This window comes from Meriones unguiculatus, chromosome 4 (assembly GCF_030254825.1).
Source record: "Meriones unguiculatus strain TT.TT164.6M chromosome 4, Bangor_MerUng_6.1, whole genome shotgun sequence".
Lineage (NCBI taxonomy): Eukaryota > Metazoa > Chordata > Mammalia > Rodentia > Muridae > Meriones > Meriones unguiculatus.
Window position 1 is genome coordinate 124,292,059 of NC_083352.1, and position 218,295 is coordinate 124,510,353.

At 46.6% G+C, this 218,295-nt stretch overlaps 7 protein-coding genes, 1 long non-coding RNA gene and 1 other non-coding gene across 22 annotated transcripts; 5 read left to right on the forward strand and 4 right to left on the reverse strand.

The window, feature by feature from the left end:
- Nucleotides 1-11,512: 11,512 nt before the first annotated feature.
- Znf341 (zinc finger protein 341) lies at nt 11,513-39,394 on the reverse strand. 3 transcript variants are annotated; one of them, XM_060383014.1, is made up of 15 exons: nt 39,174-39,394; nt 33,500-33,610; nt 32,154-32,350; nt 30,138-30,287; nt 29,124-29,381; nt 28,153-28,327; nt 26,849-26,939; nt 23,970-24,160; nt 22,695-22,885; nt 19,468-19,676; nt 16,493-16,589; nt 15,949-16,081; nt 14,615-14,726; nt 14,318-14,388; nt 11,513-12,632 (listed from the first exon to the last, which is right to left on the reverse strand). In XM_060383014.1, the coding sequence occupies exons 1-15, from the start codon at nt 39,202-39,204 to the stop codon at nt 12,118-12,120; spliced, it is 2,532 nt and encodes an 843-aa protein (XP_060238997.1). In that variant the 5' UTR covers nt 39,205-39,394; the 3' UTR covers nt 11,513-12,117. The 3 variants fall into 3 exon arrangements, with proteins under 3 accessions (XP_060238997.1, XP_021502899.1, XP_021502900.1); XM_021647224.2 differs by having other exon boundaries at nt 28,132-28,327; XM_021647225.2 differs by lacking the exons at nt 32,154-32,350; nt 39,174-39,394 and having other exon boundaries at nt 28,132-28,327; nt 33,500-33,568.
- Nucleotides 39,395-49,835: 10,441 nt separating this feature from the next.
- Nucleotides 49,836-71,502, forward strand: Pxmp4 (peroxisomal membrane protein 4). 4 transcript variants are annotated; one of them, XM_021647234.2, is made up of 4 exons: nt 49,836-50,042; nt 56,571-56,633; nt 60,679-60,877; nt 67,421-68,631. In XM_021647234.2, exons 1-4 carry the CDS (start codon nt 49,930-49,932, stop codon nt 67,682-67,684), a joined length of 639 nt encoding a protein of 212 aa, XP_021502909.1. In that variant the 5' UTR covers nt 49,836-49,929; the 3' UTR covers nt 67,685-68,631. The 4 variants fall into 4 exon arrangements, with proteins under 4 accessions (XP_021502909.1, XP_060239000.1, XP_060238999.1 ...); XM_060383017.1 differs by lacking the exon at nt 49,836-50,042 and adding an exon at nt 50,097-50,626; XM_060383016.1 differs by lacking the exons at nt 49,836-50,042; nt 67,421-68,631 and adding exons at nt 53,076-54,726; nt 71,168-71,502.
- A 6,813-nt stretch (nt 71,503-78,315) lies between these two features.
- LOC132653758 (uncharacterized) lies at nt 78,316-80,829 on the forward strand. Its single transcript, XR_009591617.1, has 3 exons — nt 78,316-78,541; nt 78,878-79,291; nt 80,220-80,829. It is a non-coding gene; the product is annotated as an uncharacterized LOC132653758 (long non-coding RNA).
- A 3,295-nt stretch (nt 80,830-84,124) lies between these two features.
- Nucleotides 84,125-94,338, forward strand: E2f1 (E2F transcription factor 1). Of its 2 annotated transcripts, none has more exons than XM_021647218.2 (7): nt 84,125-84,163; nt 89,748-89,838; nt 90,137-90,356; nt 91,056-91,208; nt 92,542-92,656; nt 92,751-92,967; nt 93,062-94,338. In XM_021647218.2, the coding sequence occupies exons 1-7, from the start codon at nt 84,140-84,142 to the stop codon at nt 93,307-93,309; spliced, it is 1,068 nt and encodes a 355-aa protein (XP_021502893.1). In that variant the 5' UTR covers nt 84,125-84,139; the 3' UTR covers nt 93,310-94,338. The 2 variants fall into 2 exon arrangements, with proteins under 2 accessions (XP_021502893.1, XP_021502892.1); XM_021647217.2 differs by lacking the exon at nt 84,125-84,163 and adding an exon at nt 84,617-84,981.
- A 315-nt stretch (nt 94,339-94,653) lies between these two features.
- Necab3 (N-terminal EF-hand calcium binding protein 3) lies at nt 94,654-109,684 on the forward strand. The gene is made up of 13 exons (XM_021647220.2): nt 94,654-95,219; nt 96,864-96,888; nt 98,217-98,325; nt 98,978-99,003; nt 99,164-99,261; nt 106,515-106,651; nt 106,923-107,041; nt 107,203-107,282; nt 107,374-107,427; nt 107,743-107,855; nt 108,026-108,103; nt 108,757-108,848; nt 108,940-109,684. The coding sequence occupies exons 1-13, from the start codon at nt 95,118-95,120 to the stop codon at nt 108,966-108,968; spliced, it is 1,062 nt and encodes a 353-aa protein (XP_021502895.1). The 5' UTR covers nt 94,654-95,117; the 3' UTR covers nt 108,969-109,684.
- Nucleotides 100,626-102,206, reverse strand: Actl10 (actin like 10). The gene has a single exon (XM_021647221.2). It carries the CDS (start codon nt 101,690-101,692, stop codon nt 100,823-100,825), a length of 870 nt encoding a protein of 289 aa, XP_021502896.1. The 5' UTR covers nt 101,693-102,206; the 3' UTR covers nt 100,626-100,822.
- Nucleotides 103,838-105,030, reverse strand: C4H20orf144 (chromosome 4 C20orf144 homolog). Its single transcript, XM_060383019.1, has 3 exons — nt 104,758-105,030; nt 104,455-104,553; nt 103,838-104,301 (listed from the first exon to the last, which is right to left on the reverse strand). The coding sequence occupies exons 1-3, from the start codon at nt 104,881-104,883 to the stop codon at nt 103,894-103,896; spliced, it is 633 nt and encodes a 210-aa protein (XP_060239002.1). The 5' UTR covers nt 104,884-105,030; the 3' UTR covers nt 103,838-103,893.
- A 5,438-nt stretch (nt 109,685-115,122) lies between the features above and the next one.
- Cbfa2t2 (CBFA2/RUNX1 partner transcriptional co-repressor 2) lies at nt 115,123-208,620 on the reverse strand. 8 transcript variants are annotated; one of them, XM_060383034.1, is made up of 12 exons: nt 208,413-208,618; nt 167,757-167,845; nt 153,894-154,037; nt 147,560-147,801; nt 143,171-143,260; nt 136,007-136,188; nt 133,921-134,174; nt 131,630-131,715; nt 129,258-129,453; nt 124,618-124,686; nt 120,849-121,039; nt 115,123-119,406 (listed from the first exon to the last, which is right to left on the reverse strand). In XM_060383034.1, exons 3-12 carry the CDS (start codon nt 154,009-154,011, stop codon nt 119,110-119,112), a joined length of 1,725 nt encoding a protein of 574 aa, XP_060239017.1. In that variant the 5' UTR covers nt 154,012-154,037; nt 167,757-167,845; nt 208,413-208,618; the 3' UTR covers nt 115,123-119,109. The 8 variants fall into 8 exon arrangements, with proteins under 8 accessions (XP_060239017.1, XP_021502888.1, XP_021502887.1 ...); XM_021647213.2 differs by lacking the exon at nt 167,757-167,845 and having other exon boundaries at nt 120,849-121,036; nt 208,413-208,619; XM_021647212.2 differs by lacking the exon at nt 167,757-167,845 and having other exon boundaries at nt 208,413-208,619.
- LOC132653814 (U6 spliceosomal RNA) lies at nt 199,047-199,155 on the forward strand. The gene has a single exon (XR_009591662.1). It is a non-coding gene; the product is annotated as a U6 spliceosomal RNA (small nuclear RNA).
- Nucleotides 208,621-218,295: the final 9,675 nt, after the last annotated feature.

Consider the following 218,295-nt stretch of genomic DNA (forward strand, 5'->3'; position numbering starts at 1 on the left):
AAAGAGTTTAACCAGTGGAATTCATCAGCAAAGCTTCAAAATCAACCTTGAGTACTCACTCGGACAGTTACTTCCTCTTACTTTCCACAGCTGTCACAGGTCCTCCTACAAGTGTTTGTGAGTGAGGTAGGAAATACAAAGGGTTGGTGCACAGCAGGCTTCAGGCAGCCAAACAAAAATGTGTATTTTAAACAGGGCATGTCAGTTCATGCCTGTGATCCCAGCTCTTGGAAGGCTGAGCTAAGAGGACTGCTGTGAGTTCAGGTCCAACCTGGGATCAAGAGTGAGTTCCAGATCAGCTTGGGCTAGACTTTAGCTGCTAGAGGAAAAAAAAAAAAAAATCACCATTCACAAACATATTTAGGGTGACCTATGACAATAATTTTGGTTCTGTTGTGAGGCAGAGTCTCCTTATGTAGCCCTGACTGGCCTCAAACATGACCTTTCTGCCTCTGGAATCTCTTATTCTGCATGTTCCAGACATTCTGATAATCAATTATTATGGAACCAGGAGGCCCTAGCACCGTCAAGGTTAGCAGAAGGTCCAGGGTGGCACACACATGCCTGTACCCTCACCACTTTGAAGCAGAGGCAAGAGGTCCAGAGTCCAAGGGCATTCTCTGCTACATAACTTCAAAGCTAAGCGGGCATACCTGAACCCTGAACTTTGGCTGGGGGGGGCTGTGTTTTATAGCACCAGGAATTGTGAAATGTAAGTCACATTTGGATCTGTTCTCTAATAGAAAATTTGTAAAGTTTTATCAAAGTTGAAAAAAAGAAAACATAACCCATCTGTCAAGCATCATCATGGCACAATCCATTCAGATCTAAGCGGTCAGCCCCTTCACCACTTACCCGAGTCCTGCTGCTCTCTGGCACTCTGAGCAAAGCATTTGCCAGTTTTGAGCCACAGTCCTCAAAACGTATGAACGGACAGATGCTTCAGGCCTCCCCACCAATCTCACACTGCTGCTGAGCTAAACTGGCTGACAGCAGAGTCCTTACATCCCAACTGTGGCCTAACACGTTTGTGTCATCTTGATGCTACTGGGGTCATTGGAGAGAGGGAACCAACCACAACCGACAAAATGTCTCCATAAGATCCCACTGTAGGCAAAGCCTGTAGAGCATTTTCTTAATTAGTGAGTGATGTAGGAGGGCCCAGCCCTTTGTGGGTATTGTGCTGGCAGTCCTGGGTTTTATAAGAAAGCAGGCTGAGCAAGCCATGAGGAACACTCCAGTAAGCAGCACTCCTCCGTGGCCTCTGCATTGTTTCCTGTTCTGCTGAGTCCCTTCGATGGTGAGCAGTGATTTGGGATTATAAGCCAAATAAACTCTTCCCCTCCCCCCCCCACAAGTTGCTTTTGGTCATGGTGTTTCATCACAGCAATGGAAACCCCAAGAAAGACATTCATTCTGGGAGTTTAGAAAGTCAGGTTGAGGGGGATTACAACAGAAAACTCAAGCTTAACTTGAGTACACGTCTCATGCAATTGGCATCAGTCTCTGGGGAAGACTTTGAACTGCAACTCTGAAAGGATACTGAAGGCCAGGTGCAGTGTCTGTCTATAATGGCCTTCAGAAGGCTGATACGAGAGACCCTATGTTCCAGGCTAGGCTGGCCATCATAGCAAAATCCTTTCTCTGTCTCAAGAAGAAGAAGGAAGAGGAAGAGGAGGAGGAGGAGGAGGAAAGCTGAGATTAGTCATGATGCCTGCCTAGGATATAGAATATACCCTAGTGACACATGGGTAACTGCCATCTTGACTGAGGATTGAACCGCCATGGCAAAACTCAGTACATTGGTTAAATACTGGAGAGCCTGGGCTTCATTGTTCTGACCTTTGGGGAAAGTACAGGTCCTTCTGAAAATTTTTATCAATGGCTATCACCTCCATAAAAAGCTTTGTGAAAAACAGGGCCAGTGCATTGACTGCTCTCTCAAGCTCAATTCCCAACACCCAAGTGCTAGTTTACAACTAAAATGCCAGTTCTAGGAGATTCAGTACCTCTTCTGACCTCCCCAAACACTAGACACACATATAGTACAAATACATACATGCATGCAAAACACTCATAAAATAATTTTTTTTCCATTTAAAGCCATGTGAAAACAATGAGTAAAACATTATCCTGAAGAAAGAAGCCAGGCACAAAAACTCATGGCAATCTTTCTGCCTTTGCCTCTCAAGTGCTGGAATTACAGACGTGAACCACCATGACTAGTTGAATATCTTTTTCTTCATTATTTTTAGTGCTAGGCATTGAACCCAGGGCCCTGCCTATGCTAGAAAAGCATACCCCCCCCCCAACACTGAGCCAAATCCCCAGACCCTGCAAATCTTTTTCTTTCACATCTAAAACAATGTATTTATGCCAGGTGTGCTGGTTTACATCTTTAATCCCAGCACTCGGGAGGCAGAGGCAGGTGGAGCTCTGTGAGTTGGAGGCCAGCCTGGTCTACAGAGAGAGTTCTAGGTCTCATGGGGCTGCATAGTAAGACATCATCTCAAAAGGTGGTGGTGGAAACGACCTCCCTGGATTGTTGGGCAGATTCAGCTATGGGGATAAGACAAGCTCAACGCAGCAGAAGCTGAGGGGGACGAGAGGGAGATGCATGCAGGAGCGGACCTCTTCTGAGACAGTGGCGAGTTCCGCTGAGTCTCTGTAAGTCAGTGACAACACATTGGATGGGGCACACAGGTTCCAGCAGATGGCCTGTACCCTATCACCACCAAGGTATATGGAAGGAAAGGTCCTTTTCTAAGCCTTAGAACATTCTGTGGGCTCAACCCTCAAAGCAGTCCAAAAGGCCACCATTTGTCACTCTCTTCACAGCTGCCCCTCCACTCCAAGTGACCATCTTCCCTTGCTTGGACTATTAGCATGTCCCACAGTAGCTTTTCAAAGATACCTATCTCCAGGACATCCCTCAGAGGGCTTGGAGAGAAAGAGAGCAGTCTGGATCATCCGGTTAACACAGTATAATGACGAAAAGGAGGACTGGAATGCAAGATGCTTCTCCTGGCTTTGAAGGTGAAGAAATCCAAGCCAAGAAATGCAGACTTTAAGAATCTATAAAAAGCCAGACGTGGTGATGCGCACCTTTAATTGCAGCACTTGGGAGACAAAGGCAGAAGGATCCCTGTGAGTTGAAGGCCAGCCTGGTCTACGGAGTGAAACCCTGCCTTGAAAGAAAAAAAAAAGAATCCTGAAAAAGGGATGGTGAGATAGGTCAGTAGGTAAAGGTACTTGTTGCTTGAGTTTATACACGTACACACAAATAAAATGTATTTTTTAAAGAAATTTTTAAAAGATTTATTTTGAGTGCTCTATCTGCATGTACACCTGCATGATGTCAAAAGAGGGCAGCAGATCACATTATAGATGGTTGTGAACCATTTTATGGTTGCTGGGAATTGAACTCAGGACCTCTGGGAGAGCAGCCTGTGCTCTTAACTGCTGAGCCATCTCTCCAGCCCCCTGTATTTTTCTTTTTAGTATAGAAGAAACAATGGTTAGATTCCCCCACACACACACACATTCTCTGGTATAAACACGCCCTTGACTTTAGCAAGAAGCATTATCAGACTTCTGACCTCTAAAACTATACAAAAATTTATTTTGCTGTAAGTCACTATGTTCACTGTCATTTGATATGGTAGCAACAAGAACCTGATACCCCTTCCCATGGGCTGTCCCCTCTTCATCCTTACCCCTTCCATTCTGTATGTGGTAAACAAATGAGGCTTAAACAGAAAAACAAAAACTAAGCATAGTGATTTATATCTCTAATACCAGCACTCAGGAGGTCGAGGCAGAAAGATTAGGAGTTCAAAACCAGGCTTGAGTCTTGTTTATATAACAAGTTCCAGGCCTGGCTCGGCTACATGAGACCCCATCTCAAAATCAAACCACTTTTGAGGTTGGGGTATAGATCAGTGGAAGAATGATTGCCTACCATGAACAAGGTCCTGGATCGAATCCCCAATAGAGCAATAAATCCTAAAAAGTGCTGTTCTTGAAAAGGAACAGAGCTCAGTTCCTAACACCCATGCCAGAGGTTCATAACCATCTGTAATCTAGTTCCCAGGGATGTGAGGCCCTCTTTTGTCCTCCGCAGGCATACAGATAAACATACATAAACAACATATATGTATATGTACAATATATATGGTATATTTCTAGGCTGTACTAGAGACTCAGGCTCTCAGCTGGGTGGTGGTGGTGCACGCCTTTAATCCCAGCACTTCGTCAGATGGATCTCTGTGAGTTTGAGGCCAGCCTGGTCTACAAGGTGAGTTCCAGGGCAGCCAAAGCTAAAACAGAGAGACCCTGTCTCAAAAAACCAAAAAACAAAGAGAGTTCTCTCTCTCTCTCTCTCTCTCTCTCTCTCACACACACACACACACACACACACACACACACACACACAGATCACCAAAGACCTTTCAAGTGTCCTTTGATGGTGTGGATGATCCTCCCTGCCCTACTGTGGGCACCTCATTCTACACGGCCCTTTTTTTCTTTTCCACAAGCCACATAATTGATGTATTTCTTGTGTTCATTTTTTTTAATCTCCACAAAGGATCATAAAGATCATTGTGTTTATGACATATCTTCAAAGCTGAGAGGTCAGAGGTAGCTATGATCTGATCTGGGAGCCTTGCCCCAGGGAGACCTTCAAAGAGGCCTTTCCCTCCCTGTGACAGTACAAAGGACAAGGACTTTGGTTGCCTGTCTCGGGCTCTCAAGTGTACCCCAAACACACCCAGAGAATGTCATACCCTTAACCCTGAGTGCAGACCCTGCCAACCTCCACACTCCTCACCCTGAGATCATGGACAGCAGGCTTGAAGTTGTAGGGGTTGGAAGCAACAGCACCAGAGGCCTCCACTCCTCCTTCCCACGGAAGAGGCGAAACTAGCCCAACCTGTTCTCCCAGGCCACAGGGTCCTGCTCTGTCAACTGAGACCTGCAAGCATTGCTTCAGTCATTTTCCCAGATAGTATCTGCTCCACCTTCAGACGACTGGACTGACGACTGACGAGCCCTTCCTCAGCCTGCGTAAGCCCACATAGCAGAATCTAACTGGGGTCACTCTTCACTGCACTGTGGTGAGAGGACAGGAGACAGGCAACTTGGGTTGTCTTCTGAGGTGTGTTGTTCATTGCACTGTGATATTGACTGAAGAATTCCTAGGCAGTTCCAGGCACTAAAGATGTCTACAGGCAAAAGTCTTTGCCTTTGTTAGATTAAGGTTGGTGGCAGCAACATGAAAATGAAGGAGATTGGAGACAGACCACTCTACAGAATCATTCTTTAGTCAGAACAACTGCCAGACAGCTGTGGGGGTCTGCAGTACTGGGGTCTGGGGTTTTATCAGGTGGAAAGGGAGACTTTGGAAATGGAAGAGTCTCCCTGCAGGTGGGCTCCTCTGCGGTCTCAATTCGGTAACTACGAAGGCTGGTGTGTTGTTTCAAAGCTTCAGGGGCAGGCAGAAGTACTGACAGCCCATAACCAAGTCAACTTTCCTGTCCAGAGTTTCCCAGCCCAACTGAGGCTTCCAGTCCCTTAGCCCATTAGCCTTCAAGGAGCTTTTGTTTCTGACAAGGACAACAAATCGTAAAGAGACACCTGGTGTGATTGTTATACGTGAGGAAATATACACCACACACCAGGTCTGGTACAAGGAGGTTTATTTGGGAGACGGGAGGGGGAGAGAAGTTAGAGCCTGAGTGAGCCAGGAGGGCAGAGAGAGAAAGAGACAAAAAGACTAAAACAGACCAAGCTAACCCAGAGTAAGAGAGCTCACAGTGGGGAGATCCTTTTTACTGGCAGCACCCTTCATGGCGGCAGCAGGGTGCCCCAAAAGGCAGGCTAATGGGAACACCTCCTGTGTGTTAACAGTGGTGGCACAGCACTTGGAAGGTGGAGGCAGTAAGATCAGGTTCAAAGCTATCTGAGCCTACAAAGCAAGTTCAAGGCCAGCCTAGGCTACAACCAGGTAACCCTTTCTCAAACAAAAGGGGCGAGATGGTTCAGGTGGTTATAATGCGTGCTGTGCAAGCACGGGGACCCGAGTTCAGATCCTAGCACTCACATAAAGAACCTGGGTGTGGGGATGGAGAGATGGCTCAGCAGATGACTCTTCTAGATGATGTGAGTTCAGATCCCGACTCCCATGTCAGGTGGCTCACAACCACCTGTAACTTCACTTCCAGGGGCTCTGAGTCCCTCTTCTGGCCCCCAAGAACACCAGCACAGGCATGGCATACATAGAGACACATAAATAAAAACATAAGAATTTTAACAGGGCATGGCGGCACATGCTTTTAATCTCAGAGGCAGAGGCAGGCAGATCTCTGAGTTTGAGGCTAGCCTGGTCTACATAGTGAGATCCAGGACAGCCAGGACTCTGTAGAGAGAGAGAGAGAAAGAGAGTATCAAAACAACTTTTATACCTAACAGGATTTTATCTGTATGCATGTTTGTCTGCACGTGTGTATATACCACGTGTGTGCCTGGTGCTCACAGACATGAGAAGAGTTCTTGGATCCCCTAGAACTGTGATTGGAAAGAGTTGTGGCAGGCGAAGATGCTGAGAACCAAACTGAAGCTCTCTGCTAGAACAGTGTACTGGCTGCTTTTGTGTGTCAACTTGACAGAAGCTAGAGTTGTAGGAGAGGAAGGAGCCTCAGTTGAGGAAATGCCTCCACGAGATCCAGCTGTCAGGCATTTTCTCAATTAGTAATGAATGGGGGAGGGCCCAGCCCACTGTGGGTGGCGCCATGCCTGGACTGCTGGTCCTGGGTTCTGTAAGAGAACAGGCTGAGCTAGTTATGTGAAGCGAGCCAGTGAGGAACACCCCTCCATGGCCTCCGCATCAGCTCCTGCCTCCAGGTTCCTGCCCAGCTTGAGTTTCTGTCCTGACTTCCTTTGATGATGAACAACCATGTGGAAATGGAAGCAGAATAAACCCTTTCCTCCCCAAACTGCTTTTTGGTGGTGGTGTTTCGTTGCAGTAATAGCAAGCCTGAGACGGTCAGCAAGCGCTCTTAACCACCAAGCTATCCCTCCAGCCCCCAAAATGAAACGTCTTGGAGGAAAAACCATTCAGTGCCATGTGGATAAGGTACAAAGCACAAAACGTGGCACCAAGTGGGCTCCAGCCCACCCTCTAAGTTTAGAGAAGCAGAGGTTACAGGTGTGTGGCTCCTATCTATGATCCTCTTCCTGGGGAAGCCAAGTCAGCGGGATTGCTGACAGGTCAGGGGACCGGAGCAACGCTGCGAGTTCCAGGCAGGAGGGGGATGGGGAAAATAAAAGGAGAGGGAGAAAAAGAAATGAAACGTTAAAAAAAAAAAAAAAGGAGCAATCAAGATTGCTCAGTGGATGGGCTAGAGAGATAGCTCAGTGGTTAAGAGCACTGGCTGCTCCTCTAGAGGTTCTGAGTTCAATTCCCAGCAACCACAATGATGGACACAAGCATCCATACTGGAACCTGATGCCCTCTCCTGGCCTGCAAGTGACCTACAGATAGAGCACATATATATGTTAAATAAATGCTTACTGCTAAGTCCGATATCCTAAATTTGATCCCTGGATCCCAGTGGGAGAAGATAACTGACTCCCAAAGTAGCCCTGAAACCTCTACACATGCACATGACATGCACACACACATATACACAATACACATATGCATGGTAATAATATAAATGAATATGTTGAGACAGGTCTTACTGTCTCACAGAGTAAGCTGCTTTCACCTCCCATACGTTGGGATTACACGTGTGTGCTACCACGTGGTTTAATGAGGTACTGGGACTTGAACCCCAAGCTTCACATATGCTGTGAAAGCACTCTCAGCCTTTTCTTTTTTGTTGTTGTTTGGGTTTTGTTGTTGTTGTGTTTTGTTTTAAGATGTATTTATTTTTTATGTAAACAGTGCTCTGCTTGCAGGCCAGAAGAGGGCACCAGACCTCATTATAGATGTTTGTGAGTCAAGTGGCTGGGAATTGAACTCAGGACTTCTGAAGAGCAGCCAGTGCTCTTAACCTCTGAGCCATCTCTCCAGCCCCACTCTCAGCCTTTAATTTTTCTTTCCTTCTTTCTTCCTTTCTTTCTTTCTTTCTTTCTTTCTTTCTTTCTTTCTTTCTTTCTTTCTTCCTTCCTTCCTTCCTTCCTTCCTTCCTTTCCTTCCTTCCTTCCTTCCTTCCTTTCTTTTCTTTCTTCCTTTTTCCTTCCTTCCTCATCCTCCTCTTTTCTTTTTCTTTGAGATAGGGTCTCACAAAATACTGCTGGCTGGAAACCACAATGTAGACAAAACTGGCTTCAAACTCACTTGCCTCTGCCTCTAAAGTCCTAAAATCAAAGGTGTGAGCTACCACATCAGGCTATTAATAATACTTTTAAAAACAGGGACTTGGTATCTAGCCCTGACTGTCCTTGAAGTTAAAGATACACCGTCGTCTGCCTCCTGCGTGCTGGGATTAAAGCATTCACTATTTCTGTGTGTTGGTGGTACAGTCTTTTAATTCCAGCACTCGGGCAGAGGCAGGCAGATCTCCGAGTTTCAGGAGAGCCTGGTCTACAGAGCCAGTTCTAGGACAGTAAGGGCTACAGAGAGAAACCATGTCTGAAAAAACAAAAACAAAGAAACAAAAAGCATTCATGTGCAGCCTGTTTGAATCACAGTCTTGCCATGCAGCTGGAGTTAAACTTACTCAGTAGCCAAGGTTGACCTCAAACTTTGATCCTCCTGCCTCAGCCTCCAGAGTTTTTAGAATTGAGCACCAACCCCCGGGGTGAAGTATTTACTCATTTACCTCTCTTTGGCAGTGGTGAGGATTGAACCTGGAACCCTATGCCTGTGAGACAAATGCTGTACCGCTGAGCTATCTATACCTCCAGTCTAAGTATTGTTTCAGAACGATGGCCTTTTTCCCCTTTTTCTGACCTGGTGAATACCTGTCTATTAACTGGATTCAACCCAGTGGTTGCCAATTTGTGCTCTCCAGTTTACCTAATGCATTCTCCTGAGTCACCACATCAACCTCATCAGGTAGAATACTGTTCTTTCCAGTAACTGGGGAGGCTGAGATTCAGAAGCATCCTCCATAGCCCAGAAGGGGCAGGGACAGGATGCAAACACAGCCCTGCCTGATGCCAGTCTGTGCTCTTTCTGGATCAGGGCGGGACCTGGATGCTCATTCTCTTAAGGCTCCATTGTCCAGCAATGTAGTTCTTCAAGGTGCTTTGGCTCCTCTGCCACCAATTCTCTGTGACCCTTGAGGAAGGGCTTTCCTTTCTCTGGGGCTCAGTTTTCCATCTGCTAACCTAGGAATGTGTGTGCCTGTCCGTCTCTAACACTGTCCCGCTTCCTCCCCTAAGTCCTTCTCCAACGCTGCCTCATTCTGTGACCTGCCGCTGCCACTGTCCTGCTACGTGGCCTTGGCCTGATAACCCAATGCCCTCATTGCCCTATCTCAGCTGCAGAACTGGATTAAAAGCAGTTCCTAACTTGACTGCTTAGAATACCAAACTTGTGGCAAGTATGTGACTTTCCATGATGCCCAGCAAGTATGTGCACGCTCGAGGGCACATCTGGCTGGAGCAAAGCCCCGGTGCTGCCTGGGTACATGTGTGTACAGGTTTTCTGCCTCCCGTGACTCCTCGATAGGTAGAGAAGAAAAGACCAATTCCTTAACAGCCAAGGCTCTCTCTCATTCCCCACCAACTCACACTTCAACAGAGCAGAGAGGCCAGGAACCTGTGGAGGCAGGCCATGCCAGCTTGACTCCCAGCTCTGGAACTTCCTGGCTGTGTGAGGGTGGGTGGAGAGCTCTGCCTCTCTCTGCCTGTGCTTCAACTCTACGCTCAGGAAGGCAGGTGTGCTCACCTGATAGACTGAGACAATGTGACCTGAGCAGCTTAGCGGTGTCTGTCTCCTGAAGGCTTGACGAACCAGCAACTGTCACCTTCCATGGACTGTAACCAGATTCTTACTACTTTATAGCTTCTTCTGTCTCCCACCCCCTTTCAACCGCCTAACACTAGATAGAGAAAGAAGGAGAGGAAAGGGGGTGATGTTACCGTTAGCCTACTTCCTGCTGATTAGGGTCGTTGAGCTCCTTTGAGGCAAGTTTGATCTTTATCATCAGGAGATTTAATTTCTCCCTGTTTCTTTGCACACACGACTGCTTAACAGGAACCAACAACCAAACAATAACCCACCTACTGGGCTCTCGCCTTTATATACCCTCTGAGAAGGTCTCAGAATTCCAAACGTCATACACTTGCAGAGACTATCTGCAGCTGGCAAAGTCACACCCCTGCTAGCAAATCATAATCACCTGCTGTGAAGCAGCCCCATTTCCCATACCTGGGATTAAGACCAAAACATAATCCCATGATATTTCTGTGTTTTTTAAACCAAAATTACAAAATTCTCACCACAACATACTCCTCCCAATCTTAAGTCACTCACCAGCCCCAGACTTCACACTTGCCTCCTGAATTGCCAAAGCACCCCGTGGCACCAGGTGTGGTGGCCCACACCTGGGAGGCTGAAACAAGATGACTTTCAGGAGTTTGAAGCCAGGCTGGGCTCTATAGTGAGCTCCTGGCTAGCCAGAGCTATGCCAGCCGGCCAAGTAAACGAAAACAAAGCCCTGGCTCAAATGCCATCTCCTTCAAGAATTCCTGTCACCACCAGTCCTCTGGCTCTTTTTGTAGACAGGGACACTTGGGGCCCTCATTCATCTCCATTGGCTTTCTCCCTCCTGCCACCTCTCCACCTTCACCCATCCCCCTTGAGCACGTGGGATGTCGGCTGTTGTCCCAACCTCCAGCCTTGGGCCTCAACACAGAGGTCTGAGGATCATGCCAGATGTCTAGGAAACTCAGCCATCGGTCAGTCAACTCTACTGTGCCCTGCCCTGGTCCTTCTCTGAGCCTCAGTTTCCCCTTCTGTAACAGAAATGTGGCCCAGAGGATGGCTGTGAAGAGAAACGGAAAAACATGAGCTAAGGACCCTTTTCTCCTACCTGCCTCTCCATGGGCCTGGCTTGCCTCCTGCCTGGACCAGCTGGGAAGGAAGGGGACCACTGGAGGAAGGGACATTGGGAGAGGCTTCTGTCTAAGGCATCCACAGCCTGAGGGAAGGGAAGGCTCAGGATTCTGAAGTTCCACACACAAGCACGAACCTCTTCCCTGGGTATTTGCATAGACTATGCTGAGTATTAGCATCTGGGGAGCACCAGGCCTGCACCTGTGGAGAGAGGATCGGCAGCCTGTGACCCAGGCTGACCTGAAACTCGAAATCCTTGCTGGGTGCTGTGGACTGCCAGGGGTACCACCGGTCTGGGAAAGCCTGCTCCTCTGGGATTCCTCTGGGTCAGCGTGAGGGCTACAGGGCATCTCCCCCTCACCCAGCGTGAGGGCTTTAGATGACTGCTGCCACCTCAGGCCCACGAAAGGGACTGCTAAGGCTCCAGGCTCAGGCCTGTGCGGTTTGGACGCGCGTCGTTGGTAAACACATTTATTGAGATTTACTGAGCACTTTCCAGGCCATGGCTGCTGTGCCCAGCCCTTTGCACATTTCAACATACTATGTCCTCGGACACTCTAGGAGGTAGTGCTACAGGAAGTCCTGTGGTACAGGGGAGGGACATGGAGCACGGAGGTGAAGTGCTCCAGGTCACACTGGTGAGCCTGAAGCCAGGTTGCCTGGTAGCTCCAGTCTAAGCCCCAAGCTACGCGCCTCTCACACACAGTCACGCCACCAGGAAGTGTTCTGGTTCAAGACACAAGGACTCCAGCCACATCCAGCTAGCATCCTGAAGAACAGCCTGACCTGAGGCCTCTTTAGGTGGGGGGGGACCACTCTGCCTTCTCTTGGAGGAGGCCCAAGTACCAGCCTCCATCACCTCATGCTCTGGCCATCTCTCTTCCTGCTGCTGTGCTCTGGAGCTGCGGCGCCTGCCTCAGACCCTGTGAGTGCTACGGGGCTCCCCAGATGATCGCGGGGCATAGGAGGACGGCCGTGGGACGAGGATGACACAGTAACTTCCGAAAGGGCTTGTGCCAGGGGCCCCTCTGGAAGGCCCAGCCTGCTCACTCTGAGGCCTGGATGTAGACAGGGACGGCAAGCATGGCGCACGCTCCCTCCGTCCCAGTCTGCAGCTCGGCCAGCGCCAGGTTGGAGCCCAGACCCTCCGTGTGCCCAGGCACCACCAGCTCCGGGTCTCCACCCACCACGATGGAGAGCACGGCATCCTGCTCGAAGGGAGGCTTGCCAGGGGCAGCCTCGGGCGCGGGCCCTGCGGCCTTCAGATCCTCCAGTCCCAATGGGTCGGGCATGGGGCTCTCCTCCTTGTGCACGCCGACAATGCTGCCGCCACCACGTGGGGCTGCCCTCCTCCGAGGAGGCCGCCGGGCTTGCAGGTCCTTATCCTTCGTGGGGCCCAAGCGGCAGCGGTGATCCTTGAGGTATTTGTGTCTTGAGAAGCCCTTGGCACAGCCTGCACAGCGGAACTTGTAGTTGCCCGTGTGCGCGCGTTGGTGCTCTGCCAGGTGGGCGCGGCGGCTGAAGGACTTGCTGCACAGCCCACACTTGTGGAGCTTCAGGCCTGGGAAGTGAGGAGCCATTACAGAGGAGCACAGCCCCTCACCCCGCGCATGTCCCCCCCGCCCCCGGGGAATAACTGCAGGCTCTGGTCTTAAAGCCTCTGTGTGGTTGGGCCTCAGCTGGCTCCATTGTCATCTCTCACTTCTTTCCTGCCACTCACTCCACCACACTGTGGCTTCCTGCCCTGCCCCTGCTATTCCACTGTAGATCACACCCCTCTCACCTGGGTGACCAGGCCTTCCACGCTGTGCCCTGTGCTCAGGCCCCCCCTCCCTTTGGTCTTTCCTTAGCCAAGGTGCCTGTACTTGCTGTTCTCTCTCCCAGGAAAACTTGTCCTGGCTCCTCTCTCCTTGGGCCTAAGCTCGAGGGCAGACTGGAAAGTCCTTCCCAGATCCCAACACTCACCCTGCTATGCCTTGCTCCTTCTGTAAATGCCTTCAGCCTCCTGGGGTTGGGGGTTCAAAAAGGGACAGCTATTTTGAGACAGCCCCTCACCCCCACCCCAGCAGGAAGCTGGTAGCATCAAGGCTCAAAGTCAAGATGTCAATGTATCTTGATCTACTCTCCTCCCCCAGTTCTCATTTTAAAAAGAGGAGGAGGTTTTATGTAGCTCAGAGTTTTATTGTTTGTTTTTAAAGATTTATTTATTTTATATATATGAGTACTCTATCTGCATGTGCACCTGTTCGCCAGAAGAGCAAACACATTATAGATGTGAGCCATCATGTGGTTGCTGGGAATTGAACTCAGGACCTTTGGAAGAGCAGACACTGCTCTTCATCGCTGAGCCATCTCTCCAGCCCTGTTTGTTTTTTGAGACAGGGTTTCTCTATGTAGCTCTGGCTATTCTGGAACTCACTCTATAGACCAGGCTGGCCTCTAGCTCACAGAGATCCACCTGCCTCTGCCTCCCCAGTGCTGGGATTAAAGGCGTGCATGCCCAGCTTCAGGTTGGCTTTGAATTCGAACTCTTGATCCTCTTGCTTCTACCTCCCAAGTGCTAGAACTACAGTTGTTTGCTCCCATAGTTAGTTTACGTGTTGTTGGGGTCACGGGCTTTACGGATGCTAGGCTAATGCTCTACCAACTGAGCCGCATTCCCAGTTTACCCTCCCGTTTTCAAACTTTTAACCAGAGCAACTTCATCTCCAAGGGAACTTTTGAAGATATTTTTGGTTGTTACACTATGCGGAAAATGCCACGCTGGCTTACCGTGGATATCAGGCGGGCGTGGGCAGAATATATGGGATGGCATGGACAGAGGACATGGAGTGGGTATGGGCAGAGGATGTGGGGGGCATGGGCAGAGGACGAAATGCCGATAAACATTCCTGTTTCCTCTGGGTAGGTGGTTAGGAGACTTCTGTCCTGCCTTTCCAGGCAACCACTTGGCCACATTTGGATGGCACTGACACACCCCTCCATGTCACTGCGCACAGTCCACTTCAGCTGCCTCATCTCACATCTACTTCCCCTGGGACTGGGGTTGTATCTAAGTCACCTCTGCTGCTCCGAGGTCCCCAACACAGCCTGGCTTCCAGCTCCCATGAGCAGATGAGCAGAAGCCCACTGGCTGCATCAGATCGGGAGAGAACAATATGTTTCATACAGGTGTCTGCTTCTCCTCCTGATGGCTCTATTTCAGGGAACTTAGCCAATCCCTGGCAGGCCCCCCAAGCCTCTTACCGGCGTGGGAGAGGATGTGTGCTTTCAGCTTGTCCTGCCGGTTGAACTCCTTACTGCAGCCCGTGTGCATCCTGGAACGCAAAGCCGTCATCAGGTACGGGAGCTCAGCAGCATGAATCCTCTCACTGGTCCCTGCACCCCACCCACCTTTGCCAGAGACAGGAAGCAAGGTGCGGAGTGAGGCAGGCAGCGCCCAAACAGGACACATGGAGAGGTGCCTTCAGTCCAGCTCTCCAAATCGACCCCCTCCAAGGTAATCTAACCCCTCACCCCATAAACAAGGCAGCCCCTACGTACGAGAAGGGGCATTTGTACTTCTTGAAGGGCTCGTGGATCAGCATATGCCTCTTCAACTTGTCCTTGCGGTTGAATGCAGACTCGCACACTGAGCATTTGTAGGGCTTCTCACCTGTGGGTTGGAAACACCACGGTGCGCCCATGAGGAGGAGCCATGATTTGGGGACCAGCTCCTCCCCCAGGCTTTCTCTTAAGTCTTCCTGAGTTGGCCCAGAGATTTGGAGGGGTTTTGTGGTTCTTTTCACTGTGTAGGCCAGGCTGGATTGGAATACTCGATCCTCATGGCTCAGCCTTCCCAAGTGCTAGGATTACAGATGTGTCACCATGGAACTCAAGGGTTGGTGTTTCCAGGAAAGCACCACAGCACAGACCACAGGTTGGGGAGCTCACAACTGCCTGCAACGCCCTCTTCTGGTCTCAGCCGGTACTGCGTACACATGGCACACTCAGTTACCCAGGCTACTGGGACGGGAACTGACCTGCAGGTCCTAGCTTGCAGGGATTTGTTCTTGTCTGGTATCGTGTTGAAAGAGAGACTCAGTCTATTGCCCACACTTATCTTACTCTGGGTCCTCCCATCTCAGCCTCCTGAGTAGCCAGGATTACAGGTGTACACCACACCCAGCCAGTATTTATTTTATAGATGTGGGGCCTGGCTCTATGGGTAAATGCTTGCTACACAAGTGTGAGGACCAGAGTCCAGATCTCCAGAACTCAAGTACAGCTGTGAGCTCACATCAGATGTGGAGGGGTCACATCTGACTCATTCAGGTGTAATCGTCTGTGCTGCTAATGGAAGAAGAGAGGTGGAGGCAGGAGAATCCCTGGGCACATAAGGGCCAAAGCTAGCCTCGTGTACACAGCAGCGAACAACACAGAGACCCTATCTCAAACAAGGTCAAAGGTAAGCGCTAACACACCCAGTTTTACCACACATGTATGCCATGTGTGGCACCAGCCTCACACACATACACTACACACACACACACACACACACACACACACACACACAACCAAAACAAAACTGAATCCTGTGTCATAGACCCATAATCTTAGCCCTTGAGTTAGAGGCTGGAGAATCAGGAATGCAAGGTCAGCCTTGGCTATGCCTCTCCTTCTTCTAAAAGAGTTTAACAATCAGAAAACTTTTACAGGTGGGGTGGTGGGAACCCCGTTTCACAGGTGAGGTGGTAGAAACTGTGTCTTCACAGGTGAGGACCGGTGAATGGGGATCATGTGGAGAGCTGGAGTAGGGCGAGCAGGAGAGAAGAACCAGGACGGATGGAAAGGGACAGAGGCGCAGGCAAAGGAGAGGACGTGGGCAGGGCGCCCACCTGAGTGGATGTGGGCATGGAGCTTGAGGTAGTGTTCCTTCCGGAAGAACTTCTTACAGATCTGGCACCTGAACCGGCCGCCGCTGCCGTGCGTGGGTAAGTGACGCCGCAGGTAGCGTTCGCAAGGGAAGACCTGGAGGGGGGTAGGTTGTGGCAGGTCAGTTTCCAGGACCCTTCCCTCAACACCATGCACCTGGGAGCCTCGGGACCCTGGCTTCCAGCTCCCTGGAAACATCGTATCTCTCAATGGGGTTGGAGGCCGAGCATCAGACCTAGCTCTGCGGACGGCTCGCTCAGCTCTCCAGGCACTCGTGAGCCCAGCCAAAGCACAACCCTCTGAGTGACCACCCAGGCTGTTCTTCTTACACAGAGGACTTCTATTCATCCCTCAGGACCCAAGTCAGGTGTCAGAGCCTCTCTGAAGCCTTCTTTACTGCCTGGTGCCACACTAGACAACTCAAATTCCTTGAATGGTCCTCCAAAACCTTCAGGCAGCTCACTGTCCCTCTCAGGCCTCCTCTGAGGAAGCTGCTGGAATACCTACCTTCTGGCAGTGCGGGCAGGGGAAGCTATGAGTGGCCGTCTGAACATGGTGCTCCAAGGCCTCAGGAGTGGAGTATTTGTTGACACACTTGACACACCTAAGTGGGAAAGAAGAGAGAGATGAGCCTAGCAAGGACGGAGCCTTCCTCCTGCTTCTCAATAACGTCGGGAGGCAAAAGCCCACATTCATTCATTCTCAAATACGTCCACTCTTCTCTGACATTCTCCGCCCTTAGCTCAGCTGCCGAGATGTGTGTAGGAGCTTCTTTGGCTTTCCTGCCTCATCCTGACCCCTGAAGTCCCTTATTCCGCACCCCCCCAACCCTGATGACATCTTTAAAAGTGAAAATCAGTGCTGGAGAGATGGCTTCTGGATGCTCTTCCAGAAGACCAGGGTTCAATTCCCAGCACATGGCAGCTCACAACTTTCTGTATCTCTAGTTTCAGGGGACTTAATGAGCTTCCATGGGCAAACAACAACTTCAAAAAAAGGAAAAAAAAAAAAAAAGTCACAGGGGATGGACCAAGTGGCTAGGGGTAGAGGCAGGAAGATCAGGGGTTCAGGTCATCCTTGACTACATTCTAAAAAAAATAAAATAAAAAAATATCTTTTTCTGCATTTAACAAGAATGCCTTTTGTAACTAGGGAGAAAATATCAATAAAAACCTTTTTTTTTTTTTTTAGCCGAATGTGGTGGCACATGCCTTTAATCCCAGCACTCAGGAGGCAGGGGATGGTGGATCTCTGTGAGTTTATGAAGTGAGTCCAGGACTGCCAGGACTACCCTACACAAAGAAACCCTGTCCCAAAAAAAAAAAAAAAAATTCTTTGTAATTTTTTTTTTTTTTTTTTGAGACAGGGTCCCAGAGAGCCCAAACTGGCTTCAAGCTTCTGTGTGGATGAGGATGGCCTTGAATACCTTCCTCTAAGTCCCAAGTGCCGGGACTTCATGTGCTATGACACCAGGCAACAAATCTTATTTTCAAGAGGGAAAAGAAGAGGGCAGGAGAGCCAGATGTGAGAGTACACACCTATAGCCCAGCACCCGGCAAACGTGCAGGGTGACTGCTGTGGACTGAGGCTAGCCTGCTCTACATACCAATCTCCAGGCCAGTCGGGGCTATTTAGCAACACCCTGCCTCAAACAAACAGAAAGGAAAAAGAAAAAATTTCAGGCAGGCCTGAGAGTCACTTCAGCGGTCTGGGGACCTTCCATAGGCAGGCCAGATCTATTCAACTCTAAGGACACACGGCAGCCAAATGCCCGAGTATGGGCCTCTAAATCCAGGATGTGGCACCACACAAGCTCCACTGACCTACTGAGAGAGGCAAATCTTTCCTTTACGTCCTTGTCATTTTGGGTTTCTGCATACAGTTGAACAATACAGCAAAAAGGACTATGGCAGTCTCTTACTGAGTACCTGCTGGGTCCCATGTCTACAAACTTGATAAATGCTTCTACTTGACCCTTACAAAGAATCCAGGAAAAAGCTGGGCAGAGTGGCACGGGCCTATAACACCAGCAAGCAGGAAGCTGAGGCAAAAGAGTCACTTCAAATGCAATGCCAGCTTGAGCTACATGGTGAGTTCAAGGCCCACCTGAACTACACAGGAGTGCTTGAGAGAAGTAGAGACGAGGTAATCAAGGGCCGTCCTTGGCTGTGCAGTGAAATCAGCCAGGTCTCCAGGAGATAATGAGTGGGAGATTCTGGGAGAGGGGACAGACCCAGTCTGCCAGGTTGAAGTCCTATCAGGACACTTATCACAGGTGAGGAAACTGAAGCTCACAGCAGTTCAACACGTTCTGCAAAGTCATGCATCAGCTCAGGCCAGCTGGGACCTAAGCCCTGGCTTTATCATTACCCTCAGGCAGCCCTGAAGCAGCTGCCTCCTGAGCTGTTTGAGGCCAGGCTGGCGACATTTTATTACAGTGCACAAGAAGCATTTGTTCACACACCTGTCCTCAGCAAGGAACAAATTTTCTGCTCAGAGACCTGCATTTACTTATCTTCATTCCAGAAACACCACCCCAGAAGTTTCTGAGGCAAGAGAGGGCACCAGACAGGTCCCTACAGGTATTAGTTTGTTTTGAGGTGCAAAAGCCATGTCAACATGAAAACATTTAGTGGAAGGTGTCCAGACAGATACCTGTCCTCACCTGTCTCCACAGACTCAGGACTGATGTGAAACACCTGCTCCCAAACAGCAGCCAGCAAATGGGCAGGAAAAACCCAAAAGGCAAAAGCATGACTGTGTCTGCAGAACACACCCTCTATACAGGAGGCCCAGAAAACACAGGGAGACGCTCTATAGAAGAGTGGTGACAAGAGTGACAGCTTGGGGGACAAAGCGCTGAAGAACTATGAACACCAGTTTTAAAGACTCTTTTCTGTTTTTGTGTGTGAGCCTGCGTGAGTTTACATGCACCTTGTGCCTGCAGGAACCCACAGAGGCCAGAAGAGGGCACCAGATGCCTCTTCTGTCAGAGGCAGGTTTGGAACTACCATGTGGGGGCTGCAAACTGAACCAAGGTCCTCTGCAAATACTCGTACCCACTGAACCATCTCTCCAGGCCTAAACATTTTTTTTTTCTTTTCATTTGTATTTACTTTTGTGTGTGGTTGCCAGTGGAGGTGAGGGGGCAACTTTGTGGAAGTGAGTCCTTCCCCTCCATTGTGTTGGGTCTCAGGGATCATGCCCAAGCCATGAAGCCTGGGAGCAAGCAGCTTTACGCCCTGAGCCATCTTTCTGCCCCCTACTCACCCTTTCAAGGCGATGTTTCTAGGATAAATGACTGACAAGTAAAGAATCGTCTAAGAGGAATCAGTATGCTTTTGTCCTGCTTGTGCCAACACTCAGCCACTCCAGGCCAGACCCCAGCTTTCAGCCTCAGTTTCCCTTTAAGATGTCGTGAGCAGTCTGAGCCCAGGGCCCCTGCCCACTAGTCCAGCGGGACTGGGGGTAGGAGCACATACTTGTAGACGGTGCTGTCCTTCTTGGGGCTGTGCTGCGGCAGGAGACTGTGGGAGTACTGGTGCACGCCCAGGTCATACAGCGAGGGGAAGTCCTTGCTACAGAGATGGCAGCGGTAGCTCAGCTCCTCCTGGTGGCTTCTGATGTGCTCCAGAAAGGTATCCAGCTTGGGGAACATCTGGGCACAGCTTTTGACCACACACTTGTACACCTAGGGAGGAGACACTGGGAGGTGAGAGAGGTGGGAGTCCAACCTTGTGACCCACCATGAGGACAACCTCCCTCATGAGGACAACCTGCCAACGGTTCTCCTGGTCCCTACAGAGGAAGCCAGGGCCTCCCAAATGCTGGGCAAGCAGCCTCTCATTGAGCTTTACCTCTTAGCTCTCTTTTTAGTCTTTATCTTGATACAGATGCTAAGTTTGCCCAGGCTGGCTTTGAACTCACTCCATAGCTCATTTGGGCCTTGAACTGAGATCCTCCTGCCTGAGCCTCCTCAGGATCACAGGCTCAGTTGCTGGCTTCACTGTGATTACTCTTCTCTTGGCCCGTTAGCCCTCCCTTGGATTTTATGGAGCCTGAACGTATCCATAAAAATTACCCAAGACCAGGAAATACAGCGAAGGTATGACTCTTTACCCTTTTAATGTCACACAGGAGTCATGTCCTGACTCTCAAACATCATTAGCCAAGGGCACTGGTGCACACCTGCAGTCCCAGGTGGGAAGGTCAGGAGCGCAAGATCTCAGTCGATGGAAGCTGGAGCAGTATCTCAGCCATTAGGATCATTGGGAGCACTTGTTGTTCTTGCAGAGGACTGAGGTTCCAGTCCCAGCACCCACATGGTAGTCCACAACCACCCACAACTCCAATTGCAGGGGATCCAATGCCTGCCTTTTTCTGACCTCCGGGGCACCAGGCAGACACACAGTGCACATACATACACACAGGCGAAACACTCACACACATAAAACAGTAAATAAATCTTTACAAATAAAAACAAACAAACAAACAAACAAAAAAAACCCAAAAAACCAGATCATCCTCAGCTACATGGTGAGTTTGCAGCTAGCCTGAGACTCATATCAAAAAAGAAAAAAGAAGGAAAGAAATGGAAAGAATGACTTGGCAGGTGTTGATGGCTGGAACTCTTAGGGAATCTCAGAGGATTCCCAGGGTTCTGGGGACCACTTTTAGAACCACTACCCAACAAACTTCCCTAGAGTCCTCTTGCTCCTTGGGGACATGGCTAGTCCTATTTATTACTGACTTAGGGCCCAGAATGTTCAATGTTAATTTGTCAAAAAATTATAATCCAATATAAATGATTCCTGTGTGTATGTGTGTGACTCTACAATGTACCTCCAGGTCTTGGCACATGCCCCTAGTCCTAATGGGAGAGACCCCTGTCAGATAGAAGACAGAACTCCAGAGGCTCTGGATGAGACATTAGTGAAATGTGCATCTACCTTAGCAGTCTGATTCGGGGCAGTCAAATGCAGGAGATAGTTGTCACATACACTTGTGAACTATATTGTCATTTCCACCCTTTCTTTCATGAACTGTGTGACATTCTGACATATGTTTGATCTCAAGTCTATATGAAATATGCTTTTAATATTTAAAAAATTCTAGTAGTCATCAACATTCCTCAGGTGCCTACACAATGTCAAACCCTCTTTATTCTTAATAAAGTCAACTCCAATCTGTGTGGGGTGCAACAGACTGGGCAGAAACCCTTGATCCTCCTGACACCCTTACATCTACTGCCAGCCACATGGCTCCTTTCTTGGTAATGATATCCAGCAATGGTCTTTGGAAACATCATCCTCCCAAAACAAAATGGCAAAAGCTGGCTGGCAGGAATCCTTCTATTTTTTGCATTTATCTTGACTTGGCACATATCTGTGACAGATGGAGACCCAGCCCACTGTTCTGTAGCTCTGAGGGTGAACACAAGTTATGATAATAGAGTAGAGAGTTAGAAGCCTGGCCCATGATGACATGCCTAGCCTGTTATCCGAGCCCAATACTGCTAATGTCAGGCCCACCTCGACAGGAAAGAAGTAAAACCCTAACTACTGGCCAGTCTTCTATTCTCGTATGTTATTAATAGTCTTCAAAGGGCTAAGAGCAAGGGCTCTGGGGCTGGGGACACAGCTCATTGGCCCAGCTGGCAGCAGACTCACCTAGCATGTATGAAGCCCTCTAACACCTCATAGACGGATGGGAGCACACACCTATGATCTCAGTGCTCAGAGGATCAGTCCGAGGTCAGCCTCAGCACATGTGTGTGCATGCACATGTCAGTACAGGTGCCCTCAGCCTCTAGAAGAGGGTGTCATCCCCTGGAGCTGGAGTTACAGGCAGTTGTGAGCCACCTGATGTGGGTTCTGGGAATTGAACTAAGTGCTCTTAACCACTGGGCCATTGCTTTGTTTGCCCCTGTCTTAAACCAAAGGCAAAATGAAACTGTCTCTGATCCATAAGAGATGTAGAGAATTCTTCTAGGAAAGGTCTCCATTGCTTGTGAGAAATACTCTGACTGGATTTTCCACAAAGAGTAACTCTGACAGGGCAGTGAGGTGACTCAGCCAGTAAAGGCTGTTGCCACTCTCTGAACCATGAAAGCCTGGAGAGAAACAACCCCCACAAGCGTCCTCTGACTTTCACATGCTCCATGGCGTACACACACACACAGACACACGCACTAAATAAACAAAGGTCAGAAATAAAGTGCGGACACGGTGGTGCTCTTTAACCCCAGCACTCAGAAGGCAGAAGCAGGTGGATCTTTGCAAACTTGTGGCTGGCCTGGTCCGTCTTGCCAGTTCCAGTCAGCCTGGGCTACACAGTAAGAATCTGTCTCTTAGAAGAGGGAGAGAGGGAGGGGGAGACAGCACACGCAAGGTCTCACAATGGCGGACAAGGCCATATCTTGTGACGACAGCCACCAGAGCTGGCAAGACAAGACACACAGCCCTGGGTGCTGAGCTGAGTGCCCGCCCTGGCTCAGCCCCTGTTAAGTCAGACGACAAACTTCCTAACCGTTGAAGCCACTAACTCAAAGGTTTCTATGACCTGACCTACCCATACGCCATTCCTCCCCTCTTCTAGGAATCTAACCTCGGGACAAAGAGCCTGGAAAAGGCTGGCCTAACCCCTGTCCCTCTCCAGTTCATCAAGCTTCTAAGTGGGGAGCTGTGCCCTCTGCCTTCACCCCACCCACCTGCTCCTTCTTGTGCTGGATCATGTGAGACTTGAGCTGGAAGTAGGTGCTGAACTTGCTAGGGCAGAACTGACACAGGTAGGAGCTGTCGATGAGGACCACCTGCTTGGCCTCTGGCTTGTCACCTTCATCTTCACCTGCCTCGGGCAAGGCCTGGGGCTGTGCGCTGCTGGGCAGGGTCTGGCCCAACCCTAGGCAGAGAGAGGGAGGAAAGTCACCGAGAAGGGTTCTGAGGGAGGCGGGACACCCCTCCCATGCGGGAGGGCTCCTGGGACAGCTACTGCAGACTCGCTGCCAGACGCTGTTCAGGCCTGTACTCACACTGACGTATGCGCTTCAGTACAGGCAAGGTGCTAACAGCCGCATTGGAGGACAAGCCCACACCGTTCTTTAATCTTTTTTTTTTTTATTTTTCAGACAGGGTCTCATTTAGTCCAGGCTGGCCTCAAACATGCTATGTAGCTGAAGATGACCTTGATCTTCTGATCCTCCGCCACTATCTCCCAAGTGCTGGGATTACAGCTCGGTGCCACCATGCTCAGTTTATATAGTGCTGGTGACTGAACCCAGGGCCTGCGCAGAGGCGAACTATCCTGAGCTATGTCCACAGCCCTTGGAATACATTCTGACTGAGACAGCTAGTGACCTCTGTTCCTCCCCTACCTTCGCTCAGACACTGCGAGAGCCCCATGGTTGTGGGAAACTCGACACTCCTCTGCATCAGGCTGCCTCCCAGGCCTTTCTAACTGTAACACTTACCTTTGCGTGGCCAGGCTTTGCTAACTAGAACATTCCTCACTCTAGTGAGGAACACTCCATCACGGGCCTGCTCCTTCACCTCTGGAGCCCACAGTAGGCTCCACAATGTGCCCTGAATGGGTGGCCTCTGGCACTTGGCCTGCAGGAGTTCAGAAAGCAAGAACTCAGGCTCAAAAGAGGGCTGGCTCCAATAGAGCACCAGCAGGTTAGGTAAAAGTGGTCTCCTGGCACCTGCCAACTCCTGATCCTCCCATCCTAGCTTCACCAAGGCTGGGACCAATACACCACTCTAGGTCCCATTTCATAGATCAAGTAGGCTGATGTCCAGAGAAGTCACAGAAGCATCCAAATGGCAACAAAACCTCTGAGGCTGGGACTGAAGACAGTGAAGAGACAGCACTCTCATCTGGTAGGCATGAGACCCTGGGTTTGGTCCCCGGTACCACAATGATGAGTCAGCACTCTGAAGCTTCAGAGGGATGAGTGGGGAGGGTGGCTCCTCCCACAGACACTCACCTGCATCTTCCTCTTCTTGCCTGCTGGGGTTCAAAGCCATGACCTGTACCGTCACAGAGTTCCGGGAGACGGTGCCACCACTGCGCCCTGGAGGCCACACCTTATGAGTCTGCATGTGCTTCTTGACATTAGATTTCTGGGCGAAGGCTCGGCCACATGCAATGCACTGGAAGGGCTTTTCCCCTGTGTGGCTGTAGGGACAAAGTTAGTCAGCATTCTTGTGGAGAAACAGGGACATGGCCTCCACCCGGGCACTCCCTGCCACCAGGAGGGCCCAGAGATGCCGCTGGCCACCATTCTGACACTATGAGGACCTGTTCTCCCACCACGGCAGGTAGACCTGGGCTCTTGGGCTGCTCAGTCAGCAGACCGCCTTGGTTACCTCACACCTGAGATAACAGATTTCCTAACTGTTAAGGCATTGAGGAGGAAACACGTGTGCGTGTGTGTGTGGAGGTCAAAGAGCATCTTGTGGGAGTTCTCTTACTACCCCGTAGGTTCTGGAAACTGAACCCTGATTGCTGGCCTTGGCAGCAGATCCCTTTTCCTACTGAGCCATCCCCTGGACCAAGGACTGCCTCAGCTTTAGTGGCTGCTGCATTTGGCTTTCGGTTATTAATTAAGTGGCACCTGTTCTTTGTTTGTTTGTTTTGCCCTTATAGGAACTGGAGACACACACACACACACACACACACACACACACACACACACACACGCTAGTGTTCTACGCTAAGCCATTTCCTCCAGCTTTGGGAGGAAACTTTTCTTTCTCTTTAAGATTTATTTTCATTTTATGTGTATGGCTGCTCTGACTGCATGCGTGTTTGTGTACCACATAGGCACGTGGTGCCTAGAGAGGTCAGAAGAGGGCATACTGGGCCAGCTGGAACCGCAGTCACAGATGGTTGAGTGTGGGTGCTGGGACTTGCACCTGGGTTCTCTGGAAGAGCAGCCAGTGCTCATGGCCTCAAAGCCACCTCTGCAGCCCCCCAGGAAACATTCTTGTACTGCTATTTAACATTTTCTTCATGTGAGGGTTTTTTTTTTTTTTTTTTTTTTTTTTCTGAGACAAGGTCTCATGTAGTTCAGGTCAGCCTGAAACTTGCTATATAGCTAAGGATGACCTTGAATACAATCAAGGATAACCATGAATTTCTGATCTTCTTTCTGATCCCAAGTGCCAGGATTGTAGGAACGCATCACCACACCCAGCGGAGCTGGCTTTCCATTTTGTGGTGTTGGGGACTGACCCATGGTCTTGTATATACGAGGTGAGTGCTGTGCCACTATGCTAAATCCCTTCAACACCCTTTTTCAAAACCTACAGTAATTTTTTTTTTCTGAGACAAGGTCTCACTATACAATCCTGGCTGGCCTGGAGCTCACTATATAGACCAGGATGGCCTCAAACTCACAGATATACACCTGCCTCTGTCTCCTAAGTACGGGGATTAAAGGTGTACCCCACCATGCCCAGCTTTCAAAATAATTTTGAAGTGGAACTCCCTATTGTTTATCCTTGAATATAGAAAACCACTTTTTATGAATACCTACATACTGAAAAATGCAGTAATAAAAAAGTGATTATAAAAACAATGTCACTTAAGATCCAAAGTGGCGTCATGCAGTAAGATAGATCCCAGCTGTTTGGGGCCGGCACACTTAGCTTCATTACAGTGAAATGTAAAGGTTCTGTTTCTCAGCTGCACTAGTCATGTTCTCACAGCCACGCAAGGCTAACAGTGCCTGTCTGGACATTTTCAGCATTGCTGAATGTTCTCAATGAGTTTGCTTTCAGCAACATTTGGCAATGCTTGGAAATGTGTGTGTGTGTGTGTGTGTGGTTGTGTGGTTTTTCAAGACAGGAATCCTCCAAGTAGCCCTGTCTGCCCTGGAATTCTCTCTCTGTAGACGAGGTTGATGGAAAGCTCAGAGCTCCACCTGCCCCTGCCTCCGGAGTGCTGGGATTAAAGGTGTGCATCACCACACCTGGCGTTTGGAAGCATTTTTTGCTGCGGTGGGAGGGGTGGTGGCATCTACTGTCAGAAGCTAAGACAAGTTTTGACTATTCCACAAAGCAGTCAGCATGACTCCACCCCAGGCCCTGGTTCCAATAAAGCCAGGGTTGGGAGACCCTGACCCAGACAGAAGTCCTGCTCTGTGTGGTGGGAACTTTGATCTGGCCCTTGGTGCTCCCTCTCAGAAATAAACAAATTCATGGCAGGTGTTAAGGACAAGATTAGCACAAAACTGAGCCTTCTTCCATTGGCTCTTTACAAACACACAGTCATCTCACCACGTCATTCAGAATTTCCAATACCTGAGTCATGACTGATTCCCAATCCCCCCTACCCCACCCCACATACCAATGTATCCCATTGTGAAGAGCTGAGCCTGCCCACCCCCCATTTCACAGATGGACTCTACATTCTTTTTTTTTTTTGGTTGTTTTGTTTTGGGGAGTTTTTGTTTGTTTGTTTTTTGAGACAGGGTTTCTCTGTGTAGCCCTTTCTGTAGACCAGGCTGGCCTCGAACTCACAGAGATCCACCTGCCTCTGCCTCCTGAGTGCTGGGATTATAGGCATGTGCCACCATGCCTGCCCAGTAGACTCCACATTCTTGGGGTAAGAAGCCTCTTCTTGGCCTGGAGAGATGGCTCAGAGGGTAAGAGCACTGGCTGCTCTTCCAGAGGCCCTGAGTTCAATTCCCAGCAACCACATGGTGGCTCACAACCATCTATAATGAGATCTGGTGCCCTCTTGTGGCGTGCAGGCACACATGCAGGCAGAACACTATATACATACACATAATAAATAAACCTATAGAGAGCTACCCTGGCAGAGCCACCTGCCCCCAGGGCTACCTGCTCACTATGCTACCTTCGGATGTGTTGCTGAAGATCAAAGTTTTTGGTGAATGACTTGTCACAATAGGAGCATTTGAGTTTCTGAGCCTTTGGCTTCCCTGCGGCTGAAAGACAAAGAAGGAGAGGATGATTAGGCTTGGGGCCCAACGGAGGGGACAGGGGAAGCCTCCAGCCACTTCTCCCCTGCACTTTGTGGCACTGGCAGCCACAAAGCAAGCACTCTGGGGACATCTCCATCTATGTGTAGACAATGTAAGAGGGAAGGCCCAAACCTTGCTCTGAGGGAAAGCCAGACAAAGCTCTCTCAAAGGCTTCCTCTGCCTCATGATGAAAATGAAATAAACCCTCGCTGCCATGGCCTTCAGCGCGCCATGGCCTTCAGTGTGCTGTGTCCTCTGCCTCTGCCAACCTCAGCATTCCTTCCATCCTGCAATGGACTCCTTGCTAGTCTTGACACCCTCAAGCATGGTCTCACCTCAGGACTTTGTGCCCGCTGGTTCACTTGCCCCTCAGGTATCTACATGGCCACTTCCTTCCCTCCAGAAAGGTGGGCATGTCCTTTTCTAGCCTCTCCCAACCACAGTACCCATGACCAACAGCACCGGAGATCCTGGTTCAGGACCTAGATCTCCAGTGGGTGATGCACGGATGTTAATTTGTGGGAAGAGAGGAAAAAGGAGGAGGTTGAAAGGGAAGCCCTTAAAAACCTCCAGTACCTTTCCCCATCACATCTAAAACCCTGGCTCTGACTCTCACGCCTTTCGCATCTCCACATGTGTAACTGATAGCCACACTGGCTTTCTTCCCTCTTCAAATATCTCCTACATCATAGGATCAGCAGGACTCCTGGCTATGTTTCCTAACTTCCTTTGCAGCCAGGTGACATGACTGTATATGCAGAAAGTATCATATAGAACTTCTGGAAGCTGGGAGATACTCCTTTAGCCTTCCCTTCCCCCTCTTTCTTACTGTCTGGAGTATGAAATCGATGACTGGCATTTCAGCAACCACCTCAGGTGACAAGGCACCCTGATAAATGAAACCATGCTCTAGGGACCGAGAGAGAACAACAGAAGTAGCATGGGTGCCTGGTGACGATGCCACAGACTTCCCAGATTTCCTGCTTCTGGTCTAAGGAAAGAAAGCCTTACCTTTCTGTAGTCATTGCTATTTCAACATTTCCAGGACGTGCCACCAAATTTAACCATACCCATTCTAACAGCAAAGATCAGAACCAAGCAGCCTGCAGGGAGGCCAGTGCCAAGAGAAGACGCCCAGGGAGGGTAGATGGCGAACCTTCTGGGGCTCCGCCAGCACCTTTAGCACGTCGGGTCTTCAGCGTCGGTGGAGAGTCAAAAGTGGCTACTGTGCTCCCAGCTGCACTGGCCATGGGGGCCGTGGTGCTGGGTCCTTTTGGTTTGAATTCCTGCTTGCCAGGGCTGTACACGGGGGGTGGAGGGTACACGGGAGCCTCCACACACTGGTTTGGCACCTAGAAGGACAGCGCTGTGATGGGGGAGGGCCTTAGAAGAAACAGGACAGCAACCCCTGCCATGGACCCTCATTCTGGCCCTAGCTGCTTTCAACCTCTGCCATTCCATCATCACCTAGCTTGCACCAGGCTTGCTCAGGCCAGTTACTCCCAAGAACCCTTAGAACTTCATGAAGTGGGCCAGTAAGATGGCGCAGTGGCGCGTGAGGGCGCACACCTTTAGTCCCAGCACTCGGGGAGGCAGAGGCAGAAGGATCGATGTGAGTGTGAGGCTAGCCTTGTCTACAAAGCAAGTCAAGGACAGCCAAGGCTACACAGAGAAACCCTGGCTCAAAGAAAACAAATAAACAAAAAGATGGTTCGGTGGGTAAAGGCCTGTGCTTCCAAGATTCATGACTTGAGTTCGTGCCCCAGAACCCACAGGGTAGATGGAGATAATGGACTCTCACAAGTTGTCTTCTGACTTCCACACACATGCCCCCATCCACTATATAAAAGGAAGAAAGAAAGGAAAAAAGAAAGGAGAAGGACAGAGAGAGAGAGAGAGAGAGAGAGAGAGAGAGAGAGAGAGAGAGAGAGAGAACTTCACAAAGCAGCTTTGGAGCTGAGTTGTCTAGGTTTAAACCCAGATTCTGCTACTTGGCCCTAAGCAGCCCTCAGTTTGCCTGTCCCGTCTGCACTCTTAGGAGAAGAGGGTTGGGTCTGCTTTTGTTCCCCACAGTGATCTTAGCACAGTGCCTGGCGTGACGGTGCCCAGTTCCCCTGACCACCCTACCACCCCACTGCCTCTGCTTACCTCCAGGGGCGGGTAGGGCTGCATCCCCAGGGCCTGAATCTCCACCGTCCCGTTCCCCGCCATGGGAGCGGCTGCACTGTACACTCCCACCACACTGTTCCCGACGGGGTTCCCGACGGGGTTGGGGCGCCCAGAAGGGCCCAGGGTCTGCGGTGGGGGAGGGGGAGGCTGGGGGGGCGGGGGCAGGGGGGGAGGTGGGGGAGGAGGCGGTGGAGGCTGGGGGAGGTAGTTGGGCACGGGATGCATGTTCAAGCTGTTCTGCAATCAGGAGAGAAAATAACACCGTTGAAGGGTCCCGTTCATCAGCCTGAAAGGCTTTAGCCAGCGTGTGAGAGGGACAGCAACTCACGGGCAGCTCAGAGGACAGGACTGAGCCAGGGAGAGGAACAAAGATCTGGATTTCAAGGGACATCAGCTTGCGGCTGATCCCTCCTCTCTATGATGGCTGGCCAAGCTAGCCTGCCTAGGACACACACATGTCAACAGAGGAGGCCAAGGAAAGCAAACAGACAAACAAAATAAAAAGGTCTTAAAGCAGGGCTGGCTCTTGATTGGTGACTCAAGACTGACTTGGCATGTTTCCCAGGACACTGACCACACAGCAGCTGCTAACGAGAATATACCAATAGCAGGGCTCAGGGGACCAGTTCCTTCCCTTCTGGGAGCCTGAAACCTGGTCTTGGTGGCTGGTTACTTATATGCACTGGAAAAGTCTTAAGGAGCCACTATTTTTTTTTTTTTTTTTTAACAGACCAAGAATGAAAACAGGACTCAAAATAGCTGGATGGTGGCTGTCCAGGCTCCATTGCTCAGCCAGAGAAGGCAGGTAGAGCTCCTTCCATGCAGGGGAGCTGCGGCTAAGGCCATTATCTTCTACAGAACTCTGATTTCCTAGGAATTCATTTTTAGGTGTGGAATTAAACTTTTGAGAGATGTACAAGGCCCTAGGGTCAGCCCCCAGCACTGTAAGAAGAAATGAACAGACCTCCATGAGAAGCCCCACCACCTCCTTACCTGCACAGGTGGGGGCCCCTGTGGCATGGGCTGGTCCAGGGATGTAAAGGCTGACATGGCAGACATGAGCACGTCATCGCTCACCAAGATGTTCCCTTGCACCAGAGTCTGAATCAGTGGCGACGGGGGCACTGTGATGTATGTGGAGATCTGAGCAAGAGAAGGGGGCATGCGTGAGGCTCTACAAAGAAGCTGAAAGACCTAAATTCGCTGGATGGTGGTGGCGCACGCCTTTACTCCCAGCACTCAAGAGGCAGAGGCAGGCGGATCTCTGGATTCAAGGCCAGCCTGGAATACAATGTGAGTTAAAGAAATAAGTTCAAGCCACACAGGTCTCTACACCTGAAATCCTAGTACTTGGGAGGCCTGAGGATTTCTGGGATGTTGAGGCCAACCTACTACACAGTAAGTTTCTTGGTTTTGTTTGTTTTTCTAAAACAAGGTTTCTCTGTGTAGCCTTGGCTGTCCTGGACTTGTTTTGTAGACCAAGCTAGCCTCAAACTCAGAGACCCATCTGCCTCTGCTCCTGAGTGCTGGGGTTCCAGGGGTGCACCATCGCGCCTGGCTTCACAGTAAGCTTTAGGGCAGCCTGGGCTACATAGGAAGATTCTGTGTCAAAAACAAAACAGAGGGGCTGGAGAGAGGGCCCAGCAGTTAAAAGCCGTGGCTGCTTTTGCAGAGAACCCAGGTTCAATTCTCAGCACCCACATGATGGTTCCCAAACATGTGTACTCCAGCTCCAGGGGACCTGATGCCCTCTTCGGAGCTCCAAGGGCATCAAGCATACATACATGCAGGCAAACCGCTCACACATAAAATAAAATGATTAAATCTAAACCACAAACAAGAAAGAACACCAACGATAAACGGTAAATGAAAGACCCAGGCTCTGGAGTCTTCCGCCTCTGTTGCTTCCTGTCACTTGATTCTTGGCGACCACTCTACATCTCTAAGCCTCTGTTCAGTCACCTACCAATGAGGAGGGGTCGCATCTCACAGAAAGGCAAGGACTTTTGTTCCGGCAATGGTATTCCTGGCTTCTCTTCTAGGGAAGCACTCACAATGTCCACAGAGCAGTCTTTGTGGGTAAAGCGCAGGTCAGTCTAGGCCCCTGTCCCTCTTCTTCTCAAGACTCTCCAGTAGAAGCCCACAGGGCCCCCATGACCCGATCCTCCCCTTACTCAGCCCAGGCACTCTGCCTTCCTTGTAGCTCCTGGGACACCTGGAGCTACCTCACGGCCTCTGCACCTGCTAGAACACTTTTTATATATGTAGGCCTTATTCTCTTACCTCTTAAGTGTCATTTTTTTCAAGTTCCCCCACAAATAGCATATATAATACAATAGGGCAAAATCTCCCATCCCATCTCAGCATTCAACAGACTGAGAAAAGCATAACTTATTTCTTTAAAAATTTAATTTTGGAAGCTCAAGGATGATTTAAATAGCATTTAAAAGAAAAGCCCTCAGGGCAGGCAAACTGTAACTTTCAGCCATTGGCTGAATTTCATCATTGGAGAAAAGAAGGGGAAAACAAAACAAAACATACCACTTATGCCGGCATAGAGCTCAGACACATGGCAAACAAGCAGCCACACAGTGGGGAAGCGAACTTTGGAGCAAGAGGAAGGACCCCCACAGTGTGGGAGGCCCCAAGTATTAGGGAAAGCACACTTAGAAAAGAGGTTGAAGAAAAGAAGTTATGCTTTTCTGAGTGACTTAGAAAAGTGGGCAGACTTAGGAAGACAGGTTGCTGCCACCCAGTAAAATGCAGTGCAGTGTGGCTTCAAACTCCAGATGCTCCTGCCCCCACTCCTGACTGTTAGGAGTAGATATATACCACTATGCCCAGCAAAGCATGTCTGTCTTCATGCATTCGTGTCCTAGCCATTCATCCAGCTCCACACCAGTCGATACTTCACGGGTCCTGCCCAGTATTATTCCTCCACAACCAAGCACAGTGTGTGTGGAGAGAGAGCCGCTGGAGGAATCACCAAGCAAGGGGATGAATGACTACCTGACGGTTGGCAGGAGGCGGGGCTTGCGGGACGGCAGCAGGTGCTGCTGAAGGTGTGTAGATGCTGTTGGTAGCCAGCGAGACCGTGGCCAGGGCAGGGGCGTTCCCCTGGCACTGTTCACGCTTGTGGGTCATAAAGGCCGGCAGTGAGTTGAACTGCTTCTTACACTTCCCGCAGAGAAAGACGTCCTCGTCATCTGGGGTGAGGCCAGTAGGTGAGGAGGCCACACATGGAGTAGAGTAATGAAGAGAGCAAGAGTGAGTCGGGGGGATCGCAGTGAAGAATGGGAGACCACAAGTGGCCTCAGCAGCAAGTCTAATGCCACTGATGACTTGCTATGCAGGGTTCAAGCACCTCTTCCTGAAGGGGCCTGCTGACCATGCTTGATGCTTGACCACATGCTCTCTAGGAATGTCCAGAGCCCAGCAGGCCCCTGCAGGAAGAGTCAGCCATGTGCAGTCAGGTAGCCAATATTTTGAAATATGGAAACAGTACAGTGACTTCACTTCCAAATGGAGAAATATAGACTCTATTCGGAATTGACTCACCAGTCTCTAGTGGGCCATGTGGCCACTTCCTCATGCCTCTGCACCTGCTATTCCTACTGCCTGAGTGCACCTCAGATCAACTCACTCAGCTCTAAGAAGTCTTCTTTGTAAGTTTTATTTGTATTCTTTAGTAAAGTGCATGTGTGTGTTTGTGTGTCTGTGCACAAAACTGCAGTGCCCTTAGAGGCCAGAAGAGGGCAACAGATCTCCTGGAGCTGGAGTTACAGGTGGTTGTGAGTCATCTCATGTGTGTGCTGGAAATGGAACTGAGGTCTTCTGCAAAAAACTTGTAACTGCTGAGTCCTGTCCCCATCCCCAGGAAGTCTTCTGATAACCAGAGCCACGGTTCCTTATTCTGGGCTGGCTTCCAAATCACAATTTCCTCACTACTAACAAAGAGTGTTCGGAAAGAAATGTGTTTTATTTATCAGCATGGCTGTGATATGTCCTGGGCACCTAGAAGCTCCTCAAAGGGTATAGGCTGAGTAAATGAAAAGCCACTTCAAGGATAGAGATAGCTAACTACAGCCACGTAACTGGGTCTCAAAACACACTGTAGTTTAAATGTCCAATTTATAACTCAATTTTTATGTGTGATATTGGTTATCAAGCCCCAGGCCACTGAGATATAATCCACAAACTGGCTTCAATTTTCACTGTATTCTCTTTACAGACTAGTACTGTCTGTAAACATGACTTTCTACTCTTTTGGGGTTTTGGAGATAGATAGGGTCTCTTTGTGTATCCCTGGCTGTTCTGGAACTTGCCCTTTATTGATGGACAGGGCAGATACTCACCCAGTGGCTGGATGGCAGGTGGTGCACTGACACTTTGTCCTGTTGGATCAGGGACTGCTCCTTGGCCATCCAACAATGACTGGACAGCCAGAACAGTCTGATTGTCCATTCCTGAAACAGGAGATGCAGCTGGTGAGGAAACGGGACCAGCTTCCACTCTAATTTCACCTTCTCAAGCCAGATCTACCACAAACAACCAAATATCTGTTCTCTCTACTTCACTGCAACAGATTCCAGGATGTGAGCTGGACACGTGGACAAAGAGTAGATCATATTCCTAAGTCTCTCTCGAAGCTAGGAAATGACTCCATGCTGTCAAGGGGAGTAGAAGGTATTGTAAAAAGGTTCTCAAAGTCCAGTGTAGTCGTGAACACCTTTAATCCCCGCACTCAGGATGTAGAGGCAGGTGGATCTCTGTGCGCTTGAGGCCAGTATGGTGTCTTAGTTTGGGTTTCATTGTTGTTAAGAGACACCATGGCCAAAGCAACTCTTATAAAGGATAACATTTAATTGGGGCTGGTTTATAGTTTCAGAGGCTTAATCTATTATCACCACAGTGGAAAGCACAGTAGCTTCCAGGCAGACATGGTCCTGGAGGAGCCAAGAGTTCTGCATCTTGATCCACAGGCAGCCAAAGGGGACTATGAGTCACTCTGGACATAGCTTGAGCATATATGACCTCAAAGCCCACCCCGCAGTGACATACTTCCTCCAGCAAGGCCACACCTCCTAATAGTGCCACTTCCTATGGGCCAAACATTCACACGAGTCTACGGGAGTCTGGTGGTACCAGAACAGCTGGGGCTAAATCAGCGGTTCTCAACCGTCCTAATGCTGCAACCCTTTTATTCAGCTACCCATGCTGTGGCGCACGCCTGTAATCCCAGCACTCTAGGAGACAGAGGCAGGCAGATCTCTGTGAGTCTGAGGCCAACCTGGTCTATAGTGTTTCTAGAACAGCCAAAAGCTACACAGAGAAACCCTGTCTTGAAAAAAAATTTTTTTCATTGCTACTTCATAACTGTAATTTTGCTACTGTTATTAATCATAATGTAAATATCTGTGTTTTCTGATGATCTTAGGAAACCCCTGTGAAAGGGTCAACTTTGAACTCACCAAGATCTGCCTGCCTCTGCCTTCTGAGTGCTGAGATTAAAGGTGTGTGCCATCACAGTTTTATGTGGTATTGGTGACTGAGTTCCGGGCTCTGCGAGTAGTAGACAGGCATTCTACTAACTGAGCTGCGTCCTCAAGCAAGAGATTTATTTGCCCCATGGTACACATGGAGATCAGAGAACAACTCTGTGACGTCAGTTCTCTTTTTGCCTTTACCCACTCAGTCATCTTGCTAGCTCCCAAGGTGTCTTTTTTCCTTTTGGTTTTTCGAGACAGGGTTTCTCTATGCAACCCTGGCTGACCTGGACTTGACCTGGACAAGATCTGCCTGCCTCTGCTTCCTGTGAGTGCTGGGATTACAGGCATGTGCCACCACGCCCTGCACTCACCATCCTCTTGCTTACCTTCCGATCTTCCTCAACTTCCTCTAGCAAAAGGTAAGCTCTCACCTTCCACCAAATACCGTCTAACAGTGTCTGTTCCGCTCCTCCCCACTTCTTGGCTCCAGCTGTCACCCTTCTTTGATCTCTTCTTCTTTGCTGGAGGTCCTTCTTTACAGCCTCCAACTGCCCACCCCGAAAGGTAGCTGTTTTGAGGAATTCTTCATGTCCTAATTTTGAAGCATTCCTTCTTTTAGAGCCTACCTCCTATACTGTGTCCCCAGTGGTCTCATTCCCTCTGATCTAGTTCCCTAACTCAGGAGGTACAGACCTGGGGTCCATGCTCTCCTGAAGAGCGTCTGTAAACCCATTCCCACTCTTAGGTTTTTTGGATGGAGTCAGGTAGTTCGAGTGGACACTGAGGTGAAAGCTAAGTAGTATATTAGAAGAATTATTGAAGTCATGGACAGACAGAGGGACAACTGGAGGGTGGGGGCTCTGAGGCCCAGAACTTAGGACAGGCAGCAAGGTGTCCTGCCTGAAGAGCAGCAGAGCCCGTGTATCAGAAGTGGGGTATATTCTTATGCCCTTTGAGGATGGGGGAAGAAATTTATGCAAGAGCCTAAGCCAAGCTCTCTACCGTCCAGGCAGGAGCCAGGGAGGCGGGTGGGAAATAGGATGTGCTCAGTGCCAAAACTTTAACTTCAAGACCCTTTGATGTTACCTCACTTCCCAAGTGAGAAATCCTATTTCCAATGCCCCAGCACAGTGCCTATCAGTATCTGTGAGGGGAAGAGCTGCTACAAAGCATTGGTTAAATTCTTTTTTTTTTTTTTTTTTTTACTTTCAGTTTATGTGTGTGTGTACTTAAGGAGGTCAGAGGGGTGTCAGCTCCCGGAAATTGGACTCACAGGTGTAAACGAGTGTCCCCAAATCACCAAATTAGACCACTCCTTAGGTAGAAAAACAGTTTATTGGGGGACGAACTGCTGGGCTGCATCTGGAGTAGACAGTAGCAGCCTGGGGGGAAACAAGTGGATTTTATGATAGCCAGCAAGGCGTTTGAGCTGGTGCACGCTGTTTGGGTTAAGTGGGGACTAGATGACGTTGCCCCATCAGTTGACCATCGGAGGCGGAACAGGAAGTAGTGGCTTTCCTGACAAATAGAAACCTAAGGAAGGCTGAGTTTAGATTTCTGTTTACCCAATCAGAATCCTTCTGTTTACCCAAAATCCAGCCTGAGTTGGGCCCCAGGCTATCATTTTAGGACACTGTTATCAGCACTGCCATTTTGGGGCCTGTTTTTCAAACTAACAACAGGTAGTTGTCGCCCGATAAAGGTGCTGAGAATCAAACTCAGGTCCTTTGAGGAAACAATACACACTCTTAACTACTGAGCTTTTCTCCCTAGCTCCACTGGCTAAATTCTAAACACTACATTCTTACAGCCATCTTCTATAAACCCATGTTTTTGTGTCTCGATGAAAATCTGGTGCAAGTGTTCATGGAATTATTAGACAGCATTTATTTACTTTTATTTTCTGTGCATGAGCATTTCGCCTGCATGGACGCATGTGTACCGAGTGTGCATAGTTCTCTGGGAGGCCAGAAGAGGGCGTGGGCGCTCCAGGTCAGCACACGTGACCCACCCGGGTGCTCTGCAAGTACTCTTGACCTCTGAGCCATTACTCTAGCCCCAGAGTTTTTATTCATAACTGTAAAACTAGAACTAGTTTGGTGGAAGCTGGGATACGACTCAGTTGTTAGTGAGCTCGCCCAGCATAAATAAAGCCCTGCGTTTGATCCGCACTACCTCATAACCGTGGTAGAGTAGTGCATACCTTTAATCTCAGTGCTCAGGAAGTGGAGGCAGGGGGATCAGAAGTTAAAGGTTATTCTTCACACATAGTGTGTCTGAGGCTAGACTGGGATACACGAGAACCTGTTTCAAAAAAGAGGAGAAGAGAAAAAGAAAAAAAAAAAAAGAGCGGTTTAAGGAGCCCTCAGGAGGTGAAAGGTTAAACAACTGGAAGACCCACACTGTGAAATCCTCAGCAATAAGAAGAGCAAATACCAGCACACACACACACACACCCATCAGCACAAGAAGGACAGCAGGTCACTCTGTCCTTCCAATCAAGGCCCCTGGTGCACCCCCTGAATCTTCCCTTACCCCACTGCTTCCTTCCTGTTTCTAGACTTTTGACAAATATAACCTATTCTGCCTCCCAAATACATGTGAAATCCGCTCTTCTGTCTCAGTTGCCTGGCCTAGCTACTCCCTCCCTCCCTGCTGCCACTCAGGCCCCTCCAGTCCATTCCCCAGAAGCCAGGGTGAACTTTATAAAACATACATCAGATGCTGTGGCCCCCTGAGGAAAGCCTTTTCTTAGCACCACACTGATCCCAAGATAAAGTTCAGAAGCTTCATCAAATCAGTGAGGTCTTTTCTCAAGCTGCTCCCCTAAGCTGAACTGAGAATTATGGGAAATCTTGTTCTCCCCAGGGTTTGCAAATGTAAATCCTTTGGGTGCCCTTCCGGTTGGATCTCACATACCTGCTGTTCTTCCCTCATTCAGAAATTTACTGGTATTTCTAAGACCAGTAAAGCTATACTTCCTGAGTTTTTTAATTTTTTCATTATCTAGTACACAAATGCTTGCTTGTAGCAAGCATTTAAACACCCTGCTGTCCTGCAAATGGGAACACGAAGACCCGAGTGCCCAGATTCACACCAACCCCGCTTTTTTTGTCACAGAACACAACAGCTGGGGTCATCTTTGCAGTCTTCTTTTTGGGGTCTTTGTTTTCTGCAGGATGATATTTACTTGTAATATTTTTATTATTTTTGAGATTATAATTTGATTACATTCTTCCCTCCAAACACTCCCAAGTGATCTCTCCACTCTCCTTCAAATTCATGTTGTTTTTTTTTTAATTGTCATTGCGTGCATGTAAGTGTATGTATGTACACATATACTGGCTTTTGAAAGTCTCATGGTGCCAAAGCTAGACTCGAGCTCCGTATGTAGCCGAGGCTAACAAACTGAAGATTTTACTGCTTGTCTTCACCTTCCAACCCCTGGGATTTTGGACATGCAGCGTCACACCTGGCTGAAACATTACCTTTTTGTTTTGTTTTTTTGTTTGTTTGTTTTTTGTTTTTTTGTTTTTTTTTTTTTGAGACAGGGTTTCTCTGTTTAACAAGGCCCGTGGCTGTCCTGAGCTCTCAATTTGTAGACCAGGCAGGCTCAAAGAGATCCTCCTGCCTCTGCCTCTATAGGGCTGGGATTAAAAACGTGCGCTACCACGCCCGGCCAGATTACCTTTTTTTTTTTTACTATTCTTTGTCACAATTATGGCGGCGGGTGGAGGGGGTAGCAATGAGGGAGGATGAGGACCTGAATCTGGTTCAGGGAGAATCTAGAAGTGCAAGCCTCGGCTTCCTTCTGCCAGCCCTGCCCACAAGTTTCCACTCCAGCTGTTGACTCCACCCTCCCCGAGCCGCGGTGGCCAGCTCCACTGCGGTGGCTAGAGCTACCCTTTCTCGTTAAACTCCAGCAGGTGCACACGGTGGCGCTCAGAGCTCGCCTTCTCGGGAGCCTGAGGCCCACGCACCACGGTGATCTTGCAAACCACAGGATCGGATCCGAGACCAGCGTGGCCCACGCAGTCACAGGCCGGCGTCGGTACTGACTCAGAAGGAAGCCCTGGGCGGGCGCCGTGTTCACTGGTTTGGGCCCCGATCTCTCCTGCGCGCCCCGGCGGCGCCTCCTTCCCGGCTCTGGGTCTGGCAGGGCTACACCAGCCCGCAGGGCACAAGGGGTCTCAGGAAGCTCTGGGTTAACCACCTAACCGGGCTCCGATGGGGCCGCCGCACCGCCCAGGCCCTCCCGCCCCGCGGCCTCTGCAGGCCCCGGGCCCCGGCTGTTTCCTCCGCGGGCACCCTCCCGCGCCAGCGGCCTCGACGGCCGCGCTGTTCCGCTTCCGAGGCCCCCTCCCCGCAGGGCCGGCGCGCCCCGGCTGTTCCCGCCCCCTCCCGCCCCGCGGCTGTTCCGGCCCGGGCGCCCTCCGCCCTCCGCCCCGCGGCCTCCGCGCGCCCTGGGCCCGGCGCTGCGAGGGCGCGGCGGGAGGGGGCGCCACGCGGAACAGCCGCTGCCCCGGCCCGGCGCGCTCACCCTCCAGGGCCTCGAAGATCGCCTGCGCCATCTTGGAGCTGCCGCCGCCCGGGGAGTGGGAGCGGGGCTACGCGAGCATTGTGGGAACCGTGGCGCGGCCGGGGCCGCCAGGGGGCGCCCGGGAGCCGGCGCCGCACCCCCTGCCCCGGAAACGCGGCTGGCTCCGCCGTCCCGCCGGCCAATTCGACACGGACCACCACCTCCCAACGATGACACCGACCGTGTTCTGCCACGCACACCCCATGATCGCTGCGCACAGTGTCCTCCAGCTTTGCAGCCCACCTCACCAGGATGACCCACCCCACACCCTGCCACGCAGCCTTCTTGGATGACTGTCCTCTCCGCCTGGTCTTAATCCTTCGTTATCTGTTAGGCCCCCTCGAGGCTCTTCTTAACCCCAGTTTTCAGCTTCGGGAGGACCTCCATTCCCATTCACACGCCTCTCGACCGAGAGTCTCTGAGACCTACCCTACACCCTTCGAGAGCATTTCTAGCCCAAGCTCATAGAGATCACCCGAACTTCATGCTCTCTCTTTTTTTAATAGTTTATTTTATTAGTGGTTTGTCTGCCTGTGTGAGGGTGACATCTTGGAGTTACAGGCAGTTGTGAGCTGCCATGTGGGTGCCGGGAATTGAACCCAGGTCCATCTGGAAGAGCAGTCAGTGTTCTTAACTTGGCCTCTGCCTCCTGGGTGCTAGATAGATTAAAAGCATGAACTACCACACCCGGCTCATGTCCTTTTTTTTTTTTTTTACATTTTTTATTTGGTGTGTGTGTGTCTGTGTGTGTGTGTGTACACATGGCATATATCTACACACACCACAACACCTGTGAAGATCAGAGGACAGCTTTCAGGAATAGACTTGCTCCTTTCACCATGTGAGACCCTAGATTGAACTCTGTAGCAAGTACCTTTACCAGCTGTGCCATCTCTAAGGCTTCTTGTCTTGTTCATGATCCACGAAGTGCGACTTGAACTTGCCAGCATATTGACGGATGTGGGGTCATCCACTGGAACTTTGTCTACCAGGGGCTTCACCCTTAAAGGAAATGGACTTTCCCTCCCAAGGCAGCCCTCAGTGGCCTTGTGTGAGCTCCTCCCCCTCATGTATTCTGGAATGTTGACTGACTTGATTCTGTTCAGGCAAAGAAAGCTACTGCTAGGCCGAGTCCTATCATTTCTGAGATGTTGTTTCCGTGGGAGTCCTCCCTAGCTCCTGGCTCTTACAATATTATCTCTCCACTCCCGTTTGGAAGGGGGAAGAGATGTGAGCTGGAGGTCCTTCTGTGCCTGAGTACACTGCTGACACTTGGGAACAGCTGTGAGTTTCTGGGTTAACTGCCGTCCATTGCACAAAGGAAGTTCTGTAAGGATGGCCGAAAGCCACGCTAATGCGTGGATAGAGAGCTAAGAACTTAAGAGGACAGTGTGATGTTATGGACATTGACTCTTTAAAAATATTTAACTACAGTGTATAATAGGGGTGTCAATCCATTTGCCCTCGGCAACAAGGAAGAGCTGGAGGTCGCTCACCTAGGGAAAGGGGAGCCAGAGAGATGGCATTAGCAGCAGATGGCTTCCACGGTCTTAGCCAACTGTCCTAAGACTGCACTACCATGGATTTCACTCCAAATGCCCTCCTTGTTTTGCCACAAATGCCTGTTTAAGCCTCAGCCAGAGGAATAATCAGTACAAACCACAATTTTCACTTTCTTAACTCCCAAAATTAAAAAATAATGAACCGGCCCGGTGGTGGTGGCACGCGCCTTTGATCCCAGCACTTGCAGACTCAGAGCCTGCTCCAAAACTGTAAGTCTCTTTTCTATTACTCTTTGTAGGAGTGAGACCAGAATTCCTTCTTTCCTATCTTTAATATCCCCATTGACCCGTTGGCCTCAGATTCCGAAGTGTTGTCCAGTATAGTTTTTAGCCTTCTTGTCACCATTGTAATATATCTGATCATTTAATTGAACTTTTAATTGCTGGGGCTAGAAACTGGTGCAGTGGTTAAGAGCATTATTTCCTACAGAAGACCCAGGTTCCAATCCCAACACCCACATGGTGGCTCACTCGGTAACTCCAGTTCCAGGGCATCCCTGGCCTGCAGGGCACTGCATGCATGTGCTGTCCAGCCATACATGCACACAAAACACCCACACACAAAATTAAAAAAAAAGCACTTGTTAGAGAGACTGTCTCAAAAAACAAACAAACAAAAAAGTAACTTGTTTGTTGAGCACCTACTGTATGCCAGGAAGTGTTCTAGAATCCAGAAACATAGCCAAGAGAAAAAAAGACAAAGTTTTTGTCAGCTAGGCAGTGGTGGCACATGCCTTTAATTCCAGTGTTCCAGAGGCAGGGGCAAGCAGATCTCTGAGTTCAAGGCCAACCTGATCTACAAGTGCATTCCAGGATAGCCAGGGCTACACAGAGACACTCTGTCTTGGAAAAGAAAAAAAAAAGTCTGCATGCAGTTATAATCTAGCAGTAAAGGTGGGCCTATCATAGATGAGTAAATGAGAGATCAAGGAGAAAGAGGAGCCATGACTTCAGACATTTTTGTTCTGGTCAGGAGAGCCTCTCTGAAGAGGTAGATAACCTAAGAAATGCCACAGAGTCAGCTTTTCAAAAGGTTAACAGGGAAGCTGGGGATGATAGCAGCCACAGAGGCGCTGAGGTCGAAGTGAAAGGCCAAGGGTTGGGGTAGAGCTCAAAACTTACCTGCCTAGCCTTCACTCTGTCTGCAGCCCCTCCCTCCCCTAGCCCCACACTCTCAGGGCCAAGAATGGTAAAAGAGCAGTCAGGGAGTGAGACTAGTGAGAGTTTAGGTTTTATTCTGAGAGTTACAGACTGTGACAGGCTCCGTGAACACGAGGCGACAGCCATTGTGGCTCTCCAGTACCTCTCTTCACCAAGGGGTACATGCACATCTGTTCTGCATGCCGTTATGTCTTCTTAATCACAGCCGTCCTATCTGCCCAGGGACAAGAGGGACCTGCCTTCTTGACTCTACAGAGAAGTGTTCCATGGCCTCCCAGGACAGAGCAAGAACCTTGCCTTGCCATTCTAAATTCTCACAGCACCTGATATCTCCCCATTGAGCAATCGTTTCCTGCTATTGGCAGTCCCCCCCCACACACACACACACTCACCAAATAGTGGGGGTACTGCGTCCATTTTGATTGGACTTTAAAGGCTTGACCCGGAGGCCACCAGGGAAAATGCTTGACTGCTGGCCTGCTGGATGGGACGAATGGATAAGCCTTCAGGGATGCAAAGCCCTCACCCCACCGGAGTCCCTCAGTCAGGCTGCCTCCTGCACAGTCCTTCTTCTCTACCACGGTCCCTTCATCACAGTCTCTATCAGTCCCATGTCCTAGTCCCTCCGGGCTCCCTGGTTGGCACTGAACTCCTGAAGCAACTAATGTAGTAATTCCAGGCATAGGGCCAACTAGGATGAAGGAAAAGACTGAGAAGCTTCTGATGACCAGCTTGACAGTGAGTGCTCCAGTTACCCACCCGAACGTTAGTGACTCTCTTACAGAACTTAAAACTAAATCTTGGGTCACAGGCAGACAGTGAGCACATGAAAAGCAATGCTTCATCCTTACATTTTGGTGTTCCTAAGAGGCAGCAAGGCCTGGCAGCTGTTGCAGAATTATGTGTTCCCCTTCACCCACCATCCATAATACCCAAGGGGTCCTAGGCCCAGTAGTCAGAACGCTTCTGTATGTGGGGGCAGGGTGCTTGCTTGGCAGGTGGGACGCTCAAGCTGGACCCTTAGCACTTTTTGGTCATGGTGGGAATTTCAGCACTAGGGAGGAGGAGGCAGGGAAATCCTAACTTCCAGTCATTTTCAGCAGCAGGCTCAGTTTGAGGGCAGCCTGAGATACACAAGATCTTAATCGGTGGGGAAGGGGGGAAGGTTGACAAGATGCTCGAGCAGGTGAAGAGGGCACTTGCCACGTGACGGGAGGAGAGAATTGATTCCTGTGCCTGTCTGATGTGGTCCATGCGCACTACACACGCTACGGAGGTAAATGTAATTAAAAAATATATTAGGAACAAAATGGGAGTTAGAGAGATGGCTCAGTGATTCAGAAAGAACGCCAATTGCTGTCCAGAGGACCTGGTTTTGATTCCCAGCACCCACATGACAACTCAGATCGGCCAGAAACTTCATTTTCAGTGGGTCTGATGCCCTCTTCTGGTTACTGGGAGCACCAGGCACATAAATGGTTTATAAACATACTTGAAAGCATACACATTCTATGTACGTAATTTTTTAAAAGCTTAGTGAGTGCCAGACAGTGGTGGCACGCACCTTTAATTCCAGTGCTTGGGAAGCAGAGGCAGGCAGATCTCTGAGTTCAAGCCTAGCCAGGTCTGTAGAGTGAGTGCCAGTACAGCCAGAGCTACACAGAGCTCTCCTCCTCTCTTGGGGAGGGCAGAGGAAGGGTAAAGGGGTCTGGTGCTAAGCCTGAAGACTGGAGTTCGATCCCTATGTGATGGAATAGAGAACTGACTCCTAGAGGTTGTCCTCTGACCTCCAGAGGCATTTGCCAACACACACACATGTATCTTGCACATGAACAGATAAATATAATAATTTTTTTTGCAACTCATTATGTATTTCAGAATCTCATTATGTAGCTCTGGCTGGCCTGGAACTCAAACTCTCAGATCCACCTGCTTCTCTGTCTCCCCCGTGCTGAGATTTAACTGACTAAGAACCTGCTTTTAAAAAGAGATGGGGTGACCCTGTGTGAACTCACCTTGGCACTTTTTTTAAAGAAGGGGGAAAGGTCTCCAGAGAAAGGAAATCTACTAGCAACACTTTTATCTTTAACACCCAGTTCACAGGGTTCTGATACAATCTATTTCTGCTGACAGGTGTCTGTGCTGCTTTGTTACAGCAGCACCAACAAACGAAAAAGTGGCTGAGATCACAGAGGTTTGAGACAAGCTAGGAGACCTGGATTAAAATTCCTCCTCTAGCCTTTATCAGGGAAATTTATTATATTATCTCTGGCAAGCTACTTAGCCTCTGCTTCCCACAAGTTAGCTGACGTTTTTTTGTTGTTTTTTTTTTTAATAGTACTCGGAAGACTTTCTATAAGAACGAGACTGGTAACAAAGTATCCACAATCTGTGGGTGTAGTCCAGAGGCAGGGCATTGAGCCCTGAGCTTGACACTCAGGACCACACACACAAAGGCACTCAGGAAACTACTACCCACTTGGTATTCTACAGATGCACACTTGGTAAGTTTTCTTTTTCTGGGCACAAGTAAATAGACAGATCTGCCCTGAGGAACCTCAGGGTTGTGCAAAATGAAAATGGGTCACTAGGTGAAAAATGGTCTGATTGCTGCAACATATATTGCCTTTAGCACCACGGGAGGCTTGAAAAGGTAGAAACTTATTCATCCACGAAGGGCTTACCAAAAGATAGTATACAGGAAGACTTGCCAAACCGAATTGTTTCCAAATACCTGCTCTCGGCATGTCACAACTTCAGGGAATGATTCTCTGCATAGTTGCAGGTGACATTCTAATAGCTTTGCTTAGTTCCTTTCCAAATTATAGGGAGAGGGGCAGGGACAAGGACGAGGAAAGGGAGGGGAGAGGAACAGGAAGGGGAGGACAGGAACAGGGGGAGAGAGGGAAAGAGAGAAAGGAGAGGCTGGTCATCTGCCTGTGAAATTTTATTTTGGGGTCCGGAAGCCAAAAGTAGATGTGCTCCTCTCCAGTTTGTTTTGCCACAAGGCCTCTTTCTATGACCTTGGCTAGCCTGAAGATCCTTCTCCCTTGTGCTGGGGTTAAGGATGTGCCCCATGTCTCCACACCCTACTAGACCAGATTTGTTTGGATTTTGAAGCAGGGTTTCTCCATGTAGCCTTGGCTGTCCTGGAACTCTCTCTGCAGACCAAGCTGGCCTCAGACCCACAGAGATCCACCTGCCTCTGCCTCCCCAGTGCTGGGATCACAGGTGTACGCTGCCACCGCTGCTGGCTTAGACAAGCCCTTTCAATTGGGATCTGGGGATTGCAACTCAGGCCCTCAAGCTGGCAAGGCAAACACTATCACCTTAGCCAACTCCTCACCCCTAAATCTGATTTCTGCAAGGGCGTGGGGACATCAGTTGCCTATAGTTCATAGCTTGAGCAGTCTTATTTTTTATATTGAAGAACATATTTTGGGGGACAGGAGAAGAGCTACAGCTCAGCAGTTAAGATCTTGCACTGCTGCTCTTGCAGAGGACCTGAGTTTGGTTCTCAGTACCAAGGTTGGGCAGCTCACAAATGACTCTGGCATCCCTGATGACCAACACTCAAACACACACACACACTCACTCACATATACACTTAACAACAGTAAAAATAATTTTTAAAAAAGAATAAGCTGGGTGTGGTGGCAAATGTCCTGCTTTAGTAGGGTCTTACAGGGTAGCCCAGGCTGGACTCAAATCCATGATCCTTCTGCCTCTGCCTCACCAGGACTGAGACTACAGGCGTGCAACACCACAGCTGGTGTAGCTCGAGATTTCTTGACATACCAAGCCCTGCTGCACATTCATCAGCCACACTTTCCAAGAAAGAGCCTTTAAAAAAGGATTCCCCGTTCTGTAGCGAGAACTTTGAGGTTTTGGTTTCTTTTAAAAACACAGAAATAGTATGGCAATATGTTTTAATTTTAATCCCAGGTGTGCAGATACGGGGCCGCTTCACAGCAGCTGACTATGATTTGCCTCGTGCTCTAGCAGAGGCGTGCTTTTGCCAGTTGCAGATAGTCTCTGAAATTGTCTGACTTTTGGAATTCTGAGGACTTTTCAGAGAGGGTCTAGAAATGGTGGGGTTGGTGGTTGATATGGGTTGTTGTTTGCTGTTGGTGTGGTTATGTAGTCATGCACAAAAAGAAACAACAAGAAGAAACTAGACATCTTGATGTTGAAGAAGATAAAACTTTCCCCAAGCATCTCCACACTCCTAATCAGCAGAAAGTAATCTAACAATAATGACACCCTCTTTCCAACCCCTGACTTTATTCAGGGATCTCTTTCCTTTTCTCGATATCCTTCTTTCTCTCATATCTAGTGTAAGGGGGTTGAGAGGGAAGAAGAAAAGGGTGGAGAAGGGTGGAGAAATGCCAGTTACACTTTTCCTTTTCTTTCAGTTATTGTGTTCAGCTCTGAAGCAGCCCTTTTGCTTCCTTAGGGCTAAGGGGTTGTACAATGGCTCCTGTCACATTAGCCTGGAAGGTGATTTTTTTCCCCAAGAGGAGAGCTCAGCTTGACTTGAGAGGAGAGTCTATTCTAAGCCTCCTTGCTTTGAACAGGCCCTAGATTTCACTCTTGTATCTCTTGACCTGTGTGGTTGACAAATTGAAAGTCACAGGTTCAATGTTTGCCAAGCTCTCATGTCATAAGTGGCTTTGGTGCTTCAGTATCTGAGTCCTCTTGTTAACTATCTAGCATCCAGTTTTCCCTCAGTAACTGGCCTGGACATTCTTCACACTTTTAAGCATCTCTTTTTATAAGTGGATTATATAAATAGACATATTGGACAGATTAGCTATTGACTCACAGAAATTAGCTATTGACTAACAGATTTACCCATGGCCATAGTGTACAAAAGGAACTTTTATTCTCCCAAGGTAATTGTTGTCTCCAAAGCTTACTGCCTCCTTCTGCTACTGCTAACCTAGGCCTATTCCAGAGAGCTTCTGGCCTCCATGCCATCTAATCTAGGCCTAGAATGTTTTCAGCCTGAGATTTACTGCTTAACAAGCTCACCTTTTTGTTCTTTCTGAGCTCTGCCCTGGCTTGTTCAATTCAGCTGTTCTAGCTCAAACTTCTCTCCCAGCTAACTTAATTAATCTGGCTTCTCTCTCTGCCCCTGAAGTGCTCTGCTTGGCCTCAAACTAACTCCAGCAATCTTTTCTAATCTCCTGGCTCCTTCTCATTCTCTGGCTCATTCAGTTTTCACCTCTCTCTGCAACCTGTCTCTACAACCTGTCTATACTGGTAAAACTGCCTTCTCTCTCTCTCTTATTGCCCATTAAGTAGCTTCATTTTCCTCTCTTCATGAAATTTGGGCACATTCTGTCAAATCTCTCTCTGATTCATCACCTTTTCTGCCACTCAATTAAGCATCAATTTCAAACACTGGTTCTTCCTTCTACAAACTTTACCTTCATTGTTTGGGATTGAAGGCATATACCACCATGCTTGTACATAAGCTTTTCTTACCTGAAACTTGTTCTATATCAGGCTGGCCTTGAACTCAGATCTGCTTGCCTGTCTCCTGGATTAAAGGAATGTTTGTATTCCAGCCAGATCACACAGAAGGTCTTTGGATGTGATCTCTTGCCCTAGCAGCCATGTTCTGAATTAAAATTCCTCTGCAATAGTGGCCAATGGTCTTGATGTGTGGGCCTTGGACACAAAAGTGCCAGAAGTGACACAGTTCTGTGTGGGTCTCAGTCTTCTTCAGGTGTCCTAGGTTTTGACAGAACTTGATGTGTAGACACTGGCCAGAGCCTGGCTACCTTTCTACCAATCTTTCTTGTGTTCAAGTCAGGGTCTTGTTCTGGTGTGGCTGTGATCACCTGTTTCACGCACCCTCTGAGTCCTCCAGCGTTCCACACCATTTGAGCATATCTTTGCTCCACACCCTCCTTTCACATCAATAATGGCGAAGCCAACCCCACTGCTCACCAGTGTTGGTGCTGAGTGTACCAGCAAAATGTGATGGAGCTTCTTGGAAATCATTGGAGACTTGGTCACCAACCAAAAGTCACCGGTCCTCAACATAAAGGAAGGCATCAGGGGTGTGCAGCCTGCTGTGGAGGAGGAGGGGGAGACATTTCCACAGCTCGATCACTATTTGTATATAATGTGCATATATGGATGTGCATTTGTAAACATGCGGTCTCACCAGTGCGGGGGGGGTGTGTGGGCACACATATACTAAGTGTGTGGAGGCCAGAGGTCTACCTTGTCTCTTTGAGACCGGTTTGCTAATAAGGACTCGAGGGCCATCAATCAAGCTGGGTTGGCTGGCCAGTGAGCTCCAGTGGTGCCCCAGCCCTGGGAAAAGGAGCTCACACCACTACCCCAGCTTTTTCCGGGGGTTCTGAGCACCGAATTCAGGTCCTCCTGCTCAGCTGGCAAGAGCTTTACTGTCTGAGCTGTCTCTGCAGCCTCTCCCCTATCCTTTTGAGACAGGATCTCATGTATCTCAAAGCTGACCTCAATCTCATTATGAACATGGCTGGAAACAACCTTGAACCTCTGGGCTACTGGAGTCACCTCTCTTATCTTGGGAATATAGGAGTATGCTACCAAAGTCCCTGATGATGCGAGGAGGTCGCGCTGGGGTGTCTTGGAGGCTCGACTACATTCTACCAACTGAGCTGCATCCCTAGTGTGCAGACACCATTTTCTAATATACAGATTTTAGAGGACTAAGTCAGTTCACTAGTCGATCATTACAAAAGGAAGAAAGGCTCAACATAATTCACTTCCTTTACCAACCTCTGACACTACCCAGACAATAACACCCGTAGATATCAAGTGTCTCAAATACCAGGGAACAACCTTGTAAATTACAGCCAGCACTCAGTGTGTGGTTGATATCTGATGACCCTTACCACCGTAATATTATAGATAAATGTCACTCATCAGTGTTCTGGCAGTGATAATTTCCAGTACTAGTTCTGGAAACTAGTGTTGGGTGCTGGGGTTACAGCAGAAAACGAGACAAACAGCTTTCTGGCCCCCAAGAAAGCCACAGTCCGTGGTGATGGACATTGAGCAAGTAGTAACAATTACAACTTGTGAAGGGTCCAACAGAGAAAAACAAACAAAGGATACAACAACAATGGAAAACGGGGATTAATAAGTCAGAGTGAGCAGAGCTACTGTTTGTGGGCTATCCTGAGGCAACACCTGAATACCGAGAGGGAGTCAGTCTTGGGAGCACAAGGGCAATGAATCTCAAAAGCAGACCACCAGCTGCAACTCCTTTGAAGCAGAAGGATTCTTGGCATACTCAAGGAAAGGAAACTAAGTCAGTAGGCTGGAGAAAAGGGAGACTGTGGAAGGAGAGGCAAGGGCCTACAATCAAATAAATCTGCTCCCGGGGGCCCTGGGAAAGAGTTTGTATTTTAAAAACAAGAAGAAGACAGGTATGATGACACCGGCCTGTAGTCCCAGCGTGTGGGGGGTAGAGGCAGGGGATCGGAGTTCAAGGCCAGTCTGGGCTACAAGCGATCCTGTCTCAAAACACCAAACAGCAACAAAAGAGACGTGTAGCCACAGGGTTAGCTGCGATTCTTATGAGGCAATCGAAAGTGCCAAGTGTGAAGATAAGACCACCGTCACCTCCCAAAAGCCACCCACTCCCAACTCGAAGAAGGTAACAATCCCCTCCCAAGCCCCCTAAGACCAAACTTCTCCCTAAGAAAACTGCCTTCTGATTGGACGAATCCGGCGTGAGACCTTCCGAGTCACGGCGATTGGTTACCAACTCTCCGTTCTCTTCCAATCAGACAGCTATTCCGGAGAGCGAGCGCGTCCCCGCCCCTGGCCACAAGTGTGCTCTGTGACTGGCTCTCTCTCAGGAGTGACGGCAGACTCAGCCTATGGGTCCGACGACGGGGCGGTGCTCCCCAATGCCGTGAGCTGTGCACTGGAACCCGGGGCTGTCAGAACGCGTCCAGCCGGGCTCTCCGACCCAGCGCTCCGGTGCTATGGCCGCCCCGCCGCAGCTGCGGGCTCTTCTCCAGGCTGTCAACACGCTGCTGCGCAAGCGCCGCTACCACGCTGCATTGGCCGTACTTAAGGGCTTCCGGAACGGGGCTGTGTGAGTTGGGCCACAGAGTCCGGTCAGGGATGGCTAGGGGACGGGCCTACCTGGGGTCCCGAGTTCGAGGCCCGGTGCCACCGCGCTGTGCTCTCTCTCTCTCTCCAGGAGCCCTCGGGTGTCCGTAGGTCTCAGTGCCCCATGGATGCAGCGAGCGGAGAATTCTGGGTTTCTGTCACCTTGTCAGTCTTGAGCTGGGACTCCCGCTAGCCTGCTTATAAAGCTCCTCTGTGCTTTCTACCTGATACTCTTGGCTTAGTTACCTCCTATGCCAGTACCTGTTTCTCCTCATTTGGGTCCGGTTCACCCCATCTTGTCGTGTGCCCTTTGGCCTACTTGGCTTCGGTGGCTCAGTATGCACAAAAGAAACTGGACTCTGCCCTTAACAGGGAGGTGGTCACTTACTGGCTAGTAGGTTCCCCCTCCTCAGCTGCCAAGGCTTCACAACCCATTTCTCATCTAAGTGGTGACTTCACCTTGGCCCTCATTTTCACTGATGACTCCTGGGAAGTGACAATGAATGAAAAAAGAAAAAAACGGCAGCTAATACTTGCTGGGTAAATTGACATCACCCCCTCACACAGGTAGGAGAGGAGAGCTTGGGGTCGTTTTGCTTGCCTGGTGCCTGGAGGGGGGGTTCCACCTTCTTTAAGCCTCATGCGTTCACGGGGCTGCCGTCTCAGAACCAGCCATGACCCAGAGAAGCAAAGCAAAGCCTCTGTCCGAAAGCTGGCATCCTGGTAGCAGGGCATGGCCTGGTGCTGAGCCAGTCAACCGCCAGGATTTGAAGCCTGCTGCCATTTCCTTGAATGCCTTTCTGATAAATGGGTCTCCCGGGTACTTCCATGGTCCTGTTGAGGACGCCGAGCACACTGATGGCTATTGCTACAGGCATGCGCCGTCTACCTGCCTCACAAACCCTTTTAGGACTGCTGCTTAGGTGTTGTCTCTGAACTTTCCATCCCCTGCCTCAGCTCGTCATCCTCAAGAGCTGAATAATTTCATAGTCCATGTCGATGGCTGGAACGCGAGCTTCCTCAGTCTGGTGTGCTGTACACGCCCCTAATCTCAATACTCAGGAGGCTGAAACAGGCCGACTTGTGCAAAGTAGTGAGTTCCAGGTCAGTGTAGGCTACAGTGTGAGACCCTGCCACAAGGACATACTTTCTTCTTTCCTTCTTTTTTTTTTTTTTTTTTTTTTAACTTACGTTGTCCCTCTATGCTTCCTGGTTCTTCCTCCATTGTAGGCATTCAAATTTTCCTTGGGTGACTTTTTGAAAACTAGGAACAACTCTTGTCTCTGTCATCCCACGAGTGTCGGTGACTGAGGGGTCTGTCGACTGCTCCTGGTCACATCGTGTCAGCGTTACAGTCAGGACTCACACTCAGAATGGACATTTAGTCAGGTAGAACCTGGCTCCTGCTGGATCTGGCCAGATCATAGCAGATGCTTTTGACCAGGATGAGATGAGCCCTGGTATCAGCAGGTATCAGCAGCCCCTTTGCCAGGTTATCTGTACAGAGCAGGAGCTGGCCCCTGGGCCAGCAAGCATTGCCCAATCTGGGCTTTGTACAGCTGCCCCTAAGCCACCTCCCAGTGTGTCCACCTCAGTGGACATTCCCAGCCAGGACAGACACTTTCCAGGGCCAGGTATTTGGGCCCTAATCCCAGTGCTTTCACTGTACAAAATGAATGAGTCTTTGTCTCTTCTGCTCTTCGTTTCCTCCTCTGTACAATTAGAACTGAGCTCAGCCACTCCCGAGTGTCCAGGGCAGGAGCCTCAATACTTGTGAGTGGTGATGATGCGGGGCCTGTCCTTAAGGGATGGAAGTCCAAGGGACTTCTCACACACTACCGTAATGGCGCTGAGCATGGCGGCACACACGGGGGATTAGAATTCATTAGAGGCAAGTGGATGGAGAGTTTGAGGCTAGCCTGGGTTCAATAACAAGACTCTGTAACCAAAAACAAAACAAACAAATACCACATCAGAGCAAAGTGGTATTCAGGAATGCTTTTCAGGGGAAGTGGTGGTAATATTCCGAGTTTTCCAGGGAGAAAGGAGAAGGGGCATCATGGGTATGGAAATGTCTTTAACAAAGACCTGGAGGTGGGGGGAAAATAAAGCTGCTGTATGGTGGGGAGGCCATCGGTTTGGAAAGGTCAGCATGGATGACTGAGATGTTTGGACTTTGTGACCGTTTAACTCACCCCTAAATACTTCACGAGTCCTACTTGTCTCCTGTTCATGTACGCCAGCACCCGTGGAGGTCAAGTAGCATCTCCGTGTCATTCCTCTCTCTCTTTTTGTTTGAGAATGGGTCTCAGTGGCCTAACACGTCACCAAGTAGGCTCGGCTAGTTGGCCGTGAAGCTCCAAGCATCTGCTGCCTTTCTCTGCGTCCTCTCTCACCATTTCCCAGGATAGCGGTACCCACCACCTCGCCTCGCTCTTTACATGAGTCCAAGGAATCCAATCCAGCCCTTGCACTTACAAGGCAAACGCTTTACTGACCAAGACGTCTTGCTAGCCTCTATTTTTATTAAAAGCGAAACAACAGCAAAAACCCAGGGTAACTCAGGTTGGCCTGGAACTCGGGGTCCTCCCGTCTCAGCCAGCCAGTTTCCGAGATTACACGTGTGATGTAATCTTACCTGAATCTGAGGAGCCTGAGAAGGGGTTTCTCAGATGTAGGGTCTTGAGGACAGCCTGCTCCTGGCTGCCTGGAGGAGGCTGAAGGCCTTGAAGCAGGAGAGATAAGGTTTTGAATGGACTGGGGGAGGCAAGGCCACAGGGACCAAGATGGGAACTGCCTGGCCACTGCCGGGCAGAATCGAAGATAAGAGCATCATAGTAGCTTCTGGGAAAAACAAAAAAGGGGCCATTTAAAGTTGTTAACTTTAAATTTTTTTTCTTTAATTTTATTTTTTAAAAGTTAGGTGACACATTCACGAAAGACAAAAAGCGGGTCTCCTGCGTGCTAATCCTGCCCTCTGTCCTGAGTCCCTCTCTGTAGACCATCGACCCCTGTGCGAGTCTCTTGCGTCTTCGTCCACGGTGCTGTGTGCACTCACAAGCACACCTAACCTCCCTACACCTTCGACATTCTTCTTTTGAAGGGTTAGATTTAGGGAGCAGCGCCCTCACCTTACCCTCTTCACTGCAGCCATGCTTTTCCACCTGGCTCTTTTGAATCCCAGAGACTCAGCCCGGAGCCAGCAGGCGTTTCCCAGTGAGGCTTTGTGCGTCATTCCGCTCTTTCTGTGTCCTTCCCAGCCGTGGCACTTTCTGTGGGCATGTCCTCCAGCTCAAACCGTAATGCTGAAGATTCAGACTAAAACAAATCCTTAGGCTGAATATGGAACTATTTTCTTCATCTTCTGACCTTCGTTTTCTCTTTTAAAAAATTTTAAAAATTAACTACTTTTTAAGATATGTTTATTTTATGTGTATGAATGTTTTGCCTGCATGTATGTTTATGTGCCCTGTACATGCTTGGTACCTGTGGAAGCCAGAAGAGCATTTGAGATCCCCTGGAACTGGAGATATATGGTTTTAAGTCACCATGTGGTGCTGAGAACCGAACCCGATCCTCTGCTCTTAACCACTGAGACATCTCCTCCAGCCCAAAATTATTGTTTGAGATAGGGTTTCTCTGTGTAGCCCTGGCTTGCTTTGAACTCACAGAGATCCACCCGCCTCTGCCTCCAAGATCTGGGATCAAAAGCGTGTGCCACCACGCCGGGCCCTCATCACTTTTTGTGTTGGGTTTTGTGGCAGTGTCTCTCACTGGGCCTGGGGCTCATGCACTGGCTAGGCTGGCACACCAGTGAGCCCATCTCTGTCTCCACAGTCTGGCTTGCTGACGAGCTCCACTGCACTAGTGGGCTCTTATGTGGCACCTCATGTTCACTGTGCCAGCACCTTACGTTCTGAACTATTTATCCCGTGCCTGAGTCTTGCAATTTGTTGTTTCATGTAAGTACCAGGCTAATGGCGTGTGCCAGTGGAGTACCTTCTTCCCCTGCCCCCCTCCTTTTTTAAGACATAGTTTCTCTGTATTCCTGGCTGTCCTGGAACTCGCTATGCAGACCAGGCTGGCCTCAAACTCAGAGTTCCACCTGTCTCCACCTCCTGAGTGCTGGCGCCCTTCTCTTTTTGAAGCCCTCAGTGAATATTCAGGTGACAACAGTATGTGGCTCATAACCGTTGTCTCAGGCCTTCAGGGATTTTAGGACTGTAAGGCTAGACTCGGCTGTAGAAATGAGGGTGAAGGTGTACCTTAGGGTTACTATCGCTATGGTGAAATGGCGTGACCAAAAGCAACTTGGAAAGGAAAGGGTTTGTTTGACTTCTACAGCCTGAGTCACAGTCTGTTGAAGGCAGGAACTCAAACTGGGCAGGAACCGGGAGCTGATGCAGAGGCCATGGGGAGTGCTGCTTAATGGCTTGCTCAGCCTGCTTTCTTACAGAACTGAGGACCACTGGCCCAGAGGTGCTGGGACCCACAGTGTTCTGGGTCCTCCCCCATCAATCATTGATTAAGAAAATGCCTTACAAGCTTGGCTGCCTACAGCCTGATCGCCTGGAGATACTTTCTCAGTTGAGGCTCCTTCTCAGAGGACTCAGCCTGCATCAAACTGATGTAAAACCTACCCAGCACAAGGTGTCTGATGAAAAAGAGTAAGAAGCCAGGCATGGGGCTGGAAAGATTGCTCAGTGGTTAAGAGCACTTACTGTTCCAGAGAGGGCCTGAGTTTGGGTCTCAGCAGCCACAGTTGGTAGCTCACAGCCACCTGTAACTCTAGGTCTAGGGGATTTGACACCTCTTCTTGACACCAACGGCACCATACATGTGTGGTACGCACACACACATAAATAATAAATTAAACTAGGCACCCCCTGTAGCACACAGGTACAATCCCAGCATTGAGGAGGTGCAGGTAGGAAGATCAGGAGTTCTAGGCCAGTGTCAGCTATGGAGACCGGCTACTTGAGATCCACACACACACACACACAGAAACAAACAAAAGCAAGCCAGGGTTGGTCATATGGCTTAGTGAGTGACAGCACTTACCGCCAGTCCTGAAGACCCGAGTTTGATTTCTGGGTAGAAAGAGAAACCTGACTCCTGCAAGCTGTTCTCTCTCTCTCACATGCACACATGCTGTGGCATGCATGTTGTCTTACCTGTGGTTACTAGGGCTATGATGAAACACCATTATCAAAAACAGCTTGGAGAGGAAAGGGTTTATTGGCTTGCATATCCTGAGTCACAGTCCGTTGAAAGAACCCAAGGCAGGAACTCAAACTGGGCAAGAACCTGGAGGCAGGAGCTGATGCAGAGGCCACTGAGGAGTGCCTCTTACTGGCTTGCTCTTCATGGCTTGCTCAGTCTACTTTTTTATTTTTTTTCAAGATAGGGTTTCTCTGTGTAGCCTTGGCTCTTCTGGTACTCATTCTGTAGATCAGGCTGGCCTTGAACTCAAGAGATCTGTGTGTATCTGCCTTCCGAGTGCTGGAATTAAAGGCCTGTGCTACCACCACCAGCTCAGTCTGCTTTATTATAAAAACCTGACCACCTGCCAGACATCACCAAAGGCCTCAGCCCTCCCCATCACTCACTAATTTAAAAAAAATGCCCCACAGGCTTGTCTGCCTACAGCCTGACCTTATGGAGGCATTCTCTTAATTAAGACTCCCTTCTCTCAGATAATTATCACTTGTGTGAAGTTGACATAAAACTAGCTAGCACACATACACAAAAATATTAATTTTCAAATCCACCAAAACAATAATAATAATGGACATGGTGGCATATGCCTATAATCCCAGCACTCAGGAGGTATAGGCAGGCAGGTCTCTATGAGGCTGGGGTCTTTTGTTTTTATTTATTTGTTTATTATTTGTTTGTTTCAGTCAGGGTTTCTCTGTATAACATCCTTGGCTGTCCTGGAACTTGCATTGTAGACCAGGCTAGCCTTGAACTCAAGAGATTCCCCTGCCTCTGCCTCCTGAGTGCTGGGATTAAAGGTGTGCAGCCACTACACTTGGCTTTTCTGAGCTTGAGGCTAGGTACAGGTGAGTTCCAGCCCAGCCAATGCAATGTAAGATTCTGTGTCGGGGAGTAAATGTGATAAAAAAGTATTAGTGATAACAATAAGTCAGTGTATTTAACTGATTTGAAATTAATAAAAGCTGAGCCTGGCTGCAGTAGGAGGCTTGGGAGGAACGGAGGGAGCGGCTCTGGGAAGCCAGGTGGGCAGGAGTGGTGGGTGCTTCCTGCACACTTCACTTTCTTCCATCGGAGTTATACCTGTCCCTCTATTCCTTTAGTTAGGGAAACTGAGGCTCTGAGAAGGTAAAGATAAGTCAAAGGCCACTCTAGAACTTGAGCCCAGATATAACTGGGCAGCCAACATTGTGGTATCAGAATCCGGAGTGGCAGGAGAGGACCAGGGATCAAAGGGAGGGCCTGGAAACTGCAACAGTGATGGGTTAGTAAATGTTTTCTTCTGTTTCTACAGCTATGGAGTCAAAATCCGGGCGCCTCATGCACTGGTCATGACCTTCCTCTTCCGGAGTGGCAGGTACCTACCCTCTCTGCATACCTACGGGGAGAGAACGCATGTGGTCAGCCCTCAGGCCAGGATGGGTGTGGAGGTTTCCTATATGAGACTGTGCTCCTATAGTCCAAGTGGGATCCTGTGTCCCCTGCTTGAAACCGCCTGTGGCCCCTCACTAGTCTCCAAAGAGACCCAGCCACCAGATTGAAGGCCTCTGCAGTCTGGCCACGGCTGAGTCTCTACAGCGTCCGCTGTGGGCTTTCTTGGCTCTGTTCCAGGCACATGCTTTGGTACTCCTGCCCCCACATGTTTGCTGGTGCGTGCCCACTTCCAGGAGTGGCCTGTCCTCTTCCAGCCTTCATTTGCTTCCTACCTGTCCGTCCTCAGGGGATCTGTCTGTGATCTCCCCGCACCTGCTTCAGTGCGCCGGGACTCAAAAGTCCCTGTAACTCTTCCTTCAAGGCCTTGCTCAGAAAATGCCTTGCAGTCCAGTCCTTATGGCTACAGACACATCTGCAGCTTACAAGAGTCAGACACAGTGATTGTGGTGATGATGGCATCGGTTACTCCGAGGGCGGGCTGAGTGCGAGTCGCAAGATTTCTGTTTTAGCATTTTTATTTCGTCGTTGTTGGGGCTTTTTGCCCTCCAAAGCTTATCTTTTCTTTTTCTTTCCCTCTCTTTTCTTTCCTTTTCTTTTCCCTTCTTTCTCTCTCCAGAGCCAAGAACATAATAGGCAAACACACTGGCACTGAGCTATAGCCCCAACTCTTTTTGTTTTGTTTAGTTTTTGAGACAGGATCCTAAATCCTTTTTTTTTTTTTAAGATTGATTGATTGATATACTTGTTTGTTTGTTTGTTTGTTTGTTTATTATGTATACAATGTTCTGCCTATATGCATGCCTGCATGCCAGAAGAGGGCACCAGATCTCAGGACCTTTGGAAGAGCAGCTAGTGCTCTTAACCTCTGAGCCATCTCTCTAGCCACCTCCCCACCCTTTTTTGTGTGTGTTTTTAAGACAGGGTTTCCCTATGTATCCCTCGCTGTCCTGGAACTAGCTCTGTAGACCAGGCTGGCCTCGCACTCAGACATTCGCCTGCCTCTGCCTCCTGAGTGCTGGGATTAAAGGTATATGGCACCACGCCTCACACAGATTTTTTTTTTTTAAGCTTGAATGTGTGGAACTAGAGAAGCAGCTTAGTGGTTAAGAGCACTTGCTGCTCCTACAGGGGACCAGCTTCAGTTTCCAGCATGGTAACTGTTAACTCTCGCTCTAGAGGATCCGGCGCCCTCCTCTGGCCTCAGAGAGCACCTGGCATGCGCACTGTGCACTTACATACATCAGGCACAACGCTCTTCCACATAAAAATAAAGCTTAAAAAACAAAGAGCAAAACGGGGCAGTGGTGGCACACACCTTTAATCCTAGCACTTGGGAGGCAGAGGCAGGCAGATCTCTGTGAGATTCCTGAGGCCAGCCTGGTCTATAGAGCCAGTTCCAGGACAGCCAGGGAAATACAGAGGAACCCTGTCTTGAAAAAAACAAATACAAACCCACTGAATTTATTCATTAATCACCAACTATTTAATGAACATCTGTTGTGTGATAAGACACTGTTCGGGCTGCTAAGGATGTAGCAGTGAACAAAACAGACAAAGATCCCTGTCTTTTTATGACTTATCTTTTAGATGGAGGTAGCAGAAAATGAACATTAATGATATTAGGGAAAAGAGTTCACAAGCTGCTGATGGCCAGGAAGGGCCAGAGGTGGGGCTGAGTTTGAGAAGTCGGCCACAAACAGGTTGAAAGGGAGAGGCGTAGAGGGCCCTAGCAGGAACTGGGCCATGTATGCCCAGCTGTAGGCCGGAGAGAGGAGCTTGGCTCTCCTTTTAAGTGAGAACAGGAAATTGTAACATTTTGAGTGTGGGGAGAAATGCCACTGTTTGACTTCCTGTGAGGTTTTTTAAAAAAAATTATTTCATTTTAAATTATATATCTCTGGCCAGGGGTGGTGGCACAGGCCTTTAATCCTAGCACTTGGAAGGTAGAGGCAAGCAGATCTCTATGAATTCGAGGCCAGCATGGTTTACAGAGAGAATTCCAGGACGGCCATAGCTACATAGAGAAACTCTGTCTCAAATCTCCCTCCGCCCCGCCCCCCCCCCACTCCTGCAAAAAATTCTCTATCCCTGAATGTGTGCACATGAATTCGGGTGCCCTTGGAGGCCAGAGGAGGGTGTCACAGCCACCTCCCGTGGGTGCTGGGAACTGAACTCACGTCCTCCGTGAGAGCAGTCTGTGTTCTTTAACCCCTGAGCCATCTCTCCAACCCTTCTCCAGAGGCTTTGTATGTTTGGGGGTTTTGTTTCTTTGTTTTGGTTCCTTTGTTTTTTGCTCCTTGAGATGAAGTCCAGCTGTGTTGTCAGCCTGCCCGCATACTGTGAGGCTCAAGTCCTACCTCAGTCAGCTTCCCCAATAGCTGGGAGAACAGGTTCCATGGCTTCCTGAGGTTTAACAGCATGAAGATTAATCATTTGCTGCCTGGTCGAGAACGGCTCTAAGCGGGAGGAAGGAATGACAGGAGCAGAAGTAGGTGTGTAGCAAGAAGCCATGCATGTCCTGGCGTGGTGGCCCAGATCTGGGTGGCCAGGCAGGCAGTCCAGACTTAGAGACATCTTGAGGGGAAGGGCAGTGCTGGCTACCTGCTTACTTTTTCAGGTTTTTTTTTTTGTTGTTGTTTTGTTTTGTTTTTCATTTTTTGAGGCAGAGTCTCACTGTATAGACTAGGCTGGCCTCAAACCCAACAGAAGTCTACATGCCTCTGCCTCCCAAGAGCTGGGATTAAAGGCCAGCAATACTATGTCTGGCCTTACTTTTTGTTTATAGTGTTTTGTTTGGTTGTTTGGTTGGTTTTGGTTTTCTGAGGTAGGGTTTCTCAGTGTAGCCTTGGTTCTCCTTGACTTGCTCTGTAGACCAAGCTGGCCTCGAACTCACATGGATCCACCAGACTCTGCTCTGTCTCCCTGAGTGCTGGGATGAAAGGCAAGTGGCACCACACCTGGCTTTAGTCTTTGAGAGAGGGTCTTGCTCTGTAGCCCAGGCTGGTCCCCAACTCTCACTCCTCCCATTTCACCCAGGAGTATGGCACCATGCCCAGCTCCAATCCAATTTTCTTGCTCTAAGCATGTTACTCATAGCTGGACATGGTGGCATATTCCTTTAATCCCAGTACTCAGGAGGCACAGGCAGGTAGATCTCTGAACACACACGCACGCACACACACACACACACACACGAAGAGAAGATGGACTGAATCAATTCTTTATCTCAAAAGGAAGAGCACGTGCAGGTAGCTGACCTCATCTCCCTTCTCCACACACAGTCCCTGCTCCTGGCTCTCTCGAGCCCACACTGGCCTCTCTCCATTGCTTTGCTCCCTTCCTCTGGGTCTGTCCTGGGGGCCTTTGCCTGTGGTGAGTCTTCTGCCCAGGGAGCAGCATGCTCCTCACAGATGCCTCCCTGTCCTTCAGAGTCTAGGACCAACTCTCGTCAAAGCCGATGTTTGATTCTTGTCTTGATAATTATGTTTCCCCCTCAGAAGCGCCTCAAGGCAGAAAGCAGATCTGTCATTTCTCAGAATTCTATCTGCAGAGTCAGCTCACAGTAGGCACTCACTCATTTATTCACTGTTCGCTCACCTCTTCCATTTGTTAAGCGCCTACTGCGTGCCGGGCCACTGTTTTGTGCCTTTAGGATGAACAAGCAAGATCTAGACCCTGCTTAGGAGCTTATACTGAGGACAGGGGGACTTTATAGGCCAGCCTACAAATGTTAAATGACGATGAGAGCCATGAAGGAAATAATAAGCAGAGAAAGGGGTACTCATTAAAGCAAGGTGACCGGGAGTGGCCCTCTGAGGTAGTGACGCTGAGTTAAGGTCCCCATCTGGTGAGAGAGCAGTGCCCCTGAGGACATGGAGCATCCTTGCCTAATTCAGATCTGTGTCTTCTCCTGCGGAACCTGCTGGACCAGCTGAGCCTGCAGTCATGGGGGCTTTCTTTTCGTGCAGTCTCAGACAGAAGCTGGACGCCATTCTGAAAGCCACGTACCTCCACTCTCGGAACCTGGCCTGCTTTGTGTTCACCTATAAGAGTCTCTGTGCCCTCCAGTCCCATGTGCAAGGCGAGACGCACCAGATGCACTCTTTCCTGGCTGCCTTCATCGGGGGCATCCTGCTGTTTGGGGAGAACAATAACATCAATAGCCAGGTAAAGGCTTTCCTGGGGTGGGACAGGGCCGGCGGGGTGCCCTTTCCTTGAGAGAAGGTGATGGCCAAGAAGATGAACTCTTGGCCATTGTCTGTGTCTGAGGTCTGAGTCTCTCAGGTCCCTGTGTGACCTTGGGAAGGGTTGCTTTTCCCTCAGTTTTCTCATTTTTGGAGGTGGGGTCGGGACAACCTTTTACTGTATAGCCCTGTAGACTTCACTCTGTAGACTTCACTCAGTTCAAGGCTGGCCTTGAACTCATGGAGATCCACCTGCCTCTGCCTATGCCTCTTGAACACTGGGATTGTAGGCTCAGGCCGCCACCAACCAGTGCAATTTTTCCCATCTGTAGACCAAGCCACAGTTGGAATCCAAGGGCTCCCCACATCAGTGTGTCTGCTGCTCTGTGGGACAAGGATTTTGGTGGTGGTGGTGAGAAAGGTTTTGTCCTGTTCAGGTGGGCCTTGAGCTTGCTGTATAGCTGAGGCTTGCCTTGAACTCCTCCTCAGATTCTTGCCTTGTCCCAGGTGCTGCCATTACAGATATGCATCACCTGGATGCTGCCATGAGTTCTTAGCCGTTTATTAATGTGCAGGTGCCTCTGTGTGTGGGTGTGCATGGAGGCCTAAAGGGGCTGTTAACATCTCTGGACAGGGAATTACCACCCTATAGAGGTGTTAGGCCATCTGTAAGGGCAGCAAATGCTCTTCATTGGTGAGCCATCTTTCTAGTCTTGTGTTGTTTTTTTTTTTTTTTTTTTGTTTTGTTTTGTTTTGTTTTATGTACTTTGACCTGGGTGTGGTAGGACACTTAGAGACTGAGGAGACTAAGTCACCAATTAGAAGCCAGCCTGGGCTGCATCTCAAAGCAAACAAATAGCACTCAGGGAAATTGAAAACAGGAAATCAAAAGAGAAATGCTGGTTCTTTGAAAAGATGAACAAAATCAGTACGCCTCTCCCCCAGGATCACCTACAGAGATTTCTACCAGTACTAGAAATGACACAGGTTATGTGTCGAATGTCTGTGTACATTAAAAGACCTAAATATCCCCAGCACTCAGGAGGCAGAGGCAGGAAGGTATCTATGGGTTCGAGGCCAGCATGGGCTACACGGTGAGTTCCAGAACAGCCAGAGCTACATAGAGAGAACCTGTCTTAAAAGTAGATAGGTAGGGAGAGAGAGAGAGAGAGAGAGAGAGAGAGAGAGAGAGAGAGAGAGAGAGGGAGGGAGAGAACAACTCTGAGGGCTTTGTGAGGTACTTCACCAGAAAAAGTTGCTTGCCGTTAAGTCTGACAACTTAATTTGATGTCTGGGACTCACACTCAGTGGAAAGAAAGAACCGACTTCTGAAGGTTTTCCTCTGACCCTGTATTTGTGCTATGGCATACATGCCCTGCATCCTCCCCCTAAAATAAAATAATAATAAGCAGAATACATTTTTTTAAGATCTTTAATACCATGGATTACTATGACTATTTTTGCAAACTTGGTAGCTGATATGAAATGGACTGATTCTTTGGGGGAAAAAGGGCAGCATGGGTGGCCAGTATCTGTTGAAAGGGCAGACTCTGCCTGTCTCCTCCCAACTGCTTAGAGACATCATGATAAAATCAGAAAATAAATGGAAACAGAAGTTCCCATTTCCCTGTAAACTCAAGCCGCTGACAGAGCCAGTGCCTGCTGCCTGGGCACGGATGGACTTTTCCCCAGTGCTGTCTGCATAGGGGAGGGGGACCGGCCTTCGTGGTCATACAGCACAGTGGCTGTCTGTCGTTTGTGCATGTTGTAGGCTGCTCGTGCCTAGAAATGAGAAGTCTGTGGGCACATTTTCATCTTGTAAGAAGGTTTTCTTTTCTTTTTTTTTTTTTTAAGATTTATTTATTATGTATATAATGTCCTGCCTTCATGTACACCTTAGCACAACAGAAGAGGGCACCAGATCTCATGATAGATGGTTGTGAACCACCATGTGGTTGCTGGGAATTGAACTCAAGACCTTTGGAAGAACAGCCAGTGTTCTTTTTTTTTTTTTTAGTTTTTTTTTTATTTTATTAATTACACTTTATTCATTTTGTATCTCCCCATAAGCCTCTCCCTCCTTCCCTCCCGATCCCACCCTCCCTCCCCTTTCTGCATGCATACCCCTCCCCAAGTCCACTGATAGGGGAGGTTCTCCTCTCCTTCCTTCTGATCTTAGTCTATCAGTTCACATCAAAAGTGGTTGCATTGTCCTCTACTGTGGCCTGGTAAGGCTGCTCCCCCCTCAGGGGGAGGTGATCAAAGAGCAGGCCAATCAGATTATGTCAGAGGCAGTTCCTCTTCCCATTACTATGTAACCCACTTGGACACTGAACTGCCATGGGCTACATCTGTGCAGGGGTTCTAGGTTATCTCCATGCATGGTCCTTGGTTGGAGTATGAGTCTCTGGGCAGCCAGTGTTCTTAACCTCTGAGCTATTTCTCCAGCCCTGTAAGAAGGTTTTCAGAGGACGTTTTTATATATGTGTGTTTGCCTATATGTGTGTCTATGCACTATACGTGTGTCTGGTATCCATGGAGGGCATTGGATCCCCTGGAACTGGAGTTACAGACGGTTGTGAGCTGCTGTGTGAATGCTGGGAACTGACTCTGTGTCCTCTGAAAGAGCAGCCACTGTAGCCAGTGAATATCCTTCACGGCTGAGCCATCTCTCCAGCCCCAGATTTTTTGTTTTTTCGTTTGTTTTTTTTTTTTTTTGAGGTTTTTTAAGACTGGTATAGCTCTGGCTGTCCTGGAACTCACTCTGTAGACCAGGCTGTCCTGAAACTCAGAGATCAGCCTGCCTCTGCCTCCTGAGTGCCAGGATTAAAGATGCGTGCCATCACTGGCCGGTTCTTTCTTTCTTTTAAAACAAATTATTTTTCTTTTATGTGCCTGAGTGTTTGCCTACATGTATGTGTGTGCACCACCTGTATGCCTGATGCCTGGGGAGACCAAAGAGGGTTCTGGAGCCTCTGGAACAGGAGTTATGGAAAGTAGTGAGCAGCATAGGGGTGTTGGTAGCTGAGCCTGGTCCTCTGCAAGAGCAGCAAATGCTCCATCTCTCCAGCCTTTTCTTTTCTTTTCTTTTTTTTTTTTTTAGAGAGGGTCTCATGTTACCCAGGCTGGCTTCAAACTCAATATATAGCTGAGGCTGGCCTTGAACTCCTGATGCCTCTGCTTCCCCAGTATTTGGATCATAGGCATATGCCACCACAACCAGCTTTTTTTTTTTTTTTTTTCTTATATTGTCTTGCTCTGTAGCCCAAGATGGCCTTGAGTCTTGGCAATTTTCCCTGAGCCTCCAGAGCACTGGGATTATAGTCAAGTATGGCCAGTCTGGCTTAATTTATCCCTAAGTAGTATAGAAGTACCAAAGGGTTTGTTTGTTTTTTAATAATCACCCTTTGAAGGACATTTGAAGTGTCTAGCTGTAGGGTATTACAGGTAGATCTGAGAAGAACATATTATTCTGTGAACATAAGTTTTCATTTTTCTGGGATAAAAGCCCAAGAGTGTAATTGTGGGTTGTGTGGTATATGCATGCTTGGTTTTAAAAAAACCTGCCAAGAAAGGGAGAGAGAGAGGGAGGGAGGAGAGAGAGAGAAAGAGAAAGAGAGACAGGCAGGCAGGCAGACACAGAGACAGACAGAGAAAGATGACAGAGAGACAGAGACAAAGAGACACACATAAAGAAACAGAGAGAAAGACAGAGACAGGGAGAGAGACAGAGAGACACACAGAGACAGAGATACAGAGAGAGACACAGAGAGACAGAGACAGGCAACCCAACAGCCTTCTAAGAAACTGTTTTTCAGAGTGACTGTCCTGTTTACATTATCACCATGGAGATCAGATTGGCTTGTCTAGTTTCTCTACAGCCTTGCTAAAAATTGGTTTACTACATGGTATATTTTATCCATGTTTTAAAGTTCTTAGTGTGTGTGTGTGTGTGTGTGTGTGTGTGATATGATTGTGAGTGCAGGCATGCATCTCCCATGATGTATGTGTGTAGATTAGAAGACAATTATTGGGAGTTGGTTCTGTCCTTCCTCTGTTGACTCTGGAGATCGAACCCAGGTTGTCAGGCTTTTGCTGCAAGTGCCCTCAACCCCTAAACCATCTCCCTGGCTCTGTCTTAGCCATTGTGATAGTGCATCTCATTGTGACTTTACGTTGCCTTTTCCCTCGTGGCTGATGATATGGAAAACTTCCTCACTATCATTCATTTGCCACCTGTACATCCTGTTTGATGAAACATTTATGTCTTTTCCTCACTTTCCAAATAGAATATTTCACATTTTTCTTTTGAGCTCTGAGGACATTTTTTCAGATCGTCTACATGCTAATGCCTTGCAGATATGTACTGTGACTGTCTCTCATCTGTGGTTTTCCTTTCTCTGAGATAAGGTCTTTTCATGTATCCCCTGCTGGCCTGGAATTTATTACGTACACCCAGCTAGCTTCACAAGAAAAAAAATTGGAATTTCAAGGATATCCAAAATTTTCTCCTTCTTCTTATGCCTCACTTTTTAAATATTTGAACTGCTTATAATTCGTTTTTAAAACTTCTAATAAAATTTTCTAAAAAGGGAGCCAGGCATAGTGGTTGCATGCCTTTAATCCCAGTACTTGGCAGGGGAGGCAGAGGCAGGTGGATCTCTGTGAGTTCGAGGTCTACATAGTGAGTCCAGGACAGCCAGGGCACCACAGTGATACTCTGCCTTAAAAAACAAACAAGGAAACCCAGCTTCTAATACGGGATGTAGTTCTCTTGGCAAAGTGCTTACAAAATGAAGCCCAGAGTTTGGTCCCCAAAACCCACATGAAAAGGTAAGCACTCTAATGCTTACTTGTGATGATGCCCTCGCTGGGGACACAGACACAGGAGATCCCTGAGGCTTTCTAGGCTGCCAGACACTCTGTCCAAACAGTGACTCCAGGGCAGGGAGAGATTCTGTCTCAAAAAAAAGATTAAAAAACAAACAAACAAAACAAGGTGGATGGCTTTTGAAGAACAACACTTGGTGGTATTCTCTGGCTTACACACATACACACATGCTCACACACACACTAAGGCCAGGGGTGGTGGGTGGTGGTACACACCTTTAATCTTAGGACTCAAGAGACAGAGGCAGGTGGATCTCTTGAGTTCAAGGCCAGCCTGATATACAGAGTGAGTCCAGGCCAGTCAGGCTACACAGAGAAGCCCTGCCTCGAAAAACCAAAAGACAAACAAAAAAGGAAAAATAAATTAAAAAAAAAAAAAAAGGCAAAGGCTGGCAAGATGGCTCAGCAGGTTAAGGTGCTTTGCTGACAGACCTGATGACCTGGCTTTGATCCCTGGAACCATGTCATAGGAGAACCAACTTCTTCAAGTTAACACCACACACACACACACACACACACACACACACAAACTCAATACACACATACACAGCACACACACACATATTTATATACAAGCACATCACCCCACACACAAATAAATAAATTATTTTTTCTTGTTTTGTTTTTTTTTCAAGACAGGGTTTCTCTGTGTAGCCTTGGCTGTCCTAGACTCATTTTGTAGCCCAGGCTGGCCTTGAACTCACAGAGATCCACCTGCCTCTGCCTCCCAGATCACAGGTGTGCACCACCACACCCAGTTTACTGTCTTCTTAAACAGGCACAGAAGCATCTGTCTGTGATCCCAGTATTTGGGAGGCAGAAAGAGGTGAATCCCTGGGACTTAGGGTCAGCCAGCCTCGCCAAATTGGTATACTCCTGGTTCACTGAAAAACTCTTGTCTCAACAAATAGGGTAGGGGGCAGGATGGGTCTCTAGCTCAGAGATTAAGAGTGGCTTTTAGATCTTAAAAAAAAAAAAAAAAAAAAAAAAAACTTTAAAAAGAAAAAACGTTTGGACATTAAAAGCTTTGTGGGGAAAGGATGTTGAAACAGGGTCTCTCTACACAGCCCCTGCTGTCCCAGAACTCACTGTGTGACCAGGCTAGCTTCAAACTCACAGTGGGAATTGAAGAAAGGCGTGTGCCACTACACCTGGCTGTAAATTGAAAGGAGTATTAAGACATTTAAAAAATTACTGTATTTGTCAACTTGACACAGAGAAAAAGAAATGAGGCCAGAACTGGGCCTGGTAGCTCACACCTTTAATCCCCACACTCAGGAGGCAGAGGCAAGCAGAGATCTCTGTGAGTTCTAGGCCAGCCTGGTCTACATAGCTAGTTCCAGGGAGAGCCTGTCTCCAAGATACCAAAACAAAACAAAACAAAAATTAGGCTAGAGAGGGAACTGAGGAAGTCAGAGTCAGTGTCTGGTCTCCACACAGGTGCCCATCCACCCAGCACACACATGCCCCGCGCACATACAAAGATATGCCTGCTGCACCCCACCTCGGTCATCTCGCACGGTAACTTTGAAAACCGCGGAGCGGGCACATAGTCGACGGCAGGCGCCCACGGCTGGGTGGGAGGTGAAGGTTGTCGGTGGCCGTGCTGACTGAATCCCCGCATTCCCTGCTGCAGATCAACATGTACCTGACGTCACGCGTCCTGTTCGCCCTGTGCCGCCTGGGAGTGGAGAAGGGCTACCTCCCCAAGCTCAGGTGGGACCCGTTCCCCTTGCACACGGCAGTGGTCTGGGGGCTCGTGCTGTGGCTCTTCGAGTACCACCGGCCCACGCTGCAGCCGTCGCTGCGGTCCTCCATGACCTACCTCTACGAGGACAGCAACGTGTGGCACGACCTCTCAGACTTCCTCATCTTCAACAAGAGCCGCCCCTCCAAGTAACAAGGCCCACGGTGCTGAAGGAGCTCCTCCGCCCTACTGCGTCCGCCAGCGGCCCCGTGCGCCCGCCCTCGCGGGGGATCCGCCTTCTCCAGTCACAGACCTCACACTCCAACTTGTATTATCCCAGGGTTCCATTTGCTGAAGTAAAAGTACCGAGGTTTGCACCCACCAGGTACTTTTGAATAGTGTAGCAAGTGGCTGGAGCCCGGCTGAGGAGTCTGGGCCTTCCTTGCAGCTGCTCCTCCGACTTCTGTAAGGCCCGGGCTAGCCGCATCGCTCCCTGGACCCCAGGCCGCTCAGTTCAGGGGAGGGCCCGTGGAGGAGATTTTCTTCCTGGCGGATATGATAGCCCTCCCCTGCACTGTGTCAGAGGGCTCCTTGCCAGTGGGCAATAGGTTACAAAAAAAAAAAAAAAGAGAAACGCTAAATTCTTTGTCTAAGTTATTCTATTGAGAAGCTGTGGGGCCTCACTGCCCAGGAGGAACACAGCATGAGCCACCTGTGCCCTTAAGGTCCTTCGAGAGCTGCAGGGCTAGCTTAGGATACCGCACTTGCCAAGATCCTGCAAGACCCTGAAGACCTCGCCAGCGCTGGGAACAAAACTTCTAAACTTACCAAGAAGGCTGTGGCAGTAGGGTTGTGAGTTTCAGGCCAGCATGGGATGCATAAGACTATGTCTTTAAAAAAAAGAAAAAAGAAAGAATGAAGACAGAAAGAAAAGGAAAAAAGGGCTAGGCAGATGACTGTCTGAGTCAAGGTGCCTGTCCACCGAGTCTGATCCCTGTGTTCCACATTAGTGACCTGTTGGAAGAAGAGAACCAGATCCTGCAGGTTGTCCTCTGACCTTCACATGTGCCTTGTCGTTTATGTGCGCATGCACACACACATGCATAGGCATATATACAATAAATGAAAATAAAGATTTAAAGAACATCTAACATGTAAAATTAGCCCTAATCCTGTGTTTGCCTGCATGTACATCTGTGTGCCATGTGTGGGCCTGGTGCCGGCAGAAGTCCGCAGAGGGTGCTGGGTCCCCCGGAACTGGAGCTGTGGGTGTACTATGGGCCGCCATGTAGGAAATGAACCTGGTCCTCTGCAAGAGCACTTAGTGCTCCGTTTTGTCTTGTTTTCCAAGACAGGGTTTCTCTGTGTAGCCCTGGCTGTCCTGGAATTCGCTCTGTAGACCAGGCTGGCCTCGCACTCATGGCGATCCACCTGCCTCTGCCTCCCTGAGTGCTGGGATTACAGGTGTGCGCCACCATGTCCAGCTGAACTAAGTGCTCTTAACCACTAACACGTCTCTCCAGCCTCAGACCTTAATTCTATTTTAAATCAATATTTCCAAAACTGTGGCATTGCAACACATATCAATATGAAGGATTAACGACAGCCTTTCTTGCCCTGCATCTTCAGCACTGGCAGCTGTGTTCTGCATGTATCAAGTAGCACAGCTATCCGTGCAGAAGGTTCCACTACACAATGAAAATTTGGAACTAAAGACAGCCTGAGCCCGGCACCCACTCTTTGATGCATCCCTGAGGGAAAATGACCACCCCTCAGCACCTCAAGCCTCAGAAATGAGAGTAATCACAGATTCCCGATTCCCACATTGGATGCTTTATGACACCTGTGCCGCTATTGCCAGTTACTTCTGCCCAGCAAGTTTCTACTTTCTCCTGGCTGCTTTGGGCCTGGTTGTCTTTATTCCATACAGTCACCTTGCAAGGATATGTGTTGATCCATGTTTTCCAGATGTGGAAACGGCGTCAGAGAGGAGTTAACTTGCCTAAAGTAACATGGCTACTATGATAGGGCCTCGTGAATGCTTTGAACTGTCTGCCTGATTTCCAGGCCCGTGTTTCCTTCAGTGCCTCATTTTAAACCTAGAAAATCTCAGCCGTGCTTTGCCGTCATTGGTTATAGGTTCTGGCATTTGGAACCAGTCCAGGTGTGCACATTAGCTTTTGGTGCATAACTGGAAGTGCTTGGAGTGCTATGCCACAGGGGGAATGGGTCACAGGGAACTGGAGAATCGTGTGCCAGGCGGGGGTTTTAAAAACCGTTAGTCTGGAGAATCAAAACAGCTCTTATGAAAGCCTGGGCCAGAGGCTGCCAATTTGAGACCCTTGGTTTAGTGCAGGACGTTACTCACAATAGGCCCTCCCCTCTTGTCTTTTTGTGTTTGAAATGACTGGCAGAGATCTACGTGAGTCATTGGATAGCTTCTCAGTGTGCAGGTGCTGTGAATACAGGCACGTGTCTCCTACCCAGGCATAGAGACACATGCCTGTATTCACAGCACCTGGGAAGCAGAGGCCAGAGGATGGGAGTTCCAGGTCATGTTCTGCTACGTAGCAAGCTGGAAACCAGCCCAGACCACATGAGACCCTCTCACAAAACTAAGCCAACAAACAACTGAATACAGTAAAAATTCTGACCAGAGGATCTGGGATGGGTCCTAGATTCTGCACATCCTTCCAGTTCCCCACACTGTGGCTGCTGTGCTAGGAGCCCCAGCCAGAGTGCTGAAGGAGGGGTGAGTGGCAGGACCAAGAGTTGGCTCAGGTAGCTGATGAGCCGCAGAGCTCTGGGGTAGTGGAGGTGGGGTCGTGTCTGACTCCCCCAATGCTCTCAGCTACCGCAGTTGACTGCAAAGTTCAGAGCAGATGGTTTGAATGAGCTTCCTACTCCGCTGGTTCTGGAAGGCGCACAAGCTCCAGATTGCAGGAAGGCTGACCATAGCCAGGCAGGTTCATTGGAGCAGATGGTGGGGAACTCTGCCATCCTCTCCTCTGTCCCAGTTGCCACTCCTGTGTCCCTGGCCTGAGGGCTGGTGCCTATTTCACCCTCTGCAGCAGGCATGAAGCTTTGGGGATAAATACTGCCCCTTGAGCACCAACCCAGTGCTAAGCAACACCACCGTGGGCTGCTCCCAGCCTTCAGAGATGAGCCTCCATGCGCTGTGAGCTGCTGCTGGAGCTCCTAGCAGGATGGGACTCCAGGGGCACATGGGAAACTCTCTCCCTTATGCCTCAGCCACTGCATCCTGGGAACACTTCCCACTTACATCACTCCCCTCAAATCCTTACCTTGGGGTTTATTATTGGGGGAACCCAAACTAAAATTGGCCACTGGTCCGTAGACTAAGAGGCAAAATACATGGTCGCAAGGGACAAGGGCTTTGGAAGCAGCTTGTCAGGCTCAAGGCGTGATCTATTAAGTGACTTAGCCATCTGTGTCTTGTCTGTAGGGGCGTGCTGTGATACATGTAAAAGTGAGCATTCAATAAACATTGCTCCATTTCCAATGGAACAATCGCAGGAGGAAGCTGGTTGTGGGAAATAAGTGTGTCCTGTGTTTAGCCTGCCCTTCTCCCCAGCCAGCCTTGGCCTCCTGCCCTGACATCCCTCCTCCACTGCTGGGGGTGGCCGGCTCCACCACCGACTGGCTCTGCTCTCTAAGAATAGGTTTTCCTCGCAGATGGCATCTCTCTGGATCTTGCCAGAGCATCTGTTGCCTCCAACTGCACACTCCAGGGAGGAAGGCGTGCTGGTCCCCACAGAGAGGAACAGGGCCTGTCTTCAGCAGCTTTGGGAAGAGCCCAGCTTCACTCCCCTCCTAGCTGAGCCTCCATCTTCTACGATCTGTACGTAGGAACTAAGAGGACCTCGGGCACGTGGGAAGGAGCTGCTGCCATCCCTGAATGTGACTTCCTGAAACAGCAGAGTGGACTGATCTGCAGTTACTGCAGATCTGCCTGCTACATTTGTATGAAGTCCTTTGCCATGCAAAACTTAAATCGTTATATTATTTAATTTTCTCTCTTTGCAGGGGAGTGGTGGTTTGACCTTGTGTGTGTGTGTGTGTGTGTGTGTGTGTACATGTGTTTTGAGACAGTCTCACTTTATAGCCCAGGCTGACCTGCAATTCACTACATAGCCTAAGTTAGGCATGGTGGCCTATTTCTGTACATTTCAGTAATCCTCACTTTTCAGAGGCATGAACGGCCACAGCATGAGAGACCTAGTCTCAAACAAAACAAAACTCTCTCTCTCTCAGATACACGCAGTATAAAACTCAAAGTGGTGGTGGTTGGTCTACACCCTTACTCTCAGCACTCGGGAGGCAGAGGCAGCATGATCTGAGTTTGAGGCCAGCCTGGTCTACAGAATGAGTTCCAGGACAGCCAAGGCTACACAGAGAAACCCTGTCTCAAAAATTCCCAAAACAACAACAAAAAACAAAACAAACAAACAAACAACAACTCAAAGGTAGTAAACTTCTTTAATCCCAGAACTTGGGAGGCAGAAGCAGGCTTATGAGTTGGGAGACCACTGATCTACATGGTAAGTTCTAGGCCAGGCAGGGCTACATAATGAGACCCTGTCTCAAACATGCCAAATCATCGAGCTGTATTGACAGTTGTGTAACAGGGGGAAAAGTCAGACTCCTTTACCTAAGCTGGGTCCTAAGTACCCCCTTGCCAGGGCACCACTGTAAGAACACCCCCACTCTTCTGCATATGGATCCGTGCACACGTGTGCATACGCATATGTACGTGTGGGAGAGTGTGGAGGCCAGAGCTCCACATGAGGCATCTACTCCAGTGGCTCTCCACTTTGCCCCTCAGTCTCACAGGGCCTGGAGCTCAGGGATTCAGCTAGGTTAGCTGGCCAGTGAGCTCCTTCCTCTGTCTCCTTAGCGTGGAGATTTACAGACACAGCTGCACCTGGCCTTTTACAGGGATCCTGGGGATTCCAGCTCTGGTCCTCACCCTTCCAGCTCTTAATGGTCCCTTTCCTGTTCTGCTCCAACCCCAGCTCCCGGCACTTCCGAGCTGCGCAGCTTTCCGATGTACCCTGTGTACGGTGATTTCATCTACGAATACACCTTTATCTTGTATTGATGTCGACTCTTGGGCATCGCTCCTCATCCGTGTGTTCGTCCTCTTTCTGGTTAATATTCCACAGAAAGTGAGCCTTTGAAGGCCTGGAGAGGTGGCGCAGGGTTTGAAAGCGCTGGCTGCCGTCCCAGAGGACCCAGGCAGGTGCGCGGGACCCACACGATAGGCCTCAAGTGTTAGCCCCAGTTCCAGGGCATGCAACGCCCTCTCCTGGTTCTCTCAGGCACTGCACGCACGTGGTGGACGGACAAAAGCAAGCACAGCACCCACACATGCACGCAAGATGAAAATTTCAGAATATATTCTGTGTACACATGAGCGCATGTGCGTGAGCGCGCGCGCACGCACAAAAACAAACACACCAAAAATAAGTCTTCTTTAAAAAGTAATCAGACTTCCAAGTGAAGGGGAAGCATGACGTTAATTTGGGACCCTTCTGCTTCTCCACTCCCAGATTGGAGATCGTTAAACAAGCCCGGGTGAGAGCAATGGTTTGCACACTGAGATACCAGGAAGGTGCCTCCGTCTGCTGCTCTGCACTCAAACCTTCCACATCCTGGCAACGGCCTCTCTTTCCACATTGTTCTCTTTTAGTGTGTTTGGTTTAGAAGAAGCAGGCTTTGAACCCTTCGTGCTCCTAAACCAGAACGCCATGTTCCGCCTCCCAGAACGGAGCCCATGTCGCGACAAGCTGTGACTTCAGATCGTCCTTTTTTTCTTTGACAAATTAGAGCACATTTATAAAAGGAAAAGTGTTCTTCCCCTCTTCCCTTGTCTTGTTTCAGATTCCTAGGGAGAGAATGTCTTACTTGGCCTTGAAGGGCACTTTGGAGCGAGGGTTTTGATGTTAGGCAGAGGCAGAAGAGGACAGATTGCTGGGCTCTCTTCTGAGTGTCGGTTTGGGAAATCTTCTAAACAGGGGGACCCTGTTTTTTCAATCTGTACAGGACCTGGCATGAGTGTCACAATCCCTGTTCCCTTCACTCTCCCAGGCTTCTCCCTGTGGGCTGGGTTTCAGCCAAGAGTCAGGACCAGGGCCAGGCCACATCAGCTCTTTAGATACTTCTTTTGGAGTGCTTTTGTTATGTCACGAATTCCTCTGGCATCTGTGGGAGCCTATGGTCCCCTCTCAGAGTGTTGCTTCCAAAGCCCACGCAATAAAGTACACAGAGCCAGGGCCAACAGAACAGGCCTGTCTCAAAAAGCAAAAGCAAAACAAAACAGACAAAAAACTCGAAAACACTTCCTTAAAAAAAAAATCAAACCCAAACAACAAAACCTAAGATCTAAGGAAATATCCAAAAACTATGACTTTGAAGGTATAATAAGCACAAATGGTGTCTTAGATAAAGTAGCGATCATACAATCGCGACACAGTAGCAGAGCTGTGCGTTCCTGTGTGTGTGTGTGTGTGTGTGTGTGTGTGCACATTCGTGCAGCACTGGGGTTTAAGCCCTGCTTATAAGACAAGCAGTCTACCAACTGAGCTACATCCCAGGCCTGTGTAATTGCAGCATTCAGGAAGTAGAGGAAGGTGAATCATGAGTTCAAGACCATCCTCTGCTACACACAGTGACTTTGAGTCCAGTGTCTTAGATTTCTATTTCAGTGATAAAACACCATGACCAAAAGCAACTTGGGGAGGGCAGCGTTTATTTCATCTTCTAACTACTCTGGTTACAGGGTTACAGCGAGTTACTAAGGAAGTCAGACGGGAATGAAAGGCAGAAACTGAAGGCAAAGCCACAGAGGAACACCGCCCCTGGCTGGCTACCCCGGCTTGCTCCATCTGGCTTGCCCAGTCTCTTTTCTAATACACCTACCCAAGGATGGCATTGGCCCCTCCCACGTCAGTCATTAATCAGGACAAGGTGCCCAGTGGACACACCCACAGGCCAAGCTGATGAAGGCAATTTCTCAGTTACGGTTCCTCTTCTCAGGTGTCTGTAGTTTGTGTCACAATGACAAAAAAACTAACCAGGGGAGCCAGTCTAGACTACATGAGACCAGCTCAAAAACAAACAAACAAACAAACAAAACCCAAACCAAAACAACAACAAAAACAAAAGCCACGTGGCTTGGTGATTAGGGGCCTGTATTGCTCTTGCAGAGGACTCGGTTCCCAGTGTCCACACCTGTTGCCTTGAGCACCAGCCCTCACGGACAACGTCCCCACCAGAAATACATAAAATTAAAAAATATTTTTGTGTGTGTGTGTGTTGGGTGTGATGGGACAGCCCTTTCATCTCAGTACTCCAGAGGTGTGAGATCAATGCTGGCCTCGCTTATGTAGTGAGTTCCAGGACAGCCAGGACTCTGTAGAGAGACCCTGTCTCAAAAACAAACAAACAAAAAAATTCTTTTTGGGCCAGGGTGTAGCTCAGTGGTTCAGAAATTGTCACTTGCCTATTTGTGACTTAGGAATATACATTCCTTACATTGTTTTAGTTTATTATCATCCTTGGTATTTTGAGATGAGTGCATACTATACAGACCTGACTGATGGAAAACTCACTGGGGTGGAGCACATGGCTTGAATTCAGACACCCTCCTGCTTCTGCTACCCCAGTGCTAGGTTATCCTTGAACCACATACACTCCCCTCCATTCTCCTCCTCTTCCTCCTTTGCATTAAGTAACAAAATCTAGCTGGTTGCAGTCACACACATCTCTTTTTTCAGGGTTCAGGACTAAAGAGATAGCTCAGCTGTTAGGATGTATCACTCTTGCAAAGGACCCAAGTTCAACTCCTCGCACCCACATCAGGTAATTCACAAACAGCTAGAACTCCAGCTCCGGGGGATCTGATGCCTCTCACTACTCTGGGCACCTGCACTCGCATGCACAGACCGCCCAAAGCACATGTACGTATAATTAAAGTAAGTCAGCAGGCATGGGGGCGCTGGCTCACACATTAACTCTCTTCCAAGTTTGAAATCCGCCAGGTTTACATAGCAAGTTCTGGTCCAGACAAAGTTACATGATGAGACCCTGCCTCAAAGCAAACAACTCGAAACAAACAAAAAAAATTAAAATAATTTAAATTAAACAAATAAAAATTTTTCAAAATGTATAATATATACATATATATATATTTACACACACACACACACACACACACACACATATATATATATATATATATATATATATCTCCCATGAGTCAAAGGTAGGAGTGTGAGGCAGGAGGATCACAAACTTTTGACCAGAGCAGTCAAAAGATCCTATCTATCTTGGCCGGGTGTAGTGGCACATGCCTGTAATTCCAGCACTGGGGAGGCAGAGGCAGATGTATCGCTGTGAGTTTGAGGCCAGCCTGGTCTACATAGTGAGTCCAGGACAGCCAAGGATACACAGAGAAACTGTGTCTTGAAAAACCAAAACCAAAACCAAAAACCAAAAACCAGCCCTTCTATGACTTCAAAGCTATGGTGAGCCTAAGCATCCCCCTGGATACCCTGCAGTGAGCATGACATACTTAGAGAAGGCGGTGAGTTCCGATGCCAGCGAAGGCAACCGGCACTGCCTGCAGCCCTCTGGGTTTGTCACATACGCGTCCTTGGCAAGCATAAGCAAGGCACGCCAGTGGGATGTGAGTCACCTCTGGGAAAGGCTTTTCCGTCTTCGTGTGACGAACAGAGAGCACTGGCCCAGAGCACCAGCAAGAAGCCCTGTGCTCCCGCTACCAAGGTCAGGTAGCTGCAGGTAGTGAAGGAAGAGTGGGCCAATCTGGGGTGTCCCTGGAGAACGGTACAGTGACCCGGGGCTGAGGAAGGGTGAGAGCGGAGGGTGTAGAGAATAAACCCCATGTTTCTCTACTTTAGGGTTTGCTCCCAGCCAAGAGATAGGCCTGGACCCTAGGCCCCTCCCCTGTGCCCCTTCCATCCTCTCCTGCCCTTCATGGCCCTTCTGAGGCCAGCCGCCTACCAGGCCCCTGGCATGCCAGGCCTCGCAGCTGGCCCTGATTGTCACTGCTCCCCAGGGAGTCATGGGAACACACTCCCCCTGCCCTCTTCACCCCCCTCTTCCCAGACGAGGCCAGACCCTAACAATGCCCCCCTCAGCCAGCCAGTGGCCTGGACACAAAGCCCCTGTTTCGGTTCATTGCCAGCTCCAGGAGGCCTGCTGGGTTTCCTGGCCTGTTTGGCATATATATAACTCTGGCTTCCAGAAGAGAATTTTTTTTTTTTTAATTTTAAAATAGTGTGTGGGCAGGGGTGGGGGGTTGGAGGGCTGTGTCTCTTTCTCTGAATATCTTAATATATTATAAAAAGTCTTTCTCTCCCCGTGCTCTGCCCTCCCCCCTCTCCTCCGTAGCTGCGGTCCCTGCATTCACCATGTGCCTGTCAACCTGGGGCCCTAAGGCAGGTGTCAGCTACAAAAAGAAAGAAAAGCTCATTGCCCCATTGTGGCCACTGTCGGCTGTTGCTGAAGCCTGTGGGGGCAACCTGAGGACTTACGATACAGCAAGTGCTGGACCTGCAAGTACTGTGCCAGGGATGGAAACCAGAGTGTGGCATAGGCTGGGCACAGTTCTCCCCCTGTGGTCACCCCGACCCCTCCTGGCACTCGTTGCACACTGTGGCTCACCACCTCTACTCTGCCGTTCGGGGTCTAAGATCCAGCCTTACTCTGACTCCCTGAAAAGGAAGAGAGGGGCTGCAGGTGCGGCCCAGTAGCCGAGCATTGCTTTGCACTTGGCATGAACTAGGGTTCTCACCCTCAGCACCAAAAAGAGGGGAGGGGGAGGGGTGGGAAAGGGAAGGAAGGAGAAGAAATTGAAAGATTGAGCGACATTAAAATACGGCAGAGTTTCAGGACCCAGGTTGTACACGCCTGCAATCTTAGCACTCAGGAGGAAAAGACCAGAGATCACGAGTTCGAGGTCATCCTTAGCTACACGAGGCCCTTTGTTTCCCTCCTGCCCACCCCCAAAGGTCCAGGACCAGCGGAATAGGGGATTGTCTCTTTCCACTGTCCTCCAAACCTATTTCCCATCCTTGTCTCTGGGCCTGTCTGTGACTCACAGGGTTTGAGAGGTAGGGCCCAGCTACTTCAGACAACTTTCCCTCTCTCCAGTCAAAGAGTCACTTTTATTTTCCTTTGTGGAAAACTCAAGGTGAGAAGGTAGAAAAGCTCTCCAGGCTCCATTGAGTGTGTGTGTGTGTGTGTGTGTGTGTGTGTGTGTGTGTGTGCGTGTGTGTGTGCGTGTGTGTGTGTGTGCGTGTGCGCGCACATACATGAGTGTATGTGAGTGTGTATATGTACATACTTGAGTGTGTGTGTGCATACATACAAGAATGTGCGTTTAAGTTAGGGTCTTATGTAGCCCATGCTGGTCTTGAGTTCACCATGCAGCTAATGTTGGCCTTGAACTCCTGACCTTTCTGCCTCTGTCTTCCTAGAACTGGGATTATAGGTGTGCACAATCTTGCACATCTGTGTTGTTTGGGTTGGCTCATCTCCATTCTATACATCTGTATCTATAGATCTCTATCTCTCTATGTGTGTGTGTCTATTTTTAAGAAGAGCCTATGTAGCCTTTGTTGTCCTGGAACTTGTTATGTAGACAAACCTGGCCTTGAATCACAGAAACTCTTCTTCCTCTGCCTCCAGAGTGCTCACTATCCCTACTGGGAAAAAAAAAAAATTAACATTTATTTATTTATTTATTTGTGTGATGGAGGCGTGGGGTGAATATCATGGAGTCCATTCTCTTCTACCTTGATATGAATTCTACAGATTCTTTTGGCCTCATCTCTATTTTTTTTTATTTTTTTAAGTTTTTAAAAGATTTATTTATTTTATTTTATGTGTATGAATATTTTGATACCTTACTTGAAATTTAAAATTTTACTTTTAGTTGTGTGTGTGAGAAGTTGCCCGCAGAGGGAATGGAAGGAGGCTGCATCCCCTGGAGCTGGAGTTACAGAGGATTGTCAGCTGACCTAAGTGAGTGCTGAGAATCAAACCCGGATCTTTTCAAATGTGGGGAATTAGACCAAGTCTCACTTTGTAGCCCTGGCTGGCCTGGAACTCACTCTACAGACCAGGCTTGGCCTCAAACTCACAGAGATGCACCTGCCTTTGCCTCCCAAGGGCTGGGATTAAAAGGCATGGACCACCATTGCTCAGCTTTTATCTGTATTCTTAGTAGCAGCTGACATTGCACTGAACACTCTTGGCACATAAGGTACTGTTCTAAGTATCGGGCAGCTCATTTACTATGGCAACAGCCCCATCGGACAAACATTATTATTATTATCATCTTATTATTCTCATTTACAGATGAAGAAGCAGCACCATTGGCTGTAAGAATCTCCTACCTCCTCAGCGTGGTCGGGGCAGGCATGAAGCCTCTCTGGATGTTTTCTTCCTCTCTCCTGGGAGAGACATGATCCCTCAGAATTTTATCCCACTGAAGCATAGGAGCTGTCTGATGGCCAGGGCCGCACAGAGACACAAGGAGTGTCTGCTCTCCTTCTGCTCCCATGTCCGTGCCTTCTCCTTCATGACCTGCAGAGGAGAGAGGCTGTGCCAGAACCAGTCGGCGCCCAAGCAAAATCAATAGTATTGTGACATTTACTGGGAGCTCCCTCTGTGCCACACTGTGCCTGAGGAGCTGCAGGCTCACCTGGAATAGCAGGGCAAGTTTGATCACAGTCATGGAGCAAGGCAAGCTGGGAGGAAACTCAAACACAGGTACTGTTGTTCCCCCGTTTTGCAGGGCCCTGGATCTCCGCTGGGGTCCTGGCACTGAGCTTCCGGACAGAGAACGGGGTTTTGTTTCTCTTAGGGGCAGCTAGAGTGCTTTAGAGTGAGGCCGGGGTGTGGAAAAGGTTTTCCACAGAGTGTTACAGTTTGGCTCTTTTAGCATGAAATTGCCAGTGGAAAAGCCTATGGTGATACCAGAGTGTTACAGCTGTTGGTTAAGCTGCTGTGCTGAGCATGGCAGAGGTGAGGGTTACAGACACAGGCCTAGTGGGGGGGGGCCTGGCAGGGGGTAAATGATGAATCTCAGATGGTACTCAAGTGAGAAAGTGAAATCAGGGGCGATATAAACCCTGGGCAGGTGGAGGGATTTCTGGAGGGTGAGTGTGTGTGATTCCCTGGGGTCAGGGGTCAGGGATACGTAATGGTCCTATCACAGAAGGAAAATACAGCACTTAATTATCCAGTAAGGGGATCTCCAAGAACAATTGAAGGTCACTGCTGGACTAAGATCCTTAGCAGGGTGGGGTGTTTCTAGCAATTCCTGGATGCTTGCTGGAGCAGTTTCCTAATTAGGGAAGGGGCTGGCCTGTAATCTGCCCTGAGGGCTCTGTGACCGTCCTTAGCCCCTGACAAGACCTGGAGAGACTTTTAGAACACCCTGCTGAGAAAAGAGAGTCTACCTTCATAGACCAAGCACAAATAATTGGCTATCTGTAGACCACTGACTTCAACCTCACCCAGCAGAGCCCACAAGGTACTGCTTGGCAGCCTTGGTGGCCTGGTTAGCATTGCCAACTGTTACAGGTTTGGTTTTGTTGTTCATTTTGTTTGAGACAGGGTCTCATATAGCCTAGGCTAGCCCTGAACTTGCTCTCTAGCCAAGGCTACCTTCACACTTCTGCTTCCCCCTCTCTAGTGCTGGGCTCGCAGGTGTGCACCACCACAACCAGCGTCATGCAGAGCTGGGGTGGACCCCAGGGCGTTCTCATCAACTGAGCTGCATCCCCAAGACTCTTTTGCTGGCCTCATCAGAAAGCCAGGTGCTTACATTTTGAAATGAAATCATTCTGTGGACCAGGCTGAAACTCTGCTTCCTGCATCTTCATGTGACCCTGACACCCGTCTTAGAACTGTTCTCCACATTCCGGGCCTGGGGCAAGCACAGTAATGCGCTGTCCTTGTCAGCCAGCCAGGGTGCGCCCTGAAGGCTGGCCTTTGTCTGAGGTCACCTCTCCAGTGGGCAGGGGGCCTGCTCGACCAGAGCTGGCATGGTGACAGGACATCTCTAGGGACAGTAAACTGCCAGTCAGTGTAGCGTCCTGGGATCACTCAAGAGGAACGAGGAGTCGCAGATGCAGAACTCCCCACTGCCTTCTGCCAGGGCCCAACAATGGATGTCTGTGTGCCCCTTAATAACATGAAGTCGCCATAGAGACATTTCTTCCAATTATGTATTCCTTGTAAGGATGGGACACTCACACTTAGAGGTTTGTGGGTTTTTTTTTTTTTTTTTAGCCAAGAATGTATATTTATGCGGTGTTTGTGTGGAATAAATAGCTTTAAATTATCTCTGTCACTTGTCAGACTTCTTAATGAGCATATTGTGCAGGTCCACGGAAGTAATTCCTCAGCCTTGCACTAGCCTGCAGGCGCCAGGTGTCCAGATGCATCTGCTCTGCCCATGGTTTCCCAGCCCCTACAACGTCAGACACGCGGGAGGTGTTCAGTAGATGTCCGTGGCACGAATGAGTGCAGTTCAGGGGAAACGGTGCGAGCCTTGGTCACACAGCCCTGCATTCCTGTCTAGTCTGGTCGAATGTGTGAAGTGAGAGGTCTAACCACTTATGCTACACCGTTCTGCATCTTTGTTTTGGTTTTTGTTTCTAGACAGGGTTTCTCTGTGTAGCCCTGGCTGTCCTGGAACTCCATCTGTAGACCGGGCTGGCCTTGAACCCGGAGAACCTGCCTCTGCCTTCTGATTGCTGGGATTAAAGGTGTGTGCCACCACTACCTCGACCATTCTGCCTCTCAGAAAAAAACCAAAGGCAGGATGTGTCCAGGCAGGACCAGGAGCCATCACCTCCCTGGACTCCTTTAGAGATCGGGTTGGTGTAGATGATGCATACGTACCTGCTAAGCAAGCCAGCATCTACCATGATACCCTTTGGAAACCACACATTCTAAAATAAAAAAAAAAAAAAAAGAAAGGAAAAAAAAAAAAAAAAGGAAACCACACATTCTATGCTAACTCTGCTTCCTGGGACATTAACAGAGAATGGCAACTATCAAGGGCAGCCCTGGATTTTGCAGAGGAACAGGCTAAGTTCTCACCTCAGTTTGCTGTGTGACCTTGAGCTGTGAGGGACCCTCTCTGAGCCTCTTCCTTTCTGCACCCTGCAGATAAATAAGCTTCACTTCTGAGGTTGTGGGGTTGAAAGGAGACCATCAGCTGAAGTGGCTGCCCAGTGACAGTGGATTAGTTTCCGGACGCTGATCCGCCTCAGAACTGCTGACACGGAGAGCAGCTTTATCAGAATCTTGCAGGCTCTGGGCCAGGGCACTCATCTCTCCAGTCCTTTTCTGCTGTCCACTCTTTATGAACAGATCCAAAAGCCCTGATCTCATCTCACTTTCCTGTGAGGAATTCTGGTCTTCACTCCACATTCTTCTCTGCTGCTCAGGGCCTGGGGGTGAATGGAAAAGAGGACAGCTCTGTCCCCTCAGATATGCCCTTGAGTTATCTCTCTCTCTCTCTCTCTCTCTGGCATTTCGAGACCAGGTTTCTTTGTGCAGCTCTGGCTGTTCTGGACTAGTTTTGTTGACCAGGCTGGCCTTGAAGAGATCTGCCTGCCTCTGCTTTCCAAGTGCTGGGATCACTTGGAAAGGTAAGCCACCTTGCCCAGCATAAGTTCCACCCCTCTTTCTCATGGGTATTAGGATTTCTCCCTCTGTGGCCCAGCTGTCCTTGGATCCCTAGGTGCAGGCAAGCTTCCTACCCCAGCCTCCTGAGCACCTGTGACTGCACGTGTGTGGGGGATGTGTGGTGGGATATTTTGGGAAGGTGAGGCTTTGCAGACCACCTGAGCTTGGCCTCTCTGACCCTGGGTAGTAGAACCTTTTAACCTACTAGGTAAGCTCAGCTTAATTGTCACAAAATGGGAGAATACTATGCTCCCTCCCCCCCCCAGCAACCATCTTGATCCTTGACACATAACAGATGCTCAACAGTGTTTGTTGAATGACTATTGAGTAGCAGAAGGCTTTACAAAAGAGAGTATCATTGTTAATGGGTCCCTTAGGCAAGCCCAGAGAAAGGAAACTCTGCATCTGGAATGGGGATGTGCCGATCTCTCTCACCCTCCGCCAGTGTCAGGGTCTGGCTTGGTTTTGCTGACTGAGATCTAGCCCTCAGCTCCTCTGCTGTGGTGTGGAGAGTGAGCAGCCCACTCTCGGGAACAGGCAGACCCAGGTCGGGTGATCCAGTGTGGGCCAGACCCTGTTACAAGCACCATCCCTGAACGGGCCTCACTTTCCCATCTGCACAGCAAGAGGCTCATGTGCTGCTCTCTGTGGTCCTTCCCAGTTCTGACACATTCCAGGATTTGCAATGAGTAATTTCACAAACTGTTCCGGGTGTGTGTGTGTGTGTGTGTGTGTGTGTGTGTGACACTCTCCACACTTTCCAAACCACCCCATAGTCTACACAGTACTTTCTTAGCTCTGTATGGCTTCATCCTCACAGAAACCAGAGATGGATGAGGGGAGGTTAGGTACCTCATTTTTTGAACGAAACGGAACTGAAAAGCATCCCTGGGAGCTGCATTTTGCTTGTTCTGAAACAGGATCTCCTGCTGCCCAGACTGACGGCCTAGAACTCCTTCCTGGTCTTCTTCTGTCTACCTGCTGGGGTTACAGCTGTGTGCAGGGCAGGGCTACAGGGGTTCTGGTAGTTCTGAAGCCTGGGAAAATCACAGCTTCCTTGTGGCATCCTTGCTCTGCCCTCAGCCTCCATTTCTCTCACCCCCAGAAAGGAAACAGTCCCAGCTAAGCCAGCCTAGAGCAATGTGGTCAGACTTGGACAGAGATAAAGTAGCATGGGCAACGGAGGAGGTGACCCCGGGTTGAGAGCTCCCTGGAGGAAGTAATGCTTAAACTGCATTTGGTGACTCGAATATTGTCAGCTACTCTGTTCTTGTGGTCACCCCCACCCCAAGAGCAGGAAGCTTGCAGGTTTTGTTAAACCTTTCAAATCTCTGGTCCCAGCGTTGGCATGATGCCTAGCAGAGAGGACAATACTGGTCAGATGGGCTGACCTGAGCAATGAGAAATGCTGATGGAGATAGCCCAGGGCCTCAGGATTAATGCCTGGCCATACGCACCCTCACCGCCCCCATTTCCCGCACCGCCCTACGTGAGGCCTAACATGGAGATACTTTAATGTCTGAGCCTCTTCACATTGCAAGCATCTGCTGCCTCTCTGTTCCCTTCCTTCCTTTTCATAAGTCAGGAGTCAAGGTCTGGGGCACTGAGCAGGCTCTCAGACATTCCTGATTTTTTGAGACTGTGTAGTCCTGGACTACACAGTGAACTCAGAAGATCCGCCTGCCTCTGCCACCCAAAGGGCTGAGATTAAAGACAGGCACCAGCCAGGGTGGAGTGAGAAATGAATGAACGCAAACTGGGCGTTGGCTACGGAAGGAATTTCAGCTAAAACCAGACTGAATCAGAGCCACACATCTCTACCCATTTCCCGGCACCCCTCTTGGGCTTGGCTTCTGGGTGACACGGATAGGGAAGAGCACAAGATCTGTGAGCAAATGGAATACGGGTCTTCGAATGTGGCTGAAGCGAGCTTTGGAGGTGAGCAAAAAGAGCATGCAATAAGAGGCAGTTTGTGGAATCTAAGCTGAGGGGGTGGAGGCCACAGGTTGTGAGTCTAGGGTCATGTAGCATGTGGGGACTGCGGGACGTGCAGAAGCGAGCACGAAATTTGTTCCGTTCTCCAGATCCTGCCACCCACCGAGTGGGCGGTGAAGGGGGCGGGGTCCAGTACCCACGCCTCTTGCAGGGCACAGCGCGAGGCAAAGAAGGCTCCAGGCACCGCCCGGACAAAGCCTGCGCGCGCCCCGCCCCGGGATTGGCCGCCCCGCCCCGGGTCCCGCCCTGCGTCGCCAGCCCCGCACGTTGCAACCAATGTCCGCCACCGGAGCCGCCTCCGTCACAGCCTCGCCGGCCAATGGAGGTGGCGCTCGGCGGCGCGTGGCTCTTTCGCGGCAAAAAGGATTTGGCGCGTAAAAGTGGCCCGGACTTTGCAAGCAGCGGCGGCCGGGGCGGAGCGGGATCGAGCCCTCGCCGCGGCCTGCCGCCATGGGCCCGCGCCGCCGCCGCCGCCTGCTTCCCGGGCCACGCGGGCCGTGAGCGCCATGGCCGTAGCCCCCGCGGGCGGCCAGCACGCGCCGGCGCTGGAGGCCCTGCTCGGGGCGGGCGCGCTGCGGCTGCTCGACTCCTCGCAGATCGTCATCATCTCCACCGCGCCCGATGTCGGCGCCCCGCAGGTCCCCGCCGGCCCGGCCGCGCCGCCCGCCGGCCCCCGCGATCCTGACGTGCTGCTCTTCGCCACGCCGCAGGCGCCCCGACCCGCGCCTAGTGCACCGCGCCCGGCCCTCGGCCGCCCGCCGGTACGGACCCTAGGCGCGGGCGGGGGAGGGGCGGGCTGCAGCGCTGGGCGGTGCGGAGCCTGGGCTGGGCCTCCGGGCTCCGCCCCGGGGCGCGCGTTGACCGACTGCCTGTCCCAGTTCGCTGCTCCTTGCTCTGGGCCTCAGCGTCTTCACCAGGGCATCGGATTCGCCAAAGATAATGGCTCACGTGTATTCAGCTGGTGCTTGCTTAGTGCGCGCCCAGCAGGATTCTCAGTCCTGCTGTGAGCCGGGTGTTGTCACGTGCCCATCTGCCAGAGGGAGGAACTGAGGCCCAGACAGGGAAGTGCTTCACGCAGCTGCAGGTGGTGGGGCTGGTGTGTGAACTGATTTCTGCTGACTTGCAGCAGAACGTATGGCTAGGTAGTGCGCACGGTCGCTTGTTGGAGGTGAAGGAGGGTGGCTGTTGGAGACCCCTTGGGGAGACCCTCCCTGGAGCCCCGGTGTTGGACTGCCAGGTGTGGGCCTGGCCTTCCAGGCCTCTGGGGATAGGCCTCTTAACTGGGAGGCCTTCTCTGCAGGGGCGGGGTGCTGGGCCAGCTGCTGCAGCCCTTTCTCTGCCTGTCCTTCCATCTGCCACCCTTCCAGCCCCTGGTTGCCATGGAATTTTATTAATCAGGCGGACAGACCCCGGAGCGTCTAGAAGGTTGGGTGGGCTGGGCCCCTGAGAAGGGGCCTCCAGTTCCTGGAGAGAAAAGACGTGGGAGGGAGATCCCGGGATAAAGTCTTCCCTGATCCTAAGCAACAAGCAGCTCAAGACCAGTTTAGGCTGGAGGCCTAGAAAAGGCAGCTGAGCCAGTGGGGAGTGGAACTTGGATCCAGGCTGGGGCGGCGCAGGGTGTGCACCGTCAACTTTATTGTGGGGGTGGTTCGGACAGGAGGGGTTCTCGGCAGGAGACTTAGAGCAAGTGGGAGGGGCAAGGCCCAGCCCCAGGAGGAGAAGCTGCTGGGGGGTGTGGGTGGCAGCTGCTTCCTGAGGCGTCTTGGGAAAGGCCTGTAGCCCCCTTGGCCCAGAGCCCAGTGCTGCCTTCCTTCCGGAATCACCAAGATGCTAATAATAATAACAATAGCAACCACTATTGTTTTGAGAAGGTTTTGTGTGCCTGGCTGTGTGCTAAGCACTTTCCTCACTCAAGCCTGTGGGCATCCTTAGTTTTTGACCCTTCTCACAGATGGGGAGGCTGAGGCCCAGAAGTGGAGCTTTCCCTAATCGTTCATCCAGGGAGTGGTGTTTCTTGATTGGTAATGGCCTTTCCTCCCAGCCAGGAGGCCTGCTTGTATTTGTTGGGTCAGCTGGCTTGCCTTCCTTGTGCTCCAGGGGCCTGCAGGAGGTTGAGCCCTGGGCAGGTATTCTGCATTTGACCAAACATTCCATTCACTCAAGTTGTCGAGTTAGCGAGTCCCCAAGTCCCTATTAAGTGCTGGGTGCAGAGGATCCCCTCCCCCCCTGCCCCCCCCCCCCCCCCCGCCGTGGTACTTAAGGGCCAGCAAACATTTTCCGTGGGAGAGGCTGACACCATCCTTGAGCTAAAGGCCAAGAATGCAAATCTGGATATCTGGATCCTGGCCTCTACTGACTTGGCTCTGGCATTTTTGGGGGGCCAGTCCTTGAAATAAAGAGAGGCTTGGCTTCCACCCAGGAAGCACTTATATGGTTGCTTCCTTCGTACAGAGCTCCATGCAATTCTGACATTCCTTCTTGCCCTGCCTGCCTACCTGCCTCCACCTTGTCATGGCAATGTATGTGTGTGTCTTCCTGTGTCCTACAGAGCTGGGGGAAGCAGAGACAGGAGGATCGCCACAAATTCAAGGCCAGCCAGGGTTACATAGTGAAACCAAGCCTTAAAGGTAAATTGGCTGGAGAGATGGATGAGCCATTGAAAGCACTTCCCTCTATTATGATAACTGGAGTTTGGCTTCCGGCACCCACACTGAGGTCACAGATTCCTGTAACTCCAGCTTCAAGGGGTTTGCTATCTTCTGCCCTCATTAGGTCACCCACATGTTCACATACACTCTTACATACAAATTTCTTTCTAAAAAGTTAATTTAAAACGTAAATTAAATAAAGACAAAATGCCAACAACCTATCTTGGTTCATTGACACATCTAATTCAAGCAGGCAAGAATGAGGATACCAAGTCTTGAGTTCAAAGCCAGCCTGCACTATAAAGACCCCGTTACGAAACAGTCATAGCACGAAGAGGAGGTTTCCCGTTATAACGTAGTGCATGTTTACTATAGAAATACTCGTTTACTGTAAAGGACAGACTTAGGGTGGGGAGCCACTGGTAGTTCAGGGCTCTTGCTTTAGGTGGGACATCTTTATTTTAATATATCTATCGCTGGCTGGTGTTGGGGATTGAACCCAGGATTTAATGTGTGCTCAGCAAGCACTCTGTCAGGCCCCAGAGCTTTTAAAAACTGAGACATGTTCAAACAGTACATCCTTCTGGTTGCCCAGAGAAGGCAGCCGTCTGTCCAGGTTCTCCCCTAGAATCGTCCCTGTTTCTGAAACACTGTGTTAGGAACTGAACTAGAGAACAGCTCCTGAGATAGTCTGGGAAGGGACCGTGTGTGTGTTAACTTGTCATAGTGGTCTGTGTGTCTGTGAGAGGATGCTGTGCTGGCCTGGGCCTTGCCGCACCCTTCCTGTGGGTGGGTGCTTGAATCATTCAGCTGTTTTCACTAGTGAGCATCTTCACCTGTAATTTTAGGAGTTTGGTGCTAGAGTTATCTGCTGATGAGTTACGGGAATGGGCATCAGTTTGAGCCCTTACTTTAAATTGTGCCTTTGGGAATGGTCAAGGGCCAGGTTACTGGGGAGAATGCATTCCTGGCTAGTTCATATGTGGGAGTCTTGCTCCTGGATGGGGCTCTGTCAGCAGCCTATTGGATTGCATATCTTGGGTTTCCCCCAGCTGTAGGTCCTGCTGTCAGGCAAGAGTTCGCTGAGGAGCTGTGTGGGAAAAGCCCTGCTCCGGCACAGAGCACAGGCAGTGTCTGCCTGCAAGTGACCCTCTTCCTCTCATGTCGTCCTATTCCGTGGCTCCCAGCAGTCAGCAGCAGCATGAGGGTGGGGAGTGCAGTCAGCACATGTTGGCTGACACTGAGGCAGACAGTGATACAGAGGTCCAGTGTCCAGTGACACTGTTGCTGAGGTGGAGGGGTAGGCGGGGAGGATAGACACATCTGCAGTAATTTGTAATGGCTCTAGGAAAAGACCAGGATTGAGGTAATACAGAGCGAGGGCAGTAACAGCCCTCTGACGTGACTGATAAGGCCCCTGTTGGAGGGAGCTACAGATGTGAGAAGAGGCAAAATGGATACACCTCAGAGGCAGGGATTGGCAGACGCCTGTATCACCAGTTCATATGAGGAGTGCTGTTGGAGAGCTTTACTGAGGGGAGAGATGTAGAGGCAGCCCAGTGTGGGGACAGCTGGGAGGGTGATGGTGCCCATGGGTAGCATTCTTGGCAAATGGATGTGACAGCTGGTGGGCCAGGTTGAAAGACGGGTTAGTTGAGAAAGGCCTGTGGCTGGTGAGAGGACAGCAAGTCTGGTCCAGTTTGGGTGTCTTGAGCTCTCTGTCGGGTTTCCAGGATCTCTCCATCTCTGTTTCCAACCTGTGCTGGAGGCCATAGCGATCAGCAGCTTGGGGTCTTTCTCAAACAGACGTGGGTGGGAATTGAGGGCCTGACACTTGTGGCTGTGTGATCTTCAATGTAGGTAGGTTGCTTTAATCTGTAAAGTGGAGCCATTGTGGTGTTGCCAGGCCAAAGGGCGGAGTAAATAGATGAGCACAAAGCAGTTGGTGAGCACCAGCTGCTGCCATGGTTATAGATGCGTAAATGAGTTCAACACCAGAAATGTGGCTTGCCAGAGGGACCTGTGCCCTCCCTTGGTGGCTTACAGCACTTGTATAATCTCAGTGGGTCAGGACTTGAGGGAGATTTAGCTGGTGCTTCTCGCCTGGGGTGGAATCCTGCCTGTTGCAGCCGGAAAGCTCCCTGGTTGTGATCAGAAGTAGGACTATGGGTGCAGGATTTGCTCCAAGCTTGTGACGATCCTTCTCACCTGCGGGGGTTCTCAGCTCTGTGCCATTGGGGCCTTTCAAGTGTCAAAAGTAGTGATCCTGGTGTCGTGTGGCTGGAAGTTCAGTACTTGGGGGGTAGAGGCAGGAATATAAGGAATTCAAGGTCATCTTTGGCTACATAGTAAGTCTGAGGCCAGCCTGGGCTAAATAGTGAGACCTTGTGTTTGTAGGAACTGAGGAGACTAACTGGTAGGTTGTTAGTATACACGAGGCCTCCATTTTAATCTCTAGTATTACAGCAATGATTTTTTTTTCTTTGCTGATGTACTTATTAAAAACCAGCAGCAGCCGGGCTTGATGGCGCATGCCTGTAATCCCAGCACTCTGGAAGGCAGAGGCAAGCAAATCTCTGTGAGTTCGAGGATAGCCAGGGCTACACAGAGAAACCCTATCTCAAAAAAAAAAACACTACCAGCCCTATGGAGGTGATGTTGGACCTGAGATTTGAACTCAGATCCTCAGCCCTGCACTTGGCTGATATCTGTGTTAGAATAATAGCCTCATGCTGTGTCCCTTAGGATCTGCCTCTGCCTGAACATCTAGACATCCTCACAGAGAAAAATAAGACTGGGGTTGGGGTACCAAGCCCTTAGCTAAGTCTTCTGTGGTGTCACTCCTGGTTACTGGGCATCTTCCTGTGTTTCTGCTACAGGTAAAACGGAGGCTGGATCTGGAAACCGACCATCAGTATCTGGCTGGTAGCAGCGGGCCATTCCGGGGCAGAGGCCGCCACCCAGGGAAAGGTGCCCATTGACTCCAGCTTCTCAGGCCCAGATTGGGGGTGGGCATGCTTCTAGACTCCAGGGCCCAGCAGGCAGCCAAAATGGCTGCCTCACATGACGTCCTCAGGCCTTGGAGGTGGGGAGTTCCCCAGCCACATGAGGAATGCTGTGGTTGGCAGCTGGCAGCCGCAGAGCCTTTTGCTTGGCCTGATGAAGGGGAAGGAGCCATCTGCCTTCCACCTCACCTTGCCCCTCTGCATTGCTAGGGAGACAGGCTGAGTGTTTGAGGAGCCCTGCCTAGCCTAACCCCTGCCCCCAGGTGTGAAATCTCCGGGGGAGAAGTCACGCTATGAGACATCACTAAATCTGACCACCAAACGCTTCTTGGAGCTGCTGAGCCGCTCAGCTGACGGCGTGGTTGACCTGAACTGGGCCGCTGAGGTGCTGAAGGTGCAGAAGCGGCGCATCTATGACATCACCAATGTCCTCGAGGGCATCCAGCTCATTGCCAAGAAGTCCAAGAATCATATCCAGTGGCTGTAAGTACTCACCAGTCAGGCGGGCAGGTAGCAGCCCGACCAAGCCAAATTGTCTGCCGTGGCTTCCCGCATTCCGAACAGCTGGGAACCCAAGTTCTGAAGAGAGTTGTTTTCCCTGGGGTGATAGAAGGGGAGGAATATACAGATCTTGCAGATCCACCTCCCTATAGCTGTACAAGGTGTCCTGTCTGTATACACACAGACGCGCTCGCCTTGCTGAAGGCTTCCTGTTCCCCTTCCCAGTGTTTCCTGTTGGACCATCGTGCTCCCATAATTTCAGCTTTTGCTGGCATCACTGGGGTCGGCCTTACGGATGTCTTGGTTTTGTTACTACTACTCCCTTGTGCCTTCTTGCCATCCCAGGCATCTTGCTGCCTTCTCTGGCATATCTGCCTTGGTTTTTGATGAATCATTCTGTATTGTTTTCTTTTCACTTAACAGTGTGACTTAGAAATGGTCTGTGTGTATATCTAATTCAGCTGTTATTTCCTTACCTGGTCCTTGGTGGGGACATGTAGGTGTTGATAGATGAGGCCTTTTACCGAGCCCTTGCCAGTCTAACTAGCTGGAGAGCAGAGCCAGACAGAGGAAAGAACTTGCCTGCTTCCCACACAACAGTGGCGGCAGCAGACTGTCTTGAGGGCCAGGGCTGATGGATGGAGGGCTGGAGGGCTGCTAATTCTTCAATGGTTCCTACAGAGGCAGCCACACCATGGTGGGAATCAGTAAGCGGCTTGAAAGCCTGACCCAGGACCTACAGCAACTGCAGGAGAGCGAGCAGCAGCTGGACCACCTGATGCACATCTGCACCACCCAGCTGCAACTGCTCTCCGAGGACTCAGACAGCCAGCGATATCCTTGACTTGGAGGGGGCAGGCAGCGGAGGGCAGGCTTGGTCAGTGATGGCACCAGGCTACTACTGAGACTGGAGGTTACCCTAGAGCTGATTCCAAAAGATTCTGGCTTTGGAAACAAGACCATGTGACACTAAACAAGTTACCTGGCTTTTATGGTCCTCAGGTTCAACTGAAAGAGGGTGGTTAAATCCATTTCCAAGATTGTACATTAAAATCTCGGGTGGTGGCAGTGCACGTCTTTAATCCCAGCACTCAGGAGGTAGAGGCAGCAAGGTCCCGCAGTTCAAGGCCAGCCTGGTCTGTAAAGTGAGTTCCAGACAGCCAAAGCTACCCTGCCTCAAAAGAAGGACAATGATAGTCATGACCATCTGACTTTGAGTCCCCAGTGAAAGGATTCTGACTCCCGAGAGCTGTCCTCTGACCTGCACACAGGCATTCACAAACACCCCTGTGGCATGTGTGTGCGCACACACAGACACACAAAAATTAAGTTCTGAAATAAAGAATAAATTTAAAAGAAGCCTAGGCCTGGAGAGCTGGCTCAGCAGCGAAGAGAATCTGTCGCTCCTGCTGAGGACCCACGTTGAGTTCCTTGCATCTCCGGGGTGGCTCACAGTCCTAGTGCATCTGATGCCCTCTTCTGAACTCCAGAGTCACTGGGTACGTGTGTGGTGCACATTCCAAGGCCAGCCTGGTCTACAGTATTTCCAGGCTAGGAAAGCAAAGCTCAGTATGCTGGTGTATACTTGTAGTCCTGGGGCCAGGTGTGCGGCGGAGACTCACTTATTCAAGGCCAGTTGAGGCTGTGTAGTCTCAGAAAGTCACAGGCCACTGGAGTGTGACACCCTGCACCTGGTATCCGTAATGACAAACCTTTTCTTTGGTCATTGATTTAGTGCCCAATCATAGCTTTTTTGGGTTTTGAGACAGGGTTTCTCTGAGCAGCTCTGACTGTCCTGGACCAAGCTGGCCTCTGCCTCCCAAGTGCTGGACTAAAGGTGTGAGCTACCATGCCATGCTCTAATTAGCTTCAAAGTTCAGATTATAATTAATTCACAAAAAGAAACTTCATTAGAAAATGAATACCGTTAATTAACAAATCAGTTTCCATCTACCAGCCTGGAGACCTGTTGAGTATTTTATGTGGAATTATTACAGGCAGCCATTAGTTTGGAATTAGATGGGTATACGTGGCAGTTGAAGCTTAGAAATGAGATTCTGAGTACTTACTATGTGTCTGGGATGAGGTAGTCAAAATAGGAGTGACTAGAGGTGTGGGCCGAGTCAGTGGCTTCTCCAAGGTCAAGTGGTCCTTGACTCCCCCAAACCCTGGCCTATGTGACCTGCCAGGACCTTCGAAGCATCGCAGACCCTGCAGAACAGATGGTCATAGTGATCAAGGCCCCTCCCGAGACCCAACTACAAGCTGTGGGTTCTGCGGAGGTGAGACTCAGGACACCAGGCCTGACCAAGACAGGGTGGGCTGGGCTGGTGGTCAACTCGGCCTCAGTTTACCCTGCCTGCTGCCTTCATCCAGACATTTCAGATCTCCCTTAAGAGCAAACAAGGCCCCATCGATGTTTTCCTGTGCCCTGAGGAGAGTACAGCAGGGCTCAGCCCCGGGAGGACCCCATGCCAGGAGACATCTGGGGAGGACAGGACCGCTGACATTGGCACTGCAGGGCCTCCACCATCACCTCCCTCGACATCCCCAGCCTTGGATCCCAGCCAGTCCCTGCTAGGCCTGGAGCAAGGTAGGTAGGGGCAGGTTCTATTCTTTGGACACAACCATGGCAGCCCCTCTCCTGCTGGGCGTCCCTAACCCATAATACTGCCTTCTTTCTCCAGAACCAGTATTGTCACGGATGGGCAATCTGAGGGCCCCCACAGAAGATGACCGTTTGTCACCCCTGGTGGCTGCTGACTCACTCCTAGAACATGTCCGAGAAGACTTCTCTGGGCTCCTCCCTGGGGAGTTCATCAGCCTTTCCCCCCCCCACGAGGCCGTTGACTACCACTTTGGTCTCGAGGAGGGTGAGGGCATCAGAGATCTCTTTGACTGTGACTTTGGGGACCTGACACCTCTGGATTTCTGACAGAAGCCTAGGGAGCCAGGGTGTCTGGTGATGCCCACCCTGTCTGCAGCTTTGGAGCCTCCTGCCCCGGGCCACCTTTCCTGCCTCATTGGAAAAGCATGATTCATACCCTCTTCTCTGTCCAGTAGCTTCTGGCTCTGCCACACTGAGCAGACCGAAAGGGGAAGGATTTTGTATGGTGTGTGTGCATGCACCCCAAGCTGCACACCGTGTGCCTGGGGTGAGAGAGAGTGTGTGTGTGTGTGTGTGTGTGTGTGTGTGTGTGTGTGTGTGAGCGTGTGTGCATGTGTGTGTGCGCGCGTGCCTGCCGGGGAATGAAGGTGAACACATCTGTATGTGTGCTGCAGATACATCCTGGTGTGTCCACGTGTGTGTGCGAATCCACGTGTGTGCATTGGGGTGGGGACGGCGCTCTAACTGCACTTTTGGTGTCCTTGCTGCAGGGGCCCTGTTAGGCCCCAGGTGGCTGCCTGCTCCCCGAACCCTGCCTCAGCCCAGCCAGGTGAGGCGGTTTGGCTGGCTGGGTTTGCAGGGCAGCAAGAGCACTGCTTAAAGGTTTTCCGATCGAAGCTTTAATGGAGCGTTAATTTATTTATCAAGGCCTCTCTGGCAAGCCTGGGGAGTGAGCAAAGGGTGGGAGGATTGTGGGGTTGACACCCCAACTTCCTGTACTCTGCAGCAAGGGCAGGGTCCCCTAACTTCTTTTGCCCTACCCCAAAGGAGCTGAGGCCCAAGGAGTTTATTTATTGGGAAAGGGGGGGAGGGAGTCACTGACATCCATGGATGGGTTGGGAAAATGGTCCCTCTTTAGAAGGTTGTGCTAGCGCTTTGGCTGCATCCATGTGGGTTTGAGATGGGAAGCATGAGGGCCTTCACTGACAGGGTGGACAGGATGGGTGGGCCTGGGGTCCCTCCTGTGGTTGGAGTGCTCTGTTATCCCTGCCCACCCTCCAATCAGCACTTTTGATTTGTTTCCTAACAGTTCTGTTCCTTCCTGCTTTGGTTTTAATAAATATTTTAATGGTGTTAGGGCTGGGTTTGGGACTCTACTCTGCGTGAGGTTAGGGTCGGAGGGGAATGCTCATTCCCTGTTCCTGATTTAGTTTCCTTTCGGTTTGTGAGCCCTTGAGAGAAAACTGACTCAGAACTGGGAGAGTCAAGAGTGTTAGCTCAGTGCAGGGAAGGGAGAGTTAGAGCCAGCTTGCTGTGCACTTACTGGGCGTTTCTGAGCATTAGTAAAGCAGCACACAGAGAACCGTATTGTGTCTTATGCTTTCCTGTATGTGTGCACATGTGTGAGTGCTTGCACCATGGGTTCCTGCCCTCTAGGCCTGTCTTGGAATTGAGGCGACCAGGGAAAGTTTTCCTGGAAGAGGTGCAGGGGCAGAGCTCTGGAAGAAGGGAGGGGTGACTGGGAATCCGTGACTTGCATTAAGCTCTCAGTGGAAGTCCTCCGAACAGTGACAGTCTTGGGGGCCATCTATTGTCCTCATTTGGCAGGGACGTGGCCAGATGCCCAGAGATGAAGAACGTGCGGGTTTGACCTGCTATGGCTTCTCACTTAGAGCTTTGCCTTCCCGCGCCAGACTGGGTGGAGCGCCTGGTCCTGTGGGACCCCTGGCAAGCTGTCATTGCCGGTGACCCCTGGGTGGCTCTTTACTTCACCCCTTTTGGAAGACTCTTCCAGGCAGGGAAACCGAGGCCAAGTGGGGGCGGGGCCGTGCTTGGGCCAATGGGCGCGCGCCCCGCCCCCAGCCAGCCTGGGCAGCCTGGGAACCGCAGCCCGCAGCCTTGCAAGCCTCCGAGCCATGGCGTGCGCCGGGCTGCTCACTGTGTGCCTGCTCGGGCCACCTGCCCCCCAGCCGCCGCAACACTCTGCGCCTGCCGCGGGACACGCGCTTTTCCAGGACGTGAGTGGGGCGCCGGTGGGCGGGCCCCGGGCTCCCCGGTTTCGGTCCTCCGTGTCCCTGTCTCCCGCCACATCTCTTGGTCTTGCTTTGGTCCCTCTCCCAGACTGCGACCCTGCTGTTTTGATCCCCCTGTTTTTGTGTTCCTTGTGCTGTCTGTGCTGCTCCGTGTTTCTCTGTGTCCCTGGAGTGTTACTGCCCCTCACCCCAATGTGCCCAGTGGGGCTAGGGGCTGTCAACGTTCAGTCACAGCAGCCATCACCGACCTGTTCCATGGCAGCCCCTGCTGGGCTGATAGGACACAGGAGCCTGGATCTAGAAGGAGCTCTGTCCTGCCCCAGAAGCCTCAGGCCTGATCTCAGGGTGGCAGAGTCCTACAGTTGGTAAGGGACTCCTCTTGTGGGCAGCAGGTGGCCTTGAAGCCCCTTTTGTGGTCATAGAACATCCTGGCCTGCCTCAGTCACTGCTCTGAGCCCACCCCCAACCCTTAGCTTTTACTCTGTGCTCAGCCAGTCTGGCCTCTCCTACCCCTACTCCAGAGGTCCCTGCCAGTGGGAGAGGCTGCCATGCCCCCTCCCCGATGCCCTAGTGACTCAGCACCCTGACCACGGTCCTCCAGGCCTGAGGAGCCATGTTCCAGGTCACAGATGGAGTGAGGGGGTACACTGGGATGTGGATGGAGTGTCTTCATTCCAAGCTTAGCTCTCCTGCCCCGCCCCCGCCCTAATTACCCCAGTCAGGCCACATTGAGCTGTGTGACTCCAATTCAGTAGCAGACCTTCTCTGAGTCAGCCTAAGGGTTATATTGGTTGTTTAGCCCGATGACCCTGAGGGAGTTGGGTGGAAGAGTTTCGCATTCAGGTCCCTGGGCTACGGAGGGTTCTGTCTAGGCCTTGAACCTGATGCCCTTTGCTCAGCTGCTCGGTGAACTGGTTCCTGGTAGGGGCAGGAACTTGAGTATGCTGCTGTGTCTCTTTCATCATTGCCTCTACCAACAAAATGTGCTGACCCTGGCTGCGTTCTTTGTCCCTTACACTAATGTGTATACACATATGCCCATACTCCTTGTGATGAGTTGGCCTTATAAGACACTCCAGCCCTGAAAGGGTTAAACTCTAGGCTTCTGCTTCACATATTAGAGGGGAAACTAAAGCACTCACAGAGGGCCAGCCACTGCCTGCTAGTCTTCAGCAGGCACAAGGGGAGAGCCTGTTCAGTGAGGGTGGACTGAAAATGGACTCTAGGAGGACACTTAGAAAAGTCGGGGTTCAGGTATGATATGGCTTCCAAGGCTCCTCAGGGTGGATCTTGGCCCATCTGTCCAAGCTTCCTCAAGCTGGGAACATGCTGAAGGCTGATACATCAGAGCCAGCTCGGGCTAGACTCCAGCTGTGGGAGGAGAAGGTACAAAGAGCTGGCCAGGAGTACCCACCCACTGTGAACCCTGCAGCAGGGGGGAGCCAGCTCAGGGCTTGCTGTGCTGCCTTCCTGTGCTGCCTCGCTGGAGACTCCTGCAGGACTTCCCTGAGCAGGGGGAAGGCAATGCAGGGGGGCTGGCTGGGCAGCTGGGTCCCCACTGGCTTGGGAGGGGGCTCCTACCTTCCTGGCTTCACTCATAGCACCCACTCATTTCCCTTCATCCCTTAGGTTTTCCGCAGAGCAGACAAGAATGGTGAGTGTTTTCTTCCACTCGGGTCCCACAGAGTGTGTGTGTGGGGAGGGGGGGCGCGCAGGCAGGATAGGAGAGCTAAGGCCTTGGAAGTGCAGCTTAAAATGAACTCTTGAGAGCCCCAAATGGTAGCTCAGGCAGGGGACCCTTCCTGGAGAGCAGATGATGTACAGAATAGGGAGCAGGGAAATGTGGATTGAGTTGAGGCTGGAGGTGGGGGCTTGTGTTAAGGCAGTACCGCAGCTCAGTGATGGGTGCTTGTACAAGACCTTCTGGTGTCCTTACAACAGCTTGCTGGGTGGAACCCCTCCTTCCACGGGCGAAGCAGTAGAGTGAATCAGTTATCTAAGCCTTTAGTCAGTGGGTCTGGGATCCCGATTTGTTTGATACATCACCCTAGGCTCCCTGAATATGGTGGTGGAGCATTCATTCAACTTTCACTTTTCCTCTCTCTGGGCCTGCACACTCTTGTGTTTCGGCCTCCTTGTGTCCCTAGTGCTTGCCCCTTTCATGGGCTTCTTCGGATTGGTTGGAACCGTTGATTTAAGATATGTGCTGTCAAGCTGGGTGAGGTGGCACACACCTGTAATCCCAGTACTTGGGAGGCAGAGGCAGGCGGATCTCTGAGTTTGAGGCCAGCCTGGTCTGCAGAGTGAGTTCCAGGACAGCCAGGATGACATGGACAGATACTGTCTTGAAAGAAACCAAAACAATAAAACAAAGCAACACCCCTCGCCACCACCAAAAAGAGATACCTGCTTTCAGTGTGTTCTCCTGGGGGGGCTCAGACCCTCCCCATCTTTGCTTATCCCTCAGACAGGATCCCATTGTCTTTAACTATCATGCTCCTCTGCTTACATGCCCCTACAATGGGAAGCTCATTCTTGTCCCAGCCAGCTGCTGTTTGTGGAGTCCTGCCTGCTTTAGGAAGGCTTCACCTTCTTCTCTGTGACTCCCCTAGGAGGGTCCTGGAGCCAGAGCATGGAGGTCTCTCTACCCTGGGGCAAAGCCAGTTTATGGGGCCAGGGAGTGTGTCCTTAAGTCCTAAGCTATACTCTGATGTGTCCCAAGATACTCTCATATTTCCATTTGGCAGACATCAAGTCCCTACCAAAAGTATCTTTGTAAGGTGGGCCCTATTTCCTTCAGCCTATACTTTTGGGAACTCTTGTCCTTTTTGTCCAAACAGTCAGGTCCCCCACTGAGGTCAGAACCCTAAGCTATCTGGCTGAGTGATTGTGAATGCTGTCAGGCTTTTGGGGAGCCTGGATCTGGGGACAGGATACAGCCAGGACTCAAGAATACCAACTCCATACCCTGTCTCTCTGCAGACGATGGTAAACTCTCATTTGAAGAATTCCAGAATTACTTTGCCGATGGGGTTCTCAGCTCAGTGGAGCTTCGGGAACTGTTCAACGGCATCGATGGGCATCTCACCGAGTGAGTACAATAGGAGGAATGGCTTGCTGTGGCAGTGCCAGGCAGGTTGGCCCAACCCACTGTGTGCCCTGCTGTCATAGATCTTTCTGGAGGACAGGGGGGTTGGGAAAGATGCCAGGGCCCAGTGCCAACTCTGTCAACCCACCTACACCTTCTCTAGCTCCTCTTGTTGCTACACTGCTTCCAGCTGGGACCCCAGAATAGCCAGGCCTGAGTCACCACCCATGCTCAGCCCTTCCACTCCCAGGCAGAGGATGTCTGAGGACAGCTGGGTTCTGCCTGCCTCCACCTGTGGAATGCAGGTGCAGGAATGCACACCTTCCACCCCTGGCTCAAGTGTACACTCCCTCCTGCTTCTTCACTTGGGGTACACACACCATGAACATGCACGGCTGTCCATCCCTCCTTTCCCTTCCCTTCCTCTCCCTTCCCTTCTCCCTCCCCTCTTCCTGTCTCCTTTGTGTAAATCCAAGACTAGCTCAGCATTCAAGGCTTCAAGGACTTGGACTGACCCTTTGAGGTGCCTGTGCCCCCTCCCCTGCCAAACAGATACCATTTCAGGCTGTGTAGACGGGGTGAGGACTCTGGCTATGTCCAGGTCGCCGTGCCCGGGTTCGAAGAGTCTCACGGCTGTTTTCTCTTTCCCTCACAGCAATTTAGAAACAGAGAAACTGTGTGGTGAGTGGTCCTATGCTGGCCCTTGTGTCACAGGCTCTGGGCAGGTGGGCGTGGTAGGGGACGCTTTGTGGAGCAGGTGTCATGGGATAGGAGGCTGGGACAGCTGAGGAAATCCAGGTTGGGGAGATGGCTCAGCCCTGAGTGCCTCTTCTGCCCGCAGACTATTTTTCCAAACACCTGGGTGTCTATCGGCCTGTCCTGGCTGCACTGGAGTCACTGAACCGTGCTGTGCTCATGGCCATGGACACTACAAAGCTGGTAAGTGCAAGAAAGGGCCTAGGGGGAACCTGAGCTGACATGGCGCAGTGGGACTTTTTCCTGCTGTGGCTTGGGGCTGTGGAAATGGAGGTTAGGTTCAAAATCTGGTACTCCCACTTAATGACTGTGCCCTTTATTCCCTGGGCCGCACTTCCCTCATCTACAAGCCAGGGGTGATAACGCACAATTGAGTGGATCGTGATGGCTCACATCTGTAATGTCAATACTCAGAAGGCAGAGGCAGGAAGATTTACTGTCAGTTTCAGGCCAGTCTGTCTAGAGTGAGACCCTGTTGGGGGAGGAGAAGGCAGAGATGTTGTGTTTTCTTCTTTGCTCTGTTCCTAAGAGAGTGCAGGCAACATCGTAGATTTTTGTTGGCCTGGTGTAATTAGGAGGAGCTGTCAAACCAGGACCCAGTAGGCATGGGCTGGGACATAGGATATGAACGCATACATGTCCACAGGTACCTGAGCCTTATGAGGCAGCGCCTCACCTCAGGACGTGAGAGAAGGCGTGTGTATAGATGTATATATGCCTACCATTGTGTTGGCCGTGCTATAGCCTGTGTAGACAAGGGTTGACAGTCAGGGCTCCGGACCCTTAAAGTGACCAAAACTAAAACAAACAAAAGCAAAAACCTTCCCTTCATGTGTTAAGAACCATCTCTGCCAAGACCACGTGTGGTAGCTTACACTTTTTTCTCTATGTATTTCGGACTGTTCTGGAACTTGCTTTGTAGACGGGGCTGTCCTCAGACTCAGGTACAACTGCCCCTGCGTCCTGCGTGCCGGGATTAGTTTTACACACCGCCACTGTCTGGAGGTAGCTGACGCTCTGACACCCAAACCCCAGCACGTGGAAGAGGCAAGAGAGCTTGAGACTGAACCCAGCCAGTCATACAGTGAGATCCCGTAGAGAGGAGAAAAGGATCTCTCCCGTGTTCATAGCTCTTCTGGGGACTGTGTGTGTGTGTGTGTGTGTGCGCGCGCGCGCGCGGAGGTCTGGGGTTTGCATTGTGTGTGTGTGTAGAGGGCAATGATGACCTGGGTTTGCAGTGTATGTGTGTGTGTGTGTATGTGTGTGTGTGTGTGTGTGTGAGAGAGAGAGAGAGAGAGAGAGGGGCAGGCCTGGGCTTTTACCTGACCATACCTTGTTTTGGTACTGAGGATAGACGCCAAGGCCTTGCACCTCTAGGTACTGCACTATACCCCTGCCCTCTGACTCCACTTCCTACAGAGAAAGGAAAAATGAAGCCTTCAAGGATCACCTGTATACACAGCTAGGGACAGGGCTTCTTGTTTTTTCCAAGTGTTGTTCTTTGAGCCTGGCCGCGCTGAACTGGCATTCTCCGACTAGTGGTGGTTTGTGTATTCAAACAGGAAGCAAATGAAGGTCAGGGTTAGCCCAGAGAGGGAAAGGGCAGCCCGTCCCCATATGATAACTGTGCCAGCTGCGAACACTTGAATCTGTTTATCTGGTTCTCCATGCTAGGACAGAGTTGCAGCCTCTGGCCCTGCAGCACCCCTGGTGGCGCACCATCCGTTCTAGTTCAGCATAAAACTCAGTCGAACACTTTCCGCACCAGAGAAGGGCCGAACTCCTGGTACATGGCCCGAGTCATCCACCGGCACTCAAAGGATTGCAGGGAGGCCATCATGGAGCCTCCAGTCCACACGGCTGTGGCCCGACCAGGCTGAGCCACGAGGCAGGGCTGCAGGGACTGGAGCCCATTACTCTGGCACTGTGCCTCCAGCTCCAGGTTCATGCGCTGCACAAAGCCAGGGAAAAGGGTGGACCCGCCAGCCAGCACCACCGTCTTAGCCAGCCGTGGCCGCAGTGGTGTGGGTATCTTCTGCAGCGCCTGGAACGCCAACGCGGGCAGCCCCGGTTCAGGGTGGCCTAGGAGACTTGGCTGGAAGATGGGTTCAGGGCACCGGAAGCGCTCGCTGCCTAGGCGCACATAGCTGCCATTGCCCAGGCAGAAACAGGCCCTCTGGTGGCGGGCAGGGTCACAGATATCACCCTGGAAATCTAGCGACACATAGCAGCAGCGCTTCTTGAGCTGTGTAATGGTCTTGCGGGGCAGGGCCTGCAGCTGAAGGTCAGGGCACGCTGCCACCAGCAGTTCTCGAAAGTAGCGCGACAGGGTGCTGCCTGCCACGTTCAGACGGAAAGTGGCATTGTGCCAGGAGTGACCCGCGTAGATGGGTGTGGCGTGGCACACGCCCGCGCCCGCCTCCACAGCCAGCCCACTGATCGCTCCCGTGGAGCAGAGGGCCAGCAGCGCCGTGCTGGCCATGTGGCACGCGGGCACTGTCAGGGCCTCGAACAGCAGCTCGGCCACCTTCTCTCGGCCCTCGGGTGGGGCCGACGGTGAGTCGCTCACCAGCACAGGCCACTGTTTGGGGCGGACCTGCAGGCCTCCCACCATTAGGCGCTCCCACAGTCCCTCCAATGCGTCCCAGTCCACCACCACACCATGCTTGATAGGGTGGGCACGGGCCACGCCGCCCGCCAGCTCGCAACCAGGCAGCCCGGGCCCCACAGGCCGGTCCCAACTGGGCAGCAGACTGGAGCTCTTCAGCACCACGCGCGGCTGGATCTCCCCAGCAAAGCCCGCCTTGGCGAAGCCCGAGCCTTGGTCCACCACCACGGCAATGTGACTCAACGACGGCAGCCTGCGGACGCGGGGGGTCCGGTGCACCGACGCCACCTTCCCTACTCAGTGGACCCTGAAGCCCTATGGGCCTTCAGGACGTAGGACTAGCCCTCTCGGTCCTCAGCTCCGCCTCCGGCTACAGAGCCCTGCCTCTTAGACTGGCAGTTCCTTTTTGTGACTCCACCCCGAGGCGACCCTGTTAGTCAGGACTTAATTCTTCCTTCGGGTCTCAGAGTCCCAGGCTTCCTAGGCAGCTCTCTTGGCACGTCACCTAGCTTGGCTAAAGAGACTTGGCTCCACCGTCCATGGCTGTGGAGGTGGAAAGGACTGGTTCTAGAAGAGAACTTAGATTGGGCTCATTATGACCTCAGTCTTGCAGCTCCCTCCCCCCCCTCCGGGGGTGGTGGTGATGGCAGCCATTTGGGAGTCCATGCTAGGGGCTTGGCAAGCCAGCACAGCTGTTAATTCTTTCTCCCAAATGCTTGGGAGTGTCTGTGTACTCCAGCCAGATGTGCAGCTCTTCTGCTCTCAGCTCTAAAGAGAAAGCACACATGTGCAGCTACTCTGAGGACTTCCTGTGCTCAGCCCTGATAGCCACACAGAGCATCTGGCCCGACCACTTCAGTTCTGAAGCTCACACAACAACACTAAGCAAGTCCAAATCTCTCTTTGTGGTGTTTCTAACACCATGCGGTAGCAATGGACCTCACTTTCTGCATAGATTATTCTCTTGGGACCATTTTAGTTGCTCAGATGTACTTAAACTAAACTAAGGATTTTATTACAAGGATCTTGGATGTTTTCTAGATCACAGGGGTGAAATGAGTCTTACGAACAGGCTCTGACCATAGGGTTGTGGTAATTGCAAAGGTCTCTTAACATTCCCAGTTACAGTCCTGGGGGAAAGGATGGATGACAGCCAGCTCGGGCCAAGCATGAATGCATGTGTTGATAATCGTGATAGGGCAGACAGCTCTCCAGTAGGGAGAGCATACTGTCTATGGGTCACACATTTCCCAGCATCATTCAAGCCTGTGGTTAGTGACAAAAGTGCATCCATCCTTAATCCCATGGGCCTAGTGAGCTGAGACCTTCATCCTGCCATCTCTGGCCCTAGTTGAAGCATTCTGAGTTAGTGTGGGACAGGAAAGAAGACTCATTCTCTCAGGAGTGATGGAAGGAGTAAGACTGACATTGGAGGCCACTGGTGCCATGTCAGTATGGAAGAGCAGAGGGCAAACTCTGAGAGGTACTGAGGGAAGACAGGATGGGGAACTGGGAGTGAACACCCCAATTTTAGTTTTGGGCTTTGAGGGGTCAGTGGAGAGACCGTAAGAATGATGACCAGGGAGGGATAATGAATTAGCACTAGACAGAAAGGGGTTTGGAAGAAGCTTTTCACTACAAATGGGGTAGAGGGTGGAAGTGGGTACCTTGGGAGAAAACTGATTAAGGGATCCTAAAATTTGGGGGGACAGATGCTTGGGAATTACTGTATACTGTCAGGCAGCAGTGAGACCAGAAGCTCAAGCCCCTCTGTGTTAACATTAGAGAATATGAGGTTCCAGCCCCACCATGTCTGACCAGCCACGTTGTTTTTCTTGGTTATGATGTCTGTCAGCAGCCTAGGACCTTCCCTCCTCCTGAGAGGGATTTTTGAACGTTGGGGACTCTTGGAGACCTCAAGCCTTTGCCTGAAACAAGTTCTTAGTGTTGCCGAGCAGTCTACTCAAGCCCGTGTTTACTTGAGCCCATGGATCTGGCGTGAGCTGATCTTTGTGCCACAAAAGAGTAAGTTAAAGGCAGACCTAGCTCCAGGTCCTGGTGATGGCCGTTCTAAGTGCCGTTTATTTCTACTCACCAGGGACCTCAGTTTTGACCCTGGGACCGACGGCAGGGACAGAAGTGGCAGACGCCTGGGTTGCTATGTGCTCTTTATTGAGCAGAGTCCTGGCGCTTGGGGGGCTAGGCACTCAGGGCCGCGGGCGAGGGCAGCGGCGCCGCTTGCGGGGCTGCTCCTCGCGGGGGTCGCCTTCACCGCAGGCCTCACGCTGGGTCAGCAGGTGCCCATACAGGGGCTGCCAGCACTGCGAGGCCTTAGCCCCGCCCCCCGCCCCGCCTGCCACTCGACGCCCCTCCTCCTGCAGCCGCGCGTCCAGCTGCAGCAACAGCACCAGGATCCTTTTCATCTCCCGCGCTCGCGCGCCTTCGCGCCTGTCCACACCGTCGCCTGCCCCACGAAGCATGGGAGCCACCGCTGGGAAGCACGTCGGGGCGCCGAGAGCATCCTCAGTCGGCCGCCCAGGCCTCACATATGGGCCCACCGTCGCCTCGGCCAGCTGCTGCCGCTTGTCCAGCGGAAAAAGCAGCACGATCTTGGTCTGGGGGTGGGCGGGCGTAGGGGAAAAACACGCCCTTGCAGGGCCCGAGGCCTCTCCCACGCCCGGGGGTCCCAACCTCCAGAACTCCCCAGGACCCTGTTCCCCCCCCCCCCCAGGAACCCATCATCCACCCTAGGCCAATCCACTACGTACTTTCCCAGCCTTGATGCGGGGTTTCTCACCCACCCGGACAGGGTCAGTGGCCTCTCGCCATTGAAAGAAGGGTAAAGAAGCCTGTTGTGAGGCTGTGGGCTGGAGAAAGGAAGTAAAGAATATTCCAGGTCTGTGGCCCCAGCGGCTTCTGCCCCACCTCCTGCCCTCGCTTCTGGGACCCTGCGCCACATATGTGGGCTCCAGGGACCCTTCTCCACTCTAGAGATTCTCTAACACCCCTCCCCCATGCCCCTGGGTCTAAAGGCATAGACTCCAGCACCCTTCTGGCCTCCCCGTACTCACACTCGGCTTCTTCCGCTTGAGGTGGCTGAAGAACTGCTTGTGACGGGCCTTGTCCATGTCAGGTGGCCCGTCCTTGCTGGCCTGACTGGGTGCTTTGGTCCTCTTGTGGGAACTGCTGTTTCCCATGATAGGACTGCTCACTAGAGGCCACTGCCCATGCTGCCTCGGTCCTGCCCTCTAGCCAGAGGCACCGGTTTGGCCCCGCTCCACCAAGGCAACTGAATTGTGAGCTCACAGGTGACCTCACCGCACCAAAGCTCTGCTCCTCCCCTGGAACTCTCAGGGGAATCTGGCCTATGACCTCTTCTGGTCTAAGCTTCCCCATTGCAACACAGGGTAGTGCTTTAAGGAAGCAATGCTTACAAAGTACTTAAGGGTGAGTAGAGGACACTTTCTGTGGCTTTTGATTTGAATCCTGGCCCGCCACTAATTGGTGGCTTAACTTTGGCCAAGGTTTAACCTCTCAAGGCCCCATATACAAAGTGGAGTCAATTATAGTTCCTACAAGTTGTGATGCTGGTTAAACGAAATTCTTGGGATGAGTCTGGTATCAAGTGGGAGGTTCTGTCAACCAGGTTTTCTGGTTGCAAACAGCAGAAAATCGGTCATCTTACACCTTTGAAGGGAAGTTATTAAAAAGATTTCATGGAAACCGAACCCACAGACTTTGGGTAGGACTCAGGCGTGACTCCATCCCTTTGTTATGAGCTTTGTCCAGAAGGCACACCATCTTAGTTGAGCCAAGGCAGGCTATACACCAAGAAATGAAACCCATTACAGATGTTGCCACAGAGCCTGGGCTGTCTTGGCTCCTCAGGACTCTCATCCTAGATTTGGGTGTGTGGTGGGGGTAAGGGCTTCTCAGGGCACCCTTGAAGTTCAGGCATGTAGCTGGGCAGATTACTATGTTCCACAACAATGGTGGCATTTTCAGATTGAGAACTCACTCAAACTGCAAGCACTAGGCTAGTTCTATGTAGGAAGTAACCAAGGGGTGGGAGAAACAGCCACAGGGTGACAGCAGCTGGGGAGTGTGAGAATCCTAGGATGGCTGGCACAGGATCTGATGCTTGGTCAGTCCCTGTCTCCGTTTCCATTCATGGAACTGAGGGAAAGCTGGTAGTGCAGGCTGCAGTCAGTGCAGGCAAGCGTGTTTGTGTCTGTTCAGTGACCTGGATGTCTTGTATGTGTAGCGTCTAGTAAAAGGCATGCTTGTTAAATGGATTGGCGAGTGGACCCGTGAGAGAGCAAGTGCACATGGAGATTGTGAGTTTGCGCCTCACAGGTCAGTAAGGGGTCGCATCACTATCATTCTGTACCACGTGCAAAACTGGCCTTACTGCCCTGCATCTTCACCCTGCCTGGCTGTGAAAAAGATAACAATAAGCACTAACAGAGAAGAGAAATTGAGAGCCAGGAAGACCCAGTGTACCAGCGTGCTGTGATCCCTATGAATAAGTCTCATACGTACCACGATTTTTAAAAAAACCCAGTATGGATCCAGAAAAGGGACTTTAGACACCTTTAATTCTGGCTCTGGGGTGGCATAGGCAAGAGGATCACAATTCAAGGCCAGCCTGTGCTAAAAAAAGTAAGACCCTGTCCCAAAACAAAAATACAAAGTTGGCGATGACTAGCTTGGCTGGGCCTGCATGCCCTGTACCTTTCACTTTTCACTGTTGCTCTGATGAGCACACTATTACCAGATTGGAAGATAAGCTCCTACTTCAAAACATAACCCTCTGCCCTGTCCACAGGAGTATGAACAGGCTTCCAAGGTGGACCAGTTTGTCACACGATTCCTACTGCGTGAAACTGTGAGCCAGCTACAAGCCCTGCAGAGCTCACTGGAGGGGGCATCTGACACTCTGGAGACCCAGGCCCACGGTCAGCGGTATGTGAGGGTGCTGTTGGCCTGTGGGTGTCTGAGCACTTTCTGTTCTTGCATTCCAAATTCCTCAGGGTCATGATCTACTCAAGCCTTCTGGAGGCCATATTCTTGGGCAGGGAGGCCATGAGCTGTTGAGAAGGGGTAGGTGGTTTGAGGGCTGGGCTTCAGAGACTCAGGAGGCCTGTCTTGCCTCACCTAAGCTTGGTCCTTTGCTGAAATGTCAGTCCTTGACCCTATGGTCTGGGGACATTGGGCTAACTTTTCTACTTCCCAGGTTGGATGACGAAAATATGAAAGTGCAGAGTAGGTTCCGTGGTAGCCGGCGGGCAGGTCGAAGAGCCCCAAGGAGCATCAGCTGGTCACCAACCTGGTCTCCTGGATCCACTGATACAGGTGTGCCTGGGGCAGGGTAGGATCTGGCTGCACAAGGTCCAGGGAAGATGTGGCGTCTCCTATTCTCTCAGGGCTCTGCTTGGCCAATGTTCCCATTTCACCCTGAGAGGCCTCACGGCTTCAGGGGCCCCTGGCTGATGCCCGTCTGCTCTCTGTGCCAGGGTGGAGTTCAGAGGCTGAGCTGCAGTGGCAGCTGCAGGTCAACCGCCTCCAGGAGCTCATAGACCAGCTTGAGTGCAAGGTAAGAGGCAGTGCCCTCAGAGAGGATTTCTGTCACACCTGCCCAAGCCAATAGCATTCTAGAGGTTCAGCCTATATTGTGTCCCTTGCAGGCACCCCGGCTGGAACCCCTGCATGAAGAGGACCTTGCCAAGGGTTCTGACTCGGTGAGCTTGGGAAGGAGTACTCACCAAGAAGGGTAATGGCTGTCTACCCAGACCTGGTAGGCAGGTTCCTGTTCTGTGACTGTCTGAGGTCTTCTGTCCTCTCACCTGTATCTGTGAAAGTCAGGCCTGAGGTAGGGCACAGTGAGAGGTCGGACAGCAGGGAGGGTCATTGGCTTGGAGGATGGAGTCAGATGCTAGGAAGTCTTGTTGGTTATGGGGACCTGACCCCACAGGGGGCGAATCTGGACCACATCAGGAAGGTTGGAGTTATACTCTGAGTATGGCTTGCCCTGTGACTATCTGCTCTCTTGCCAGCACATCCTTGTGGCACAGAGGCAAGTGCAGGTGGCTGAGGATGCCCTGCAGGATTTTCACCGTGCCCTGTGCTGCTACATGAACTTTACAGGAGCCCAGAGCCATTGCCTGCAGTGAGTCCCTGGCTGGTAGTGTGATGGCTGCAGTGGGGGTGGCTTTAGGTGGTGGGGCAGAGAGGGATGGTTACTCTGGGTACTCTGGGTAGGGTTCCCATGAGATCCTTGGCAGGCAGGCAGTGTGGTCACAGCCCTGGTCCAGCCTGGCTACCTCTTTGGCTCTGCAGTGTGTCTGCCCAGAAGATGTTAGACAGCGCTGCTTTCGCCCTGTATGAGTTCTGGCAGGATGAAGCTTCCTGGAGAAGGTGAGTGATGGTCTTACCTCTGACACTGAGTATGGGTTCTGGAGGGGGTCAAATCAGGTTCAAGGCTCTCCTCTCCTATTCACTGGCTGGGTGATTTCAGATAATTTACCTAACACATCTGGGTCCCAGATGAGGTGATGTGTAAAGAATGAACGGAAGTTAGATATTGAGTGCATGCCTGTTATATCAACACTGAAGGCAGAAACAAGAGAGCTCAGAGTAGAAGGCCAGCCTGGGCTACAGAGCAAATTCAGCAAAGCCCTGTCTCAGCAAAACAAAACAAAACACAGAACAGTACAAGTGGCTATGGTTGCACCAACTTATAATCCCATCACTTGGAAGGCAGGAGGAACAATTCAAGGCCAGCTTGAACTATAAAAACAAGATCCTGTCTAACACAAATCCCCAAAACTCAATACGAAGCCAGATGCAGTCAGTATGCCCCTTTGCTAGGCGTCTTCATTTAGTCCTTGCAGTAGCTTCGTAATGCAGGTACCTTATTCCCATTTTACCCAGGGGAAAGACTGAGGCTAGAATCAGTAGTGGAAGGGTTGGTGCCTTGAGTCCAGGCAGCAGAACTAAGCCTGGATGACCGAGAGCACTGATCTCAGAGAAGATGGCTGCAGCCTCTGTCTGTCCTGTGGCCCTTCCAGGCACCAGCAGTCGCCCTGCAGCAAGGCCTTCCAGCGCACCCTCATCGACCACCTGCGCGCCCCGGACACACTCACCACGGTGTTCTTCCCAGGTGTGCTAGCCCCCTGTGCTCCCAACAGCCCCGGGACCCAGGAGGGGCAGCTCCGCCTATAGCCCCTGACTCCCCAACCTCTCACCCACAGCCTCCTGGTGGACTATGAATAATAACTGAGCCGGCTCTGCTTAAGCTGCAGCCCTGCCTATCACTCTAGAGCCTTCTGCACTGGTCAACTCTACACTAAGACCAAGGAATCTGCCTGTTCCCAGGCTAAAGGCCCGGACAGCTGGTATAGGGTCTCAGCCCAGGGATCAGGAGCTGGGCTGCTTGCTTTATTTGTTTTACTGTTTGTAGCTGCCAGGCACCTGAGCTTCTGTCTGACTCAGAAAGCCCAGATTCTGGTCCCCCTTTCCTCTCCCTTGCTGTGTGACACAGGCAGAGCCTTTCCCTCTTTGGCTGCCTAGGGGTGTCCTGCTTTCTGCCTGCTCCTTTGGGGGTTAGGTTTCTGTTCTTCCTCAACCAGTGGCAGAACCAGGGCTGATGCTCAGGGACCCGCTCTCGAACCCTGGAACCTTGACCCCTCAGGCTAGGCCATCTCAGCCTGTAGTATAGAGACCTGGGTGTCCATCACCCTTCTGGCTCAGCCCTAGAATTTCTAGCATCAGTGGCTGTACCAGAGACCTCTGGAGGATCCTGGGTTGGTTTGCATGTCATCTGCATATCATTTGCATGCTCTCACCCCACCCATTCTCAGGGCACAATGGGAAGGCCCAAGAAGACCTTGCAGAGTAGCAATAATTTGGGCATAGAGTTGCCTGCTGCCCCCAGAGATCTCTGAACCCCAGCCTGGGATCCCAGCACAGAGGCAATAAAGTTGGTAGTCACCTGTGGTGTTGCCTCTGTCTGTCTCTCTGTCTGTCTGTGTGTGTCTCTTGGCAAGGTCAGGCTTTGCTGGCCACCTTGACATGACACTCAGGGAAGAAAGCCTGCTTAGAGCTACACTTGGTTTCCAGTGCCGCTGCCACACTGGCGGAAGGAGCTTCATCATCATTCACTCAGCTTGGGAAAGAGAAATGATGTCCAAGCTCAGCTTCACCTGACAGAGCCTTCTCAGTGATCCAGAGAGCCTGCTTGAGGGGGACCTAGCCCATGCCAGAACCTGCTAGGCTGACCTGCATGAGTCCTACTTGCCATAGCAGGGCAGGGGGCCTCCTACTAGTGACTAATGACTAGTGATTAGTGACTAGTGACTAATCCTGACACCTAAAGTGGTGCTCTATGGTGAGGTTTGTGGTACCACAAGAGCATGGCATGGATCTCACATGTGGTGATCTCAAGCTCAGTGTGGCAGGGGCACTCAACTCCAGTCAACCAAGGGAAGCCAAACCAGATGGATCCAGAGACCAGGAGGAAGGAGGAAGACTGGGGAGTGCAGCTGGGGAGGCAGAGCCCTTAAAGGAGCTTCATTCTGGAAGCTACAGTAGGTTTTAAGCCAAGCCTGGCGGCCAGGGTTTGAATGCTGCTTCATTCATGTCTCTGTGTGTCTGACTGCCAGAGCCTTGCTGGGTGCTGGGTTCTGGCCAGAAGAGCAACTCTGCCGGCAGGAGTGCGGATCTGGCCTCCAGGCAGGGTCTTTTCTGTGGCTCTCCCAGTGGCCTCAGCAGATGCCTGGATGCTGTGGGGCTAGAGGGCTCCAGAATGTGCTGCCAGTTGTCTGTTCCTCTTCCACACGGGCTCTGAGTCTCCTGGGAGAGGTTTGCTGCCCACATTGTAGTTTCAGTCCCCTTAAGAGAGGGAACTAGTCTTGGAGGGATGATCCTCACTCTCAGGCCCGTGTTGTATTTCCCCCTAAACAGTAATAACAGACTCAGAACTGAAGGAATGAGTTACAGCAGCCTGCTACTTGCAGTGGATAAGCTCTGGGCTCCATAGAAGAACAAAGGTGATAAACACATTTGTGTGTGTGTGTGTCAGCCGGAGGACAATCAGGTGTGGTTCCTCGGGTACTGTTTTTTTTTTTTTTGAGACAGGGTTTTTCTGTATAGCCTTGGCCTCTCTGGAACTCAATCTGTAGACCAGGCTGGCCCTGAACTCCCAGAGATCTGCCTACCTGCCTCTACCTCCCGAGAGCTGGGATTAAAGGCAAGTGCCACCACCACCTCAGGTTGTCATCCCCCCCATTCATTTATTTATCTATTAATTATGTATACAGTGTTCTGTTCTGCCTGCATGTACACCTGCACGCCAGAAGAGGGCACCAGATCTCACTATAGACGATTGTGAGCCACCCTTGGTTGCTGGGAATTGAAGTCAGGACCTCTGGAAGAGCAGCCAGTGCTCTTAACCTCCGAGCCATCGCTCCGGCCCTTCAGGTCTTCTTAAAAGCTTCAATGCGTGAGCTATCTCATTAGCTTCTTTGGTCTTGATACAAGCTCTTACTATGTAGCCCAGGTTGGCCTGAAAGATGTTATCTTACTGCCACACCTGGCCCCACTGCTATCTTAAAGGTGATTACCTCCGCCAGCTCCTCTGATGGGGTATGTCTTTAATCTGATGTCCTAGGACGGTTACTGTTCAGCAAGAGTTAACTTAAAAAAAAAATTCTTTTTTTTGAGACAAGGTCCTCACGCCTTGAATTTGTTGAGATCTTCCTGCCTCAGCTTCCTAAGCGCTGGGACATAGGCCTATGCCTAGACCTGGCCTTGAAGGATTTTGTTTTTAGACAGGATCTCACTATGTAGCTTGAACTCACAGAGATCCACCTGCCTCTGCCTCCTAGGTGTCTGGTTATTGGTTTTTATTCTTTCGAAGTGCTGGAGATTGCACTCATATGCTACACAAGTGCTGTGCTACTGAGCTACAGCATCAGCCTTTTTTTCTTTTTTTCAAGGCAGCCTTTCTCTGTGTAGCCTTGGCTGTCCAGGACAGGACTCACTTTGTAGACCAGGCTGCTTGAAATCACAGAAATCCACCTGCCTCTGCCTTTCTGAGTGCTGGGACTAAAGGTGTGTCCACCACTCCTGGCTGCTTTCTCTTTTTTCCTTTTTTGCTCTTCGAGACAGGGTTTCTCTGTGTAGCTATCCTGGACTCCCTTTGTAGACCAGGCTGGCTTTGAGCTCACAGGTATCCACCTGTCTCTGTTTCCCCAAGTGCTGTGATTACAGGCGTGCACCACCCTGCCCAGCTGCCTTTTCATTTTTTATCTTAGTTTTGAGAAGGTGTGAAAAACTTGGGTGAGCCTCCTGCCTTACCATGCATGGCCATGTAAATTATGTATTTTAACTTTCAGTTGATAAGATCTCAGTAAGTTTCCAACGCAGGCCTTGAACTTTTCATTCCCCTTCCTCAGCCTCCAGAGATGCTGTGATTAGACAGGCCTTATTACCAGGTCCAACTAACTTACTGAACAAGCCGCTTGCTCCCCTACTGAAGGCTCAGAGCTACTAGGGAGAACACTGAAGCTGGAAGGGGGTATGTATCCTGCTGAGAGTCCTTTAGGAGAGAGCAACTTGGTTTGAGCTCTCCAAGCTTAAGCAGGGGAAATCTTAGTGGATGGAGAGGGTGGAGGTCAGGCAGGAGAGCTGCAGAAAGGTGAAAAAGGACAGAATGAAGAGGGAGTAATCGGAGATCAGGCAAGGAAGGTCCAAGGTGTAGGTGTGAGTCTGGAGTCTCAGCAACAGGAAGGAGCCTAAGGCGGGGATACTGGGGCACACTGTTCTTTAATGATGTGTACTCCCCTCCTCTCTGTCTGGATCTGTATCATAACACACGGCTGCACTATGTCCCAGAAGGCGCCCTCAGTCTTCATTGCTGTGGTCACCACATGCCTTTAGTCAAGACTCTTCAATGGCTATTTTCTTCTTTCTTCCCCATTGAAATCATTTGTCTGAAAATCAAGGCCTTTCCCAGTCCCAATTCATGAAGTCCCCTTTATCTAAATCACATGCAGGCTGATGGGCCATCCCCAGCCAGTCATCTCTCTTTGGTCTCTCACTGACATCTACTCTAGAGACACTACCTCAGCCTTTTAGCAGCAGGCTAAAGTCATGAACTTGGGATCTTTTTTTTTTTTTTTAATATTTATTATATATATGCAGGGTTCTGCCTATGTTTAGGCCTGCACAACAGAAAGGGGCACCAGATCTCATTGCAGATAGTTGTGAGCCATCATGTGGTTACTGGGAATTGAACTCAGGACCTTTGGAAGGACAGTACTCTTAACCTCCAAGCCATCTCTCCAGACCCCTCGGGATTACCTCCTACAGCTCTTTCCCTCAGAGCCTGCTATGACTGATTCTGTAACATCTACTGGAGATGTGCTTTGTGATAACAAAATGTTAGCAACCAGGCCATGGCGGGCTGAGTCCTGAAGCCAGAAGGTTCTGGCTCTTTACCTAGCTGTCGCCCCACCATCAACTGCCTGCACCTGTAACTGGGGTTTGGCTTAGGGCTAGGTCAGGTGCAGCAAACCTAGACAATGCCCAGTTGACAGCACCTTAGCTTCCTGCACACCAGCTCCTGTTGATGCAGCCTCGGAGAAGATAAAATGAGAGGACTGTAAGGTAGGGTATCGAGGGAGTCATTCTTTTTTCTTTTTTTAATTTTTCTGTGTAGCCCTGGCTATCCTGGAACTCACTCTGTAAACCAGGCTTGTTTCTTTCTTCTTTTTCTTTCTCTCTCTCTCTTCTTTAAAGAACAGTTTTACCCTAGCCCCCTAGACTATCAAGTCACAGGTTCTTGGTCACCCAAGCAGTGTCACATATGGGTTTCATCTTTTAGATTAGGCCTTAAGTCAAATCAGGTATCAGTTGGTTTCTGCCTCATGTTCTGTGCCACCACATCTTGCAGGCAGAACACCATTGTAGATCAAAGGGTTTGTGGCTGGGCTGCTGTGTGTTGCTTTGGATAGCATGCAGAGGCCCTTCCTGTACCAAAGACAATACTGAGAGTAGGGGTGAAGCTCTATGTGGGCATCAGGTCAACTTCTCCCTGTTCAATGAGTTGTGAAGGTGTTCTCTTAAGCAGTGCCTTGCCCATCAGTTTGTGGGAGCAACCTGCAGTCTTGGCAATGGCCTGGGTTGCTTAGGGATTCCCATGGGACCCCTCTGGCCAACAGTTCAATCCCAGTACTGGAAGTTGCATTTGGCGATGAGCAGTTGGGGTTCTTTCTTCTCCATTACTTAGTGATTTTTTTTAGATGACCTTCACATATGTATATATTTTATAAAGTTCCTGCAATGGCTCTTCATTTTGGCTGTTGATTCTGTTCCAGCCACTCCATTCATCCATATCAATCCTATTTCCCTTTTCCAACAAGATCTGTCCCCCACCCTGTCTCTAACTTCTGTGGTTCTTCAGATTCAAGTTTGGTTATCCTTAACAGCTACCCACATACACCGCTTGGCTCTCCTATAATCACATTTCACCCTCACAACCCAGTGGGTAGGCAGGCACTGCCAGCATCCCGATTTACAGGAGACATAGGCAGTCACATGTGTTGCCCTGGTTCCAATTACTACTTGCTGTCAAGTGTGGAAGGCACTGAAAGTGGGCATCCTTGGGTGGCAGTATCCTAGCTGGGACAGTGATTAAAGGTTTTCCTCGGTTCTACAATGTTCCAAGGCCAAGCTGTGGGGCCTAGATGTCAAAGGAAGGTAGAGAAAGCATTCGAAAAAGGCTAAAAACCTGCGTTCTTCTGGAACTTCCTAAATGTATCCAGAAAACACCACCTGAACTCACTCAAGGGATAGAGGCAGCCTCAGAAAAGGCTGAAACGCGGGGGGGGGGGGGGGGGGGGGGCAGGGCAGGGTGCCCCGTTTTGTCCTCCAGAGGGCGCCTGAAAACACAATGAGGCTGAATGAAGGCTCAGAAACGTTATACAACCATAAGTGCGATTAAGCCTTAACATCAGTACAGAAAGGACTAAAAACCTCACAGACTCAAGTATGTTAATGTTGAAACTTTATACGGAAATAACAGTTACTTAGAAAAAAACTTGTTTTGTTCCCTAGGTATGGGTGAACATTCTCAATGGAGAAAAGCTCAAGGAACTAGATTATCTGTACATTACTGTTGGCACTCAACTGCAGTCAGCATGGTCACCTAGGCCTCCCTGGGACAGAGGTGGCAGCTCCAACTAGCTTCATAGAGGTTCACCTGCAAACCCTCCAGGACTTCTGTGTTAGAACCCCGGTTGACCCTTCAAAGACCTGGGGTGGGGGAGGGGAGAGGGTGTGCATGTGTGGTGCATGTCAATGCCTGCAGCAGGCCGCTGAGCATTCACATCATCACCACGGCCCTCTTTTGCCCAGGCCTAGTTCAGCTGGAGTCAGAAAAGGAATATAGCATTTTTATTAACTACTTTAAGTAGAACAAACTAAATACATATTTAACAGTTTTGGTTCATTTATACAGTACATTAAATAAGTTATGCACAGAGTTAAGTAACAAAAGTTCCCTATTGAGTCAAATGACAAAAGCACAGAAAAACCAGACTCAAATGCATCCTGCGGGTGGCTTCACATTCATCACCCGCCTCTGCAAACCATGCTTGCAGGCTTGGCTTTCTATTTATTTACATTATTGGTTTTCTGTATGGATGGAGCCTTTGTAGTCTCATCAGGAACTTGGAAAGCCACAGGAGTGGAATGAAGGCCTTATATCAAACAGCCCTTTCAACCATTCACTCAACCACTGTTGCAGCTTCTCCCTGGCCAACTACAAGGCAGGGACTGGGCTGTCCCTGACAGACACCAGCTGCACATGCCTTTTTGGTATAAGCATTGACAGTTTACACTGGGCAGCTGGAGGCCTGACAAGATGGGGTCTGAGTGGGAAGCATCACCTCCCTGGCCGTAGGAGGAGAGATGGTAGGGTGAATCATCACCTCCCACCCCAGCTTCCTCCTGGTTCACACGTGCTCCATCATCTTTGGAAATGGGTGTCAACACGAGGCAGAAGCAGGTAGTCAGCATTTTGGCTTTACAGGAATATACTTGAGTGGGCAGGCTATGCTAAGCAGCTGCTAGGTCAAGGGTCTCCCACAGCTGGCCATCTGGCCCACGCTGGCCAGCTCAGTTCCTTCTGGCTTTTCCCACATTTGGTTCAAACATGCCACCACCCAGTTCTCTGCAAATAGCTAACATTCATCAATGCACACTAGCTTAGTCTCCTGAGCCTGGAAACCTTGGTTTTAGTCCAGTTCTGAAGAAAGCTTCCAAGATGTGTCCTATTTGTAATGGTTTATTCAACCCACAATCCCGTCTGCAGTTTCCAGGACGATGGCCATCTGCTCATTCCTTATGCTCCAGGGAGAATCCACTAACATACACTTGCAGTTCTGTTGAGTCCTTACACACTTGCTGAGATAGTTTCCAGAACCACTCAAAAAAAGGTCTTCAACCTCTATGGGAAAGTAATGGGGAGTACCGGATCACTTCATCTTTTGAGATAGGGCTATACTAAGTAAAATGTAGACTTCCCCTCTGGAAGCTAAAGATGCTAGAGTTCACATCAAGATGTGAAGCACTTCCTGGAGATCAAATGAGAGGAGTCCATACTGCAGAAGATAACAGCCTGTATAGACCTGAGGAGGGAAAACAGGTGGTTTCCACACAGATCCATGGCAGCATATGACTTTGGCCTCCAGAAAATGATACTCAGCCCATGTCCTCACCACCACCTGCCTGCATGAGCCAATCTAATGGAGCTGCAGGGACCGTTCAATGTGTCTTTTTGTTAGACAGGTCTGAAACTTGCTATGCAGCTAAGGATGAGCTTAAGATTCTGGTGGTCCTGCTCCCACCTCCCAAATGTTGGAATTATATGTACCACATGGCTGGTTTATGTCATGCTGGAAATCAAATCCAGGCCTTCAGCATGATAGCCACACTACTAAATAAGCCAGGTCCCAACCTAGCTTCACTAAGTCTTCACCATTCGCTAGAGTGAGGAGCGGTGCATGTCTCCCACTGTGGCTACCTCTGTCCAGCTTCTGCAATCTTATCTCTCACTTGGCAGAGGATGAAGCCCTGACCATTTTGTTCCCCAAATAGTTACTGCAGAGGCCAGACCTCTGAGCAGCCTGACTCAGCTGTTTCTTCTTTTCTTGGTGTGGATGAGTGGAAGCTTTCTGTTCATTCCCAGCCCAGTAATGGGTCATATTAGCAGACTAGAACTGAAGTGTGGGGCCAGGACTCACATGTAACCCCAGCTCCTACCTTAGATGCTGCTGGAGAACTAGAGATAGAAACTCCTTAAATCTGAAAAGCAAGTCTTCAGCAGATGCCATTTAAAGAGTGATGCTTACTAGAGGCGAGCCAGTGACAAGTCTGAGAACTGAACTATACAGTGTGAAGAAGTACTGTCAAGGTCTGTAGACAAACCTGTGAAGGGCACAAAGGCCAAGCAGTCCCCAACAGCACTATAGAAACCATTTGGTCAGGGCAACCAACGTAGCCCACGAAAGTAGGCTAGGCCCTGTACCCTTAAACCTTTGCTGTAGAAACTGATTTCCAACCTGGCAAGTAGCAACATGTTGGTTCCAGCTCTTTATGCCACCTACCTGGTATAGTCAGTCCTGTGGCCACAAGATTGTAACTCTACAGACTCTCTTGTATCTGAGAATATGGGCAAATGCTGTCTAGTATTGACTCTACCTAGTAAAATAAAGCTGTCCCCAGTGGCTGGGGTATTAGACTGATAGGAATGGGACCAGGGAGGCCAGGCTGCACTGTCTAGTAAGTAGTGGGTCTTGGGTATTCTATGCTGAAATAATATTTTAAAGGTCTAAGTTTCTAATACTGAAAATCCTTGTTAAAATCGGGCAGGGACTCAGTATCTTAAAATCAGTCATAATTGTAAGCAAGGACAGTATCATCCAGGCTTTTATGGGCCACAGGCTAGTATTCAGACTTCGTCATTGTACAAAAGGAGACCATGGCTTCCAAAAGCCAACAGGATCAAGGGCACTGATTCATCCCAACTGACTGCACAGGGCAAGAGGATGCTGGAGGACCCTGAGTGGTAAGGCAAAGTCCTCTGGCAACTAATAACAAACTTCAAAAAAATGGCAAGGGAAAAAGGTGTGAGGCAGCAGTTGACCTGATGAATGGGGTACAGATGATGTTCTATTTAGAGAATCAGGTAATTCGAAAAACTTCTGAAGATGGGAAGAAAAATAGGTCAGGCTCTTCAATACAGTTCCCATACTTCACAGACTCTTTCTGAGCTGTGAGGGATGCTATAGCACAGAAAAAGGAGGCTGAGAATGTTCACCTGATAATAAACCCATGAGGTGGCATGATGCCACACAACCAGGTGGGAATACTCCATTCAAGGTCAGGAGCACTGCTCAAAGTGTAGTCTGACAGGTGTCAAAGAGAACCTATGTGCAAGAGACAGCCCCGGTGATGCAGACATGCACAGTCTGAGAAAAAAGGAACAAGATGACTGTTTCAAACAGTCAAGCAGTGGCAGAGGATTCTGCATTTCCAAGATCCACTGAATATTTTAGTTTGGCTAACATGCTCAGAGAAAAGACTCATACAATGGATTCATCCTCTCTCAGACCAATCCATGCGATGGAGGTTATTTTTTTGCACAAGCAAAATCAAGTGAAACTTAGAAGTATGTGTGTGGGGGTGTTCCAAACTATTGAAGCTGCCCAGGTTGGAAAATCTTGTCCAAAATGATCTGGTGCTTGGGAAGACTGACTGAATTTTTTTTATCATTACTGGACTTTACTGGTGATTTCTATCTTGCATTTCTGAGTATCTTAACAGGTCTGGGCAGCTCAGGAAGAAGTCCTGAATACTGCTTTTCTGTTACCCAAGTCTCTGATAGGCCAATCAATATCACCTAAGGGTAGACATGGGGCTCAAGTAACTGTTTGGAGGCAGAGAGAGGAAGGGCCTCCTCTTCAGCCTGCTACCAGTCTTCAGGCCTCTACTACTGGACACTGTGGGACACAGGTGCCTGCTGGGGCACTCCTGACAATCTGCTGATGCAAGGAGTTGGAGGGAGCTGGTGGTGTACACTGAGACGGGGATAGGTCATGCCAGCTTTAGCTGGAAGAGAAACATCAGGAAAGCCTTGGAGGAGGCAGCTCAAGCAACTTCTGTGTGCAGAGAATGACACATTAGTTCTTCCTAGGACACGTGGCAAATCCCAGAGAAGTTGTAGCGTGCCTTGTGATGCTTCCTGCTGTTTCATTTCCTGCTGATGACCCAACAGCGACTTGTTCTAATTGCCAGCTCCCTGGCATAAGCATTCTGCCATGTGGAGTGGTCATCAGGGCAGGTGGAGTCTGTGTGGCTCAGAGTCCGTTGGCATCAATGGCTGTCACAGATGCAGGTGTTGAGGAACGTGAGGTGGTGGCTGAGGTCTTGTCCAGGGCTGGGCTGGGCACACTGCAGTCAGCAGACCTGGCTGAGCCTCGGCCTCCAGGGAGCAGTGGCCGGCTCTGACTGTGAGGACTGTGGCCATGCAGACTCTGGCCACAGAGGCGGTGGTGCCGCTCCCAGTCCTTATGTTGGCAGAAGGAACCGCAGTAGCGAGCAATATTGCAGCCACTGCACGTCTCACTGGCTTTTCGGCCACAGTTCCAGCAGTTCTGCAAGACACAGGCATCAGTTAGTGGCTGCTGACATCTTGAGGGGCAGGCTCGCCACTGCCACTTGTCATCTGCATGGTAGAGCAAGGGCTGTGGAGCTATGTACGTGTGGATGAGTCCTCTGAGGATGACCTTTTAACGCCTGATCCTCCTGTTTCTCACCTCCCAAATGCCAGTATCATGGGCACATGTCACCTGGCCCAGGTCTCAACTACCTTCTGAAGACCATACATCCACATTTGAGCTTGAACAAACATTTTCTGTAACTCTCATCTTCACCGTTTTTTACTGACAATTTTTCATCTTTTAAAAAAGATTTTTAAAGGAATACAGGAAAACTGAGATTTTACTCCAAAGTTACCTTCCTGGAAACTAGGATAAATGAAGAGGGAGGTGGCTGTGCTACTGCTTCCTTTGTCCTCTGTGCCTATTTTCTTCACTGTCATGCCATACAGCAGATGAGCTAAGGGAGACTGTAGTCTGTTCTCAAAGGCACTCAAGTGGAGCTTGGAACTTTTTTTACTACATGTAACATTTACTCAGAGTGGGGCAAATACTCCTGAGCTTAGCTACCACAGAAATTCTGTGGTAGAATTTAAGGGCCAAGCACAGTTTCCTGAGGGCTCAAGGAACAGCCATAAAAGCAGCAGGACAGTTACTAAACATTAACTTACCATTTCCCCTAGATAGCTGGGAGCAAAGACAACACATTAAAACAACAACAAAAAAACCCTAATCCTGTCAGTCAGGCCCAGCACTGACTCCTAAGTCCTTTGCTATCTTTTGGAAGAATCAACTAGTGACATGTGAACTGAATATTCCCAGGACCTACTGGTTAAAGGTTTTTTTATTTTTTTAAATGAAATGTTCTAGTATGGTGAAGCTATCAACAACTTAGCAACTACCTTCTTGTCTACAAGGACACTAGAATGGTAGAGGCCTATCTCAAAGCCTGGCTATAGTACTAGTTAGGGAAGAAAGACAACTTTCCCCCTTAACTCAGAATGCTTGGCCTGAGTATAAAACAGGCTTACTGGCTCCTTCCCAGCATTGTAAGATGGGAAAACTGAGGCCCACATGTGCTAAAGCTAGAATGTCATTCAAAGCCTGGGATCCAGATTTCCTGAGTGCGCTATAGCTATAGCTGGGTATCATCCACCTGCATGTAACAAGCTTACCACATCATCACTGTCATTATCATGTAATGGGACAAACTACTTCATGGAAGCTGAAGTGTGTGTTTGATAAAATATAATGTATACAAAAGAATGGTTGAACTGTTCTGACATAACTTAAAGAAAAACAGTCTCTTGGTATTGGCTAAAAATCCCATCATCTAATTCAAGAGTGGACTCTTCCTACCCAGCACCTCAGTGACCAACAGCAGGCTCGCCCACCCCTTCAGCCACCCAGCCCAGCCTGTAGTCTAGCACGGCTCTGACCTCTGTGGACTCCTCCTGCTCATTGATGACCAGGAAAGCATCTTCTGCAGCCTGCCGTTTGACATCCGCTATGGTTTGCTCCATTCGAGCTCTCTCAGTTGCAATCACTTCAAAGGCTTTTTGTTCTGCTTCAGCTACAGCTTTTTGTACTTCTGACATGGCCTGAATTTTCACCTTATTCACAGCTTCTTCTGGAAGAAAGCAACAGTAAAATCAACTGGCAAAAAAACCTTTTCCCTTCCAACCCACAGCACTGGGAAGTGGAGGAGAGGAGCAGGGGCCAAGGAGGAAAGGTTTGGTAGGTTCTCACTATATAGCCTAGGCTAGCCTCAAACTTGTCACAATCCTCCTATTTTCTGCTTCCCAATAGTGAGATTATGGGCGCATGCCAACATACTCAGTTAGCTAGCCGCAGTATTTCTAAGAAAAAAATAGTGAAAAGATGTTTAGGGGTGAACATGAAGCAAACACATTATTCATACAAAAGCTCACCCAGTGATGCAACTGTTAGGTATAAACATGGAGGTAGACACTGTGTGAAAGCTGGAATATAGAGGAAAGTAGACACCACTGTTTTGTATATGATCAAGTATCCTAGTTGCTTTGGTGCCATCTGTCAAAATAAGAGACTATAGTTTCAAGGAGAAATGCTGTCAAATCTACAAGGGTCAAGAAAGTATCAAAAATGTTTTGAATATTTTATTTTCTAAAAAAAATGTGAACTTCTAGAGTTGTATACAATGGGAAAAGAAGGCAACTGGGAAACTGGGCATGAAATTAGCTGAGAGATGAGGTTCTAAGTCTGCAAAGCTACTTAGGAGTCAAGGTAGTCTGGGGGTGGTGCTAAAGGACAATGGTGGCTTTACACAATGAAATGGGCACAGGAAAAGAGCAGACAAGTGAGATTACTGAAGTGCCTGGAGGTATCCAGGTGCAACCAACCAGGGAAAACTTGGATAAATATGGATTGCTAGGTCCAGATCCTTCCAAATGACAAGGGCTTTAGCAAAAACTGAATATGAATGTAAAATACTTCCCAGAAGTCCACAAGGAAACCTCTAACAGCTTGGCTCTTTCCTGTTCAGCATTAAATGAGACCGTGTTAGAACTTCCTAGAGTACAGATCTCACCAGAGGTCAAGGACTCCAGACCTCTCATCTCGGATATCTACACTACCCTTTAACACTTGTTAGATAGATTTTGGGTGCTTTTTACTCATTCCCCCAGGTATATTTTGCCTCCAGAGATTAAGAGCAAATTAGTTAAAAACAAAAACAGTGCTGGGCAGTAGAGGTGCCACTTGGGAGGCAGAGGCAGGCAGAGTTTGAGGCCAGCAAGTTCCAGGTCAGACAGAGCTACCAGACATAAAAAAAAGACCAAAACCAAACAAAGTCATAGTTTGGATAGCTATCTTACTAGAGGTTGTCTAGGTCACAGGGAACACCATAAGGACTTAAGACCTAGATGGCCCAACAACAATTTGGGCACCTACCAGTTAACGAAGGTAGTCTCAAACAGTCAAAGTCATTAGCTCCAAGATTATGTTTATAGCAATGTTTTCCTCCTGGTGTGAGTTTCTACTATTCTACCCATCCCTTCTCCCTTTTTTGAGACAGGGTTTCTCTGTGTAGCCTTGGCTGTCCTGGAATCGCCTTGTAAACCAGCCTGGCCTCAAACTCACAGAAATACGCCTGCCTCTGCCTCCCTGACTGCTGAGATTACAGGTGTGAGCCACTGTGCCCAGCTCTCCCCTCAACCCCAAATTCCAAAGTAGGATTAAAAATTTTTAAAAAGATTTATTTATTTATTATGTATACAGTATTCTGCCTGCATGTACACCTAAATGCCAGAAGAGGGGGCCAGATCTCATTATTGATGGTTAGGAGCTACCATCCAGTTGCTGGGAATTGAACTCAGGACCAATGGAAGAGAAGCCAGTGCTCTTAACCTCTGAGCTATCTCTCCAGCCGTCTACCTCATTTTAAAATCAATAGAAGATACATTTTTCTGCTGGGTATGGTGGTGCATTCCTGTGATCCCAGCAGACACAGGTGGCTCTCTGTGAATCTGAGGCCAGCCTGGTCTACAAAGCGAGTCCAGGACAGCCAAGCCTACACAGAGAAACCCTGTCTCAAAAAGCAAACCAACCAAAGAAAGATACATTTTTTTTTCTCCTCATTTCTAAGAGTATTTCCAAACTGTTCTTAACATACTACTTACTGGTTTTGGCATCAAATTATAAATTAACACGCCTACAGTTCCAGCTACTTTGGAGGTGAGGAAAGAGGATGTTGATTTCAACTTAGGGAAACCATGTCATAAGACAAGGGGGAAAAAAAGACTGGGATGTAGTACAGGGGAAGACGTATACTAAAAAACCTGCACGTACCCACTATTGGTAACTGTGTGGTGCTAGAGAGACCTAACACAGTACACCTGTGGTCTAACCACAGAGCTAGTCCTAGAACAGTCTTCAGTGTAGCCAGAGGCAGGAAAAAAAAAAAGGAGATGAAGAGATGGAGATGGTTCAGCAGTTAAGATCACTCATGCTCTTGCAGAGCACTTAGGTTCAGTTCCTAGCATTCACACGGTAGCTGATAACCATCATCTGTAATTCCAGTCCCAGGGGATCTGTGGTGATCTGAACTCAAATGGCCCCCATTTGAATACTTGGTCCCCAGTTAGTGGAACTATTTGGGATGGATTAGGTGTGGCCTTGAGTGAGTGTGTCACTGGGGGTGGGCTCTGGGTCCTCAGTGCCACCTCTTTTTCACTACCTCTGCTTTTAGCTTGAAAGGCAAGCTCTCACTTGTTGCTGCCAACACTGCTTTTGCTCAGCTTTCATGAACTCTAACCCTTTGAAACCACAAGTTAATTAAATGTTTTCTTATATATGTTGCCTTGATCATGTGTTTTATCATAGCAATAGAAAAGTATCACTAAGACAGGATCCTGGCCTCTTCTGTGTGCATGTGGTGCAGATACACTAATAATGCAGGCACACACACAAACACATACAGAAAATCTGTTTGGAGAAAAAGTAAAAGGAAGAGAGGGGTGTTAAAGAGTTGTGCCAAGATCAGAACTAAGACTGTGCAGATCTATGGAAATACTCAGTAGATATAGTGCCTGTCATATAAATAGAAGACATGAACTTGGATCTGTAGAACCCACACAAAACTGGATGTGGAAGCATGCATTTAATAATCCCAGTATTCCTACAGGGAGATGAAAAGTGGGAACAGAATCCCCAGGAGCACCCTGGCCAGGTAGTCGAGTGTTCAGAGTAGGAAACAAGAGCCAGGTTCAAACATGGTAGAAGTCAAGGGATGACTTGACTGAAGATGCCCTCAGAGCTCTACAGTGTGCTACCCAAACACTAAACACTAGAAAAGATAATCAAAATTAAGTAATATGGTAGCAGTGTGAACACACTATGATACTAGCAAGGAGACCAGGCAAAAATAAATTCAACTTCTGTCAAAATAAGGAAAGGGCCAGGTACTTCATACTTCAATGGAAGCCGGCAAAAGAGCATGAAAAGTCTAGAGGGTTCCATTCCAAACTTCTGACCTGCCAACGTTCAAACAGGTAGTTTGGTCCAGGGGATGTACAGATTAGGAAGAGGGAGAATAGGAGAAGGCAACATCCCATGAGGAGGACATTATGGACAACTGAAAGGCTAGTTACAAACCTTTCCCTAGTGTATGGGTTCCCATCTTGTATAAACTAGTGAGTACAGACAGTCTATCAGCAGACAGATACACACCTGTTTTCTTCCAAAACTCTACAGGTACATATCCTGTTCCTGGCCTACTGGTGAATTCCCGCTGAGAATCTACACAGAGAGATAAAGAACAAGGTGTCAGAAGCTGCCTTTAATCAATATTCAAAACCCAAATTCTCAAATATGTTAGGCAATATAACCCCTAGCCCTGACGTTAAATTTCTTTTGACCAGACTTGTTTTACTGCCTCGATCCAATCGATCCAATCATGTGTGCTTGCTTAATGCAAAACATATTCAGAACAAGAGCTAGCTTCAGATTATGAAAGAGTATACTCAAGTTTATATGTGCGCATGGTGCATCTAACTTTTTTTTTTTGTGGTGTTGGGGATCAAACCTAGGACCTTGTTCATAAGCAAGTGCTCTACCAGCGGGATATCATTTACATGTATTCAGTGTATCTTGGCTAGGGATCAGGCCCCAAGCTCCTCTCACTTTTGTTACTTTTAGATAGAGTGTCCCTATGTCATTCATGCTGTCTTTGAATTTTGTAGCTCAGGCAAGTCTTGAACTCATCCTCTTGTTTCTGCATCTTGAGTAGCTGGGATTATAGGCCTGTGCCAACAAATTAGGCTTGAAAACGTCAAAGCGAAAAACCAAGGGAACGCTCTTTAAATATGAAATTAGAAAAATTTGTAAGACAACACTAATTTGTTAGCCTAAAATAAAAGTTATGAGAAAAACAGGGATGAGAAAGCATTTCTACAATATCATCTTTCTGTGTTATATGATCTGGGACTTTTTAGGGTTGGGGATAAAGTTTCAGGATGTCACAATTCAGGAGGGCTTCAAACTAAAACAAATTCTCCTGCCTCAGCTTCCAGGGTGCTTTCACATAACCTTTACATAAGGCAAAATCACTTGTAAACTAGTGTTTAGGTGGGCATGGTGCACACTTTTAACCCTGTGTGAAGGAGGCAGAGGCAGGCAGATCAATTTGAGGTTGACGGTAGCCTGGTTTACATAACTAACTCCAGACTAGCCAGGGCTATACAGCAGGGCCTGTCTCAAAAACAAAACAAACAAAAAAAGCACTTAAAAAACTGTCTGGTCTACATAGCAAGTTCTAAGTCAACTAGGGCTTTACAGTGAGACCCTGTCACATATACAAAAAATGATAGAGAGAGGGCTCACTGGGTAACTGCTTGCCATGAAGTTTGATAAACGGAGACCACTGGAGCCCAAATAAAGGAGAAGGAAAGAATCAACTCCCAAAATTTGTCCCCTGACCACCACAGGTACACGATGGCACATGTACCCACACACACCAGGCAGACATATAAGCATGAACACACATGATTTTTAAAATAACAAAGCATAACAAAATTTTTAAAACTTTTTTTTTTTTTTGAGACAAGATCTACGCAGCTCTGAATTCCTAGCCTCTCCATGCAGACTAGATGGTTCTCTGCCTCCAGAGTTGGGATTAAAGTCATGCATCACCATGCCAGTAAAAGACTTTTTTTCTTTAAAAGATTTATACTTGGGGGCTGGAGAGATGGCTCAATGGTTAAAGGCACTGGCTGCCCTTCAAAAGGTTGTGAGTTCAATTCTCAGCAAACACATGGTGGCTCACAACCATCTATAATGTGATCTGATGGCCCCTTCTGGCATGCAGGTGTTCATGCAGATATACAGAAAAGGTAAATAAATCTCAAAAAAAAAAAAAAAAAAAAAAGATTTATACTTGATTTTCATTGTGTAGGGGTTTGAGTCTGCCCAGGGCAGGTGCCTGCTTATGCGAGATTCACTGAGGCTGAAGTTACAGGTGGTCTGAGCCACCTGAAGTCCTGCCCTCTGGAAGAGCAGTCAGTGTTCTTAACTGCTGAGCCATCTCTTTCTCGCCACCACCCCCCCCCCCCCCCCCGGTTTTTCAGGACAGGGTTTCTCTATGCAACAGTCATGGCTGTCCTGACACTATGTAGACCAGTCTGGCCTTGAACTCATACAGATCTGCCTGTCTCTGCCTCGAGTGGTGGGGTTAAAGGCAAGTACCCCCATGTCTGGCACTGAGCTGTATCTATTTAGCTCCAACTCTACCATGTTTTCCCTTCTCTCACTACCTACCCTTCCTTTCAGCCCAGGCTAGTACTGAACTTCTGAAACTCTTGTCTCTACCTACCAAATACTGGAATCACAGGTGTGTACTAAGACCACATCCAGTCTATGTGGTGCTACGGATTAAACCCAGGGCTTAGTGCATGTTAAGCTAACACTACAACTAAGCTATATCCCAGACAAATGATACAATTTAAATGTTCTCAAAATCTTAGTAGGAACACTGGGATCCACAAAGCAGTACACCTAGAGTGGCTAGAATTTGTCAGACAAATTGTCTGGTAAGGATTTTGACAGATCACAGAAACAACTGTCCCAGGCACGTTAGACAAAATGGTCACCCTAGCTAGACTCTCAAGTTAAGGGTTTGCACAGAGCAACAGAAGACAGCAGCGTTTTGGCGACTGCTGTTAGCTTGCCCTCCGCCTCCTCAGCTGTACACATGCACACTCCGCGATGGAACGCATACGACAACTGCAGAGGATGGACATCAGGAAAGGGTCTCTAAGCTGCTGCAGGGACTATCAGTAAGGAAGTTAATTAGCCTGGCCTGCTTTTTGAAGTTTTTAATCAAAGGTGTGTGCGCGTGTGCCTGTAAGCTGCTTTGTTTCTTCATATAACAGATTACCAGATATCCCACATAAAACGGTGCAACTGATGGCCAGCTCAAGAGCCAGGCCTATCAATGAGGAGGCAGAGTGGCAGCCCTTAGCTATTTAGGATAGGACACAAATTATTAATGCTGGCATTTCTTCAAAATTTTCTTCCAGTCCTTTTGAGACTAACAGCTGTCTTGCATGGAAAATGCTAGCACTGTCATAAGAAGAAATTCATTCTCCTTGATGAACATTTGGGAACTTGAAGTGGGTGGGTGGAGAAGAGTGTGATCACAGATGGCCTGTCATTCAGCTGTGCCTTTGGATAGGGCATTTTTTCAGCTTCTGGGGGAAAGTGAAGGAACATTCTGGGGGATAACTCTGGCTCACTAGCTGTACCCTGCTCCTCTCTGCTGCTTCTAGACGAATAACCAGCTTTGCCTAAGCTAATCTTTTGAAGCAGCCAATGGAGGGTAATTGGGGAAAGGAAGCAAAATGGGTAAATACCTCCAAGAAGGAACATGGAACATAGTCAGTACTCTTTTCTCTCTTACTGATCGTTTGTACTGCTGGGCTGAACCCAGGTCACACTGCTCAAGCTGGGCAAGGGTTCATCATTAAGCTATACCCACTCACCAGTTTCAATATCACCCATTGTTTCTGGCTACTAACATCCTTCTACATAGGAGCTGACATTTCTCCTCCTCAAGGTATGCAAACAAACTCTTGTTCTTGCCTTCAGCCCTACCAAATCTTTCTAAGTTGGGACTGGCCACAACAAAATCATAGGATTTGCTGGGGGTGGTTGTTCACCCTGTGATCTCAGCAGAGGCAGAGCTGAAGCAAGTTTGGGATTAGCCTGGGCTACAGAATGAGAACCTGTCTTAAAAACCAATCCAGAAAATAAACAATAAACCCAAAACAACAATAACAAAACTGTTTGAATGTACCCTTGTCTGATAATATATGACAGGAGGTCCTGATCCATCACCTGGAGAAGGAATTCTGCAGAATAACAAAAAACACTGATGCACACAGGACAGCCTTGATTTCCCCATCTAGTCTATAGCAATTCAACTGCAAGGAGACAAAAGGCACAGGATCCAGAAAGCTGGAGCTAACATGTGCATTCTAGAGTGTGGCAGGTCCAGCAAGTCAGGATCCCTTTCCCCAGACCTTGTGCTTTGCGTCTCTTCATGTGTGTCCTTATTATTATTGTTGTTGTTTTTTGGTTTTTCAAGACAGGGTTTCTCTTGTAGTCCTGGCTTGACTGGACTCAATTTGTAGACCAGGCTGGCCTCAAACTCGTAGAGATCCACCTGCCTCTACCTCCCGAGTGCTGGAATAAAGGCGTGTGCCACCACATCTGGCTTTATGTGTATCCTTTACAAATAGATAAGCTTGCTTCCCTGAGTCTGTGAGCAGCTTGAGTAAATAAATCAAACCTTATGGAAGGATTTATGGTAAGGACAGTCGATAGCCAGCAGGTCAGAACATGAATAAAAGAACCTGGGGCTTATGACTCACATCTAACACGGAGGGGAGTCAGGAGGATGGCTCAATAGGTAAAAGGCCTTTGCAGTAGAGGCTGAAGACCAGAGTTTAATTGCTCAATCCCTGAAACCCACATAATGTGTGAAGAACATTGAATCATTAAGTTGTTCTCTAACCTATGTACACTGTAGGTCAACGTAAAAAAGTAAATATAAATAAAGGGCATGGTGGGAGGAAATAACCACTCCCTCCACAGGCATCTCCCCACCCCCACACTAAATAAATGTAGCTGGGCATGGTGGTCACACCTTTGCTCCTAGCACTTGGGAGGCAGGAAGAGGGAGTCCAATTTAAGATACATGGTAAAAGTCTCAAAAGCCAAACCAATTGAACACTACAGAACAAACAGAAACAATAAGCTTGGTTTCAGGTAGAGTGAAAGCTGCTCTTTCCAGGCTCCCTATGTATCCTTACCGTTGCTGAGAGAATCTGTACTCCCAGGGCTGTGCTGCCTAGAAACCAGCTCAGTCCCAGTTTTCCTCAACTCTGTGTTTTCATTAAACCGCCTTTTCCAGTAGTTGAGTTCTTCACGATCAGATTCCTGACAGCGCCTCAGAACTGCCATGGAGCGCCTCGTTTTCTCTACCATTTCCATAATGCAATTCAGGGCCTGAACCAGAGAGAAGTGGGGCAGAGATAAGAAATTTAAACAAGGAACAATGAAAATCAAGGATGGGTAAACAACTAGCAGAAAGGGGGAAAAAAGGCTCACAGATTTTACAACTGTAGGAATAAAGTTTACATTTGAAAGTCATTCTTATACTGTGTTTGTTTAAACTAGATTTATGAATGTTTTGTCTGCACAAACGTACGTGCCTATGTGTGTGCCTGGTGCCCTCACAGGTCAGAGGAGGAAGAGGATCCCCTGGAACTAGAGTTCCTAATGGCTGTCAGCAGCCATGTGGATGCTGAGAAGCAAACCTGGGTCTTCTACAGGAGCAGCAAGTGCTTTTAAGCACCAAGTCACCTCTCCAGCCCCTCTTACACCTTGTTATTTTGTATACAAAGCTATCATTTCCTAGTCATAGAGACACTAGTTCCAAATCCTCTAGAAACACTCAAAGTCATAAGTACTCTCATTCCCTTACATAAAATGAATAGCATTCGCACAACCCATGCACATCTATCCACATATTTAAATCACTTCTAGATTATAGTACCTAATGATTTAAAAAAAAAAACACAAAAAACAAGTCTTTAAAGGGGCCAGCAAAATGGGTCAGCAGGTAGGGGTACTTGCTGCCCTCTGGAGCCCACAGGACGGAGGAGAGAAATGCCTCCTGAACCAACCCATGTGACACAATGCGCCACCATACATACAAACAGACACAAAACATGCCTTTTTTTTTTTTTTTTAAAGAAATGAATAAACAAAAACCTGCTGTCTGTAAGTTAAGATGGCTCAGTGAGTAAAGGAATGTCTCAGCAAGCCTGAGTACCTGGTAATGTTAGATAAGCTGGATGTTTTTATAATGATGCAGGCTGTTCAGTGCTTACAGGAACTTGCTGCTCAGAGGAAGGAGCCTGGTTCAGCTCCCATCAAATTCATCGGGTAGTGTGTAACTGCCTATAACTTCAGTTCCAAGGGATCTGACACCCTCTTCTGGCTTCTGACAACACACACACACACACACACACACACACACACACCACACTACCTGTGGTTAGGATCAGGGTCAAATGATGACAATGTCTGAGGTAAGGAGCAGGATCAGTTATCACTCAAAGATGGGCCACAACATACAATTTTAAAGTAGGCACTACCCATTTTTCAGGCAGAGGGATGCTCTATTCTGATGGGAACAAGAACACAAGAATATAGTCTGTACTAGCATGCTAATTCTTATTTGGATTTGTTTAACTCTCCATGCACCACATCCTATGAGAAATAATTTATGTACTATTACAAATCATGCCAGTTTTTTTTTTTTTTAAGAGAAAGATTACACTATTTTAGTATGTGTATGTTTTTGTGTGTGTTTGCTTGTGCACAACCCATGGCCCATGAGTGGAAGTGAGAGGACAATTTTAAGAATTGGTTCTTTCCCTCCACAACGTAGGTCTCAAGTGCCTTTGCCCACTGAACTATCTCATTGAACTTTTTTTTTTTTTTTTTTAAGGAGAAAAAAATCTAGGCTAAAAGAGCTAAAGTAAGTCACCCAGCTCACAAAGGCAATAAGCAGAAAAGCAGAAACTTTTGCTTTAACTAACATTACTTGACTACTTGGTTTAGGAACTGTCAAGATCTGCCCACCACCAAGATTTGGGAATGACTTTGCAGTCCTTCACCTGAACAAGTGGTGAATAAACCAACTTCTGTTAAACAGTCATGTTCAATTCAAGCACACATGAACTACTGGTACCATTAAGAATTAAGAGTTTCCAAAGCTACACAGAAAACCCTGTCTTGAAAAGCTGAGAGAGAGAGAGAGAGAGAGAGAGAGAGAGAGAGAGAGAAAAGAATAATTAGGCGCTGGATGCAGTAGTGCAAGCTTGAATAAGAAAGTAAAAACAAAAAGGTAGGCAAATGGTTCAGTATGTAAAGGGTGCTTGCTGCCAAGCCAGATGACCAAACAGCTGTCCTCTTACTCTCCACAGGCATGTCATGGTAGGTACACAAATGTGCATGCATGTAAGCACACAAACACATACAAATACACACCAAACATACACACCACCACATATCAAACCCACAAACCACCAAAACAAACAAAATTAGTGAAACAACCCATAAAGCTTTGAAAGTAAAAAGGACTTGGGGAAATTAAAGCTTCTGGGACTCTTACATGGTCAAGGTGTTTCCATTCATCAGCCCACTCCCTTTCTGTCAAGCGGTGATCTACCAGTTCATCCTGATACCCTCCGTTGAGACCTATTAGAGACAAGGTATCACATTGAAGAACAGAGAAGAGCCCCGTGGTGGTGGCAGCACACACTTTCCGTCCCAGCGCCGGGAGGAAGAGGCAGGTGGATCTCTTGCATTTGAGGCCGGTCTGGTCTACAGAGCGAGTTCTATCAAGTACACACGTAGATGTGTCAACTTAGAGCACACTAATGGAACAAATTACCATAGCTAGTGTGAGACCCACAAAATGACACAGCCAATAATACTGACCAATAAAAAGTTAGTATTCAGATCAATGAACTCCAGGGACTGAAGTTCATATAGTTCAGTGGTAGAATGCTTAACTAGTATTAGGCCCATGTGCTCCATTCCCAGTATTTTTGTGGGAATATCTCCCACATGCTTAACAATTCCCTAGTAAAGACAAATATTGCAAAAGAAAAACAATCACAAGACCCAAAAGGTTAGATTGTTAGATTTTACTTGTATTTCTAATAATTTTAGGAAAAACTATATTTACATCTGAAAGTATACCTTGAAAAACTGTTGGTCACTTACCACAATGAATCCTTCAGGCTCATCAAAAAATGTCTATTTTCCCTAAACCTATGTGGAAATGTCTGCCCTCTACTATTCTCATTCATCAAACCACCATGTGGCCCTCCTTCAACTGAATTAATAAGTGCGCTTTCATTCACACCTCTAAAATTAAATCTATGGAAAAGGAAGTATGGATAGTTCATAAGCATGAAGACAGCAAATGTCCTTTTCCTTTGTTCACGTACTATTTCATATCCAGGATTCTGGAAGATAAAACACCAGAATCACTCTGTTGAGTGGGTTTTGTGGCAGCTTGAAAAAGAAGGGGCTTCACAGATTCACGTATTTGAATGCTTAGTCACCAGAGAATGGCACCATTTGAAAGGATTAGGAGGTGTGGCCTTGTTAGAGAAAGATGTCACCATGGGTGGGCTTTGAGGTTTCAAAAATCCAAGTTAGGTCCAGTGGTCTGTCTTTTTTTATTATTATTATTAAAATTTATTCATTTTTATGTACAGTTGGTATTTGGCCTACATATATGTCTGTGTGAGGGAGTCTGATCCACTGGAATTTGAGTGACAGACCAGACAGTTGTGAGCTGTCATGTGGGTGCTGGGAATTGAACCAGAGTCCTCTGGAAGAACAGCCAATGCTCTTAACCACTGAGCCATCTCTCCAGCCCCCCAGTGGTCTGTCTTAATGCTGACTTTGTATCTGTATACAGACCTCTTCAGCACGTTTGCCTGCCTGCTGCCATGATTTCTGCCATGCTGACAATGGACTAAACCTCTAAAACTAAAAGCAAGCTCCAATCAAATGCTTTCTTTTAAAAGAGTGCTGTGGTCAAGGTATCTCTTCACAGCAATAGAGCACCAAAACTGTGTTGTAACACACATCTATGACTCTACTACATGCCAAGTAAAGGCAGAAAAAGTAGAGTTTCCTTTACCCTTGAGCTGTTCTCCAAACCCTCTACTCCTCATTGTTATCTTCTAATAAAGCTATACCTAAGTACTAGGACACTTTATTGTCACTACTTTTTTTTTTTAATACATTGCATAGACTAACCCTAAAGTTATGGAGCTAAGATAGGCTACAGTGTGCGTAGATTTCGTTTTAGAGGAGTAAAGGAAATGTTCTTATTGATTCAATTGGGGAGGGCCACATGATGGTTTGATGAATGGGAAGACTAGAGGGCAGACATTTCCACATAGGTCTAGGGAAAACAGACATTTTTGATGAGCTTGAGAGATTAATCATGGTCATGGTAGGTGACCAACCGTTTTTCAAAGTACATTTTCAGATGTAAATAGTTTCCCTAAAATTGTTAGAAATACATGTAAAATCTAAAAAAATATAGTTATACCTAGCTTTTACCATTCTTCTCTCTAATAGGCAAAAACTGTTTATGAAGAGAAGAAAAAAAAAATGGCAAGCCTGCCCACCCCACCACTTTAAAGATTTATTCATTTATTTTATGAGTGCTCTATCTGCATGTATACCTGCATGCCAGAACAGTGCATTAGATCCCATTACAGATGGTTGTGAGCCACCATGTAGTTGCTGGGAACTGAACTCAGGATCTCTGGAAGAGCAGTGTTCTTAACCACTGAGCCAGCTTTCCAGGATCAGCCTAGTTCTTAAAAATCATTTAATATTATTAATTCCCTCCAGCTTAAAGCGATCACTCACTAAGACTGTGGTGCCTCTCACGAACTTCTCGGTGTTCCAGCATCTTACTTGGCTCTCGATACAGGTGAGAAGTTGCAATGTCTTCTAAAGTGTAGTGCTGAAGAGGTGGTGGCGTAGGATGGAACTGGCCCCCGGGGTTCATGAGGGGAACAGTGAGGGCAGGGCTGTGCCGGGGAGCAGGGCTGATAGTACACACTCTCTTGGCAGGTGGCTCAGGAGGAACTGCATCTCTTTCAAAATTATTCTCTTCCCTCCTGTAGAAGAATCAGAAGTGCTTACAGGAGCCTGTCACAAAGTGGTCATGTTAATACCCCTACAGCTTCAGGACAGTTGCTTCTTCCCAACAATCCACCACCCTGGGAAACCTGACCTTCAGATGCTCTGGACCTGCAACCCTCTTGAGCACTGTTTTGTTCTACTCATTTCCAAAGAAAGAAGACTGTGAAATGGTTACTTTGGGTGCTGCAGCCCACATACTAAAGCACATGCTTCATTCTGTTACACTCCTAACCCCTCAGCTCTTGTACCAGGATGTTACCCAGGCTGCCTTTAGTCAAACTCCAGAGATCTGACTTTAGAGCCTCTGCTGTAGCTGTGACTTCTGGCTCCCATACCCATCTCAGGAACCATTTAACAAGAGGTGTGAACTGAAATGTCCTTAGGAGTCAGGCACAGTTTGCAAATGCTTCTTTATTCCATTATAAAGAAAGAGAGGTCAAATTCACCCACAACTAGGCAGAACCATATAATCGTGACACAGGAAAGGCAAAACTAAATGGGACAAGGATTGATAAAGTTTAGGAATACTGAAAGTCAAATTTGCCAATATGGAGGTGAGCTGCTGGGAAGAAAGCTGCCTCTGTGACTTGTATTAAGTCAGCTCAGCTTCAACTGTAATAAGATTTCAGGCACTATTGTGGCAGCCATTTTATCCTGCTTCCCAACATGCTAATCCTAAAAATCCCTAGAGTCTTCCAAGTGCTAGTGTAGGAAGCTAACTGTAAGCTGGAAGCAGCTCCTAGGTAGCATCAAGACTGGGGCTAGGCATGAAAAGTACCAAGGCAGAATTATATTATCCACTCCTACGGAGGGGAGGTGACCTGAAGCCTAAGTTGACGATGAGTTAGCTGACAATATCACCAATCAAATCTATGTAATGAAGCTTCTAGGAAAAACAAAACAGCAACAACAACAAAGAATTTTCTGAAGAGCTGAATATGTAGCATCTTCTTGGTGATGGTGGTACAACTACCAGGAGAGGACAGATCCACTCTACACCCCAGTACCACCCTGTGCCTTGTCTTTCACCTACTGTTCACCAGTATCCTGTAAACATACCCCTAATCATAAGCCAGCTAATGGTCCTCAGTTCTGTGAAACACCAAACACACAAATCTGAGGAAGTTGTAAAAAGCCCAATTTGGCCCAGCAGTGGTGGCATATGCCTTTAATCCCAGCACTCAGGAGGATGAGGCAGGCTGATCTCTGTGAGTTTGAGGCCAGCCTGTTCTACAAAATAAGTTTAAGGACAGCCAGGGCTACTACATACGGAGAAACCCTGTCTCAATCCCCCCCCCCAAAAAAAGAAGACCAATTTGGAGACTATCATTCAGAAACAGCCAAGAACAAAGGAACAAAGCAAAGGGCACAGTTGTTTAACCAGACAGTATTCACAATCACAACCTGACACTCGTCAGTGGCTTAAGGGAAAGGACAATTCTGGAAGCCGAGTCTTTAACCTGTAGAGTCAGCTCTATCTCCAGGTAGGGAACAATTGTAAAGAACCATTACAATGGCTGCTTACCAGATATGAGGGCCACACACACGGTAAAAAAATTTTTTTGCAGGTGTCTGAGTGATAAAGAAGGAACTGCGTGCTCTTCAACTTCTGGAACAGTGGATCTGTCTAAGCTCTAGAGCAGAGCTCCTCAACAGCAACGTGTGGTTACCAGAAGAGTTGTTGGGACAAAGAAAAACTAACCTTAGGACATCTAAGACAGTATCTGCTATAACCCAACAACCAAACTCTCTTTTTTTAAAAGCAGAGTGGCTCCAGAAAAACACAACAGATCTATTCTTTGCTCACCTTTCCGGACTGGGCCTCTTTCCATTTCCATGAACCTCCATAAGCAGTTCAGAAGAGTCAGCAGGAGATGCGATACTGGTGTTGAGCAGAAGGTGCTCGTGCTGAGCCAGGTACTGGGATGGGGTCTGCTTGGCGGCCCGGGCGCAGTGCAGCAGTTCTCGCTGCAGCAGAGGCAGGTTGGCCTTGAAAAGAAAAGAGGCAGTCTGCTGAGCCCTGCCTACAGAGAACAACATCTCAATGACCAAAAGCCCTCTTTGCTTTCTCCAACTTTGCTCACAAGTAAAGTGACAACCAAGTAGTAAGGGGGCATTTTTATTTGCGTTACTGGTTGGCCTGTTTCTTCCTCTAGGAAGACAGGGTTTTCCTATGTAGCCTTGGCTGTCCTGGAACTTGCTCTGTACACCAGGCTGGCCTCGTTATGTCTCTGGCTCCAGAGTGCGGGGATTAAAGGCATATGCCACCACCCACCAGCAGACAAACTTTTTTTGTTTGTTTTGGTTTTTTGAGACAGGGTTTCTTTGTGTAGCCTTGGCTAACTTGGACTCACTCTGTTGACTAGGTTGGGCTTGAACTCACCGAGATCTGCCTGCCTCTGCCTCCACAGTGCTGGGATTAAAGGTGTGTGCTACCTTTAATCCCAGCACTGGGATTAAAAACATCAATCTTTTTAAAGGGATTATATTGTATTGTTACTTTTGTGGCTTGATACAGAACACAACACTGGTTTACTGAACACATAATTTTAAAATATACATTTTTTAAAAAGATGTCTTTTGTTTTTAAGTGTGTGTTTGTGTATGAGAATACAGATTCCTTGGAGCTGGAGTTACAAGCAGTTGTGAGCCATAGTACTGTGGGTGCTATGCATCAAACTTAGGTTGTCTATAAGAGTAACAAACACTCCCTTAACCACTGGGCTGTCTCTCTAGCCCTAAAACATATATTTTCGGCAAGGATTTTTCAGTCTGAGAAATAGGAATAGGTCCAAATGCAGATAGGGCAAATGTTCTATTACTAAACTGCATCTCCAGCACCCAAAATACACATTTTCTTGAAGACTAGCCAGTTAGAGAATTACCACTGCCTAAAAAGGAGAATTACAGCCCTCATTTCTCTCTTCTGAATCACAACCCTTCTCAAACGGTGACATTCAACCTTCTCTTAGGGTTCTCTGGAAAGATCCTGGAATCCTAGAAACTACCATTACTCTGGAAGTGGGGTTTTGAAGAAGAGTACTACGAATAATGTAATCTGGAAAAGGAAAATAATGTTCTGCTATTATTTTCCTTCTCATACTAAGAAAACTTTCGGTAGATTAAAAGAGAGAGAGAGAAAAAAGCCAAAACACAAAAACTCCCTATATTTTTAAGAATCTGAATTCTTTCCTCAGATTTCTTTTTATATACATCAAAAAATTATATTTTCCCCTAAATTTAAACATAATTCAGGGACAAATGAGCAAGTAAAACGTTTAAATACATGTAAGTATTCACCCCCTCACTGAGGGTTAATTTAGCAGGCACCATAATTAGTGGCTGTTTTAAAGCAGAAATAAAATTGACAAAACCTCAAATGGTAGCCAAAAAGCTGCCATAACAACCTACCTCATGCTGTTTTCCAAATAATGCAGTTAAGAATAGAGAATTTGGGGAAAAAAAAAAAAAGAACAGAGAATTTGACAAGATGAAATACGTCTTAAGTCTGGTCTAGAATCTCAATCTTACAACTGTAAAAACTTAATTGAAAAAGAAACATGTGAGATCTTTACATTTGTGACTTTTTTCATTTTTGGTGTTTTGAGACAGGATTTCTCTGTATAGCCCTGGCCCGGCTGTCCTGGAACTCACTTTGTAGACCAGGCTGGCTTGGAACCACCAGAGATCCTTATGCCCCTGCCTCCTAAGAGCTGGGATTAAAGGCATGTGCCACTACCACCACTGGGGATAAATTTTCTTGATTCTAAAAGCTCAGTAAATAGGTGCCTATAGATTCAGACATAAAGAAAAGACAGCCAGTGTTCAAGCAGCATAGCTGCTCCAGAGTTGACAAAGGTCATACAGTGCTTTCAGCCACCAAGGTTTCCAGCCAAGCATAGGCCTGTACAACCTCAAACCAGAATATCTTCCTGACTTGACTGGCCTCCTGTGCTACAGTCCAAAATTGTTTTAAGAACTAGTAACAGATCAGGCAAAATATCCTGCACCTCTAGTTCTAGCACCTGGGAGGCTGAAGCAAGAGGATCACAAGTTCCAGGCCAGCCTGGGCAACCTAGTCTGAGTCTTAATGAACAAAACCAAAATAAACCGATATCAGTACTTTACGAAAGGGGTAAGTTGCTTTGAAGCTTTCACATTTTCTTGGGGCTAGATGGGCTCAGTAGATAAAGGCACTTGTTGCTGAGCCTGATAAGCCAAGTTTGATCCACAGGTGGACAAAAAGGACAATTCCTGCTAGTTATCCTCTGGTCTCCACACATATGCAGTGACACCCACCCCCAAATCAAACAAAATCAGAACAGAACAAAACATTTTTAGAAAATTAAAGTAAGTTAAAGGAGAGCAAAGGGGCCAAGGTCACATCAGACTTTGTTAGTTAAGAAACATAATTAACTTTAAGTACTCATCTCATACATGTATAAACAAAATCTAAAATGTTACCTGAACACTGTAATTTCTGTAATATAAATCTATCAATAAAATAGTATTTTCTTCAGGAAGGGGAAATATTTCGTTTACTTGTGTTTTAAGTGGGTATTCTTTAGCATTAAATCAGCTGCAAATGTTCATCTGTATACAGCATTCTTACTTAGCATTATAAAACAACATGGTATGCTAGATTTGTTCAATCTCATTGACGACAGAACTCTTGACTCTAATCTTTCATTGGCTTTGAGCTGTTCCCTGTGTAACTTAAAGATAACTGATAAGTAAATACAGAATATATTTAAAAATGTAAATATTTGTAATTTTGTAAATAACATACAAACACACCTTAAAAATACTGTAAAAACATGGAAGACCCTAGTAAAGATGCTCAATCCTCATTCAGGGGGACAAACACAATAGACATTGGAAGCAGAAGACAATGGAACAGGACAGGAGCCTATCACAGAGGTCCTCTGAAAGACTTTACTGATCGAGGTATTGAAGCAGAGGCTGAGACTCTTACCCAAACTTTGGGCAAAGTGCAGGGAATCTTATGAAAGAAGGGGGAGATAGAAAGACCTGGAGGGGACAGGAGCTCCAAAAGGAGACCAACAGAGCCATAAAAACCGAGCCCTGGGGGTCCTGCAGAGACTGATACCCCAATCAAGAAAAATGCACAGAAAGGACCTAAAACCTCAGCTCAGATGTAGCACAAAGACTCAGTATCCAAGTGGGGTCCCTAGTAAGGGGAGCAGGGGCTTTCTCTGGCAACAACTCAGTGACACACTCTCTGATCACCTCCCCCTGGGGGGTGCAGCCTTCCCAGGCCACAGAGGAAGACAATGCAACCAGTCCTGATGAGGACTGATAGACTAGAGTCAAACAGAAGGGGAGGGGTACCTCCCCTATCAGTGGACTAGGGGAAGGGCATGGGTAAGAAGAGGGAGGGAGGGTGGGATAGGGAGGAGATAAGGGATGGGGGCCACAGCTGGGGTACAAATTAAATAAATTGTAATAAATGATTAAAAATACTAAAAAATACTGTAAAAAGTACTAACTGTGATCTATGAATGTTATCTGTTGTTTGGATTCTCTTGTGAACTGACTGTAAGGTCTCACTGATGCCTTCATCAACTCATTAAAATATGTGATACATGTTCATGTTACTTATTCTGGGGGAAAAAAATCTCTTTTTTATTGTTTTTTTTTTTTTTTTTTTTTTTTTTTAATTGGCAGTGCTACTCTGGGCCTTATGACAGGCAGGTCTTAACTACAAGCCTTGACAGCACTCTTTTGTTTGTTTTTTTGAAAAGGATCTCTGCAGCCCAGGCTGATGTAAACTTGTGAGCTTCTTGCCTCAGCCTCTCAAGTGCTGGGACTGAAGTGGTGTGGCCCCATGCTATGTGGAAAAATAGTAATTTAATCAGAGAAGACATTAACTTTATAAAAAAAATCATAGCAGACAACCAGCTTTACTAAATTGTCAAAAAAAAAAAAAAAAAGCGCATTATCGATGATGGAGCCAAATCATTACCTGTGTCCATCCTGTGCCAGAATGTAGTGATACCATTCACTGTAATTGCTTTTTTTTCTTTTCTCTAGTTGGTGGGGAGATGATAATTACTTATACATATACATTGTCTTTGGCTTTTTAGACATGTTGCTATGTAGCATCAGCTAGCCATATATTTGCTACATAGAGCAGGTTGCCCTTGAACTAGAGCAGGCCTCCTGCCTCTGGCCCTTGGATGCTGGAATTACATGCATGTAACCCCATATACTAACCTAGCTAGCAGCAATTCTTAACTAAAATGTATCAAATGATACTTTAGGCTTCAAGAAGAGGAAGTTCCAGACCAAAGCAAGCTGAGCTTCTTTACAATAGTTTAGTGTCCTCTAAACTATTAATATTAAGCTCTTGGGACTGGAAATATGGGTCATACTTAAAGGGCCCTGTTCTTGCAGAAGACTCTAGTTAGGTTCCCAGCACCCATATCAGGTGGCTTAAAACCAGCAGTAAAGCCAGTTCCACAGGATCCAACACCCTCCTCTGGCTGTCACAAGCACCCAACAATTACATTTACATATACACAAAGATATTCATACACATGATTAAAAATAAAATTATTCAAAGCTGAAACACTCATTAAAAGTGGAGAAACTGTTCTAGAGTAATACTAATATTTATCGCAGAGCCATGATTAAATATAGACCCAGAACCACACTCCTCACATTCAACAAAAAACATGGTTCTTCACTTGGGAAAGGTGAAATAGCACACATGTTTAATCCCAGCACTGGGGAAGCAAATGCAGGTGGATATCTGTGAGTTCAAGGCTAACCTGGTCCACAGAGCAAGTTCCAGGCAATATAGTAAGAACAGTCTTTCAAATGCATCTCTTTCCATTTCTGAAATGGCACAAGCATTAATAGTGCCATATATTTCACACAAAAGCGTTTTTCAAGGACATCTAGAGTAGGAATTGGTGTTTGGAGCAGAAAAGAATCCTGTATTTATGTCTTTTAATGCCATGACTCAGGGCCACATTTTCCCTTCTGTTCCTTATAGTGGCTACCTGTTCCTCAAGCCCTTTCAGATACTACATATATTAGCAGAGCAGAAAAAACAGGCACACAGGCACAGAAGCTATATCACTGGGATGTACCAGGAAGACAATTCCACTAGGGAAAGGTCATAAAGGCTTCCCTATACTTCAGCTGAGAAAAGGCCAGTAGGTAAGTGGAACAGAAACAGCCCACAAATAGCATCTGTGGCAGAAACTAATGAGCCATGTAACAAGCCCCTTTCTCCTAACATCTAGTTTAGATTTTCTATCATTTGCTGTAATTAGGTAGCACCATGTGACTGAGTCCTGGCCAATGGAGAGATAGAGACACATAGAGACATAGAAAGATAGGCACACAGGTCTGTGTCCTTCAAAACCCTTCATGCAAGCATTCTCTCTAGCTCTTTCCCTCTATTTCAATCCCTCTTGGCCATCAGCTAACGGATTTTGTGCTCAATCATCTAGAAAGCCACAGGTTAAAGACTCTGGAATTTTCCTCAGCCTGTGGTCTTGAGTGACTATGAGAAGAAAGGGCCTTTCTCCCAAATCCTTTTACCAGACTGTTTTGTACGACTATGGAATCCACCAACTGATTATACCACACAAACATACATAGGCTTAACTTTTCTATAAAGAGCATTAATGGGATGCTAGTAGAGATAGTCTGTATATCAGACACCAAGTATTGTCTGAATGTTAGCATCTTGATTTAACGGCTCTGGAAGAGCTCCTTGAGCCACCACGTGGGTGCTGGGAATTGAACTCAGGACCTTTGGAAGAACAGACTGTGCTCTGAACCACTGAGCCATCTCTCCAGCCCAACCCAGCTCCTTGAGAGATCATTTGTTTAGCATGCTTGAAGCCCAAGATTGGATATCCCTAGTATCAAGAAAAAGGAAAATTCTTTTTAAATACAAAGGACGTAGAAGAAAGGGGCATTCAATATGAGGGGTGTGTGTGTGTGTGTGTGTGTGTTTTAAAGATTTATTTATCTACTATTTATGCAGTATTCTGCCTGCATGCCAGAAGAGGGCACCAGATCACATTATAGATGGTTGTGAGCTACCATGTGGTTGCTGGGAACTGAACTCAGGACCTCTGAAAGAACTACCAGTGCTCTTAACCTCTTATCCATCTCTCCAGCCCAGGAAAAATTTAGATATATCACACCTACAGCTTTTTTTTTTTTTTTTTTTCCCTAAATATCTGAAAAAGGGTGGAGGGACACAATTGTGAAATACTACTGTTTGGGAAACTTGCTTGGGGCCATAAAGAAACCTTACTGTATCCCTTTATAGCTCATCTATGAGCATAACATTACCTCAAAATAAAAATACTTTTAAGAAAGTGTGGTGATTTAATAGTGGTCCTCATAGACTCATGTTTGAATGCTTGACCCATAGGGAGTAGACTATTAGGTATAGCCTTGCTGGAGTAGGTATGGCCTTACTGCCATAGTCACGGTGTCTCTTCATAGTAATAAAACCTTATTAAGAAAGTAAGCATGGTAATTTAGAACTATGTGTCCAAAAAGTATGTTCCAGGCAACAGTAATTCTATAGCACATTAAGTAGACTGTATTATCTGGGGTTTGAGGAAACAGAACCACTGCCTTCTCACATCTTTTTGACACAACTGTAAATGGTCTCCTCTCAGATAACATATGCTCTTCCTCTTCAGACCACATCCAAAAGACTTAATGGTACTTCTTCCCCTTCCACAAACTTGCATACCTCCAGTTTTCTTTCTTCCCTCTTTATTTCTTTATTTGCGCCTGTTTTGCTAGCTACAGTGTTTGCAAACAGAAATTATTCTCATTATGTATGAGGCCAAATTTACAACCTGCTTACCTTACAGCCCCAAATAAAACAAAGATATGAAAATGCAGCAAACTGCCTTCACTGAGATCACAGAGATGATGATAAATTACAGTGAATACTTCTCAGAATTACCTTGAGAAATGGAATCACAAATGGACGAAGAGGAAAATTTGTAGCCTCCTGGAGCTTGCAATGGAATTCTTCAATTGTCACTGTTGAGTTCTGGAAAGAGAAATAATATTCAACATCCAAAACTGGACACACTCAGCAAAAATAAGTAGATTAAAAATATATGGAAAGCCCAAAGGAATGATCTGAAATTTCCCTATAGATGGACAAAGTGATAATACAAATTTGTAGCAGAGAGTAAGCGACGCATGCAAGAGGGAGACTCAAGGCTGCATCTCAGATGAATGAGCTGTCATACCAGACTGCCTTCAGTCAACTGTTAAATCATCAAGAACATAACTGTTTGTTTTTTGTTCCTTCTCTAAGGAATGCACAGTCCAGCAGGAAATCAGACTGCTAAGTTTTCTGCATTTATAATAGTGAGATGGCTCAGTGGGTAAAGATCCTTACTGCCAAACCTGAGCTCCACTCCCGCAGTTGTTCTTCAACTTTTACACATATACAGTGGTGCAAGTATACACACATTCACAAGAAATAAATAAATTTAAGAATGTTGTTTGTTTTGATTTTTGAGACAGTCTTACTACGTAGCCTTAGCCTGTGAGCCCCCAGGGACCCGCCTGCCTCTGTCTCCAGAGTGCAGGGATTAAAGGCGTGCGCTACTATATCTGGCCCTACCTGGAATGGCTTCTTCAAGACAGGGTTCCTCTGTGTAGCCTTGGGTGTCCTCGAACTAAGAGAGTCATCCCAGTGCTGGAATTAAAGAGTGTACATCCCACCACCTCCCAGTTTAATAGATTTTTTTAAAGATTTATTTATTTTACATATGTACACCTTCAGGCCAGAAGAGGGATTCAGATCCCAGTATAGATGGTTGTGAGCCACCATGTGGTAACTGGGAGTTGAACTCAGAACCTCTGGAAGAATGACAGTGCTCTTAACTGCTGAACCACCCAATAGGTTTTTGTTGTTGTTTGTTTGTTTCTAAGGCTCAGAAAAGGTAATCTTGGAGAGAGAGAAAATTTGAAAGGTAAAATGTTAGACTTAGTCAAGGGAACATTTACAATGGACTTGGGAGATAAAATGCAGAGATCAAGATAGGCTCCCAGACCTGAAAGCATTTTAACTTTTGCTTGCCTGTGGAGACAGGGTCTATCTGACATCCAGGTTGGCCTGGAACAGCAGCTTACTGAGTGCTGGAATGAATTATTTAATGCATACCTTTGCAATTTTTAAAATAAATTATAGGCTAACAAAGTTGCAAAAGCAAATTAAAGGGATAAAGAGATGTCTCAGCAGTTAAGCGTACTGGTTTGATTCCCAGCACCCGCAGGATACCTCACAACCAGCTGTAACTCCAGCATTAGAGGATCTAATACCCTCCTTTGGCCTCTGAAGGACCAGGTATGCATGTGGTACACAGATACACAATGAGGCAAAGTACTCACACACATGAAATTACAAATTTTTAAGCTAAAAAAATTAGAAGAGTTAAATACAATGGGCCATTTCTTTAATCTCTCCCACTGTTAACACTTTATGAAACTCACACTGATAAAGTGTACCTATAGATCTATACCACTGCCTGTATACTAGCCACTGATCAAGACACGATAGTTGAAGGTCCTGGGCTGGTAGGACAGCCCCACAGGTGAAAGTGCTGTCGCCATGCTGGATGACATGCATTTTCACTGAACCCAGTTTCTAATTAACTTCTTAAGGTGACAATTCTGAAAACATTAAAAGTTTTAACTTAATATTTAATTTTTAAAATATTTATTTTTGTTTAATGTATATAAGGTTTTATCTGTGTGTATGTACATGTAACATGTGTTTGGTGCCTGTGCACGCCAGAAGAAGGTGCCAGAACCCTTAGAACACACCCATACACTAAATAAATAAATTTTTTAAATATAATAAAAATAGGAAAAAAATGGGGTGGAGGCAGTTCTACATGAAAGCCAAACTGTCAGTTGATCTGAAACTGGATGGGAAAACATCTACAATGATGTAAAACTTTGACTAACTGACAAGGCAGAAGCAACAACCTAGTGCTCCTCATACAGCACACATGGATAAACAAACGCTGTACACAGATGACAGAAGATGCCTTGTCCTTTAAAAAGCATTGCACATTCATTACATCATTGCCAAACCATGAAAGGGTTGGGGGTGTAGCTCTACTGGTACAGTGCCTGGCATACGTGAAGGCCTGAATATGATCCTAGTAGTACCCAGGCTGAACATAGTGGTCCATGATTATAATTCCAGTCCTGGGGAGGTAGAGAAAAGTAAGTTGCAAAAAGTCATCTTAAGCTACAGAGTGAATTCAGCGTGGGCTACAGGAGAGTCATCATTCTGAAGCTGAATGGTGGTGGAGGCATAACAATGGGAGCGTCCGCATGAACAAGTGATAAAATGGGCTTTCAGACCAAGAAGCTCCATAGAGAAAGTAGCACAGAAAGTGACAGCTGGAAAAGCTTTCAGCTGAGGAAAACCAACAAAACATGAGCAAAGGAGATCCTGTGTCTATGACACCCTCTTCCGAACCTTTGGGCACTACAATGTACATGGTACACTGACATATATGCAGGTGAAACACCCATACATATAAAACAAAAATAAATAAATCTTGGGTTGGAGAGATGGCTCAAAGTTATGAGTACTGGCTGCTCTTCCGAGGGACCATGTGGGACCAGCACCCACAGGGCAGCTACAATGATCCATAACTCCAATCTCAAGAGACCCATCACATGCCTCTGGCCTCTTCTGACACTTCACACACATGAAATGCATGCATGCATATAAACCAAAATACTCATACAAATACAAGAAAGTAAACTTTAAAAAGGTTAAGTTAGTCTCAATTCAATAATGCTAGTTTAAATTGACTAACAAGTAGGTTTTCTCTAAATAAACACACACATACAACCTCACTTTCTCTAAGTGATAGAAGTGGCTCACTGTTTCTGGTTATGCTAAAATATTGGATTCTAAGGTAGGCATAGATGGCCAACAAGACCCAGCCCCAGGAGAAGTCTTGAGCAGTGCAGGCTCTCTGGGCAGAAGCTCGCATCTAGTCTCTCTGCTCAAGGGAGAGTGTGCCTGTGTAATCACGGAAGGGGAGAACTTAAGGAAGCTGGTGCATGGATACCTCTAGACTCTGCCCTTGTGTATCCCCTTTACACTCTACCTGTCTGTTTTTATTGTGTCTCTGGAATAAATGCTGGCTGTGAGTACCACCACATGTCAAGTCTGGAGAAGATAACAATCTACAAACATGTAGTAGTATTAGGGACCCCTGATACACTGACCCTAAATATAAAAAATTCAAATGTTTGTCAAAGCCAAATTGTATAAACTATTGTATAATAAAGCAGTACAACAAAACAATGGTAGCTCATGCATGCTTGAAATTCTTGTGCTAAATAGGTAGAAGCAGGAGAATCAAGAGTTCAGAGGTCCTAGACCACATAAAGTTCAAGGCTGGTTCCCCTGCATGAAAGCCTATTATGTTTTTGGTTGGAAATAGGCTCTCATATACAGCTCGCTGGACTGAAACTGAAATTTAATATGAAATTATGTAACTCAGGAAGATCTTGTACGCTGATCTTTCTGCCTAAACATACAGAGTGCTGGGATTGTACTGTGCCCAGGGCTGTGGACATGACAAGTACTCTACCAACTATACTGTCTCCCGCCCTCAAGTATACTGAAGATCCCCTGGGGTTTCCTAAATTCTAATTTGAAGTTCCAGTACAATAATTCATCTTTTCATCATAAATAAAAGCTAACATGCAGGAAAAAACACAGAATGCTTCTATCAGGAATGAATCTTACAGTTTTTCATTTGGAAACACCTGAGAACTGGCAGCACTTTCCTTTTAAGTTGAGAATATTAAATTCACCCCAGATGGCAATATAGAAAGTTAATTTTTTGCAAGCAGGCTCACTGTGAACAGCATAGAAAGAAGACCAAAGAAACTATGTATAAAAAACTAAACAATATAACTGCTTAGATACTATTTATTTAGATCATGAAACTTCTAATTTTACAAAATATTGTTTTGAAAATTAAAATTGTTTTGCAAATAATGCACCAGCTACTGACTATGCTGATGTACAAACAACCTTCTATTAACGTGGTTGGACCTTGGCAGGACTGCCGAAAGCTGTTTAAATCCAAAGCTGCTTACTGGAATTATATCAGCACCTTAAATAATAAGGTGTGTCTTATTAAATGTTTTGACAAATAATTACTGCTATGAAATCTATAATTCAGCAATTTTAGAAATTTTGAGAAACAACAAATCTAGTCTACAGTATGTACGCTGAGAATGAGCAGAAATATCACAAGTTCTTAGGCAGCTCGATGAAGGTGGCTGTACTTACCACCAATGCTAAGACAAGAGTCCGAACCTTCTCTCCAATTTCAGGTGAGATGTCATTGCCAAACTGCTGCAGAGTAGTGAGAAAGCGTTTCAACTTGCTGAGTTGCCGTGCACCACAAGTAGCTGGCAACTGTTGATTTGTTAGTGCAGATGATGTGGAAGAGGCAGGACCATTGCTGAATCTCTGTGGTGGTGATGGGGCACCATTCAGGGTAGGAGGGGAATGGTTGATGCCATTGCTTACTAAAAGAAAGCCAGAATGACAAGATTTAGTTGAAGTACAGAGCTTAAGAGCCTTTGCTGACTTCTTCACCTTTATGCTCTCTTTCGTTTATTCATTTGAATTCTCTAAAGAATTTTAGTGTAAAAACATCGTTTCCACCCTCAATGAGACAAGTACAAAGACAGACTGTCACAAAAAAAAATGGTAACAGAATATTGTACAAATGTTAAAATATATGTGCTTGTACTGTAGTTATGGCTACTCAGAGGGCCAGAATGGGATAAAATGTATATGCTTAGGAATTGAGGATAGCCTTGGTAACACAGTGACATTCCATTCAAAGTAAGCAAGCAAACAAAAAAGTAAATAAATGGGGTGGGAAAGCGGTGTAGAAGAAAAAGCACAGGAGGAATAACTAACATTAAAGAACTTTGGAAAGGTCATACAGAAGCTTACTATTGTAGAAGCTTCCTAAAATATACACATATAGAAAAAACTTCAAATGGAGCTACTCTGACACTACCAAATAAAACTCCTGGCTTACCTCTTTTTAAGCTGTTAGATGATGGGGTCCAGAGACCACCCTAACCCCAAACATTAAAAGCTACTGCCAATGGTATTTGTTGCCATCTAGAACTTTCTGTAAGTCCCTACTGCTGGAGACACCAATACAGGAGTCATCAAACACGGAGAAATCTAGTTGGTAGAAGCTTCATCCTTACTGCCTAGTGTTCATAGTGTTGAGAGAGTGCTATGTATGCTACTAAAGAAGAAAACAAATCATCAGTCTTGAAACCAGCTGTGAACTCTGAAAGCTACAAATAAAGACCTTGTTGGCAAGGCATGCTCACTGGCATAAATGTTATAGATGTAACCAATCACTTTTTGAGTGGACTTAAGGCTTCCTCCATATGACAGAACCTGTATCTGATACTGTCAACAAGGCTAAAATCCTATTGTTAGATTGTTCATGAGCCCTAATGGAAAACCTACTACTACTATTTGCTAAATGGACATGGCAATAAAATTATTCCTAATGACTTATTTTTATATGTAGAGATGAATGCATCACTCAACTCTCATCAGATAAGCTCCTTGCAGCAGATGGCAACTAACACAGAAACCCACAACTGGTCAATATGCACAGAATAAGAGATTTCAGAATGTTCAACCCTAAAGAGGATGTCTATATTAACACTCCTCCCCTCATGGCTTAGGAAATCTATGAGGAAGACTGTAAGGTCCAGAGATGGTGGATATATTCAAGGAAACTGTTTTTCACATACAATAAGGCAGATACACATATTAATTTATAGAGATTGATTGTGAATACGCATACAAGATCAAGCCAGACAAAATTTCAGCATAGAAGAGGAAAGAAGAAGTGAGCTGGGCACAAAGTCCATCCATACCCATTCTGTCCTCCCACCCATGTCCTCAACGAGCAGCTATTGCCATTTGACTCTTGCTGGGAGAAGTAGTCAGTTTTCCTCAATATAGTGATACCTGGTATGTCAACCATCCCCAGAAGTAATCAGCCAACACAAACTAGCCTGAAGAGGGGAGTGAGAAAGAGGACAGGGTGAAAACAAGAGTGAGCAAGAGACAGAGACAGAGTGAGCAAGAGAGAAGATAAAGTTGAACAGTTGGGAAAAAAATCCGAAAGGAATTGAGTGAGAGTTGAATCCAATCAAAATATATTGTAGAAAATTTTCAAAGATTAATTAAAAGCATTATTTACAAAACAAACAAGCAGATACAACACACACACACACAATCACCACAGAGTACTACACAGAACAGGAAAAAGCCAGCTATAGCAGTGCCTACGTGGAATCCCGCACTTGCCTGAGGGAGGATATCAGGTTCAAGGACACTTGACTACAGTGAGTCCATGTTGGGGGGAGTGGGGGAGGAATCACAGGGACAGAGGAGCATTTAACTACAGACACCAAAGGCGGTATTAGGATGTTTTTAACAGACGCCAGCCACGCATGGTGGAGCACACCCAACACTTAGAGGTCACAGAAGAATTAAGAGTGCAAAATCAAATCCTCAGATACAGCCTGAGCTATATGAGACAGTGTCTCAATAACCAGAGTGCTTGAGGTAAGCTGGAGATTGACAGGAAACCCATACCTTTACTTTTTCTTGCCCTTAAGATCCCGAAGAGGTGGCTCGATCTCTTCCGAACTGGAGTTAATAGTCAGTTTTAAGTTGCCATGTGAATGCTGGGACATAAATCCCAGTCCTCTGCAGTACCAAAAAGTGCTCTTAACCCCTGACTCATTTTCCCCAGAGCTCCTTTTCTTTTTCTTTCTTTCTTTTTCTTTCTTTCTCTCTCTCTCTCTCTCTCTTTCTTCCTTCCTTCCCTCTCTCTCTTTCCTTCCTTCCTTCTTCCCTTCTCCCTCCCCCCCCTTTCTTTCTTTCCCTCCCTCCCTCCTTTCTTCTGCGACAGGGTCTTTCACCATCACCTTGAACTTGCTATGATACTCCTGCTTTGGCCTCCAGAATACCATTGATTATAGGCATAACCACATTCAACTTCCTGTTCATTATATATCTTCCCATTTTGAGAACCTCAAAGAAGCCAAGCAGCTACAAATTAGCATGCAAGAAATACCATCAGAGAAACAGAATTAATGTCAGAGACATTTAAGGTTCTATCTTTATGACCTAATTCTGCATCAAAATCTTTGGCCATTCAAAATACTAATGTCTGTTAGAGTAGCTTTCCTCTTGTTTTGGCAGATTGAATAATGCAAAATTCTTAGTCATTGAGGAAAGTACCTTCTAAAGTTAGGAGTGTTCCTAGCTGCTCAGAGGTTGAGGTAGAAGAATCACATGGGACTAGAGATCGAGACCAGCATAGCAAGACTCCATATATACAAAAAAGAAAAGGAAAAGAAGAAAGAAGAGGAGGAGTAGGAGGAGAAGTAGGAAGAGGCACCACTTAAACTCCATGAAGCATCTCCCATTCTTTATTTTTGATCAAATTATGATAAACACGATTAATCAGTATTCCAGTTTTCCTGCTATTATCAGTAGTTACTTCTTGGCAGTTTTAATTTGGAAAACCTCAGGATTAAATTTACATATATATATATATATACACACACACACATATATATATACACATACATACATACATACATACACACACACACACACACAGAGAGAGAGAGAGAGAGAGAGAGAGAGAGAGAGAGAGCCATTCCTTTTCTATTTCTTTTTGTTTTGTTTGAGACAGGGTTTCTCTGTAGACCAGGCTGGCCTCAAACTCAAGAGATCTACCTGCCTGTGCCTCCAGTGCTAGGATTAAGGGCATGTGCCACCATCGCCAGGCTCTAAAGCCACATTCTTAGTGGCATTAAGTTAAAAAAAAAATCTGCTTTAGGAACTGTAAAAATGACGCAGGATTAAAAGCACTGGCTGCTCTTCCAAAAGACCCAGGTGTTATTACTAGCACCCACATGGCTGCTCACTACTATACGTAACTCCAGTTCCAGGGTATCAGAGACCTTCCTCTGGCCCCTAAGGGCATGAAAATAGTGCAGACAAAACACCCGCCCATACACATAAGAAAGGATTAAAAAACAAAAAACGAAAAACTCCTCTGTAACTGAATAGTAAATGAGATTAACTAGCACCTAACTTTTGATCAGATTTGAAAATCACATCCATGGCTTTAAAATGTAGCTAGCTGTGCTCAGCCTGGTGGCATACATCTGTGAGTAAGAAGCCAGACAAGTCTACATAGTGAGTTCAATGACAGTCAGGGATACAGAGTGAGAAGGAGGGCAGGAAGGAGGGAGGGAAGGAGAGAGGGAGGGAAAGAAGGAGGAAGGGAAGGAAAGAAGGAGGAAGGGAGGGAGGTATAAATCTAACAAGAATAAATTATTATTAAAAAAAAAAAACCAAAAACAAACAACAACAAATATGGAAGGTGTGACTGCAACCAGCACACAGGAGACAGATGATTCCAGCTTAGAAACCAGACTGAGCTAGAGAATAAAACCTTATCTTAAACAACAACAACAAAACAAAGTGGGAGGTGGGGGCAAATTCCTGTGGTAAAGACAAAAACATCAAGATTTCAAGATCATGCAGGGATGTACAGAGTTTAAGACCAGTGAGCTACGTGAGACCACAAATCAAAACAAACAAAAATCAAGCAAGCAAACGTCAAAGCACAGAAAATAATTTAAATCATGACTTCAGCTGTGTTTTAAAAAGCCAAGCCGTTAACCTTTACTTAGGTAATAAAACTACATTTACAAGAATGATGACCCAGTCAATTCTTTATCTCCATTCCTTCTTTTTGAACAGAGCAGTATTCAAATCAGAACCATAAAACTTTTCTTTACCTTATAAAGCTCGATTATGTCTCTCCCTCTTTTTTAGTGTCATCTTTTTTTAATAAGCTTATTTATTTATTTACTTTACATCCTGAGCTTGGCTATCTCTTGACCTAAGAACTTTTCTTTGGTATAGGATAATGCTGCTTTACTTCAAGGTACACCAGGTGTGGTGGTATACACTTTATTCCCAACACTTGGGAGGCAGAGGCAGGGGGATCTCTGTGAATTCAAGGACAGCCAGAGAATGAGTTCCAGAAATCTGCATGCACAAAACCACTTTTTACCCTCTTTACTTTGTATATTTGCAAGGCCTTATTAGATTGGTCTCCTTTTGCTTGGTTTTTGCTTTCTGAGACAGACCTGAACTAGAGTCCTTTTCTTCCCACCACTTTTTCTTCTGGTTTTTTGAGACAGGGTTTCTCTGTGTAGCCTTGGCTGTCTTGGACTCGCATTGTAGACCAGGTGGCCTCGAACTCACAGAGATCTGCTTGTCTCTGCCTCCCAGAGTGCTGGGATTACAGCCGTGCACCACCACACCAGCTTTGGGCGTTCTTTCTCCCTCGAGCATTACAGATATATGTCATATGAGATTGCCATACAGTATTTGCAAACCATCACTACATTTATTTAGCATGAGTGTGCAACCAAGTTTGTGCATATGCCACAGTGAATGTGGAGTCCTCTGAGCTCCAAGAGTCAGTTCTCTCCTACAACATGGGTCTTGGGGATCAAACTCAGGTTGTCAGTCTTAGCAGTGGGCACCTTCACCCACCGAGCTATCTGCTACATATTCTTCTACTTTGTTTATTCCATAGCAAAGGGTAGATTTTCAGGAAAATGGTGCTGAATTAATAAAAAAACTAATGGGCTGAGATAAAAAAAGGACAGAACAATTCTATCTTCCATTCAAAGAGATTACTAAAACTACTAGAAAGAGCTCCACATTTAACCTCACCAATCTATAAAACTAGCTGCAATCATCTTTCATTTCTTTGTTTCCACAGAAAGATCCATCCTGACCAGAGCTGCCCTCTTTGAAGCAATCCATAAAAACAGCACATTATTGTGCTTGTAAGCCACCCTGACAATATATAGAAGCTTTTCAAAGCCTTTTAAATGAAATTGTATAATCACATTTCACGGTTTTGTTTTTTGAGACAGGGTTTCTCAGTGTAGCCCTGACTGTCCTAGAACTTGAAATATAGACCAGACTGGCCTCGAACTCAGAGACCTACCTGCCTCCGCCTCCTAAGTGCTGAGATTAAAGGTGTGTGCTGCCACCACCACCTAACTACATTTTCACATTTTTTTCAAATTACAATATATCCAGCTACATAGTGAAACTGTCGCATACAATAAAAATCAAGTCAATCTTTATATATTTTTGGAGGCCACATTAAAATAGCCCTTCCCTACCCCTATTTTGGCAACAGGGACTCACTAAGTAGTTCAACCAGCCTGGAACTCACTACATAGACCAGGCTGGTCTCAAAGTCACTGAAAACCACTTGTTTCTGCCTCCTACATGGCAAGATGAAAGGCATGTGCCACTCCAAGTGACTGGCCTAGAATTCTAGTTCCTCTGAGTGCTGGGATTACAGGCTGAGATTATAGGAATGCATCGATATACTGGCCCTTACTTATATTTTAGTCATGTTGAATGATAGATATTGAAGGTTTAATGTAAGCCAGTCACTCAGATCTAAATTATGACTCTGAATCATGAATTCAACTTAATTAAGAGGTCTCACATGCTGTAGGAGTAAAGGACACTGGCCTCGGTCCTCCAGGATTTATTGGTGGGAGGGGTGGCATGATGGGAGGTGAGGATCTTGACTGTATCTTCACTTCCACAGGCGATCCAGGCATTGCTGGCACCCTTTTCTCACAACCAACTGCAAAGAATAAAAGAAATGAAGGTCAAAGCTCTCTATAAAAGAATAAAAACAACAATTGGCATTGAACCTAATTCCCAGAAAACTTGAAAGTTGAGATAATGCTTCAAGCTGGGCGGTGGTGGCACGCACCTTTAATCCCAACACTCAGGGAGAAAGAGGCAGGCAGATCTCTGAGTTCAAGGTCACCCTCGTCTACAGAATGAGAGTTCCATGATAGTTAGGGTTACACAGAGAAACCCTGTGGGGTGGGGTGGTGGGGGAGGAAGAGAAGACTGTGCTTCAAAGGGTCCATGTCCTAACAGCTAGCTCTGTAAATGACACCTTACTTCAGGAAAGGACCTTCTAAGAATCTAATTAGTCTTTTTGTTTTAATTTTGTGTGTGCGTGCTGTGCCATGATATGTGTGGAGGTCAGAAGACAACTTCCTGACTCAGTTCTCTCCTTCTACTATATGGGTCCTGAGGATCACACGCAGATTGTTGGGTTTGTCAGTCAACACCCTACTAGCTGAGCCACCTTGCAGGCCTTAGAATAAAACTTAAGATTGTGGTGGGAGTGGGAGGTTCTGGAAAGATGGCTCAGCTATTAAGAGTACTGGCTGCTCTTCCAGAGGGCCTGGGTTCAATTCCCAGCACCCCCATGGCAGATCACAACTGTCTATAAAATAACTCCAGTTCCTGGGGATCTAACACTCCCACAGACATAAACACAAACAAAACACCAATGAACGTGGGAAAAAAAAAAAAAGATGTAAGTGGGGACTGGAGAGATGGCTCTGTAGTCAAGATCATGGGCTCTTCTTAAAAAAGACAGAGATTCATTTCCTAGTTCACAGCCATCTCTAACTCCAGTTCCAGGCAATCTCACAGCTGGGGATTACTTGTTTTGAGCTCCTGTTTCTACCTGGCTCAAAGCCAGAGTCTAGCTATAGAACATTCTGGGCTACATGAGACAAAACCCTGACTCAAAAAACATTTTTTAAAAAATTATTTCTTGCTGGATGGTGGTGGTGCAGGCCTTTAATCCTAGGACTTGGGAGGCAGAGGCAGGCAGATCTCTGAGTTTGAGGTCAGCCTGGTCTATACTGTGAGTTCCAAGACAGCCAAGGCTATATACAGAGAAACCCTGCCTCCAAAAACAAACAAAAAATTTATTTCTCAGGGTTTGGAGAGATGGCTCAGAGGTTAAGGACACTGGCTGCTCTTCCAAAGGTCCTGAGTTAAATTTCCAGCAAACACATGTTGGCTTACAACCATCTATAATGAGATCTGGTGCCCTCTTTTGTGTGTAAGCACACATGCAGACAGAATACTGTATATTAAATAAATAAATCTTTAAAAATGTATTTCTTACCCAAGAGAACATATTAATAACTGGTTATTTAGCAGGCTCATCTTTAAATTGAACTATATCCCTTTCCTGTTTTTTTTAAAAACATAAGCACTGTAGTAGCAGCTGACTTTAATTTCAAGTGCAAAAAACCCACAGAAAAAGTTTAAATGAGAGGTAAATTCAAAGCTTTCTTGTAGGATCACAGTTAATAAGATGGCATATTTCAGCATGTTCATACAAATCACAAGGCCCATCTTAGCATATTCACATGTTCTGAAGGGAAAGATGTCCCCAAATACTATTTTATGTTTCAGTTTGTAGTGGGTATATTTTGGAAAGAGATCTATAAATAAAAGCCAAGCTCCACACCTCATGTAACAACCCCTCTAACAAAACCCACAGTGTTCTGAAAACTATGAGGTTAGTTGCTGAAAACGTGCTGTCCCTGGTCAGGGTGCTTTCTTTGTGAAATTGATGGTCGTCCTATCTGATTAGTGGACTAATGAGCTGTTACGCTTGCCTTTTTCTTCCTGCCAGTGTTTTCTCAATGCCCTTCAGAGAAGAGTTGACGTGTTTCCAGCTCTTCCATCTGGGACCCGGCCTTCTGGAGGGGTGGGAAGGAAGGGACCGACAGTTGTCTCTCACTGTTGTTATGTACAGTGTGCATCAACCTGGAGGGCATCTTCCTCAGACCACCTGTCTTTACAGCAAGGGTGCCAAGGCTGGAGGCTCAGCCGTCAGATAGATGTGTTTTAACATTCAGCACTTGGCAGGATAACAAATATGGGTCAGGCCAACTCCAGAACGCTGAGTTGCATGCTTCGCCTCCTGAAATCACTGTCAGTGGATAAAATCCAGCCTCAAGAACACAGTCTACAGGACACATTACCCACTTCTTGTTTACTTCACTACCTACAAACCAGCATCTCTACGGTTTATTCCCACGTTCAAACAGTAATGACTATAGAGAGTAAAAGGGCTGATTTGGCTCATCCTGTTACTCATGACTAATGATTTCACCTGCCTAAGTCTTGTTTTCAACACAAGTAAATGAGTGATGATAAAAACCACCTAGACGCTATAAAAATCAAAGGCAGGGAGCTGGAGAGATAGCTCAGAGGTTAAGAATACAGCTGCTCTTCCAAAGGACCTGGGTTTGAATTCTCAGCAACAAAATGGTGGCTACAACTGTCTGTAATTCCAGTTGCAGGGGAGCCAATGCACTCTTCTGGCTTCCATAGGCATCAGGCATAAATGTGACACATAAACATATATACAGGCAAAACAACTATACAGCAAATACAAATAAATAATTAGGGGCTGAAAGCTGGACTCAGCGGTTAAGAGCACAGAGGTCGTTGTTTTTGCAGAAGACCTGGTATTTACCAGCATAAAAATGAAGAAATTGAGGCTATGGAAAAATAAAAATAAATTAAAAAAAATATGTAATTTAAAAAAGCTTTTTATTTTTAAATTTCTGTGTGTATAGGTATGTGCTCCTCTGCCCGTAGGGTCATAGGTATCAGAGGGTCTGGAACAACTGGAATTATAGGCAGTTGTGAGCTGCCTGATGTGGGTGCTGGGAACTGAACTGTGATCCTTTGCAAGAGCAGTATATCACGGAACCATGTCTCCAGGGCCAACTAAATTTTTACTTTTTTTTTTTTTTTTGAGCATCCTGTGAGTCCCAGGCTAGCCTGGAATATACTATATAACAGAGGAAGACTTTCAGCTTCTAATCCTTCTGCTGAGTTATAGACTCAGGTCTAACTTTTTGTTTTTTGTTTTCCAGACAGGGTTTCTTCGTGTAGCCTTGGACTCGATTTGTAGACCAGGCTGGCCTAAAACTCACAGAGATATGCCTGCTTCTGCCTCCCTAAGTGCTGGGCTACAGGTGTGTGCCACTGAGCCAGGCTTTGTTTGCATTTTTTTTTTTTTTTAAATGAACCATGCTGACCAGGCTGGCTTGAGTACTGCTGTGATAAAGTGTGTACCACTACACCCAGTTTCTTTTGTTCGCTTGTTTCCTGTTGACTTTTACTTTATGCTCAGTATTTAAAAAAAGAAGCTGGTAGTTGGGCTATAGTTGCATATGCCTTTAATCCCAGAGGCAGAGGCAGAGGCAGGTGGATTTCTGTGAGTTTGAAGCCAGCCTAGTCTACAAATCAAGTCCAAGACAGCCAAAGCTGTTACACAGAGAAACCCTATCACAACAAACTAAAAAAAAAAAAAAAAAGAGCAAAAAGCTGGTATTACACATCAAGTACAATGGATGTTTTAGCTAATAATCTGGACTACTGAAACCAAACCAATAAAATGTTCCTTTCTTCCTCAATTTAAAAGTGTCTCTTGGGCCTGGTGGTAGTGGGAGCAGTGGTGGCTCATACCTTTCATCCAGAAGCAGAAAGATCTCTGAACTCAAGGCCAGCCTGGCAGGACAGCCAGGGATACACAAAGAAATCCTGTTTTAAGAACAAAACAAAACACCCAAACAAAGCAAGGCATCTCTTAGCCAAAACCAAGTAACAAACAAGTAAAAGGGGTTGTTTACAGCTGGGATGGAAAGGACAGTGTTGCCTGGCCATGGTGGGGCATCCCCATAGCCTTACTAGGATTGAGACTCCAGGTTTGCGGCCACTGTTCCACAGCAGGGAAGGCTCCTGAGAAAGACAACACTAATCTGAATCTGGAAGGTGTGCCTGAACCTGATGCTAATACTAATAACTGATTAGCTACAACAGAACCTGAGACAAGCCATCCCAGTGAGGAGGTGTTAAAATCAAGATGAGAAAGTGCTGTTGGACAATCCACACAGGTACTGTTAGATAGCTCTCCCATAAGAACACATTAACAATCGTATGCCACTGAGTGTGGAGAGTAAATAACGAAAGGGGTTCTTCAGTGCTAATTATTTTAATATTTAAAGAAATGCTGTAAGTAGCCTGCCAACAATCAAAGCTTGTTGATAACCTTAATGCAAGTAAAAGCAGCAGCAACACAGCTGACCTGATAATGTAAATAGGGAAAAGTGAAATATGGATTGCTGTAGCCCAGTTCCAGCAAATGTTTATTTGGAATAGCAGAGTCTACTCCAACTGCACACCATCTGTTTCCAGTCTCCACCAAGGTAATATTTTTCACATCAAGAAATATGACAAATGCCCTGAGCGTTCTCTGAGAGGCTACTTCTGCCACAGTCTGGATTTACCGATCTTAACCTTTTAACAGTATGCAGCATTAATGCCCCCACCAAACATTTGTTATTACAAAAGAATCCAGAAGCCTGAGACTATCAGAAAACAACTCTAGTCTTCTTAGTCAACTATAATCGTCACTTCATTTGCTTATTTGTGTGAGTGTGTCTGTGTGAAACAGAGCACTATGAACTTTCCATACCACTAATTAATGGCTCTCCTAAAAGAGAAACTCAGGTCTCCCTAGTTCCAGCCACTGACACAACTGTGCTATGGTGTCTCTGGAACTAAGGCATAACCTTCTGAAACAAAATACATCAGAATAAATGTTGACAGTCTAACTCTAAAATATTTTACAAAGTATCACATATCTCTGTCCACTGGTGATGCCATAACCATTGTCATGAGCAGTAACAACTAGGTCCTAACTATTCTGCTTCGGATCTGACTCTTCCCATTTAGCTGATATAAACCCCAAAATAGGTCCTCTCAGAAATAATTTAAACTCTTCTAATTCCTGTTTTTACAATAAAACATCACCTCTTTACCATGGCTTATTGATGGGAAATTGGACAAGGTTTCTATGTATCCCAGGCTAGGCTTGAACTTACTACATATCCCTGAACTTGAAGCAATCTTCCTTCTTCAGTCTCCAGAATGCTGGGATTAGAGTCCTATTCCAGGGTCTTTTAAACAGTTTTCAGTTTGGTCTGGAATTGCTGAACATTCTGGAGACCCTTTGTGGCCGAGGATGGGCAAGCAGGGAGAAGAAGAAACATTTTCAAAATTACATTAGGGACTCAGTTGCCTTATTTGAAAACAGGATCTCATATATAGCAAGCTGACCCCTGAAATACTGAATCCTCTTGTCTCCATCCCCTGAATCCTGGATTTCAGGTATGCCACTATGTCCAGCTGCAGCCTATTTTTCTATCATTAACCAGCTACATAAAACCCAGGACATACAACTATTTTCTTACTTTTAAAATTATCTGCCACCTGACTGAAAGGCAGGTTCTATAAAAAGATATTTATATTACTACAATCATTCCCATTAACAGCATTATTCACAGTGGCTAAAACCAAAGCAGAGACAGGCAATGATGCATATCAGTAATCCTGGTGCTTTCAAGTAAAAGCAGGAGAATCAGGTGTTCAAGGCCAGTCTGAGCTACATAACACCCTGTCACAAATATACACCACGGCAGGGAGGGGGCTTGGAGAGATGGCTCAGTGGTTAAGGGACTTACTGCTCTTCCAGAGGACCTGGGTTCAAATCCCAGCACCCACACAGCAGCTTACAACCATCTGTAACTCCAAGATCTGACATTCTCAGATAGACATACATGCAGGCAAAACATCAATCATATAAAATAAAGGTGTAAACAAGCAAACAAAAAGTTTGGAGAAATGCAACCTTTGAGGTAAATTTTAACACATGTTAGTGTAATATATACTATGTGCACCATGCCAGACACAAAAAGGCAAATGCTATGATTCTTCTCATAAGGTTTCTTGAGATAGTATGGTAGCTGCCAGGAACAGGGATAGAAAGGAATGAAGAGTTACCATTTAACTCTTTTAAAAGATAAAATTTTCTGAAGATGAATGGTACTGATGATTATACAACCATAGAAGTAAACTAAACTTTATACCACTGAATGGTACACTTTTTAAAAAAAGATTGATTTATTTATTATGTATACAGTGTTCTGTCTGCATGTACACCTGCATGACAGAAGAGGGCATCATATCTCATTATAGATGGTTGAGCCACCAAGTGGTTGCTGGGAATTTAACTCAGGACCTTTGGAAGAGCAGCCAGTGCTCTTAACCTCTGAGGCATCTCACCAGCCCTGAATGGTACACTTAAAAGCAATTAAGATATATTAGGCAAGGTGGCATGCCTCTGTAATCTAGCACTCAGGAGGCTGTGGCAGAAGATCTAGAGTTCTAGGCCAATCTTGGCAGTGTATACGACCCTATATCAATGGGGGTGGGGGAGGCTTATTTCACTGGTAGAGTGTTTGTGCAGCATACATAGGAAACTAGGAGTGATCCACAGTGAAGGGAGCTAAGATTATGGTGTTTTAAAGCTATTTTTAAAAAGATGACCAGCGTGGAACAAATTTGTAATCTCAAGTACTCATGAGACTGAAGCAAGAGGATCTGCTGAGCCCAGGAATTCAGAGACATCCTGGACAAGGAAAAAGGAGACAGGTATAGTGGCCCACACCTTTAATCCCAGCACATGAGGGCAGACAGATCTCTGAGTTGGATGCCAGCCTGGTCTACAAAGAGAGTTCCAGAACAGCCAGGGCTACAGAGAGAAACCCTGTCTCGATAAACAATCAAAAATGAAATGAAGCATTACGTATTTGACTGGATCTGATTTCTAGTATGAGATCATACACCTACTATCTCCGAATACAGTGCACATGTGTGTGTTGGGGTCAGAGGACAACACTTAGAGTTTGGTCTGGTGCTGGTGCTCTATGTATACAAATGCTAAATTCTGGGCCCCAAGATCTGGTTGAAGTGTGGATGAATGTATTGATAAGTTCTCTGAACAATGTTGTGTAAACTTTGCTCCCCAATTATCTCTGATTGGTTAATTAAAAAGCTGGACAGCCTGTAGCTTCTCAGGAGAGGTAGGCGGAACTTTCATTCCTGTGCTTGGGGTCTCTGGTAGTGGCAAAAGGTAGAGAAGATGGAAGAGGGAAAGGAAGAATGCTGCCACGGGGAATTGAGCTAAAAAGCAGAAACAGCACAGACAGCACCAATTTAGCAAGTAACTTGGGGCATGCGGCTGGAAAATAACCCTACCAGCTTAGAGGTTTATTATAAAGTATATCTGCCCAGTTATTGAGAATAAAGCTTAGTAATAACTCTACTAAGTCTTTTGTCTTTTGTCCAGAAACTAGAACAGGTAAATAGAAAAGTTTCCCGAATCATTAAATGTCTTCTACATTTGGCACCCAACATGGGACAAAAATTTACATAGTTATAGTGAAAGTTTTGGTTTCTTTTATGTGTTTTTTGTTTTGGTCCCAAATATGGGATGTGAAAATGTTTTTGGTTCATCCTCAATTAAAAACAAACTTGTGAGAGGGCACATGATCTTGGTCAGCTAAAAAGACACGAGAGGTTGTGGTGTTTTGCTGGAAGCTGTCTTGAGGAAGGGGCGTTGTTTTTGCCAGCTGGAAAAACAGCCTTGTGTGGACTCAGAGAAGGGATAAACAGAAGCCTAAGGACAGAAACAACGCTTTTGCATCGCTCTCCTTTGTAAGGTTCACATTGCTTTGCTGGTCTTTGTTTTTCTACACTTTATTTCTCTGAGAGAAATGCTTCAGAACTTCTTGTGGCACTCCAATGGAGTTGCTGATTTTGCTGACAGGTGCTGATTCAGTAGTCTTGCTGTTTCTGCTAAACCTTGCCACTGCTGTTGATTTGTGTTGCTGTTTGGTGTTTGCTTTTTGACTGGACTGCTTATATCTAAGCAAAGAATGGAATTGCCTCGAGGAACTACGTCTAAAAAGGTCCATAACCCCCTTTTCCTAATAACCTTCTTTCTCCTTATCTCTGGTCAGTAGGTTGAAAGGAAGATAAAAACTTTTAAGAACCCTAAATAAAATAGGTTTTTGAAAAATCTAAGCCTATACATAGTATTCAAACTTTAAAAAAAGCCACAGACAACTTGTCTGAGTATGTTCTTTCTTTCCACTATTTGGGACCCAGGAATAGAACTTGAATCATCAAGACAGCAGCATCTTGGGGCTGGAGAGATGGCTCTGAGGTTAAGAGCACTGAGTGCTCTTCCAGAGGATCTTGAGTTCAATTCGCAGCAACCACATGGTGGCTCACAACCATCTATGATGAGATCTGGTGCTAACTATTTGAATGAAGCAATGCTTATGACAAAAAGATCTAGATAAGAAATGTGATCATTTGCTTGAGGACAGAAATCTTGTGAGTTAGGCCAAACAGTTATAAATGCCAAAACAGGGAAGACACCAACAGGCATGCAGGCCACCATGTGCCACTAGGATGAGCAAGTATGTGGTGGAGAGATGGGAGAGAAAGTACATCTGTTTGTGCACTATTTAGAGAGGAGATAGTGAGAAACAGCTTGATTTAATAACTGGCACTGCTACCTGAGGCCATGGTGATGTCCTGGTTGTGCTGCCACAGAAAGCCATGTCTGGGTCCATGGCCCTGCAGCAGAAGTCTGTGGAGATGGTACCACCAAAGACCATGCAGATTGCTGTTCCTGGTCTGCGCTTTCCACCTGGGGCCATGTTGATGTCCTAGGGCTGTGCAAAGCTGGCCTGCCTCTAGCCCAGGAAGAGCAGTAGAGCCTGCACTGGTGGCATGAGTTCAGGAGAGCCAGCTCTATATTTTGCCAACTGCTGCAGGCATGAGAGCTGGCCCTGGTGGCAAAGTGTGCAAGCGAGCAGGCTGAACAACTCAGCTACCACCCAGGCCCAAATCCAGAGCTTTGAGTTAGCACACCCCAATATCTACCCCATCTATGAACTGCTAGAGTCTTTGAAGGGGCTGGTCCTGCAGATCCAAAGCTGCAGGGTCTCCATGACACAGGACAATAACAGGATACCTCAGAGGACTCCTGGTGAGGAGCCAGTATTGATAGTGTAGCAGAAGCCAGAGGCCTTGAACCGGACCAATGACTCATTGCAATGAACATCTGCAAGTAAAGCTGTTCAGGGGAAAAGGATACACTGTGTGACACACCACTACTTCCATGGTGGGATGGGTTTTGCTTGTGTTTTGTTTTTCTTTGAGGGGAAAGGTTTGCAAGGAATGCTGGATGGCAGATATGGAGGGATGGGTAGATGAGTAGGACTGAAACTCACGAAGAATCAATAAAACATTTAAAAATTAAATGCTAAAACAGCTCAGACATGGAGATCACATGAAATGCATGTGACATGACTCGAATTTTGTCTTCGAAATATCCAAGATATTTTCCATACAAGTCCACTTCAGAAAATACAATTAACGCTGATTTCAATTAACAAAAGTAGACATTATTATATTTAAGTAGAAAGGCATTAATTGGAAGAAAGACAATACCTTTTCTGAGATGGTGTCTTCAACTCTTGGGCCTAAGGAGATCCTCCCACTTTAGCCTTCAATGTAGCTAGATCTCAGATAGCCCAGGCTGGTTTGAAATTTACTATGTAGCTGGAGGGGCTCCTGAACATCTGGTCACCCTTCCTCCACCTCCCAGAGCATTGCCACTCCCAGTTTTCTGTCGTATAAAGGACAGAACCCAACTCATTTTGCAAAATAGGCAAGTTATCAACAGAGCTGCAACACAAGTTACCTAACTGTGGTGTGACCACTGGACTTTTCCTGCGCTGGAGCTGCTTTTCTATGAACATTTCCTCTCTGAATCCCCCTGGCCCTTTATACTCGTTATAGAGTACTTGTGTCTGGGAGTGTGGTACAGGGGAGCAAACCTAAGGAGCTGAGAATACTAAGCAAGTGCTCTACCACCCACACAGACTCCAAGTCTAGACCCTCAACTTTGGGGCCCATGAGACGGCTTAGCTGCTAACAGGTGCTTACCACACAAGCCTGACAACCTTAGTTTGATCCCTGGAACCCAAGGTTGCAGAAGATAAGACTTCCCAAAGTTGTTCTCTGACTTAGCGACACCTAGTCTACAAACTTCTAAAAACTGAAGGGAGGCTACTCACATAGCTTACTGCTAGAATGCTTGATCAGATCAATCAAGGCTAGGATAGTCTCCAATTCTGTGGGACTGTGAGGAAAATCTCTAGAGATAGGTAGGAAGAGAATAGATCAGACACTTTGGGAAGACGATGATGACTTATTATTAACAAGAACTCAAGCTTTTCCCAATTCAACAACAGAGACAACAATCATTAATCACAGTATTGACAGAACTACAGGTGCACACTGGCAGTGTTTCTGTACCTTGTCAACCACTTTACTCTTAGAGACACATGAAAAGGACAAAAGGCTGGACTGCAAAAACTTGGGCTGGTGAGCTGGATCAGCAGGTTAAGGCAACTGCCACTAAGCCTGACAACCTGAAAATGATTCCTAGGACCACATGGAGGAAGGAGAGAACTGATTCCTGCAAGCTGTCCTTTGACCTACTAACACACATACTATGCAAAAACCCACAAATGTTTAAAAGAAAACATTAGGTAGGACATGATGGCACATGTCTTAAATCCCAGCACTGAAAGCAGAGGCAGGTGGATATTTTGAGTTCTAGTTTACAAAGTGAGTTCCAGGACAGCCAGAGCGAAAGCAAGAGAGAGAGTGAGAGCGAGAGAGTGAGAGAGACAGAGAGAGAATCCATATAATACATGCTTTTCTTTTTCTAAAATAAAGTTTTTATTTTAGCCCAACTTTTTGCTGTTGTTTTGCTTTTTGGAGACAGGGTTTCTCTGTGTAGCCCTGGCTGTCCTGGACTCACTTTGTAGACCTGCCTGCCTCTGCCTCCCAGAGTGCTGGGATTACAGGCATGCACCACAGCACCTGGCTTGCTAAGGTCTTTGATAGATCTATAATCTCATTTGATACCATTGGTGCCAATATCTAATGACTAATGTAGTCAGAAGAAAAAGCAAAATAAACATATTTCAAAGTATCAACATTAAATTAGTAGGGTTTAAAAAAAAAGCATTCCTTTGCCAGCAAAATATTCACTCTCTGACTGTGTGACCTCACTCCTTGAGAATTTGTCCTTAAGCAAACAACTCAAGAGAAAATGCAATTTATTCCACTGAAGAATGGTTAATTAAATGGTGGAGCAGCATATCAATGCAAACAGTGAAGGCACTGAAAATTATAACTACAAAGAATATCAACAATTGGGGAATGTGTGCAAGGAAGAGCCAAGTGGAGGGCCATTCCCTACAAAAAATTCTATGTTCAGTGTAATTACAATTACTTATAAAAATACATGTGGTCACAGCAAGAGAAAGATCATGAAAATCGAACTAAAGACTCCGCAGAAACATAGGTCAATAGCCACTTCCTTGAATTTTTTTTTTTTTTTAAGTTTTGGTTTTTCGAAATAGGGTTTCTCTGTGTAGCCTTGGCTGTCCTGGACTCACTTTGTAGGCCATACTAGCCTCAAACTCACAGAGATCTGCCTGCCTCTGCCTCCTTGAATGCTGGGATTATAGGCAGAGTCACTGAGCCCGGCTTGAATTCTTTTGGATTACTGCTTTTACAGTATTTTTATTTATATTTTTATTAAATTCAATTTCCTACAGAATAATTACACATCCATTTGGCTACCAAGCATTTCTTCACACATGGATAGGATTACTCTAGTTACAATGACTTCCGTTTTTGTTTTTAAGATTTATTTATTTATTATGCATACAACGTTCTGTCTTCATGTACACCTGCACGCCAGAAAAGGGCACCAGATCTCATTATAGATAGTTGTGAGCCATCATGTGGTTGCTGGGAATTGAACTCAGGACCCCTGGAAGAGCAACCAGTGCTCTTAACCTCTGAGCCATCTCTCCAGCCCCTACTTCTGTTTTTAAGTCCAAACATCTCTAGTCTTTTGATAATTTCATGTGTATATAATACACTCTATCACTCTCCTATCCTCCTTCTGCTCCCCAACCAAATCAATACCCTTTAAATTTTTTATATTTACTTTATATGCATGAGACTTTCTTTCATGTGTATGTCTGTGTACTACTCAAACGCCTGGTACACTCAAGAGGTCAGAAACTGTGGGTATGAGATCCCTCTGGAACTGGAGTTATAGACAGTTGTGAACTGCCAAGGGGGTGCTTGAAATTGAACCCACCTCCTATATAAGAACAAATATTAACTGCCAAGTCATCTCTCCAGTTTCCTTGGTCCCACTTTTATATCTTTCTATTTTATTTTGGGCTAAACCAAGAGGGAACAATGGGACAGAGTATTTGAAACAGCAACACAACAGATAAAGACAAATCAAGGTTTAAAGTCATAATCACAAGACCTCAGTTTTGACCTGTAGTCTCTTTAAAAGAATTTAAATTTGGGTTGGTTTGTCTCTTTTCTGTTGCTGTGTTGAAACATCCTGACAAAGGCAACTTCAAAGGTGACAGGGTTTACTTGACCCACAATTCCAGTATTATAGGTTACAGGATCCTATATGAATAAAGTTTCTGGTACATAGCTGCAGCCAAGAAGAAAGAGAATTTTTACACCCATGCTTAGCTCTTATGCCACATTCTCCACTCTATTTAATATAGTCCATGACCCCCACCCCAAGCCCAGGAAATGCTCACAGTGGACTGGGTCTTCAAACATATCAAGACATCACCCTCCAGACATGCCCATAGGCCAGTCTAATTTAGACAATCCCTCTTTGAGAATCTATTTCCAGATGTGTGTTTATGTTCATGGCAACACTGTTTTAGGTTACAACCACCCTTGGAAACTAAGATTCCTTTCCATTAAATGAAGAGAATGTCTATGTATTTTATACTTCCACACAGTACATACAGAATCTAAGTTACTGAAGACTTCACTCAGCCCACCTTTCCCATACAAATCTTAATTAACAGATTTGCGAATGCTATGGCTAACTTTTCACTTTGGATTTGGGAATAAAGAGCAGATGGCCTACACAGCATAAACTCTTACAAGAACTAATTTTTTCCAATCACATGTAGTTAAAATCCAGACTTATACCTAGAGATTAGTGAGCAACAGTAATTCTCATAATGATGTGACAATTATGCAGTGTGACAGCTGTTTGTAACACTACCAAATGTTAGTTTTAAAACATAGGTTAACACCTCTGGTTCCTTCAGATTAAAGCAAAACAAAAGAAAACAACAACATAAAGACTCCATCTAACATGCGCTACAATGTCAGTAGCAAGTATAAAACAGCAATGTAAAGAATTACTTTAAATGTATTTTGTGGTGCTAGGTATTGGACACAGAACTTCTTCCTGTGATGCAAGCACGACCACAAAGCTAACACCCTTTAAGCATTTAATTTATCTTGAAATCAGGTCTTGCTAGATTGCCTAAACTGACCTAGGAATTGCAATCTTCAATTTCCTAAGTACCTAGTATCTAGAATTACTGGCTACTGCCTGGGCACCCCCCCCAACTCCCTCGCCCCACCCCAAAAAAAGCATGTGTATGTGTGTTGCGGTCCTCACCGTAAAATCTCGAATGGCCTCCAGTTCATATTTCTACTTGCCTCTGTTTCCTGAGTGCTGGGAACAGTCTAGCACAACCATGCCTAGCCCTGCCAAGAAAAAAACTTTTAAGTGGGCAAGCCTTAGGAGATAGGCAAAGCTGGCATAATGGTAAACATCTTTACTCCTAGTTTACAGAAGGCGGAGGGTGGGCAGATCTCTTGAGTTCAACTTAGGCCTAGACTACAAAAGGCAAGTTCTGAGACAACCAAGACTACATAATGGTATCCCATCTCAAAAATAAATTTAAATTAAAAAAAAAAGAAATAGGTAGATGATGAAAAAAGCCATGAATATATACACACATACACATTTCATTCTAATATCCACGCTATACCCATGACTTCAGCAAGTATTTTCAAATAACACCACCACCACCAACAAAAACTATAAATAAATCCTACTAAAAAAAAAGAGCCCTAGGCTGGAGAAATGGCTCAGTGGTTAAGAAAACACTGCCTGCTTTTCCAAAGGACCCAGGTTCAATTCCCAGCACCCACATGGCAGCTCACAACTGTCTATAACTTCAGTTCCAGGGATTCTAATACCTTTGTCCCAATGCACAGGAAATGAAATTAAATAAATGGTTTTTTAAAAAAAAAAAAAGAAAAAAAAGAAAAAAAAAGAGCCCTACCAAATTTGAGCATTCCTATCAGCAACTACATAATAAAGACTACTGAAGACTTCACATTACAGCCCTAAATCCACCACTGTGCATTCTTGTTTCTCAGATGGCCTCTGACTCACAGGTCATAAACACCTGAATGCTAAGTTCAGAACTAGAATTGTCATCATCACTATGGTATTCCCAGTGTCAAGTTCATTGCCAGAACATTAAACATATTTACATGTACAGTCAATTCATATAATTTCATTTTTTTCCAGTCTTTCTTTGATTTTCCTAGGCAGGGTTTCTCTGACTAGCCTTGGCTGTCCTTAAACTCACAAATATACACCAGCCTCTGATTCCCGAGCGCTAGAATTAAGGTGTGTGCCACCATTGCCCTGCCTCTTTCCTGTTTTTATTTTTTATTTTTTTTTTGGGGGGGGGAGGGAGTTAAATCTAAAACTTACTAGATAATCACTGTAATTACAGGCTTGGGGACATCTTTATCCTAAGCCCTCTTTTTATTTTACTTTAAAGTTCTTAGAGAGAGGGTTTCATGTAGCCCATGCTGGCCTCAAGCTTACCACAGTAAGGCCTCAGACACTGGAATGCTGAATTGAAGGGTAGTGTCATCATAACTGACCTTACACACCTGACTGCAAAAAAACAAGAAAATTTAATGCTTTGCAACTTTTCACTGTAACTACCTAAAATACATCAGCACAGTTTTGTAGAAAGAAAAATAATAATAAAATTCAGGAACATCCCTGTATTTTAGGGAGGGAGGCGATATAGGCCAACATATTTATATTAATGTGAATACTTACATTCCATAAACACACATCAATTGATTCATGATGAATCACTGGCTAACATCCAGAACCACAAAGGCTTTTTAAAAATTAAACAGGACAGCTGGGCATGGTGGTTCATGGCTGTAATTCTTGTATTAAGGAGTCTGAGGTAGGAGAATCCCAAATTCAGTGGCAGTGTGGAGCTACAGAGTAAGAGTCTGTACTTAAACAAACAAACAAACAAACAAATAACAGCCACACACACATACTCACAGACAAAAAAGCCCAGGAGATTATCTTCATGAACTCATAATAAGCGAACTATTCAAGTCACATAACATCCAAACCAGGAGCACTTTGATGGCATAACAAGTAAAAGCTTTGCTGTGCAAGCTTAATAACCTTAGCTGTGATTCCCAGGATGTTTTCCTCTCATATCCACACATGCACCCATACTCACACATGTAAACCACACAGTAATAATATTTACAGGAATTTTTAGGGGCTGAAGAGTTAGCTCAATGGTTTGGAGCACTTACTGTTCTTACAGAGGCGTGAGGTTTGAGTCCCAGCACCTACATGGTGGCTCACAACTATTAGTAACTTCAGTTCCAGGATATTCAACACCCTCTTCTGATCTTTGTAGGCACCAGGCAGGTAAGCAGTGTATGTAAGTAGTATACATACATACATGCAGGCAAACACTCATACATGAAAATGTATCTCTAAAAAATAATTTTTAAACAATCAAAAATTGTATATGGTCAAACAAAACTATGACTTTCTTTTTTAGTGGGGTAGAGGAGGGCCTGAAACAGGTTTCTACTCCCCATGAACACAAACTGGCCCTAAAGTCACTCCTCCTGCTTCCCAAGACTACAAGTATATGCTGCCATGCCTGTCTAAAAGTAAAGTTTTCTACTTTCAAAAGATAAAATTAAGAAAACAAATAGAGCCAATCTTTATTCCTAGTACTCAGGGGCAGGGGCAGGGGCAGGTGTGAGTTCCAGGACAGCCAGAGCTACTTAGTGAGAATCCTGTCTCTCTCCCTGCCACCCTAGCCCCTAAAAAGTTCTTAATCCTTTAGCTGGGCAGTGGCACGTGCCTTTAACTTCAGCCAAGATACACAGAGAAAGCCTGACTGGGCAGGGATAGGGAGTGGGGTGAGGAGAGAATGAGCAAGCAGTGCTGGAAAGATGGCTCACCTGGGTTTGGTTCCCAATACCCACATGGCAGCTCACAACAGTCTGTAACTCCAGTTCCAGGGCATTCAATGCCCTCTTCTGGCATCCACTGGCACTATACACATGGTGCCTTTATATGCAAGCAAACACTCACACACATAAACCTTTAAAATATAGCGGCAACAACAGCAAAAAGACACGATTATTTGTGTATTTTACTGATATATTTCTAAAAGGCAAAACAAAAGGTTTCTACCATGCATCACACTGCCTTCCTTTAGAAGCGCCATTTCTGTATGTAGACACCAGGCTGTCTGTACTAAGAGCTGTGGAAGGGTCTTCTTTCAGATTCTCTGCACAGCTTGTGAAGTCACTTTAGTTTCCTGCCCTACTTCCTCTTAAAGGCTGGCCTGATAATCAGACCAGCTCTCTGATGTTCTGACTGACCACCATTCACTTCTAATCAATAGCAGGTGTGAGAATGGTAAAAGGGTGGGCCTTATGCCAAAGTAACATTTTTTCCCCTCCTATTCAAGAATAAACACCCTTCTTTAATTCAAAGTCATCCAATCAGAGGAAATGAGATCTGGAAATACTACAATGTTTGGCCTCTTTGGATGACAGCTCTAGGCATTACGAAAGCAGGAGTTGTCACAGCAGGCTGTGGGACACTGAAAACTACAGCATCGCTAAAAGCTTGCACTATGAAAACTAAACATGTTGAGGGTGGAGGCAGTTCCAATGGTACACGAGTTCTTTAAGAAACTCACACTAAAATACTACAAACAACTCACTACTCAAGAAAAGTGACTAAATCATATATAAATTGTCCTAGAAAATACTTTTTCTTTAATCCCAGCACTCGGGAGGTAGAGGCAGGTGGATCTCTGCGAGTTCAGCCTGGTCTACAGAGTGAATTCCAGAACAGTCAGTCAGAAACTGTTACACAGAGAAACCCTGTCTCAAAAATACAAAAAAAAAAAAAAAAAAAAGAAAAAGAAAAAGAAAAATTTCTTTTCTATTTGTTTGTTTTCTTACTTACTGGTTCTCATGTTACCTAGTGCTAGCCTACATACCTGATACTGCCCTTGAATTCCTGAATGGCAGCATACTGCCTGCACCTGCCTCCCAAGTGCTGAGATAACAGGTACATGGCACCATATCCAATTCTTTCGTTGTTGTTTTCGAGACAGAATTTCTCTGTGTAGTCTTGGCTGTCGTGGACTTGCTTTGTAGACCAGGCTGGCCTCAAACACACACAGAGATGCACCTGCCTCTGCCTTCCTGAGTGCTCTGATTAAAGGCCTGCACTACTACACCCAGCTCACACCCAATTCTTTACCACTCCATTCAACCAAAACCTGAAGCATAGGGATGTTAAATTATACTCAGGGTTATATAGCTAAGAGTAATAGTTTTGGTATACTCAGAGTTTAGAACTGCAACAAAAGAAATCTAAATTAAGGAGTACATACTTTTAATCCCAGCATTTGGGTCTCTTCTTTTAGGCCAGCCTAATCTACATAGCAAGTTTTAAAACAGTCAGGACTACATACTGAGAACCTGTCTCAAAAGCAAAACAGAAAGAGAAAATTATTATAAGACTCAATGAAGTTTGTACATTTTGACTAAAAATTTATGAGAAATGATACTGATCACAGCTCAAAGTGACAAACAGTAAATGAAATCCATAGCTAATGCTAATAGCTAATCCATAGCTAAAGCTAGAATTTAGCACATTAATGGGCTGGCTTAAGAATTAGCAACACATATGCCTTAGAGTATGGTAATAAATAAAATTTGCCAGGCAGTGGTGGTGTACCTTTGATCCCAGTATTCTGGAGGCAGAGGCAGAGGCAGAGGCAGGCTGTTTTCAAGGTTGGTCTGGTCTACAGAGTTAAGTTCTAGGACTGCCAAGGCTACAGAGAGAAATCCTATCTCAAAATATGAAATTAAATAAATCAATGAATGAATAAACAGACAAGCAAACTACACAGGAGACATGGAGTATGGCTCAGCTGGCAGAGTACTTGCTTACTATGCACAAAGTCCTGGGTTCAATCTCCAGGGCTGCATAAACCCAGCATAGTGGCATATGCCTGCAATCCAAGCAATCAGGAAGAAATAGGAGGCTGCCTAGAGTTCAGTATGACTACATAGTGGTTACCAAGCAGAGTTACACAAGGCACAATCTTGTCCCTAAAGCATAAATAAATAAACCACACAGCCTGAAATGATGGTTCACACCTTTAATCATGGCACTTGGGAAAATGAAGCAGGAAGAATAGGAGGCCAGGACCCAGAATGGGTTAATTACTGAGAGCCTGTCACAGGTGGGACAGACTCTCAATATGTAACTAGTGAGACCTGTCTCAAAACAAAACAACAGAAAGAGAAAATTATTATAAGATTCAATAAGGTTTGTACATTTTAACAAAGAATTTAAGAGAAATGTTACTGATATTATGTTTTGCATATAAATAAAATTTATATGATAAATAAATAATATTTGATTGCCAAATAAATGATACTGGTATTATATATTTACCAAAATAGGCTAAAGAATATAAGAAAAAAATCAGATGGAGAAAAATTTTTGGCAGACATTTCAGCGACACAATTAGCACCCACTCAATTCATCTATCATGATAGCTCAATCTTATTTTGGCATTAAACTAAAACTGGCATAGAAATGATGAACTAAAGATGGCAATAAATGAACTGAGAGAACAGTACCAACTATGAGATTTCATGGACAGCTCTCAGTACAGAATACTCCCACATACAGAGCAAACTTCCAACTTTGGAATGGTTAACTTAATTTTTTCCAGAATCTGATTCTTCACAAATGCAAGCAAAAATATAAAATATGCAAAAGTATATAACTGCAGCTTGCAGGTGTCAGGCTGTTAGCTCCATGATCAGCAACCATGTTGCCTGGCTTGCCAGGCACTCAGGTAAGGCTGCCTCAGGCAGCACCCAGGGCTATACAAATAACTGAAGGAGTTTTTTCCTATTGACAGCACTCTTTGCAGTCAAGCTATAGGAAAGGACCTTATCTAAGAACTAAAATGATGATAAGATGATGGGGTTCCAGTTTTCTTCTCTATAAAAAGTATTCCACCTGGCTTTTACTTCCTATCCCTGAGGGGCCTTTATGAGGATAAAAAGCTTTTCGAGATTAAAAGCACAATGTAAATATGAGGCAATAATATACCAGGGACTGAATCCAAACAACATAAATGGAAGGTAGATGGGCACTTTGGCAGAGCAAATAGCCACCTATGCCATCCGAGTAAACATGTAAGGACAACCTACGATTTTATTAAAAGGAGATCTTTGGGAGCTTAGGAATGGCTCACTGATTACGAACACTTGCTGCAGAGGATCCAAGTTCGGTTCCCAGCACCCACACGGCGATTCAACTATCTGTAACTTCAGTCCTAGGAGATCCACACCCTCTTCTGGTCTCTATGGATACCAGGCACGCACATGCTGTACAGACATAAAGAAGGCAAAACACCCATAGAAATAAAATTTTACAAAGAAAAATTATTAAAAACAAACCTTGGCCACACCAAAAAAAAAAAAAAAAAAAAAGCTGTGCTCTCTATGCCTATCTCGATATCTTTTATTAGCCCCGCATATTACAACTGCACCTTGAATTAAATCTGTTCCCACCTACCTCTTAAGAAAGCCACTCTAATGTCTCAAGTTGAATTTTCCCACAGGTAACTTCTCTGCCTGGCTCTCTGGGTTCTTTGAGCTTTATATTTCAATAACCACAGGTCCTAGGAGTATCTAGTACACAGGACTAGCCCTGAAACTCTTCCCTAATTTCTAGCTAACCAACTACAATATAGAAGTTTCTATACTGATTCTACTGAGGCAGAACTCCCCGAGAAGATGACAAGTCACAATGGGAAATATATTAATGGCTGAATTTACTCAGATGTGAAGTGTGTGTGAAGGAGAGACAGAGGATGACATCTAGTGTCTTCCTTATTTGCTCTCTACCTTATTTTTGGAGATAGGCTCTCACACAGAACCTGCAGCTCATCAATTTACCTAGGATGACTGGCTACTGAGCTCCCCTCAGGACCCCAATTGGAGGAGTTACAGCTGTGTGCCACATACCAGCTTCTACAAGGGTGCTGGGGGTGTGAGTCTCATCCTTGTACTTACTCAACAGTCACCTGAATGGCTGAAACGTATGCTTTAAATACTACATAGCTATGCAGGATGTCCTACAACTGTAATCCAGCACTCAAGAAGCTTAGATAGCCAGCCTGGTCTGCAGAGTTCCAGGACAGCCAAGGCTACACATCAAAACCCTGTCTCAAAAAACAACAAAAACAAAGCAAAAACACCCACACAAAACAAAATAAAACAAAAAAGAATCAACAGCTTGGGTTGTAGGGCTGCCTCAAATTTGGCTCACCTGGGCTAGAGATCTCATCTCTAAATAAATAAAAATTAACAAGTGACAAAAAATAAAAAAGCTCACGTAAAATTAGAGTTAAGCACTATCTAAACTGTAACATTAACTGCAGAATGGATGTGTATGTATATAAACAAACACACACACACACACAGAGCCAAAGAATAATGGGGCATGCCTTGCCTTTAATCCCAGCAGTCAGGAGGATGAGGAAAGTGAACCTCTGAGTTCAAGAGTAGCCAACTCTACATAGTGAGGTCCAGGTCAGCCAGGAACACACAGTAAGACTGTCTCAAAAACAAAAATAGTTAAGAGCTTTCAGGAGGGATGGTGAGGAGGTATGATTTATCTGGTATATGCTAGGCCTAAAATGCATGAAGCCCTGGATTAGAACCTTGGTAACTCATAAAATTATGTGCAGCGGTACATAACAGTAATCCGAGTGCTCAAAAGGTAGAAAGTGGGAGACCAGAAGTTTAAGGTTATCCTAAACTTGAGAAAGTTTTAGACTGGGCTAGAATACATGACACCCTAAGAAGGTGTGGGGGAAGTACAGAAAAAAATAGAAAGATTAGAATAACTGCTGCACAGACTGATGACTAGAAAAATAAATGTTTCAGAACACTGGCATCAGGTAAGGCATTTTATCCTGAAAGAAAAATAACACTGCTACCTCACATAAGCAGTCTGTGAAAACACCATATGGTCTGCTGGGGAAAAAAAAAGTTTACTTTTTTGTCCTACAGATAAAAATGAAAATGAGGTTGCTAGAAATATTTCTGCCATCCCAAGTGTCTAATAAAATATGTATAATATCCAAGTTTATTTTTCTAACTTCATTTTGAAAGCTCAAAATGACTTACCCACTCCTTTAAATCATGGGCAAGGCATGGTGGTGTTCTTATTCCCAGCTCTCAGAAGGCAGAGGCAGCAGATCTGTATGAATTCCAGGTCAGCTAAGGCTATAAAGTGAGATCCTCAAAAAAATGAAGTAAAATTAGAATAAAAAATTGATCAGGGGAATGGAGAGATGGCTCAGTGGTTAAGGGCACTGGCTGCTCCTCCAGAAATTCAGGGTTCAGTTCCCAGCACCACATGGTGGCTCACGACTGTCTCTAACATGCCCTTTTCTGGTGTTTGTACATAAAATGCATAAATAAATTAATCTTAAATTTTATAATGGGCTGGAGAGATGGGTGAGCAGTTAAGTGTACTGGCTGCTCTTCCAGAGGATCCAGGTTCAATTCCCAGCACCCACTTGTTTGTAACTCCAGTTCCAGGCCTTCTGATACCCTCACATGCAAAACACCAAGAAAGATAAAATAAAAATAAATGTTAAAAAAATTGATCCGAACTGGAGAGACTAGGTTAGGGTGCTTGCCACTATTCCTGACAACATGGGTCCAACCTCCAGAAGCCATCTGGTAGTGAAAAACTCCTGAAAGTGATTCTTTGACCTCCACATGTGAACACAGCACAAGTGTCCCTTCCCCCAAATAAATGCAATTTTTAAAAAAATCTAGATGCTGGGCAGTGGAGGCAGGGACACTCTTATTTCTTCACCACAATATTATAATTATACTGAGCATTTTTCTTTTCTTTGAACATAACAAACCTATTCCCATCATTTGGCCTCTGCCCTGGAATAGTTTTCCTGATATCTACTAGATTTCTTCAATGTAATTTAGAATAGGACAGTTTATTTCTTCAGGCAACTATAAACCGACCATTTAGTATCACACCCTGGCTTTGCTATTATTGTTAATGGCCATCTAGTGATCTATACTTTTGTTTTATTTTTAAAGGCAGGGTACCTCATGATATTTCAGGCTGGTTTCTATCTTCTTATTTGGTAGCCAAGAAAAATCTTGAATTGATCCTCTTCCTACCTTCCCTTTCCCAAGTACTAAAATTACAGACATGCTCCTGTGATAATGCCAGCTTTTAAGCTGACAAGAAATTGAACCTTAGGTTTTGTGCATGCTATCAACTACACTGTATCTCTACCTATATACTCTTGAGTCTTGCATGCCTGTTTGTTGGGGAGGTGGGGACACAGGTCTCTCTACATAATCCTAACTGTCCTAGAATGCATTATGTAAATCAAGCTGGCCTCAAACTCAGATCCACTTGCCACTGCCTCCCCAGTGCTGCTGGTATCAACCATTCTGGTGCAAAATGGCACAGTTATCAATTATTTTGATAACTGTGATTATATAGAAGCAAATTTTGTAGCACTTAACGACTACAGGGAATCTGACACCTTCGTCAGGCCTCTGAGGGCATCAGACATGCAAGTGGTACACAAGCATACATGCAGGTAAAACACTCAAATCCAATTTTAAAAACAAAAACTTCTTACCTATTTCTCAGGTTTTTTTTTTTAAATTAACAAAATACATACACAAGCCTGAAAGCAATAATAGCTACACTGGTACTATATTTAGAACTGTCCCAACTTGTTCTAGTTCTAAACTGCAAATGAAGTATACCAATTCCACGAATAGAAGACCCAGTTACAAATCCCACTCTTCCTTTTCCCTGATGCAGTGGTTTGAGTAAGACTGGGCCCCACAGGGTCATATATTTGAATGACTGGTCATCAGATAGGAGCACTACCTGAGAAGGATTAGAAGGTGTGGCTTGCTGAAGGAGATGCGGCCTTGTTATGAGTATGCCACTGGGAGTGGGCTTTGATGTTTCAAAAGTTCACACTTTCAAAATCCAGCATCTCTCTTTGCCTTTGGATCATGTAGCTCCAGCACCATGCTCCTTAACATGGTGATAATGGAATAACCCTCTTAAGCATTGTTTTCTTTTATGATGTCTCTTCACAGCAATAGAAAACTGACCAAACATCTGATCTGCTTAAATCTTTCCATTTCTTCTGTTTACAATAACAAAGCAGAAGCTGTACTTGGTGGAGCTTGCCTTTGATCCCAGCATTCCAGGGAGAGGCAGGAGGATCTCTGTGAGTTCAAGGCAAGTCTGGCCTACATAGCTGAGTTTCAGGACAGACAGAGCTACACAGAGAGACACAGTCTCAAAAACAAAATCCAGAAATGATCAGATTTCAAACTTCTCAAAACACTCTAATTCAAACACTAGCCTATTCTAAATGCAATCACCCCACTTTACCTGGAGGCTGGCCTTAGAGAAGTTGCCAGGTAAAGTGTTGGTTGCCAAGAATTTTTCAAATCCTATTTGCATTTTTCTACATGTAAACATCCAGTTAGACCAGCACCATTTGTTGAAGATGCCGTCTTTTTTCCATTGAATGGTTTTGGCATCTTTGTCAAAAACCAGGTATCCATAAGTGTGTAGATTTATTTCAGGGTCTTCTATTCGATTCCACTGATCCACCAGTCTGTTTCTATGCCAGTACCATGCAGTTTTTAGCATTGTTGCTGTATTAGTACAGGTTGAGATCAGGGATAGAGATACCTCCTGAAGATCTTTTACTGTAAAGAATTGTTTTTAGCAATTCTGGGTTTCTTGCAGACTATCAAAGCTGATGCTGAGACCTATGGCCAACCTTTGGGAATCTTATGAAAGAAGTGGGAAACAGTAAGATCTGGAGAGGACAGGAACTCTACAAGGAGAGTAACAGAACCAAAAAATCTGAGCACAGGGGTCTTTCCTGAGACTGATACTCCAACCAAGGACCATGCATGGAGATAACCTAGGACCCCTGCACAGATGTAGCCCATGACAGTTCAGTGTCCAAGTCAGTTCCATAGTAATAGGAACAGGGACTGTCTCTGACATGAACTGATTGGCCTGCTCTTTAATCACCTCCCTCTGGGGGGGGGGGGGGAGCAGGCCACAGAAGAAGACAATGCAGCCACTCCTGATGAGACCTAATTGACTAGGATCAGAAAGAAGGACAAGAAGACTTCCCCTATGAGTGGACTTGGGGCAGGGCATTCGTGCAGACGGGGGAGGAAGGGAAGGATTGGGATGAGAGGGGGAGGGAACCACAGGGGGGATACAAAGTGAATAAAGTATAATTAATAAAGAATTTAAAAAAAGATAGATCCTCAACAAAAATGGCCCTATATTTTATATTTCCACATATTAACTTTAAAATAATCTGATTTATTTAAATTATTTATATTGAATAAATATTATTGTATAAACTATTATACCTACAATAAATACGGTTATACGTAAATATTAAATAAACATACAAATAATTTATATTAAATTTATACAAATTATTTTTATAAACTAAAGATTTTGTGATAAAGCCTGAGCTGCAAAATTAAACACTCAGCAATCGAGTGAGCAAACTTGTTGCCTTCCAGGGCTATGAGACTGTACAGGCTATTAGGACACTCTTCACTGATGTGTTATTAACTTTGTCAAAGTCAGCGTAGTCACTGGAAACCAAAGCAACTTCAAACTGTCCTTAAAACTGGACTTAAGTGAGGCTGGATCAGCGGGTAAGGGCACTGGCTGCTCTTCCAGAGGACCTAGCACCCACATGTCAGCTCACAGCTGTCTGTAACTTCAAGATTGACACCCTCACATAGACATACATGCAGATAAACCACCAATGCACATAAAATAAATAAATAGATAAATAAATAAATAAATAAATAAATAATGTTTAAAATGCTTTAAACAATGGGTGTGGGATTTTAAGTCCAATTCACCTTTTTTAATGTTTTCTTTAGATCTGTTTTTGACAGGTAGGCTAGCCTTGAATTTACTGTGCGGCTAGCCACAAAGTTGAGTTCTTCCTGCCTTCTAAAAACTGGGATCTTATTGTCTCCACACCAACTGAAATCAATTCATAACAAGGGCCAAAATGAAACACACAAATTTAAAGAACTAAGTCCAGGCCACAAAGCATCTTACTGTGATCTTTGAGTTAAACTAGAACCAGAGTGCAAACAAAGAAGTAATACAAAACTCACGGATTTAACCAACAATAGCTGCATATAGTTTTCCCCAATCAACCTTTTAAACTAACTAGGCTCCTTTTCAACACACTGAACACTACAAATAACTTAATAAAGAAGGTGAGAAAAATTTGTGTCCCTTCCCATCTCTATCCTAAGGACCTATTAGGCCATGGTTTGCTTGAACACTATGGGTATGATAAGAAATATCTAAAATCGTAATTAAAATTTTCCAGACAAGTATATCCAAATTCTTAAAGCTCTACTACTCAGAAGCAGCCAGCTCCAGACATTCAAATTACTACCCCACTATGAATACTCAGGGTTTTCTCCATCTGATACTTAGGAAGAAGGTGGCTTAGAAGGAAGAAAAAGAACATAATTAGTTTTGCTTGTAAAACGTTCATCACAGTGTAGTGCCTATTGAGCTACAGCCTATTGGAGGCCTAATAGATTTCAGGTTATTATGTCTGAGGTGGGGGCTTGTGGTAGAAATCAATAAATGACTACTACTTCTTTGCACAGCCCCATATGGAAGTAATCAAGCGCAAGGGTGGCAGCTGGGGCCAGTAACAGTCACCTGCAGTTGAGAGACACGGGGGTTTCAGATGGATTTAATGCTAATTTCCTACAGAAACAATGAGCTACAAAGAGCAGAGTAACAGACAGGAGGGATGAAGAGACCAGCCAGAACAATGGCTGCACCTGGTGCTGGGAGCAGAGGACACATCTGTCACCCTCAAAGTGGCCCATCCCCCAGCTCTTCCAGCAAAGTAAGGCAAGGTCCATAAACAGCTTGCCACATCAACAGGTTTGAGTGTTTTGTTTTGTTTTGTTTGTTTATTTGTGGTTTTTAGGAGACAGGGTTTCTCTATGTAGCCTTGGTTGTCCTGGACTAGCTCTGTAGGCCAGGCTGGCCTCGAACTCACAGAGATTCCCCTGCCTCTGCCTCCTAAGTGCTGGGCTTACGAGCATGCGCCACCACACCCAGCTCAGGTTTGAGTTTTTAAGGCTACTGCATTCCCTACTTGAAACCACTGTCTCTCTTATGACTAAGAATTAGTTAAGGAAGCAGAGCTGGTTCCATCAGGCTGAAAAGAGACATATTAAAAACATGAACATTTTAATTAACCTTTTCATTACTGTGACTATCAATGTTGTGGGGTAAAGAAAAATTACACAGGAAGTAAACTTTCTTAAGTATTCATGTAGCAAGTATTAATGCTTACAATTCATTTTACTACAATTTTACAGTTGAAGAAACAGAGACTTAAAGAATAAATCAATGTTCATGCACTACCAGGCCCAGCCAAACACACAGTAGTTCTTAAAAGTTAACTGAGCAGTCACAGCCAGTCAGACTCTAAGAAGCCATTTAGCAGGTTTTTTCTTTAAGCCACTGCTAACTAAGTTTACTGATCTAAACTTGGAGGGCATTAAAGCACATACTCTCAGCACAGCAAGACTTTCTAAACTGGAACTTGCTAGGCTATAACCCACATATTCAAGGGGAGAAAACATGTAAGCATATTTCAATGTACTTGTAAATGTCTCAAAAGCAAACAACTGTTTTCAGATCTGAAAGATAGCAACAGAGAGGCAAAAGTGCTAAAGAGACTCAGCAGTTAAGGAGTCTTCCAGAGGACCAAGTTTAGTTCTTTGTACACATCTGGCAGCCCACAACCACCTGTAACAGCAGCTGCAGTGGATCCACTGTCTCTAGCACTCTTGGGCACCTGCATTAATGTGCTAATACTCTCACAGATATACACATGTAATTTAAAAATAAAATTAAAAGAGACAAAGCCCCACAGCACACAAGTGAGCAGAGTGGAACATTTTCTAATCCCAGCACCTAGGAGTAGAGGCTGGAAGATTAGGAGTTAAAGGCCAGCCTTGGATACACAGTTAAAGACTACTCTAGTCTAGGTCATATGAAACCCCATCTCCATTAAAAAAAAAAAAAAGAAGAAGAAGAAGAAGAAGAAGAAGAAAAAAGGCAGAAATTAACTCAGCGTAAGCATGCAATTGACAAAATTTAACCTAATGAACTGAGGTCTGGGGCAGGGAGGACTTTCTGTCTCTCTCCATCCTTGCAAGGTGTTGAAACTAGTACATTTCTATCTGCCCACCATTCCCTAACAAAACAAAATAAAACAAACAAACAAACAAACAAAAAACAGGCTTCTAAATCAAATGTTACCTCCTCTGCAAAAGATCTGATCCCCTCTACAATCAACAGTGTGTGTATATATATATATATATATATATATGTGTGTGTGTGTGTGTGTGTGTGTGTGTGTGTATGTGTGTGTGTCTACATATATATAAAAGCTGGGCATATACATAAAAGCTATAATCGTATATAGCATTTGGGCAGTTGAGACATGAGATCAGTAGTTCAAAGCCATCAGCAGCTACCTGGGAAGGAATTCAAATACTTGGAGGGAGTTCCTGTCTCAACATCTTCCCCTGTACACCACCCCCAGTATCAAGGATCTGAAATCCCAGTACCTGTGAGATTACGGCCAGTTTGGACAATTCAGTTAAACCCTATCACAAAATATTAAGACACTCAAGATATTATCATTAACACATACAATCAAAATAATTTGTAAAATGCTGAGTGTTGGGTACATACACTGTAAATTCCAGGCTAGCCAGGGCTATACAGTGAGACTCTGTCAAATGAATAAGGCAAATATTATAGAAGTTCAAAATACCATTCCAAGTTCAGCCACTGGGTATTAAAACTCTGGGCAGAGGACTCTCTCCCACGCCTTATACCAGCACCTTGCGTGGGGACTGAAACTAGTGCATGATTGGGCAGCCCTCCACTGCTTAACTGTTCCCAACTTAGAATACAAGAATGCATTTAGTGAGATTATAAGAAGGTTCCCTCAGCCCAGCAACATGGCTCAACAGGTAAAGAGCCTAACAGTCTGAGTTCCCTGGAACTCACATGGTGGAAGGAGAAACTAACTTCTGCAAGGCTGTACTCTGACTTCAGCAAGAGTGGCTTCCTTTCTCAGCCCTCAGAAAGCACTCTGACTTCCTCAGAACTATTTAACTCAAAAGATTTTTTCAGTTGTGGGCTGGAGATATAGCTCAGTAGTTAAGAGTGCTTACTGGTCTATCAAAGAACTCTGTACCCTATTAGACAGATCACAAACACCTCTATCTTCCATTCCAAGGGACATACCCCCCCCACACCTCTATGGTGTCTGTACAAGTCACACTTGACACATTCATCCACCCATACCCATACATTAACCATAACAAATCTTAAAAAAAAAAAAAAAAATTCTTGGTTATAATCTTGTTGGGTTTTTTGTTGTTTATTTGTTTTGAAATAGGGCCTCTCTTTGTAGTCCTAGACCAAGCTGGGCTTGAACTCACAGAAAGCTTCCTATCTCTGTTTCCTGGAGTACTGGGATTAATGGCAAGTGCCACTATGCCTAGTTTTTGTTTTAACTGCTGGGTCCTAGCTGGGTCTCCCAACGCACAACTGAAGACTGCACTCGGCCTCATCTAACCCCACCAGGGCTGAAAATCAAACACATTTACTTATAGTCAACTTAAGCCAGGTGTAGTTATAAATACTTGTGATCCTAGCATTCAGGAGGCTAGGACTGGAGAACTGCTATCATTTCCAGACCAGCCTGGGCTATATACAGTTAGTTTTATGCCAAACCTGGGCCACAGTATTCCTGAGAGCTAGGGAATTAGCCACTGATAGAACATACAGAACATATACTTTTTTTTATCATGCACAAAGTTTTGGATGCAATCCCAAACTACAGAATATAAAAACAGTATTGCCAAACTATACATATAGCAATAATAAAAGGCCTTTTAGGCTCTCCCACATCAGACTACAGCCTACTACTTTCAGCATTAAGTCCTTTCTTTCCTACTCATTCCCAGGAACTTAGGTCCCAAGGGTGTAACATTGTTCCCTGAAGGGCAACCATGTAAATTCAGCAAAACACTGCCAAGCCTCTCAAATATTCAGAAAAGTCCTAGGTGCTGTCCACTGCACCTACCAAAACTTCAAATTTGTTCTACAACATTTAGCCAACTTAACATAAACAGATTTTTTTAAAAGATCCATTTAAAAAGTTCCCGTTACCTGAGGGAAATGAAGATTAAACTGAAACAGTATACTGCACTGCAACCAAATAAATGCATGCCTATTATCCTAGGACCTAGGAGGCAAGACAAGGTTGCAAGTTTGAGGCAAAGATGGGCTACATAGCAAATTCCAACCAGCTGGGGACACCGAGTGAATGAGACTCAGTCTTTAATAAACAAACAAACAAAAACGCACCACACTGTTTTCATAAAACACTCAGGTGATATAGGCTGAAGAATTTTACAAAATGAAAGTTATTGGTGACTAGAGGGATGGCTCAAAAGTTAAAAGCACTGGATACTCTCCTAAGGGACCCAGCACCCCACAGAGTGGTACAGAGCCATCGGTAACTCCAATTCCAGGGGATCCAATGCCCTCTTTTTAACCTCCATGGACATGAAGTTTATATATAGTGCACATACAAAGCCAAAATACTCTTACACCTAAAAATAATAGATATATTGTTTGTTTGTTTTTGAGACAGGGTTTCTCTGGCTTTCCTGGAACTCACTCTGTAGACCAGGCTAACCTCAAACTCAGAGGTCCACTGGCCTCTGCCTCCTAAGTGGTGAGATTAAAGGCATGTACCACCATGCCTGGCTTAAATATTATTTTTAAAGAAATTAAAGTTTTTTTTTTAATCTCCCACTTATCATTTAGTAGAATCTTTGCGGAGTCAGGTACAATTAAAACAGTGCTGACCAGTGAGATGGCTCAGTGGGTAAAGGCCCTTACAGCCAAGTCTGGTATGTGACCTGAATCCTGGATCCTCACTGTAGAAAACAGAAACAGACAAACATAAAATATTTCTTAAATAATCGGTACGCTTACAAAGTAACAGAACCAACACTTCACTCATGCAAACTGGCTTTTCAAAGCTCTGTTCTGGTATAGTCAAAGGGACTACACCTCCACTTTATATTCAGGAAGCTTTCCAAACTCTTATGTCATGGAGAGGTTTAGCAAAGATGACCTAACATACAAAGAATCAGGGGTCTGGAGAGATGGCTTGGTGGTTAGTAACACTGGCTGCTCTTCCTAGAGGACCTGGGTTCAATACACAGCACCCACATTACAACTGACAACCATCTAAAATTCTAGTTCTAGGGGATCTTTTCTAGCCTCTGTAGACATCAGGCAGTCATGTGGTGCAGCTATAAATGCAAGTAAAGCATCCATACACCTAAGATTTTAAATAAAATAAAAAGTGGGTGCAGCAAGAAGAGTAATACCTGAAAATATGAGATACATCTGTAGCTCAAGTGAAAAGGGTTTAGGCACTTACCACAACAGAAAAATATCTAAAAACCTTTGAAACTGATCAGTATGCCTTGTAGCACTGGAAATGCGCTGGACAACTTTCCCCAATACCTACACAAAGCAAGAGTCAGCTGTCTGTGGTAGCACATGCCTTTAGGGGAGAAGACACAAGAAGGTGGATCTCTGTGAGCTGCAGGCCAGCCTGGTGTACATAGATACATAGTAAGATCCAGCTGAGAAAGAGATGGAAAGGGGGTTTGGGGGAGGCAAAAACAAACAACCCAAATGGAGATTCAGAGCAGTAGATTGCCCAAGATTAGAGAACTAGGAAATAATCTCTAAACAGTATGTACTAAACTCAGGCTGATCTAAGGCCTTTCAAAATCAATAACACTACAGAAATGGCCAATAGGTGCCACAAACTGACAAGACCTCCAGCACAAGGTAAGGAGGCACATGGGGTGTGCGTGCACGCGCACGCGTTCCCATGCATTCCAACTCACAAGTCAAGTCAGATCTGCTGTTATTTCAGACACAGAAAATAGGATAGGAGCAAAACATAACAAGATCTAAAATGCAGAGATGATACTAGCTTTGCTATAATCTCTTTTAGTTGTAATTTGTCTGATTACATTGAAGTAAAATCTGACAACGAAAAAGAGCATTGCAGCAAGCAGTCAGTCTTCTCTTTAATATGTTATTATATATACTTAGTGAAAAAAATCCCCTCAGAACATGCCCAAAGTATTTAATGCAAAATAGTTTAAACAAGTATTTGTGGAACTGCTTTTCTATTTATAAACTACATCTGATTTTAACTAAGCTTTACATTCAAAAATACAAAGGTAGCAACTGAAAAAAGAAATAGAAACATAAAACCAAATGAAGCATCAAAATAAAACCAAGACTAAACTCTCATAAAATATCAAAAAACATAAAATTTGAGATAATCAAAAAGCTTTAGAAAGACAGAGACTTGTGCACCTTATCCTCCCAAAATAAATTAAAATGTACACTTACCCTGATTGTCCAAATTATAAAATCCAGACTCCTAATATACCAAATCTACTTGAAATAGGTATTAAAAAGCTCTCTTTTCTTCCCCCTAATCTTCAAAGCCCAATCGGAGACCAGCCTTCCTCCTCCTTTCATTAGCTGGACATGTGTCAGCTCTCTCACATCTGCGATTTCTCACTGACTAGAGCTGCCTGTCCCATTCCAGGGAAACACAGATGGATCCCAGATGGGAAGGTCCTGCCAAACAGACCAGCTCTTCACCTTGCCAGAATCCCAGATACAGTCAATCTCTTTTTCTCCCTCCCTCCTGCCTCCTCTCTCTCCACTACCCTTCCACCCTCCCTGTTACCAGGGCGCTTTGCCAGCTGATGTCACTAAGTACACACCTCCTAGTGGCTCCTGGCCAATCTGACATTAACTTGTTAAATGCAAGTAATTTGTTTATGGCTGACAATAACAGCAAGGATGTTGTGTAAAACCTATCTATTCGAGTCACTAGTGGGAATAAATGTATAGTCCCATACATGAACACACAAACTCACATTTTGGGGGGTGTTCAAATGTTTAACAATCACTACTTAAAAGTCCTACATTTTGTGTAGTTTCTGCTATTGTTTAATAACTTGTGTTCTTTGGGCTAGTTTTTAAACTATATATGAGACAAAAGCCTTCATAAAATAAATTGTAAACATATTTTGAATGTATAATTAGGATCAAAAATAAAAAGCTGCAAATTAGTTTTGGGAACATAAGAAGAAATATATGTAAATGATTCACACAAGCTGCCTCCCAGCTCCAGACTTGGTATTCTACTAAACTGGCACATGATTAAATTAAGACAATGCAGGCAACACGGTTCTGGTGCTATAAAGACTGTAAATCAAAGACGAGGACACAATGCAAAAATTGCTCTAAAATCAAGCAAATGTGAACGTGAGGTTTCCCATGATTAATATTTAGAACTGTCAGTCTAAGTTTCAACAATGAAGAATACAGTAAAATTTGAGATAATTAAATTTTGAGACTCCAAAGAAAAGACAGACCCATACAACGTTGGAGTTTAATCCTTGACACTTCCCCCCAAGAGCTAATCGATTTCTGCAGCATGAAAACTGGCATCTGAAAGCCGACCCTGCACCAGTTATCTCACAGATCTTACCACTGGGCAAACTGAATAAAGGGTCTTGAGACACTTTTTCAATTTCCTGTAAATCTTTATTTTAAAATAAAAAGAAAAATGGAGGAGAGGCTTGTCTTCTTCCCAGGTCTTATTACACAGAACATATATCCTGCATTAACACTTACATGAACACATACTAAGAATGAAGATCCCAGGCTGGGCCAGTGGCTCACGCCTGTAATCCCAGCAGTACTTGGAGGAACAGAGGCAGAGGCAGGTGGAGCTCTGAATTTGAGGCCAGCCTGGTCCAGGACAGCCAAAGCTACACAGAGAAACTGTGTCTCGAAAAACAAAAAAAAAAAAAACAAAGATCCTCCACATACATAATCAAACAGACATGCTTTCCTTTAGCCTCCACCATACTTCAGGGAGATAAAACCTATGAACATGGCACGTTTCTGCCTGGCAATATTTTACAAAAAGGGGAGACTTCATTACCCAGAGGCAGTTGGCAGCAACATTAATTGATGCAGTAGTAATTTTTATTGTAAGTACTGAGTATCCAGGACTACTCTTATTTCCTTATTTCTCACAGTCTATAGGACAAGCCTATTTGGTAGACATTACTATCTCAGTATTAAAACTAAGAAAACTAGGAAACAGAGATATGACCATCACGTGACTAGTGTCAAGAGCTGTCTGGATTCGTACCCAGGGTACTATACAATACTGTCAGGTAAGAAGACTAATCAAGGCACTACTGCAGTGTGATGCAGGAAAACACATCAGCTACTTGGGAGACTGAAGCGAGAACATTGTGTAATCCTAGGAGCTCAAATCCAGACCGGGCAACACAGTGGCATCCATTAACATGCACTGATCCCAACAAAGTTAAGAAAGGTGGGAAGGAAGGAAGAAAGAAGGGGAGAAAGGAAACAAGAAGTTATCCCAAATTACTCTGGAGGATGTTAACTAACAAATCATGAAAACATTCAAGCACCTCTAATAGGAGGACCACCTTGTAATGAATTAAAATTTCTTGCCAACAGAAAGTATCAACTTTTTCACTATCTAGGTAAGCAATTTTTTTTTAATGTTTGAGTGTTTTGCCTGCACATTCATGTCTGGTGCCTGCAAAGGTCAGAAAAGGGTATTCAGAGGGACACTTTGGAACAGGAGTATACAAATAATTGTGAGGCATCACATGTAGGCTGGGAATTGAACCTGTGTCCTCTGAAAGAGCAACAAGAACTTTTAACCACTGAGCCATTTCTCTAGACCCCAGTAAGCAAACATGATAACATGCACCAAGCTACTACCACCAGCTAAGACCGCTTGGAATTATGATCCTTGGAAAGTACATAATACAATAAGTGTTTATTGTTTTTTTAGAAAGGAAAAAGATGGTTTTCTCAATCCCAACCACAGCCAAGAAGCAGAAGCAGGAAGACCACCGCAAGTTTATGGCCAGCCTGATCTACATGGTAAGTTCTATCATGAAGATTATAGATTCTAAATACTATTTCCCAATAAAAGCAAGCAACTTACTTAGAAGAACAGTGTCCTCCCCACAAGTGAGAGGAAATAATCAAACTGTTCCCCACAAGTGAGAGGAAATAATCAAACTCCTCATATCAGAAAGCAAGTACTTTACCAAGGTCTTCTGAAAGTTGTGTCCAGAAGACTTAAGAGACCTGGGTTGGTAGCAGTCTAAGCTACTTGGAAAGCTGAAGCAGCAGGATCCCAAGCTCAAAGCCATCCTGGGCTATAGTAAGTTCAAGGCCAATGTGAGCAGCTTAGTAAGACTGTCTCAAAGTTAAAAAGGGGGGAGTGGTGGTTGGAATAAGACATTGGGAGGATGGAGTGACACACCTGTATGCAATTCCAGAACTCAAGAGGTAGAGGCAGAGTAAGTAAATAAGGAAATCAAGGTCATCTTCAGCTCAATAGTGAGTTCAAAGGCATTCTCTAAACAAAAAACAAACACACATGAGACAGGTGGCTTAGAGGTTAACACTGCTGCTCTTGAAGAATTTGGTTCTCAGTAACTACTCAGACAGCTCAAAACTGTTTATATAACTCTAGCCTCAGGGAATCTAATGTTCGACCTCTGTGGGCACTCCACTTCCCCAATAAACCCACACTCAAAGACACATATACACATAATTAAAAATAAAAATGTAGGGGCTAGAAAGATGCCTTAACAGTTTAGAAGAGCACTAACTACTCTTCTAAAGGAACCAGTTTCAAACCCCAGCACCCATATGGTGGCTAACAACTGTCTTAACTTCGGTCTCAAGGGATGTAACACCTTTTCCTGGCCTCTTTGGGCACCAGACACACACCTGGTACACAAGCATAAATTCAGGCAAAGCAACCAAAACACACAAAACAATCCAATTATTTATCTGTTTTGCGTTATTTTTGAGACATAGTTTCTCTACATAGCCCTGGCTGCCCTGGTAGTCACTGTGTAGATCAAGCTGGCTTCAAACTCACAAAGCTCCTCCCTGCTCTGCCTCCCAAATGCTAAGATTAAAGGGATGCATCACATCATCTGGCCTTTTCAAAATTAAAATTAACAAATAAAAACGTAAAAGTAAGCATAATAATGCACACCTTTAATCACAGCACTCTGGATGCAGAGGAAGACAGCTCTGTGTATTTGAGGCCAGCCTGTTCTACTTATCAAGTTCCCGTCCAACCACAGTTACATAGTGAGACCTTGCCTCAAAATACAAGAAACCCTAAAACAAATAAAATATATACGAGGTAGGAGGGAGTTGGATGGAGAGTCTGTGATTTAGAGTATTGGCTGCTCTTCAAGAAAACCTGGGTTCAAGTCCCAGGGCCCACATGGCAGCTCACAGCTATTTGCAACTCTAGTTCCAGAGGGATGCAACACCCTCTTCTGGCTTCCAAGCACACTGCATGAAAGGGTACTGCATGGTGCACAGACACACACACGTACAGGAGGCAAGACAACCATGCACACAAAATAATAAAAATAATGGCGTGGAGCCAACTTGAGCAACACAGCTCACTCCAAGCTAGCTAGAGGTAACAGTGACACCTTTACCCAGAGCCATCTCTCCAGACCCACTACACTCTTTAAATATACAATTTATTCTAAGCTGATTACAAGTTTTTAAAAGATGTGTCCTCTAGGCTGTCTTCAAAATCCAACTGTGGGCACACAATGCCTTACTCAGTTTATGTGCTGTTAGAGATCAAATCCTGGGCTTTGCGCATGGTGAGCAGGCATTCTACCAACCTAGCTACATTCCTGGCCATATGTCTCATTTTTTCTTTAAGACAAAAAATATACAAAAGTGTATGCAAAGGAAAAAAAGGAATTTGAAAGAAAATAACACTAAGAAGCACTGCTTGCTCAGGAAGAGTATCCACCCTGAGGATTTCATGTAACTTGCAACAGCTGGATTTGAAAAGACGAGGAGACAAGTCAAATCAACATCATCTGTGGGCAGTGAAAACACTGGGTCTAAACACTGATAGGAAACACTCTTTGAAAAAGAGGAGACAGAATAAGTCAGAAGGCAGTAGCAGGTATCTCCCTCACAAGCTTATTAACCTACAGCACACACTTACAGTACTCACCCACCATCTGTACCCGGCCTGTCAGCTTTTATAAAAGCTAATGTGAAGGCTGTTCTCCTGGCCCATGTCACTGAAAGCAACCAAAATAAATCATGTAGACACAGCTTCACAGCCCTGTCATAGATAATCACACTTGGCTTCAGGTGTTGTTGTTGTTGGTAGCCAAGGCTAGCTTGCAGTTGGAGGATAGGTTCTGGGCACTTGGTACAATGGTCTACTTTTTGTGTTTTACATTTCCATAGCATGCTCATAGGTTTGATTCATGGCTCTCCTCCCACCTACCCCCCAAAAAAATAAAGAAAAAAAAAAGTGTTGTTTTTGAGATAGGGTCTCTGTACATAGCTCTAGCAGTTCTGGAACTCACTATGTAGGTAGACCAAGCCAGCCTAGAACTAAGAGTACCTGCCTCTGTCTCTCAAGTGCTGAGATTAAAGGTATGCATCACCAAGACCATCTTTCATGAATAAAATTTCTGGGTAACAAATTAAATAAACAAGCAAGCAAACAAATAAATAAATGGGGGAAGCACGGAGTGGTAACTCATACTATTCATCCCAAGGAGGTGGAGGCAAGCTGGACATCTCTGAGTTCCAGGCCAGCCTGGTCTACATAGCCAGTTCCAGGCCAACCAGGACTACAGTTACATAGTGAGATTCTGTCTCTTAAAAAAAAAAAAACAAAACAGAGGTGAAGACATGACTAAACCCTTCGTCTTATTTTCCTACCTTTGAACTTTTTCCCTTTTAACTTGATCTTTGCCAGTCTCCCCCTTCTTGTCAACAGGTCCACTGCCATTTAACAAATGGTGGTTTGGAGGATAAAAGACAGACCCTTAGCACAGGCAGTGGAATTCCAAATGCTAGGCTCTTGGCTCCACAGTGTCTGATTCAGAACTGCTGGGAGCTATTAGCAGAGCTCGCCCACCCAGGCACGTGGGGCTGGGAGAGCCCCTTCACACCACCCGCACAAGCCTCTCATTTACGCTGCAGGCTTCAGTGATCCTGTGCTTTTGTTCCCCACAAAACACATGAAGTCCAATGTAGCTCTAGACATTATTAGAAAGGTCTAGAAGGAATACAAAATGAAGCGGTTTCATATATAGACCTGCAACAGAATCTCTTTTTATAATGGTGTAATAGTCCAAGAAAAATACCTTTTCAAAGTACTCAAATACAAGGTGAAAAGGATCTACTGTAACAGTTTCAGATACATTCTGGTTTAAATGACAACACTTGCCATTGTTTAAAAATGCTTCCTATACCTAGAATTGTGGCCCCAATCAGCCTGCACACATTTTTCATTATGCTCCATCTTCAGCTGTCAAATCATACCCTTCCTTCACATCAAGTGTTTATAAAATATTGCACCCTGTGAGTCCCTAAACCTTTCTCTGAATTCATCTGTTTGGAAGCAGTTCTAAGGACTGAACTAAGGGCGTCAGCACCAATGCCATTCAAGTGCTCTATGATTAAGCTACAGCCCAAATCTTAAATTCATATTACTCCGTTAAAAAAAACAAACAAAGCAGAGATAGGTGGACCTTTGTGAGTTCAAGGCCAGCCTGTTCTATAAAGTGAGTTCTAGGACAGCCAGGGCTATACAGAGAAACCCTGTCTCGAAAAACCCAAACAAGAAAAGAACAGAAAACAAAAAACTAAACAAACAAAAAATCCAGAAACTTACACCAGATACAGTGGCTCACCACTTTACTCCCAGCACTCGGTGGGCAAAAGCAGGCATTGCTCTGAGTTTTAGGCCAGCCTGTTCTACAAAGCAGGTTCCAGGACAGGAAGAGTAAACCCTGTCTTGAAAAAAACCAAAAATCTTTACTTTCCTGAAAGCTCCATAGCCATTTTATGCTTCCAACAACTGGATCAAGAACAGACATGATAAGCTGGTTACTAGTGGCACACCCCTTTAATTCCAGCACTCAGAAGGCAGAGGCAGATGGATCTCTGTGAGTTTGGGGCCAGCTTGAGTGAGTGAGTGAGTGAGTGAGTGAATGAATGGAGCTATGATAAGCACAGTGATTGTCCTTGACCTTGACTATTCATTTTCTACATATTATGTAAGCAGCCTATTTCCAATGGGGGGAAAAATAGGCATGAAGTTATGTGTGGATTACACCTCTGTAATCCCAGTACTTGGAAGACTGAGACAGAAAGGCTGCCATAACTTTGAGGCAAAAAGAAGAAAAAGTAGAGAGAGGGAGGAAGAAAGATATACTAATCAATAATAAAGCCAGACATAGTATTGCACACCTGTAGCCCCAGCACTCAGGAAACTCAGGAAAAAGGACAGGGAATTCAAGATCTTCCTTGAAACAAACAAAAGAGACTACAGAACCAGGAGAGGTGGCTCAGCAGTTCGGAGCACTGGCTACTCTTCCTAAAACCCACACCTGCCTGCACCTCCAGTTCTAGGGAATCCAATGCCCTCTTCAGTACGCCATGAACACTGCACTCATGTGGTGCACAGACACATAGATGCAGTCAAACACCCACATACATAATAAATATCACCTTTAAAAACAAAATAACAGGCATGGCGGCTCAGAACTGTATTCTGAACTCCAGAGCACAAAGACAGAAAAGACTGCTTGGGCCCAACAGCCCCAGGCCAGGAGGGCAACATAATGAAATACTATTTAAAAGGGTTAAAATAAAGGGCTAGAGAGAAAGCTTAACGGTCAAGAACCCACATAAGAAATAGGCAAGAAAGCTGGGCATGGTGGTACATGCCTTTAATGCCAGCACTCAAGAAGGCAGAGGCAGGAGAATCACTGTGAATTTAAGGCCCAGCCTGGTCTACAACAAAGTGAGTCCAGGACAGGCTCCACAGAGAAACCCTGTCTTGAAAAAAATGGCGGCAGGGGAGGGTCCTGAAAAGATGCCTCAGCAGTTAAAAGCATTTGCCGTTCTTGTAGAGGACCCAGCTTCCATTCCCAGCACTCACATATTGTCTCACAACTACCTATAACCCCAGCACCAAGAGATCTGACACCCTCTTCTGAACTTCAAGGACACCAGGTGGGCACATAATGACATGCAAACAAAACACCCACGTACATAAAGTAAATCTTTTTTAATATTTTATTTTTATTAATTACAGTTTATTCACTTTGTATCCCACTTGTAGCTCCCTCCCTCTTCTCCACCCATGCCCCTCCCCCAGTCCACAGATAGGGAGGTCCTCCTCCCCTTCCCTCTGATCCTGTTCTATCAGGTCTCATCAGGAGTGGCTGCATTGTCTTTCTCTGTGGCCTGGTAAGGCTGCTCCCCCCTCAGGGGTAGGTGATCAAAGAGCAGGCCAATCAGATTATGTCAGAGAGTCTCTGTTCCCTTACTATGGAACCCACTTGGACACTGAACTGCAATGGGTTACATCTGTGCAGGGGTTCTAGGTTATCTCCATGAATGGTCCTTGGTTGGAGTATCAGTCTCAGAAAATACCTGTGTCCAGATTTTTTGGTTCTGTTGCTGTCCTTGTGGAGCTCCTGTCCCCTCCAGGTATTTCTATCTCCCCCTTCTTTCATAAGATTCCCTGCACTCAGCCCAAAGTTTGGCTATGAGTCTCAGCATCTGCTTTGATACCCTGCAGGGTAGAGTATTTCAGAGGCCCTCTGTGGTAGGCTTCTGCCCTGTTCCCTGTTTTTCCCTCTTCTGAATGAGGATTGATCATCTTACCCAGAGTCCTCCCTGCTTAGCTTCTTTAGGTGTACAGATTTTAGTATGCTTATCCTATATGTCTAATATCCACTTATGAGTGAGTATATACCGTGTCTTTCTGCTTCTGGGTTACCTCAGGATGATCTTTTCTAGTTCCACCATTTGCCTGCAAATTTCATGATTTCCTTGTTTTTAATTGCTGAGTAGTATTCCATTGTGTAAATGTACCACAATTTCTGTATCCATTCCTCAACTGAGGGGCATCTGGGTTGTTTCCAAAAAGCCAGCCTAAGCAATATAGTTAATAACAGGTCAACTAGAGCTACACAGTTTGAACAGACCCTGTCTCAACAAACCAAGGATGGGGACATAACTCAGTTGTAGAACAACCATGAACAAAACCCTAAATTTGATCCCTAGACTTAGAAAAAGAAACACCCCAAAACTTTACTCAGCTGTCACTTTACATATTACTACACTGACATCAAGTTAATGACACAACCAAGACTATTTTAAGCACGTATGCAACATTTGCTAGGTTATTTTGAAGAATACATACAAAGAATTAAAAGATGTAGTCCCCTACTGGACATGATGGTGCATGTCTAAGACTCAGAGGGCACAAAATGAGAAATAAAGCAGCGCATGATAGTTCATGGCTTTAATCCTAGCTCACTCAATTTTTTTTTTTTTAATTAGTTTTTCCAGAAAGGGTTTCTCTGTGTAGCTTTGGCTGTCCTGGAACTCCTTCTTAGACCAGGCTGGCCTCAAACTCAGAGATGCACCTGCCTCTGCCTCCTTAGTGCTGGGATTAAAGGTGTGTGCCACCAACACCCAGCTTTGATCCTAGCTTTTAAGAGGCAGAAGCAGTGGATCTCTAGAAGTTGGAGGCCAGCCTTGTCGACCTATCAAGTTCTAGGATTGTCAAACCTGTGCATTGAGACCCTGACTCAACACAGACAAAACAAGACAGGGTGTGGCTATGCTGTTGGAGATAAACACAGGAGGATCACTGGGGTCTGCTAGTCACCAGCCTAGCTGACTGAGTTCAGTGAAACACCATGTCTCAAGGGACTAAGATAAAGTATATAATACAAGTAGGATACCTGATAGTTTCCTCCAACCTCTGACCTCATAATGCAAAGGGCGCACCTCCACCCACCCACCTCCCCTTTTTAAAAAATAAATAAGAATAAGTTTGACCTTTAACACCAACATAAAAGGCTGGTGTGCAATGAGGAGGGTGTGCACAGACAGATTCCTGAGGTCTGACAATCAGCCAACCTAGACTATCAGTAAGAAGACTCTCAAAAATCAGAATGAATGGCTCCTGAGGAAGAACATCCAAGGTTAACCTCTGGTCTCCAAAGACATTAAGCAAGCACATGAACACACACACATACAAAGCCAAAAACAAATAAATAAATGAACCCTTAAAACATCTTTGTCAGTATCGATCCAGAAACACAGAACAGGGTGTGGTGATATATTCCTACAATCCAAGGATTTGAGACAGAACAATACTAGTTCCAAGCCAGCAAACACAGCAGACAATGTCTCAACACATGCATACTCACATATTTTTTAATTTTTGCTCATTTTTGCTATTAATGTCCTAACCAGAATCAATATATTTGTGGAGGTAGAACTGAATTCAGGTATTACGTGACTAGAAAGAGCTGGAAAAGCAACCAATTAGCTCTTCTAAGTCTCACCAGCTGTGTTTTCCTGATGACAGAGTATCTGCCCACCTGCTCTCACAGATGGTACAGCTGAAGTAAAACACCTGGTTTAGTACATCCATTCCACGTAGTCAGAACAATGCTAGCTATGACACCAAGCCCAAATCAGAATTTTCATTGTATTGTCTACACAGACAATAAAATAAAATAAGCTTTGTACCTCTCAAATACAAATGCTATAATCTCAAAATATAACAATAATATTCAAGTTGACAATTCAAGCTGACAACTGCTAGACACAGATCACCGAGTTTCATTTATTTATCTTGACTTTCAGTGGCCAGACTGGTCTACACAGCAAGCATCTGAGCCGGTCAGGACAATAGAGCCAGACCTTGTTTAAAAACAACAACAAACCCAAAAGCCAGGCAGCGGTGGTACACACCTTTTAATCCCAGCGCTGCAAAGGCAAAGGCAGGCAGATTTCTGAGTCAAGAGGCCAGCCTGGTCTACAAAGCAAGTTCCAGGATAGTGAGGACTACACAGAGAAACCCCTCCTTGAAAGAATATAATAAATAAACATGCATAAATGAATAAATAAAGAGGCAAAATCATCTTAAAAAGTGAAGCAAAGGCTAGGCAGGAGTAGCGAACACCTTTAATCCCAGGTTTCAGGAGGCAGATGAGTTCAAGGCCAGCCTGATCTGCATAGTTCCAGGACAGCCATGGCTCCAGAGAAACTGTCTCAAAAAACAAACAAACAAAACAAAAGGATAGACATAGAACCAGCAAGACAACTGAGCAAGTAAAAGAGCTTGTTCTCAAGACTCATAACCCAAATTCAGTCCCCTGGACTCACAAGGTAGGAGAAAACTGACTCACAAGAGCTGTTCTCTGACCTCCCATGTGGCATGCACACCACTGAAGTAAATAAATAAATAAATAAATAAATATGAAAAAGGTTTAAAAGACTCATCAATGCTCGCAAATTCAGAGGCTGCAGAGATCGCTCAGCAGTTGCCAGCAATTACTACTGCTCTTCCAGAGGACCCGAGCTCGGTTCCCAGCACCATGCAGTTCACTCACCTACACACACAATTAAAAAATAAAACAAATCTTTAATAAAAATTATGTACATTGCTGGGTTTGATGGTGGGCCCCTTTAATCCCAGCACTTGGGAGGCAGAGGCAGGTGGATCTCTGTGAGTTCCAGGCCAGTCTGGTCTACAAAGTCCGGGTCAGCCAGGGCTCTGTTACACTGAGAAACCTTGTCTCAAAAATCAAAACAAAACAAAACAAAACAAAAAACTATTTACAATATCAAATCTAAGTCAATGGTTTTTATTTACTTATTTTTCAGGCAGTCTTACTATGCAGTCTTAGCTTCCTATGATTCATTATGTAGCCCAGGCTGCCCTTGAATGCACAGAAACCCACCTGCCTCTGCCTCCCAAAATCTACAATTATGGGATTAAAACGCTGAGATTAAAGTTGTGTTCCACCATATTCAGCCAGTCACTTATTTCTTGTGCAAATAAAAAACTCCTAATACAGCTGGAGAGGGGGCTGGACAGATGGCCCAGAGGTTAAGAGCACTGGCTGCTCTTCCAGAGGTCCTGAGTTCAATTCCCAGGAACCACATGGTGGCTCACAACTATCTATAGTGAGATCTGGTGCCCTCTTCTGGCATGCAGGCACACATGCGGGCAGAATATTGTATAAATAATAAACAAATAAATCTAAAAGAAAGAAAGCTGTAACAGAAAGCTCTGCAGAGAGCTGGAGAGATGGCTCAGAGATCTGGTGCCCTCTTCCAGTGAGCAGGCACCCATACAGGCAGAAATACCATATGAATAATAAATCCTAAAAAAAAAAAAAAAAAAGCTTATAAAATGACAGATGATTTCATGCCATAGTGAGTGTATAAAACTGTCAGAGTCCAATATAAAGTCACAACATTGAATGTGAGATGGCAATGGATATTTCTAAACACGCAACACCCAAACATCCAAAATCAAATAGGGAGGACAAGTCCTAGAAAGAAAGCTCAGCAGTTAAGAGCACTTACTGTGGGCTGGAGAGAGGCCTCAACTGTTCAGAGCACTGTCTGTTCTTCCAGAGGTCCTGAGTTCAATTCCCAGCAACCACATGTCCATCTATATCCTCTACTGCCCTCTTCTGGCAGGCAGATGCACATGAGATGGAGGACTCATACATAAAATAAATAAGTAAAATCTTAAAAAAAAAAAAAAAAAAAAAGGACACTTACTGTTTAGTGCTACTGGTGCTACTGTGCATTGGTGTAGCAGGTAGCCAAGGAGAGCCTCTACCACCTTTGCCCAGCGGCGGGAAATTGTTTTAGGTTATATGAAAGAAATGCTTCTTTGAAGGTTTACCAGAAGCAGTAATTTAAAGATAATGAATTTTGCTCCAACCCACATTTATAGACACAGAGTGCCATTAAACAAACCGAAAGACATGGAGAAGACACTGATATTGTTAAATAGCTTCAAAAAGGAAGAAGAAATCCTGGAGATACCTAATTTGAGGTGTTTGATGATACAAAAAAAGATCCAGGTGAAGATCAGCTATTTCATGTTTGTCCCAAAAGTGATAAGATGCATCTATATGGTTTCTGAGGGCAAGAAGGCTGTGAAAAGACATGTCTTTAAATTAACAAGATTGAATCTAGAAAGGAAAGCCTGTCAGAGAGAAGGGAGCAGCCACAAAGGCCAAAACAGAGCAGAAGTATTTGTGCTGACTAGATTTTGGAAACCCAGGAGTAAGGTTCGACCAACAAGCCTGCATTAGAAAAGATGCGGACACTCACTTGGGCAACACCTATTCTAAAACTGGAACAATACAGAGAAGATTAGCATGGCCTTGGGCAGGGTAACAAGCAAATTGGTGAAGCAATCCATATTTACGAAAAAAAAATGTGATATGAGATCCACTTCACAAACATATGCCTTGCACAAACCTATTCCACTCCCCTATTTCCAAATAAATAAAAAATAAAATAAAATAAAAGAGCACTTACTGCTTCAAAGGAGCAGGGTTTAGGTCCCAGCACCCAGCTCACAACTAGCTAATAACTCCAGCTGCAGGGGACCCTGTGCTCTCTTCTGAGTCCACTGGCAACTGTATACACACCACAGACACAATGAAAATAAGTCTTTTTTTCCCCCTTCAAGATAGGGTTTCTCTCTGTAGCACTGACTATCCTAGAACTCACTCAGTGGACTAAGCTGGCCTTGGTCAGATGAACTCAAAGAGATTCATCTGTCTCTACCTCCACAGTGCTGGAAATAAAGGTGTGTGCCACCACACCTGACCTAGGACACAATTTCTGAAATGGCCCTAACCATACCATAGTATTTTGTACTATATATTATGTGAAGTATCACTATGCATTACAAAATTACTGATCAAGTTAGAAAAACACTGAAGATGCTCTAAGTCCTATTAGTATCAAAGGTCAATTCATTGATGGTGATCAGTGATGACATAAAAATTGGCACGGCTTTTAAAAATGTTTCCATTTCTATTTGTGTTTGTGTGGGAAGAGTCTATGGGACGTGTGTGCAGGTGCCCTTGGAGGCCAAAACAAAGTATTAGAGCTGCAGTTAAAGGTAGCTGCTAACCTCAGATATAGCTGCTGTGAACTGAACTCCCGTCCTCTGGAAAAGCAACAAGCATTTACCTGCTAAGACATCTTTCCAGCCCCTGGCAAGATATCCCTACTGACACTTCCTGTGTCAAATGGCAGAAAGGGACTTATTTACATTTCAGAACAGTTGTATCTACTTATAGAACTTTACAGGTTCATTATTTACTTTTTCTACTGTTAATGAAAACTACAAGTAACAGATAATTCAACTAGAAGTAAATAACTCCAAAACAGACGACCTTCTCTGAGAAAAGAAGTTGCTTGGCAAACGCATGAAGCAATCAACCACATAGCTATCTTCTTTTATTACTCATGAAGCAATCAGCCACATAGCTATCTTCTTTTATTACAGAGCATTTGCAGCTTTCTCTGAAATGAACACTATGGACACTTTAAAAAGTGTCTCACAACCAACACTGAGGCAATCAGTTGTGAGATACAGTCTTGTAGACTTCCCATCTAATTGAGGTTAAAGACTGAAAAACAGCATAACTTCATTTTTTTAAATATATTATAGGTTTGTGTGTTATATATATATATATAAAGCTATACAAAAATTTCAAAATGCATATCACATAATTTTCAGTGACAAGGTAAAAGGAAAGTCTCTGCGCGTCACTTCATTGCTAGACACTGTATGTGCACATATGTATGCTCACCTCAGTGTATGCACACAGAGGCCAAAGGTCAATGTCAGCGAGGTCTGTCTATCACTTTCCATCTTATTTTTTGAGACAGGGTCTCTCATGCAGAGCTGGTTCTACTGGGCCCCGAATGTACCTCCTCTAATACTGGGGTTACTGGCACCAATCACCACACCTTGCTTTTATATAGGTACTGGGCATCCCAACTCAGGTCACCATGCTTGCACAACAACACTTCACCTTGGCAAACTCTTTACTGTTTCCCCAGACCTAAGTTGTTTTTTTTTTTTTTTGGGGGGGGGGGGGACTTTTGTTTTTGCTTTTTTGAAACAATCTCATGTATCTTAGCCTAGCCACAATCTTGACATGTAGTGGAGTAAAACTGGCCTTGAACTTCTGATCTTCCTCTCTACTTCCTGGGCTATGCTTACAAGTACCTAGGAACTTTTTTTTGCCTGATTTACAAAGAACTAGAAAACTAACCCAAAACTTTAAAATTATTATATATACACATATATATATATATTATTTTATTTTTTTACAATTTCATCTCTTCCTGGTCCCACCCTCTCTCTTCCTCTTCCTCTTTCTCCCCTATCCCTCTCCCCTAGTCCACTGATAGGGGAGGTCCTCCTCCCCTACTATCTGACCCTAGCCTATCAGGTCCCAATCAGAACTGCCTGGATCCTCTTCCTCTGTCGACTGTGGGAGGCAAGAGTTCTTTCTTAAGCTGTAGATAGCTGCATGCTTGGCAAGCTGCTTTGTTATAGAGTATGCAGCGAAAAAACATGTTTCCATCCTAGCCTTTACTTTGAAACAGAAATAAGCAGGAGGTTAAAGAAACTTGTCTGTGAGACCTTGGACCATATTTACCATACCAGAATGTGGTCTTTGAAAAGAAGTTTGACTGTTCCATAACTCCCATCCTTGTACCAATGTGAACTGTTTTGCTTTGTCTTTAAGAAGGAACTGTGGAATAAACCTGGTGCTTTTCAGTATTGACTGATAGCTCTCCTGAAATTATCCTAAGTTTTCTGTTTCTTTCTTTAACTTGTAATTTCTCAATCCCCACTCTCTCCATTGTGTCCCAAATTACCTACAGCTGGTTCTGTCAGTGGGCTGGTGGGGAGAGAAATGATCCAGGAGCAGTCAACCGAGTTCATGTCAAAGACTGTCTCTTCTCCCCTTACTAGGAAACCCACATGGAGACTGAGCTGTCTATGGGCTACATCTGAGCAGGGGGTCTAGGTCCTCTCTATGCAAGGTCTTTGGTTGATGCACCAGTCTCTGCATTAACCCCTGGGCCCAGCTTTTTTGGCTTTGTTGGTCTCCTTGTGGAGCTCCTGTCCCCTCTGGGTCCTTCTATCCCCATCTTCTATCCCCATCTTGTAAGCCACCATGTGGGTGCTGGGAACTGAACTCAGGTCCTCTGGAAGAGCAGCCAGTCCTCTTAACCTCTGAGCCATCTTTCCAGCCCTCTACATTCATTCTTAATATTCTGGTCCAAACCAGTAACCTCTTTCTCTAACTCAGACGGGTAAGTTAACTTACTTAGAATTCCCTACCCCACCTTAGATTTACAAAATGTTTTCTCCAGAAGTAAGAGTTATCTCTTCAAGAATAAACCATATTCAACATGTTACCCATTAGTATGCACAATTTTTATGTGGGTTTTTTTTTTTTCTTATTAGCTAAAAAAAATCAACTTTGGTAGGTTGGAGATGCCCAGCAGTTATAAGTACTTAGTGTTCTTCTAGAGGACCCCAGTTCAGTTCCCAGCACCCAGGCATCTCACTACTGTCTCTAATTCTCAACACCAGGAAATCCAATGCATCTGACATGTGACATATACACACACATCTAAACATAATTTAAAAATAAAAATAGAGCTGGAGAGATGGCTTAGACAATAAGAGCACTGTCTGCTCTTCCAAAGGTTCTTTGTTCAATTCCCAGCAACCACATGGTGGCTCACAACCATCTATAATGAGATCTGGTGCCCTCTTCTGGCCTGCAGGCAGAGATGCAGGTAGAACACTATATAAATAATAAATCTTAAAAAAAACACACACAATAAAAATAGGTGGGCACAAAGGTGCACACAGCACTCAGGAAGCAGGGGCAGGCACAGGAGTCTGGGAGTCTGAGGACAGCCTGGTCTACAAAACAAAACTAGGATTGCCAGGGCTACATGTAGAAAACCTGTCTCAGGAAAGAAAATAATTTAAAGAATAAAATAGGATCGGGCACAATATAACTTTGGTCCCACACTAGAGAAGCTGAGGCAGTTCCAATTCTGGATTACACAGTGAATTTAAGACTAGCGTGGGCTATGTAAACTACCTCAAAACCAATTAATTAGCAATTAATTAATTGCTGGGAGGCAGATGTGAGAAGATCATAGCAGTTAGAGGCCAGCCTGGACTACACAGACAGTTCCAGGCTATCCTGGGATACCTGGGAAGTCCTGTCTCAGAAAAATAAGGCTCTGGGGCTACAGTTCAGTGGTAGAGTACTTACCTAACAAACTCAAGGCCTCCCTGCTCTGTAAAAAGAAACAAATGGGCTGGAGAGATGGCTCAGCTACTAAGAGTACTGGTTGTTCTCCTAGAAGACCTTACGTTGGTTCCCAGCACCCAAATAGCAGCTCATAACTGTCTGTAATTCCAGTCCTAAGGGATTAGACACCATCTTCTGGACCCCAGGCACACATGTGACACAAAGACATACATACAGACCAAATACACCATACACATAAAACAAAAAATAAAATTTTTTTAAACTAAGATTAAGCAGGGCACAGTTGCTCTCTACTATACTAGCAGTACTTGAGAACCTAAAGCAAAAAAGCTGTTGTGGGTTCATCAGCCCTGTACTCCAAAACGAAACCCTGGCCCCGGCAAAGCATGTACGTAACAAGAGAAAGTGAAGCTTTGGCTCCAAGGCCCTACGTTCGACCTCGAGCACCACCAGGAGGATATATGGGCTAGGTGTGTGTATATATTTATAAGTACAGCTAGGGTTAAAGCTTGGTAAATAAAGCAAATCTTAGCCTTGGGGATGGAGAGATGGATGAGTTAATACCCTGACAAACTGATGCTGCTCCTCAAGATCCCTGCCTGCAACAGCTTCCCATCCCATTCAGAAAAGCTAACATTCTTGCTAACACCCTGTGTAATCAGGACCATAGCCTATGTCCAACTTCTACCACTACGCTCTACTCCAGCCAAACTATTTGTTTGCTCTATAAGCCGACAAAGCATGCTCCCACCTCACAGCCCTGATATTTGATATTTTCTTTGCTATACTGCTCATCTCCCAGATGTGCAAATGACTAGCTTAATTCCTTCAGCTCTTTACTCAATTGTCATTTGACACAAAACAAAGCTTAAGTATTCTATCAAGTAACATCCCCATCTTCTTTTTTTCTCTATCCAAGATACCTTTGTTTGCCTGTATGGTGTATATGTGCTCAACTACCTATGCAGGTGTGAGGATCGCAGAGGTCAATGCTTAGTGTCTTCTTCTGATCACCTAAATTTTGAAGACAGGGTCCCTTTACTCAACCTGGAGCTTAGGTTTTAGCTAAACTCATCAGCAAGCCCCCACAATCTCCCTGCCTCTGCCCCTCTGGTGCTGGTGTTACAGGTGTTTTACTTTTTTCAGGAGCACTGGGTTGATCCAAACTGAGGTCCTCAAGCTTGAGCAGCAAGCATGCCCCACTGAGCCATCTCCCTAGCCCCCCAATAATACTTTCTGCAGGGAATATTGCCTGGCATACCAGAGCTACACAGAGAAACCCTGTCTCAAAAAACCAGATAGATAGACAGACAGACAGACAGACAGACAGACAAAGTAGGCAGGCAGATAGAGACAGACAGACAAACCAAATAGGATAGTTCACCTGCAATCACTAAGGCTGAGGCAGGAAATTTTGAGTTTCAGGCCAGTCTGGACAAGAAGAAAACTAAAATGAGGAGGAAAAAAAAAAAAAAAACTTTTTGTTTCTGCCTGTCATCTCCCCTCAAGGCTAACACTACATCTCTAGAAAGAAACAAAAAGCACTGAAGAAAAACTTGTCACATTTTTATAGTGTAGAAAAATACCACAGGCATATTAGCTTTTAGGGGATGGGGTGGCAGTGGTCAGGAGTGTTGTGAATTCCAGGAAAATGAGGGTGTGTTCACTGTTGCTCTAGGGACATGAGAGCTAAATGAATAAATCTGTGCTTTGTGAATGTTTGTTCTCATGTGGTTTTTAAAAATTAAAAGCAGGCAGTACTTCCACATGATGATCGAAATTAACAAAGGAATAAGGCAAACATTTATAAAAGAGAAAAGGTCAAAGTGTGTGTGTGTGTGTGTGTGTGTGTGTGTGTGTGTGATGCCGGATAGTGAGCAACGTTTCACTTGAGCTGCTGGAGAGCTTAGATAACATATTTGTTGCCATCACCTAATTTAATTTAAAAGTCTGCCAACGTCAGAGCTAAAACTCAGAATTTTACATTGGTCACTCTGAATGTTACTTTGATTTCTGCATTTAAGTATAGCAATACGAAATAAGGAGATTCAACATTCTTTTGTTTATTTGCTTTCTCCCATCTTAAGGCAGTCTCACTATACAGCCCAAACAGGCCTCAAAAATCACCTCCCAAAAATTAGGATTACAGATACAAACCACCATGCCCAGCAAGAGTCAAATCTTGTTTTGTTTCAGACAGGGTTTCACTGTGTCGCCCTGGAGGTCCTGGAACGCAGAGATTCCCCTGCCTCTGCATCCCAAGAACTGGGATTAAAGGTGTGTGCCTTCAAAGTTGGTGGTCATTAACGTCCTATCTTAAAATAGGAGTGTTGATGCAGGCCTTTAACCCCAGCACTCGAGAGGCAGAGGCAGGCAGATCTCAATGGATTCAGGCCAGCGTGGTCTACAAAGTCCAGGATAGCCAGGGCTACACAGAGAAATCCTGTCTCGAAAAACCAAAACAAAAAAGGAAAAGTACAGTATTATATATATGGTGGTACACACTTGTAATTCTAGTATTCAGACACCTGAAGCAGGATTAGGTGTTAGAGGCCAGGCAAGGCTGGAGAGAGGGCTCAGTGGTTAAGAGCACTGGCTGCTCTTCCAGAGTTCAATTCCTAGAAACCACACACACACACACACACACACACACACACACGCACGCATAAAACAGGCCAAACCAAGCATGCTGTTGTTTGCCTTTGATTCTACTACTTGGGAGGCAGGGACAGGCAGATTATCTGTTAATTCTAGGACAACCTAGTCTACATAATGATTTCCAGTGCATCCAGGGCTACAGAACTGGTCTTCAAAAGACAAAACCAAAAATAAAATAAAAGGTGGCCCAGAGAGACATTTCTAAAAACAAATGAATGGATGAATGAATAAATGAATATTTGAAATTTAAAAACAAAAGGAGAATGTGTGCTAAGAGCACTGGCTGCTCTTCCAGAAGACCCGGGTTCAATCCCAGAGCTCCACCTGTCTGTAACTCCAGTTTCAGAGGATGTAACGCCTTCACACAGACATACATGCAGGCAAAACACAATGCACACAAAATAAAGGAAAAAAGAGAGACAATTTGTAGCTTTGACTTATAAGTATGTGCCTACCTGGAGAGTGGTGGCGCACATTTTTTTTTCTTAGTTTTTCGAGACAGGGTTTCTCTACACAGCCTTGGCTGTCCTGGATTAGCTTTGTAGACCAGGCTGGCCACCATGCCTGACTGTGGCACACACTTTTAATCCCAGAACTCAGGAGGCAGAAGTAGGCGGGTCTCTGAGTTCAAGGCCAGCCTAGTCTACAGAGTGAGTTCCAGACAGCCAAAGGCTGCACAAAGAAAAAAGAAAAGGACCTGCCTAGCACACAGGGCCTCAGTTCAATCCTCAAGCCCAATCAATTAGTTAACAAACAATAAACAAGCACACTAAACCACTACAGACTGCTCATGCAAAGAAACTTAGTCACAGCAAACTCCAAAAGTCCTACTTCTTGGCTTTTGTTTTTCCAGACAGTATCACTACATAGCTTGGGCTGACTTCAAACTCACATCTTCCTGCCTCAGCCTCCTAAATTCCGGAATTACACAGGCTTTCATCATACTCCACTTTTTGGAAATACATTTAACTGAAAACATAAACGATATGGAAATAAAAATGTGTTAGTTCAGCTGGACCTAGTGACACAGGCCTGTATTCTTAGCTACTGGGAGCTGAGACAGAATTACAAGTTGCCTGAGCAACTTAGTAAGACCCAGTCTGAAAATGAAGAAGGCTGGGGATACAGTTCAGTGCAGAGCATAAAGCACAAGGCACTAAGTCCAATCCCCAATACTGCTATAAGTACATGAATTTAAATTCAGATAAAAGTTTCCCCCACTTTCCTAATAAAATCTTTGTCAAATCTTAGATTTACCTGTCCACCTCCACAAGACCATCAAGCAATCGCAGCAACAGCACACTCAATTACAAAAGGCATTAGTGGGTAAATCTATTTTGTATCTCTTCAATATGGAATGAGTGCCCAAGAGAAAGGCTGTATGACTCCTCCGTTTTAAGTGCTAAGGAACAACTCTCTGGGGGTAGAGCACAGACTTCTTAATATCCCTCATTTTATCCTCGCACACCAGACATACCCAAAAACATGAGTTTAGTTTTTATTTATCTCTTTTGTTTTTTTTTTAGTCAGGGTTCACTAGGTAGCCGCGGCTGGCCTAAGTAGATGCGGCTGGCCTCAAACTCAGACATCCATCTGCCTCAAAAGTGCCTCAAGTACCTGTTTTTAGATTTTCACCTGGCATAAAAAAGGAAATATCCACAGAACATTTTACATGAGTCCCCTCTCTCAAACTCAATGCAGAATCTAGTCTGTCTAGTTTGTTGCCATATTCTCTGGGTCTAGAGTGATACTTTGTATTTAAGAGATGATTTAATAAATATTAAATGAATCGAATGCAAAATGCCTGGTGCGCAAATAATGTTAGCTATTACTGCTATTTTAATGACAATTAAATTTTTATTGTTCTTATTAAACGATGCCATCCCTCCTCCAAGGAACTTACAATTCTAGGAAGAACATCAAATAAATGGAGTGGTGAAAAGGGGGTAAGAATACAAACACAACTAGGTCACACAGAAGGGGTAGCCAAGTTAAGATAGCTTAAAAGAAAAAAACATCCCAATTTCGGACTCTTCGAAGAGCACACGTAATCGTTAATAAACCGCGATTACGATAGCGAGTTTTCACGCTTGTGGGATGTGCAACTGGGTGTTCGGGGCGTTCTACTCACTAAACCTAACTACAGGGCAATTCAGGGACCGTCCTTAACAACCCATTTTTCAGACACAGCAACTGAGACTCGGAGAGCGCCAAGGTCAGAGCCTGTACCCGGGGGACCCGGGACATAACTCAAGCAGTCCGACCCCAGAACCTGCACAAAACAGGGCCCTCCGGCATCCCAGCCGCGCGTCCTCCAACATCGACCACACGTCGCGCCCAATCCGGCGTGCCTACGGTTTCCCAGGACCGGACCTTCGGCCCCGATGCCGCGAAAACAAAACAATACTCTCGCGGCCAGTCCACAGGGCGCCCGCCAGGCCTGGGCTCCAAGGCCGCTCCGCTCGGTCCCGCTCAGCACCCGGACCCCCGAGCCCCGCGGGAAGCCGCAGAGTGGCCCCGGGGGCCCGCGAAGGCCCGGGGAGCCGCGTGACCTTGGATCCAACACCCGACTCCCGGCCTCAGTTTCCCTGCCCGGGCCTCCCGCCGGGGGCCTCCGAGGAGCCTCGCGCCTACGGAGCAGCAGGCCCTTCAACACACACCCCTCAGCCGCCCGCCCTCCCGCCCCACTTACGCTGGAAGGCGGCCGCTCCAGGGACGCCCACCATCGCGAAGCGCAGGCTGTCGCGAGCACCGCCCGCTTCGACCCTCCGCCCGAGTCCTCCGCAGGCGCAGGCCGGGACCTGCACCCGCCGAACTCGCCCGCACCAGCGCCGCCGCCACCGCAGCCGCCGTTAGGCCGCGCGCTGCCCCGCCCCCAGACGGTCCCGGCACGCCCCCGCCGCGCGCTCCCGCGCGCCGACCAACGCACGCGGAAGCCGGGCCGAGGGCGCTCACGCGAAGCACCGCCCCCTGACCTGGCCCGCCCCTTCCGCGCCACGCTGCGTCCTATCCTGAAGCGAGCTGCACATAGGACCCGCCTCCCGCGCACTACGTGCGGCCGTCACGTAAGCGCTCTTCTCCGAGCTCCAGACTTCCGGAGGTGGCCTGGGCGGTGACCTAGGCGTAAGGGCGGAGTCCCGGAGAGGGGCTTCGGGGGAGGGACGCTTCAGATACTGGCCTGTAGGTCTTTAAGGTTGTATTGAGTGGCAAATTGTTCTTCCCTCTTTTATTTACTTTTTTGTTGTACATGTGTGCGTGCATGTGTTGGGGCGCGTGCATTCCAAGGCGAGCATGTGAATGTCAGAGGACGAGTTGGGAGCATGCTCTTCTTCCACCTTGTGGATCCAGCAGATCAAATTTCGGACATTAGACTTGACGGCAAGCATCTTTGCCAGATTAGCTGTCTCGCAGATTCCTTCCCCATTTTTAGGCTATAGGAATCAAAATGTTTAAAATAGCTAGTAGCCCTCCTGAAGAGACTTGACAGTCTGGGGTCACTTGGTAAGGGAGGAGCGCTCTCCCTTTCTGGGAACTAGGACACAGGGATGGGGAGAAGAGGAAGGGAGGAGGGAACCGGGAAGGGACGAAGGAGGGGGGCCGCGATCTGAATGTAAAATGAATGGGTTTAAAAAAAAAAAAAAAAAAAACCAAACCAAACACTAGTAGCTGTCATTATTGATGTCTGTATTAGATCAAGGGCTTTGTGAGGTACGTACCTCCAAAGTTTTTGTTTTTCTTTTTGTTTTTTTGTTCTTGGTGGTGGTGGTGGTGGTGGTTTTTTGAGACAGGTTCTTACTATGTAACTCTGGATGTCCTGGAACTAGCTCTGTAGCAGGCTGGCTTCAAACTCATATCTATCAGACTGTCTCCGGAATGCTGGGATGAAAGACATGCGAACCGTACCCGGTTATGTGCAGAGTTTGTTTTAGTTTGTTGAAACAAGGTCTTAATGTACATTTAGCTAGTCTGAGCTTCCTGACCTAGACCAGGTTAGCTTTGAACCTTTAAGCCACACTCCTGCCTCTGCCTCCCAATGCTGAGTTTACAACACCAGCAGGCCTCACAGATAGTTTTGCTTCTGTAAAAGAATCTATCTTTTTATCTCTAGCTAGCCTGGAACACACAGTGTAGCCATGATGGTCTGGAACTCTCACCAATCTTTCTTCAGCCTCCCAAGTGCTGAGATGATAAGCATGAGCCACTAGCCTCTCTTCAGTCGCTATTTTTACACACTATGCAGTCTTCACAGTACCAAACATATTATTTCCCCTTGTCTACACATTAGGAAGTCTTTCCCTCTGGTTTGTCCACCTATTGATGTTAACAAACTTGAAACATAAACCTCATAGCAACCCAAGAAAGTACTTCTGACTGTAAGATGACTACCTGGGGCTGCTCTGTCACTCTGTCTCTCAAAGATTCAAAATCAGGAATTACAACTAAAATGAAGCCAGCCTGGCATGGTGGCACAAATTTAGAATCCCAAGCTTTGGGAAACTGAAGCAAAAGAACTGCCAATTCAAGGCCACCCTGGGCCACATAGTGAGACCCAACCCTATAGTCCTAGTACTTGGAAAGAGGATCAAGAATTCAGCCATAGCATGCTTTTAATCCCAGTACTCAGGAGGCAGAGATGGCAGGTCTCTGTGAGTTTGAGGCTAGCCTAGTCTACAGAACTGTGTTCCAGGACAGCCAAGGCTACACAGAGAAACTCTGTTCTGGAAGGAAACCTGTCTAAGATTCACACTCTGAGCTGGGAGTGATGGCACAGGACTGTAATCCCAGCATGCAGGGAGGCAGACACAGTCGGGTCTCTGTGAGTTTGAGGCCAGCCTGGTCTACAGAGTAAGTTCTCAGACTGGCCTGGAACTCTTAACAAGTTTGTTGCCTCAGCCTCCCAAATTCTGGATGGCAGACATGACCGTGCCAAACTGAATGTTTTTTTCTCCTTCCTCTCCACCCTACCCCATGTTTGTCTTTAGTGACAGCAAGAGTAAAGATGGGCAGGCAGAGAAGTGCATGCTGCCTGCCATCTGTTCAGGCCATGCCACTTCCTCCCCTAATGAGTGATAAACTCAAGGCCAGACCAAATGACAGTGAAAGAAGCTGCTTAAAGACTTGTGGAATAACTTCTTGTAAGTCATGGTCTTTGTGGAAACATCCCAGGCACTTTGTTTACTTATGGTGGTGCTTGGTTGACTTGTTGATTGGTCTCAAAACAGGATCTCCTATATGCTTGACTGAGCTAGAACTCACTTAGCCTAGGAAGAGAAGGACCCTGAGCACCTGATCTTCTTGGCTCTACTTCCCAAGTGCTGGGTTTACAGCCTACCATCAAATTCTGTAATTATCATCATGATGCTTGAATCAGGGTTTCTCTGTGTGACTCTGGCTGGCTGACTACTGTGCCTCATGGTCTAGAATTCAGAGCAGTCCTCCGGTTTCAGTCTGCTGAAGCATTACAGGTGTGCTGTGTTCCACCGCACTCAGTTCCTTTACACTTGACAAAGGCTGGCTGTGTAACAGAACTATTTGCTGAGTGTGACTTTGCCGATAAACAAAGCCTTTCTCCCAAAGAGAAGGAGCCTAACAGATGCCAGTGGAAGATATGAACTCTGAGGTGCTTGGACACCAGTTGTATTATTAGAATTCATTACTATTTATGAATTTGATCTGGATGAGCATGCTTATGATAAAAATGTACATATTAAGTTGGGCATTGTGGCACACACCTTTATAATCCCAGTACTCAGGGAGTCAGAGGCAGGTGGATCACTGTAAGTTCGAGGCCAGCCTACTTTACAAAATGAGTCCAGGACAACCGAGGCTACACAGAGAAACCCAGTCTCACCAAAAAACAAAAACAACAAAAATTTACATGTTATGTACAAAAGCATTATAGTGGGTATGGTGGTAAATGCCTATAAACCTAGTACTCAGGAAATAGAAGCTGGGAGGATCAGGAATTCTGAGCCAGTATGAGGAATGAAGAAGGAACATAATGAGCTCCTATGTCAAAATAAATAAATAAAATAATAAAATCTAAATTAAATACTCAAGACGATTATGAAGAAAACAACCACTTTCATTTTATTTATTTTTTTGTTGGTTTTTTGTTTTGTTTTTTGAGACAGGATTTTTCTGTGTAGTCTTGGATTTCCTGGACTCGTTTTGTAGACCAAGCTGGCCTCAAACTCACAGAGATCTGCCTGCCTCTGCCTCCCAGAGTGCTGGGATTACAGGTGTCTACCACAACACCCAGTGCTTTTAATTCTTTTTGGGGGGTGGGAGGCAGAGGCAGACAGACCTCTGAGAGTTCAAAGCCAGCCTGGTTTACAAAGCAAGACCAGGAGAGCCAAGGCTACACAGAGAAACCCTGTGTCAAAAAACCAAAAAATAAGATAAAAATGTAAAATTTGAAAAATTTTTGGTCTTGAGACAGTTTCACTATATAGCTGGGGCTGGCTTCAGACTCATTTTGTAGTTCAGTCTAGGCTTAAACTATTAATCCTTCTGACTCAGCCTCTTGAGTGCTGGTATTGCAAAGCTGCAATACCACATGTGGAATAGAGATCAGGATAGATCTATCTATCTATCTATCACTTAATTTTATAGACGTCATCAAATTAAATCCGAAACATATGTATGCATAGGTGTATGGAAACTATATCAGAGAAACCAGGCCCACAAACTCATCAAACACACCAGACCAATGAATGATGCAGCTCCTTCACCTGTGTCATACAATAGGCGGGGCTTCTAGCACCCATCCACAAGCATTAAGTTCCTGACTCTGTCCCCAGGGCCCCAAGGGTTTCAGCTTACATGGACTGCTTGACAAAGCCAGCTCAAGTTATCTTTTCCAGTGACCTAGTAAGCCCAAAACTCACTCACAAACCCCACTACCACCTCCTTGTCTCATTATTTTTCTTAAAGACAAAATTCTGACTGTGTAGCCCTGTCTCACCAGATTGTAACTAATCCGGTAGGCTGGCCAGGAATTTGATGCACTTGCCTCTGCCTCACAAATGCTGTATTTACAGAGCTGAATCACTCCCACCCAGCTCATTTTAGCACCTAGAACCATCCCAGAGCTTCAGTAGTCCAGGCTGGAGCTGTGGCAACATTAGTTACATTAATCTAAGCAGGAACTCTCCCAACTTCTATCTGTGTTAATTTCCTGCCTCCTGCCTTCATCAGGGTGCCTCTGAACTCTGTAGCCTCTTTAACCCATTCTGTAATGTATGTATCCTTGTGGTAATATACAACCTGAGAATTAACATTAATAATTAAGGTTGGAGCTGAGCATGGTGGCTTTCATCCCAGCACTCAGGGAGGCAGAGGCGGGCAGATTGCTGTGAGTTTGAGGCCAGCCTGGTCTACAAAAGCGAGTATAGAATAGTCAAGCCTACACAGAGAAACCCTGTCTTCAAACAAACAAACTTATTGTTGGACTGAGCAGATTGTCCTTTCCCTTAATCCCATCACTTGTTAGACAGAGGCAGGCAGATCTCTGTGAGTTTAAGGTCAGCATGGTCTACATAGTGAATTTCAGGGCTATGTAGAGAGACTTTGTCTCAAAAAAAAAAAAGGTTAAAAAAAATCTATATTTGCCAGTGGTCAGGAGAACTAAAGGCAACCCAGACTGTCATGCAAATTAGAGGCTGCAAAGATAGCCCAGTGATAGAGAGCATAAGAACCTGCTCAATCACACACAAAAAGCCTTTGCCCAGTGCGGTGCTGCGTGTGGGTGGAGGCAGGAGAATCAAGAGGTCAATCCTCTGATACTATTGAGTTTGATGCCAGTATATGCTACTTAGAACTCTGTCTCAAAGCAAGCAACCCAGGACAGGTTTTCACTAAGTTGATCAGGCCAGCCTTGAACAGCGTACCTTCCTGACTCATCCTCCAGAGTAACTGGGATTACAGGTATGTCCCATCAAGCAGGTATTGGGGATGGAATCTAGGGCTTAGAGCTAGACAAACATTTTACCAACTAATCTACATCCCCAGCTCACTAAGAACGGTTCATTTCCTCAGCCATGCCTCTTTGAAGCAGAGAGGAAGGACAAGGAGACCCTGGCTGGGGTGGACAGGCTTTCCTGAACCAAAGAATGGATTCTGGAGCCTGAAGCAAAAGAAAACGTAAAAAGTTTCACTTCAACCCTACAGACTCTGACTTACACACACATACACACACACTACCCTTCCTTCTAAATGAATGTACCAAACACTCTTAAAGAAGAAAAATCTATAAAGTTGGACACCCCCCCCAAAGAAGGAATAAAAGACTCACCTATGCAGGACAGGGGGTCTCAGACCTCACCCCTATGCAACTTAATCTCCGAGGGTTCTAGGTACTGAGTGTCCTTCAGCTCTCTGGCTATTCATTCCAGTTGTCTGTGGGGGAAATGGTCTTAGACCCTAAGCCTTATTTCCCCACATGTGATACTAGTCACCAGCTACCTTATAAGCTGAGCTCAAGGTGAGAGAATTTTTTTTTCTGTCAAAGGTAGCTAGCCTCCCAAGGCCAATGTTCCCTAAATCTCTACCACCTTGTAAGACTTTCATATAGATCTTTTTAAATTTCCCCCATGGTAAAATTTTGGTTTCCACAAAGCACCCCCGTTATTTGCTATGCTAGGGTATCCCAGAGTCTTGAGCATACAAGACTCACTCATTTGTCCCTGAGCACCAGGGCCTGTACTCAGCTCTGGGGATATGACAGTCTTGGACAAAATTCCTGTCTTATGGTGCTGGCCCACTAACTGACATTGGTTAAGTAATAACACCATTCTGAGGAAAAATAGGCAGGAGGAAGGCGAAGAATGTGGTTCTGGTACTATCTTATATAAAGGTAGCCATCAGCTGAGACCAGACTAGCTATAGGGTTAGCAGAAGCACTAGCTTAGGTGTGGGTATACACTCTGGGATGGCAAACGACAGCCACATGGCTGTGAAGATACGACTGTCTGTCGTGGTTACTAAGCTCCTGCTTCTCTCCAGAGGTGCAGTGGGGCCGCAGTGGGTGTGGGATGAGTATAACCTGAAATGGGCTAGACAAGACCCACAGGAGCCCTCTAGCCGCTTGTGCCGCAGCTGTGCGCCTAAGCCAGTGGCAGATTGCCAGTCCTTCCCCTCCCCCTCCTCAAAGCGCATTCCATCTGGCACACCTTACCCAGGTGTCAGCTGTGCTGGAAACCACTCATCCCAGGGGGAGGAGTGACCTTAAACTGCCTGTGAGTGGTGGTGGGGACAGGGTTCACAGTTCCCCAAGCCTTTCCTCCCTCTTTCACCTCCAGGCAATGGAGGCTCCAGCTGAGGCCAAAGACAGAGTTGGGTGCAGTTGTTTGCTTTGTAACAACAACAACTGAGCCCACCCTATTGGTGCTACAGGGCACAGCTCGACACCTGTTCTCTGCCCTCCGCCCAGGTGCAGGCCTTCTGAGAACAAAAGAACACCTACTCACCAAGGTCATTACCCTGATGCGGGTAGGGAGAAGAACTGCAGAAGGAAGACCTTTATTCTAGAAAAAGAAATGAGTGGAATCAAAGGGTCTGAGTCAGCCTCATCCAGCAGAACTTTTATGACATTAATTTATACCTATGCTGCTTAGTATGAGGGTCTCTAAATAGGTTTTTCTTCCTTTCTTTATTTTTAGACAGGTCTCACTATATAGTCCTGGCTAGCCTGGAGCTATGTAACCACTCTGACCTCAGACAGTCCTCTCGCCGCTGCCGCCTAGGTGCTGAGATGACAGGTGTGTACCATGCCCAGCTATCTAGCTGGTGATTCAGGGCCTGTGCTCATATTAGGCAAGTGCTTCACCACTGAGCTATACTCCCCAGCCCCTTCAAGTGGCTACTGAGCATTTCATATGTGACTGCTAGACTGGAGACGGGGTTCAATTTACCAACTGATGGTGCAATCCCGTCACTCCAAATAGTAGAGGCAGAGGATCAGGAATTCAAAAACAGCCTTGGCTACATAGCAAAGCGCAAAGCCAGTCTGGATTACATCGAAGCTTGCCTTAAAAAAAAAAAAAAAAAAAAAAACAAAAAACAAAAAACAAGCCTGTCAGGAGCGCTTAATTATGCCGGAGGACTTTAACCGAGATGCCACAGAGGACGGCAAGGTATTGATAAAAGCCAACGCCAGAATGATTTTTGAATGTTGCTTTAATCACACAAATCACACAGATATCTAAGAGTTGCCTAGCACATTATACATCTTATGGGGAATACAACCTGGCCACAGGTACGGGGCTCGGACACTTTGCCTCCGGCTTCGGCTGTCTTCTAGGTCCCGGAACTTCGCAGTTCCAGCTGGACCTGACGTGTCTTCCAATGACGAAAGGCCTCGGAGCTTCTCTGCTCCGGCCAGGCCTCAGATGCGGAGGAAGCTGCGGTTGCTCGGGAGCCGCCTTCCAGGGCCGGTCTGATAAGGTGGTCCTCTCAGAACCGGTTTGTTAAGGTGGTCTGGCTTTTCTAACAGCCGTTCGGGAATTGGCTGGGTATTGGCGGTCTCTCGGCGTACTCACCAAAGAGTCTGGCCTGCCGCGCCCGAGTGGGCTCTGGTTCCAGTTTTTATACATTTTTTTCAGGGCATAGCTTTAACTTATTCTTTCACACGCACGCACACACGTCAGCTTCCTTAAGAGCGTTCTTAGTTACTATTACTATATCTTATCTATCCTTGACAGCTCTGCCGTCTTACAAGCTCTCAATGTCTTAGGGGCGTTGCCCAGTCACTGTCACCAAAAATGTCTCTTAACTTTGCTCCTGACAGCTCTGCTGTCTTACAGGGCTATATGTTTGTTTTGTGCCTATAACTGAGGCACTAACGTTCCTTGATTTTAATTTAAATAGCCATATATGCCTAATAGCTCCAGTACTGGACGTCGCTCACTGTTATCGCAGATAATGTGGAGGCAGAGGCAGGAGTTGCTTAGGGAGTTCCAAACCAGCCAGGGCTACAAAAATAGAATTACCGGAATAAACAAACGCAAAGGACCCTGCAGGCTCTACTAGAGCCTAGCCGTCTACAAAAGAATGGGCTATGCAAATTGTCAAAGAATGCAAATCAGCCACTGATTTGAGGGACAAAAGCCCAGGCCTTGTGATCGCACTAGGATTCTCTCTGGGCTGCGGGGCGTTGTGAGGCAAGCTGAGAGACTGGGAGGGTCCAGGGAGGAGGGCCTTTAGAGGTGGTGTGGGGCCTAACCAGCTGGTGTCGGCGACCCAAGACATCAGCTGGCTGGCGGGCCCGCAGGCTGGCGGGCTGGCGGGCTGAGACAATGGGCGGGGGTCTGCCCGGAACCTGCCTCCCTTGGCGCCGGGTCCTCTACCGGACCCTGACCAGCTGCCGTGGGCACTTTCCTTGGTTTCTGCTGAGGCTGTGGGGCGAGAAGATCTCGCAATGTAATTGGGGGGGGGGGGGGCATGAAGGATGCTGGGAAAGTCTATGTGAAATGGCCTGGGAAGGGGGGGGGGCGGGATTGAGGGTGTAAAACAGGCCGTTAGGAACCTTTATGGAGGTCTCCAGTGTGACAGACATTGCGCTGGAGGATTTGCATATGTTCTTCCGTTTGCTACTCCCAAAGTCCCTCTGGTCATAGTAATAATAATCATTATCAACAATAGCAACCCAGTGTGTAATGCAGGGCCCCCCTCCCCCTCGGTGGCATTGAAGGCTTGTCTCAGCTAATCCTCATGATCGCTTTGGGAGCCCAAGTCTTTTATTTAATAGCCCTTTTTTGCAAGGGAGGAGCCCCAGGCTCTGAACAGTTAAGGGCCTTACTTTCCAGCATCACTGAAATTGGAGGGAAGAAAACGTTCCTGCGCTACTTGAGTCTCCCACACTTCCTGCAGAGCCGCAAGACCTTCTCCGTTCCTGGGAGTTAAGTATAGGTCAAACTTTAGTGTAAGAACCTCACTGTGACAAGCTCCAGTTACCGTCTATGGCTCATGTCGTGTACATCTGACAGCTGTGACATAGACCACAAACCACATGGCTGGCACAGCCTATTTTTAATGTGTTCCACTGTTTAAAAAAAGGAAGTTTAGCTGGTCGGTGGTGGCACATGCCTTTAATTCCAGCACTTGGAGACAGAGGTAGGTGGGAGTTCGAGGCCAGCCTGGTCTACAAATTGAGTCTAGACCAGCCAAGGCTACACAGAGAAACCCTGTCTGGAAAAAAAAAAAAGGAGGCGGAGCTGGAGAAATGGCTCAGCGGTTAAGAGCATTGGCTGGTCTTCTAGAGGACCCTGATACAATTCCCAGCACCCCCATGGCACTCACAACTCTTTGGTGTGTATCTCAAATTTCAGTGGATCCAACTCCCTCACACAGACATGTGTATATGCCAAACACCAAATGTACATAAAAATAAAATCAAATTTAAAAAAAGAAAGGAAGAAAAGAAAGTTTAAGGCTTTGCTATAATAGGGTTAAGAAAGTTAGGTCAGTGGCAAATGGATCTCTGTGGGTTCGAAGCCAGCCTGGTGCCAGCCTGGTCTACATAGTGAGGTCCAGAACAGCCAGAGCTACATAGTAAGACTGTTTCAAGACAACAG

What these genes read in the sequence shown, in the direction of transcription:
- C4H20orf144 (XM_060383019.1), bottom strand. Translation starts at nt 104,883, where the DNA reads ATGGGAAACAGCAGTTCCCACAAGAGGACCAAAGCACCCAGTCAGGCC. An exon ending in TCAAGCGGAAGAAGCCGAGT is followed by an intron (nt 104,554 to 104,757) that starts GTGAGTACGGGG and finishes TCCTTTCTCCAG; the next exon opens with CCCACAGCCTCACAACAGGC. An exon ending in CCCGCATCAAGGCTGGGAAA is followed by an intron (nt 104,302 to 104,454) that starts GTACGTAGTGGA and finishes GCCCACCCCCAG; the next exon opens with ACCAAGATCGTGCTGCTTTT.
- Actl10 (XM_021647221.2), bottom strand. Translation starts at nt 101,692, where the DNA reads ATGGTGGGAGGCCTGCAGGTCCGCCCCAAACAGTGGCCTGTGCTGGTG.
- Cbfa2t2 (XM_021647212.2), bottom strand. Translation starts at nt 208,446, where the DNA reads ATGGTGGGCGTCCCTGGAGCGGCCGCCTTCCAGC. An exon ending in TGAGAGGCACCACAGTCTTA is followed by an intron (nt 131,716 to 133,920) that starts GTGAGTGATCGC and finishes TGTCTCTAATAG; the next exon opens with GTCTCAACGGAGGGTATCAG. An exon ending in AGAGTTTTGGAAGAAAACAG is followed by an intron (nt 121,040 to 124,617) that starts GTGTGTATCTGT and finishes GCTTTCTTCCAG; the next exon opens with AAGAAGCTGTGAATAAGGTG.
- Necab3 (XM_021647220.2), top strand. Translation starts at nt 95,118, where the DNA reads ATGGCGTGCGCCGGGCTGCTCACTGTGTGCCTGCTCGGGCCACCTGCC. An exon ending in ACCCAGGCCCACGGTCAGCG is followed by an intron (nt 106,652 to 106,922) that starts GTATGTGAGGGT and finishes TCTACTTCCCAG; the next exon opens with GTTGGATGACGAAAATATGA. An exon ending in TAGACCAGCTTGAGTGCAAG is followed by an intron (nt 107,283 to 107,373) that starts GTAAGAGGCAGT and finishes TGTCCCTTGCAG; the next exon opens with GCACCCCGGCTGGAACCCCT.
- E2f1 (XM_021647217.2), top strand. Translation starts at nt 84,727, where the DNA reads ATGGCCGTAGCCCCCGCGGGCGGCCAGCACGCGCCGGCGCTGGAGGCC. An exon ending in AGGCCGCCACCCAGGGAAAG is followed by an intron (nt 89,839 to 90,136) that starts GTGCCCATTGAC and finishes CCCTGCCCCCAG; the next exon opens with GTGTGAAATCTCCGGGGGAG. An exon ending in GAGGACTCAGACAGCCAGCG is followed by an intron (nt 91,209 to 92,541) that starts ATATCCTTGACT and finishes ACTCCCCCAAAC; the next exon opens with CCTGGCCTATGTGACCTGCC.
- Znf341 (XM_021647224.2), bottom strand. Translation starts at nt 39,204, where the DNA reads ATGGCGCAGGCGATCTTCGAGGCCCTGGAGG. An exon ending in GATCTTCGAGGCCCTGGAGG is followed by an intron (nt 33,611 to 39,173) that starts GTGAGCGCGCCG and finishes CTCCTGTTTCAG; the next exon opens with GAATGGACAATCAGACTGTT. An exon ending in CTTCAGCAACACATCCGAAG is followed by an intron (nt 24,161 to 26,848) that starts GTAGCATAGTGA and finishes TTGTCCCTACAG; the next exon opens with CCACACAGGGGAAAAGCCCT.
- Pxmp4 (XM_060383015.1), top strand. Translation starts at nt 54,488, where the DNA reads ATGGCTTGCTCAGCCTGCTTTCTTACAGAACTGAGGACCACTGGCCCA. An exon ending in TTCCTCTTCCGGAGTGGCAG is followed by an intron (nt 56,634 to 60,678) that starts GTACCTACCCTC and finishes CTTTTCGTGCAG; the next exon opens with TCTCAGACAGAAGCTGGACG. An exon ending in ACAATAACATCAATAGCCAG is followed by an intron (nt 60,878 to 67,420) that starts GTAAAGGCTTTC and finishes TCCCTGCTGCAG; the next exon opens with ATCAACATGTACCTGACGTC.